The sequence below is a fragment of the Mauremys reevesii genome, linkage group 1 (genome assembly GCF_016161935.1).
Source record: "Mauremys reevesii isolate NIE-2019 linkage group 1, ASM1616193v1, whole genome shotgun sequence".
NCBI lineage: Eukaryota > Metazoa > Chordata > Testudines > Geoemydidae > Mauremys > Mauremys reevesii.
Genome location: NC_052623.1, coordinates 227479168 through 227750717, shown reverse-complemented (window position 1 = coordinate 227750717; position 271550 = coordinate 227479168). Strand labels below are relative to the sequence as shown.

The window sequence follows — 271550 nt, the reverse complement described above, 5'->3', positions numbered from 1 at the left end:
AATGTAAAACAACCTCATTAAAAAATTATCCCATTTTGTCCTAATTAAGGGCCCAGTACTGTACTCAGGGACAGGGGCTGTTGCATATCAGCCCTTCTCTTTCCCATGCACTTGCCTTCTCTTTGGTGTGTATTTATTCTGAGAGTGGGCTGCATTAGTGGAACATATTTGTAGGACAGAGGCTAATTGCAAATTTGTTGTTATAGAGTGGGCCAAATTCTGTGTAGGTGTAACTATTTGTCACACTGCCAGTGAAGTTACGCTAGCTGAAAATATGGGATAGTGTCAATTGCTTAATGGGCAAGCAGATGTGTTGAGGCAGCATTTTAGTACTAAAGGCAATACAGTCTAGATTTTGAAAGTCTTACTCAATTTTCTCAGTACTTTCTCAGACACAGATTTCTTCCAATCAATGGAAGTTTGGCTTAAGTAAGGTCTGAGTCTGACTTCAGATTCCAGATTCCAGACTATATCAATAAATATATTGTACTGTGTGCTCAGGTGGAAACCATGGAGACTTACAAAGCATAGTTGGAAACCAGTCTCATTTTAACCTCAGAACTGTAACTTGTGAGTGTGTACTTTAGGCATCTAAATAAAGGAGAATTTCAGAGGTGCTGAGTACCTACAGCTCACATTCACTTAAGTCTATAAAACCATTCAGTTCCCAAGCAGCTGCATGGATCTTCCCATCTTTGCCTTCCTCCTCCCAAGCTCCTAACCCTCATGTTGCCCTATTCTTGTCTTAACCTAGACTGGAAGCTTTGTACTGCAAGGAGTCCATCTTTCTTTGTGTTGTACAATTCCATGCACGTGTGGTGGTATATAGAAAGTAATAAGGGGTTACCAGAATGAGCAAGGATGGATTGTGACTGAGACAAAAGATTGAACGTCAGCCAATGTGGGTTCTATTTCTGGCTTTGTCACAGACTTCCTCTGTGACTTTGTGCAACTCGCTTCCCATATCTGTGCCATATATAAAATAATGCTTTCCAGTCTCACAGTGGTGTGAAAGTAGATTTGTTAGTTTGCCAGAGATGTTCAGTTATTACAGATATATTCATTATTAAAAACCCTATAAAATAATAAATAAATCCTCCTTGCCTTGATCGTGCAAAGAGTCCCATGAAAATCAACGAGATTATTTGTGTGACTTAAGGTGAACAGGATTTGTCCCTTTATATTTTAAAAGGTTTGGGGAAAGCAAAGCTGAGTGGGAAAGAACTTCTTGTATTTGAAACAGGAAAATAAAAACCAAACACCAAAAAGAAGTCTAACTGTTATTGATCACCTAAAGATCTGGTAAAAAACCGCACACTTCAGCAGTCATGTATTTCTGCCCCATCTCCTACTGTACCTAAGGGAGGAGAAAGTATAGCTGCAAATTCTATTATTATTTAATATGCCAGAAGAGCGGGGATCAGATATAAATGGTATGTCTCATTTTCCATTTGCCCACCTAGTCTAGATCTCCTCCTTGTGGTGTTACCGTTTCTATAGAAACACTGATGTCTCCAGAAAGCCTTGTGATGTCACTCTACATTCTGACAGGAGGAGGTTAAGTGGGTGACCACAGCTACTGTCTTGCAAGAACATCCTAGCAGCTTAGTTGATAAAAGTGTCCTTTGAAATCCTTTTGGGCCTTCCACTTTGATGGCGCAGAGGTAGGAAAGTCCAACTGGTTTTTTTATTCCACAAATTATTAAATGTGAGGATTAAACAGTAACCTAGAGAGAGCTTTCTTATGGGCCTACTCAGAGTGGAGTAAATCCAGATTACTCAGTCTGAGTAAGAGGGAAAGTATTAGGCCATGAGTTACTCCCTGCAGGTTCCTTCTTTTTTATATCATCACCCTGTGAATTGATCCAGATGGCTCAATGTTTAAAAAACAATAAAATGTTCTAAAGCTATTTGCTGAGTCTTCCCATCCCCATCTTTCCAAGGCTCTCCTTGTCCCCAGTTTGACATCTGTGAGTGTGTGGCAGGATGGGGAGCAGATAATCTCTACCTTCAAGAATTCTCATTTCTCTATTAATGAGCTCAGAGAAGTTGGGCAAGTGGCTAAGAGGATAGAGCAGACGTCCCCAAACTAGGGGGCGCACCCGTTGGGGGGCGGGCATGGAGGAACATCTGGGGGGAGAGTGGCGGGGCCCGAGCCAGCCCCCACAGTGCTGAGCACGTACAGCTCTGCTCCAGTCCAGCCACGTGTCTGGCTCCTGGCCCCAGCCCCAGCTTCAGCTCATCTCCACTCCCAGACCCGTCTGCAGCCTGGGCCGCTGGCTGTGGGCGGGGGGTGAGGCCAGGGCCCAGCTGCCAAACCCTGCCACAGCCCACTTGCGGCTCCAATCCCACCCTCAGACTCGGCCCCTAGCGTGGTCCCAGACCTGGCCCCAGCTGTGCCCCAGCCTCAGTCCCCTTACCCCTGTTCACATCCCTCCCCCACATACCACCCAGAGCCGCAGCCCTGCTCCAGGGAAAAGTTTGGGGAACTCTGGGATAGAGTATATTGTACCAGGGGTAGAAAGCAACCTTGTAACACACACACCTGCAACCAGAATAAAGTTATTGGAATGCTGTCCATTAACCTCTCTAACATGAGAGGTTAAATTATTTCCCAAAATTAAAAACTTCTCGTGTCAGATTAAAAACGCCCAGGGCACTAGATTGGAGAGTGCAAGGGGACAGTTTTCAGATGTTGAGACCACTGCATATCAGGATGGCATTTAATGTCTCTCTTCTATGGTTACTTGTCAGTGTGTTTTGCCTGAAGTTTGATTGATTGCTCTTGGTGACAGATAGTAAAAATTAGTTAAAGCTATTGCTGTGGAGGCAGTGTTGCCTAGTGGCTAGAGTGCTAGATTACCACTCAGGAGACTTCTAGTCCCCCCTCTGGTACTAGCCCATTAGGTAATTTTGAGCAATTCACTTCACGTCTCTGTCTCTGTTTCCCCATCTATCAATGAAATAATGAAACCTCTTTTATAGTGCTCTTTGAGAACTCCTGATGAAAAGTGCTATAGAAGAGCGAGGTATTACTTATTAATAGTCACTATTTTTTCCCTAGGTAGCATATTTTGTGGACTGAAATCCCAACTCTACAATCTCCCCTGTTTTTATAGTTATTTATATCTGTTGACCATTGTTTATCTTTATATAATTTTAATGTCTTTTCCCTAATTGTCCCTTTAATAGCAGAAATCTCTTCCTGCTTCATTTTTCTCTTGACACAGTGGTAATGTAAATTGTCACTTGATTCTGCCTCAGCTTTCCCCACAAAATTCTCTGTCTCATAACATACTTAAAAAAAATCTTTGAGAAGAGCAGATGTGTCCAGCTCACAGTCAGACCCATTCAACCAAATTACTTTAGCACCAGTGTAAAGACCTGCTTTTAGTTGGGCAAATACTAAACTGAGAACTGTTTTCAAGCTAAATTCAGTCTAGAATCTACTGTAATGAAACCTGGTGTTACACCTAAACACAGGGAGCCTGAGGCAGAAATTCCAACAGGAGGAGGTTGGGTGGGGGCACGGATCAGCCCAGACTCCTTTCCATTGGTGTGGCAGGAGTCTAGTTGGAGCTCCACACAAAGCATGAATCAGCACATCCTCTGCTGCCTCCCTTAAGTGGAAACCTCAAGGAAAGCAGAGGCGGTAATAATCCCTGCCCTTCCTGTGGTGCAAGGATCTAGGCTGGTGGAAGGAGGACGTATAACTTATACGTTTCAGCACCATGCTCAGGAAATCTCTCCCAGTACCTAACTAAGACATTGCTATAAATGATTATCAAAACTCATCTCTTCTTGTCATCCATACTATGTGAATCTTAATACAAGCAGATTGTCCCTTACAGGCATGAAGGGGTGTAATTTGCTGCAACTGATGTGGAATTCAGTTTCTGGATAGGCCAGGCATTCGTATTTAAGGGTTATGCCAGGGCCAAACTTCTAATTCATAGTCAGAGCCCATAGGAGTGCTGCATCTCTTGGGTACCCTGTTCCCACTTTGTAGCTGGAACTGCCCACTTGCACCAGCTGGCCCCAGGCTTTCCAGTAGAATGGGGGTTGCAGGCAGCTTGCATTGCTATTTGCCTATTTCCTTTTCCCTCAGCCACGGCAGCCTTTCTGCCCATGGCCTAGGCTTCTCCAGTACAAATTAGTGAATCAAGCCCATTCTTTTCTGCAGTACGGCACATAGTCATTTTGAAATGTAGTCATCTAAAAAAATTAGATCTACACCTGAGTCTCCCTGATAATTTTTGTGGTTTTGTAATCATATTTTCCTAAAATTTTAAATGTTTTCTCCCACCTGTTGCCACATGAATGATCCAAACAAATTGACTATAAGGGGAAAATAGTGAAACAGATGATAAACAAAGTCCATCAAATGCACAAAATAAATAAATGGAAATAATCAAGCTTCTTCTTTCTCTAATCTTTCAGCTATATTAATCTCAAGTGGTACTTGTAGTAGTACTAGACACAACATATTCAGAGAGCAGTATAATTTTTAACCAAAACCCATAACCACATCTCTATGTACTCTGTATCAAGCTTGACCTAAATTCCGTAGCACTCTAATGCAGCAGACTGGAAATTCTGTGGCATCTTCAGATTCCTTGAATGTATTTGGTTTATTGAATGAAATACGATAGAATGGGATGTTCCAAGGGAATTTACACATATGCTTAATTTTACACACTGTGACTACACCCATTGAAGTCAGCCGGACTACTCCCAGCATGTAAAGTTAAGCACGTGCTTAAGTCTTTGCAAGACAAGGGCCTAAGGGAGTTATGAGCCTAAATCCTTCCAAGCCATAATGAATAATACCAACAATACACTGCCTTTGTGTTAATTTGATATTTAATTTATTTTGTTTCCTCATAATTTTTACTGTGATGCAGAATTTTGTATTGAAAGTGGAAACCACTAGAGGGCTTGTCTAAACAAATACTGCATGGGAAGCTGAAGTGTAAATCTAGAGTGCAAAAGCCTTCCACACACTAACTGTCCATGTGGACCCTGCTACCACATACTAAAAGTTTCCCCTTGCACATTGATGTCCCTCTGTTTCAAAGCAGAGTAGATCCTATCACACTTTTAGTGCACAGCAGCAGGGTCCATACAGACAGTGAGTGCACAGCAATGTAGATTTACACCCCAGTTTGCTGCATGCTAACTGTTCGTCAGGACGAGCCCTTAAAAAAGTTCAGGGGTAAGCGGGAAGTTTTGGAAATTGGATAGGAGGCATTTGAAGCTTTAGGCAGCTGACAAGGTGTTGGAGGCAAGTTAATGTTTGAAATAAGCATATTAGTTGGATGTGAAAATGATCAGCAATGTAATAGTGAACAACGTGATAGTGAACTTTGCATAATTAGATTTCCAGATTAACAGAACTGTGGTTTCAGGATGTGTGGAGACTCACACTGTAGAAGGATATGGCTGTGCCACTGTACATGCTGTTCAAATCAGAAAGCTGTCTTCACAAGCATAAGGGTTAGAACTCTGGAGCATAAGGCTGCAGCAAGTCCACAGCTACAGAGTACATGGGACCTTGACCATACCCAATTAATTATTATTTACATCTGAACCATTACTGTATTATTCTGCAGTTTTTCCAGCCTTGCTACTTGTTGCTGTTTTGTTTTGTTTTGTTTTGTTTTTTCACTGCAGCATAAACAGTATTTGAAAGGTTAGAGAGTTTAGTCCTGAAATGTTTAATTTTCTTTCTATTCCCCCCACTCCTCAGATTTTATTTCTGGCATCCAATTGCCTTTAAATAGCTGACACTACTGCTATATGTGGTTTTTAATGTTCTCAAGTATATGGTGATATTTCTAGTCACAAAGCGTTTTGCAGGCTGGATGGAAAACAGGAAGTTGATGCTGCCACCTTACAAAGATGTCTCAAAATCAGATATTTTTCTTCGCCCTTTATAGGTTCTGATTTTATATGGCTGCCTATGGGAGCAATTCTCAGAAATTGTGAGGACAAATCACAATTTTTCAGAGACTTTCCTTGGGTCTCAGAACGTGTCCTAGAAAACGGTGAGTTCATTCATTCTGTTTGAACCTTATTTTCATTAAAACTCAGCTCTGAAAATGTTGGGAGAAGTGTCTTGAAGACAAGGATTAGATTAGTTCTTTCTGCTCTTTGTGAGCATTTGTGTAATATATTCAATTGTCTGGATTTTCAAAATTTGCAGTCTTCCCTTACACAATCATGGTTCTGTTTTCTGGCAATTGTATCCTTTGTCAGGCTGGGGTTTTTAAAAAAACCTAACAGAGTTAGGTGCCCAACTCTCACTGAATTGCCTTTGAAAATCCTAATTATAGTATATAACTCTCAATGCCTGTCAAAATCCATTGTGCCATACCTGCATTCCCCGCTGCAAAATTGTGCTTAAAGGGACATTGCTATCTTGACATTTTGATTTCTATCCGAAAATGTATTTTATGAAATGTCAAGTAACTCCTAAAGTTTCTATAGCTAAAAGAATTTAGTGTGGGCAAAGAATTGTCTTTGTTTTTCTTTCAGTTTATTGCTAGCATTATCTTCTACTGCATGGTAGGGCATAGGTGCTGGAACTAGAGGTGCGATGGGTGCTGCAGCACCCTCTAGCTTGAAGTGGTTTCCATTATATACAGGGTTTACAGTTTGGTTCAATTGCTCTCAGCACCCCCACTATACAAATTGTTCAAGCACCTCTGCGGTAGGGTACTGGTCTGAGATTATCTCTGGAGTGGTGAAGGATAATGTGGTATCAAGAGACCGCATTTTGGATATCTCTACTGTAAATCATCACTGATTGTCCCCAGCATTGTCCACATTCCTTCACCTTTCATATCCGTGCCTCTGATTTTGGTTTTCTTTCTACTTCATCACAGATGACTGACAACATTGACTGGTTACAGAGCCAAAGTGGACTCTGTAAAGTGGATCGCTATACTCCAGGAGGTGAAGAAGAACAGAATTGGACAGTAAGAAATGCGTTGTTTTTTTTAAATTATTTTATAAATCTATTTTCATAAAAAGAACAGTCTGGAAAAATAACCAAAAAATATACCATACAGAGCATGAAAAGTGATTTGTCTCTATGTGGATATATTAAAGAAAGGTAAATGTTTTCCCCAATGAATTTGTTAGTAAACAAGGCATTCTGCATTGCAATTAGATTTTCAGTCATGTCATCAAAAATGCCAGATGTTTGCACTGTTATATTACAAGTTTGGATTCATTTGAATGGTTTTATTCTATATGTTTCATACCTTGGAAGTATCTATTGGGTTTCTGGGAAACGGGGCGGGCAAAAGCCCGCCCCATGCTAACGGACATACCTTGGAAGTAGCAAGGTCTTTGTCTCTCATATATGGTCTTTGTCTCTCATATATGGTAGTTACTGGTCCCTTACAGTAAGAGATTTACTCTCCAAATGAGAGGAATCAGTGTTCAGCTCCATATATTGTAAATAATGTAAAGTTACCATTCAGGAAAACGGCATCTAGAAATTTTTCATTTGGTATAGACATTACCTTATCTTCCAAAGTAAAATATTGCATGTTTTTTCTTAGGCCAATTAAGGTTTCACTAGCAGAGCAGGTGAGGGTGGTGGGGATGATTTTCCTGTCCTGTGAAAAAATTTTGAGACTTTGAAAATGTTCCTGTTCCACATTGGGACAAAACCTGAGACTTTTTGAAGTTTTTCATGAAAAAACAGACCACAGGAGTGGGACCTCAGAGTAGTCTGGTTGTTAAGGCACGCATCTGGGTTGTGGGAGAGACAGGTAAAAATCCCTCCTCTGTCATGTTTCTATATCTCTATATCTTACTGTGGTTTCAACCAGAAACTCCACCCTGGACCTGCAAAACTTTTCCCAAGGCAAGTTTTGTCAAAACTGGTACATTCCTATGAAAAGTTTCAGTTTTGACAAATCTGCATTTTCCAGTGAAAACCAAATTATCCAAAAATTTACAACCAATTCTATCTAGCAGTATTGTATAATGTAATCTTTGGCACAAGCCAGGAATACCTAGGTTGATGCTAGGGGCCAAATTCAGAGAGCTGTTATGCATCTCTCAATACTGTGCCTTAAGTGTTGGCTATACGGCTGATGTTGGTTTAATCTCAATGAAAAGTCGGTTGCTGAATGTTCATAATTAATCATCTTGATGATAAATTTGGTTATAGATCATGTACTAAAGAAAACATAGGGTATGACGACACTCTCTCGCTCTGGGTGAATAGTGAGAAAATTTATTCACAAATGTTGTGCTGAGATCAAACAAGAATTTATTTTTAACTTTGTTCACCTACCTTTTTATTAGCGTTTTACAAACATTCATGCAAGAAAAGTTTGTTCATACAGAAGTTCCCCAAAAGCAGTATTTCTGACCAGAACCATAGATTTGTTTAATACATTTGTCAAATAAGTTATTAGTTGTGATTTGTTTATCCAGCTCTTGTACCCAGAATGTCGTGACATCACGAGCACCTGTTATTAGAAATACCAACAATGTGTTTTAGCTTGCTAAAGTATGGTAAAGATTATGGATAAGATAAGAGGTATGTACCATCTTCAAATTATGTGAATTTGATTATGGTAGTTGTTCTTAAAATAAAGATACTGAGAGAGTTGTTGATAGATGCAGTGTATAAAGTGAAAGATACATATAAATATTATTTAGGGCTAAATTGTGCTCTTTTACACTGGAACACATCCAAAGTAACTCCACCAGAGTCAATGGGCCAGATTCTGCCTTCAACCATATCTGTGTGAGTCCAGACTAAATCCACTGAATTTATCAGTTACTCTGGATTCACACCAGTATGACTTAGGAACTGCCTTTCCTGGGTGTGGAATCTCTTACAAAATAAAGTATACTTCAGTTTGGGTAAGTTTGGCAGAATTGGACTGACACAGAGCCAGTGGCAACATTCAGAAACAGAACTCAAGAATCCTGACTGAAGCTGTGAGATTCTTGTTGGTTTTAGTTTGCCTGGGTTCATACCACTTTCTGTGAATTCAGATTAATGTAGTTATGCACACTGAGTTTTGATGAAAGTTTTGGCTTTATCTGACTCCCAGATAATGATGGCAGTAAAGAGCGGTGTGAAACTGGCAACGGTTTGTAAAGTTCTCTGTAATGCCAATAGGTTTAGCAGGTTTCAGTTTGTGATATTGCTATCTGTTCACCTCTCTGTGTCTCCCTCTATAGTAGTGTAGGCCTCTTGGTCCTGGTGTAGCTGAGGTTGTATCTTGGACTGACACTCTGGAGTTCTTTTGTGTAGGCGATATTGTGGGGCTGTTGTCCAAGTCTGCTGTTGTCCAGGCTTCAGGGGTTTATTGGGTCTAAGCATTATATTCCTTCTTCCACCCAATCATGCAGTCAGATAAAATTATGCATCCCAAAGAGATGTCCTTTTGCTATAATACAAGGATGAGATGAGAGTTAGTCATATATCTTCTAGACATAGTGAGTCACATCAGTGATGACAAATGTAGAATGCACGCACAATGGAACAGCTGCAGTCTTGAGGCAGATACATTAATTAAACCATCATTTCCCCCATCCGGTTGTCATAATTACTAGAGATTTAAGCATGTTAAAATGACTGGACATTATTAATGATCAACTATTAATCTATTATTATTTAATATTATTATTATTATTATTATTATTTTATTATTTTAAATTGAACAGCAACAAGAGTAAAGCTGCTATATATTTCTTTCATTCTCTATGGGGGGAAACTATCAGGTCCACATCAAGCTCCTCCCTTTGAAGCTGAGGGGATATCCAGATGGTCTAATGGGATAGTTCCCTGGCTATTCATTATGGCTGTGATTGTTCCATTCCTCTCCATCAAAGTGCTTTAGGAGGGAAAAAGTAGTTAAACAGCCTCTGTGCTGTGAACAGCTACTAGATAAATGACACCAACGCTGGCGGAGTTGTGATGAGAACACTAGCCCTTCAGCTTCACAAATACTGGTCTCTAACTGGCAATAGTAGATCCTTTTCATGAGAGTGAGCGAGGTAAAAGAAGATGACGTCAGATACACACACAAAGCAAGTACATGTCAGAGGGACAGAGGAAATAAGATTAAATTTGCTAAATGTCATTCCTTTGTTGCTGTTCTCAGACAACAAGTAAACTCATCCTCAGTGCTGGAAGGGTAAAGCAAAGAGCAGTCTCTGATCTTTAAAAGGCAATGTATTTCTTGGAGAATCAAGTGAATGATACATAATAATAATATATGGAGATATACCTATCTCATATAACTGGAAGGGACCCTAAAATGTCATTGAGTCCAGCCCCCTGCCTTCAATAGCAGGACCAAGTACTGATTTTGCCCCAGATCCCTAAATACCCCCCTCAAGGATTAAACTCACAATCCTGGGTTTAGCAGGTCAATGTTCAAACCACTGAGCTATCCCTCTCCCCCCAAAAAAATCACTGAATATCAGGGTTGGAAGGGATCTCAGGAGGTCATCTAGTCCAACCCCCTGCTCAAAGCAGGACAAATCCCCAGACATGACATTTGGATCCTTGATTTGTTCATTCACAAGAGATTAAACTCAGATGTATCTTTTTTTTTGCTTCTCTCTCCACAGTTGTTAAAACATCCAGTTTTTACATCCATTCATTAGTCCTTGTCATTTACATTTTTCTTTACTATGTAACCCATACAGAAGAAAGAGGCCAGACTACATACTAGTGTAGAACCTGATCCAACTTTCACTGAAGTCAGTGAGAGTCTTACTATTCACATCAATGGGTGCATCTACACAAGAAGAGTTAGTGTCCATGTTGCAGCTGCATTAGTGCTAAGCCATCAGTATAGAACAGGGTTTCATACCAGGCTAGTAAAAATGTCATCATGTCTGCTCTCTAGCACTTATGTTGGTTCTACCACAGGTTGAGCTGCAACACTGCTGGCAGTTGCTAAAATATAAGTATTGATTTTTCTGGCATAGGCAAGGCTGATGAGAGTTGAATTAGGTTTTTATAGACTGCCTTGGACTGAGCAAGGTCTTTGTACCAAGGGAATATGAATATTGGGGAAATAAACCATTGTAAATTTGTGATTTGTTTCAATCCTTAGACCGATTCAGCAAAATTTTTCAAACAAGCTGCATCCGATCCCCTCAAAGTCTTGACCTGGCTCCGAAAAGATCTCGAAAGATGTGCACTTGGAATCCAGGATGTGCTGAAGTCTACCAGTAAACAAAAGACTTGTGAGAACTCAAGGGAACCATCAATAGGTGGGCAGAGCATCCAAATGCGCAATGCACCCTCACCAGGTGGTTTCAGTGTCTATGATGAGCAGTTTAGCATGGATGTTAGATCCAACAGTGGGTCACCCGATTTTCATATGGAGATGAAATCCACCTCGAGTCAAAAGGAACCAAAGGACATAGAGAGTCAGCTAACTTCTGCAGATACCAAGCAAGGTGTGGATGAAGTCTCTTTTTATGTTAACAGACTCTCTAACCTTGTCATTGCAATGGCACGTAAAGAGATTAATGACAAGACAGATGGCACTGATAAGTGTATACACAAGTCACTTTTTGCCTCTCTTGGGGAACCAGGTCACAAGTCTAGTGGAGTGGGCACAGATGAAGGCAAAAATAATCCATCAGAGAATACAACTCATATTAATATGAAGGAAACCAAATATGAAGGGAATCCATCTTCCAAGAAGAAAACATTTTTTTATAAAGAAGTAGACGAACAATCTTCAACCAGACGTGAGCAGAGTCATGAAAGAAGGTCAGCACACAGTGACAACAGAACATGCCATCATAAAAAACGCTTTGGCCCAGATGAATTTACGAATACTTTAAGCAAAGGGATTCTGGTTTATGCCAATAACGTGGTTTCAGATATGATGGTCTCAGTTATGAAGACCATGAAAGTTGAAGTGAATGACTCAAGCATAGCTTGTGTGGTGCTGAAAAAGGTGATACTAAAGCACTCCAAGGAGGTAGTTTCAGACTTAATAGACTCCTGTATGAAAAATTTACACAATGTCACAGGGACACTCATGACTGACTCAGATTTTGTTTCGGCAGTGAAGCGGAGCCTATTCAGTCAAGGAAGTCATAAGGCTGCAGAAATAGTACAAGCAATGCTAAATCGTTTACATACTACCTTAATAGTGCAAAAACCAGCAGGAGATAAATCCCAGTCTCAAAGCCTTGCGTATGCATCTGTGAAGACAGGCTCACGAGCAGCAGATGCAAAGGCTCAGAACTTGAGGTTTTCAGCAACAAAAACTGAAACAGTTACCAAAGAGAAAGAAAAAGAAATGACCTGTGCAGAAACAGTAGGTAACCACATAATTAAGCACGGGCTTACTCTATGGCATCAAAACCAACAAAAATGCAACAAATGCTCAAAGTCTCAGCCTTCAGCAAGGGAAGCTGAACCTAAACCTCCAGAAAATCCACACTGGAGTTCAGAAATTCAGAACATGACCAAAATCTCTGGAGATGCATGGGCAAAAGATCTGATTGTGACTGCACTATTGTTGATACAGTATCATCTAATCCAACAGGAGAATGCAGGCAAGGGCACAGCTGAAGGGGGCAAAACTAACAAAGCAGGTACCACTTCATTTGGATTCCTCTCGCATGAATCCCATGAAAAAGGTGGTTGCAGTAGTTTCAGGCCATCTTCAGCAAAAGATCAGGATCCATCAAAACAAAGTGATGAATCAGGTTCCCAGAAGTCAGAACTTCAAAAGCAGAACCCTGAAAATGACATGTCCAGTGTCATATTAATGCTCATCCGAAAATTAATAAATGAGACTGGTTGCAAAATAGAAGGCCAACAAGGAAATTCCATGATGGATGAAACAAACAGGAATCTTGGCAAAACCTCTGAGGGACATGCCCTTTCAGAAGTTGAACAGTCCTGTGAAGAGGCTATATCTGGACTGACAAAAATGATTACTGATCAGTTTGACATAAGTGGAAAAGAGGGGGGCAGTGGGCAATTTATTGACAGTTTGGTGGATACAGTGACAAAGTTGTGTCTTATGATAGCCAAATACAGCAACCCAGAGTCTGCTCTAGCAGAGATAGGGGACAGGGAAGATGGCACAGGATCTATGGATTCCAAGTGCACAGGAACTGCTGAGGCTGGGCTTGGATCAGGTGAAGACAGTGCATCCGGTCGCAAAGTGGTAGTGATGAATCAGAATCCTTCCGAGAGCTTACATAACAAACAGCTCCAAGCACTCCTCCAGTGGGTAGCAGCCTCTCAGACAAATGTGCCTGTATTGTATTTCTTGGATGAGGATGATGAGTTTCTGAATAAGGTAAGCAATGACGTAATTAGGTAATGGGCAGGAACTTTAGACCCTGGTGGGATTTAAGTTCTTTCTTCAATGTTTTACTATCTCGTGGTATAAAGCTTTTGTTCTAAGGAAAACTGAATTTCTGGCCTTTTCTCTTACTAAAATAGTACTCAAAATGTTATTGATGGTGCTATTGCCTTTATAAAGTAACACCATCATAAACATTAGAGGTGGAAAAAGCTATTATGTCATCTACTCCATCCCCCTGCCAGTGAAGAATTGTTCTGTATGGTGCACTCTCCACTACTTTCAGTCTAGTTTTACATGACCCAAGTGATTTGACTTCCACCACTTCCCTTAGTTCCACAGATTAATACAATTAAGAACTTTTTCATGATATTCCATTTTATGATACATTTTATGAAACTAACCTCCTTTGTAAAGCACCTTGAGATCCACTGATGAAAAGTGCTATATAAGAGTAGATAATTAATTATTATTATTTATTATAAAGGGACACTTGTCAATTTAAAAGTTACATATTGTGGACAATCAAATTTGTTTCCCTAAATTACTAACCTTAGGTTATTAATAGTGAAAAAGTTCCCAGAAGTACTGGAATGTCCGATATTCTGGGGATGCGGCAGTGGCCACCCTACTCTCATCTTGGACAACGAAAATCAGTTTTAGTGTTATTTATAGTAGATTTCACTTTCAGGTTGCTGCAGTTTGCTCTATATACATAGGAAGTTTAAGAACAAAGAAATGGAAACATTCATATTGGTCTTAGGTTTTATAGGTCTGTCTTTACAAAATCTAAATTATGGGTCAATTTTGAGTTGACAGTGCCACTTTAATGTCATAGCTCTACTAAGTTTTACCTCTTTGTATTATCTTAAATAATTCTTCTCGCTCCTTGGTATTTGCACCCTTCAAATATTTGAGGACTTTAATCAAGTCCCCTCAGAACTGTTACTTAGCCAGGGTATTAGTAAATAGGGTTTTTTTCAGTCTGTCCTCATAAATCAATCTCTCCATTCCCCTAGTCATTTGTTATTTCCCTCCATATTTCTTCCAATTTGTTAGTATTACAAAGGCATTGGTAGCTAGTTAAAGCTTTATTTAGATTTATATATTTTCATTTAAAGCAAGAAAAAATATCCTCCATTTCACACTTTAATAATTGAATTTAGTTTCCAAATGTTACATGCCAATTCTTACTAGACTAACTGAATTTTCTATATATTTTAAGAAATATTCTGACTTTGTCAGAAGAAGCATTTCTTTCAGTTTTGCCCTGACAGTCTCACCCTTTTTGTGTCCCTCTAGCTAAAAACACACAGTCCCCAAAAACACAAGACTTCAAACACATCCAATAGTATCTCTGATGTACCACTGTTCAGCTTTTAAATTACAATTTTAAAATTATTCCCCTTATTTGGCTTAATCGATTTGATCCACTCCAAGGAAAGTTGCTGGAAATGTCAATTTCTGCCAGCTGCTTACGTTCTTCAGTGCTGGCAGCCTGCTACCCTGACTCAGTCGCTGTATTGAGGCCAAAAGGCACTCTAGCCCTGCTGGGGAAAGTGGCAGGCCAAATTAATAAAAAGGTCACATCTCCAGAGTTCCTTTTATAACAAACCAACATTCTCCCTCCTTGGGCTTTTTTCCCCCCGGTCTTTCTTCAGGTAGCAAAGACCTCTCCACAGACAATCTTGTGGCAAAGTTCAGCGTGAACTAACTTTTCCTCCCTGTGGTTATATTTCCAAAATAAAATCCAAACAGACATTTCTTCCCTCTGCCTGGAGATATTCTCATCCCTTCTTGCTCCCTGCAGGTCTTGGGACAAGGCTGGGTTTATGTAGTATCAAGTATCTTGATCTGAGAGTAACTAAAGAAAAATCTGCATTGGTCTCAGTTTAAATTCCAGCCTTCAGAGAGGCTACCTTCAATTCTACCAAGGCTCTAGCTTGCCTATCCCCAGGACAGTTCATAGAGCTCATCCAGGCAGTCAGTCTAACCAAATGTAGGTTAGAAGATTTAGTGTTAAACCTGATGGAATCCAGCACCTTAGTCATCTCCTAGGCAGGGTTGTGGATGAACCAATCAAGCATTTACAAATGGAACATGATAATGTTTCCCCACTTAGCAGGTGAAAGACATTCTACTTTAGTGGACATTGCCAGAGAATATCTGAGGATCAGACTGACAGAAGACAATGATAGGCACAGATGACTCAAACCTGGGTTTGGGAGCACATTCAAAATGTTTGTTCATTGCTTTGAAGATCTTGGGAGGCAAAACTCCCCATAAACTTGCTAGAGTTCAAAGCCATCAGGACAGCTCTCAAATCCTGTCTCCTACAGATCAAAGGACTGCCAGTGCAGATTCTCTCATACATTCTGTTTATGATGTAGTACCTGGACAAACAAAGGGGATTTTTGTTCTCTCTATTGAGACAGGGGGCAACCCTTGGGAACAGTTAATCCAGAATGAAATTTCTTCATCTGCTCTACAACTGGCAAATATAAGAACCCCCCACAATAGCCAAACATGTTGATCATCACAAGTGATCACATAAACCGTCAGTGGCTTGTCTGATATTTGCTAGGTGATGTCATCTGGACATGAGCAGGCCTAAGTTATTTAGAATGTTGAACATATATTTAGCCTTTGGAGAAAATTCTACAGATCAAGCTATCTTGACCGAAAAGTTGGCTAAATTGCTAAGACATCATGCCTCCAGATGAATCAAGTCATGCTATAGACTACCTAATATCCCTGTGCTGGAACATCTCAGAGTTTTATCAGGTAGGGGATAGCGGCTTCAATAGCATGTATAACAATATGCCCTTGTCTGAAATTAATAGGACTGCTACATGGAGTTTGGTTCACACGGTTGTGAATCACTTTTCTCTCAACACCACATCAAGAGCAGATGCTGGTTTTGGAAGATCGGTGCTCATTTAATGTTCAGCTAATAGTGTTCCACAGTCCACCTCCTCAGGGAGATCATCATCATTAATTCATTCATGCCCGTCACCCCAACCGGGGTATGGGCCGCCAACCACAGATCTCCAGAGTCTTCCTCCTGGGGGCCATTCTCTTAGCTGGTTCCAGGTATATTTTTTTTTTGCTATCAACAACCTGCCTCCTAATTTCTTGCAGTGGGGCTTTGTGCAAGCAGTGTCATGAAGGAGAAAAGCCAGTTATTTACCAATAGTAATTTTTGTTCTCTGAATGTATTGGCTCCATATAGCCACACTGTCCTCCCTTCCCCACTCTTAATATGTGTTGTTACAGAACCCACCTACAAATAGGGCTTCTGGATGTAGGCAAGAACTGAAGGATGGTTAGAAAGGATGGGATATGTATGACCTTGTTCTGTGGACTGTTGGAAGTGGGGGAATTGTGCACCCTCCCTAACTGCCAGCTACTGCTCAAATATAGTTCCATGGTTGCATGTCTAGGCATTTGACTCCTGCATTGTGGCTCTGAGGAGGCCATACAGTAAGAGAAAAGGAGTTGTTGTGGGTAAGTGACCCCTTTTTTCAAGGGGTGTAAATACACATAAATAGATGAAATTAAGAAAAAGAAAATACAGCATTTGCTGACAGACAAGTCTAATTAAATTGTGGAATAGTCTCTCAATAGAAGTGTTGGAAGCTTATTGCTAGGGACATTTAAAACTACACGGACGAAAGGCTGGATAATTGATTACTGGGAGCAAGCTGGCACTGAGGTTAACAATGCTAAGTCTTTCAGCTTGTATTTCTATAATCTGAGTAAAAAACCTAGGATTGGAATGTTTTTGAATTTTTTTATTTTGTAGAAGAGAGAGTACATAGCCACAAAGCTCAGATGCAGATCTAAATCTTTCCAAGTCTTGAAAACCTAGGGCCTGATCCGAAAACAATTGAGATCAATGAGAGAATTTCCATGGACATCAGTGGACACTAAACCACACCCATACTCACTATGAACTGGCTAAAGATATAGAAGAAATTCTGAGTGAATGAATATGAATACACAAGTCCTAACATTTACTTCCCAAATTCTGCTCCATTCTGCCTTGTGCTCTTCAAACAGTGGGTGTTCTTAAATGCCATATGTGCTCTGATACCTCAGCATGGTGGAATAATAGCCTTCCACCTTGACTATGATTTTCCAGTCATGTTTCATTGGAAACTGTCTATGTATCAACCTTGCTTTCTGGCATTTGATTTTCTCCCCACTCCCTTCAATGTTTTAATTTTAAAAATGATTAAAAGAAAACATTTTTCTCTGAAAGTGCCTCCAGGTATTTAACTGTAGTCAGCTGTATAATTACACATTTATAAATTTTAAAAAATTGCTTCTATGCCAGATGGTAATGGTTCTATGCCGATGTCCACAGCAGGTTCTGACCAAACCTGGTATTTTGGATATGTTGTTTAGCATCAATACTATCCTAAATGGTATGGAAGAAAAGCCCTAAACATCTAAAAAGAAGACACTTTTCAAAGCGAAATATATGGCACATTTTCAGTTGCCTTTGTTTTTCTGAATACTAAAATCAATCAGAACCAGGATGACTTAAATGCAGCCAGGTACTCAGAAACCATTGCCAGAAGTGATTTCATTTTCTTCTTCTGAGGCCCAACAATGCCTGTTCTCCCTGGCTGCCAGTACACAACTTGATTTTCTTTTTAATAAATAACAGACACACAAAGTGGTGCCGAATTCTTTTCCTACAGAGATAGAAATGTATGCCCAAGAAACAATGTATGCCTTTCTTGAACCATAATGCTATTAAGTTATCACTTGGCACTACAGCCCACACATTTGTATTTTGGGCCAAACCTTGCTCACCTTATGCGCTTAGTCTCTTTCAAGACAGTGGGACTACTCAAATTAGTTAGGAAAGTAGGAGGTTTGCAACAAAGTAGCCACTGATGAAGATTTTTCTGATATTCAGCCTAAATTTTCCCTTTGTAAACCTTAACCCATTTTTTCTAGTTATTATGCCTTGGTATTTAACACTAAGTAAGTCTCTCCCTTTTGGATTTTGTAGAGAATTATCTTGTCCTTATTTACAACTGACCTAGCCAGACAGCTACTTGGCTCTTTTAATCATTCCTCACAGCTCAGCGTCCCGCAGCACCTGGCCATTACTGGGCTTGTACACCTAAGAGAGTAGAATGGAAGTAGGTGAAGGAGAAGTACTCTAACACCCTCGCCCTTCATTTCTCCCTTTTAAAATACCCATTTATGGTGTATCATACTTGTGTTTTGCTTCTGTTTATTTCACAGCTTCAACAACTGTCATCAATAGCAGTGGAGAAGGGGTACAGCGTGGGGGAAGTCATACAGGCAGTGCTGAAGTATGAGAAAGAAAAACAACTGGGTGAGGCCCTGGGAAATTTTGTTCGGTTGCCAGTGCTGGACTGGCTGCTTAATAACCTGTGAGCAGAGGCATCTCCTCTCTCTTCCTCACCAGCAGTGTTTCGATTCCAGCCAAGCACCTATTACAACTCCAACATATCAGACTCAACTATCCACCACTGATTTGTAGAATACAATATTATCAGTTATACTGACTCCTGCTGGACAAGCATATAAATAAAACAAAACAATAGCTAATGAAGTCTGGTTGAAAAAGTTAATTGTAATATGTCCCTTTTAGTTGTCTCCGTCAATTGAATTTTATACCTTGTGGCCTTCGATTCTCTCTCTTCCCATGCATCTTTTTCAAGCAGTCTGGTCTAGGGGAGGAGTATTTAGGCTCTTTAACAAGACTTTTCACTGTATTTGGGGCCAAGTTTGAACAACGCTGAATAGTTCATAGGCTTAATTCACCCATGCCAGCCAGATTACAGTTTGCATCCTTCTGTGTCCCCAAGGACAACTCCTCTTGAGTGGGGGTGATTCATCAGGGAAGGGCAACTTTAAATTCCTTGGTCATCCTTCTCCCTGCCCAGAAGTTGTAATGAATAAATATCTCTCCCATGCACCTTGATCACTTCTAGTCCCCCAGCCAGTGCCACACATTTTTGGGCTTGTGGCTGTCAGCTCAGGGTCCCTCAACAAAGTAGGGGTTTGAAGGTGTAAGATATGCATCTTGGGGTGTATAGTAGTCACCTTAGGGCATGAGGGGTATATACAAACTTACTATACCACTGACAATTACATTTGAAAAATTGTGGAGAGCTGGGGGAAAGCATATAGTGGGATATCACAGGGACTGAAGGTTAGGTCTGGTCTTATGTAACACCTTCACTAGTGATCTGAAAGAAGGACAAATTCATAGATGATGCTAATAGGAAAGAGTCAGAATACCACTGAGGGCAGAGAATGGGACCTAAAGCAATTAGAAATATGGGCAGAAACTAGCATATGAAATGGAATTTAGAAAAATTCAAGACAGCAGCAGGAAAATAATCTGAAACAACTATTCAATGGGAAATAGAATCCAGGAAATCAGTGATGAAAGAGACCTAGGGATGATAATGAAGAGCAAACTAGATGAGAATTTACACTGCAATAAAGCGGCAGTAGGGTTAATACTGTGTTGTGGTGTCTATGTAGAGGCATCATGTCAAGGTGCAGGGACACAAGAGTCCTTCATTGTTCAGCTCCAGAACAACCACACCTAGAACAGTGCATTCAGTTCTAGAAACCTGTTTACCCAGAAAGGCACTGATAAACTGGAGGAAGTTTAGGGAGTTTGGGGGGGAATTGGTTTATGAGAAAAGCTAAAATAATTACATATATTTCTCCTGCTGGAATCTGCACCCACTACATAATGCAGAATTTGTGCAGAATTAATGTTTTATGTGTTTCACACAGAATTTGTGATTTCCACCCAAATGCTTCCTCTTTCCAGCTGGGGCTTCGATTGTCATCTGTATGTGGCTGGGGTTCCTGCCGCAGGGATGACAGCAGGAGCCCCAGCCATGCGGGGCTGATAGCTGGAGCCCCAGCAGTGTATGATTATATTGTGTTATTTTGACAAAAAAATAAGCAGAATTTTTCAGAATTTTAAAATACTGTGTGCCTAATTTTTTTGGGGTGCAGAATTCCCCCAGGAGTAATATATTTAGTCTCATTAAGAAATGACTAAAGAGGGATCTGATAACAGTCTACATATATATGACAGCTGTAAACACCAGGGTGGGAAAGGAATATATTTACAAGAGTGCAAGTAAGCATGAGAACCATCGGATGAAATTAAGTATTGATAAGGGGTCTGTGACATCCCCCAGGGTACAATCTGGACTGTTGGATCGTTGTGTCCCCTTAACGCTCGAGTCTGGTGTGCACTGTGCCCTGCTTTTCTCTGTGAGCTGCCACTCTGCCCACTCACGCCAGCCTTTAGCATGCAAGTCACTCCCAGACAAATACCAGCGTGCTATGCCCAGCCCCTCTGTAATTACATTCAGAGGGACACCTGCATATCCCTTGTCCCACCATTGCACACCAGAAATGGGCGTCTTACACTGCACAAGACCACCTTGATTAGGGTAAGCTAATTAATTAGTTTGTCATTCCATCAAAGGGTATGAATAGGTACCGGCCTTTGTAACTTGAGTAGATTCCCCAAATTTCAATCAAAAACACACTGGTGTAGCTAAAACGTTAAAATAAGTTTATTAACTACAGAAAGACAGATTTTAAGAGATTATAAGGGATATAGGCATAGAAGATCATAACTATTTTAAAAAAACATAATAAAAGATAAAAACCACAAGCTGTTTCTTAAACTTTACCAGGTTAACTCAAATTTCAAGCAGTAAGGTTATATTACCCAAAAGCCTGTAGCAATCTGTGCTAACTGGAAATTTTTCCAGTGAGGACAACTCCCCCCAGTTCAATAATGTTTTTGTCTTTCAAACAATGTTGTTGCCTTCAGCATAGGTGGGGGAGGAGAGGTGGTCTGATGAGGTCACTGTCCCTTATTTTATATTCTCCGCCAGGTGCTGGAAAAATCCTTGCTGTCTCATGGGGTTAGGCAGATCCATTGTCTACATGCTCTGTATTCAGTCCTTCATATGAATTGCAAATTCTTGATTACACCCTTTGTATAGGTGAGGCTTGACATGCTCCTAACAAATAGGGGACTGCAAACAGGGAAGTTTTAAAGGGAGGGAGTTTGTGGGAGGGACACATAATATAATCGTTATGGTTAGGAAGGGGGCCGCAATGCCAGTGTCAACGCTGCTCCTGTCTCCTCCAACTATGCCTGTATCCAGACAGACAACCTAGTCATGGATGCCCCTACGCAGATCCTGGGGTGGACTTGCAGAGACTGTGGCCTGCATTTCCCACTCACAGAAAGCCAGGTTAGGAGGACCATCCAGTGTGAAAGGTGCCTGTTGGTGGAATATCTCAGGAAGCAGGTGGGAGAACTACAGGAGGAGGTGGCTAGGCTGAGTAGCATCCTTGAGAGTATTCATATGGAGACATCCAAGGCCAAGGAGGCTATCCAGCTACAGAGGGCTGCTGTCACACCACCAGAGGAGGAGGATATGGCTCAGTCACAGGTAGGACACTGGCTGCTGGTTACTTCTGGCATCAGGCAGTGCTCCACCCCTACTCCCAACCACCCACCATGGTGATGGAAAACCATTATGCTGCCCTAGCAACAAGTGATGAGGAATCACCCCCAGAGGTGGAGAAGGAGAAGCCATGGCTGGGAGGATCACAGCCTCCACTCTCAGGAGGAAATGTAGGGTAGTGGTGGTTGGTGACTCTCTTCTGAGGGGGACAGAGGCACCCATCTGTCACCCTGACAAGGCATCCCGGGAGATATGCTGTCTGCCAGGGGCCCATATCCAGTCCTCTGACTAGTACCCCATGCTACTCATCCATGCGGGCACTAATGATACTGCAAGGTATGACTCTCAGCAGATCAGAAGTGACTACAGGGCTCTGGGAGTATGGGTGAGGGAGGTGGGAGCGCAGGTGGTGTTCTCTTTGATCCTTCCAGTCAAGGATAGGGGCTCAGGCAGAGACAGATGCATCCTGGAGCTGAATGCCTGGCTGCGAGGATGATGTCACCAGGAAGACTTTGGCTTCTTTGATCACGGGATGCTGTTCTAGGAAGAAGGACTGCTAAGCAGAGATGGGGTCCACCTATTGAGGAAGGGGAAGAGCATATTTGGATACAGACTGGCTAATGTAGTGAGGAGGACTTTAAGCTATGTTCGAAGGGGAAAGGAGACCAAAGCCCACAGGTAAGTCAAAAACATGGAGACCTGGGAGAAGGGTTGGAATTTGGGGGGAGCATGGACTGTTATAGCAGGGATAAGGGAGAGATAAGAGAACTGTGGGGAGGGGTTGAAATCAAATCAGTATCTTAGATGTCTGTATATTAATGCAAGAAGTATGAGGAATAAGCAGGAAGAACTCAAACTGCTAGTAAATAAACACAACTATGACATAGTTGGCATCACAGAGACTTGATGGGATAATATGCATGACTGGAATATTGGTATAGAAGGGTATCACTTGCTCAGGAAGGACAGGCAGGGAAAAGAGGGAGGACGTGTTGTCTTATATATTAAAAATGTATGCACTTGGACTGAGATTGAGATGGAAATAGGAGACAAACTTGTTGAAAGTCTCTGGGTAAGGATAGAAGGGGTAAAAAAATAAGGGTGATATCATGGTAAGGGTCTACTACAGACCACCTAACCAGGAAGAAGCGGTGGATGAGGCTTTTTTTTTTTAAAACAACTAACAAAATCATTCAAAGCACAGGACTTGGTGGGGGTGAGGGGACTTCAACTACTCAGACATTTGTTGGGAAAATAACACAGCAGGGCACAGATTATCCAACAAGTTTCTTGAATATATTGGAGACAGTTTTTTTATTTCAGAAAGCTACTAGGGGAGAGGCTGTTCTAGATTTGATTTTGAGAATTTGAAAGTTGACGACAACCTGGGTGAAATTGATCATGAAATGGTAGAGTTCATGATTCTAAGGAATAGTAGGAGGGAGAACAGCAAAATAAAGACAATGGATTTCAAGAAGGCAGACTTTAGCAAACTCAGGGAGTTGGTAGGTAAGATCCCATAGGAAGCAAGTCTAAGGCAAAAAACAATTGAAGACAGTTGGCAGTTTTTCAGAGACATTAGTAAGGGCACAAGAGGAAAACTATCCCACTGCGTAGGATAGATAGGCAGTATGGTGAAAGACCACCCTGACTTAACCAGGAGAGCTTCAATGATCTAAACATTAAAAAAAAAAGAGTCCTACAAAAAGTGGAAACTAGGTTGAATTACAAAGGATGAATATAAACAAATAACACAAGTATGTAGGGACAAAATTGGAAAGGCCAAGGCACAAAATGAGATCAAACTAGCTAGAGACAAAGGAAGCATTCTTTGCTTACAAGAAAGCATTCTACAAATACATTAGAAGCAAGAGAAAGATCAAGGACAGGGTAGACCTGTTACTCAATGGCGGGGGGGGGAGGGGTGAATAACAGAAAATGAGGAAATGATAGAGGTACTTAATGACTTCTTTGTTTTGGTTTTCATCAAGAAGATTGATAGTGATTGGATGTCTAACATAGTGAATGCCAGTGAAGATGAGGTAAGATCAGAGGCTAAAATACGGAAAGAACAAGTTAAAAATTACTTAGACAAATTAGATGTCTTCACATCACCAGGGCCTCATGAAATACATCCTAGAATACTCAAGGAGCTGACTGAGGAGATATCTGAGCCATTAGTGATTATATTTGAAAAGTCATGGAAGACAGGAGAGATTTCAGAAGACTGGAAAAGGGAAAATATAATGTCCATCTATAAACAGGGAAATAAGGACAACCTGGGGAATTACAGACCAGTCAGCTTAACTTCTGTACCCAGAAAGATAATGGAGCAAATCATTAAGCAATCAATTTGCAAACATCTAGAAGGTAATAAGTTGATAAGTAACAGTCAGCATGGATTTGTCAAGAACAAATGTCAAACCAACCTGATAGCTTTCTTTGACAGGGTAACAAGCCTTGTGGATGGGGGGGAAGCAGTAGACATGGTACCTCTTGACTTTAGATATAACCATATACAAGTGGTGAATATGGGGGTACAGGGTGTCACAGGGTCATTGGCCTTCTTCAGGATTTACACCTGTGTAGTTGATAGTAGAAATTAGCCATCTGTTTCCCATGGTTTAAGCTCATTTAAATATATAATATATATTACTTGGTTTTTGTAGTAGGAAAAAGCCAAAGATTTGGAACTTACTTAAACTTCCCACTATTTCTTGTAGCCTGACAAAAATTGAATGAAGGCTTTTAGTGACATGCATTCTGGACCAAATTTTGTTCTCAGTTACACTGGTGTAAATCTAGAATAACTCACTTGAAGTCGATAAGCTAAAATTCATCCTCTGCACTCTGTGGGGCACCCAGAGTGGAGTTAGGGTTGTCATAGGAGAAGGCAGCTTTAAAATCTGGGAGTCAGCCCATACATTGAGTGGTGTGGCTGGCCTGAATCCTCGTAATTGGCCCTGCCCTCTTTCTGGGCAGTGTTGGCCAGCAGGAGACTTTTGTGGCTGTGCTGTCATTGCTGACATGCTCGGGGCCCACAGACTGGGGTCTGCCACTTGAACGCTGGGATAGCTGCCCATAATGCACCGCTCCCAATGCCGCTGCAGATGCTGCAAATGTGGCCACGACAGTGTGCTGGTAGCTGTCAGTGTGGACAGACTGCAGCGCTTTCCCTACTCAGCTGTACGAAGACAGGTTTAACTCCCAGCGCTGTCCAGCTGCAAGTGTAGCCATACCCCAAGTTGTCCTCTACACCCATTAAGACAGAAAAACAGTGGAGCGTTTGTGCTTGAGGAGACTACAGACTTAGGTGGTCAAAGAAAATCCATTTGAAATACCTTGTTGCAGGGTAGGGTAAAGAGGAGGTTAATGGAGAATTCTTACTTGTGTGTATACTTTCTTCTCTGTGGAGCAAGTCCTTTTCCTGAGTCTGGGGCTACAGAGTCTCCTTGGGAGATTAAGTGATGCAGTTGTGCTTTGCAATATGGTAGGGATACATACTGCTGCAATATGCAGGGGGCAAGATGTGACCCGGGGGAGGAGAGGCTGGGGGGGCGGAGATCTTCCATTGCAGCCATCTTCACGGTCTCCCTTTTTGTCCCTTACGCAATTGCCTCAGTGAGCTGGGAATGCATGTAAAGAACTGCAGAACCTACTCCAGCTGACTTAGAGCAGCCTCCCTGGAGTGACGCTGTAGCCTGACCAAGATAGTTCCTCCCCCTGCACTATCCACCATGCATCTGCCCCATATCCAGAGCATTTTCCCCTTTGAAAATGGTGAAATTCACCAAGCCAAATCTTCACCTCATGTAAATCAGTACAGCTTCATTGAAGTCATTTAACGTCAATTTACTGAGGATCTGGCCCAGTTTGTACCATCATCCTTCTTAGTGCTTATCCATATTATGCAAAGAGCAATGAAATCCTGCTATAGCTTTTTTTTAAACAAAAATACTGTGGTCATATACATTTAACAACTCAAATATTGAATAAGAACTAGCTATAATGTTTTAGTTTCAGAGTTAAAACTCTGGAAGGCAGGAAGGGCAGAGGTACCATTAAACAGGCTCAATGACCCTCTTACACAAATAAAGTATGTGCAAAGCGTGTCAGCATTTCAACTGGGGGCCTGCTCCTGAAGGTCATTAATTAGTGCAGAATGCAGACTTCCGTTTTCTTGCCAGCATCAATGGAAATGATTCTGGAAGCAGGGCTGGCTCCAGGCACCAGCCAAGCAAGCAACTGCTTGGGGCGGCCAACGGTGAGGGGCGGCATGTCCGGGTCTTTGGCAGCGAGTCCCTCACTCCCTCTCGGAGCGAAGGACCAGCCACTGAATTGCCTCCGAAGACTGAAGTGGTGGTAGTAGAGCTGCTGATCGCGGCTTTTTTTTTTTTGGGGGGGGGGGCTGCTTGGGGCAGCAAAAACCCTGGAGCCAGCCCTGTCTAGAAGACAGCCCAGACTGAAGAATTTGTCACAGGTTAGAACAGTTTCAACTCTAAGACCAAGTATCCAGCTTATGCAAATCATTTGGCAAGCCATGGGTGCTGAGGGTTTTTTTTAAGACTTTTTTGACAAGTGGCAAAAACTCGCTTGCCAGATCTTGTCTGAAATAGTAATTTCTTTCCTTCTGAAAAAGACTTTAGTCTAAAAATGTGTAGTGACAGAGCTGGGATATCAAAATAAGGCAACTATTCATAATGAAATAGATAGAAAAGGTCTATGACATCATCTCACATATATGCCTTGGGCCATGAGCCTTTACAGTACATTTGCTAGTGCTTTGTTCAGTCTAGTGTTAAAAGTCTGAAGCGATATACCATGTGCTCTGTTTGTTTGGGAGACTGTGCGCTGACCATGTGGGTTCTGAGCCTAGTGGCCTGCTAGGCAAGGCTGAGAGCTGAGCACTTCTTAACAAGGCTGTGATCCCTAAGCCTTTTAGCACCCATCAACCCTTAACCAGGGGGTGGGGCTACTCAGGGCAACCATGGCTTTAAAAAGCCCACTCCTAAGTGACCAGAAGAGTGAACAGGGGAGTTTTGCAAGGGAGTTGATAGCGGGAATGTGATCAGGGGCTAGAACTCAACATTCTTTAAACTTAAAAGCCAAAAACACTCCCTTGGTATAAGCAAAACAACAACAAAGGAACCAGCTGCAGGAGTAAAAAGAGAATGCAGGCAGAAGTCCAGCAATAGAATGGGGACTACCCAGTTTATTGCACCCAATGCAGCATGCATGATTACCTCCCCTATGGGCACGTGGTATATGTGTACATTTGGTGCAAGGAGCTCTTGGCCCTCAGAGACCGTGTTTGGGCTTTGGAGACCAGAGGGGCTGAACTAGAGGAGCTGAGGGAGACAGAGAGGTACACAGATGAGACTTTCTGGGACACAGTAGAATGGTCCCACCCTGGTCTGACAGCCTCTGTGCTGTTGAGGAGGATGAAAGTCCCAGGGAAGGAGAACATCTAACTCGAGCAGAGGGAAACAATACCCCTGTTAGGACCCTCCTTCCAGATGATGATGATGCGGCATTCTCTCACACTGAGGATACCTCTCGTGGGAGGGAACTCCAGTTATTAGGAAGAGACAGGTATTATAATGGGCAATTCAATCATTAGAAACAGACAGCTGAGTTTGCGATGACTGGGAGAACTCGCATGGTGACTTGCCTGCCTGGTGCGAAGGTTGCAAATCTCTTGAGACATCTAGATAGACTTTTGTATAGTGCTGGAGAGGAGCCAGTGATCATGGTACATGTAGGTACCAATGATGTAGGGAAGGATACGAGAGAGGTCCTGGAGGCCAGGACCTCCATGGTAACATTCTCTGAGATGCTCCCAGTTCCACACACAGGGCCAGTTAGACAGGCAGAACTGCAGCATCTCAATGCGTGGATGAGACCACAGGGTAGGGAGGAGGAGTTTTGATTTATTAGGAACTGGGGAAACTTTTGGGAAAGGGGGAGCCTATACAGGAAGGATGGGCTCCACCTAAACCAAAATGCAACCAGATTGCTGGCACTTAGCATTAAAAAGATCATAGAGCAGTTTTTAAACTAAGGGCTGGGGGAAAGCCGAAATGTGCGGAGGAGCACATGGTTCGGACATCCCTTATGGGAGGATCTATTAGAGAATCTCTATGTCCTAGTGAAGACAAGAGGATGGAAAATTATAAAATACAGGCAGGTTCTGATCAGAAACAGTCAAATAAAGAGTCCCATTCAATTACATCGTGTAACGGGTTTCAGAGTGGTAGCTGTGTTAGTCTGTATCAGCAAAAAGAACCAGGAGTACTTGTCAACCTTAGAGACTAATAAATTTACTTGGGCATAAGCTTTTGTGGGCTAAAACCCACTTCATTAGATGCATGCAGTGGAACATACAGTAGGAAGATATATATACACAGTAGACATGAAAAAATGGGTGTTGCCATACCAACTATAATGAGACTAATCAATTAAGGTGGGCTATTATCAGCAGGAGAAAAAAAAACTTTTTAGTGCCCATTTCCAACAGTTGACAAGAAGGTGTGAGTAACAGTAGGGGAAAATTAGCATGAGGAAATAGTGTAATGGCAGACAGCTAAAAGGAGACGAGTTTTTTAAAGTGCTTATATACCAATGCTAGAAGTCTAAATAATAAAATGGGTGAACTAGAGTGCCTCATATTAAATGAGGATATTGATATAAATGAGGATATATAATATAAAAGTTCCACAGAAACTTGGTGAAATGAGGATAATCAATGGGATACAGTAATATGAGGGTACAAAAGATATCAGAAGGACCGAACAGGTCATGCTGGTGGGGGAGTGGCATTATATGTGAAGGAAAGTGTAGAATCAAATGAAGTGAAAATCATAAGTGAATCAAACTGTACCATAGAATCTCTATGAATAGAAATTCCATGCTCTAATAAGAAGAATATAGCAGTGGGGATATATTACTGACCAGGATGGTGACAGTGACTGAAATGCTCAGGGAGATTAGAGAGGCTAATAATAAACTCAATAATAATAATAATAATGGGGGATTTCAATTATCCTCATATTGACTGGGTACACGTCACCTCAGGACAGGAGGCAGAGATAAAGTTTCTTGACACCTTAAATGACTGCTTCTTGGAGCAGCTGGTCCTGGAACCCACCAGAGGAGAGGCAATTTTTGATTTAGTCCTAAGTGGAGCACAGGATCTTGTCCAAGAAGTGAATATAGCTGGACCACTTGGTAATAGTGACCATAATGTAATTAAATTTAATATCCCTGTGGCAGGAAAAACACCACAGTGGCCCAACACTGTAGCATTTAATTTCAGAAAGAGGAACTACACAAAAATGAGGAGGTTAGTTAAACAGAAATTAAAGAGTACAGTGCCAAAAGTGAAATCTCTGCAAGCTGCATGGAAATTTTTAAAGACACCATAATAGAAACCCAACTTAAATGTATACCCCCAAATTAAAAAAACATAGTAAGAGAACCAAAAAAGAGCCACCATGGCTAAACAAAGTAAAAAGCAGTGAGAGGCAAAAAGGCATCCTTTAAAAAGTGGAAGTTAAATCCTAGTGAGGAAAATAGAAAGGAGCATGAACACTGGCAAATGAGGTGTAAAAATACAATTTGGAAGGCCAAAAAAGAATGTGAGGAACAGTTAGCCAAAGACTCAAAAAGTAATAGCAATTTTTTTTAAGTACATCAGAAGCAAGAAGCCTGCTAGAGGAGCACTCAAGGACAATAAGGCCATTGCGGAGAAACTAAATTAATTCTTTGCATCAATCTTCACGGCTGAGGATGTGAGGGAGATTCCCAAACCTGAGCCATTCTTTTTAGGTGACAGATCTGAGGAACTGTCCCAGATTGAGGTATCATTAGAGGAGGTTTTGGAACAAATTGATAAATTTAACAGCAATAAGTCACTAGGACCAGATGGTATTCACCCAAGAGTTCTGAAGGAACTCAAATGTGAAATTGCAGAACTACTAACTGTAGTCTGTAACCTATCATTTAAATCAGCTTCTGTACCAGATGACTGGAGGATAGCTAATGTGACACCAATTTTTAAAAAGGGCTCTAGCGGTGATCCCGACAATTATAGGCTGGTAAGCCTGACTTCAGTACCGGGCAAACTGGTTGAAACTATATAATAAAGAACAATACTGTCAGACATATAGATGAACATAATTTGTTGAGGAAGAGTCAACATGGTTTTAGTAAAGGGAAATCATGCCTCACCAATCTACTAGAATTCTTTGAGGGGGTCAACAAGCATATGCACCAAGGGGATCCAGTGGATATAGTGTACTTAGATTTTCAGAAAGCCTTTGACAAGGTCCCTCAAAGGCACTTATGCAAAGTAAGCTGCCACGGGATAAGAGGGAAGGTGCTCTCCTGGATTGGTAACTGTTTAAAAGATAGGAAACAAAGGGTAGGTATAAATGGTCAGTTTTCAGAAGGGAAAGAGGTAAATAGTGGTGTCCCCCAGGGGTGTGTTCTGGGATCAGTCCTATTCAACATATTCATAAATGATCTGGAAAAAGGGGTAAATGGTGAGGTGGCAAAATTTGCAAAATTATCTTTAGTAATTTTGTAAGACCCAGGCAGACTGCGAAGAGCAACAAAAGGATCTCTCAAAACTGGGTGACTGGGCAACAAAATGGCAGATGAAATTTAATGTTGATAAATGCAAAGCAATGGACATTGGAAAGCATAATCCATAACAACATAAGAACATAAGAATGGCCATATTGGGTCAGACCAAAAGTCCATCCAGCCCAGTATCCCATCTGCTAACAGTGGCCAATGCCATGTGCCCCAGAGGGAGTGAACCTAACAGGTAATGATCAAGTGATCTCTTTCCTGCCATCCATCTCCACCATCTGACAAACAGAGGCTAGGGACACCATTCCTTAGCGATCCTGGCTAGTAGCCATTAATGGACTTAACCTCTATGAATTTATCCAGTTCTCTTTTAAACCCTGTTATAGCCCTAGCCTTCACAACCTCCTCAGGCAACGAGTTCCACATGTTGACTGTGCACTGTGTGAAGAAGAACTTCCTTTTATTTGTTTTAAACCTGCTGCCCATTAATTTCATTTGGTGGCCCCTAGTTCTTATATTATGGGAACAAGTAAATAACTTCCTTATTCACTTTCTCAGCATCATACATCCCAACTATACATATCAAATGATGGGGTCTAAATTAGCTGTTACCACTCAAGAATGATCTTGGAGTCATTGTGGATAGTTCTCTGAAAATATTCACCCAAATGTGCAGTGGCAGTCAAAAAAGCAAACAGAATGCTGGGAATAATTATGAAAGGGATAGATGATAGGACAGAAAATATGTTGCCTCTGTAAAAATCCATGGTACACCCACATCTTGAATACTGGGTGCAGAAGTGGTTGCCCCATCTCAAAAAGAGAGATATTAGAATTTGAAAAGGTTCAGAAAAGTGCAACAGAAATTATTAGGGGGATGGAACAGCTTCCATATGAGGAGAGATTAATAAGACTGGGACTTTTCAGTTTGGAAAAGAGACAGCTAAGGGGAGATATTATTGAGGTCTATAAAATCATGACTGGTGTAGAGAAAGTAGATAAGGAAGTGTTGTTCAGTACTTCTCATAACACAAGAATTAGGGGTCACCAAATGAAATTAATAGGCAGCTGGTTTAAAACAAATAAAACAAGTATTTCTTCACACAACGCACAGTCAACCAGAAGATATTGTGAAGGCCAAGACCATAACAGGGTTAAAAAAGAACTAGATAATTTCATGGAGAATAGGTCCATCAATGGCTATTAGCCAGGATGGGCGGAATAGTATCCCTAGCCTCTGTTTGCCAGAAGCTGGGAATGAGTGACAGCTGGGATGAGAACAGGGCAAATCCCTGCAGTGGGGAGGAGGAGCCCAAGGGACGAGACCCGCTGAGGTGGGAGCACCATCACTGGCAGTGCCCTGCGGGGGAGGAGGGTTATGTTCACCAGGCCCCAGCCCCCACCACCCCCAGGGCTCCCAGCTCTCACCTTAGGGGTGGCAGGTCGAAGCGGATGTGCCCGTTAAAGTGCATGGTGCCATGGAACTTGCGGTCACAGGCCTCACACAGGTTCAAGGGATTGTTGTGGTTCAGCTGCTGGCACTCGGCATGGTGACATACCTGCGAGAGGAGAGAGGCCATTGGACAGAGCCCTGACCCGCTTTATTACCTGTTCTATTCATTTCCTCTGGGGCACCGGCCACTGTCAGAAGACAGGATACTGGGCTAGATGGATCTTTGGCCTGATCCAGTAGGGCCATTCTTATGTTATGTTCTTATGCTAGGGCTTTCAGCACTTTTTAGGAATGATTCTACAAGTTAACCTGATACTGGGATGTATTAATTTCTTACATATCTGAGGCCACAACCACCCATTGACTTCAATGGGACTATTCTTAGTACGTAAAGTTAAGAATGTGCATGTATCTTCGTAGGATCAGGACCTGTTTCAAATTAACAAGATACAACACAACCATGTAGGGACAAAAATAGAAAGGCCAAAGCACAAAACTAGTTTTAAACTAGCTAGTGACAAAGGATAACAAGAAAATATTTTACAGATACTTTAGAAGCAAGAGGAAGACCAAGGACAGGATACACCCATTACTCTATGAGGCAGGAAAGACATCAGAAAACACAGCAAGGTCTAAAGTGTTAAATGCCTTTTTTTTGCCACACAAGCCTGGGACTGAGCATCAGGCTGTTTCTCCCTCTGGATCCCTGGGCTCTAAAGGGGGGACCCTGCATCTGGGCTCTAGGGGGAAGGAGGTGCTGGTAATCTGGGCTGGAGGGGCCCCATGGCTGGGCTCTGGGGGGTAGGGGGTTTGGGTGTATTGGCTGGGGCCGGGGCTGGGCTATGAGGGAGAGGGGTTGTGGGTGTCTGGCCCTCCGCCTGGGCAGCGAGGGCAGAGAAACAGGAACTGGGTTGTCATAGGGGTTTCTTTAACTCCCTACAGACACACAAAAATTCCCCGAGGAGTATTGTTACAGACATTCTTGCTGACACGTATTTTGAAATAAATAAATTACCAAAACAACAAACTGGCATGATTAGGTAGTATTATTTTGACAAATAAAATTTGCAGAATTTTAAAATATTGTGCACAGAATTGTTGGCACAGAATTCCCGCCCCCTGGATAGAATTACTTAGACAACTTAGATGTCTTCAAGTTGGCAAGGTCTGACAAAATACATCCTAGAATAGTTAAGGACCAGGCTGAAGAGATCTAAGCCATTAGTGATTATCTTTGAGAACTTATGGAAGACAGGTGAGATCCCAGAGGACTGCAAAGGGGCAATTATAGTACCTAGCTAGAAAGAGGGGAATAAGGACAACCCTGGGAATTATAGACCAGTAGCTAAGCTTTTGTACCCAGAAAGATAATGGAGCAAATATTCAGTTTGTAAGCACATAGAAAATGAGAAACAGTCAATATGGATTTGTTAAGAACAAATAATTTTAATCCAAATATCCTTCTTTGACAGGAAAATAAGACTTACAGATGCGAGGAAACAGTAGATGTGCTATATCTTGGGACTGGTTCTGTTCAATATCTTCATAAGTTTGGATAATGGCATAGAGAGTACACTGGGCACCACAGTTTGGAAAGATGTGGGCAAATTGGATAAAGTCCAGAGGTCAGCAACAAAAATGATTATAGAATAGAATCTCTGGGTTGGAAGGGACCTCAGGAGGTCATCTAGTCCAACCCCCTGCTCAAAGCAGGACCAAACCCAACTAAATCATCCCAGCCAGGACTTTGTCAAGCCTGACCTTAAAAACCTCTAAGGAAGGAGATTCCACCACCTCCCTAGGTAACCCATTCCAGTTCTTCACCATCCTACTAGTGAAAAAGTTTTTCCTAATGTCCAACCTAAACCTCCCCCTCTGCAACTTGAGACCATTACTCCTTGTTCTGTCATCTTCTACCACTGAGAACAACATGACCTAGGTGGAAAGATTTAAAAGATTGGGTTTGTTTAGTCTGCAGAAGAGAAGACTGAGGGGGGACATAAGTCTTCAAATACGTAAAAGATTGTTATAAAGAGGAGGAGGATGAATTGTTCTCCTTATCCATTCAGAAGAAGACATGTAGCAGTGGGCTTAAATTGCAGCAAGGGAGATTTAGGTTAGACATTAGGAAAAAAACTTTCTAATCATAAGGGTAGTTAAGCACTGGAACAAAATTACCTCAGGAGGCTGTGAAGACTCAATCATTGGAGGTTTTTAAAAACAGGGCAGACAAACACCTGTCAGAGGTAGTTTGAGAACCTCTGATCTAGACTGTGGTCCATGGACCATCAGTGGTCCATGAGCTCCATTCAGGTGGTCTGCAGATAGTTCCCTCTAAGGTGCACGCCTAGGCAGCTGCACACAAGAGAATGAAGGGCCACTCACCTAATTAGTGGAGCTGTGCAGGTGTGGCTCCACTAATTAGGTGCCTGGACCCTGGAGAAGATGCACATGTAAGGTGAGGTGGTGGCCTTGGGGGGAATAGGGGGTAGGTGGGAGGGGGCAGTGGCATGAGAGGAGTGGGTGGGGGGAATTTGGGCAGGGCCACCCAGAAGATTCAGGATGCCTGGGGCAAAGTGGGGGAGCTACGGCGCTTGTACTCAGCCGGCGGCGGTCTGGGTCTTCGGCAGCAGGGGGCCCTTCAGTCGCTCTGTGTCTTTGGCAGCATTGAAGGGCCCCCCGCCGCCGAAATGCCGCCGAAGACCCAGAGCGACTGAAGGGTCCCCCCACCACCGAAATGCTGCCGAAGACCTGGAGCGACTGAAGGGCTCCCCACCGCCTAAATGCCCCCACCAGGCCGGGGCTCGTGGGGCCCCTGTGGGGCCCGGGGCAAATTGCCCCACTGCCCCCCCCCCAGGCAGCCCTGGATTTGGAATGTGCCGGGCTGCAGTGTCCAGAGAAAGAGGTGGCTTTCCCCAGCTCCAGGGCTGCGGCGAGAGATGGTCTTCCTTCCCAGCCCCAGCTCTGTGGCAGGGGAAGAGAACCCCCTCCTTCCCAAACCCAGCTTGTGGACTGCCACGCAGGGGCGGCTCTACAAAGTCGGCTGCCCCAAGCGCGGCGGCCGCGCCGCCCTTCCCCCCCCCCCCGGTCCCGGTCCTTCTGCCTCTCCGGCATCCTGGGCGGGGATTGCATTTGGCTCTCTCGCGGGTCCCCGGGGGGCCTGCGGAGCACCGGGGAGGCCGGGACCCGGGCACTGCCGCGGGCTCGCACGGCGAGGCGCCGCGGGCAGCGCGAAGACGACGCGCGGCAGCGCGCAGGCATGGGCAGGCAGGTCCGCCGCGGGCGCCCTGCCGGCTCGCCGCGGGGCCCGCGCCAAGCACCACACTCCCAGGATCCCCCCCCCCGATGGATGCCGCCCCGCCCGCTGGTTGCTGCCACGGCAGGGGAGGGGGCACATCCATCACAGTAGAAAGGTCAGACCACTGACATTAAAATAGGAGTTGTGCGCTTTTATTTGTAGCCCAAAAAATGTTAATTGTTTTTTTATACATAGCACTTTTATCCAAAGCACTTTACAATAGTTAGCTAATGGTACAAACATTTGGAAAAATCATTAAGTGATGCGTCAAGACCCTCAGCCATTTTCAAGTGGTCTGCAAAAAGAAAAGTTTAAGAACCACTGGTCTAGATAATACTTAGTCCTGCCTCTGTGCAAGGGACTGGACTAGATGACCTACTGAGGTCTCTTCTAGCCCTACGTTTCTATGATTCTATATTGCCGAGTATTGTTAAGCCATTAGAATTTAGACACTGAAGTGATAGGAATTTTAAAGCACCAAGTTTTATGGGTGTAGCAGTAAACCAGTGCACAATTTATTACTAATATTCAGCAATATTATAGAAAGTATATTTGTTTGATTTAAAGTTCAGAACAGGGAACAGTTTGAATCTGAATCCCACTTAGGTTTCAGGTAGAATTCAGTATCTGAGCCTAGAGTGAATAATATTTCTCAGTTAATTTCTAAAAGTTGAAAAATGTTTTTGGTCAAATGAAACATTTTATCTTGACAAGACTGAAACATTTTGTTTCGATTGAGAATTTGTTTGATTTTTTTATTGATTAAAGGAAGTTTTGAAACAAAAAGTTATTTCAAACAAAATTGAACTATTTTGTGAAAAAAAAAAACAAGACGTTTCTTTTAGATTTCCTCTCCCACCATCCCTCAAAGTGATCAGTTGAAATCAATGGGAATTAGGTACTAAATAACTTTGAGGATCTGGGCCTATGTGTTTATGCAGGTTCTAGAACAATGGGGCCTTGTGATGGGTTGCTTTACTTACCACTGCTGGATTGCACCACCTCCTGGCAGTTCTGGGGATTAGCTCGGTCAGGCTGACACCCCTTCCAGCAGTTCCATCCTCTGTTTCTCCTCTGCAGCCCCTCTCTCAGAAGCCACAGTGTCCTCTTCATGACTCAGCCCTCTGGCCTGGTCACTATTGTGGTTTCCCCTTCAGGGGGGACATCTATCAGGGTTCCTGCTCTCCAGCAGTCTCAGGCAGTCTTCTGCTTCACTGCCTCACAGTGCCACTCCAGCAGTGGCTTGCTGAAAAACCCAGGCTCACCCTATACTCCAGGTTCAGGCTCAGGGACCTCTGAGTCCAGTGGTTCTCAACCAACATTACATGTATTCCTGCAGGTACACAGAGGTCTTAGGGGGTACATCAACTCATCTAGCTATTTGTCTAGTTTTACAACAGGCTACATAAAAAGCACTAGCAAATTCAGTACACACTAAAATTTCATACAGACAATGACTTGTTTATACTGCTCTATATGCTATACCAGGAGAAGGCAAAGGCAGCACACAAGCTGATTTTCAGTGGCACTTTCACTGCCTGGGTTCTGGCCACTGGTCGGGGGGGCTCTGCATTTTAATTTAATTTTAAATGAAGCTTCTTAAACATTTTAAAAAAAACTTTGTTTACTTTACATACAACAATAGTGTAGTTATATATTATAGAAAGAGACCTTCTGAAATGTTAAAATGTATTACTGGCACGCAAAACCTTAAATTAGAGTGAATAAATGAAGACTCGACACACCACTTCTGAAAGGTGACTGACCCCGGTGCTATACACTGAAATATAAGAGCCTTATTTATATTCCAGTTGATTTATTTTATCATTACATGGTAAAAATGAGACAGTACGCAATTTTTCAGTAATAGTGTGCTGTGACATTTTTATGTTTGTTTTTGTAAGCAAGTCATTTTTAAGTAAGGTAAAACCTGGAGCATACAAGACAAGTCAGACTCCTGAGAGGGGTACAGTAGTTCTGGAAAGGTTGAGAGCCACTGTTCTAGTCAACAGTCAAGAGCTCTTTCACCCTATGCCTCGCTGCATTTCCCTGAGCCTTTCTAACCTTCTGGCTCTCCCTTCCTTCCTTCTCTGGGTCTGCCACTTGCACTGCTCCCTCCTCCCAGGCCTACATGTCCCTGCAGTCACTCCCTGGAAGGAGGGAGGTGTGTTTGGGAGGCTGTAGACTCAGTCTCTACAGCCCCCCTTGCTTCCAATTTTCTGGCTTTTGTAGAAGCCTCTCCTGTCCCTCACAGGTGAGCCTCTCTCTAATTAGCTGCCTCCAGTCTAAAGCTCCCTTGTTTGCAACCTAATTAGTTGATTGGGCCCACCTGGCCTAATTCAGCTCTTCCACAGCCAGTGTGGGGAGCACACCCTATCACAGTCCTAGTATCATTTCAGTCCTCTAATAACACTAATTATTGCTATTTGTGTTTAGTCTAAACAAAGCTGTACAGAAAATGTTTCTAAACTCTTTGAACTTCTGTTTTAATCTCACCCACTCCTTGAAAACAGTTTGCTTTTTTAAAATGTCAGGCGTTTGTTAAGGGAATCTAAGTGGGCATATAGTACTTCAGTACACAGTTTATTCGTTTAAGCCCTGAATCAGCAAGGTACTTGACAAGTGTCTAAGCATATGAGTAGTCCCACAGACATCAAGAGACTAGTCATATACTTAAAATTAGACACGTGCTTAAGTACTTTGCTGATTCTGGCCCTAGTTTATCTGACTCAGAGAGGCAAGTTGAATAATTCAATACAGAAATTAAAAGCCACATCAATTCATCACTTGTTTTTAAAATTTCCTCAGAAAGAATGAGTGAAATGAAACTACCACATGAGGGCAGCAGAGGGACAGGAATGAGAAAGGAGTGGGTATGCTGCACCTTGACCAACTGAGCTTTGGATGTATCTGAGGGTGTCTACAGCCCAAGCCCAAATGTCTACACTGCAGTTAAACAGCCCCTGAGCCCAAGTTAGCTGGTGTGGGCCAGCTGTGGGTGTCTAACTGCAATGTAGATAAATATGCTTGAGGTATGTCACAGGGGTAAAAAAAACCCACAGCTGGTCCTGGTCAGCTGATTTGGGTTTGCAGGACAGTCTCCAGGGCTGAAAAACTGCTTTGTAGACATTCAGCTTCGGCTGAAGCCTGAGCTATGGGACCTCATGAGGCGGAAACGGTTCCAGAACCCGAGTGTCTACATAACAATTTTTAGCCCCACAGTCGAGTCAGCTAGATGTACCCTTAAAGGCCAATAAGTGGACCTCATTTGGAGCCTACCAGGACACACAAAAAACATAGGGATTTGTTGAGGTCTGGGAATTCAAATATGAAACACACTGAGATGTACAGTAGAACCCCGTTCATAAGAACATAAGAACGGCCATACTGGGTCAGACCAAAGGTCCATCTAGCCCAGTATCCTGTCTACCGACAGTGGCCAATTCCAGGTGCCCCAGAGGGAGTGAACCTAACAGGCAATGATCAAGTGATCTCTCTCCTGCCATCTATCTTCATCCTCTGACACACAGAGGCTAGGGACACCATTCCTTACCCATCCTGGCTAATAGCCATTTATGGACTTAACTACCATGAATTTATCCAGTTCTCTTTTAAACGCTGTTATAGTCCTAGCCTTCACAACCTCCTCAGGTAAGAAGTTCCACAAGTTGATTGTGCACTGCGTGAAGAACAACTTCCTTTTATTTGTTTTAAACCTGCTGCCTATTAATATAAGAACTAGGGGTCACCAAATGAAATTATGGGAATAAGTAAATAACTTTTCCTTATCCACTTTCTCCACATCATTCATGATATTATATACCTCTATCATCCAACCTAAGTGAGACCGGGGAGAGATCAGATAATCAAAAATTCAGATAATCAGGAGAATGGACAAAGAGTTTTCTAGCTGTTATTTTAAAATAAAGAGTTGCTTTTAAACTAGCTGACCCTCCTGGTAAAGCATTAAAACATAGCCTCCTTCTTTGTTTACAGTGTACGTGAACTGTTACAACAAGTAAAGACTATCAGTTTATAAAAGTACATCATTTTAAGTTGCAACAACAGCTAACACGTAATATGCATAAATTATCAAAGTAAGATCCAGTACCATATACAGCACCGTGGTAGGTACAGCAGTACTAGTGTTTATAATTGCTCCAAAAAAACTGACAGTTTTCAATACTGTGCTTTTTCCAATGTTATAATCTTGAGCTATTTTTGCCAGTGACTCTCCTTTTTTATTTTATTAATAATCTCTATTTTAGCATCCAATGACAATACTACACATTTTCGCTTAATACTCAGTCATTTTACAAGGCTGAAAAGACACAACAGAGTAGTGTTGCCATGGAGGTGATGCCAATTTCCCATATTCCTGTGTGTGCACTCCTTGTTCCGTTAATACAGAGAGCTGCTTAATGGAGGCTCAGATAAATGGGGTTCAGCTGTAGACGGGAAACTGTTTTATGTTACTCATTTGAGTTTCTCTGAATTTTTTCTTAGCTTCTCAAATGAGTAATATGAATCAGTTTCACATTCTATATCAAGGCAAAGAATTTGTTACATCAGTCAAACTAAGAGCATTTTGAATGTTTATAGACGCAAAGAGTGAAACCCTGGCCCCACTGATGTCAGTGACAAAAATTCCCAGGACGGTCAAGATTTCACTCAAAAGAGAAAAAATGAAACAGAATTACAAGAGAGGCAGTAATATTCAAACCAGGAGAAAAGTTAGAAAAATATCTAGGCTTCCTGGTCCAATTCTTTGTTTCAGCGTAAGAAAAGACAAGCATCCAAGTGTTTATGTACTTGCATGTATTTATGGTAAAAACAAAAACAGATATTTCAGTAGCATTTGTTCACTTTAAGAAAAATCCACTGCAATTCGTAACAATTTATTTTTCCTCCAAAAATCTTATTTGCCTCAAATAAATTTTGATGTTGAAAAAATTCTACTATGGTACTAAGCCTACCAATCAAAATGGAGAATGTTTTATATTTATATATAAAAATTGCAAACACTAAAACAAAAAGCCAACTGCAGTCTGCAGAGCATGATGCTCCCTGGCATTTTCCACCAACCATGATGGCCCTAGGTCTGAATTGCAGTTGATGGCTTGGATTCTTTCTTGCATTCCTGGTGTGTGTTGGTCCAGGAATGTGTTCTGTTCAGTGAAGGGGGAAGGTGCATCTTCTTATGTGGTTTTGGAGTAGCCCTGCTCCTATGCAGAAAGGCTACCTTAGACACTGGCAGTCTCCTCCTACAAACATACCACAAACACAGTGAGGTTTAAAAATGTCATAGCGGTTGTGACCAAACCTAGTGTTGACCATGACTAGCAGAAAGGTTTTTTTAAACATGATTTCTCCTTGTCTCTACTAGATACGTTGTTTTTTTTAAAATAAATATTAATTAATACAGGTTAGCTAATACAGTTTTAAAAGCCACTCATTTTCCCAAGCCTGCAAAATCCCAAAGCAATTCATGGGCCAGAAGAGTTCTGCAGAGAAGGATTTAACTGCTGTAGAGGTAGTGGAAGGAGAGAAAGATTTTTAGGGTCAGCCATAACAATGGCATAGGGCTTTTGAGAAATCCTATATATTATAAGGTCAGAAGGGACTATCTAGTGCTGGATTTTGCCTCTGATCATTTTTCCATTAGCATTGCTAGTATTTTCTTCCTTTCTGCTTCATCCCACAAATCAAATTGCTAAGGCAAAATTCCCATTGACTTCAGTAGGGCCAGGATTTCACCCCAGGACAGTTGAACGTGCACTTAGCTTACTGCACGAAACCATTTCAGCTGACTGAGGCTGCAAGCATTGTGGTGGAAGGAAACGTAGGCACCAACCGTTGCAAAGGACTTAAAAAGAGACATTGGTTGCTGCCTTTTACAAAGGAAATGAGCTGGTCAGAGTATCAGCTGAGTGCTCAGCGTGGCAGGAACTCTGAAGCTGATACGAAGCATTTCTAGGAATTACATGCATCTCTTACCAACACTAACACATTTCTCTACTTTTCTTTCACAAGTCTTTAGCTTCAAAGTGTTACTAAGAAAAGTAACTGATGTACTATAATGTCAAATAGGGCCAGCCTGTACCTGGCCTTTGCACAAATGCATATGGGCGGTGAAGGGCCAAAGAACTCTTCCTCTCTGTGCTGGAGCCCAGCACAAATGCAGTATTGTCCTTATTTGTATTCTAGCAATGTCTTACATGCCCCATTGTAGTTGGCACTGTATAGGCACAAAGTGAGACCATGCCTGCCCTGCAGCATTGACAATCTTGTTTAAGATAGACAAGGAGTGGAAGAAGGGAATAACAATATTTCCTATTTTACCAAAAGGGAACTGAGGCACAGAGAGATTAAGGGATTTGCCCAGGGGCACAAAGAAAGTCTGTGGTAAAACCGGGAACTGATCCAACCTCTTTTGAGCCCAGTCTAGTGCCTTAACCACAAGACCATACTTCTCCTCAGAAAAGCGACTAGCACACTCCAGAGGGCAGACACTCAGCTACTGTGGTGATGCGTGCAGTATAAAAACCTATATAGAATAGGCACTGCTCCTGACTAGCACTTCCTCTTTAGCACTCAGATGCCCAATTCCTAATGGGGTCTAAACCCAAATAAATCCGTTTTACCCTGTATAAAGCTTTTGCAGCGTAAATTCATAAATTGTTCGCCCTCTATAACACTGATAGAGAGATGCACAGCTGTTTGCCCACCCAGGTATTAATACATACTCTGAGTTAACTAATAAGTAAAAAGTGATTTTATTAAATACAGAAAGTAGGATATAAGTGGTTCCAAGTAGTAACAGATAGAACAAAGTAAGTCACCAAGCAAAATAAAATAAAACACACAAATATATGTCTAATCAAACTGAATACAGATAATCTCACCCTCAGAGATGTTTCAGTAAGTTTTTTCTCAGACTGGACACCTTCCAGGCCTGGGCACAATTCTTTCCCCTGGTACAGCTCTTGTTCCAGCTCAGGTGATAGCTAGAGGATTCTTCATGATGGCTCTTTTTGAGCATTTTAGACAAAATCTTTCACTTGATATCTTATCAAAATTATAAATTTTAAGTTTTCTTAGAAGTTGTGAGTTTCAAAAATTTTCAACCAGCTCTGTTTTATTGCTTTAGTTTGAGAAAGAATGTGATATGATGCTCATTTGCCAACAAATGGCTGCCTTGCACATCCAGTTAAGGTGCAGGTCGTCTTGTCCCTTTAAAATGCCTCACTTCCTCCTGAGGGAATCCTGGGGAACACCACTAAGGTCCCAGGGGAAAAAAAAAAAAAGATACTCCTTTTTCAGCATGGCAGGAAGAATTTTAAAGGGCCTTGTAGCTTGTGACTGTAAATATCTTATGAAAAAGCAGAGGAAGGTTCTGTGTGTGCCTACTCTTCCTGTGTGATTAGTGTAAGAAAAAAATAATACTCAAAAACAAAAAGAAAGGATGAGGAATAACTGCTTCTTACTCTCATTAAGCAGCAGCAAAAGTGCCAACAAAGAACATTTTTATATCTTCTCTGCTGGTTCCTGGAGAAGACTTATTCCCCAAACCCCAATAATCTTGGATTTGGTCCCTCTAAGATGTAACATGTGGCTTCGGCAACATACCCACCCATGTATGGCATTTTACAATATGTTCAGGGGCAAGTTTGTTAAAGAGAAAGTGATGCTTTTCCCATCTCACGCCACACCTACAAGAGCACTATAGCATATTTAAACAGACACATGGTACTATACATCTCTTTCCCAAGCAGCCATAGTAATGAGTGCCATAAATCAGACTATGACTGTTCAAGGTGCAAAAGATCAAAGCAAGCAAGTACCACTATAAAGTATGAAGTCGTGTGTACACACACACACACACACACACACACACACGCGCGCATATAAAGACCAAATCCAACTCTTGACTGCAATAGACACTGCTTGCAGGCTTGAGGCTAATGCATCCTCCTAGCCCTTAAAATGTTGTATGAATTGACTAAAGCACACCTAGGCCCGCCCAAGATTTCCCCCCCCCCACCCCGCAAGGTCCCTGCTGCTCGCCTTGTTTCTCCTCCTCGAGGGACAGGGGAGTGAAGAGTGACGTGGAGAGCCAGCAGCCAGAGGAGTGAGGAGGCTCAGCTGGGCGCTGGGGCTGGCGGTTCGGCAGGGTAGGGATGGGGGGGCGCCTCCAGGGCTGGTGGCTCGGGGGCCCGTCCCTGTGGCTGGTGCTGGCCTGGCACTTGGAGCACTGGCGGTTCGGCCCAGCACTGGCAGCCAGTGGCTCATCCAGGGAAGGGCCTTCAGGGGTGGGACGGCCTGGTGCTCAGGGGGGCCAGCAGCTCAGCCTGGTGCTCGGGGGGGCACTGGATTCAGGGGGCAGCGGTGGCTCCACCTGATGTGGCTGGGGAAGGCGGGCCAGGGCTCCTCTGGTCATGGGCCCCCCCTGTCAGGGCTTCTCCTTTTATGGGGTGGGGGGTGTTGGGGCTCTGGGGGGCAGGAGCGGGGCCTTGGGCAGAAAGGGCTAGGGCCAGCAGGCTAGCCTCCCCAAAGCAGGGATTCACCTGCCAGTGCCAGCTCCAGGCACCAGCATTCCAAGCAGGTGTTTGGGGCGGCAATCTGCAAGGGGCGGCAGTCTGTGTGTTTTGCCCCCAAGCAGCACGCCGAATTGCCGCTGCAGACGGCAGGAGCAGTCCCTGTGCCATTAGGGCGGCACGTGCATTTCTGCAGCGGCGGCAATTCGGCGGCAGCTTCTATGTTCAGCTGTCTGTGGCGGCGCAGCTTCTGTCTTCCGGCTGAAGACAGAAGCTGCCGCCGAATTGCCGCCACCGTGGAAACGCGTGTGCCACCCTAACGGCGCACGGACAGCTCCTGCCATCCGCAGCAGCAATTCGGCGTGCTGCTTGGGGCAGCGAAAACAGTAGAGCTGGCCCTGCACCTGCGGCCCATGTTCAGCCTCTTATAAGGCCCAAGTGTTCATTAAAATATCACCTGAACTCTTAGTCCTGCCTCTTCTGTCTAGGAAGCAACTAATTAACTACAGCACATGTGTAGCAGATGTGCCTAACTGGCTTTAACCCTGTCTAGCCTGTGATGGGGTTTTCACCTCATCACACACATAGAATCATAGAATATTAGGGTTGGAAGGGACCTCAGGAGGTCATCTAGTCCTACCCCCTGCTCAAAGCAGGACCAATTCCCAACTAAATCATCCCAGCCAGGGCTCACATACAATGCTTAATTCAGGGATCGGCAACCTTTGGCACACGGCCTGCCAGGGTAAGGCAGGTTTGTTTACCTGCCTCATCCACAGGATCGGCCGATCGCAGCTCCCACTGGCCGCGGTTCACCATTCTAGACCAATGGGGGCAGCAGGAAGCAGTGGCCAGCACATCCCTTGGCCTGCACCGCTTCCCGCAGCCCCCATTGGCCTGGAGTGGAGAACCGTGGCCCCCAGGGGGCTTACCCTAGCAGGCCACTTGCCAAAGGTTGCTGATCCCTGGCTTAGTTTGTGCCAGGGCTTTCCAGGGCTGAGCTCTGGCATCTCTGGGCTTGCTGCTTCAGTTATGAATGTAAAAAAATTGCTTGAGCCTCAGCACCTCTTTCATTACAAATTAAGCACTGCACATGTTTCACTTTAAGCCCATACTTAACTCCCATTGGCTTCAATGGGACTTTCTGCACGTGTTTGAGTGCTTTGCCGAATAGGGATAGATTTAATCGTGTGTTTAACACCAAGGCTATGTCTACACAGCTGTACCACTGCAGCTACACTGCTGTACGGTCTCCTATGTAGCCACTCTATGCCAGCAGGAGAGTGTCTCCCATCAACACAGCGCTGTCCATACTGGCACTTTTGTCAGTGAAACTTATGTCTGTCAGGGGGTGTTTTGTCACACCCCTGACTGACAAAAGTTTTGCCGATAAACGTGCTAGTTTAGACAGAGCCTCAGTCAGGCTCACAAAATGAAGACATTAACAACACTGGGGTTGGAGCTCAGGTAAAGTGTGAAGAGGTGCTTTCCACACAAAGTTCTGACAAGACACCTCAAGCCCAGCCCACAATGCACCTGTTCTTCCAGCTCTGGATCCCTCACACAGTTTTGTGTTAACTGTTTACCAAGATAGGGATCATTATCCCTCTTTTATAGATAGAGAAACTAAAGAGCAAGAAAGCCGTAAGTAACTTGCCAAAGGTCACACATGTCCCATGAGTGATAAACCTGAGGAAAGAATCCAGATCTTCAGACTCCTAGTTCTGTTCCTTACCCATTGGGCTATACTGCCTCCCTCTAATAAGGGATGGGGGCCATCATCTTTACATTTAGGCCAGTTTTGCATTTTCCTGAGTTAATTTTAAATACAAAACATGTTTAAGGGGTGTATTATCCAAGTTCAAAATGCTGGGTAAAACCCTGACTCCACTGAAGTCCTGGCAAAACTCCTACTGACTTCAAGGAGCCAGGATTTCACTCACTAGGTGCATAAAACTTCTTTGGAGTGATCCTCAACTAGTATAAATCTATGCAGCTCCATGGCAGTCAATGGAGCTACCCCAATTTACACTGGCTACAAATCTGGCCAGTAGTGCTCTGACTTTGACACCATTAAAGCAAAAGCAAAGTCGTGATCATAAGTTACTTTTTTTTTTGGGCAGAAACAATGGCAGTCCTTCTAGGCTATTTCAGATCCATGTTCCTAAATAGGAGCCTTTACTCATCTAAGACAAGTTATATGTTTGGTCTTGACAATTTATTTTCAAAGCCAGCACAATGTCATGATTAACTTTATTAGCGGCACTGTGTGGTCTTCCTTGCAACAGTTGGAGGAATGGATCTTTTCCTTTGTAACCTCTGAGTGTCAGGTTCGGGGAGTCTGTGGAGATTTCGTGGCTTTGCCTTCTCCTCTGACTCAGATTAACTACCATCTGGTAGTTATTCAAAGAAAAACTTTTCCCCATTGTCACTTCCTTTGTCTGGTGGCCTGTAACATCTGACCTCTGCTTTGCAGGTCATAGCCTTCACCTCATTTCCTACCCAATAGGAATAATGACAGCAGGGTTAAGTTTATATGATACCTCTTGTAAGTGCTACTTGTGAGAGCTGGGCTTTAGAATTGCTCTTCATGTCTTTGATGCTAAAATTTCTGTTTTGACCTGCTATCAACATTAAATTGCTTTGCCCTCTCAGTCCAATCTGGCTGTCCTGGCTGCAAAGATTTGCACTTCTAGTTCTCTTTTCTGACTTATTGCCTATGAAAAGAAGTAGTTTCATTCAGGTGCTTGAACACAGCATGCTGTTTTTACAGAGTGAAAGCACTTCTTTAAAACAAAATCACATCACTAAATCCTGCCTTCAACTCCCCCATTCAATCCTATAAATCACAATCTTTAGATTGTATGTTATTAATGATATTATTGGTGCTCTAAAGGTCCCACTCAATATTAGACTCCCATTGTGGAGTCACTGTGCAAATATATAGTAAGAGACCATCCCTGCCCCAAAGAGCTTGCAGTATAAATAGTCAAGTCAGATAAAGGAAGTATTATTACCTCTATTTTGTAGGGAACTCACATCCAAAGTTTAAGGGTTAAATCATGGACCCAAAACTCCCATTGACTTCAATGAGACCAGGATGTCATCCAAAGTGACTTGCTCACCCTCACAGCTGGATGCTCTGGCAGAGCTAGAAATGGAGCCAAGTTCTCTTGAATCCCAGTCCAGGGCTGTAAACAAAAGACCATCTTTCCTGACATAGGCTCTGATACTGCACCATTGAAATCAATGCGAGTTTCACTATTGGCTTCAGCTGGAGCAGGATTAAGCCCATAGTGCTTTTCTTTCTTCAACCTCACAGCACTTTGCAAAGGTGCATTTCCACCCCCAATTTACAAATAGAGAAAATGAGGCTGTGTAACTGTCTCCCTTCTTGGGTTTGGGGCAGCTGCCTTCCAGTGGGGTGAATGGCCATAGGTCTGGGCTCCAGCCCCCTGGGTGTGGGTGCAGCAGAAAAGAGTTTATGGCTTTCAGCTTCTTGGCTGGGGCAATTAACAGTCATTTGTGCTCTGGCTCCTGGATGGGGCAGAGCAGGAAATAATCTATAGCTTGCAGGTGCCTGGCTGGAGCAATCAATAACCATTCAGGCTCTGGCCTTCCGGGTGGGGAAGCACAAGGAAAGAGTATCCCAGTCCCTGTTGTAGATCTTCTGGCCTAGGATGAATTGGCAGCCACGCCAGGTATGGGGTGGCAGCAGAGGTGTAGGGGGCCCTGGGCCCACCCTACACCACCTGGTCCCAGCCCAGGGCCCTAACAATAGCAAGTGGCCCCTCTACTGAGTCTGCAGGGAAACCACTAGAGCACGCTGCCTCACTTTCCAGCAGCACATCTGGAACAAGGTCTGATTTCCCTGGGCTACTTCCTACCGCTCTCGGCAAGGGATGCTCCATCACTGCAGGTTTTGGCTCTTCAGTCTGGTGGCCAGGCATCACATCCTCTGTTTGCTCCCCAGGTTCCTCCATATCCAGCAGCCAAAGTGTGCCTTTGGTCCCAGCAACCAGGCATCGGTTCTGCAGAGGGTTCAGAGAGATGTCTGCCTCCTTCCCTGGTCCAGCCCCAACTGAGCTGCAGGGCCCTGCTCTTATACTTCTGGCCACACCCATGCACTTCCTGTGAGGGGCGCAAGGCAGGTTTGACTGCACCCACCAGGGGACTCTAATCCCTTCAATACTGGAGGGAGGTCCTTTGGCCTTACTACAGGCTGAAAGAAGCTACGTGAAAGAAGGACCTTTATACAGTAAACATAGGATCTGTGTAAGGTGCTGGCTTGACAGCCTTGGAGTCTAACACTTCCTATCAACCAAATAGATACAAACATGAGCAGTAGCAGCACAAATTCTGTGATGCGTTAGACCCCTCCCCCCAGATGGGATACCACCTGATATGCTGGGGTTCCACTCAGTGCTGCAGTCCTGCCAGCCTGGGTTTGCCTTGCACTGAGTTGCTGTGCCAGGCTCAAGCCCCTTTCCAGCACACACCCAGGTAAAACCACACTCAGCTGCAAACACAGACTGCAGCCAGATCTGTGTGAGAGGATTCACCCAGCACTCACGTGTACACCCCCTGTGGAGAGGTAAACCCCAGATAATATTATCTTGCACTGTATAGAAAGATATGCACAGTGCAACTCATAAAAATTCACCCTCTCTGTCAATGTGGAAAGAGATATGCACAACTTCTTACTCCACTGCCCAGATATGAATTACACAATCTGGGTTATGTTATAAATAATAAATAAGTTTATTAACTATAAAAGGCAGATTGTAAGTGATTATAAGGGATAGCAAACAGAACAAAGCAGATTACCAAGCAAAAAAAAAAAACAAAATACACATACTAAGTTTAAGATCTCTAATTTACTGGTTTCAAGAAGTAATTTCTCACCCTAAATGTTGTTTCAGGCAAGTTGCAGAGTTTCTGTAGCTTAAAGTTCAAGTTATTCTTCTTTACAGACTAGACTCCTTTCTTAGTCTGGACTCAGCCCTCACCTTTCCCTCAGCTCAGTTCCTTTCTCTCTTCAGGCACTTTCAGCAGTCTTTCTTCTTGGGCAGGAAGGCAATGGAGAAGAGTCCTGTTTGCCTTACTCCCCAGCCTTAAATAAGATGTACATAAGGAGGGAATCTTTTGTTTCCCAGTCTTGACCTCCCCTACCTTTTAGTGGAAAAGTACTAGAAGTCCAGGATAGTGTTTGGTACCACATAACAGGACCACCTGACCTAGTAGTGTCCCAGGACACCTCTCTGGAAGGAGCGAGATTAGTATCTTCAAAGTCTTATTGTTTCTTTCTAATGGCCCATCAAAGCTGATAGCCTGCTGTCTGGTGTGTGTCTTCCAAATACACACCCAGTTGTAATTGTTACACAGTCCATATTCCTAACTTTAGATACAGAAATGATACATGCATACAAATTGGATAATCACATTCAGTAAATTATAACCTTTCTGATGATACCTTACAAGGCACATCTTGCATAAAATATATCTGTTATGCCATATCCATATCATAAGCATATTTCCATAAAGAATATGGGGTGTAACATCACAAATTCTTCTTGTGCTGACCTGCCAATTGTGCCTTATTCCTGACCTTATGAGGAACCACTTCCTGTGACAAGAGAGGAGTTTATTTTCCCTACCCATTCAGACTGGGATTTTCAAAGAAACCTAAGGAAGTTAGGTACCCAACTCTCACTGAAAGTCAATGGGGATGAAAATTCAAACCTCAGTCCTTAGCATCTATGGGACTTCTGAAAGGATGCTAAATAGAGTGGTAATTTGGTGATGTGGACATTTGTCCATTAGGAACCAGACTGAGACTACACAATAGCAATCACTCCTCCAGCTAATGCAATTAATTGAATTAGGTTCAATCACACAGGTAATCATAGAGATTCATTTGAGATAATTTCCAGTGATCAAGATTTCCTGTTGATCCAGGGGTAGAATCAACTATAGTTTGCTTTATAGTGTTGAAAAGGGGCATGGTGCAGCTAGTTGAGAGGCTGTCTGTATCTACGATTCTGCTAAAACTGCTAGCACCATGACATTCAAGAGCCATACAACAATGAAGCATTACATGCTATAATCTCATTGTGTCTCACTCTTCCCCAGTGGACTTTTTGTATGCCTTCTAGCTGCTCCATTGTGGGTTAGTCCTGAGAATGATATTGCTCCTAGGAGAAGACTTTGTGACAGAGGTAGATCTTGCATTTAGAGGTGGACCATTCAGTATACTCTTGTCAGGAAGGATATTCCACAGCTCTTGAGACTGTTCTGCCTCTTGGGCCTGAGGGTCTGATCCTGAATCAGTCAAGTTGTAGCATCCATGTCAAGGGTAGCTGTGGATAAGTAGTTTGTCTTCATGGTAGCCCAGCCCTAACTCCACCATATCCTTATAAATTAGGAGAAGGGCTTGCATTTAATCTGGAAAGAGATGAGTAGCCAGTGGAACTTATGAAACATGGGTGTGATTTGTGAGAGAAGAGACATGGAGAGTTTGTGCTGAATGGCCTGGAACTGCAGGTCTGGAGAAGTGCTGTGATGGGACTCAAGCTACTTGCAAGCATCTGCCGCTGCAGCTGCTGTTGAAGGGGAGGAGCCTCACCCAGTGCTTCTGAGGACAGGGAAGAGCAGGTATCGCCTCACTAAAAGTATGGAAATGTAGTGCCTTAGTGCCTGCCAATACTTACTCACATGACCAATCCTTACTCCCAAAAGTACTCCCATTGGCTTCAGTGGAACCATCCAACCACAAGGATTTACAGGATTGGGCTGCTGTTTTGTTATAACATCTGTAGTTTTTGTGTGAGGACTGCGGGAATGGTGGCAATAGGTTTTGTATTTAAGATACTGCCAACACTTGCTAGAGATGAACCACCAACTTCAGATCAAGATCAAGATTGTGGGTGTTGGGTGGTGGCGGTGGCGGGGAGGTTAGCTTTTGCTTGTGCTTTATGATAGTCTCCAATTTGTTATGTATGTAGAGAACCTAGCACAATGGGCCCTGATCCTTGACTGGGACCCACATTATTATATTCTATCACAATACAAATAACCCATTTTAATTATTATTACCTTTCAAAAGAGCTCAGAGCCAGATTTTCCAGGACTCTGCACCCCCTGTTGAGACCAGATTTTCAAAAGAACTCTGCTCTTTATTACACACCTAAATGTGAGTCAGATTTTCAGAAGTGCTCACCACATCCGACAGCTCCCATTGAGATACTTATGAAATTTTCAAAAAAGGTGAGTACCAGCGCTGGTTGAAACTTTTCAGACTAAAAGTCTTCTGGTTGAAAAATGGCCTTTTTAAAAACTGATTTAAAAAAACAAACAAAAAACTGTCATCTTGGTCAAAATGATTCATCTTGTTATTTTCTTTTGCCAAAAAAATTCTGCCTGTTTGGGATTTTTTTTTTTTTTACATTTATTGAAAACACTATTGAAGTAATCATTGAAATTATTCATTTACCAAAAACCAGGTTTTCGGTAATACATATAATAGCCATCCCTTGCCGGAGCAACACTTTGTGGCAGCCTGTGAAGAAAAACATATAGTCCTTGACTTTCTTTAAACTGCTTCCTGGCCAATGCACTTCAGATAAGCATAGATCTCAGTGCAGTGACTTATTATCTTATAACTTGTCCATAGCAAGAGAACAGAGTATAAGAATGAAAGACCAATTAAGGTCACTACACAGCTGGAAATCACCAGGGTGACATAAGCTTGGGTGGCACAACAAGATTGCCAGTGATGGACTGAATATACAATCAGACCACTTTAAGCATCTTGCCGGAGATCAGTGTGGATGGCACTCAGTTTGCAAGTAGGCCATGCCCCTTTGGGGTTTGCCATGACACTGACAATCTGGTTTTCAATAAACCAGAATATTTATAACCATTTTAATGATGTTTTGATTTAAAAAATAAGGTTTATTTAAATCCATGTAAAATTTTGAAAAAATGGGTCATTATTATACACTTTGAAATGAAAACAACTTTGATTGTTTGCAATTTGACAAATAAGGATTTCATTTTTCAACCAGCTCACCCAATGAGTTGAAAATCCCTCTGGAAAAATTAGCCACAGTATCTAAATGAGAGCTGAGCTCTTTTAAAAATCTGACCACTGTTTGGAGTGCTCAGCTCTTTAGAAAATATAGCTCTTTGTGTCCAGACAATACAATAAAGAACACTTTTTAAGCGTTAATCTAGGCAGTAATGCTGTGGAGCACCTGCAGAGGGCAAACTTATTCTACAGCTGAGAATAATTTATTACTCCCTCTCTATGAAATACATTTGTTCCAGTTGAGGTGAGTATTAGGAGCCCAGCATTTTTGTAAAAGTCTCTATTCTTGTTTCCTAAAAAAGCATTGTAGTTTTAAACAATTTTGAGTGAGTTTGACATCTTCATGACCACCAATCAGACATGGTAGGTTCTCACTATGTAAATTTTATCAAGGTGGTTAGCAATTTAAACCATTAGTTTAACTTAATTCCTATCTTTGATCTTGTACAGTCATGTATGGGAGCTCTTTGAACCAAGGAAGAAGAATTAAGTTAGTCCTTAAATGACTTTCCTAATCAGGCCTCTTTAAGGTGTCAAGTTGGGCACCTAAAAACTGAGGTCCGCAAAATCACTAGTCCATTCTGAAAATCTTGGCCTGCACTGAAAAAAAATAATAGTAATTTTAATTAAAAATTGTAAGTTTTTGGAGCAAGGACTGACTCTTACTATGTGTTTTGTACAGCACCTCGCACCATTTTCCCTCTGCATGCTACTGAAATACAAATAATTACACAACAATGGAGAGAAAGAGGTCAGATTAACCTTTGAATTAGAGGCATTTTTAAAGGGCCAGATTAATTTTTTTTCTGTTTCCCCAAATATCTTACATTCCCTTCACATACATTTGTGTGTTGTTTCCTTCATAGCTCTCACTTAAGCTATGGCTACACTATGAGGCTTTTAGCGACGGCTGTGCCGCTAAAAGGCGTACAGTGTAGCTGCTGTTTGTCGGCAGGAGAGAGCTCTCCTGCCAACAAAAAACTTCCACCCGCAACGAGCGGCAACGGCTTTGTCGGCGCTCCTGCCGACAAAGCGCTGTTCACACCGGTGCTTCTCGTTGGTAAAACTTTTGTCGTTCGGGGAGGGGTGTTGTTTTAACACCCCTGAACGACAAAAGTTTTGCTGAGGCAATGTCAGTGTAGACAAAGACTTACCTTCCAAGAGATTAGATAATAGAGCAGATTCTCATTTGCATTAAGGCCTCATTATGCCACTCTGGTTGCAGATTATAGTATAAAATGGGCTTCATGTACTTAAAGGCTGCTTTACACTGTCAGAGCAATTTAAAGATATAAAGGAACTTTACCATAACTGTGAATCAGGCCTTATTCTTCTGATTATTTTAGCCTGATTCCTCAGAATATCCATTTGGATTATACAGAGCTTCCCATAGTGGCAAAAGAGCAAGGATCATGCTTAATTAAGGAAACTTTTGTATATTCCATGCACGATCCTTGCTATTTTGCTGCTATTGGTAATGAGAGTTAATGGTGCACTAGCTGTAACCTGGAAGACTGGGAGAACATGTTTCAGGGCATATCCCATTGCATGCAGTGTTTATTTTAGGATTCTAAGGTTAGCCACACAGCTAATAAAAGAATGTGCAATAACTCATTTTTAATGATTGTTTCCTGGGTGTGGTAAGTGGTTTTGTCACTGTAAATTCTTAGGCAAATAAAATCCAGCTAATCTTCTTAAAGAAGTAGCTGTAGCTGTGTCAACCTATCCTGAGCTGGCAGGAAAGCTGCATAATGTTTGGAATTCTCTAAATTGTTCATGTCGGTGGGATATCAACAGTCAGCACAATAATAATAATAGGCATGTGTTTGCTTGCAAATGAATTATTACATAATTAAGGGCTTGATTTACATAGAGTTGTGCGTGCTCAGTACTTTATAGATTCTAACTTCTTTACTGTTTTCCATCCTAGACATACTTGCTCTAGTGCAAACCACCCCCAAACACAACTCTATGTAAGTGCAATTGAAATTTTTTATTTTAAGCACAGGAAAGTCAGGAAGTTCAGAGTTCAGGTTCCTACAACCACCTTAACGACACACTGCAGCAGCTTGTTTGAAATGAATTAAGTCTGCAGTAATGCAATGAGTGCTTTGATAGCAGGAGAGAAGAGGGGCATCTCTTTTTAACCTATAATCTCTCCAGAATACTATGTCATTCCAATTCATCTGGGATGGTTCAGTTACATCTCTGTTACAATTCCAGTAGACCCTGCCCAAAGGGTCACAGGTAAATGGAGAATTTTTTTTTATTTTAGGGTGTCAGTTCAGTGGTTTTTGACTTTCTTTAAAGTCTCACTCTTTCCATTTTGAAATTACTACTCTGTCATCATGTAGTGCCCAATGATAATCAGCCTTAACTCTTGTATTGCACTTATAATACTTTTCAGCCAAAGGGTAGCTAATGGATCGCTAGAAAATAATGTTGTTAAGTATTGTAAGTAAGCCTCTATTTTACCAATGTCTTGGGGACTGAATATAGGGTCTGATCCTGTTCCCTTTGAAGTTGATAGAAAATTCCCTTTGTCTTCACTTGTAAGCAGGATCAACATTATGGAGCCACTGAAATACCTAAATACCTTTGAGGATCTGGGCCTTGGGTTCCTAAGCACCTCACTCAATGTGACTTAGGTTCCTAAGTAACTTAGTTCCCTTTGAACGTTCTACACTGTATCCCGCATAAAGGATTTTTAAATCTGACTGAGGGTTAGCACTCTTGGGGACAGAAATATAATCTAGTGGGTAAAGCTCAGGAGATTTGGACTTTGATTCTTGGCCCATTCACTGACCAGCTGGTGACCTTGGGCAAGTCACTTAACCTCTTTGCTTCTGTTTAATCTCCTACCATTTTTCTGTCTTGTCTCCTTAGGCCTGATCTACACTACGGGGGGGTGGGGGTCGAACTAAGGTACGCGACTTCAGCTACGTGAATAGCCGTAGCTGAAGTCGAACTACCTTAGTTCAACTGACTTACCCGTCCTGACGCCGCGGGATCGAACTCCGCGGCTCCCCCGTCGACTCCACCACCGCCATTCGCGGTGGTGGAGTTCTGGAGTCGACGGGAGCGCGTCCGGAGTTCGAACTATCGCGTCTAGATAAGACGCGATAGTTCGAACTCCGAGAAGTCGAACTCTACGCGTCGACCCGGCGGGTAAGTATGGACCTACCCTTAGATTGTAAATTCTTTGGTGCATGGATTGTTTCTTAACTTGTATTCCTGCAGCAGCTAGCATAACGGATCTCAGTAGTGCCATTGTACAATGTCCAGCAGAATGGATCTCACTTATGGTCTCTTGGTGCTACTGCAATACAAATAATAAAACAAAATAATAATGAAAGTCAAAGAAGAACAAGTGCATTTCAGCACCTAAAATGCAATAATTCTGCAGCAGGCGTAACAGAACTCCTGACTACCCAAACCTTCAGAGTCAGTTCTCGGTCAGGATTTATTGGTGACTCAGGAGGATAAATTTTAGATGGTAGCTTTCCCCTTTTTATGCTTATAAAAGTATGTTTTGAAGGCTATTTGTTTGGGGGGTTTTAATCCTCATGATGTAATACTGAGGGATAATAATAATAATAATTAATAATAAATAATTAATAAACTTGTCTCAACTTTTGTTGTCGGACAGCTGATCATTGGAGATTAATCCTGAGTTTTGGAGGGATATGCACAAGCATCAGCCTATCTGAGCTTTTGCCCTGCTTGTTAAGTACATTTAGATAAATTGAGTAGCAGCATCATGCAGTGTTTGGAAGAATTTGTCTTGCACATTAAGACTTTAAAGATGTTTTAACAATCTGAGCAACATATTTATTTTTAGAATGTTTATCCTGCCAGGCCAGCCAAGGATAGGGTCAGGGCTGGGGTCAGGAGCAGGGTCAGAGGGAGCATCAGGGTTAAGGTTAGAGACTTCCAGAGCTTTAGATCTTTAATAGCCTCATGATGTAGGGCAAAACTGAGTGAGTATAATTTTCCCCAGGTTCTCAGGGGTATGTACCAGTAATCCTTAATATCCAAAGGAGACCAGATGGCCTGGGCAAATAGAAATTTGATCATTCTATTAAAGTACCCACAATTCTTCTATACCTTACAAATGGGACTCAGCTATATCAACAAGCAGGAAAATCATCATAACCCGTAATTAGTACAAAGGGGTTTTAGAAGGCAGTATTGTCTAGTTGATAAGGCATAAGATTTGGGAATAAAATGCCTGGGCTCTATTCCCATCTTGGCCCCTGACTTGCTGTGTGTGAACTTGGTCACATCCCTTCACCTATCTGTGCCTCAGTTTCCCCTCCCACCTTTTGTTTGTCTGTTGATTTAGATTGTAAGCTTATGATGTTCAGGGACTGTCTTTTAATACGTGTTTGTACAGTGCCTAACATAGTAGGGCCTGATTTCAATTGACGCTTCTGGGTACTACTGTAAATATGAATTACATACAAAAAGCTACGTGAAAAGAACATTATTTAGGATGCAGAGTCAAGCACTCAAATGTTAGAAAATGCCAGATTTAACCATTACCCTGCAACCTGAGTGCTGCCCTCTTGTGCATCCAGTCTGTGCACAGAATGAGGTCAGGATCCTGTGACAAAAATAGCATGTAATCATGTAATGAAAGACTGTATCATAATGCATTTGAACAAGAGGGCAGAATTAAAATTGCTTGGACAACCTAAATCTGGCATTTCCTATCTTTCAAATGCTTGACCAAGCAATCTAAGTAACATTATTTTAATGCAAATTTTGATATATAACTTCACGGATTTTATTTAAAAAGGAAAAAGATAAAAACAAATTCTGTTATGTACACCTCTCCCCCATCGTGCTTCACCAATGGGAGTTGAATGCTGAACCTTCAGTAGTGCAGCACAGACAGCTACTACTTGTTCTACAGGTGTTACTTCACTAACGGGCGGCAAAAGAAAGCTGTTTGTTATCCCAGTGATGTGGGGATCCTCTCCTGGAACCCTGTGCTGGGTCCAGCAGTGTGATTGTGAGGAGAGCCCAGCTCTCTCCACTTCTATCTCTTGCTGCAACGATTATTGCTCTGGCAGCTCCCAGGTGTTCCCAGTGTAGGGTTTACTGCTGCTGCTTTGGTCGCAGTATGAGCATGGCTCTTTACAATGTTCATGATCAGTTGTTATTTTGGCAGATTGCCAAAATTTTCCTGAAGCATGCAAGAAAGAAAGGGCAAATGGACTTATCAAACAATTTATAACTCAGCTAAACCTGAATGGGATTTCGTGGGACAAAGAACAATCACTTCTGAAGGCTTCCCCCTGATGAATTGCAAAGGTCTGTTGTCAACACCAGAGATGTTAGAACTTCTCGGGAGAGGGGGGGCAGGAATTACAAGAATCCTTTGTAATAGAAAGTATTAGGCAACATAAATAGAGGGCGGTCATTACCAGCTCTCACAATAATAATAATAATAGGACGTATTTTGGGAAGAGGTTAAACAGAGACAATGAACCTGATTCTGATCTCACATTGATGTAAGTTAGAAGTAACTCCATTGAAGTCTGTGAAATACACCCATGTAAGGGAAAGGAGAATTGGGCCCAATATTTTGTCCTCTGGATATGGTGAACCTCATGGGAAACTCTGCTTGATACTGTAACCTGGCTTTGTTTATTAGTATCTAGTTGAATCTGCAGCAACAACAAAATGAAATCTAAACCCCCCAACTCTAAAAAGAGAGCACTTCACTGGAAAAGGAAGGGAGTAGCCTCCTGATACAGGACGGACAATTGCCCCATTGTGCGTGTGTGCTCATAGCTTGATGTTGTTTCTAAAGTAAGTAGAATGGGAGGAAAAAAATCCAACCAAGGAGCTCTCTGGGCAGATAGGAAATGGGGAGTAGGAACTGAACAGGTGGCTTGGAAAAGTGGGCAGGAGCCCAGCTTGGGAACCATGAGTTCTGGAGAGTGAGTGTAAGAAGAATGGAGAGAGTATGAGATCCAGAAATGGAGCAGGATCAGAGCTGGGAGGGGAGTGATCTGTAGAAGGAGTTTGAAGAGTAGCTCAGAGGGCATAAGGTCTAAATTGGGGAATTGTTGGATGTGAGAGATCCAAAGAGAGAGAGAGGGGTGGTTTGGTAACACAGATGGTGGCGAGGAAGACCAGGAGAGATTGAATAGGTATGAGATACAGAGAGTGAGTAGGAACACAGATGGGAGTTTGAAAAAGAAGAGGAGAATAGGGAGGTGGGAAAGGCATGTATGCAACTAAGCTCTGTCTCACCGGGCTATTAACTCACTCAGACTAGGGTGGAGTAGCAAGTGAGAGAAATGGAAACATAAACAGCTCTGTTCCCTGGTTTTATTTACACCTTCCTCTGATCAGGCTAGAATGACTAACAGATTAGGGATAGAGGGTGAGAGCCCACCTTGATGTCGATGTTTATGTTTGAAGAGTTTAAGGTATGAGCTAAAAATACTTTAAGGACAGAGCAGGCTCAGGAAACAATCAATAGCCATTTGTCCACCACCAACCATCATTACGTCACAGATTGTGCGACACATTAGTCATTTTACCATGCCCGAACAATCAACACAGCAAGACAGTCTGCTATAGAGAGATTGTGAGCTGAAAGAGCTGCACAAGGCAATCACAATGGCCAGGCAGAACACCTGGTGCAAAACTGGGCTCCCAGCACCATATGGTGGATCTGAGTTTCAGTGGTCTGGTCTCTCTACAGGCACAGAAAAGAGGGTTCCATGACTGCAGCGAGTAGGGCCCTGATCCAAAGCCAGTGCGAGTCTTGCCTTTGACTTCAATGGGATTTAGATCACGTCAGACGTGAGTGTAATAATGGAGTCTAGATTCACCATGCAGAGCTGAGAGCAGAATTTTGCACATCTCTCCTTAATATGTTTTATCTTGTTATATCATCTTGAAGATAGTGTAACTCTTAAGTTTCCTTCACAGATGTTTATGTAGACTCTATTTCTGTTTGTCAGCGATAATATACTCAGCTGTTCCCCTACGGTGGATGTCAAAAGCGAGTGTTCCAGACACAGTTTGCATTTCAAAGGTGAACACAATTGCCTGTGTAACTCAACAGCATGATTTTTATAGTTTATCTGCAGGATGGCAGCATGCAAGGGCATTTATTCAATAATGAGACAAAGAGAAGAGCCATCCCCACCGTCTGTAGCATTTACCAACAGATATTCCTTAGTGATCCCATGCAAAAACTGACCATGTCCATCCCTACTTAGTTTATGAGCTCTGGTAAAATCACAACCTAAAAAGGATGATCCTATAGTCCAAGGGTTCCCAAACTGTGGGCCACTGCACAAAGGTGGGCCTCATTACAGTCTCAGGTGGTCCGCCGGTGCAACTGCATTCTCCGGTCAAACTCTTAGTAAATCTTTAACTCCACGTGACCTTGCGTAATCTAAGTAACAGCAATATAAATGTAATGTTTTGAGCTGTATATGTTGGACAGAGTATAGAAAAAACTTTATTTATGTATTTATATTTTTAAAAAACAAGCTGCAATGTGTCAAGTTTAATTCTCACAAGTACAATGGTGAGTTTCACTGCAAGGTAACCTAGCACCATACACACAGTCCCCCGTTTCCAACTGTAAAAAACGGCAAGCAGTATTATTACAATCTGACATAGATCAATTTATTTTTTGAAAACGAGAAGAGTGCGCTGGTGGAGAAGATAATGAAAGTCCTGGACCATCTACAGCTACATGAAATGAGCTGGCCAAAAAAATAAAGAAAGGGGTAAGAAAATATGATGACACATACTTATAATCTGAATTCTCCTTTATCTGATCGGATGCATACCCATTGCCTCAGTGTGTTATAATATAACTGTTATTTTATATTTTTATTTACAATATTTGATTCTTTTCTAATAGGGGTGTGTCTTTACTCACACAGCACAGAAATTCAGGCTACACTAAAAAAAATTGAAAACACAATATAGTATTCAAACTTGGACAACTATTTTGTTTTAAAATCAACAAATCATAACACAATTTTTTAACAATTTTGTTAACATTGTTGTGTTGCTTATTGTTCAGTTTTATACATTTTACATTTATACACTGTGTTTTCCCTTTCTGAACACTACATTTTGCGCTCAACATTTTTTTAAGCTGTAGTTTTACTAAAACTGTTTAGTTTCGAACATTTTGAAGCATGTCTTTGAGTGCATATTGCTAGGGATTTCTATCATTACAATTATTTACATTAAAAGGAAAAGGAAACATGGACATTGTTTATTTACCCACAACTATTTCACATTTGGGGACAACATATCACTTCAAGTCAGCAGAACTGCTGTGGGTACCCGCATAGCCCCACAGTATGCCAACATTTTTATGGCTGACTTAGAACAACACTTCCTCAGCTCTCGTCCCCTAACGCCCCTACTCTACTTGTGCTACATTGATGACATCTTCATCATCTGGACCCATGGAAAAGTAGCCCTTGAGGAATTTCACCATGATTTCAACAATTTCCATCCCACCATCAACCTCAGCCTAGACCAATCCACACAAGCGATCCATTTCCTGCACACTACTGTGCTAATAAGCGATGGTCACATAAACACCACCCTATACCGGAAACCTACTGACTGCTATACTTATCTACATGCCTCCAGCTTCCATCCAGGACACACCACACAATCCATTGTCTACAGCCAAGCTCTACAATACAACTGCATTTGCTGCAATCCCTCAGACAGAGACAAACACCTACAAGATCTCTATCAAGCATTCTTAAAACTACAATACCCACCTGCTGAAGATTGACAGAGCCAGAAGAGTACCCAGAAGTCACCTACTACAAGGACAGGCCCAACAAAGAAAATAACAGAACGCCACTAGCCGTCACCTTCAGCCCCCAACTAAAACTTCTCCAGCGCATCATCAAAGATCTACAATCTATCCTGAAAGATGATCCCTCACACTCACAGATCTTGGGAGACAGACCAGTCCTAGCTTACAGACAGCCCCCCAACCTGAAGCAAATACTCACCAGCAACCACATACCACACAATAAAAACACTAACCCAGGAACCTATCCTTGCAACAAAGCCCGATGCCAACTCTGTCCACATATCTATTCAAGTGACACCATCACAGGACCTAATCACATCAGCCATGCCATCAGGGGCTCGTTCCTCTGCACATCTACCAATGTGATATATGCCATCATGTGCCAGCAATGCCCCTGTGCCATGTACATTGGCCAAACTGGACAGTCTCTATGCAAAAGAATAAATGGACACAAATCTGACATCAGGAATCATAACATTCAAAAATCAGTAGGAGAACACTTCAACCTCTCTGGTCACTCAGTAACAGACTTAAAGGTGGCAACAGAAAAGTTTCAAAAACAGACTCCAATGAGAAACTGCTGAACTTGAATGAATATGCAAACTAGATACCATTAATTTGGGCTTGAATAGAGACTGAGAGTGGCTGGGTCATTACACAAATTGAATCTACTTCTCCATGTTAAGTATCCTCACACCTTTTTGTCAATTGTCTGAAATGGGCCATCTTAATTATCAAAACAAAAGTTTTTTTTTTCTCCTGCTGATGATAGCTCATCTTAATTAATTAGCCTCTTACAGTTGGTATGGCAACTTCCACCTTTTCATGGTCTCTATATGTATATATATCTCCTCACTATATGTTCCATTTGATGCATCTGATGAAGTGGGCTATAGCCCACGAAAGCTTATGCTCAAATAAATTTTTTAGTCTCTAAGGTGCCACAAGTACTCCTGTTCTTTTTATTTACAGTGTTATAGTTTATATAGATGTAATAATTAAAATGAATAATTTTCCTCAAGAAGTGTTAATAGTGGACCACAATGCCTATTGCAGCTGCACAGGTGGGCCTTAGGGAAAAAAGTTTGGGAACCCCTGCTATCATCTACTGCTATGGCAAATCCTGTGATACTCTTAATACTAGAGGCAAGGAAGAAATTCCTGAATCTTGATCCAGAATGGGTACAGGCTTAAGTTTGGGGTTCATATTTCAGTTTGCAATTGATGGCACTGAAATCTTGTGAACAATTCTTGTGCAATTTCAGATCATGCAAATCTCACAAGATCAACTGTTTTGGCAAGATTTTGGCTACACATGAACCTTCTGTCCTATAGCTGCATAAACACTGCATGGCTTCCAAATGTATAGAACAGCCATTGCAGTAACTAGGCCAGATTCTCATCTGGTATAAATCAGCATCGTCCCATTCCCACTGCCTATGGATCCAATGATTTACGCCTGCTGAGAATTCAGCCCACTGTTTTTAAGGCAACACTCAGGACTTCCACATACACTATATATGCCATTGCTTCTGTCAAAGTCTGTATCCAACCCCTGAGCAAGCAGAGATCAAGCAGATGTTAGTAACTCAATAGGAAGTTTGAAAATCAGAATTCTTCCCATAGCTGTATTCAGTAGACTCTGTCCAGTTTACTGGGCCTTGTATTAAAAATGCTCAGTCTCCATAGCAAAGGGGTTGTGGAATCACACACTTCTGTTCTTGGGATGCTACTTTCTCAAGCGCCTGGGTGAGAAAAAGCCAGGGCCAAATGTCCCACACCCTCATTGCCATCCCTCAATTGCTGCAGTATATTTAGTGCCTTATACTGCATCAATCTCCTCTCTCCTGCCTCTCTCTCTCTCCCCCACTCCCTCGCCTCACTATCAGCTTAAGCTTAACTGGAGCAAGATCACACACATCACTGGACCCTCCTTCCCCGAAAATAGAAACCAAAGTGACCCTGGTTAGCCGCAGAAGAAGAGACACAGCCTATGAATCCCTGTTGAGTGTGGTGGCTCTGCATGTTACTGTGCGCCAGCAAAAGCAGGCAAATTCCAAGAAGATGCAGTCATCAGCAGCTCCGTGAAGACAGGAAAGTAGTTGCAAATGCTTTCTGCCTCAAACAGAGAGAGATGAAACCACAATCTGGCTGTAACCTTACCTCATACTCTCTGCTGATCTGCTTTTTACAAGCATTCACTGAAGCACTGCAGTACCTGTGACTAGGTAGATGTGAAAATAAACTAACTGGAGGATGCAAAAAAAGGTGCATGTTTTATCACTGACCATGTCAAATAGGCTGTATACAGTGAACACACAATAGCATACACTTAAGAGGGAATGGAGAGAAACATTTCTCTCCCTAGCTGAATGAGTCTTGCACTTTGGGATGAAAGAGACTTATTAGGTCATGTAGTCTATATCCATCCACTTCCATAGGTGTGGGAAGTAGGGGTGTGGGGGGTGCTGCAGCACCCCCAAGTTTTATGTGGGGCTGCTGGCCCCGTGCCCCACTCCCCAGCCACTGACTCTGAGCAAAAACCTGGGGGGGGCGCCTTCCTGTGCCTATGCCCTGGCATGGCCCTCTACCCGCAATCCACTCCCCAACCCCTCACCTCACCTGGGGCAGGGGTCCCAGCTGCTGGCCCTGCTCCCTGGCCGCTGACCCCGTGCCTGGGGCCCCGCACGCGGCCCCACCCCCACTCCCAGCCCTGTGCCCAGCCCCCCACTCCCAGGGCCCCACAGCCGGGGCTCTGCTCCTGGCTGCACCCACAAGCCTCCAGCTGTGGCCTCGGCCCCCTTATCCCTATCCGGTTCCCCCCCTCCCAGAGACACAGCCCTGCTCCGAGCCTTAGCAGGGTGGGGGTGGGGGGAAGGCAGACAGGGTAAGGGGTCTGGCTTTTGGTACCCCCACTACTAAAAATGTTCCAGCACCACTGTCCACTTCAAGCCAATGTGGGGCTGGTTTGCCACAGACCATTCTCTAGGACTTTATACACTGAAACTTCTAGTGACTCGAGTAATGGGGCATCCACCAAGTCCCTTGGGAGACTATTCCACACACTCACAGACCTCATTGTGAGGAAGATATTTCCTGATTTTCCATTTCTTAATAACTGCCTTGTGCTCATTTGCATCTGGCATTCGTGAGCAGAGGAGGAAACAAATTGCAAACTTTTTCATCTAGACAGAAAACCGAACAATTAACAATGGGACTGACTTTCCCTGAACTCTGCTCTCTAGTCTAAAGTTTACTGTAGCATTTAAACAGCAGTTTATGGCTCCTATTCCCCACCCTGCCCCAGCTCCATGTCCTGCAAGAAAAGAGAGGACTGGGCTTTATGCCAACTTTCTGCTGCCTTGTATTTTGGGGTCATCAGGGGAGGCAGTATGGTCCCTAGTACAAGTTAGAGCAACCCTGAGGTTTTTCTAATTTGCAGGGCTGGCTCCAGGCATCAGCGCACCAAGCAGGTGCTTAGGGCGGCTAACGGGAAGGGGCGGCACGTACGGATGTTCGGCGGCAATTCGGCGGCAGATCCCTCGGCCCCTCTCGGAGGGAAGGACCTGCTGCCGAATTGCTGCCGAAGAATGAAGCGTCGGCAGTAGAGCTGCTGCCTAAGTGCCAATCGCGGCTTTTATTTTTTATTTTTTTTGCCGCTTGGGGCAGCAAAAATGCTGGAGCCGGCCCTGCTAATTTGGGCCAGTTTGCACAGCTCCATTAGGAGCTGTTATGCCAGCTATGCATAGCAGGATTGCAGCACACTCTTGCCATGTTCCCTTCCTCGCCTGATGTCTTCTACCATGGGAACTGCAAGAAGAGGGGGCAATACACAGCTCCGTGCTACCTTGGGAAACCCCCTATGCCAGGAGGCTGGTTCTGCTAGCTATGCAGCTCTTTTCTGCCACTGTTTAAAGGGGGCCACAGCAGGATACAGAATCTGGCCCTCCATTATCAATCCCTTAGATTTCAAAATTTCAATATCAGAAGGTTGTATTGAAGTCTGGAATTTGCCACAGTGGGTGTCCTTTAAAAACTTGCCAAGTTTGTTTTAGAAAAATAGATAACATTCCTTTGGTGTTTGTGGTATTCCTTGTGTTGTGCTTCCTGCTGCAGTGGAGCTCTGCTTATTTATATCAGATGAGGATCTGTCCTAAATCCATTTAGAAACAGAATAAAATGAATGTAGTTTAATACCAAAATAAATAACACAGAGGCTAGTGTATAGCTTGTATTATGCAGTTTCATATTTAATTCCGTTTTCGATTTAAATGAAGCTGCCTCAGAATGTATAGCCAGTTGCATCAGAGTGCTGCAGAATCTAGTGGCCTTTTAGGCCAGGGTATGTCTACGGTGCAAAGTAAGCCCAGGGTTTGAACACAGGCTTAAGCCTAATTCCCTTTCTGTCTGCATTCAAACAGCGCTAACCCAGGGAAGTTAAGTGGAAGTTAAGAGCAGGGCCGGATTTCCCATTAGGTTCAGTAGGCGAATGCCTAGAGCGCCAGCATTCTAGGGGCACCTAAAATTTCAAATTTTTCTGCTCCCAGGGGGCAGAGCCAACTGAGGGGGAGATGGCCCCACGCAGCTTTGCTGGAGTGCTCCTCGCTTAGCCTGGTGGACAGAGTCACCTCCCAGCGGGGCTGGTGAGTGTGGCCAGGGGGGCAGAGCTTGGGAGAGTGAGTCTCTGAAGCAGGGGGGCACTGGTCAGTGGGGGGGTTTGTGAGGGGCGCTGAGCAGTGTGGCGAGGTCTGGGTGTGTTGGGGCGCTGGGCAGTGGGGAGTTTGTGAGGGGTGCTGGGCAGTGGGGTGGTCTGTGTATGTTGGGGCACTGGGCAGTGGGGGGTTTGTGAGGGGCGCTGGGCAGTGGGGGGATGTCTGTCAGTGTTGGGGCACTGGGAAGTGGGGGGTTTGTGAGGGGTGCTGGGCAGTGGGGCGCGGTCGGGCCGTGTTGGGGCACTGGGCAGTGGGGGGTTTGTGAGGGTGCTGGCCCGTGTGGGGAGGTCTGTTTGTGTTGGGGCGCTGGGCAGTGGGGGGTTTGTGAGGGGCTCTGGGCAGTGGGGGGAGATCTGTGTGTTTTGGGGCACTGGGCAGTGGGGAGGTCTGTGTGTGTTGGGGCGCTGGGCAGTGGGGGGTGGTCTGTTTTTGTTGTGGCGCTGGGCTGTGGGGGGTTTGTGTGGGGCTCTGGGCAGTGGGGGAGGTCTGTGTGTGTTGAGGCGCTGGGCAGTGGGGAGATCTGTGTGTGTTGGGGCGCTGGGCAGTGGGGTGTTTGTGAGGGGAGCTGGGCAGTGGGGAGAGGTCGGTGTGTGTTGAGGCGCTGGGCAGTGGGGGGAGATCTGTGTATGTTGGGGCGCTGGGCAGTGGGGTGGTCTGTGTATGTTGGGGCGCTGGGCAGTGGGGGGTTGTGATTGGCTCTTGGCACTGGGGGGCGGTCTGTGTGTGTTGAGGCGCTGGGCAGTGGGGGGAGATCTATGTGTGTTGGGGCGCTGGGCAGTGGGGGGTGGTCTGTGTATGTTGAGGCGCTGGGCAGTGGGGGGAGGTCTGTCAGTGTTGGGGCGCTGGGCAGTGGGGGGTTTGTGAGGGGCTCTGGGCAGTGGGGGGAGATCTGTGTGTGTTGGGGCGCTGGGCAGTGGGGGGTTTGTGAGGGGCGCTGGAAAGTTGTGGTGGGGCTGTGTGGGGGATGGGCAGCAGGGCACCATTAAAAGTGGCAGGTATCCCTGCCGCCTGCGGCGGTTAGGAGCTCCAAGCCATTGTGGGCAGTGGGGTGACCCTGCAGTGACCCTGGCAATGGGAGGGGCTACAAGCTCCTGTGCCAAGGGGCACCCCAGGTATAAATCCAGCCCTGGTTAAGAACTTTGATACCTTTTGAGGATCTGGGTCAATATGATTGGTATTGTGCCGGGGTGGATTTGGACACTTGCAGAGATGCTGCATCTGGAGTACACCCAGACACTGCAATTCAAAATGTGGATACTTTCTGGGAGAAGTGGAGATGTTCTACAAGAAGAAAACCAGACAGATTTATTCATTTATGAAGTGCACGACCCCAGTGCACTTCAGAAACTCTGTACGTAGTGCATTGTTTTTCCTATCTACTCAGGCCTAGCTCCTGCAGGAGAAACTCATGCAGAAACTCACAGAATACCACTGACTTTGCTGGACCCCAAGTGGGAGTGAGGGTGTGTATGTGCAGATACTATTGCAGGATTGAGATCTTAGAATGTAAATTCTTTGATGGCAGGATCCTAGTGTCTTCCTTGTTCTGTACAGGGCTATGCACATTGTCAACACTCAGTAAATAATAATAATGGTACAAGAATCCTCTCCTCTACCCCAAAAATTCATGCACCTCTAAGCTGGTACGGCAGCAGCCAAGAGGTCAGCATGCTGAATAAGAAGAAAGGGAAATTGTAACCTTCTTCAAGGCAATCCTTAAAATACCATGATATTTTTAATGTTCTGGCAAGATCTTGGTTTTCCTACCGTAAATTGTATAGAACTCAAAGGATAGTGGTCAGAGTTCATCCTGCTGAGATGCAGTCTTAATGTTCCAGAAAGACTACCTATTGCAGACCTGACCTTTCGTCATGAATGCCATCCCCTCTGCCTTCTCTTCCCCCTTCCCCCATCACACATTCAATGATATCTATCTGCACATGTGACATCAAGAGATGATGAACATAAGACCATGAAAAACAAATCAGCATGGCATGTATTACGGTGTTGTAATGCAAATGATTAGCAAACCAATGCAAGTTTATAAAAGGCATTAGAAGCTGTTTATTAGGGTGACAGGTCATCATGCCACATCAAAGTGACTGGACAAAAGTAAGAAATGCCATCATCAAGTTTCCTGGGCTTTTATCCACATTTCCCTTTATATAACATAAGCTTCTCTATCCAGTAAACACAGTTACCCCAAAGGGATATAGACAGTGGTCTCAGATACCACACCCAGGCTACAAGGATCTTCAAGAAATACCTGATGCTATACTCAATGGTGAGGGACAGAAGCAGCTGCAAAATCTTGGAGGCAAAATTGGTAAAACTCAGCCTTGTCAAATGGGTCCTTTTAAATTTCTTTCTAAGCTATTATCCTGGAAACACCTTACCACACCCAAAACTAATAATTAACTATTCAGCACTGCCTTTGGGTCTGAGCTGTAGAAGACTTGATCCTGGCTTTGATTACTACTGCCTTTGAGTCCTAATTTCCTCCATTGCCTTGGGGTTTTTTTAGAGCTCTGGCAATTGGTAACAGGAAAGCATTTGGCCTGGTTGTATGGAAATAGAAGTCAGCGCGAGAAGTGAAGAAGGACAGAAAATTAACCACTAGAGTGTGAGCTTCAGGGAGAGATGGGAGAGGGATGTAACAACTGCAGATAGTTATAGATATAATTGAAAGTAGGCGTGGAAAGAAGATTGGGCGAAATTCTCTGAAGTTGTACGTTGGTGGAGCACTAACGGAGCTCAGGGAGAGATGGGATGTTGGTTTGATCCAGTATGGCAATACCTATGTTTCCATGGGTTCAAATATCTATTCATGTACCTAGGAATATGATAAGCACCAGACAGATGTTGAAATAATGTAGAAATAAATAGCTGATGGGCAGTTGTGTGCTGGCTTCCTCATTGTCCACACAGTTTTAAAAAGTTGCCTTTGGGCATTCAAGGCCTGATCCAAAGCTCACTGAAATCAATTGACACAATGCCAATTACTTCAGTGTGCCTTGGACTAGTCTACATACACCTGCCCCAGGTGGGACAGAGATGCTAGGGAAAAAAATAATTCCCATTCTGCAAGAATTCTTTCAGGATTCCATGGGGTGTGTCTGGCATGCAGCATGCAGACTGCGGAAGAGAATACACTCTTTGGATCTTATCCTTGACTGAATTCTTCCACTCAGGCCTGATGAACAAGGAAACCTCATTTGGTTTGAATGGTTCTATGGTGATAGCTTTGGTGCATTGCTTGAGTAGTTCTGTTATATAGAAGTGTTACACTGTTTCTGCCCAAAGTGGTCTCAGCTTGTTGACTGTAAAACCGAGGCATCCATTAAGCTGAAACAAAGCGACTTCTACTGTTCTCCTCTAAAAGAATTCTCAGGTCTTCAGAAATATAAAATCAGGAGCAGGGACCTCTGTTGTAAATGCTCTTTTTACACCAGGCATCAGTTCATAGTCGTGCAAATCTGTCTTCATATTGATTGCAAGGTTGGGATCTAACTCTGGATCATCCTAAATGATGCTGACTTTGCAAGCAACCAGTGCTTTGAAATCATCTCAGTTTTTTTGTTAGCCTATAGCACTAGCATTTCCTTTTACATAGCAAATGAGTGAAATGGCTGATCTAGAGTCAGAGTAGGGAAGGAATAGAACGTATTATGTGAAACAAAAGTTCCCATATAGAGAACTGCTGAAAGACGAACTGCTGAAAGACAGAAAGGTGCCTGTTATATCTCAGACTGTCACATCACAGAGATAAACAGATAGTAAACGTGCATAGTTTGGGCATCCGTTATGAAAGTCCTTTGTGTCAGTTGGGCAAGTCTGCTCCATGCAGAGAGCATCTGAATTGGAGAATACACAACTGGCCCCTCCCGGAGGCTTCCTTTGGAGTGTTCTAGGCTGCTGACAGTGGACCATGGTCTGCTGCAGCCTACATCCAATCAGAGCAGCAGCAAGGGGTGAGTAGCATTTTATGGCTCCATGATGCTCTTCCTGGCTCCCTGTCAGTCCCAGCCTCGCCATAAGTTTCAACATCCTTGGGGGACGTTCTAACTCCTGTTAGCTACAAGCGGGCAGCCAGAGCAGAGTGTGCTGTGGCCACACCCACTACCCTTCGACAATACACACACCCATACTAGTTCTACATTCACTGGCTATTCCCCTACCAGAGGACTCGCTAATTGGGAGATGTGGGCAGTTTCTGCTCCCTTTGCACTGCCTGATCAGCACAAAGGCAGGGAAGTGGGGTGGTGAATTTACCCCTGTCATTCATATAGATGTGATAGACCTGAAATTTGAAGCATTGACTGCAGGCACTGGAGTTTGAAGATAGAAAAAATACCAGTATAGATAGTGGATTAACCAGTAAGCCCATGTCTACACTACAGCCAATACATAAGAACATCCATATTGGGTCAGATCAAAGGTCCATCTAGCCCAGTATCCTGTCCTCTGACAGTGGCCAATGCCAGGTGCTTCAGAGGAAATGTTGCCCATTCCCAGCTTCTGGCAAACAGAGACTAAGGACAATATTCCTGCCCATCCCGGCTAATAGCTATTGATGGACCTATCCTCCATTAATGTATCTAGTTCTTTTTTTGAACCTGTTATAGTCTTGGACTTCACAACATCCTCTGGCAAAGAGATCCACAGGTTGACTGTGTGTTGTGTGAAGATACAGGTGAGCAACCGTTTTCGTGTTCTCTCCGCAGGTACTAGTGCAGAGAGTGGAGTGGATGATACACCTGAGGGAACAGAGCAGAAGGAGATTCCACTGATTGGAAGGCATGAGATGCGCCGTCCTAGGGATGGGGGTTCCACGACCACCACTCCCAAGAGGAGGAGGAGGAGGGTGGTGGTGGTCGAGGACTCTCTCCTCAGGGGGACTGAGTCATCTATCTGCTGCCCTGACCAGGAAAACCGAGAGGTGTGCTGCTTGCCAGGGGCTAGGATTCACAATGTGACAGAGAGACTGCCGAGACTCATCAAGCCCTCGGATCGCTACCCCTTCCTGCTTCTCCACGTGGGCACCAATGATACTGCCAAGAATGACCTTGAGCGTATCACTGCAGACTACGTGGCTCTGGGAAGAAGGATAAAGGAGTTTGAGGTGCAAGTGGTGTTCTCGTCTATCCTCCCTGTGGCAGGAAAAGGCCAGGGTAGAGACCATCGAATCGTGGAAATCAACGAATGGCTATGCAGATGGTGTCAGAGAGAAGGGTTTGGATTCTTTGACAATGGGATGGTCTTCCAAGAAGAAGGATTGCTAGGCAGAGACGGGCTCCACCTCACGAAGAGAGGGAAGAGCATCTTTGCAAGCAGGCTGGCTAACCTAGTGAGGAGGGCTTTAAACTAGGTTCACCGGGGGAAGGAGACCAAAGCCCCGAGGTAAGTGGGGAAGTGGGATACCGGGAGGAAGCACAAGCAGGAGACTGCAAGAGGGAAGGACTCCTGTCTCAGACCAAGAAAGCGGGAGAATCAGCGAGTTATCTTAAGTGCCTATACACAAATGCAAGAAGCCTGGGGAACAAGCAGGGAGAACTAGAAGTCCTGGCACAGTCAGGGAATTATGATGTAATTGGAATAACAGAGACTTGGTGGGATAACTCACATGATTGGAGTACTGTCATGGATGGATATAAACTGTTCAGGAAGGACAGGCAGGGCAGAAAAGGTGGGGGAGTTGCATTGTATGTAAGAGAGCAGTATGACTGCTCAGAGCTCCGGTATGAAACTGCAGAAAAACCTGAGAGTCTCTGGATTAAATTTAGAAGTATGAACAACAAGGGTGATGTCGTGGTGGGTGTCTGCTACAGACCACCAGACCAGGGGGATGAGGTGGACGAGGCTTTCTTCCAGCAACTAACAGAAGTTGCTAGATCACAGGCCCTGGTTCTCATGGGTGACTTTAATCACCCTGATATCTGCTGGGAGAGCAATACAGCGGTGCACAGACAATCCAGGAAGTTTCTGGAAAGTGTAGGGGACAATTTCCTGGTGCAAGTGCTGGAGGAACCAACTAGGGGAAAAGCTCTTCTTGACCTGCTGCTCACAAACAGGGAAGAAATAGTAGAGGAAGCAATAGTGGATGGGAACCTGGGAGGCAGTGACCATGAGATGGTCGAGTTCAGGATCCTGACACAAGGAAAGCAGTAGAACAGAGACCCTGGACTTCAGAAAAGCAGACTTTGACTCCCTCAGGGAACTGATGGGCAAGGTCCCCTGGGAGAATAACATGACGGGGAAAGGAGTCGAGGAAAGCTGGCTGTATTTTAAAGAAACCTTATTGAGGTTGCAGGAACAAACCATCCCGATGTGTAGGAAGAAAAGTAAATATGGCAGGCGACCAGCTTGGCTTAACAGTGAAATCCTTGCTCGTCTTAAACACAAAAAAACAGCTTACAAGAAGTGGAAGATTGGACAAATAACCAGGGAGGAGTATAAAAGTATTGCTCAGGCATGCAGGTGTGAAATTAGGAAGGCCAAATCACAATTGGAGTTGCAGCTAGCTGGAGATGTTAGGAGTAACAAGAAGGGTTTCTTTAGGTATGTTAACAACAGGAGGAAAGTCAAGGAAAGTGTGGGCCCCTTGCTGAATGAGGGAGGGAACCTAGTGACGGAGGATGTGGAGAAAGCTAGTGTACTCAATGCTTTTTTTGCCTCTGTCTTCACAGACAAGGTCAGCTCCCAGACAGCTGCACTCTGCAGCACGGTATGGGGAGGAGGTGACCAGCTCTCTGTGGAGAAAGAAGTAGTTCGGGACTATTTAGGAAAGCTGGACTAGCACAAGTCCATGGGGCCGAATGCGCTGCATCCGAGGGTGCTAAAGGAGTTGGCCGATGAGATTGCAGAGCTATTGGCCATTATCTTTGAAAAATCATGGCGATCGGAGGAGGTCCCGGACGACTGGAAAAAAGCTAATGTAGTGCCCATCTTTAAAAAAGGGAAGAAGGAAGATCCAGGGAACTACAGGCCAGTCAGTCTCACCTCAGTCCCTGGAAAAATCATGGAACAGGTCCTCAAGGAATCAATCCTGAACCACTTAAAGGAGGGGAAAGTGATCAGGAACAGTCAGCATGGATTCACCAAGGGCAAGTCATGCCTGACTAACCTAATTGCCTTCTATGATGAGATAACTGGCTCTGTGGATGAGGGGAAAGCAGTGGATGTGCTATTTCTGGACTTTAGCAAAGCTTTTGATACAGTCTCCCACAGTATTCTTGCCAGCAAGTTAAAGAAGTATGGGCTGGATGAATGGACGGTAAGCTGGATAGAAAACTGGCTAGATGATCGGGCTCAATGGGTAGTGATCAATGGTTCCATGTCTAGTTGGCAGCCGGTATCAAGTGGAGTGCCCCAAGGGTCGGTGCTGGGGCCGGTTTTATTCAATATCTTCATTAATGATCTGGAGGATGGTGTGGACTGCACCCTTAGCAAGTTTGCAGATGACACTAAACTGGGAGGTAAACTGGGAGGAGTGGTTGATACGCTGGAGGGTAGGGATAGGATACAGAGGGACCTAGACAAATTAGAGGATTGGGCCAAAAGAAACATGATGAGGTTCAACAAGAACAAGTGCAGAGTCCTGCACTTAGGACAGAAGAATCCCATGGACTGCTACAGACTAGGGACCGAATGGCTGGGCAGCAGTTCTGCAGAAAAGGACCTAGGGGTTACGGTGGACGAAAAGCTGAATATGAGTCAACAGTGTGCCCTTGTTGCCAAGAAGGCTAATGGCATTTTGGGTTGTATAAGTAGGGGCATTTCCAGCAGATCGAGGGATGTGATCATTCCCCTCTACTCAGCACTGGTGAGGCCTCATTTGGAGTACTGTGTCCAGTTTTGGGCCCCACACTACAAGAAGGATGTGGATAAATTGGAGAGAGTCCAGAGGAGGGCAACAAAAATGATTAGGGGGCTGGAGCACATGACTTATGAGGTGAGGCTGAGGGAACTGGGATTGTTTAGTCTGCAGAAGAGAAGAATGAGGGGGGATTTGATAGCTGCTTTCAACTACCTGAAAGGGGGTTCCAAAGAGGATGGATCTAGACTGTTCTCAGTGGTAGAAGATGACAGAACAAGGAGTAATGGTCTCAAGTTGCAGAGGGGGAGGTTTAGGTTGGACTTTAGGAAAAACTTTTTCACTAGTAGGGTGGTGAAGAACTGGAATGGGTTACCTAGGGAGGTAGTGGAATCTCCTTCCTTAGAGGTTTTTAAGGTCAGGCTTGACAAAGCCCTGGCTGGGATGATTTAGTTGGGTTTGGTCCTGCTTTGAGCAGGGGGTTGGACTAGATGACCTCCTGAGGTCCCGTCCAACCCTGAGATTCTATGATTCTAAGAAATACTTCTTTTTATTTGTTTTAAACCTGCCTATTAATTTCATTTGGTGACCCCTAGTTCTTGTGTTATGAGAAGGAGTAAACAGCACTTCCTTATTTACTTTCTCCACACAAGTCATGATTTTATAGATCTCTGTCGTCTCTTTTCAAAGCTGAAAAGTCCCAGCCTTTTTAATTTCTCCTCATATGGAAGCTGTTCCATCCCCCTAATCATTTTTGTTGCCCTTCTCTGTACCTTTTCCAATTCCAATATATCTTTTTTGAGATGGAGTGACCATAACTGCACACAGTATTCAAGACGTGGGAGTATCCTGGATTTATATAGAGGCAATATGCTCCAGCACTGCAGCTGTACCCCTGTAGCACCATTGTGTAGATGCTTCCTACCTTGACAGAAGGTGGTTTTCTATTGATATAGTTAATCCACCTCTCTGAGTGGCGGTAATGAGGTCAACAGAATAATTCTTCTGTTGACCTAGGTGCGTCAACACCAGGGGTTAGGTTGACCTAACTGCGGCAATGAAATTTTTCCCAGCCCTCAGCAATGTATCTAAGTTGATCTAATTTTTAAGTATAGACCAGGTCTGAGTTTCAGTGGTTGAGCTTGTGAGACCCTACTCTCAACTTGATGTCATTTGTCTGTTTGAATGGAATGTGATAACGTGTGAATGCTGCATCTGATCAATTCTAAACTTCCAGGGAATGTTCTAAGCATCAGAGAGCAAAACTCTATTATTTTGGCAAAATCAGAAAACCAGAAAGGGCGGGGTGGAGTGGTTAGCAGCCCCTGGTTAGCAGACACATCAGCTTCAGTCAGGCTTGAATTGTCCATAAGAACCAGTTAATGGCAGCCATTAACACCTTTCTGCAAAACAACAACCCCCATCTCAGCACCCCTTATGTCCCAATTGAGTTTAAAACATTGACATCATAGGTGCCAACTCTGTGGATGCTCCCACGGAGGAAAAAATGGTGGGTGCTGAGCACCCACTGGAAGCCTCCCATCAGCTCTCCCTCCCCCCAGTGCCTCCCGTCTGCCGGCGGGCCCTGCAGCTCAGCACCTCCACCTCCCTCCCTGCGCCTCCCGCCCGCCACAATCAGCTGTTTTGCGGTGTTCAGGAGGCTCTGGGGGGCAGGGGAAGGAGGACGCAATGCACTCTAGGGAAGAGGCAGAACTGGGCAAGAAGAGGTGGGGCATGGGTGGAACTTTGGGGGAAGGGATGGAGTGGGGGCGGGGCCTGGTGCAGAGCTGGGGGTCAAGCACCCCCTGGCACTTTGGAAAGTTGGTACCTGTGATTGACACACTAAACAAAATAAAGAAAAAGAAATAAGAATGCTGTGGAACATGCAACAAGGGAGGCCCTGGAGGGGAAGGAGGGAAATGAAGGGGGAGAGCATACTGAGCTCCTGCCATATGGCATGCAGGAAAATGGGCGACACAGAGAGCCCCCGGCATGAGAGAGAGGGTAGGGGGCTGAAGGGAGTCTCTGAAATACAGGGAGTTGGGTGGGTGACAGAGATGGGGGAGGAAATGGAGAAACTCAGGAGATCCTAGTGTGTGCAATGAGCCCGGCCTATGGGAGCAACAAATTGTGCAACCCTCTAGTACTTTAAACCACAACTGAGTGATTATCCTGAAATCTACAGCTGAACTGTTGGGTTGTCATCTCTGTAAAAGATACAAACATTTTAGTAAGAGCCCATTTTGCATATTTCACAGGTTCAAAACTGGGAGGTTAACCAATTTCTCACAAATGCCATCAGAACTGACCTGGATTGAAAATATAGGCCTTTGCCTCCAGCAAATATTTTTACCTTTACACAGTTATTTATTTATATTAGACAATTTACAGCATATGTCTAGTGTGGAGAGAAAGCAGTAGGAGTCAGGACTCCTGGGTTCTCTTCCTGGCTCTGCCATTGATTAATTGTGTGACCTAGGACAAATCACTTTTAACTTTTCTGTGCCTCAGTTTACCCATCTATAAAATAAGTCTAATAATAGGTCGAATGCTACTTCATTACATCACACGCTGTTTTAAGACTCCATTCAGTTAGTGCTGGATCCTGCATTCATTAAAGTCAATGGCAAAGCTCCAGTGACTCTCGGGCCTTAATGTTTCAAAATGACTTTGTGATCCTACAATGAAAGATGCTATATCTAAGTACCGATTATTATTTGTTAACTAAAAAATCCTCCCTAGTTTTAGAATATTTTTTCTATTACCCTATTGATAATGTATAGTTAATTATTATTATTACCCACAAGCAGGCCAGGCACGTCCCAGAAAACATAGAAGCCCCAAGTAGCTGACAGTCTAAGTAATGGATCTGATAGAAAAGCGAGGATATAACCGCCATCAGGAAAGAGGGACACAAGATTATGTGGCATTCAGGCACTGGTACAGTGTATGGCTGAGAAGTGTTTTTTAAATATAAAGTGTCTCATTGGGCCAAATTCTCCTTCGTCATGCTACCTGGGTATCCATTTACATTAGTGATAAGTGAGTGCAAATCGTCACCACTTCCAGTGAACAGTATTTTAAACCCTCAGAGTTGTCTACAACAATAACACAGGGAGCAGGACCACAGCGAATCTGGCCCATAGTACACAGGCAGTGTGGCAGGTCTGGGTTTCTAGGAGCGATTTTAACAGGGCGAAGCCGGAAGCTTCTTGAATAGTCAATGTTAAAGTCTGTTTCTAAACTAAAATGAATCAGTAACAGACATGGACATAACTCTGCTCTGTGTGTGTGTGTGTGTGTAATGAGTTGTGTAGTCTACTTTCCTCTGTATGTGTGTTTGAGAGAGAAAGACCCAGACTGCTTTGGATCTTCAGCACTTTGAATGACTTTCTTCTGCTCTTGCCAGCATGGGAAGGCAGCCTCCCACTGATCACCATGCTGCTCTCCCCCTCCCTTACTTACAGAGGGATGCTGCTACTGTTCGGCTGTGTCCATCTAACCAATGCGAATATTTAAAGCTGTTAAATTGATGGACTGAGTAAATAGGATTAGCTCTGTGTGCCCGAGGGGGGAGCTCCACTGGTTACACAGATTGATAGGAAGACAACAGGGAAGGCTGACGAGGAGAAGATTGTTTTCAAGCCTACAAGAATACGCTATATGGGAGGTACATAGATAGCTTCCAATCTGCTGGTGATTGGATTAGACATGCTCTTAAATGTGAAGTGCCTATACAAGTCTGAGGTTTAGCTGGTGCCAGTCTGCTGAGAACCTGCCGAGGTGCTAGTGTAAGGATTCTTGCCACCCCAGCAGGCTTTGGAGACCTCTCGCTGTCACAGGACAGAAAGCCCCCGCTGCTGGGCCCTGTCTAGCCCACCATTCTAGGCATCAGATCTTTAACCCGTTCTCAGTGAAAGCTGAGATCCTTTGCTTCCATCTGTTCACATGACATGGCTTTACAATTGGCCATGTAACATCCCAAAGGGAAGCGTGAAGCGATCTCTCACCAAGTGGTAGTAGGAAATCTCTCTCTCTCTCTTTTTTTTTTTTCCAGATGAAGAATTTGAATGTCTTTCATGGTCTGTTTGAAATATAAAGCAGGTTTTTGACACATTTTTTTTTCATCTATGCTTGTCAGGGCATTGATTATTGTCACTAACAGAAATGTGAGCCAAACTCTTTTTCTTTTTTTTCCAGAGCTTGGAAATTTAGATTAATATATCCAAGAACTTCGCCTGCCATTTTTTAAATTTTGATTTTAGAAGCAAAATAATAATTTAAAAATGGGTACACTTATGCCTTATCTGTTCTGAGGAATGGTAGGGAGTGGTATTGGCAAAGATGATAGAGTTCTTACACTGGTTTATATAAAAGATATCTACATATTTTAAGCAGAAAAAAGGGAAACAAAAATAAATATTTTTACTTTTGTGTGTAAGAAAAATTAAATTATCCAGCTGTGAAACTGGAGTAGTGATGCAACTGTCTAATACTTATTTTGACAGTGATTAGGACAGTGGAATGTTGACTTTCAAGTGTTAGTACATAGCTTTTCCTCTCTTTTTAAAGCCAAATACTTGGTCCTCCATTCCATAGTGGTACCAGTTATGTTTCTTTTGCAGAGCCTAGCCAGGTGAATAAATCTGGCCCATGAGGATTAAGCTGTGAAGATAGGGGATGAAGACACAGAACTAATTGTGCAATATGCCAAATAATTATGTTCTACTTTTTCCTCTGTTGCTCTCAAATGACTTTAGGAAGGAGGGGAGTAGTATTAGTCCCATTTTCTATGGGGACAGTGAGGCACAGAGCAAAAAAGTGACTTACCCCAGGGCACAGTGACTCAATTATGGGGCCAGAACAGAACCCAGATCTCTTAACTCCAAATTCTACTGCCCTGATCACTATCCCACATTAAATGCATACTGTACTTAACATGATTACAGGTGGTTCATAAGTATGTGCCTGTAAAGGTGGCAAAAACAGGTGGCCTAACCAAATCTGACTCCCATTATTTATCCCTGTGGAGAAGGGCTGGGGTTTCCTACCATCACTTAGAAATGGACCGAGCACTGTAACTAAACTTTCTGGGAGCAATGGACTTTTTAAAAAAAAAAAGAAAAAGAAAGAATTACATTTCTTCAAGCATTTTAAAGCTGGCTAAATGACCAAGGCTGCTGTATCATTTACAGCATACACTGTACAGTGCTAAACCAGGTTCAATTCACACCATTGGCCAGATTACAGTGGGCCCTGCACAAGTGAGCTAGATGGAGAAGAGAGAGATAACACACCACTCCTTATCCCCAGTGTAGCCATGCAGCACACAACCCTAAGGCGTCTGGCTGCATTCTGGAGTGGTTTGAAAGGAGAGGAAGCTGGACAATGCTGCCAGCAGCAGTAGAGGGCTTGGAGGGACTATCCCTTGGTGAGTTGAGGATGGACCAGTGCTCATCCCTTCCATAGCTTGCTGGGCTGTAGCAGGAAGGGAGCACTGCAGTAAGTGTAGGGTAGATCTTTTCAAAGACTCCCAAGACCTACAAGAACTAGTGGGGGAGGGTTCTCTCTTAGGCCACTGGAGTGAAAGGAAAGACTGGGAACTGTTCCACTGATTTCAATGGAGATTGGCTCCATCCCTTAGTCCAGATAAAGGCACAGATTGTCCCAAATCCTTGTGCTGGTGTATGAGATTAGAGAAGATAGTAGTGTGTAGGGAGCAACAATGAATCAGACCCACAGATCTCATTCTGACCTTATTTAGACCAGCTTTATGCCAGCATAACCTCATGGATGTTAGTGGGGTTACTCCTGAGTTATTGTGGCATAACTAAGAGAAGAATCTGACTCTTTACTGTTTAATTTCCCCCAAATTTGGCTTTCTCAAAATGTAATACTTCTGTTCCGCTGCTTTCTATAATCCCAGTCCTTATGTTGAATTCAAGTAGCTAATGGTCACTAATACCAAGCTTCCTTATTATTCTCACATTCTCAGGAGGAACAAAGTGGCTTCTCCATTTGCTGGAATCACTGCTGCCTAGATCATGAAGTGTCTGCTCCATACTTAGGAATTCATTAGATGACATGTTGGGTTGGGTTGGTTACCCCATAGATATGCGAGCATTTTAAGTGCCCCTAAGTGAATTCCCTGTTGTGACGTTGCACCCCATAATGCTTTATAGAAATATGCTTGAGTGTAAATATGATGTAACCGGAATATGCTTCATGCAAAAGGTCTCTTGTAAGGTATCATTACAAAGCTTATAATCTACTGAGTGTGGTCATCCTATTTGTATAAATGTACCACTCTTGTAGCTGAAACTAGAAATATGAAATATAACTCTGAGGTCCTATTGTAATTATGCAAAGTGTGGGCCATTAATGGTGGCTTGGAATCTTGATGGCTTCCATTAACCAGGCCAATTGGTTGTAAATGGCTCTGTTTACTTGTAACCCTTCCTGTACACCTGTGTGCTGGCAATTGGGTAATGAAGTCTTACAGTGACATGTCACCTGAACTAAAATCCATCTTTAACCTGGTGCTTTTCCATTTAGAAGGAGGGGTGGGAACCCAGAGAGGGACAAAGGATTCCCGCCTTGTGCAAAAGACACATAAGGGGGTGGAACAGAACAAAGGGGGCTGCAGTCATGAGAAATCCCCTAGCTACCACCCGAGCTGGAACAAGGACTGTACCAGGGGGAAGGATTGGGCCCAGACTAGAAGGAGGCTAGTCTGTCAAAAATGCTTATTGGAACATCTCTGAGGGTGAGATTTACTTGCATTGTTTCCTACTGTATTAGGCTTAGACTTGTGTGTTTTATTTTATTTGATAATTTACTTCGTTCTGTCTATTACTTGGAACCACTTAAATCCTGCTGTTTGTATTTAATAAAATCACCTTTTACTTATGAATTAACCCAGACTATGTATTAATACCTGGTGGGGGGAACAGCTGTGCATATCTCTCTATCAGTGTTATAGAGGGCGAACAATTTATGAGTTTACCCTATATAAGCTTTATAATTTTATATAAATTACATATAAACCAGATTTATTTGGGGTTTGGACCCCACTGGGAGCTGGGCATCTGAGTGCTGGAGACGGGAGCACTTCTTAAGCTGTTTTCAGTTAAGCCTGCAGTTTGTGGGGGACATGGTTCAGACTTGGATCTGTGTTTTTAGCAGGCAAGCATGTCTGGCTCAAACAAGGCAAGGTACTGAAGTCCCAAGCTGCCAGGGAAAGTGGGCTCAGAGGTAGTCCCAGCACATCAGGTGGCAGTCCCCAAGGGGGTTTCTATGACCCGACCCATCACACCTGTAATCTGAGAACCTTGAAACTTGATGCAGGTATTTATCATTCCCCTTGTGTAGATTCCTGCTGGTCTCTATCAGATGCCCACTGTAGCTCCTCAATTGCTTTTCTTTCCTTGTATTTGTAACCAAAGAATTACCCCCACTACTCTCTCCATTGTATTTTGCTGGCCTTCATAACTTTGACGTATGAAACCACTCCTCCAGTATGTCTTCCCTTTTCTGTCACTCCTGTATAGATTGTGCCCATCTACACCGACATGCTAATTATGAGAACCAACCTACCAAGTTTCATTTACTGTCAGATAAGTCATAATTTCCATCATTAAGGCCCACCACTTGCTTTTTCCCCATATAAAGACAACAATGTTCTTCTCATTCTTCCGATGAGGAATAACTTCATTTTCTGTCTCATTTTGCATTCTCTAAATTAAACAAAAATCCCACTCCCCCACTTTCTACCTAGTTTAAGCTTCACTGATTGGCAATATGTTGAACCCAAAAGACTGGTACTCCAGCGACCATCTAACCTGGAGACCATCTAGTCACTTCTCATCACCAAAGATTTTTCAATGCTCCACTAATCTAAAATCAACCTTTTGACACCATCAGCCCATCGACCTACTTGTCTCCATTATCAGTCATCCCATGTCTTCGCTTGCACGGTGCACCAGAAGGACTTCTGAGATTACCGGAGCTGACTTAGGATCTATGACTCAAGCTTTAATCCTTTTCTGACATTACTGAAGTCATTCTTGATTTTTTTTATCCAAGCTCTCAGTACTTGTGCAGTAGGATTTCACATGCCTGATGTAAGTATCCATCAGACCAGGGGTCGGCAACCTTTCAGAAGTGCTGTGCCGAATCTTCATTTATTCACTCTAATTTAAGGTTTTGCGTGCCAGTAATACATTTTAACATTTTTAGAAGGTCTCTTTCTATAAGTCTATAATATATAACTAAACTATTGTTGTATATAAAGTAAATAAGGCTTTTAAAATGTCTAAGAAGCTTCCTTTAAAATTAAATTAAAATGCAGAGCCCCCCGGATCTGTGGCCAGGACCCAGGCAGTGTGAGTGCCACTGAAAATCAGCTCACGTGCCGCCTTCGGCACCTGTGCCATAGGCTGCCTACCCATGCATCAGACAAAGTAGAAAGAAATTAGAGATGGAAAAAGCCTCTTAGGTCACTTATAGGAGCCCCATCCTTGGGGAACAGAATGGAATGTCACTTTTTAAAATGCTTTATCAAGTTTAATTTGAATGGGCCCAAAGGATGGTATTTCTGGCTCTTCCTGTGGGTATCGGCTCCAGTCTAAAAGACCTCACTGTTAGGAAATTATATTCAACTTAACTTTTCCTTTGCTCAGTTTCATTGTATTATTCCTAGTTATACCCTTTAGTATTGTTTACACTTGTTAAATATGTGTACATAGCTACCATCAACCTTTCAGTCATTATTCAGCCAAGCGTTACATAACTGGGGCCTGATCCAAAGCCCACTGAAGTCAATGAAAAACTCCCATTGACATCAGAGGGCTTTGGATCTGGCCCTTAGTTTGATTAGTCTTTCCTCACAAGTCAAAGGCTGTTACCACATTTGTCATGATGTAACTTTCGTTCCCAAGGGTACTTGTGCCAGCAAAAGCCTGAGATTCTGGAGCCTGTCCCAGTAGAGATGAGATTCTTCTTCCTGAATCCGCCTGAGTGCCTGCAGTTGTCCTTCTTGTCCTGGGACCCTCCATTTTATCATTGGCCAAGGGAGGTCCAGCTTCACAGTCTCCTTCTCCCTAAAGCTTTCAGGTTTCAGAGTAGCAGCTGTGGCCTGGTCTACACTAAGGGCGGGAGTCGAACTAGGGTACGCAAGTTCAGCTACGCGAATAGCGTAGCTGAACTCGAAGTACCCTAGTTCGACTGACTTACCCGTCCAGACGCGGCGGGGTCGAACTCCACGGCTCCAAGGTCGACTCCGCCACCGCCGTTCGCGGTGGTGGAGTTCCGGAGTCGACCGCAGCGCTTCCGGAGTTCGAACTATCGCGTCTAGATCAGACGCGATAGTTCGAACTCCGAGAAGTCGAACTCACCGCGTTGACCCGCGCGGTGAGTATGGACCTGCCCTGTGTTAGTCTGTATCTGCAAAAAGAACAGGGGTACTTGTGGCACCTTAGAGACTAACAAATTTATTTATGCTTATGCTCAAATAAATTTGTTAGTCTCTAAGGTGCCACAGGTACTCCTGTTCTTTCTAAAGCTTTCAGTGATTCCTCACATGTAAGAGTACTTAAAAGGCCCCACATACAATTTCTGGAACTGAATGCACAAAAGGGTCAATAGAACTGTTACCTAACTCTCCCTGTGGATATGGCAGCCTATGGATCAGCCTGAACTAGCCCAGAACCCATGCATGCAATCTGTGCCTAATCACATGGTCTAGCAGAGTACTCTGTGTTCCCAATAGCTTTTTTTCTCTGATCAGAGAGCCACCCTTTGGAGCCCATAGCTATGGGGCCTCCCTGATTTTTTGAGATGGTATAAATGTTGAGACTAACTTAAAAAGAAACCCTGTAATTTTCCAGCTATTTCTGTTGCTGGGTTAGCCCTGGAAACAAACTGATCACTACGGGCCGAAAACCCATCATATTGACTCTTCCTGAAAATCCCTATTTACCCTATGGCCAACCTGGGTGGGTTTTTTGAGGGCTCCTGGAAAACCCATGTGTCCTTCTGTTATTGTGGGAATCCCAGACTGGTTTACAGCTCCAGGTAGAGAGATTATAATAATAATTTGTATTACAAATGAGATCGGCAGCCTCATTGTGCTAGTCACCATAGAGACACTCCTTGCCCTGAGGAACTTGTCTAAATGGACAAGGCAAGTGGAGGGTGGGAGGAGAAACAGAGGCACAAAAAGGTTGAGGTGACTTGCCCAAGGCCACACAGCAGGTCACAGGCAGAGCCAAGTATAGAACCCAGGGATGAAATCCTGGTCCCTCTGAAGTCAAAGGCAAAATTACCATTGACTTCAATGGGACCATGATTTCCCCCAGGCTGCCTCAGTCCATGCCCAATGCTTTCTCCTTTGGATCATAATGTGGAGGCCACCAATGGCACTAAGGTCTCTTCAAATAGGGTGACCATACGTCTCGTTTTGGCTGGGACAGTCCCTTTTTTAAGCCCTGTCCCGGCCTTCCTGACTTTTTTTTTGCAAAAGTGGGCGTTTGTCCCATTTGTTTTTGTCAACTTGAGCAGTTGGCAAAGGAATGTGCAGGGGCGCGAGTGGAGATGCCAGCCCCACATCGGGGGGGAGGGGCAGGGCTGAGGGGGAGGCAGCGTTCCAGCATGTGGGGGGCTGGCAGGTTCCAGTGACCAGGCAACAGCCTCACACCGGGTTGGGGGGTGGGGGGCGCTCAGGCGAGCAGCTGTGGGTGTCCCGTTTTTCCCTTTGGGAAATATGCTATCTTCAAACCACCTCCAAGCTGCTAAATGGCTACTTGCATTCAAATGAAAAGTTACGGAGAGATGGCTCCAATAGCTCAGAAATAGGAGAGAAAAGGGGAACAAGGAAATGGAAGACGACAATAAGCAAGGGAATACACAACTTAGATTACAAGCTGTCTGGGGCAGGGATTGTCTTTGTTCTGTGTGTGTACAGCACCTAGCATATTGCGGTCCAGGTCCTTGATTTGGGCTCCTAAGGCCCTACCGCAATATAAATAACAACATTTTAGGTAATTTACTTTAAGCTTCCTTATTTTATTACAGTTCCCTAACAGATGACCAGTACTGCTACCTTCTTAGGAAAGGGATAGAGTGGCTATTTTGTTCCCTGGTGTTATCCATTTTCATTTATTAACTGGATAAGCTGGATTCTATTGTTACATAATCAGAGAAAAGACATAGAAAAGCGCTGAAATCTCTCCAGAATCTGCACAAGTCTCTCTGGTGGAGGGCAGCCCAGTGGCCCACAGATCCACAGCTTGTTTGAAGAATTGTCCCTTTGAAAATCTTTTTGTAATGGTGGTGGTTCAGCTACCACATCATATTGCACAAAGGTTTTATGAATATTCACTAAAATATTTTTAATGAATTATTTTTGGCCTTAACTACTTCTGTTTGTTTTCTGTGCATGTTACAGAGTTCAAGTTTTACCTGCACAAATATTTGCAGAAAGCATATTTCAAAGAAACTTATGCAAGTATCTGTGGTCATGGAATTGCACATGCAATGCTAATTCATGCTGGGTGTGAGATTTTTCAAAGCACTTAGCATTTGCCTGAATCTGGTCCCACTGCAATTAAAGGGAGTTTTAGCTCTGGTAACAATGGGAGCAGTGTAAGGCCAATGCTGAGCACTTTGGAAATCCCACCCTACAAGTTTTCGAGCACTCATCCATTCAGAGAACAGAAACAATTTCATGTGACTTATCCGGCCAGTCACAGCTAACCAATACAGCTTAAATAGCAAATAAAGTATTCCCAAAAAAACTGTTCATGGTCAACCCAAAGACTTAAAAAACTTTGCAAAAATGTGCCAATATTAAATAACAAAATTAATTTATAGGAAATGTGATCTGCTCATAGATATTTCACAGTCAAGGAAAGGCTAAATTAATTGAATAAATTACTGCATATTATTAACTAAGCTATAGTTTGTCAGTTCTTTATGTACACCAGCAAAATCAACTGGGCTCCACTTCTCTTGGGCCTGATTCAGCAAAACACTTAAGCACATGCTTAACCTTAAGCACAGAAGTATTCCCATTGACTTGAATAATAATTGTTAGATTTTGTGTTTCTATAGCATCTTCCATTCAAAGAACTCAAAGTGCTGCACCAGTATTATATCCAATAATTTTGCCGCACATCACCTACGTGAGGGGCATTATTATTACCATTTCACAGATGGGAAAACTGAGGCACATAAAGGTTAACTCATAGACTCGTAGGACTGGAAGGGACCTTGAGAGATCTTCTAGTCCAGTCCCCTGCACTCAAGGCAGGACTAGGTATTATCTAGACCATCCCTGACAGGTGTTTGTCTAACCTGCTCTTAAAAACCTCCAGTGACAGAGATTCCACAAGCATCACAGATGAGAGTTGAGTGACAACGGAAAACTCCAAGCAGCCATTTAATAAACACTGCATTCGCTCCCACAACCATTTTAACTCACTTTCCACAAACACTGGTGCATATGAAATTTTATTCTCCAGACTATTCAAGTCTGTAAAGGAAAAGCAGCAGGATGCTCCCAAAGAGATTAGGGTTGCTAGGTGTCCAGTTTTCGACTGGAACGCCTGGTTGAAAAGGGACCCTGGTGGCTCTGGTCAGCACTGTTAACCAGGCCATTAAAAGTCCGGTTGGTGGCACAGCAGGGCTGGCAGGCTGCCTGCCTGCCATGGCTCTGTGCAGCTCTTGGAAGCAGCGACATGTCTCCACTCCAGCTCCTACATGTTGGGGCAGCCAGGGTGCTCCACACGCTGCCCCTGCTCCAAGTGCTGGCTCTGCATCATGCATTGGGGCGGAATAGCTTAGTGGTTTGAGCATTAGCCTGTTAAACCCAGAGCTATGAGTTCAAGCATTGAGCGGGCGATTTGAGGATTGATCCTGTTTTGAGCAGGGGGTTGGACTAGATGATCTCCTGAGGTCCCTTCCAACCCTAATAATCTATGATTGGCCAGGAACCACAGCCAATGGGAGTTGGGGGGGCGGTGTCTGTGGTTGGGGCAGTGCGCAGAGCCACCTGGCCATGCCTACATGTAGGAGCCAGAGAGGGGACATGCCGCTGCTTCTGGGAGCTGCTTGAGGTAAGCACCTCCTGGAGCCTACACTCCTGATCCCCCTCCCACCCTCAATCTCAGCCCAGAGCACCTTCCTGCACCTCAAGCCCCAGCCTGGATCCCCCTCCTGCACCCTGATCTCCTTATTGCCAACCCCACCCTGGAGCCTGCACCCCCAACTGGAGCCCTCACCCCCTCCTGCGCTGCAAACCAACCCTCTGAGCCAGCCCAGTGAAAATGAGTGAGTGAGGGTGGGGAGAGCGAGCAACAGGGGGATGGAGTGAGCAGGGGTGGGGCCTTGGAGGATGGGTGGGGCAGGGATCAGGGCAAGGGTGTTTGATTTTGTGTGAGTAGAAAGTTGACAACCCTAAAAGAGATGCATGTGAACGCTTGTACAAATGTGTATTCATATGAGTCTATGTGCTGGAAGTGATCAGGCATCCATCTTGGGTTTCAGACAACCAGTGAGAAAGGACACACAATGTCATGTAAGCTAAGGTGACCAGTCACACAAAGAGAATAGTAAAATAAGAAGAGGAAGTACCTGAAGCAATAGCTGTGGTAAATAGCTGAGATCCACAGTCCGAAATTAGTTGGCTTAAACCAGCCTTCAAATCACTTCAAACAATGAATAAATGTATAAAAACTGAAATCTGTTCACAGATGTTTTCCCAAGGCCTTGTCAAAGTTGTAGAAAGTTGTACCACTTTAACCATAATGGAATATTCCATACCAGTTTGAAACTCCTTCATGTAAGGAGGGGAGAGGCTAAAGGGGGGTTGGGGTGGGGAAGGTTGCAGTGGGGGAGAAGGATGCAGAGTCCTGAATCACTGTGGGCCACACAAATTTTCCCACAGGCTACCTGAATCCCAAGGGCTGCCAGTTGGCCAGCAGCAGACTAAGGGCTTGACCCCCTGCCCTCCAACATTTAGCCAATCCAATTGCTTTGCAACTCATAAAATGAGCCACGGTGCCTCACGTGCATTCACATACGGGAGGGGAGAACTGACCCTAAGTACTGCCTCAAGGAAATGTGCAAGCTGCTAATTTCAGAAGACACCTTTAGTTTTGACCTTCCATTGTATAAAGGCCATGATGTTGCAAGGCCCTGGTGTACTCTGGCTGTGCAACTGTCTATTCGGGAGTGGACCCGTACCCACAAAACAACTCCCAGCACCACATTTGGGTTATTTACAGAATACAGGGGTCTCTCGCACTCCGTTTATTTTTAATGGATTTCTCTTTGTACAAATTCCAAACAAAATACCATGCAATATATAATTCTAAACATGAAGGAAGCTCGAGCTTTTAAAGTGCATTTACAAAGTGTATACACAATTTTACTCCTGATTAGTGGATGAGGGGAATGCTGTAGATACAGGAGAGCTAGAACTTTCTAAAGTATTAGATATAATGCCTCATTATTATTTATTTGTATTACTGTAGCACATGAACTTGTACTTGAAATCTTAATAAGTCATTCTGGCTTGGTGATTAGCACTGTCCTGTGCACTGGCAACTTGCTACACAAAGAATAATTGATCAATTACCAAGTCCTGAGTTGTGGACTGGTGTCTAATGGGAATAGCCTAGGGAATGATGTTAAAATGTTTTTTTTATAACAACATTTATAATGCAGAAGGGGGACTAAACAGCATGTGACGAGCCAGACTGATCTCCTTACCCATGTTAGAGAATGAAATAATCACAGAGATAGTCTTTCTTTGAAACTCTTTGTGGGTAAGAAGATCAGAATTTGGCATTCCACTAAAATTAGAAGTGTTGTGAACAGCAGTATGGAGAGAGAAATAGCACAAAGGGACCTAGAGAGACTGGAAATACAGTTAGGAAATAAGGAGCTAGCACATCTGGGAGAAAAGATTCAGAAACATAACTATTCAGCAGGAGGGAGAAATGCAGAAAGCAGTCATGCTGAGAGAGACTTCAGCGTGAGGGGGCAAATCAGATATGAGTTTGTAATGTGACACTGCAGAGGAAAAGAATTAATACAGTTGGGTGCTGTATACAAACAATGAGTCATAAATAGAGCCCTGTAAATCTGCGGGTTTCTGCTTTATATCCGTGGACCATTTCTGTGGATACCAGCGAGGATGCGGATACAAATTTTGTATCCACGCAGGGCTCTGACGGTAAGAGCGGGTTGGTAGCTGTGAGGAACCGCGGAGCAGATCCTCCACCTGCCCTGGGCGGATGGCCTGCGGGGGCAGGGACAGGGCCTGGGAGCTGCTTGGGCCCGACGGCAACGCCTGGTCGGGGAGCTCTATGCTGGCAGCTGTGGGGTGCGTAGGTTCCTCCACCTGCCCTGGGCAGAGGACTGGGACACTGGGACAGGGGTGCTCGGGCCCCACTTCCAGGGCAGGTGGAGGGTCCACTGTGGCTCCCCACAGCTGCCAGTGCGTCTCTCCCACACCGTGCTCTGGAGGGGGATGTGCCTCGGAGTCTCAGTCCAGCCCCTGATGTAGAGCACTGCAAATCCGTGGATAATTTTTGCAGATCGCGGATCGGATGCGGAGAGGGTGACCAGACAGCAAGTGTGAAAAATTGGGATGGGAGTGGGAGGTAATAGGAGCCTATGTAAGAAAAAGACCCCAAATTCGGGACTGTCCCTATAAAATCGGGACATCTGGTCACCCTAGATGTGGATACACATTTGTATATCCGCACAGGGCTCTGGTCATAAACTCAGGAACTGCTCTAGGTTGCACAACAAATCTGTGGCAGAGCCAGGGACAGAAACCAATGGACTGCAATGGGACTTAAATTCCACATGTCCTTGAGGCTTTGTTGAATAGGAGGGATTTAAGCAAGTGCTTAAAATTAAGCATGGGCTTAAATGCTTTGCTGAACCAGGCTCACATTTTCTAGCTGATGTCCCGGTGGATTTTAGCATGAAGCATTTTATCTGCCTCATCTAGAACTGCAGCTCCCAGGAGATGAGCCTGGTATTTGGCATTGGTCTCCTTTGGCCTGGATACCTGCTTAAAGTATGTGATGAACCACTTCACAGTGCTATTAACACTAATGAAAGATATACTGTAGTCAGCCTTCCTGTAACCTTCTTGCATCCCTGACAGTCATCCACCTGGATTGTTTATGCACCCTCACCCCCCTCTGGCCAGCCATTGCTGCCTCCTACATCTGAACTTTCACATTCCAAATTGTTTGCAGGCATCTGAATAATGCATGGCATTTCTGGTTATTTCTCACCAGTCACACTTGCTAGAGTCTTGTTGCTGTTTAATGGCCTTCGCTGTTGGAAGAAATCCTTCTATCTCCTAATGGCACACTTCTCCAGAGGCTTCCTTGCTGTTGAGAAGAAACATTATGTAAAGGTTAAAATATAGGCGGGGTGGGGAAGAAGGGAGGGAGAGTGGGAGGAGGAGGTTTAAAGGTGATTTGGTTTCTATTCCTGGCTTTGCCCCAGACTTGTGAAGCCTAAAGCGAGTCATTTACCCTTTCTGTGCTTTTGTTTCTCCATCTGTGAAGGGGGATCATAATACCCAGGTGCCTCGCAAGGTGTCAGGGGTTATGTGATTTAGTGCTGGTGAAAGGCTTTGAGCTCTTTGAACAGAAAGTGCCACAGGAACACAAAATGCCTTCCGAGTAGATGGGCCATATCCTCCTGACAGCTACATCAGTGTAAACCCAAAGTAACTCAATTGACCTCAGTGGACTAATTTTAGATTTTTACCTGTGTAATTAAGAGCAGAATTTGGCCTGATATATCCAGTGTATTTTCTCTCCTTTTCCTCTTGTGATGATAGGCAGTTGCACCTAAAACAGTCTTGGTGATCACAAAGGGGCTCTGTGATGCTTTGTGGCTGAGAGCATACAGACAAACTCTATGATCAATGTGGGGGTTTGGCAGTCTACACGCCCCCGTCACATAAACAGGGGGTTGAGGGTGGAAGAGCACTGCCTATGAGTCCTCTCCCAGACTTCCTAGGTGACCGGGTCAAGGTCTAAAGTCCAAAATACAGGTGAGGGCCCCTAAGGTCAGGGCAGCATGGCCTAATGGCCAGAGTCAATAGAGCAGCCCTTGGGGACAGGGCAGTGTGGCCTAGTGGCCAGAGTTCAGTGGAGCCACTCTTGGGGTGAAGGGCAGCATGGCCTAGCAGCCAGAGTTCAATGGGGGTGGGGCACCCACCAAGGGGTATGGCAGCCCCGGTAGGGGGGCCCGGGCTCACCTGACTCCACTGGGCTCCTACCCAAGGCCCTAACAGTGGCAGAGCAATTTGCCACTGACTCAGCAGGGGGGTCCTACCAAAAAATGCTGAGGTTTTCCAGGTGGGAGGTACCACTCTGTCACCCTCCCTGGGTCACTTCCTATCGGTATCTGCGTTTGGGTCTCCCCTGAGGCTTTGTATTCTCCGTGGTCATTCGTGCCGGTCGCCTCCTGTGGCGCCTCCAGTTGCCGGGGTTCAAGTGGGCCTGGAGAGGCTCTGATTCCCAGCGCAGGCAGGGGCTGTAGCTGGCCCTCCGCAAGAGCTTCTCAGACAGGTCCTTCCCCTGCAGCATCCAGCCTAGAATGAGCTGGGCTTCCTCCCTTCATACTGCAAGAGCATTTGGAGCATGCCTAGTCCCGCCAGTGAGGCAGGACTTCCGTTGTCGATGATATGGGCTTAACCCTGTCTGGGCTAGTGCGGGGTAAGCAAACCCCATCACAAGGGGATAGATTTCCTGATCTTTGCCTCCAGAAACAGAGGCCTGTATCCAGCAAGCTTCAAAGTCAGCGGTAGTAGCGTGCTGTCTTTTTCAGACCAGCCACTAGAGGGTGAGACTCTCACAAGCTGCAACATTTGAGCAGGTCTGATTGTATCCAGTAGAGGGCAGTGGTGCCCATGCAAACAAAGCAGCAAGATGCAGGCTCGCTGTCTTTCATTTTACACAACACACAGTACTGCCAATAGGCAAGCAACCAAATTGAAAGGGATATTTGGCAGTCCCCTGTGAAATAGCCATAAAACTGAGCTTTCACCCCAAATTTTTAAACCCTATTTCACACAAGGCAGACTTCATCAGGAGAGAGCCAACATGACTCATGACCTCACAATGGGGCAAGTATATTCTGTGGATGAGGGAATAGCTCTTCCGGTGGTATTTCCAACAGGGCCAAATAAGGGAATCACGAGGCATTTTCACGAGCAGGCCTGTTCTCTTGAGATTGCCAGCCTTGAGGGGTTCAGATAAGTTCTGATATGCTCTTCCAAACCTCTGAACTTTTTGATGTTTGCCCATTGCTCACTGAGATCCAGACATTTCAATCTGCTGGTCACATGTGCAACAGTGCACGTTAAAGCTCTGGAATGAAGCAAAGAGAAGGGGTAACTGTGACTTCCAGTCCTCCTCTGTGAAACTTGGCTGCTTCAGTGAAAGAACATGCTCTAGTGGTTAGAGTACGTGAAAAGAGAGTCAGGAGTTGATTTTCATTTGATTCAAACTGGTTCACACATCCCTAATTAAAACAAAAGAGGGGAACACATTTTATGCTCAGTGAATCATGAGACTTAAGTGGCTAACTCTTATCCTCTGTGATGGCAAAATTCCTGCTGACGTCAAGGAGGCAGGATCCAGTTCATAGACAAGAAATGGATTGGTCATTATAAGACAGGTTCAAATGTACCATGAGATAAGACATAATTGGGGCCGATCCTCAGCTGGTGTGAATCAGCGCAGGTCCACTGAAGTCAATGGAGATCCATTGATTTATAGAACCTGAGAATTTGATTATCCAAACATGATTAATTGTTAATAATTCATAAAGGTTATTAATAAATATGCCAGATAATTAATAATTTGTGATTTAGCAGCATTGTCTTTGCAAATTCACTGTAGATGGCATCACCTTGTTACAGGTGATTTTGGAGGAGTGGCTGTAGAGTGGAATCCCCCACATTCAAACACCCCTAAAATTTGAGAGGCTCTGATCACTAATCTGGATTTGAATTCTGTGATTAGGGCCTAGCTTTATAATGGGCTACAGCAGAAATCTGAATCCAAACAACCCTAGCTTTTGAGATTGTTTGAAATCTAGTGACAGATCTGAATCTCAAGCCCATCCTTACTTGATTCCAATACAAATAACAATGTGAGAGTCATATTCCTGGTTTTGTACAATAGAATACACTTACATTACCTTAAGTCTCAAATCCTTCCATCCAGAATCTAGCCTGAATGCCAAGTATAGTCCACAGGAAAGAGCTGTAGGGAAGGAATCACCTCACACAGGCTACAGAGCAGCTAAGCAGTATCTCTCTGATCACTGCTGCCCCCCTGCAACTGCAGTAGCTCTTATAGACCTAAAAGATATTCCCCCTGGGAGGTGGCAGGGTCAGAAGAGAAGATGCACACAGCAGCAAATCCTCATGACACTTTCATGGGAACCATAATAAAACACTTTGCACATAAAGGGCCCAATTCCTCAAAGCACTGAAGCATGCAAATAATCTCACTGAAGTCAATGGGACAGCTCACATGCTTCAAATTAAGCACATAGGTAAATCCTTGGGTGGATAGAGCCATATAGCATTTTGTAATTAAGCGTCTCAAAATGTTTTACAAACATTAGTGAATTAATCTTCATGACAGCCCTGTAAGGTGGCAAGCATTATTAGCCCCATTCTGAAGATGAGGAAGTTAAGGCACAGAGAAGCTAAGGACCAAATCCTGAGAGTTTGCGTATCCCCAGTTCCTATTGAAATCAATGAGAATCTACAGTGCTCAGAACCGTGTGTGGTTAAGCTCAAAGCAACTCATCTGAGGTATTAGAAGAGTTCTATAATGAAGTACAAGACCATTTTTCCTAAGAGAATAACAATGGTGTCCTGGCCAAGTTCCATCTTGGTTGATTGCATTCTGCCTACATACATTCACCCTGTAGTAGTCTTCTTCACTTCCAATCCTAAAATGTTGTGTAAGACTACAAGTTATTGTCAAACTCCTACTGTCTGCATGTCAGCAGTGAGTGAAATGATCCCTAGAGCTATAGTTTGGGGGCAGATCCTCAACGTAGATCCACTGAAGTTGACAGAGCCATGCCAATTTATACCAGCTGAGGGTCTGACCTATAGTTAATACAGCTGTTCAAGTTTGCAAAGTGCTTTGGGATCCCTTGGATTTAAAATAGAAAGATAATCGGGAAAACGTGGATTCTTATCAGAAAGATATTAAGGCAAGTCATCTAGTGAAGTTAATTTCATATCTTGTTTCAATAATGTTCAATGTATGATACTAAAATTATAAGTGGTTAAAAGCAACAACCTCTTTGAAGGAAAAAAATTAAATGCAAAAATATTTCATTGCAAAGTAAACCCCGATTTTTACTTATTTTACTTGTGCTTGTTTCTTTAAATAGGGATGGTGACTAATCAAAATGCTAGTCAAAAATGTTTTTTTTCTCCCCATGGAAAATTTAAATTTTTTTGGTGGAAATTCAAAGCCTCACATGGGAGTTGACATTTGGGTGCCTCATGTTCCTATTCTCCTCTATAGGCTGGGCTCCCTGGTCAGACTCCATCTCCCATGATGCACCACAGTCAGCCCTCTTGGAGGGATGAGGCACGCATCATGAGAATCCCAGGCAACCAAGGCAACTGAACTACAACTCCCATGAGGCACCATGACAGCATCTCCAAATTGAAATATTTCTGTTTGACCAGAATGTTTCTGTTTTCAGGCATTCCATTGTTTGAGTAAAACATCAACTTTCCACAGAAAATGGACACTTTTGTGAAAAATTATATTTATCTAAAATTAATTTTTCTGTCGAAAAACAGCTTTGGCAGAAATTTTTTGAACAGTCCTAATGGCAAACACTTTTCAAACTAAAGAGAAATGCTTTTTGCGGGGTGGAGGAAAGGGGCAGGCATTTTAAGCCAGGCTGAATGCAGTGTAGTTGATTCGTTGGTTTTCTACAGAAAGGCTGCTGGGATAGCATTCTAGACTAAATTCAGCGGATGTGTTTGAATTTGAATGGGAATGGAGTGCTCCCTGTTTGTTTGGTGTTTTCCTTTCTTTGCTTGTTTAACACTAGATATTTGCCTAGAAACAGGATCTTACAGGAACCACTGCCATACTGGATCCATCTAGGATCCATCCTAAAGGGGCCAGTACCAGATGCCACAAAGGAAGGTGTCAAATCCCCATCGCTGACAATTATGGCATTCCTGTTGTACAAATTACTTCCTAATCCCAAATAGTTAGTAGGTCCCGAAGCATGAGAGTTTATATCCCTTGTAAATGCGCACCCTATGTAATGTAACAGGAGATATTCTTATTCAGATAAATGCCAACGCCCAAATGTTCAAACATGGTTACCTAAAATTAGGCAGGTTTTATCCAGTTGTCTAAGAACACTTTCTATTTTGTTTCCACAAAGATTAAAGAGGCCACGATTTTCAAAGTGGATGCCTAAGTTTATTTGGCACCTAAATTGTTGGCCTGATTTTCAAAGTGCTATTGCCAGGTCTCATGATTTTATAGCAAGTTGTGTGATATTTGGTGTTTTTCTTAGGGTATGTCTACACTGCAATTAAATACTCATGGCTGGCCTTTGCCAGCTAATTCGGGCTTGCAGTACTTGGGCTGTGGACCTGTTTAATTGGGGTGTAAATGTTTGGGCTCTTGGACCCTCCCACCTTGCAGGGTCCTAGAGCCCAGGCTTCAGCCTGATCCCAAACATCTATACCACAGTGAAACACCCCCACAGCCTGAGCCCTGCAAGCCCAAGGGCTTGGCTACACTTGAGAGTTGCAGCGCTGGTGGAGGCTTTCCAGCGCTGCAACTTAGTAACTGTCCACACCTGCAAGGCACATCCAGCGCTGCAACTCCCTGGCTGCAGCGCTGGCTGAACACCTGGTCTGCTTGGGGAATAACGAGTGCAGGGCTGGTGATGCAGCGCTGCTCGTCAGGTGTGGCCACACACCAGCGCTGTTATTGGCTTCCAGGGTATTAGGAGATATCCCAGAATGCTTTTAACTAAATTACTCTCTTTGTTTTGTTATGCAGCCTCTCTTTGTTTTGTTGTGAACTCGGGGCTCCGGGACTTCCGGAGCTGCTTATCTAAAAAACAAACACAGCTCCTGTTTGCTGTGATCAATCTGTAACGGACTGTGAACAATCAAATGAGATAAACCCCTGCCTGCCTCATTCACAGGGGTTGAGTGTTTGCTTGACTTGAGAAACGGGGGCGGGGGGGGGGGGAGTCCATGCTGCTTATCTGGTCTGCAGGCTGTTTGCAGTTAAGACTAAGGGGTCGGGAAAATTTTCTGATTTTGCAAGGTAGGGAGCTATTGTCGGCTCCAAAAATCCACTCTCTCTCTCTCCCCCGCTCCCTGTCACACTATACCCCACCCCCCTCTTTTGAAAAGCACGTTGCTGCCACTTGAATGCTGGGATAGCTGCCCATAATGCATCACTCCCAACAGCGCTGCAAATGCTGCAAATGTGGCCACACTGCAGTGCTGGTAGCTGTGAGTGTGGCCACACACCAGCGCTTTCCCTACACAGCTGTACGACCAGCGCTGTAACTCCCAGCGCTGCAACTCTCAAGTGTAGCCAAGCCCCAAGTCAGCTGGCACGGGTCAGTCACAGGGATGTAATTGCCATGTAGACATACTCTTAAAGCTCCAGCTGCTGGAAGAAATGTATTACCTGACAATCTCAGCTTTTTTATAGATATACACAAGCTAAGTCTCTAGCCTCATGGGTGTGGAGAAAAGCTTGAAATTGTGACCCCTAAATGCACATAAAATGAACCTCCAAATGCTTAGATTGTGAACTCTTTGGGGACAGGGACAGTCTTTTTGTTCTGTGTTTGTCCAGGGCCTCACACAATGGGGTTCTGGTCCATGGCTGGGACTTCTAGGTGCTACAGTTATACAAGTAATTAATAATATTTTTAAATCTCATGATTTTGGGAGGCTCAGCATAACTTTTGAACAACTGGGATTGGCAGGACTGCAATTCCCACTGATGTCAGTGGGAGCTGCTGGTTGCTCAGCATTTTTTTTGAAGTTCAAGCCACTTGAAATCAGTAGAAGTAAGGTCCCTAAATCTGAGGATTGAGAATCTGGTCCAAGGACCCTACCCAGTCACCTGCTTTTGAAAGTCTTGGCCAAAGTGCATGAAGCAAATGTGACTGTAAAACACATAAGCTACTGCACCAGGATTCTTATACAGTTTCCCTGTGAACACAAAACATGAAGAAGTCTCACAGTTGCTGTTTCTGCCCTTCAGCAACTTTTAATTTGTGATGATTGACACCACACCTACGCAATGTATCATTACCATCCACAAGAAGCATCAGATCTGTTTTCGGATAGCAAATTGTTAGGTATTGTCAATAACTGACAGTGGCCTCCAGGAGATGCTTCTTTATTCCTTTGTTTTTCCAAAGCCCCTATAAATTGCTGCTAGCATGTACCAAACAAAGCCAGTGTCAAGCAGTGCATCTGTTTGAAGAATAGCACACAAAGCCTGATCCTCCACTGCCTTGCACCTTGTCTTAGCAATGATAATTGAGGAGAGTATGTGCAAAGTAGGTGTAAAACACAGCCACTCCAATTTGGTAGCAATTTATACTGGCTTTGCACAGAGTAAATGCTGGCACAAGGCAGTGGAGAATCAGGCCCATCTTATTTATATAGCAGTGTTCATTCAGGAGGATCTCCAAATACTTCCTGAACTTTTATGTATTGAGGGCTCATGTCTTCAAGGTACTGAGCATCTACTGTGAGTCCAGTGGGACTTACTTCCAGGCATTTCATTGTAAGCTGAGGGTGCAAAGAACCTTGCAGGATCAAGCCCTGAATTACTCCCTTGAGTTACTTGCTCTGGGATAAATTCTCAGATCTCATGGCAGATCATAAGTTTGGTGTTCTTCTTTCCTATGCAGAACTCTGATAAACATCAGTGGGAGTTTTGAGTATGTAAGGACTGAACTCCCAGAATATCACGTAAGACCTTCTGTGTGTGCATGAAAAGAGAATTTTGCCCTGCATATATGAAACACTTCACCCACCTCCAGGGTGAAACAGCTCCTGCTTAATAATGCGTAGCAACATCACAGGACAGGAAGTGAAGAATACAATATCTTATTGAAATAACAGGGGGAAATGTGGGTAAGTAGAACGTGTAACCCAAACTGAAGTTTGATCAGGATACTTGGTTAATACCCCTCATATTGGGAAAAGGACATGGACTCTTTAATGACCACAAGTGATTAGGGCCTTGGTTTTACATCTCATCTGAAATTCAGCATCTCCAGCAGCACAGTGCCCCCAGACACCACACTTGGGCACTGGTTCAACAGTGATTCAGAGGGAAGAATGCCACCTACTGAATCACCACGTTCCACAGCACATGGGTTTTCTCTACTGGTTTGCCATCCAAGTACTGACCAAGCCTAAACATGTTTAGCTGCAAGAGCTAACAAGATCACAGCCCAAGGTGGGACAGTGGTATAAAATGCATGTATCTTGAACTTCAATGTGGCAAGGCTAACTCAAATGAGAATAGCTATTCTGAGGTTGATTGCTTGATTTGTAGGACAATAAATGCCATTTCCATCTCAGGGAAACATTGGATATTCTAGATGTTCAACTCCTCCCTTCAGACTCTCCTTAGAAATAGCCTGAATGAAGGCTGAATTGAATGAATCATCTATTCTAGGTCCATATTTGCAAAGTGGGGAAGGAGAATGGATTCAGTTGTGCAAGGTATTGTTCTGCTGGGCAACCACACCACTTTATAGAAGCTGTTGAGCATGATAGGAGCCTTCCATCCAGGCTAAGCAAGGGAACAATAAAATGCCTCTTTGTTTAGTAATAGCTGAAACAATGGAAAACCACCACACAAGGACTACACAGATGTGAGCAGTGGCTGAGCCATGCAGCCCAAAGGTTTTCCCAGGGGTGTGATAAACACAGGGGCTGGGGATTGATTTGATTTCACATCTGTGACTGTGGTGGGAGCTGCAGGGAAGAGAAGCAGCAGAAACACCACAAAAGAAGAGCGTAAATGCATCAAGGATGCCAAGATACAGCCAGAGATGCATTGGTAATGTGACCCTGAGGAAAGCAAAGAGAGAGAGATTTTGGGTAAAGCGCTGGTTGGAAAAAGGCTTGGGAGCAAAGAAATTGTCTTGGCAACTTGATTCTTACTGCCTTCAGGGAAACAGGACTTTGTGTCTATTCTTTGTAAAGAAACAGGAGTGCATCAAAGAAATACCTGACTCCATCATCAGTTTCTCCTCCTAACAGTAACAACCCACAAAATTGGCTAACCACTTGGATCAAAAGGGGCAACAGAGGCAGTATATGTTCCATACTCATCTCCTGGAAATATTTGAGCCTCTCAGGAACTATGAGAGAGTACTTGGACCCAAGGACATTGTTGATCTGTACCCTGTTTAGCCTTAATATTTCCTTGGAAATTATATTGAATCCATCTGGGAAAGCACAAAGAGAGGCTGAGGTAGAAATAGAAGATCTTTAACATTTTCTCTAATCCCCAGAGAGAACCTCTGACCCCTACAAGCTGGGCAGTTTACCTTGTATGCCTGTCCCAAGGTTTATCAGATTCCCCTTGTCTGCAGCATCTCAAAGAAGGAACCATTTAGGTGTGGAATATTTATACTCCATGTCCTTAGTTACAAGCACAACAAACTGCACCCAGATACATTCTTTGACTACAAAAAATCCAAATAATAAAAGTAATGAACATTAAAGTAATTTGTAGTCTAAAAGCCATCACCCCGCACTTGCTGGAGGATACATGTTCCATAAGTCGTGGCACAATGCACATTACAGCTATGTGAGTTTTTCATTATGAAACCCAAACCCACATAAAAGAATCATCTGGATTTGTTTTTGTTTGTGAACCTGAAGCTCACTCTGGGTGTCCCAATTGTGGGGTTGTACAGTTGCAAATGCACCCTTGTTTTTATTCTTACCCATAGGCTATCCTTCCAACAGGCCACCAGGGTCCCCTTTGTCTCTAAAGTTTTTTGGGAGGGGGAACAGTGGTCCAGGTAGCATTCAATAGTCCTACCTGCCCGTGTCCCCACCACACATACATCTTTCCATGTCTGCAAGTAGAAGACAGCTGATCCCTCCCAACCATCTTCAAAGGGTGCTGGATAGCTGTTCATCCCACCTTGCTTCTTTGGGTTGGTAACTTGGTCTGACTCCACTACCTAATCCAAGCCACATAAAGGTCATCTTGGGTGTTGGAGGCTGCCCAGTCTTACCCAGTGGGTGGCAAGAGCTTGCTTCTACGGCTGCCTCTTGCTACTGAGCATCTCAGAAACTCATACGTGTTTTCTAGGTAAATGTCTTGAAAATCCCAAGAGATGGGGATGGAGACAACTGTCCCCTTCCTGAAGACAGTGTGTGGGGTGCAGGGCTGGGAGGTCTGTTGGCTGGTGAGGATGGGGGTGTAGAAGACATCTCAGTGATGTGAGGAGGAGCAGCATCTCAGTGAAAGAGATTCGTATATTATTGTCATAGAAATGTAGGGCTGGAATGGGTCATCTTGTCCATCCCCTTTTGCTGAGGTAAGAATAAGTATACACAGACCATCCCCAACAGCTGTTTGTCCAACCTGTTCTTAAAAACCTCCAATGATGTGGATTCAACAACCTCCCAAGGTAACCTGTTCCAGTGCTTAACTATCCTTATAGTTTTCTAACAGCATCTCTGTGACCATGGTCAAGTAACTTGATCTTTCAACCTTAATTGCCCCATCTGTAAAATGGGGGTAATTATATTTATTTATTTACCCCATGCAGCAATGTGCTTATCAATAGCTAATGTTTGTACAGCACTGCAGAGGTAAATATTATTCAAAGCAAGAGATGGGGAGGACTGCGGAGAGAAAACAATATATGGGTAAGAGTAAGGGGGACAGAAAAACACAGGGATTAAAGGAGCCAGAAAAAATAGAATATGGAGCAAAAGAGGAGAGATTAAGGGGCTTGACAACAAAGGACAGGGTGAATATGAAATGAAAGAAATGAGTAGGGGAGAGAAAATACGAGAAATGTGAACAAAGAGAAAATGTTGTGAACGATGGGTTGGAAAGAAAGAAAGAAAGAAAGAAAGAAAGAAAGAAAGAAAGAAAGAAAGAAAGAAAGAAAGAGTTAGCTCTATCTATGGTACTTTTATAGACCCTGTTACTATTGTATCAAAGTACCAGTTGAATGGGTCAGACAGAAGAAGAAGAAAAGGAAACAGAAAAATAGAAGAAGGAAATAAGCGAGAAAAGGTGCAGGTAACTTTTAATTAGAGCTGTTTAAAATATTTTTGACAACTTTTTTTTTTCCAAAAAATTAGCTTTTATCAAAAAAGAAAATTCTTCATGAAAATTTTTTGTTTGCAACAAAAGTATTCAGGTTTTTGTTTAAAAAAAAAAGGAAACCACACCAAAAAAACATGTTTTCAGTTTTCAGCAACTGAAAACTTTCTGGTTTTCAGTTTTTGGTGAGAAGCTGACATTCTTTGTGGGGAAAATAATTATTTCCCAATCACCTCTATTTTTAGATTAGTGAACTTATACTCTACTTTTACAATACTTATACATTGCACTAGAGCTTCTTCACAGCACTGGCAGTAGGACAAAACAAAGAGCTGTAAAGGGCCTTACTGTAAATAAGAAACCCAATGTATTTAGGCCCCTTCATTTTATTGTCATTCACTGGTCATCATCCTTTATCTCTGTATGTTGGGGTGAAAGGCATGGGATGGCTCCTTTAGCACTACTTTATGGCAAATCTGTTAGCAAGAGTTCTTGCTTATTATAAAATTGTTAAAAATATTCATGTTCCCTTTCCCGCCAAAATGCAAGGGCCATGCATAGAATGTGCAGGAGTGACTTTAAGTAGGCGTGATGCCTGCACTATACCTTGAATGTGTAATTGATCCTTGGATCATCCACGTGCTTTTGCTGGTATGTAAGTCTGAAATGGTGGTTAAGCTAATGGCGCACCAAGAGAGATAAATCATGGCTGACTGTCAGAACAGTCAATTATAATGGTTAATGCAAATGAGGCATCTTAGTGTGTGTGTTTCCTAAAGCCCATGGAAATTTGTATTAGTGGCACTCATCCCATTTATAATTTTTTGTGCTTCAGGGAATGAGGAAAATTACACAGATGATCATGGGAAAGTTTACACAGAAAGATTCAGCCAGCGTATCGTTTGTTTTAATATGCTGCAAGCATGATAACTGTCACTCTTTGATTTCCTCTCCAAGCATTTAACATCAGGCACAATCAGCTCATTATGGACTCTTATGATGCCTCCAATGGAACAGGGAGGAATTGGGGGCATGGATCTGCTCCCTCCCCATCTACCACATGGTGGCTCGTGAAGCTTGCCAGCCACATGTGGTAGTACTCTGCACCCCCGGGAGGATGCAGTACCAGGCAGACCACTCTTGCATGCCCAAGAGCCCTGGAAGACATTCTGCCTAGGGCAATGATCCTGATTTCCTTACTCACAGTGTGACCTGACTGCACAAGTAGTCCTACTGAAACCAAGGGGGAAAGTCATGGGGCAGGGAGCCATCCAACATAAGTAAAGGGGTTGGAATCTAGTCACTGTGGCGCTACAGGTAGGTATTAATCTCGCCCTGGTGACATTAATATGGCAGATTAGGGTGTAGTCCAGCAAGAGAAATTGTTTTATTGACATGATTTGTTTTGATGGCTCCTCCAACAGAGCGACTCATTCACTGTAGTGTTCATTCAACTGCTTTTGTGGGAAATTTCACCAAGACAGAGCACTCTTGCCTTTAGTAATAATACTTAGCATTTGTATGCGACTTTATACATTCATAGCACTGTACAAACATTGACTAATTCATCTTATCTGTTTGTTTAATGGCAGTTGCCTGCAGCTCTGAGGTAGCTGAAGTTGGTTTGATCCCAGTCAGACATCTTTCAGCATCAGGGCTGTTATCTGAATAATTTCCCATCTTAGTCACTGTTAAAGATTTGTGGCCGGATTCTGCTCTTAGTTACACCAGCGTTAATCCAAAGTGATTCCACTGACTTCAGTGGAAAGACTTTGGGTTTACACCAGTGGAAATAACAGCAAAATGTGGCTGCTCAGGTTAAGGAAGGAAAAGATCACGAAGATACTTATAATTTTGGATTTTGTCTTTTACAGTTCAACTATGCTCACTAAAGGCCGAACTCTGCTCTCAGAAACATATCTGCCACTGCTGTTGACTTGATAGGAACTGCAAGCATGCATATCAAGATAGAATTTGTCCACAGGTAATAAGGGTGGGTGGGTGAATCCAGAGTTCATAGACTCAAGTGGAATTATACTTTGGAAAGAGCTAACTGAGCAGTCACACCCATCACATTAAATGGAATTTATTTTTTGATTTTGTTACCTTAATTCTGTGCCAGGTTGCACCACCCTTACTCTAGTACCTTATCCACACATAGTCCCTTTGATTTCAATTCAGCTACCTGCAGAGTAAGATTACTGCTCAGGGTGAGTCACAGTCTAACCCACGGGGTCTCTAAGCACTGTAGTTGGTACACAGAAGATGTGGAATTAGGGCTGGCAGGGACAGAGAAATATCTCTGATTTAAGAAGGAGCCCACAGTGTGAAAACGACTAAGAACCTCTGGCATAGTCTATTAAATGGCCCGAAAAGTACAGAGAATGAACACCCCCCACCCCCAGGGATATCTATGACCTTATAGGGTTAACTAGGTTGTATTCATTTTACTTCCTTGTTTTCCACTATAATCTTAAATATGGACAGCCCAGTTTTTTCTTTACCCTACTAGGGTTATTGCAGATAGGGCCTGATCTTGCTCCCAATAAACTCAATGGCAATGCTGATAGTTGAGACACTGCATGCTGCAATCAGTGTCTTCTCTATGCCAGGAAACGCATCTTACTTAGCCATAGGAAAGGGGGTACCCAGCGCCACTGACACTGCTAGCCTGTCTCCTCAGCCAACGCCTCACCCATCCCTGTAAGCAGCACCCTCTGCTGGAACCAGCTAGAACTCAGTGAGTTTCCTCTCACTATGTAAACAGATTATTATTATTGCTAATTATTTATATAGCAGCTAAAATGTGCTAGGTGGCCAGCAAACACACAATACAACAGGCCCCTGTCCCAAAATGCTTACAATCTCAGGGCCAGAGTGTGAACCCCTGACTCCCATTGGTGAGTAGTTACTCGCATGCTCTGTCCCCTTTGATGTCAATGGAACTACTCTTGCAGGAACTGCTTACCCATGTGAGTAGAGCTCCTTGACATTTTGCCGTCAAAAACATTTTTTTGACTGAAAATGACTTTTTTTCCATAAACAAGCACTGTCATGAGAAATTATTTTATTTGAAATTTTCCAGTTTTCAGGGCTTTTTCTTCTTCTCTCCCTTGTTTCCTTCCCTTTTTTTTTTCTTTATCCCTTTTTCCATTTTGCCTCTAGGAAAAGGAGGAAAAAATTGAAAAAAGAAGGGAAAAAAAGAAAAAAAATAATTCTAGGGTTTTTTTGTCAAAAACTTGGAAAAAATCATAAACTATTGGGGAAAAATTTCCTCTGGAAAATAATTAGCATTTTCCAAACAGCTCTAAATGCGAGTCAGAGGTTCACAATTTAGGATAATATACAGACAAAGTAGTGGGGGAAGGTAGCAGGATTGGAAGAAAGAAGGAAGTTCCAGACAATAACGTGTAAGGATGGGAGGAGAGTAGAGACAGACCCAGTTATAAGGTTCTTTGTGCATTATGGGATTTAGTGTGTTAGCTCCTTAATCTTTATGTTTTTATTTTAAAAATAAAGTTTTTAAATTGTTTATAAGAAATTAGAAAACTGTTGTTTGAGGGACTGTAGGACAAGGTATTTTTGAGGCAGGGTTTGGAGGAAGGTGGGGGGAGATTGCAAGGCATACTTCATTATCAAGATTCCTTCTAGGAGCAATATAAAATATCAAAAACTCCAGAGTGTGTAGTAAAGAAATCCTTGTTGTGTTGTCAGCCCTTCTATCCCCAAAGCACAGGCCGCTGTCACGTGAGTTGACTAAGGCCTAAATTTTCAAAGGTGACTAGAGATTTTGGCAGTGCTCGGTTTACAATGGCGCCAATGGCACCATGGAGCCAGGCCCATGCTCTGAAGGGGCCCCGACCTTCTGTGCTTGCACTGAGCTCTGAGACCCCGCCAGCCTGCTGACTCCCCCTGCCCATCACTTGCTCCTCTCAGCCTGCCCGCCAGCTGGCCGAGGGCTCCTCTCCACCCCCTGGCAGGGGTGGCTCCAGGCACCAGTGCAGCAAGCACGTGCCTCAGGTGGCAAGCCACAGGGGGCGACCTGCCGGTCGCTGTGAGGGCAGCAGTCAGGCCGCCTTTGGCATACCTGCAAGAGGTCCGCCGGTCCTGCGGCCTCAGCAGCAATTCGGCGATGGGTACGCCGAAGGTGCGGGACCAGCAGATCACCCACAGAAATGCCGCTGAATCCACATGACCGTGGACTGCCCGCAGGCATGCCGCCGAATCCGCGGGACTGGGGACCGCCCGCAGGCATGCTGCCGAAGGCCGCCTGACTGCCATGCTTGGGGCAGCAGAAAATATAGAGTCGCCCTTGCCCCCTGGCCTCACCTGATGGCTTCTCTCGGCCTCCTGGCCAGACCCCAGTGCACCTCCGACTCTGGGCAGTCTCTGCTTCCCAACACCTGTGGGGCTTCACCTGTCTCCCTGGAGCTGAGCCACCTGGGACTGGTGCAGAAGCCTGGCCAGTCTCGGCCAGTTGGGGAGGGAGGAACAGGGTGGGTGTGCTGGGCTGTGAGGGGGCAGGGAAGATCTCTGTGTCTTGGGGCACTAGGGAGTGGGGGTTCTATGTGGGGTGCTGTGCATTTGTGACAGGGTCTGGGGTGGGGTGCTTTTGGTTTTCAAATTTTCACCCCCCCCAAATTAAAATAATAATAAAAAAAAACATGGACAATGTGAATAAAATTATTTTTCCCTATTTGCATCAAAATTGTCCACAGACAAAACTCCCATTAGATAGTTGCATTTTGCCAGGAGAGTAGAATTGTCAATGACAGTCCTCATCCTGGGACATCAGACCATCTTTGAGGATCTCTGGGCTTAGATCTTCAAGCACCTTGCAGATGAGGACCAAGACTTGAGCATGACATGATATTCTATGGAGAGTTGGCAGAGAAAGTAGTGGGCATTTTTGAAGAAATGGAGAGCTCAAGTTGCAGCCTCTGGACCCAGAATAAAACACCAGGGCAAAGCCAAGTTTTCAGTTTGCAGGTTCACCATGCTCTGTAGTCTATACAATCCCCATTTATTGTGAATTCATTTTCTTTCCCTTACTATGGAAATTCTGATAGATGAGGAGGGATCTTATGACTCTGGAGCCAGTCCTCACTGGCCAAACCATCTTCATCTTTATTAGTCAATGCTTCACTGTTGTTTGAAGGGTTAATTTCTATCTTCTTCCTGCTATGTTTGATGGTTGTTTTGGGTAAGACACAGCATGCCAAGAATCTAGCCAACTTGCATACAACATTATAGAAAAACACTTTGCGAGATGTCTGAAATGTATTTATAAGAGGTCAACAGTTCTTGAAAGAACCAATCCAGTAAACCTTTCAAATTATTTCCCCTTAAGGAAAAAGCTCCACTCATTTAGGCCCTGATTCAGCAAAGCACTTAAGTGCATGTTTAACTTTAAGCAGATGAGTAGTCTCACTAAAATCAATGAAACTATTTATGGACTTAAAAGTAAAGGTTGTGCTTAAGTAATTTGCTGAATTTGGGCCTTAATGCATTACTGGAATGTGCTCAGATACCATGGTGATAGGCTTGGTATACGATTCTGACAGCCATCTTGACAAGAGGCTACTCACTGTCACTTAAAAACTGAATGTGATGGCATCAGATTTCCCATGCCTCTGTAATTCCAGGGCCAAAGACTCCTAGAAGCAAAAGTTGTGAAATATATAAGAAAGGCTGTTCTCACCATGTTTTGTTTCCAGCCTGACTGGAAGCAGAATTAGTGGGAAGCTCCCGAGAAAGAGACTGTCCTTGCAAAATTTCACTTTCAGTTCTGCAGCTCCAAGGGGTCTGGGCCAGTTGAGCTTTAACCAGAGTGCTGTAATGCAATCCTGATCAGGGACATTTGACCACAATTACACCAGAGGCCTCATTGGCTGATTAATCTTGAAAAGTTCACCCACTCTAGGAAGCTGTGCCCCTTTCTGACCTTACCATGGCCTTCATGCTTTCACATGAAGGTGTGTTTGACAATCGTGATGTTAGGCGCCATCTGCTGAAGCTCACCTTTAGCAGCCCATTGTGTTTTGTTGCCCACTGGGACGTGTAAGTGCAGTTTTTGCACAGGGCGGAACTGTTTGACAGTCTAGCCCACTGTGTCCTTGTTGCTCCATATAGTGCTGCTATTGCTGTCCCAAGCTTTGATAAGGCTAGTGGCTGAGATAGCTACTGTACTTTCAAGTCTGCCTCCAAATAAGCGGCTCCCTTTCATCTGTGTTTTATTGCCAAGGACAGAGACAGACAGGCTGGCTAATAAGTAATAGGGAACCTTGCTGAGTCTCAGAGTCCTCTTGATCAGGTGATCTTTGTTTTATATGTTTATAATTCTATTGTGTGAGGAGCAGGTGAGGTCTGGCATGTGGTGTGTGTGCGCGCTGGGGAGGACACATGCCTGTGAAAGGAATTCAGCCATAAGGCAAGTTGATGGGCAGAACTGTTTCAGTCCTTTGCTCTTTTCAAAGCACAAAGGTGTTCAAAATCTGAATGGGTATCAGTTTCTAGCCACTGTGTGTCATGGAGCTAGAGCAAAGTCTGTAAAGAAAGATCCGTTGAGTCAGATAAAATCTTATACTGTATCAAATCAATGAAATGCAAAGTTAAGGATTCATTAAAAAAACAAAACAAAAGAAAAGCATTTGGAAATCTGGAAATTCAGCAGTAAGGTTCCTCAACAACTTTAACTCTGTCTCTGATGCTACCATGCTACTTCACCCATGTGACACAGAGCCAGCTGTATGGTAACTATCACAGTTAATCTCAGACACTTCCTCTTTACCTTCTATGGGCCAAAGGTAAGAGGTTAACTTATCTGGTTGTAGAACAAGGTGTTTTGTAGAATACAGCCAATATAAGACCATAAGAACAGCCATACTGGGTCAGACCAATGGTCCATCTAGCCCAGAATCCTGTCTTCAGACAGTGGCCAATGCCAAATGCTTCAGAAGGAATGAACAGGGCTATTATCGGGTGATTGGAAGCTATTGGGAGTAGCCAAAACTTTCCAATTTGGTTTAATAATCTTTTAATCTGAAATAGTGCATCTGTCATTACAACCATAGGTCTCTCTGAATGATGGCTTTTCTCTGGCAGTTTCCTTAAAGTGGGGTTTCTCCCCCCCCAACACCCCAAAAACCCTTTTAAATAACTTTATTGTATGAAAAAAATGACACTGGTGGAGTAGCTACAATATGAAGCAAAGACAGAGGCAAGGACCAGGATTCCTGCAGATCTCAGAAGCTCCTCTTGACTTATAAATCCCCGCTATTTGTTTTCTATAGCATATGTAACATAAAAACCTCTGCATTGTACTTGGATGTGCCTAGCTGCACTGCATCCCTCACAGGAGTCCCTCATTAGCCACATCCCACTCCAGTGTCCTTGTGATAGTTCTTAGAGCTGCTTGGAGCTTTCAGATGTAGACATATTCAACCTTGTATGTTGGACCTCCTCCAGTTTAGAAGTGAATTTTTGTTTCTCTAGCCTAAAAGAAAATTAGGCTTACATTTTAAAAAAATGGTTTTTATTTTTCAAACTTTTCAGCAATGCTTGATTCCACCTGATCCCAGGAAGTGCCAGAGTGGTATGTCAAAGGGTATTCTGCGCATACTTCCAACTAACCCTAAAGGGGGAATTGCTGGAAAGCTCCCAGTAGGTTCTCTTATGAGACTTCCAGACCAATTTTGCAGACCAAAGGGGTCTGAACAGAATGTCTAAGCTTCAGCTAGGAAACTGAGGCCAGACTCTATTCTCATTTACACTGGTGTAAATCAGGAGTAACTCAGCTGAACTGAATGGAATGGCAGCAGTGTAAAATCAGTATGAGAAAGAGGAAACTCAGACCCGTACATGTTCATTATTGATTTGTTTGTTTCAGTAACACCCACCATGTGCTAGGTACTATTCAAACATCCTGGAAGGAATAATGCTTGCTCTAAAGAACTCATCAGCTAAAAGGACAAAAAAAAAAGAGGGAGAGGAAGGGATTAGGATGCAAGTAAATTGTTCAAAGTGATGATTGGCTTTGTCTCGATAATACTGTAGTTTTGAATTGATCTACATTGAGACTGGAAGGGTTGGTTTCTGAAGTAGGTGTGTGTGTGTATATATATATATATATTATAATATATATATATAATATATAAAAAATACCACCTCCAACTTACCTTGAACTGTGCCATTATTAGTCAGCTGATTTCTTGTAAGTGTCTTTGGGGTGTTTATCCTAACTGCAATGAATCACCACACCCTTTGAGGTCCACCCACCAGTAGTTTTCAATAACATTTGTTAGTCGACAGAATGATTCTCAGTTTTTTGTTTTGTTTGATACTAACATAAGTGAAGGGATTTTATGGTTGGTGGCTTCCTACAAATCGAAGTATGAACAGCAAGATCATGGTTATGATGAATTTGTTGATTTATATGGTGTTAGTGTTCAAAATGTGCTACGCACTGTATAAACACATAGGAAAAGACAGCCCCAGACCTGAAGAACTGCCAGTCTAACCAGACTGTTGAAGGGTGGGGGGAAAGGATAGCTCATACATGCAAAGCAATGGGGATGATGGCACCACACACCATATTCGTAATAGATTTTTGGGCCAGATTTACAAAGGTATTTAGGACCTAAAGATGCAAATAGGTGCCCAATAAGAGTCCCAGAAGCACCTAATCAGGTTAAGTACCAACTCCCATGGACTGTCAGTGGGAGTAAGGCACCTAATTCACTTAGATACTGTTCGGAAATCCCAGTGGGCACCTATCTGCATTTTAGGCACTGAATGCATTTGTAAATCCTCTATCCCAGATCCTCAAAGGTATTTAGGAACCGGACTCCCAAAGAAGACATCTTTGAGGATCAGGGTCTAGGTACCTATCTGCATCTTTAGGTACCTAAATGCCTTTGTAAATCTGGCCTTTTGTTATTTGGTAAAGTTCTGATTAGACACTTGTTTTATTTATACCGGAAAACATTAATTGTGAGGGGTAGTCCCTGGAGCTGAAGTGAAGAGAAGAATGATGGGAAGAGACTGAGGGTATAAGAGTGAGTAAAGGAGAAGAAACTATGAGAAGGGAGGTTGAAGGGGTAAAGGAGAGAAGAGGAGGTTGCAAAGCAGAATGGGCAGCAAGAGCCAGGTTGGGCAGCTGGATGGTTCCAGTGTTAGGGAGAGGGATGGGAAGAAGGGTAATACAACAAAGGTGAAAAGAAATACCCAGGGTCCAAAGGCCAGATTCTCATGCATGATAACCATGCTCACTGCATCACCTAGGGGGCCTCAGTAGCTTTCAGCCATCCCGTCTCATTCCTGAACAGGTCTGCTTTGACTTGCAGCAGAGAGAATGTGCCAGAATGCACCTGAATGCAGTATGCCCTGGCCATGCTGCCCCAGGATACCCTGTACACTGGGTAATGGGGGAAGCAGGAACTGGTGACAGAGCCAGCTAGGCAGGCTCTATGCCACCCAGGCATTCCCCTTAACTCCACTCCTCAGTGTGGGCTCCAGGAGATGTTCCAGGTTTCAGAGCTGGTATGTCAGGAGTTTCCTCCATGCTGTAGTTCCCCATGTAAAGGAGAGGCGACTGGGCAATTGCTTGGGACACAATTGCACGTACCTTTGACTCATAAACTAGCTCCTGACAGGCTTGCTCTTCAAAAATAAAGGGCAGGCAATCAGTGCTTGAGCTGGAACAATAACAAAGCAAATCTACCGGGGTGTGTAATTGAGATAAAAGCACTTTCTTGTACCCTGCTGCTCTGGTTCTATCTACTGTGGCCCTTTCACTCTTTCTCAGAGGATTGTAATATTTCACTGTGTAGCAGCCTGTGTCCAGCCTGTCTGATATGGATTTTTATCTGCTGTATAAATATTAATGGGTAGGTCATTTATAGGGATTGAATTTGGGAATCAAAGAGTCTCATGCTTTTAGTGTCAGAGATCCCAAGTCCATTCCCCACAGGTGGCCTGCCCACGAGTCTCATTACCGGGAGGATTTCAATCATTTGTTTTCTGAATAGAGACATCACTAGTGCTACTGATTTTATGTGGAAGGCACTCGGATAGTGTGGTGATGGGTGGCAGTATGTGGCAGGGCATGCATTCCAAACATCCTCCCTCTTCCACAAACATTAGACCACTCTGAGACCTTCTTACTTGAGAACAACAGCAGGTACTTTATTTACGGTGTCTCAATCCCACCACCAGCACACATCAGTGCATCCACACCTTCGCCCTGTTCTCCACCTTTCTGGCCCCTTCTCTTGGAAGGGTGGAGCAGGAGTTGCCATATCTTGTCAAGGTCTTCTCACCTTGTCTCTCTCACCCCACTTCCTGCTCAAGCACTTTCATCCTGTGCTCTTGTTAAACCACTTGCCCGTTAATCAGCTAATTGGCTTATTACCTTCCTAAACCCAATCTGGCCTGGTAATCAGGCACACCCTGAACAATTAGGCTTTCACCAGAGGGCTAATTTAAGCTCCATCTCTCAGCACTCTGTCACATAGTACTAGGGCCGGCTCCAGGCACCAGTGCAGCAAGCAGGTGCTTGGGGTGGCCAACAGAAAGAGGTGGCACATCCGACTCTTCAGCGGCAATTCGGCGGGTCCTTCCGTCCCTCTAGGAGGGAAGGACCTGCTGCCAAATTGCCACCAAAGAATGAAGCGGCGGCGGAAGAGCTGCTGCCGAAGTGCTGCCGATCGCGGCTTATTTTTTTGTTTTTTCCCCGCTGCTTGGGGTGGCAAAAACACTGGAACCAGCCCTGCATAGTACAGTGTCTCTCAGTCTTTCCAGACTACTGTACCTCTTTCAGGAGTCTGATTTGTCTTGCATACCCCAAGTTTCACCTCACTTAAAAACTACTAGCTTACAAAATCAGACATAAAAATACAAAAGTACCACAGCACGCTATTACTGAAAAATCGCTTCCTTTCTCATTTTTACTACATAATTATAAAATAAATCAATTGGAATATAAATATTTTACTTACATTTCAGTGTATAGTATACAGAGCAGTATAAACAAGTCATTATCTGTATGAAATTTTAGTTTGTACTGACTTTGCTAGTGCTTTTCTGTTTTAACATTAGGCAAATATCTAGACGAGTTAATGTATACTCTGGAAGACCCCAGGGGTACGCAAATCCCTGGTTGAGAACCACTGACATAGTATAAAACCCCAAGATAGATACATAGACTGTATGCTAAAATATCGTAAGCAAAGATGTCTAAAAGGCCTGCTTACAGAAATAAAGTTGACTTCAAACTGCATCTTTAGTACTTTAGCTCTACAACTGAGTAGCTAATGGGCATATGGTATATACAAGATATTTTGGTTGGGAGAAGATGGAAGAGAATTACTATTTTCAGGTGATAGAATCTACTCAAATATCTAATATCCATGCAGTTGTGTAACAGGAAGAGATCTTGTTTAGTACAAGTTCATATTAGAAACAGGGTGTCTTTTGTTTCATGGTTAATGAAAGAAAGGAAGCAACTGGCTTGTGACTATCCAGACATCCTCACTGGAAAAGCAGAGGTGATGACACACAGACACACTCTCTCTGTCGAATCATGCTCTCAGAAGTACCTCATGCTGCTTTTTCCTCTAAAAGGCATCAAAATGTCTACCATGCTGCAAATCCAGGTCATTTAGCACTAGTGTGTAACATTCACTACCTGTTCATGCTTACCGATAGTGTCGCATCATTTCCTTGGACTCTGCCATGAGTCTGCAATGATCTGTTGTCTCTTGTACTTAGATAGCGAGCTCTTTGGGGCAGTAATGATATTTTTGTTCTGTGTTTGTACAGCACCTAGCACAGCGGGACTAGGGCTCCTAGGTGCTATGAACATCATCACCATTTCAGTTTAGGGCCTCACTAGCAATGCTTTCCATAGCACTCACCCAAGTGTTCACATTGAACCAACTTTTATTTTATTTTTTCTTTCTATTTCTATAAAATTGTCTCTCTTGTTTTGCTTAAACCAGACAGAACTGGATATCTGGCTATTCTATGGGGGACCTGTTGGTTGGCACATATGGAAAAAATAAGCCAAGATCTTGGGAAAGGCAGAGGAAGGAGAAGGAAACACTACCTGTGAACCAGGTCATAGGTATGAAGAGAACCATTAGTCTTCTCCAAAGCAGCACCACAGAATGGATGGGAAGGACCACTATGGAAATGAGAAAGGATGAATAAGCTAAGAGGCAAGAGCTACAATAAATAGGTTCAGTGGAGATTCCACAGTTAATCTCTCCTCAGTACACACTTACAGGCAAGTAAAGTATTGGTGATGCTTAGAAATCACCACTTTCCCCTGCTCTTTGCTTGGCTCTCTGAACAGACCTTTGAAAGACAGGTGCCTGCAGAACCTGTCTCTCTCTCTCTCTCTCTCTCTGCTCATCTCCCTTTCTCCAGACTGCAAAGGTCACACTACAGCTTTGAAACTCTAGGTGATTCTGGAGGAGTTTACAGTCAGTGAGGGTAGAACAGGCAGAAGAAGTCAGGTATATAATGAAAATGAGATTTGTATTAAAAAAAAGCAACAAAGTAAACTAATTTTATTTAGTAAAGTTCTGATAAAATTCGGATTATATGTACACAGATAGTCACCTCCTCCAAAGTCCCAGCTTTACAGTACTGGTGCAGTCCTGCCTGCAACCTATCCTGAGTTATGGTCTGACCTCTGCTCCTAGGCCCTGAAGACCTCTCACCTTAGCCAGTCAGTCCCCGTCACCTTCCTATACTGTCTCTTTCCCCATAGCTCACCTCTCACCTCCTTTGTAAAGCAATTTTGTGCACGTGTTAGCTATTAAAGAGCAGTTTGCCTAGCAAGGAGGCAGTAAGGGGCTACCAATCTCGTGAAATCACAAAAAATGACAAAACAAAAACCAATAAACGAGTCTTGGTCAGTGCCTCATTCATTTCAATGGGTAGCTGTAATGCTGCATTCCTAGCACCAGGTGTTGCTATGTGAAACTATAAATAGCAGAAACAATGAGGAGTCCTTGTGGCACCTTAGAGACTAACAAATGTATTTGGTTTCAGAGTGGTAGCCGTGTTAGTCTGTATCAGCAAAAAGAACAAGGAGTCCTTGTGGCTTAGACTTTTGTGGGCTAGAACCCAATTCATCAGATGCATGGAGTGGAAAATACAGGAATAGGTATAAATACATGAACAGATGTGAATTGCCTTACCAAGTGTGGGGTCAGTCTGTTCATGCATTTATACCTGCTCCTGTATTTTCCACTCCATGCATCTAATGAAGTGGGTTCTAGCCCACGAAAGCTTATAGCCAAATAAATTTGTTAGTCTCTAGGATGCCACAAGGACTCCTCGTTGTTTTTGCTGATGCAGACTATCTGCCACTCTGAAACCTATAAATAGCAGCACTCTCAAACACCCTCACATGACCCCAAATGGTTCCTACCAACAAGCAGCGTTGTCTTATCTTGGATCCATGGGAAATCCAGGCTGGTGGAAAAAGAATGCCACGTCTCTTTATAGTCTGAGGACAAAAGGAAATTGGAAACCAGCTCTGCAGTGTGCACCTGCCATTGGTTTCTCTCTCTCTCCCTCCTCTTGGGGCGTCATACCTGGTTTCAGTGAAGAAAGTTCTCTCCCATTGGGCTCTCACCTTCAGAGGTTCCATCATAGTAGAAAATTATTTAAAAATCAAGAAGAAAAGGTGATGGGAGGTTTTCCCAAGAATATTGCTTAGTGAGGGGAGCTTATAGAATCATAGAGATGTAGGGCTGGAGGGACCTCAAGAAGTCATCAGGTCCAGTTCCCTGCATTCAGGCAGGACCAATTAAACCTGGACCATCCCTGACAGGTGTTTGTCCAACCTGATCTTACAAACCTCCAATGATGGAGATTCCACAACCTCCCTTGGTAACCTGTTCCAGTGCTTAACTGTGCTTAGGGTTAGAAAGTTTTTCCTAATATCTAACCTAACTGGATAAATTCATGGTGCTTAAGTCCATTAATGGCTAATAGCCAGGATGGGGTAAGGAATGGTGTCCCTAGATTCTGTTTGTCAGAGGATGGAGATGGATGGCAGGAGAGAGATCACTTGATCATTGCCTGTTAGGTTCACTCCCTCTGGGGCACCTGGCATTGGCCACTGTCAGTAGACAGATACTGGGCTAGATGGACCTTTGGTCTGACCCGGTACGGCCGTTCTTATGTTCTTATGTAAATCTCCCTTGCTGCAGATTAAGCCCATTACTACTTGTCCTGTCTTCAATGGACATGGAGAACAACTGATCCTCACCCTCTTAACATATTTGAAGGCTGTTATCAGGTCCGGCTTCAGTCTTCTTTTCTCAAAACCAAGCCTGCCTGTGTTGTTGTTTTTTTAACCTTTCCTCATTTATTCTCCTATTCAATCACGTGAGCTCCCAGAGTTGCCGACAAAAGCAGGACATTTGGCTTTCCACAGCAGTTTGCCCTTTGCCCTGGACAAATCAGCCTGCTTTGGGATCAGCACCTATAGCCTTTCCCCAGCTTGTGCAGCATGGAGGGAAGGGGTCTGGCTCAGCCCCTATGTGTTCAGCTCACCAAAAGTGACCTTTCGCTGCAGTGTCAAAGCGCCAGACTCCAGGAAGCAAGCAGCTGTGTCAGCAAGCCAAGTGCAAGCCAGCAGATGGGGGCAAAGGACAACATCTCCTGTGTTAATAAAAAAAGACGACCCTGAAAACCAGAATAGAGCACAGAGAGTATAATTTGTCAATGTTTCCTAATGTTTTCAAGCATTAAATGTGACCTGCTAAGGGGAAAGAATTAGACTTGTCCCTTTTTTAAAACAAAGAGTTCTTTATGTTGTAAAAAGACCTGAAAAGTGGTTTGTTTGGTGGTTTATTGTTTTGTGTAGTTTTTAATTGAGGTCTTGACTCCATGGTGACTAGAGAATGAAACTTATGCTTTGATTTAAAAACTGTTTTTCTAGTACTCATAGTTGTGAGGATAAATTTGAAAACATGAACCAAACATAACTGATCCAGTATCGTCTGCCTGAGTCTGCTGTCAGCCTGAAACAACAGCTCTGAGATTTGCACCATTCATCTCTATTGGGCTATTAACACTGAAATCTTAAAACATCAGCTTAAGTGTCAATATAATTAGCCATTTGACTGCTGGTGCTTTTGGCAGAAACATTCATCTAATGTTCTTATCCCATGATCCCAAACCACCTTCTCAAGGGTGAACCGGAATGCTACAGAATCCAGGAATATTAACACAGAATTTAGATCTAGTTTGCCACCAGTTACACATGGCCTTGCTTATAGCTGAGTTTAAACACAAAAATGGGGCAGATTTGATTTGAAATGGCATTGTCAAGTGGCTTACAATCAAAATTTCAGTTTTGTTTTAAAATGAGAGGGAAATAAAAAGGGAAATGGAGGGAGAGTTTACAAATTAATATGATGGAACCCTGAAATGTTGGAAATTCTAAAACAAGAATCTACTACTAGCAACATGAGAGCCAGAAACTGAAACTCACTAAGAACAAAAAGTGAAATTGGCTATAAATTGAAAGTGAAAGTGATGAGTCCACTTTCATTGAGCAAAGTGCAGAAAGTAAACAAACATAAAGGGGGAAAAGCAAATTCCATTTTTAAAATGCTTTTTGTTTTTAGAAAGTTATTAACAGAACACTGGTTAGGAGTTTTAATGGTATGTGTCCTGTGTGAGTTATGTTCATTCATATTTGGGAAGGCTTTAAAACTGCTGTCCAAAAACATAGCTGCTTCTGTGTTATAACCTATAGAAGAACTCCCTTATGCAGCTTATTCCTGATACTTCCTCATAATTGAAGCTTTTTTCTTTCCAATAAGCCTATACATCTGGAAATGGATATGTTTTCTCAAAAAGTACTAGAAGAAAATTAAACCACGCTGAAACTGTATGTTAAGGATGAGTGAATAGGTCTCCCTAATTGATGATTTGTGATACAATAGACAATGCCAGCAGAGGAAACATTCACCCTAAACGGGTGTGTGGCTTACTCCAATGTTGCACTAAGGAACTAAAACCCAATGCTGAAAGCTTTAATGATCAGATGATCTTCTTTATGTCGCAGATGCAACTTTTTGTTGTATATTTTACCTGCTTAAACAAACAGCAAGTGCTGTTTGCTGTATTCCTGGGGCAGAACAGGAAATTTCTCCTGACATGCAGTGACAGCTCAAAACATTCAATTGCTTTGGAGGTTAGCAACATAAGTAAAGAGAGGAGCAGATTGGCTAGGTCATAGGTAAGAGACCCATTCTCTTCCAATGAGATTTTACTTTTTAGGTTGGGTCTCTGGAATTCTAACACTGCTGTTAGGCCAAGAGCAGAGATCCTCATGCCTGTGGTATTTGCTCAGAGGGCATGACCACTTCGGGCAAGTCTTTCATGTGAGTCAGCTTTAGCTGATCCATGGGAAAATTCCTTTGTGTTGTCAGGCAGGGTTTGTTCACAGTTTCAAAGGATAATCCGACTGAAAGGAAAATACATCTAAATTTTAGCATATTTGGGTCAACTGTTCAATTAAATCTAGTACAATGCAAAGGATGTTCATTTTTCTTTGAGCGTCAACTTTAATAAAGAGAATCATCAATCAGAAATCTGTGGTCTTTAAAAAAGCCCCTTTTAATATTAGATTCCACATGAGCTTAGCCCAAATGGACTATCCCTGTATGGAAATGCAGTTAAATTAGTTATATAAAATTAATGAAAGTTGCAACTTTTCTATGCCGGAGAAAGCAAACTAAGGGGTTGCTCCTGGAAACACTTCCTCAGGTGAATAGACCCTACTCACATAAGTGGTTTCAGCAGGACACAGCTCATGATCCTGTGCTCATTGAAGTCAATGGCAGTTTTTTCATTGATTTCAATGGGTGCAGGATCAGAGGCCCAGGTACTCAATATGCAGGATCAAGCTATTAGTTGAATAATCAACTCGTTAATCATACATAATCAACAATCAAAGCGACTCATTTTCCCCCTGCTGTCCACATATGGCTCGCTCAAGGCAAAAGAGATATAAGTGAGAGAGAAACTCTATGGGCCTTGCACACTGAAATGAGTGGGAGTCACCCATGAGCATCTGAAGACAGAATTTGCCCCACGTGTCCTAGCTTTATTCTGAAGTGGTTTGTAGTCTTTATTAAATTCATGTAGCACTAGACCCTGCACCCCTCATTCCCATTCGGCAGGACCTCCTCCAAGCCAGACAATTCCTGCACCATTTACCCTGAGTAAGGAGCAGCACCAGGAACAAGTTGTGTTATAACTCCTCCTCCCACTTTGCTCTGGGGGAGGAATACAGTACTACACCCCTTTCGTGGAGTGGCATAATCCCCACTGTGTGCCCACCAAGTACCTGAGCCAGTGAGCAGGGTGAGGGTAGAACTCTCTCCACTCACCATCCACTTGATCACAGTGGGGAGTATCAGGCAAGTAGCCCCTGCCCTCGCACTGCTGCAGAATAGCACTCTGTGCAGAGCGTAAAGGAGTCCTTACTCCATCTCACTGCTCTAAGTGGCCAAGTAAGGGCTGTGACAGCCCAGCCCTCCACCAACAGTCCTGTTGAAATCAGTGGGACTACTCATGAAGTCAGGTATTACGCAGCATGAGGAAGAGAGGCAGAATTAGACCTTAGTCCTTTTGTTCTGTGTTCGTACCGGGCGTAGCACAATGGGGGTCTGGTCCATGACTGTGGCTCTTAATGCTACTGCTAATGCTACTTTCAGCACTGGGTTTCAGTTCCTTAGTGCAACAATTAGTGCAACAAATTATTATTAGCAGTAGAAGTAATAATAGATGTCCCTACATGACTTTAAGCCTGCTTTTGGAGCTATGATAATAATAAATGTTCACATGGAAGGTCTACATGCACTTGCCAAAAATAATATGAGGATTTATGCTTATCATATTCTGTTGTAACATTCTGTTTGTTCCACTGCATATGGGGCCTTAGAACCCCAAGTATCCCAATACACTAACTCCTCCCTGGACGTACAAGCCTACTGCTGAGAGGTGAGTGTGGATGTACACTGAGGAAGGAGCAGGTACCTCCTGCATCAAAGGAATTCTGTAGAAAGTTTGTACGTTCTGAAATCATATTTTGCATTCATAGATTCGAAGACCAGACGTCTAGTCTGACCTGTATAATGGAGACTATAGAACTTCCCCAAAATAATTCCTAGAGTATATCTTTTAGAGAAACAGCCAATCTTGATTTTAAAATTGTCACTGTGAAGGAGAATCCACCCCAACCCTTGGTAAATTGTTCCAATGGTTAATTACCCTCATCATAAAAAATGCAGGCCTTATTTCCAGTGTAAATTTGTCTATCTTCAGCTTCTAGCCATTGGATCATGTTATACTTATCTCTGCTAGATTGAAGAGCCCATTAATAAATATTTATTCCCCATGTAGGTACTGCTAGACTAATCAAGTTGCCTTGTAACCCTCTCTTTGTTAAACTAAATAGATTGAGCTCCTTGAGTCTATCACTATAAGGCATATTTTCTAATCCTTTAACCATTGTCATGGCTCTTCTCTGAACCCTCTCCAATTTATAAACATGTTTCTTGAATTGTGGTCACCAGAACTGGATGCAATATTCTCTCCACTCCTACTCAGGATTCCCCTGTTCATGCATCCCAAGATTGCATAAGGTCTTTTGGCCACAGCATTGCACTGGGAGCTCACGTTCAGCTGATTATTGACCACAACCCCCAAATCTTCTTTAGAGTCACTGCTTTCCAGTATACAGTCCGCCATCCTCAAAGTATGGTCTATATTCTTTGTTCCGTGAAGTATATATTTAGCTATTGTGATACAGCATGGCCAGAGAGCAGCAGGAGAGTGTTACAAGGGAGCCTTATTCCCTGTAAGGGGAAGAAAGTTTGCTATAGATTAACTAGAGCACCTGAAGCCAATTAGAGCACCTGCAGTCAGTCACATGATAAAAACCCCCTGCTTTAATCAGACAGTGTGGGAGTTGGAGCAGAAAGGATTGGTATTGGAGCAGAGAACAGTTTGAAGGAGTTGGAGCAGAGAACAGTTTGAAGAGAAGCAGAGGAAAGTTTGGAGAAGTGCTGCGGTGGGCTAAGAAGTCCAAGACCCTAGGTAAGGGGCACATGGCTCATGCAGAGGGAGGGCAGGAAGCCCCCCACAAGCTGAAGGGCAGAGGAGGGAAGTAGCCCAGGGGAAGGAACCGCCAGTTCAAGTGGTTCACCACTATCCTCAGGGCCCCTGGGCTGGGACCTGGAGTAGATGGCGGGCCCAAGTCCCTCTCTCTCCACTCCCCTCCTCAAAGACACTAGTGGGGCAATTAATATTCCGATTCAGAGGCAAGAAATGGTGCCCTGAACCCCCCACAAAGAAGAGAAAGCGCGAGACCCATCATAACAGTACCGGCAATTAGCCACACGTGGTGTCAGGAGTGGGATATGCGCGCTGGGGACTTAAACCAGGGTTAGGCAAAACCCTCCCGTCCTTAAGATGAACGACGTGGTCAAGGCCCTAATACAAGCCACCGCGGCCCAGCAGGAGGCTACCCGAGTCCAAGCAACCGCCCAACAGGAGGCGACTCGGATGCAGCAGGAGACTAATCATCTGTTGATGAGTCAGGCTGCCCAGGACCGGGCCCTGCTGAAAGACCTGGTGAACCAGATGAAGGCCCTTATGGAACTGAACCGCAACTGTGAAGGGACCCGGACCATACGGGCCAGCCATTGCCTACAGAAAATGACAGGGGAGGATGATGTGGAGGCATACCTCCTGGCTTTTGAAAGAGCAGCCCTGCGGGAGGCCTGGCCCCGAGATCAGTGGTCTGGTATCCTTGCCCCATTCCTGTGTGGGGAGGCCCAGAAGGTCTACTACGATATGGCTGCAGAGACTGCAGCAGATTACTCCCAGCTGAAGGCAGAGATCCTGGCCAGATCCAGAGTAATGACAGCATTGCGAGCCCAGAGGTTCCATGAGTGGCAGTATACGAAGGACAAGACACCCCGATCGCAATTGTTTGACCTGATCCACCTGACCCGGAAATGGCTGCGCCCTGAGGCCCTCAGCTCTGAGAAGATGATGGAGGTCCTGGTACTGGACCGGTATATGAGGGGGCTACCACCAGGTCTCCGGGCTTGGGTTGGCCAGAATGACCCCTCCACCTATGATGAGTTGGTCTCCCTCGTGGAAAGACAGCTGGCAGCCCGCGAACTGTTCCAGACCCCAGGTGGAGAGACACGGCAATCCAGGAAGCCAACCCCAAACCCAAGGCCCCGGACTGTCGAGAACTATAGGAGAACTGTAACGGGGAGGAAAGACACCGAGGAATGGCTCAAGGCCAGGAAGGGACCTGGGGGTTTGGGAAGAGAGAGGTGGGGGGCCGGCCAAATAGCCCCAGGCAGAGGATGACAACCGGAATAAGGGGGCGGTGTTATGAGTGTGGGGAACTGGGGCATATAGCAGCCCAATGCCCCAACAGGGAAGAACCTATGCAGTGTAATCTGGGGGATTACGGGGAGCAATGTGGCCTAATCGGCCTGGTAGGGGTCACAATGACCTCACATGGGTATACAAGATCAGTAAAAATGAATGGCATTAAGACCATAGGATTAATAGATTCTGGGAGTGCTGTCACGCTGGTCTCGGGGAAGTTCGTGGCACAAGACCAACTAACCTGGGCCAAAAACACAGGGGTAACATGCGTTCATGGCACCGTGAATTTTTACCCCACAATCCCGGTGCGGATTGTGATCCAGGGGAATACTACCAGGGTGACTGCAGGGGTGGTCCCCAAGCTCCCCTACCCTGTCTTAATTGGTAGGGACTTCCCCGGGTTTGAGAGCTTACTTACTCCAATAGAGCCAGGGGAGGGTAGCAACCCCCAGGCTGAGACGGAGGCACCTACAGATAGCCTCACCCCAATGTTTGTCAAATTTTCTCCAGAATTATTCTCATCCCCTGGGAAACCCCGAAAGTCTAGGCGAGAAAGAAGGGCAGATAAAAGATTAGGGACCAGGATTCTAGCAGAGAATCAAAAAACTTCCCTTGTGGGTAGGTGAACCCGCTCAGGAGGCCAGGAGATAATTCAGGCCAGGGAGGACTCGGAGGCGGTTCCTAGCACAAGTGGGAGCAACCCAGGGGGAAGAGTAGAAATAGACACCCTAGAATTAGGTCAGATCGGTACCGCACGTGAGAATTTTGGGCAGGACCAGGCCAATGATCCGCTATATGCGAATGTGAGGGAGGAGGTAGTGGAAGTAAATGGTGTACCTGTGGAAGGAAAGATCAAAGGCCCAGGGCCATATTATGTGCTCAAACGCGATCTCTTGTACAGGATAGAGCAAATACGAGGGGAAGAAGTAGAGCAACTCTTAGTCCCACGGAAACACACAAGGGCAGTACTAGAGTTAGCTCACAGTCATCTATTTGGGGGACATCTAGGAGTAGACAAGACACTGGATAGAGTCCTAAGAAGGTTTTATTGGCCAGGGATACGTGCAGAAGTCCAGTGCTATTGTGCCTCCTGCCCTGAATGCCAGTTGCATAGCCCACGACCTTACTTGCGGGCTCCATTAATACCTTTGCCTATTATTGAAGTCCCTTTCGAGAGGATAACCATGGACATAGTGGGCCCACTGGAAAGATCGGCACGGGGCCACCGAAACGTACTAGTCATCCTTGACTACGCCATGCGGTATCCAGAGGCCATTCCTTTAAGAAACCCCACATCCAAGGCAATAGCAAAAGAACTACTACAGGTTTTTGCCAGAGTGGGCATCCCTAAGGAGATCCTGACAGACCAAGGAACCCTGTTCATTTCAAAATTAATGAAGGACTTATGTGCCCTACTCCGCATCCAGGCCATACAGACCTCAGTCTACCATCCACAAACAGATGGACTGGTCGAGCGGTTTAATCGTACCCTTAAAAGTATGATCCAGAAGGTGGTAGCACAGGATGGAAAAGACTGGGATACCCTTCTACCGTATCTAATGTTTGCTATACGGGAAGTCCCCCAGGCGTCCACTGGTTTCTGTCCCTTTGAACTACTATACGGACGCCACCCACACGGGATATTAGATATCGCCAAGGAAGATTGGGAAGAACAACCCAACCCAGGAAAGAATGTCATTGAGCACGTGACACAGATGAGAGAGCGAATAAGTCGAGTAACCCCTATAGTATGAGAACATTTGGAAAAAGCACAAGAGGCCCAGCAGACATATTACAACTGTTGGGCGAAAGTACGGAGATTTCAGCCGGGGGCAACGGGTGATGGTGCTAGTGCCGACAGCAGAAAGCAAACTCCTAGCCAGCTGGCACGGACCATATGAAATAGTGGAAGCCATTGGGGAGGTGAACTATAAGGTCAGACAACCAGACCCGCCGAAAGCCAGAGCAAATCTACCACATCAACTTACTGAAGCCCTGGCGTGACCGAGAGACGTGTCTGGTCATTCGAGAAGCTCCATCTCAGACAGACGACCCACAGGAGCAGGTAAAGATATCTCCTGAATTAACCCCAGAACAACGAACAGAGGTCATTGAAATGATCCACCGGAACCAGGATGTGTTCTGTACACAACCGGGCCATATGACACTGGTCCAACATCATATTGTCACCAGCCCCAGAGTAAGGGTGACGATAAGACCATACCGAATACCGGAAGCTAAAAGGGAAGAAATTAGGATGGAAGTGAAGAAGATGCTGGAACTCGGGGTCATTGAAGAATCCCACAGTCAGTGGTCCAGCCTGATCGTCCTAGTCCCCAAGCCTGATGGCACCCTGAGGTTTTGCAACAACTTCCAGAAATTGAATGAAGTATCCCAGTTCGATGCCTATCCGATACCACGCATTGACGAGCTAGTTGATCAGTTAGGCAAGGCCCGATACCTAACCACTCTGGATCTGACCAAAGGATATTGGCAAATTCCCCTGGCCAAGAATGCCAAGGAAAAGACTGCCTTCTCTACACCCGATGGCCTGTTTCAATACACTGTCCTCCCTTTCGGACTCCATGGGGCCCCTGCAACATTCCAACGACTTATGGATAAGTTACAGTGACCCCATGCCAAGTATGCCACTGCCTATCTAGACAGGAAGCCCCTCACAAGCTGAAGGGCAGGAGAGGGAAGTAGCCCAGGGGAAGGAACCACCAGTTCAAGTGGTTCACCACTATCCTCAGGGCCCCTGGGCTGGGACCTGGAGTAGAGGGCGGGCCCAGGTCCCTCCCTCTCCACTCCCCTCCTCAAAGACACTAGTGGGGCAATTAATATTCCGATTCAGGGGCATGAAATGGTGCCCTGAACCCCCCCTAAAGAAGAGAAAGCGCGAGATCCATCATAATAGTGCCGGCAATTTGCCACACTATATTAAAAATACATATTGGTTGCTTGCATTACATGAAGACCTTTTATCAGAGCACTTGATGCACTTAATTAAGCCTCATTGCACCTGTTTGACATCAGTATTGTTCCCATTTTACAGACAGGAAAACTGAGGCACAGAGCGGGTAAGTGAGTTGCACTGGTAGAAGGCTCAGAAAATACTTCTCCAATAGCTAGATTATTGCATATTTCTCCACAATGGGGTTTCTTTCACTTTCCCTTGAAGCATTCACCAGAGATGGAATCCTAGACAATATGGACCTCTGCTCTGATCCAGTATAGAAATTCCAATGTTCCAAAAGGAAGAAGAGGAGGGGAAGTTGCAGGGGAATTCTGTGAATGAAAAACATATAAACTGGAATTGTGATACCAGATACATATAAACTGGAATTGTGAGGTTTAGGACCAGTTCCTAGCTGGTATAGCTTGTAAGAGCTCCACTGACTTCAACTTACACCAGTTGAGGATCTGGCTGTTAGAGTGTATCACAATGGCTCAGTGATCAGAGATGTCAAGGAATAAATTTCTAACCACATAGTTTCCAGCCCTTTTCCTTGTGAAGATAACCTTCAAAACCCACTGCAGTTCAAAGTCTGTCAAGGTGATTTTTTCTATAAATACTGTATTATTTACAGTTCACACACACACACACACACACCTCCAGCAGACACTTGGGGCTGGCTCTGGATTGGAACCAGTGAAGGTCAAAGCTGAAGAGCCAATGATTTTTGGAGAGGTGATGCCCCAAAGAATCAAAAGAGGGATGTTTGTTCAGTGTGCTAGTCTGACACTCAGGAGATCCCTACATTGGATCTGCCATAGACTTCCTGTGTGACCTTGGGCAAATCACAAAAGCCAGATTTATAAAGGTATTTAGATGCCTAAAGATGCAGGTAGGTGCTTTTGTCAATCCCATGAGATGTCTATCTGCATCTTTAGGCACCAGATACATTTAAAAATCTGCCCTTTAGTCTCTCTTTACCTCAGTATCCCACCTGTAAAATGGGGATAATAGCACTTCCCTACCTCATTTGCTTCTGCCACCTTTACTTATCATGAGCATCCCTTATTCTTCAATTTGTCCTGTTGAACTCACTAGTGGTGCCAGTGGAGTAAGGGTAGCAGAGTCTGGTCCTAAGGAACAAAAAAAGACTTTAAATTAAAAAAAGGTACTATAATTGCAATTTGAACTATTTGTTGCACATTCTTTCAGTCTAAGCTCACTGAATATTTTTTTCTGTATGCAAATTATCTGTGAAGACTTCATTGTTTGCAATTTTGTTAGTTATTTCAGATTACATGACTAAAGTCTGATGCAAACTATGGATTGCTCTTGAACTATTTTCTATGGCTGTTTAGTATATTTGCTGTTCTCACAAATGTTTCTAAATACTTTTCTGTTGCATTCACTAGTCTCTAGCTATAATATTAAGGATGATAAACCAAACTTGATGGGAAAACTGGGGTATGACCTTTGAAGCACAAATCACTAGAACTTCCCTTTTGGGGGAGTTTGAGGAGGCAGGCGTACAAACCCCTCTAGCATGACATACAAAAAGTCATTTCAAAGAAACCCTGTCTATGCAGAAATTTGTAGGAAAAGGGAAAAGCCTTGTTCTCATTTTCAAATTGAAGAAACAAAGTACACAGTAAATCAAGAGCCAGATTTTGAAATCCTAGCTGCTCTTTTATCTCCCACATTTTGCAGATACAAACTTTCCTCTTTAATTCTTAGTGCATGAAATTTAAGGCCCAGATACTGCACTGAGTTGTGTGTGGAGAGATCCCTGCGTCCTATATAGGCATACCATTCTGCCCATATGGAGCCATACTGAAGTAATGGGGCAATGCATTGGATCAAGGATCTACTCACACGCAGTTCAATGCAGTACTGTGCCGTATGTCACTTTGAGTACGTATATACTACCCACTGGATTGGCAGGTAGTGTTCGATGTATCAGGGATCGATTTATCGCGTCTCGTCTAGACGCGATAAATCGATCCCTGAATTGACGCCTGTACTCCACCTCAGCAGGAGGAATAAGCGGACTCGATGGGGGAGCCGCAGCGGTCGACTCGCCACCGTGAGGATGGCCAGGTAAGTCGAACTAAGATACTTCAACTTCGGCTACACGAATAGCGTAGCTGAAGTCGAACACCTCCCTCCCCCCACCACTCAGTGTAGCCCAGGCCTTAGACATTGTCAGACCTGATATGTGGGCACAATAATCAGATGCACAGACATCTACAGTTCCAGTTCTGCTCCCTCTGAAATCCACGTCAAAACTACAATTGACTTCAGTGGTGTAGAACTGGGGCTAAGTGAACAAAACAGCAACTTATAGGTACAACAAATTATAGGTACAAATTACCAGGCCTAGTTAAGGCTTGGATGAAAATTTGGCCCTACATCTGATTTTCATACATATAGCTTTTGCTATGAACTATGGAATGTGCTTATGTGCAAATCATGCTCAATTTTGTATACATTTATGTGATATTCATAATAATTTTCTGTTGTATTCATGGAGTAGGAGGGCCCTCCAGTGGCTAAAATAATACCTATAAAGTCCCACTTCTGTTTATCTAAAATTTGTATGGCTTAGTGGTTTAGCCATATGGTTTATAGCGCAAAGGTATTAAGTTCAAATCCTTCAGGAGTTTTTCTAAACTTCCTACTACATATTTTTCATGTCCACTCAATGAGGCAGGGATCCTCTGGAAAAAATAGTATGTGATCATGTACGTAAAGACTGTCTCATATGCACATGTTCAAGGGGGAGTCAAATCAGGGTTGCACAAGCAACTTTCATTCTGACATTTCCTAACTTCAGAGTACTTGACTTTGTGGCATTAAAGTTCTTTTAACAAAGTTTTGTATGTGTATGATTATTTGTCATTGGAAAGGGCCATGTCTTTATAGCTGTTTGTGAGCTATCCATCCCATTTGGTGCTCCATAAGTAATAATAATGCCAAATAGTGTCTATGCAGAACTGATTTTTGTGACGGATTTGTGGTTCACCTCCAGTTCTTAACTTGTGGACCACCACACAAATTTTCCGCACCTAAGGCCCTGAGCCTGCAAATACTTCTGCAGCCTGGAGTACTACTTCTATGCTTAAAGTCACTCCACTGAATAAGTGCTCGCAGGAATGGGGACTGGGTTTGGATTACAACTAGCAACCCCCGGGTGAAAGGCTCCCAAATCCCCTTAACAACATCATGAGATATCAACTCCCTATTTATTAGGTTACATTGTAACTTTGCTTCAAGTCCTAAGTAAGGGGTGGGGCTGCCGTGCCCCAGGAGCACACTAGGAATTATATTACGACAGAGAGGAGTCACAGTACAGTCCCTGACTCCCCTCTTACTCCAGCCCTGTATGTGTTGCACATTATCTCCCCTTCCGTATTGGCTCAGCTGTGCTGGCTGATGCACTGCAGGGAGATCAGAGTCAGGACTCCACCTATTCCTCACCCCGACCTGTTATATTCACAGCATACACACAGAGAGGCTAGATAAAAACATAAAATACTCTTGCTAAATGCTTGCAACATAACACTGTATTTATTCTTATGACTCAGAAGGATTATGCCCAGTAACCAAAAACAGGGAGAGAGAATGGAAAAGCCATTCCTTAAGGCAGAGAGGCACAACTCATCCCAGCTGCCTTTCAGCTGGCTGTTTCCAGACTGACTCTGCTGCTCCCAAACACTTCACTATAGAGCATCAGGGCTCAGAACCTGCAGCAGAGCCAGTCTCTGGGCAACCTAGTGAACACAGCTGGACTGCAGTAGGCTGTCTGATTGGCTACCCCGCCCGGCTGATGGGAAGAGTCCACAGATTGGCCCATAAACCCAGCTGCAGTTCCCTGGCTGCTCACAGCATTTTCCTGTGATAGCATATGCTTGTTCCTAGTCTTTTCCCTGCCTTGAACCCAGCCATGCCCCGTCTTGCTCCAGGTAACCCTATTCCCACCCTTGGCTCTAGAATCTGGCCTCTTTCTCAGGTGCTGACTCCTGCTCTAACCACTAGGCCCCATGTCCTGGTCACTTGACACAGAGCAACTTAGCTTGCAAGCCAAACCAGGAAACCTTACCCCCCTACACATTCTTAAAGTGATAGCATGCAATTCCAACACAGTCCTCAATACACGATGCAATCTGCCCACTGTCTGCTCACCTGTGGGGGAATAGTGACCCGGCAGCAGATACTTTCTTTCTTCTTCTCCCAGTGCAACCCTTGGTACAGGTAGTCCATACCTGGGAGCCAATGGTGTACCTTACACCCTTCTCCCCAGTGCAAGTGTGTAACACAGGAGATGATTGTGCACTGTGTGCAGTGAGTTATTGACCCCAGTGTAACTATTGGAAACTCCTTAGGAAGATACATTAGTGTCATCAGTAAAACATGATGGGCCTAACTTCAGATCCTGGATTTAGTTATTGGAAAGCGTCAGACAAATATTCCTTTTAACGAATACAGTAGAATAGAACATACAGGATAATATCTAATGGTGTTGTTATGAATATTTCATACATTAATAGTTTATTAATATTTTACATCTTTGATACATTTAATTTCCACTATAGCTTTTAAGTTAAAGAGCTCTCAATGGCACTCTTATCCAGACAGATAAGTGATGTAACCCAACCTTTCCCTACCAACAGACAGATGAAGAGTAAATAGCACTCAAGGATGTTGACAGAAATGTTCTTCTGATAGTAGCTCTAAGCATAATTTGCACAGAGAGGGGCCCAAATGTGAGCATAGGTTCCTGTGGCGAGTGCAGCTCTGTAGCTGGGAGGAGATGTCATCATTCTATTTTGTGTGCGCTGCTTCTTTGAAAGTAGAGGAGTCTGGCACGTGGGCAGCAGCCATTTTGTGTTTCATTTCAGAGGTAGAATGTTGGGGAATGATCCTCTGGGCTGACTTTCCTGGAGATTTCACATTGTGCCTTTCTTTATGTTTCCCTTAAAGGACAGGCTGCACGCCTGCTGCCACATCCCTTGGTGGGATTGTGACCATTTCCATACAATGGCGGCCAGAGATCCCAGTCAAGATCAGAGCCTCATTGTGGGGAGCACTGTACAAACTTAGCCCCAAACAGCTTACCTTCGAAACAAAGACGGCACGCAGAGGTGAAGTGACTTGCCTAAAGTCATAGCGCAAGTCAATGGCAACACTGAGACTAGACTCTGCAATGTTGTCTTAGGCCAGTGTGCCATCCACTGGACAACACTGCCACTCAGTGAGGAAGCTTTGCTGCCCACTGCATGAAATGACATGGCTACAGACCTGCACCATGACATGTGCCCTCAAGGGAATGTGGAGGGAGCAGGTCTGATAAAATAAGAACCAGCATCAAAGATAAATATTTCATTAAAGAGCTGTTGGCCAAGCCCTCAGGCCCCTACTCAGTTTTTACACAGTCTTCTCTCCCTCAAAGCTCTCATTGGCTCCACCGGAAGGTGCAGGTGTTCTGTGGCTTTGAAGATAAGGCAGTTTCTATTTAGGTGCTTCCCTATAGACTTTAGTTCCTCATGTTAGGCACCCAAGTTTGAAAAATGTATCCTAAATAACTGGGAATAGCGGCTGTGCTGTGAAACAGAGCAATTCATCAGTAGAAAGCTACAGGACAAAGAACCTACCTGAACTATTCCCCTATGAATTTTTTGGAGGTCTGGGCAGCTGTTCTTTCCCGTTGTTTTTCATTTCAACCACAGCCTCTGTCTTTCTAGCAAAGGCTAGAAGCCAAATTCCCAAACAGTGCTAGAAAAGCATTTCTCACAGTATTTATGGCCCAAACGGAAGCCAGAATTATCAGGAATCTTGTGAGGAAGTTTATTCTCATGAGCTTTCTAGTCCAGTTTTTCAGATTGAAAGGGTTAGAATAGTTTTTATAGGGCCCCAGTGCGCTATGCGGTGTGCAAATGTGGCACTCCCAGACAGGGGTGCTGTTTTAAAGAGAAGCATTTTAATAAATGGTTTGCCAGAAGCCAACCAACCAACAGCTTGCAAAAGCCCCCCTGGCTTGAGTATCTGCCAGGAACACCACACTCTGCTACAACCACTCCAGGCTCATCAGAGCAGTGTTCTGTTCATTCTTTCAGCAGAGCTCCAAACCATAAAGAAGAAGGGGGCAGGAAAACAGTCATGGCATTCATCATGGTTGCCCCCCGCACCCCCCCCCCCCGATATAATATTGACTACATTTCCACACATGTGATAACTTTTGAGTGCTATGTCAACACACAGTAAAAGAGAATACCTGCCCCAAAGCACTTGCAATCAAAATAGGCAAGAACTGAAGGGGGCACAGCAGTGAAGTGACTTGTCCAAAGTTACACAGGAGGTAAATGGAAGAGCTGGAAATAGAGCATATGCCTGCAGCCATAGTATGTGATTGCTGCTCGACTAGATGCACCTGGGCTAGCTTTCATCTAGTGAAGCCATGGCAAAGCAAGCTTCAGCACAGGCTAGTCCCACAAGTAATTAGCCAGGAGGGCTAGTACAGGCTCTTCTGAAGTGTGTGCTGCTGCAGTTTGTTTCACTGTTCCAGTACCCAAGCTTGTTAGGTTAAAGCTAGCTCAGGTATGTCTACTCCAGCTGCTGTCTAGGGTGACTACCTGTCCCTAATTGGGCAGGACAGTCCCGAAATGTACATTTCAAGTTCCCATCTTGGGAAAGACTGAATGACTCTGGGGCAGCCCTGGAATCTCAGACCCTCCACCTGCCCTGGAAGTTGGGGACATGGGATGGGGGCTGCTTTTAGGCATCCCAACCTCCCGCCCAGGGCAGGGGGAGGGTGCGGGGCTATCCACAGTGATCTGGACTCCCTGGGCAGCTCTTACCATGGCCTGACTTCGGCTTCTGGCTGTCCCTGCCTGCAGGTATATGGGATCTTGGGGAGCAATTACCACACAGGTGGTGTGCCAATTAATTTCTTTATTAAAGGGAAAAGGAAGTGGTGGGAATTTAACAATGAAATACGATGGGATGGAGTGTATAGGGTGTTTACAATAGACAATAATGGTGGGGGGGTTTCTTATTGAACAGTGTAGGGAGTTCTAACAGTGGGGTACAGTAAGTGGGGTTTAGCACAATGGGATACAGTACAGTTAATAAGCAACTCAACTTTATATAGGAACAACTCTAGATGCAGTGTGGAATGTAAAACATACAAAAAGGAGATGTAAGACAAACTGGTAGCTTCTATATAGAATGGTCAACAATCTTAGAATGTATTAAGTGGTTAGTGGCCTTATACACAATGTAACACAATAGTATCAATGCAAATACAAAGTATATCAGAAAGGTGGAGGCAACCAGTGGGGTGTTATAATTACAAGTAAAATGTGAATCACGGTGCAATAATACAATATGGGTGATAAGTGAAATTATGCAATGTAGAAAATTACTGACTTAATTTGTGAGGCTGTGATAGCAAGAGTGTACCCAAAGGCTGGGTCAAGAAACAGGAGTGGGGGGGTGAATGATTAGTGGCAACTGTTGAGAGGTGCAGCTGCAAGCAGCGAGAGACTCTGAAGCCCTGCGGGGTAAGGACAACGGAGCAGTGTTTGGAGGGGAGAAGCAGCAAGGGGTTTTGGAAGTTCGGAGGATGATGCAGACGCGGGGGAAAAAGCAGCAAGGGGTTTGGGAAGTTCAGAGGGTGATGCAGGTGCGGGGGGGAAAGCAGCAGCAAAGGGTTACAACAGGGAGACACGGAGAAGTACACAGAGGGGGAGATTGGAGCAGCAAAAACCTTATCTATCCTCTAACTTAATCAAACTTGTATAAAATGACAAGCAGCTTATACAAAGTAACAAAACAGGTACAGAATACAACCAGGCAATGGCTTTTTAAATCTATCTTAACCAACGACTAGGCAAAACAACAAATATCACAATTCTAAGCAAAACTATAACAAGCAACTATACGGAGCAACAAAACAACAAACTATAGCAAGGCAGGTGAAACTTACAAGCTTTACAATCTTAACAAACTATGACTTATTAAACTAAAAAACCAAAACCTATGGTGCACCTTATGCTATGGGGAAGTTACAGAGGGCAGAGTGGTATGTGCCCAAGATACAGCTCCCAAGGCAGGCCCCAAGGAAGCCAAGGGATGGTGGCTGCAGCAGTGGATACAGCTGAAAGCAGTGAGCCCGAGGCAAAGCCCACTGGAGCAGAGCTTAGCAGCGGCACAAACTTATTTTTAGCGGCAAAGTGCCGCGGAGTTTGAGAGGTTTTAAGACACAGACCAAGGTTTAGCTTGAGTCTGTGTGCTGGGGAGACAGAGCCAGCAGCTAAAATAATAAATAAAAGTATAGAAAGTTTCACAGAGGGATTCTTACCAGTCCCCAAGGCAGCAGCAAAGGCAGAAGCAGCAAGAACATCAGAAGGCTCGGTACGGTCTTGATAATCAGGAGATCTCTCAGGCAGCAATTCGTTCTTCGTGTGTGGGGGGGGGTTAAAAATGGGGGTATGCTCAAAAATAAAATGAGAGCGGAGAAAGGACCCCCAGAACCCCTGGTTGATCAGACCAGGCAGCAATGCTGGAACCTTTCCAAGGTCTGATCAGAAAATGTCTGGTTATAAAGGCAAACTTAGGCAGCTTCCCGCCAGTAACTCTGATTGGTTCCCCTTCTTACAGGGAGGAGAGAAGGCAGGGAAAAGACTGCAGGTAGGCATAGAACATGTCTGGGCAAGTTCTGAGCCCCAGGTATGACTCATATGCTCAGCTATTTTGCCTTTAGGTCTTGCAGCTCTGGACATTGCCTACCGTACACCAAGCCCAGGTTTAACAAGGTGATAACAGGACTAACCCTTTGAACAGTGCAGTGGTCCCACTTAGCATGCAGCACAAGTGGCCATTCCTTTGAGACAGGCAATGGCTCTTGTTAAACAACTTAAGGGGCCCTCCCTTTGAGAAGGGCAGTGGCCCTGGTAAACAACTTAACAGCCAGGGAGGGGCGGCCACAGGAGGAGAACAAAAACAAAATGGAGTAGGGGGACAGCTGTAAGAAACAAAATGGAATAGGGGGATAGCTGTAACAGACACTGGCCTGGCCAGGGGGCAGGGGCTCAGGGGAAGAGGAGAAGCCGGGGGTAGGGCCACAGAGGCAGCGGGGCTCCTGCATGTGTCCCATTTTTGTATTTTGGAAAGGTGGTCACCCCACTGCCATCACACCCCACGACTGCAGTTTAGATAGAGCCATAGTCCTGGTGCAATGTGCTTTTTACTGAACCACGTTGCCCCTATTTGTTCAACCCTGGCTTGGAAAATCCTCTGAACCATAGGCGCCGAGTATGTGGGTGTTCCAGGGCTGAAGCACTCATGGAAGGGGAAAAAAAGTGGGTATTTAGCACCAACCGGCAGCCCCACTGATCAACTGTTTAGTGGTGGGCAGGAGGCGCTGGTGGGGGGGGGCACAAAGTGAGGATGGGAAGAGGTGGAGCGAGGGTGGGGCCTCGGGGACGGGCTAGAGTGGAGATAGGGCCTCGGGGTGGGGTGGGGTGGGGGTGGAGCACCCACCCAGAAAAAAGAAATTTGGTACCTGTGATCTGAACTTTTGGATTCTTCCTTGAACCAAACTTGTGAGTGTTTTGCAGCATGTATATTACTACTGAAAACTGATCTGAAAGGAAGACAATCACTTCCATTTTTAGCTTTGTTTCCCAGGGATGATGTCTGTTCCCTTGTCTTCCATTTTCTGGATTTGCAGCAATAAGGTGCATGCATTTTGTTTCCAATTTAATTTCACATAAGATAAATGATTGAAGTAAATTATTGCTGATAAACTCCCGAACTAAAATACCTCATTCTTTGATCTGGAAAAAGCAATTAGAGTTAATGACAGCTTTTTGAGCTGTGCGTACATTTGTATGGTGCCTCATCGATGTTTAAAGACTATGACAGGCTAACCTTCACCATAAAAACTCATAATCATTTGAAATGATAATTTCTCAGGTAAAAAGGCATAATATGGGGAGGAAAGATATGCTAGGACCTTTATGGCCCAGATCCAAAGCGCCTGAATCAGTGGAAACTTCCAGTGATTTTAGTGGGCTTTGGAGCTGTCCCTTTCTTTGTATTTGATAAGGGAGTATTTTCATCTTCCCCACCATATTAAAGGACCCAATTCTGTGCCTATTGAAGTCAATGACAAAACTCCCATTCTTTTTAAATAAGGGCAGGCTTGGGTCTCTCTCTATTTATATGCCAATTAAAAAGTTCCATCTTTCCAGCTGGGAAAATGCTATCTGACCACACTTGTTATGTACTGTACATTTTATTTTTGGATCAGAGTGCTAACAGTAAATTGAGAGAGGATTTTTCCCAGCAGAAAAGATGTAGTGAATGTTTTCTCACATTCCTGGAATTAGACCAAGTTCTGAATTGGAGGCCACATACAATGGTTCACTTCTTGAAAGACAAAAAAATGGTGTCACATTAGGCACTATGGTAATAATAATAAATAATAATAATAAGTATAATATTGACTCAGCCAGATCCATTAGCATTAATGGAGCTACACTGATTTATACCAATTTAGGACTTGGATTTAGGCTATTAAGGTTGAATATTGCAAAAAGTCTTCAGTTAACTTTCATTCACATCTTTAAGCAAATCCATTTTAACCCTGCACATCTTTTTGTACTTGGTCTACCTAAATATCCTAGCAAAGAAATTTTCTGGAAGAAATGTTCAGCAAAATAGCAAATGCTGCACAATTGTGTAAAATATATTTGGGATGTACATTTTCTGTTTGCACTAGAACCTGACTGCAAGAACTATGCTCATCCATTCAGGGAACAGAAATATACCCTCATGTTTCCAGTGAAATAGCTTGAAGTTCAAATATTTACAGCAAAATGCTTATGCTCATACTTGAGCCATGGTCCAAAAATTAGTCACTGAAATTACTCAGAAAATTGTAACTGGACAATTTGTAGAGCTTATCAGAAATGAGCATTTCTGTTCTGCAGGAAATTCTGACATTTCAAAACTTATGTTCCAAATTGGAACAAAAAGACAAAATTTCAAAATGTCCCATAGAATTTTTTTAAAAAATTGATTTGAACCATCAAAACCTTTCAATAATGTCAAATTGTTTTGTTTAAATAATGTCAAGACAATGTCATATCAATATGAAATATAACAATATATAATATAATAAAATTAATGAATTAATGTAATATGAAAGTCTACTTGAATTCAACTGAAGCGATAAAGTCAAAATGAATCATTTCGACACTATCAAAAGTTAGCGTTGCCCAACTAGTTCTAGAAGAGACACTCAGAAACTTGCATGATCAGGCCATTTGTTTCATAAGGATTGTCCTAAGCATTAGATCCTAAGCATTTAATGTTAATGTAAAAAGCACTTCCAAGGTCTTTCCTCTTGAAAATTTTATTGAAATTGACAAGTTCCCACAAAATGTTTTGATTGTAATAAAATTGCAGTTTTTGATGGAAAGCTGTTCCATCACAAAAATTTTGAACAGCTCAAACAATTTGTGATCCAAAAAAAGGCAAATTTCATTGAATAAATAACATAGTTTCTACTGATTACCTAGATTTGATTCACATCCACAGTAACTTTTCTGGAAAGGCTTCTTTCACACTGAAATTGATTTCCGTTTGCAAGAGGCCAGACATAAAACATTTTTGTAAAAAAAAAATGAGATTGATTGGATAAGGCATTGAGATATTTCACTTTGAACAAAACCCCCTGTTCAGTTCATGGAAAGCTTTCTAACTTTTTTTGTAGTAACATTTCTCAAAAACACGTTGGTCTGAAAACTCTACAAGTGCTTTATACATTCACATTCCAATGTATAATCCAATGCATAGGGGTATCCTTGTGAAATATAAAGGTCCTGATCCTGAAAGATTGAGTGTCTCCTTTAAACCTAGTTGGCAGATGGGGGTTCCTGCTGAAAGTTTGATTAAAATGAATTTTTTTTCTCTGTAACACTGATGTTGTGAAGGCCAGGACTATAACAGGGTTCAAAAAAGAGCTAGATAAGGTCATGAAGGATAGGTCCATCAATGGCTACTTTCCAGGATGGGTAGGGATGGTGTCCCTAACCTCTGTTTACCAGAAGCTGGGAAGGGCGACGGGAAGTTATCACTTGATCATTACCTGTTCTGTTCATTCCCTCTGGGCAGGGTCGGCTCCAGACCCCAGCGTGCCAAGCACGTGCTTGGGGCGGCATGCCGCGGGGGGCGCTCTGCCTGTCGCCAGGAGGGCGGCAGGCGGCTCTGGTGGACCTCCCGCAGGCGTGACTGAGGAGGGTCTGCTGGTCCCACGGCTCTGGTGGACCTCCCGCAGGCATGCCTGTGGATACTCCACCGGAGCCGCGGGACCAGTGGACCCTCTGCAGGCACGTCTGCAGGAGGGCCACCGGAGCCGCAGGACCGGCGACCGCCATAGCGCCCCCCGCAGCGTGCTGCCATGCTTGGGGTGGCGAAATTGCTAGAGCCGCCCCTGCCTCTGGGGCACCTGGCATTGCCCACTGTCAGAAGACAGGATACTGGGCTAGAAGGACCATTGGTCTGATCCAGTATGGCCGTTCTTATCATCTTAAAAATTCAACTTTTCATGGAAAAAATGAAAATTGATGAATACTTAAAAATTTGGCCAAAAATTGCTAAAATAGAATAATTTTAATCCGCCCCCCCCCCCCCCGCTCTCATGTGAAATTTTTCTGTTTTCAGGTTTTTGGTTTTCTGGAAAATTTTTTAATTTAAACCAAAAAAATGAGGAAAATATCTGTTTTATCTAAAACCTAGTTATCCATTTAAAAATGACAGTTAAAACAGACATTTTTTAGCCAGCCTGGTCTCTTCAGCTTCCATTAATTTCATCCTTAATCTGCACACATACATTACATTTCTGCTTAATATTTCAACTTAAATGCAAAGGTCCTGATTCTGCTCTTATTTACACTAGCATAAATGTAGATTAACTCCACTGAAGCCATTGGCATGGCTTCGGATTTACAGTGACATGAGAACAGAATCAGGTCTAATAGATTTTGTTCTTCTGCACATCCTTAGTTGTGCATAACATTGTTACTCTACAGTCATAATTTTTGCATCTAAGGAAAACTGAACTACTCATACAAGGAATTTCTAATATGTCAAATGTAACATTTTAAAAGTTCATTAGTTTTTATTTATGCCAAGCTAAAAAAAGTCAATTTTTTCCCCAGTAAAGTACATTTTTGTCACTGTTCTATAACTGGAAAAGAACCTTTTTTTGTTCAAACTTTCCAAAGAAATTCACATTTAGTCAGAGATTCAGACTGGAAAATAGCAACCCAAAGGGTGAACATTTTGGAAAGTTACCACCATCTGAAAAAAGTGGGTTCTAATGGATTGTTCTGCAACCTTAATTATAATGGACACAACAAATGCCTGTAACAGTGGAGTGGAAAATTGAATTTCAGTACAATATATCCAGATCCACAAACCTTCTTGCCAAATACCACTGAGTTGCTTCCTTTGACAACCTCTGTGAGGCCTCAGAACTTTAATATTCTGGCCTTTATTAGCATTTTCCAAAATCTTAATTCCCCTTTGTGGAAAATGTGATCTGGTGGTTTGAACAGAAGAAAGGGAAACAGGACTTTTGGATTCACTTCCTCTCTGAAGTTCTCAGTTTTTGATGTTTAGTTTTTTTCAGTATTATACAATGATATTGGGAATTATATTTGTTTACAGGCTTTAATAAAGCAGTACAGTGGTCCAAATTGTGTGTCCATAACCAGTTAAAATGTCCCTTGCCCAGGATCACTGATGATGGTGCCAAGTCTTGGGGGATTTGCTCCATCAGGTTTGGTAAAACTTTTATTTTCTGAAACCTAATTTTTGTCTCGTGTGAACTCAACATTCTCCCTTTATAATAAAGGAGAGAAGAATATCATCCTGTTTATTACTCATGGTCTGATGTTTTAGAAACACTTCTTTAAAGGAAGTAGTAGAAAAGTTGCTTAAATATTCTAATGTGTTTATCTTGCTTCAAGTTCCAATCTCAGAGTATCTCAGAGTATCTTTTGTTTCAACCTACCAGACAGAGACACATCTTTACATGTAGGAAATGCCACACAAAGGAGGGAAATACAGATAAGTCTTCTGCTAAGACTATGCTCACTAACATGACTGGAACTGTAGACAAAATTCACAAGGTGAATGTAGTGTAAAATGACCAAAGCTCATTGGATGTATGCAGGCACTAGGGTATTTATCAGATTGTAAGTAGCCTAGATTCTGGTGTAATGTCCACTCCAGGTGTATGTGTCATGTTAAATTTCTACAGATTGTTAATGGCAGTCAGAATAAAAATAGATCATAGATTTCTCTCTAAATGTCCATAGACCATGATCCATGGTGACACACACAAGGGTGATCTCGTATTGTGACGTGATAAAGTATATCTTTAGATACAGAGATACATCAAACAAAATGTTGCTGATGAGTGCTGATGAGGGAATCCAGGTTAACACCCAGGGAGACCAGAATCATCTGTTTAGTTAAAGAGTCACAGAATTAGTAACAGGACTGGCAATACACGTTCCCCACATGCTGCCTCAACTCTAACCTGGAGAGAAGTATGCCCACTATTCCAGTCCTTAGCCTCTCTGCTGAGGCTACCAACAAGATTGCCAGCTGATGTGATGTGAATACAAGTCTGATAAGTGTATTGAGAAAAATAGAATTGTCTTCTCACACCAATGTTATAGTGGCTTAAATCCATTGACTTAAATGACTGACTTCTGATTTGCAGTGGTCAGAGAAGAATTAGGTCCATATGACCCAAGGATGGGAAAGACTTCTTAGTTTGTCTTATCCGTTCCTTCAGCCAACAAAGAACTGTTCCTTATAGTGAAAACAATGAGGATTCCTCGTGGTACCTTAGAGACTAACAAATTTATTTGGGCATAAGTTTTTGTGGGCTAAAACTCACTTCAATCAGATGCATGGAGTGGAAAATACAGTAGAAAAATACATGCATCTGATGAAGTGGGTTATAGCCCACAAAAGCTTATGCCCAAATACATTTGTTAGTCTCTAAGGTGCCACAAGGACTCCTTGTTGTTTTTGTTGATACAAACTAACATGGCTACCACTCTGAAACCTGTTCTTTATAGTATATTCTCCAGAGGCCTGCTCTGTTTGGCTTTAAGTGTCTCAGGCAATGGGCTTTTCATCATTTCCCTAGGAAGACCATTACACGATCTAAAAAGAATTCAGCATTAGGAAATAGTAAAAATGTACAAAAATACCTTCTAGAGAAATGATCAAAGGTCTCCTCCCAGTTACATCACATACAGTATCCAAAAAGTAGAGTCTGTTTTATACCACTAGTAATTCCTTCACAGCCTAGTCCAATCAATAACATTTTCATTACATGGCTACAAGACAAAACTTTAGGTTCAAGTCCTAAAATAAGATTTAGGCTTCATCCCAGTGAGGCTGGTAGAAGTGATGGCTCCCTGCTGGGAGATGCTATCCCAACCCTGTTCCTGGAGGATATTATGGATTTCAAAGAACATCAGCTAGAGTAATGCACACCATTTAAGCTGCAGCTCTTGAGTAACCAGACATGGATGAAGTTGTGAGTTAGACAACACAAAGGTGGTGTAGAGCACTGGAGGCCCCAGGTAGGGATCAAGGCTCCTTGTGTCAGTCACAGTACACATACATAACAATAAAGACAGTGCTTAGTATATGGCAACAAACAAATGGTTGTGGGGATGGAGATGATTGTGGGGACAGAGATGACTGTGAAATTATTGTTCATTAGAGCTCATCAAAAACAAAGACAACACCTTTCAAAAACAAATTGTTGAAATGTTCAGACTGATTTTGGTTGAAATTCAAAATCATAATGAAAATTTTGTCAAAAATGGCAGTTGTTGAAAATTTTCAACCTGTTCTATTTAGTATAATAATAAACAGTGAATACTTCCCAACTGCTTAACCACTGGGAAGAATTTCAAAGGTTCCCAAGCACTTAGGAAGCACTTAGGAGCCTAAGTTTCATTAAAAGTCAATGGGACTTACCTTTATAAATCTGATCCTTAGGAAATTAGTTAGGCACCTAAAGATGCAGATGGGTGCCTAGTGCCATTTTCCCATTGAAGTCAATGGGAGTTAGGCACCTAACTTGTTTAAGGGTATGTCTTCACTACCTGCCGGATTGGCGGTCAGCGATCGATCCAGTGGAGATCGATTTATCGCATCTAGTCTAGACACAATAAATCGATCCCCAAGCACTCTCCCGTCGACTCCTGTACTCCACCGCCGCGAGAGGCGCAGGCAGAGTCGACAGGGAAGCAGCAGCAGTCGACTCACCACGGTGAAGACACCACGGTAAGTCGATCTAAGTATGTTGACTTCAGTTACGTTATTCACGTAGCTGAAGTTGCATAATTTAGATTGATCCCCCCCCAGTGTAGACCAGGGCAAAGACATTTTTGAAAATCCCACTAGGCACCAATCTGCATCTCTAGGCATTTAAATACCTTTAAAAATCTGGCCCTAAGTGCCCAAATCCCTACAATGGGATTTGAAGGAGAATAATCTAATCACCTTACCGACTTTTAGGGGGAGCTCCTCCCCTCAAGGTGTGCACCTCAATCATTTTGCTGTGGTTTGCCCCAAGTTTAAAAAAAAATAATGAAAAATGAAGGCCTGTTTGGCTCAACTGTTTCACTGACAGCCAGGCTGGTAAGCTTGGCACTCTTCTTGCCTCCTTCCCTTTCTTCTGCTTTTTTTAAAAAGAAAAGATCGTAAAATTATTATTTGTTCCATTTTCTCAACATATTTTTAAAAACACTTATTAAAGGCAGAAAGAGAAAACAGCATAAAATGTATTCAAAGGCATCAGGATGCTCAAGCAAGTCAGAAAGCCCCATGTTTGCATCCTGCTACAGTGCTGGTGGAGGTGTTTCTTTAAGGCTGGTTGTGTGTGTGCATGTAACAGGGCAAGTGCATACGTGAAACTTGCTCCAGCATAAGCTTAACATCTGCAGGGGAATTTTCTAATGATCGTTTTTAGCTAATAGGCACAAGTTGTTAGCTTGAGCTGGGAAAGCCTTTTTTTGTGTGTGCCAATTCCACCCCCTCTTTTCTTGTCATAGATTTAGTTCCCACAGCTAATTCACCTAATAATGAGACTGGGCAAGCAAAATGCCAGAGTAATGATATGGAGCTTGTTTGGCCCAGACAAAGAACACAGAGAGTGGCTGGATGCTCTAAACGACAGGCCAAGAGCTCTATTCATCCCAAATGATCCCTTGCCTTCTGTGCCACCTAATCCTGCAGAAGCTGCATAGCTGGGCGGTGCATCCGGATGGCCTGGGTGTCTGTCAGGAACTCAGTTGTGCCCTGAAAGACATTGTTGAGAGGTTGTTGGTTTTTTTTAACCATGGTCAAAACATAAAGAATCAATCAAGGGTTAAACCCCGATCAAATATTTTAATCAGAGTATCATAATAAACATACACATACCACTAAGACAGAGAGGAGAAAAGCTACTAAAATGTACACAACATTGATTCCATGGTGCTTAATCACCCCAAACTCCTATTAGCTTTGGTTGCAAGTGGGCATATTCTCTGTCTGACTGGTGTTTCCTTCTCAGTGGTTCTCTCTCCCCGTTTACACTAATCTTTTTCCTGCTTCAGTTGATAAACATCCACAGCAGTTGCAGCATACAAACAGCTCCCACTGAAGCTAATGGCAACTGCTCCTACAATAATTGTATTTTGTACTTACATAGCATTTTTCACCCAAGCATCTCAGAATGCTTTACAAAAAAGGGTATTATCCCCATTTTACAGATTGAGAAACTGAGGTACAGAGGTGCTGTCTTTGCCTAAGATCACCCAGTGAGTCATTAGTGCAACTGGGATCAAAAACTATGTCTTCATTCCCAGCATCCTCCTTTTTAAATTCCTTGGTCCTGATCCTGCACGCCTATCACACCCCAACTCCCTCTGAATTCAGTAGGAGTTTTGAGTATGCAAGCAGTGCAGGTTCAGGCTTGCTGTGTGAATCTGTACTCAGAACTCTCACATACAGCTGGTGAATAGAGCTCAAAAATTTTCCATTGAAACATTTTTTGAATGGAAAATGGGGAGGGAGGGAGTTGGTTAAAAAAGGAATGTGTGTGTTGGGGGGGAGGGGAAATCGGTTTTGTTTTGGTTTGGTTTTTTGTCAAAAATTTGTAGGGGGCGTTGTTTTGGTTGGGTTTTTTGTCAGGTTATAAACTGAAAAAATGGGTCTTTGGCTGCTGAAAACAAGAACAAAAACTGGTTTCAGAGTTCTCAGTTTTTTCAAAAAAACCTGACAAAAATAATTTTTTTGTTTTCATCAAAATTCTTCACAGGAAAAAAATCCACTTCCAAACAAATTATTTACTGATGAATAAATCATGACAAATCATTTAACCAGTGAATTTTCTTCCCTCTACTGCTTATGGAATATCCATCAGGAGATTGGCATTTCCTCCATTTTATTGAAAAGTATTCAGTGTTGGAGGGTTTCTATTCAAATTCTATTGCTTAATCTCAAAAAGCTATCTGAGTATTCACTGGTAAAGCCATGTTGTTCTGTTGTGATTGGTTAGATAAGACATATGCTGTTTTTTCTGTTTCCTAACTGGATGAGTGTGCAAGCACTTTTGGCGCAAGTACTTATATCTGCAAATACTCACATGCAATGTTGAAATCTGCTTTGCATGACTGTTCATGGCCGTTCAGCTCAATGGTAAAAATGTTCATAGAAAGAAAAAATGAAAGGGACATGAGCAAGGCTGAAGCAAAATCTTGTATAGATTCTTGTGAATGGTCATGGAGAAATGTTTGCAGAATTTGCCCAGTTCTGTTCTTAGTGTCCGGTGAAATGTATGTATTTTCATACCCTTTGTGGCTTTTCATTTAGAGCTCAAGCTCTGGATAATCCTATGTTGCAATGCATACCTCTTTGCTATTGACTTATGCACCAATTATAATATTCCTACTAGGCACATGGTAAATTACACTACATATAAATTCAAGGCAGGCTGCAGGGAGGGAGAACATTAACTCAATTAACACATTACCTGTGGTTTGGAGAGACAGGTAGATAATATATGAGCCTGCAGAGCTCGTTTAGATGCTGTACATCCAAGAAAGAAGCACTCAGTCTGTCCCATTGTTGGTATTTGAGATGTAGAATGTACATAGAGAACATTTTTTTTTATCCAAGCTTTTTTAATGTATTCTATAAAAAGCCCCATTAGCATTTTCTTTTCAGTTGCTCCTCTGTATCACAGCTGCTATGACTCTGCAGTCAGGAAAGCAGAGTTGGTGCAACTGGAGTTCAGAAAACCAGTTGAAAAGAGAGGGTAAAAAAAAAAGGAAAGCTTTTTATGAGAGCTAGAAGAAAGCACGCCAATTAAATTTTTTAAAAGAGACAGAAGGAGAAAAGAAAAAACAAACTAAAAAGCTGGAGGAACCTGCAGGAAACCGGGGGGGAGGAGGGAGCTGCACAAGAGAACTACAGAAATGAAAAAGAGGGTAGAAAGGACAGAAGTGAAGAAAATAACACACACTGTAGTAATATTGTGTCCACTGATTTTTGAAAATTCAGGAAGAGGAAAAGGAATGGGGCCTTAAAAGACATTATTGACCAATCAAGGCAAGAAAAAAGAGACATACAAAGAAGTAAAGAAAGGGATCCACAAAGAAATGAGACAGACAGGGAAGAGGAGGGAGACTTTCCAAGAAAAGAAGTGTGGGGGGGAAGGAGTAAGTCTCTATAACGAGGGGAGATTAACAGAGAAATCCTGTTACATCCATTAATAAATAGAGCAAAACTAGGGGACCTATTACTACCACTCCAGGCTCAGGTGACCCAGGATGCGTTAGGATGCATCTCATGGACATAGTATCAAGGCCTCTGGGAGAACAGCCTGTTATGGTTCTTTCAGTATTGATGTTGCTGAAATGAACCCTAAAAGAATCGCCCTTCATTACAAAATGTTATTGCCATAAATTTGGAGTATACCACTATTAAAGCGATTACAATAATTAGCAAGAGTGCTCCAATATTAATGTTATTACATGAGTACTTTACCACAACCTGTTAGATTACTTCAGTTTGGGAATTTGGTTGAACTTCTACAGAGCTTAATACAAACAAGGCTCCCATCCAACTCTGTGCTTAAGCATGTGCTTAACTTCAAGCACATGAGTAGTCTCACTGAAGTCAATGAGATTTCTCACATGCTTAACAGTCAGCATGTATATTATTGCCTTGCTGGATCAGGGTCTAGACTTGCTATCACCAATTCTAAGTGAATTCTACATTTCTTGTGTTACAGTCTCAAGGTAAAGGATTGTCTCCCGGACGTTACACTGTCAATCATTTACTAATACTTATTTAAATAGATTAATTTACTATAAGAGATTCTCAAGGGTTAGAGCTGATCAAAATAGGATGGAAGCTCACCAACTTTGGTGGTTGTCATGATAGCTTCCAAAGATAAATGGTGGCTTATGGAGAATAAGAGGGACAACAGAATAAATGTATGGGAGAGATGTCCCTGGGTTCTTTTTAAAAAAATACCCAAGTGGCTCAGGAGCCCAAGTCCCATTTTCAAAAGGGACTTGGATACTGGGGAGCCTAAGGGCTTGTCTACACAGTAGTGTATTGCTCCCCACAGTGGCGTGATTTGCAATAATTTGTCCGCATAGACCTTATGTTAAAGCACACTAGGGAACCTTTAGTGACCAAGACAGTCTACATGGACCAATTAATCTGCAGCACATTAGTACTCTTTAGAAATCACACCCCTGTCGAGCACATTGCTGCTCCAGGTAGGTAAGCTCTAAAGTTGGTTGCAAGTTAATGGGACTTAGACACCCAGGGGACAAATTTGCAAAGGTACTTAGGCACCTAAAGATGCAAATAGGCACCTAGTAGGATTTATAAAAGCATCGAAACAGATTAGGCACCTAACTTCTAACCAATGGGAGTTAGACACCTAACCTGCCCAGGTTTTACTTTTGAAAATTCCAGTAGGTGATTATCTGCATATTTAGATTCTTAAATACCCTAGAAATCTGGCTTTAAGGCACAGATGCCAATTTCAATGGGAGTTTAGGTACCTAAATTCCTTTGATGTTTGGGACCCAAGTATCTAAATCACCTTAAAAATTGGACTGGGGACCATTTGAAAATTATATCAGCTCTCTCTAAGCAGGTCCATAGGCTGCCAAGAAAAGGTGTAAATATCTGCGTACATCCGTGCGTGCAATTGTGTGCACATTCATGCATGCACAGTGTCTGGAGATGGTCTATCCTTAGTGCTCCCCACACCTTCACACCCATAAATGCTGTCATTTAGATTTTACCAAGAGGAAGGATTTGTTCTGATGCAAAAATAACTGATACAAATTGAAAGTCAGTGGGTTCCTTCCCCTGGTAAATATTGAAATACGTGATGCAGCTTCCTGTGCTTTTAAGGATTTTAAGGTAGTTCAAGGGAACTCTTATACATGGCAAAAAGAAGTTATCTAGTTAGAGATTCATAGACTTTAAGGCCAGAAGGGACCGTTAGATAATCTAGTCTGACCTCCTGCATAACATGGGCCATGGAATTTCATCCATCATTTAACTGTAACTTGCCTGGGGCAAGTGGTGTTTATAAAGATATCAGCACACCTGCACCCAAACCCATCAATACTAGATTGGCCCACTTAATAATATCTCTTATATAGCACTTTTCATCCATAGATCGCAAAATATTTTACACAGGAGGTAAGTGTCACTCCCATTTTACAGATGGGGAAACTGAGGCATAGAGATGCAGAGATTTGCACAAGAATGGTACTGGGCTCTTCTGCTCATCTCCAGACCACATCCAGGTATCTCAAATGCCTCCTTCTACACAGTCCTGAACCCTGACATCGATATCAAACACAAATGTGTATTCAATTTCAGTACTATGACACCAGACTTTCTAAACAATTTAAAAGACTTTTTGGCTTACTGTGTCTCCCACATTTTCTGTTCCTCCTCCTTTCTTCATTCTCCCCTCCTCTTCTATGTCTCATTATTACAATTACAATATATGAATTGTTTTATATTAAAAGTACTGCACTGCAGTATATTGGGCCTCTGAAAACACAGATAATGATTTAGTGTAAATTGGTTTGGGCTCCATTACTTGCTGTGCCAATTTACACTAGCTGAGGATCTTGTTGGTTTACAAGTTGCTGTACAATCTGACTATGTTCTTAGAGCTAATGATTGATGAAAGTACTAGGACATATGGAAAATAAAGTTTTTACACATGAATCATATATTTACTAAGGGTTTATTTACACAGGGCTTGTCTACCGGGTGGAGACTACAGGGTTGTAAATGTGCTCTAACTAAAAGGTACCTAGTTCAGCTATGATAATGCAAACTATGTACCTTTTAGTTCGTTCCAGCCGGATCAACACAGGGCAGCTAGAGTGTAACATTTTAGAGCACTCTGTAACTTTCACCACCATAGTGCGGCTTACAGCACTGTGTAGTCAAGCCTTAAAAGATGCTGGATCCTTCAAGTGAAATGAATCATTACCTTACAACAGCAGCACTGAGGGAGGAGCTGCTGCTGTCAGTCTGAAGATTGTTTAACTAAAATATGCGTTGAGTGAAAGCAGCAGTCCTAAAGGGGGTGCCTCATCCGTTGCTGGAGTCACAGTCTATTTGTGTCAACTACTTGTGCACTGGTACCAAAAGTAAATATTTATGAAGCTTGCCTTTTTAAATGTAACATTTGTGTTGCTTATCGCTATTGTAGCTTGCAAGATGCCATGTGTAAACATTTACATTTTCCCTTTGTTTCCACCAATGAGTGCAAGTGCTTAAATTGCACTGTAAATATGTTGGGTTTTTTGTTTTGTTTTGTTGTATCTGACAGAGAGCATCAGTATTTAGTCCCACTGATGATAGTGGAAATAAAAGCTCCCTTTGCAAGTTGGAGATGCAGAGAGTCAGATCTTTGCCCCCCTCCCGCCCCCGTGGATCAGACAGGTGCGGAACACCACCAGAGTAGAGGAATCTTCAGACAGTGCAGAGCTGGTCTAGCTAGCTTTATGTTACGCTCCCATTATAGTGTCGGAGGTTTGTCATGTCATGGCATAGCCAGGGGAAGGGGGCACAGCTGGAGTGACCCCCCCCACCCAGTTCCAGTGATCCCCAACTCATGCAGTGCCCCTAAGGAATATTTATCAGCCAGTACAATTCAGGTTATGTTTACACAGCTGCTGGGAAGTGTGATTCCCAGCATGAGTAGACATGCACATGCTAGCTCTGCTTGTGTTAGCATGCTCAAAACAACAGTGCGGCCATGGTGGCACAGTCTAGGGGCCTGCATAAAATCCTGCCCAGTCCCCTGAGTACATACTGGGGTGGTTAGCCTGAGCAGCCACCAACACAGCCGTGGCCACACTGCTATGTTTAGCTCGCTAGCTCAAGCAGAACTAGTGTGTGTATGTCTACCTGAACTGGGAATCACACTGTAGTGGAATGCGAAACTGTATTAATTGTTCATCCACCAGATTACCTATTTAAGGTAATCTCAGCCATACCTGGCAGAGCCTAAAAGATGTTACGGTGAACACAGCTGGTGTGTATCTCTCTGGGAAGGCAGCTCTCTAGCCAGTCTATATCTGGTACAGAAGCCTGACCTACTAATAGGAGCCCTGCAACATGCCATGTACAAGAAATACATGACACAGTGTCAGAGGTAAACTTTTGCCAGAGGAGAACAAAAACAGAAGGAAAATAGCAACAAAGGTTGCTAACAGAAGGAACAAAGCAACAAAGGTTGCAGGCAGCAAAAGAAAGCAACAAACTTTGCAGGATCTCATCAACAAGCCACTCTGCCATGCCCCATAGAACTTCAGCTTTGACAAACCTTCACAATGGACAGACTGGAAGCAGTATTTTGCAAGATTTCGAATTGCTACAAAACTCCACAAAGAAACTGAAGAGATCCACCTATGCTCTTTAATTTATGCTATGGGGAAGCAGACAGAGCATATCTTTAAATCCTTTGACTTTACTGAAGACAGTTGCAAAGATGACTAAGAAAGGGTTCTGGCAATGTTTGATGCATACTTTGTACTTCAGAAAGATGTGGTTTATGAAAGAGCATGTTTTCACCAGAGAATTCAAGGACAAGGAGAAAATGTTGAATGTTTTATAAGACCTGGCTGAAAACTGATATTGGAACTGCAAAACGTGAAAATATCAGAGACAGGCTGGTTTTTGGATTAACAAATAAAAATCATTCACAGCAGCTATGATTAAAAATAGACTTAACCCTACATACAGCTATTCAAATAGCAAAGCAATCTGAGCTGGTGAGATAGTTAAAACAAGAGCAACTTGCCAAATAAGAAACTACCTTAGAAGTTGTTAATAGATTCAGCATGAATGTTACAATTAATTATCATAAAATCCCCAAAGCAAGAAGAGAGAATTCCCAGGCTAAGAAGGACAAATTCCAGACAAAAATCAAAACCTTTCAGCCTAAATTCACAAGATGTGGAAAAATTCATAGTCCAACAGAAATATGTTTTTCCAAATGTGCAAGGTGTAATAAATGCATAAAATATGGACTTTTGCAGCTGTTTGCCACACCAAAGGAGTCAGGGAATTTATTAATATCACTGACAATCAACAGCCATTGTTTCTGGGATATATCACAAGTGATGACACAGAGCCTGCATGGAGAGTGAAACTGAATATTCATGGTAAGAGTACTGACTTTAAAACTGACTCAGGAGCAGATGTCACAGTCATTTTAGAAGGAACTTACAATTACCTTCAACCCCTCCCAGAGCTGAAGTTACCTGACACAGCCCTGACTAGCCCTAGAGGCACTCTGAACTGTATGGGACAGCTCGCCACAGAAACAACTTACAAAGACATAAACTTTGCATTCAGAGTGTATGTGATCAAAGAATCACAGATCAACAGTCTTCTCAGACACAATATGTCAGCCATGATGGGCCTAGTGAGAAAGGTGGAAGAACTCGATAGAATATTTGGTGATATTGGACTTTTCAAGGAAGATCCAGTACAAATAACCTTAAGATACAATGCTGAACCATACAGCGTACATACACCTTGCAGGATTCCTATCCTGCTGTTTCATAAAGACAATGGAGTGGATTGGCATAATCAAGAAAATATACACACTAACTGCGTGGTTTGTCCCAATGGTACCAGTTACAAAGAAAAATGGGCAAAAAAATGAATCTGTGTGGATTTCAAAAGACTTACTAAAGCAGTTGTGAGAGAAAAATATATCCTCCCAACACTGGATGACTTCCTCTCCAAAGTGAAATGAGCGACAGTATTCTTCAAGCTTGGTGCCTCGAGCATATTCTGGCAAATTCCATTAACCAAAGAAAGTGCTAACCTGACTACATTTATCACACCCTTTGGGAGATTTTGTTCTCAAGTATGATCTTTTGGGATTACCAGTGCACCTGAAATTTTCTAAAGAAAGGTTGCAGAACTGTTAACCAACACAAATGAAGTCATAGTTTTCATGGACAATACTGTGAGATATAGGTCTTCAGTGGAACAATGCAACAGAACCATCAATGAAGTTCTAAGCCTAATCAGTCAGTCCGGACTGAAACTAAACAAGGAAAAGTTTATTTTCCTTCTACACTAAATCAAGTTTTTGCAACAGATGATAAAGAACAATAGGAGGGTGGGATAGCTCAGTGGTTTGAGCATTGGCCTGCTTAAATCCAGAGTTGTGAGTTCAGCCCTTGAAGGGGCCACTTAGGGATCTGGGGAAAAATTAGTACTTGGTCCTGCTAGTGAAGGCAACAGGCTGGACTCAATGACCTTTCAGGGTCCCTTCCAGTTCTATGAGATAGGTATATCTCCATATATTGTTATTATATTAATCAGTCCCAGCCCTGATAAAGTAAAAGCAATTTGAGAATTGAATGCATCAACTAATGTACCAGCACTGAGACGTGTATTGGGGATGGTAAATTACCTTGGTGGATACCTACAAGACTTTTCTATAGAGACAAAACCCCTGAATGAACTGTTAAAGTCCAACATATCTTGGCTATGGGGGCTAAATCAAGAAGTTTACTTCAAAAAGGTAAAAGAAATTATCTCAACAGCTACAGTTCTCAAGTACTATGATCTGAACAAACCCACAGTGGTCTATGCGGATGCAAGTAGCTATGGACAAGGTGGTGCGTGGTTGCAACAACATTGCTCTGAGCGGAAGCCAGTGGCATTTTGCTCTTGCACCCTTACAGAACCTGAAAAACAATATACACAGATTGAAAAGGAGTGTCTGGCAAGTGTATGGGCATGTGAGAGCTTTTACAGATATCTGTGTGAATTGGATTTGCTTACACTGATAACAGACCATAAGCCGCTTGTAACCCTCATCAATGGAAAAGACCTGGATTAAACACCACTGAGAGGCCAATGTCTATTGATAAAGTTAATGCAATTTAACCACATTTTAAAATAAATTCTTGGGGAAAATCTGGTAGTATCAGACATTCAGTCACAGATCACACCATTGCACTTGACTACCCATGAGCTGGAAGATGATGTAAAGGGGCATATGGATGCTGTGGATGTGTGTCAGAAAAGAGACTATACCAGCTACTAAAAGTAACATTGACAGGCATACAACTTACATTAGTGCCAAATGGCCAAGTATTTGAAAGACACTAATGAAGTGACAAGAGTCTATTTTGTAGTACATGGATAATAAAGTGAGTCAAATGGACTCCAGATTGAAGGTGATTGCATTGTAATTCCAATCAAGATGAGAGGAGAAATCCTGAACATCATCCATGAAGGACATCAAAGATTAACTAAATGCTATGAACAAGCCAACCAGTCAATGCGGTGGATGGGCATCAGCAAGGACAAACAATAAAGTATCTGCATGTAAACACTGCAGAACTAACAGACCAACACAACACAAAGAACCTTTAATCATAAGACCCTTACCAGAAAGAATTTGGAAGAGATTAGCCGCATATTTTTGCTAATTCAGAGAACATCATTACTGATTATAAGTACATACAAATAATGTAATTGGAAGACATAAGATGTCGCAATGTTATCAATACACTGAAGTGCATTTTTGCTCACTTCAGTATCCCAGAATAACTAGTGATGAACATTGGACCACAATTCGCTGCAGCAGAGTTTAAGTCAGTGGTTCTCAACCTATTTATCATTGTGGGCCGCATATGCGGCCCACAACGTATTAGCTGGGCCGCAGGTTGAGAACCACAGTGCCCTCCATCTAAACCCATTTAGCACCTAAATCCAATTAGCACACAGCTGAGCTGGGCCGCAGCTGTGTGCTAACTGGGCTGCGGGTTGAGAACCTCTGGTTTAAGTCATTCCACACAAAATATGAGTTTGATCATATTACTAGCAGCCCACAAGTGAATGCAGAGGCTGAGAGAGCTGTACAGACATCCAAGAAAATCTTACAGCAAGAAGCTCCATTCTTTGTTCTTCTGAGTTATGAATAACACCAGAGTTTCCATGTACAGATGGTGGATGCAGAACAAGAAGACGACTCAAGGATTCCAAACCAACTACAACCAGTCGTTGCAACTAATGGAAAGTCAGATGAGCAAGTTGTTATGCATTCAAGTCATTTAATTAGAAAACAAGTATGATTCAGAGACACTTAACAGACTGATACAACTTCAAAGACAGTGTGATAGTGTAAATGTTGTAAATAGTAGGAATGTATAACTTAAAGGGGGAGATGTAATGGAATGCAAAATTCTATTAGCTGTTCAGCCACTAAGGGGGTGATGTGTGTAACATAACCTTTATGACCTAACCTCAGCCATACCTGGCAGAGCCTTAAAGGATCTTACAATGAACACATCTGATATATATCTCTTTGGGAAGGAAGCTCTGTAGCCAGTTCATATCTGATACAGACACCTGACCTGTTAGTAGCAGCTCTGCAACCTACCATGTATAAGCTGTACATGACACACACCTCCTAGCTGTTGTGCAAACATACCTTTAGAGCAGTCCTAAGGTGCTGGGTACCAAGCCAGTATTAGAGTGGTGTAAATTGACCTCTTACATCCCCTTGTGTCTATCCCCAGTCATAGCTCAGCCAAACTCAAGGATCAGGGTAATAATCTCAAGGAGCAGCCAGGTGCGCTATCCAATAGTGGTACAGATCTATGTTCACCCCCCGCATGTCTTAGAAGGCTCATGAGTCAGGGCAGCTCAGCAGCACCCCAGTGCAGGCCTATGCCTACATAACACAATCTTACCATTTGCTAGGGGAAAAAGTCAGAGGGACAGATCTACAAAGGTCTGTAGGTGCCTAAAGATGCAGATAGGCATCCATTGAAGTCAGTCGAATTTAGGTTCCTAAACTGCTTAGGGACTTCTGAGGATCCCACTAGGTGCCTATTTGTCTCTTCAGGTGCCTAAATACCTTTACAAATCTGCCCTTTATCCCCTTATCTTTGTGAAGCGTTTCTCCTGGACTAGAAAACTGGTGATTTGTTTAAGCAGTAGGTGCTCCCTTTTAAATCCAGTCCAGATAGCTAGTGTAGATAAAATATCACAAGGACAGTGGTTTTAGATATGTTTTGCAAAAGTAACTACTGCTGCTAATAATATTCTTTTTGAAGCTTCTTGCTTATATTAATGTCCCGCAGAGAAAAGTTTAGATCCTATTAGAGAAGGGTTTTAAATACAGCGCCTATTGTGCTACAGATTTGTTTGCCAAAATGAAGATATTAATGGCAGAATTAAAGAGTATGAAAAAATGGGATTTCCTGAGAACCTATTTAGTCACAGAATTTAGTAGGGGAAAAATGATTTGACATTTGGGAGGAATAAGTATATATGAAGTTACACTGGATAATAAATGGATGAGGAAATAACTATGCTTGATACAGGCTAGCCAATGCAGGTTAGGAAGAGACTTCTCTCATGAGCATGTTACTGCACCATTGTCCATTACAAGGGTTTTACTTCTTACTCTGATGCATCTGTTACTGATCACTTTCAACCACACTGGACTACATGGACTACATGGTCTGATCCAATATCACAATTGCAACAGGGGCCTTTTTAATATGTATTTAGGGAATAATTGTGCATTATCTTAGGCTCAGAGAACTAAAGCTTTTTATTTGCAACATGGACAGTTACAGCTGTCTTGATTATTTACTCAAAATTAGGGCTGTCAAGCGATTAAAAACATTAATCATTAATCGCACTGTTAAACAACAATAGAATACAACGTATTGAAATATTTTTGGATGTTTTCTACATTTTCAAATTACACCTCTACCCGGATATAACGCAACCTGATATAACACAGTAAAGCAGTGCTCCAGGGGGGCGGGGCTGCGCTTTCCAGTGGATTAAAGCAAGTTCGATAAAATGCAGTTTCACCTATAACACAGTAAGATTTTTTTGGCTCCCAAGGACAGCGTTATATCAAGGTACAGGTGTTTATTGATTTCAATTAGAACACAGAATACAAAGTGTACAGTGCTCACTTTATTTTTGATTACAAGTATTTGCACTGTAAAAAACAAAAGAAATAGTGTTTTTCAATTCACCTCATACATATACTTTAGTGCAATCTCTTTATCATGACAGTTGGGCTTACAAATGTAGAATTATGTACAAAAAATAATTGCATTCAAAAATAAAACAACATAAACCTTTAGAGCCTGCAAGTTGACTCAGTCCTACTTCTTGTTCAGCCAATCGCTCAGACAAAGAAGTTTGTTTACATTTGGAGGAGATAATGCTGCCCCCTTCTTGTTTACAATGTCACCTGAAAGTGAGAACAGGCATTCGCATGGCACTATTGTAGCTGGCATTGCAAGATATTTACGTGCCAGATGCGCTAAAGATTCATATGTCCCTTCATGCTTCAACCACCATTCCAGGGGACATGCATCAATGTGGATGATGGGTTCTGCTTGATCACAATCCAAAGCAGTGTGGACCAACACATGTTCATTTTCATTATCTGAGTCAGATGCCACTAGTAGAAGGTCGGTTTTCTTTTTTGGTGGTTCAGATTCTGTAGTTTCCACATCGGAGTGTTGCTCTTTTAAGACTTCTGAAAGCTCCACACCTTGTCCCTCTCAGATTTTGGAAGGCACTTCAGATTCTTAAACCTTGGGTCAAGTGCTGTAGCTATCTTTAGAAATCTCACATTGGTACCTTCTTTGTGTTTTGTGAAATCTGCAGTGAAAGTGTTCTTCAAATTAACAATATGTGCTGGGTCGTCATCTGAGACTACTATAACATGAAATATATGGCAGAATGCGGTAAAATAGAGCAGGGGACATACAATTTTCTGCCACAAATATAGAAAGAAATGAAAAAAAAATGCATTTTATTCAAAATTGTTCACAGGATTATTATTTTTGTCGTTAAAATGAAAAATCTGTTTTCCTTTGATGTTTTTGCTCCCTTTCTCTCCCTTCTCTTCCTTTTGAAAAATGGAGAAAAAAAAGTAAAACAAGCTGGACATTTTTGTTTTGAATCACATCAAAATGATTTATTTTCTTTAAAAAACAAATGGGAATGATCTGAATGATACCAAAATTTCCATGGAAGATGTTCAGCTCATTAAAAAAAAAAAAATCAGCAAAAATTCTTTTCAGCAAGAAAACATCAACCAGCTCGAAATGGACCTTCTGTCTGTGTGGTATGGACATAGTCACCTATAAAGCTGTAAATGAGACAAGGGCAAGCTATGGACCAGACCCTGCTGCAAGGCAAGCCAAGGTCCAGGCCCAATTTTAAAAGGTATTCAGGTGCCTAACTCCCTTTTAAATCAGTGGTAGCCTTTAGTGTTTATGTGATGATCTGCTAGCCCTGGCATAAAATGGAATCTCTTCTGAAATGCAACTTAATGGGGTTTATTATCCTAATGGAGTGGGGTTAATCATTGAGTGCCACGTTCTCTTGTACATATGGCTTTTGTTTTCTCTCTCTGTAGATGGTTCATGCTTCCTCCTTTGAGTAGTCTATATCTCTGGTTTCACTTCTGCCCGTATCTGGCTCTCCCCTGTTGCAGAGAGGAAGTAGATGCTGGCTATATGAGACTTCCACCGTCTGATACTGCAGTGAGTAGTCTGCTTTCAGGAACCTCGTGGAATGGAAAGGGCATTGGCAATTCTAGCAAGTAAGTCATTTTATAAGTAATTTAAAAAAAAGTGGATGTGGTCTTTAATGCAGGAGAGATGCATCTTGTTAACAAGGCAATTGAATTGTAGAGGGACTTGGGGATCAATGACTACTAAATTGTATCTTCCAGGTTTAACATGGCCCTAACATGCACTTCTCTAAGGGTAGCTTTTTTACCACTTTCAGTCCAAATGGCAGCTATGGATGTTGACATATTATAAATGAAGGGAACTGTTGGTTAACCATTCTTTGCCCCTTAAGGTTCTCTGAGCCTTGACCAGGGATGCACAGGTAGTGCTAGATTGTGAGGTTACCATCTAACCCATAGCAAGGGGCAGTGTATTGTCATCAGGGGCGGCTCTAGGCACCAGCAAACCAAGCTGTTGCCTAGGGCGGCCAAATCTAGGGGGCGGCAGGCTGGGCCGGTGGACCTGCCGCAGTCATGCCTGCGGGAGGTCCACCGGAGCTGCGGACGACCGGACCTGCCGCAGGCATGACTGCGGAGGGGGGCTCGTCCCGTGGCTCGGCTGGACCTCCCGCAGGCATGACTGCGGCAGCTCAAGCGGAGCCACCGGACCCGCGAACCGTCCGCAGCCGTGCCCGCGGGAGGTTCGCTGTTCCCGCGGCTCCGGTGGAGCTCCCGCAGTCATGCCTGCGGCAGGTCCGCTCGTCCCGGGGCTCCGGTGGACCTGCCGCGGGAGCTCAACCGGAGCCGCGGGAAGAGGGGACCCGCCGCGGGACCGAGGAAGGGCGGCGCAGCACACCGCGCTGCCTGGGGCAGCCTAATTTCTAGAGCCGCCCCTGATTGTCATGCTGCTCCCTAGGAGGCAGAGTGGGGGCTATCCAGTTTATTGTACTGAATGCAACATGTACAATTACCCGCCTTGTGGGCAGGGGGCATATGTGTACCTCCCAGCACTCAGAGACTAAGTATGAGCTCTTGAAACCAGAGTGGCTGAACTGGAGGAGCAAAGGGATACAGAGAGGTACATAGACAAGGCTTTTAGGGACATAGTGGAGCAGTCCCACCCCCAGTCTGACAGCCCCTGTGCTGCTGAGGAGGATGAAAGTCTCGGGGAAGAAGAACATCAAGCTGGAGCAGAGGGAAACAATCCCATAGTTGGGACCCTCCGTCCAGATGATGTCATGGTATCCTCTCGTGCAGAGGATACCCCTCTGGGGGAGGGACCTTAGTTACTAGGCAGAGACAGGTAATAGTAATGGGGGATTTGATTAGTAGAAATATAGATGGTTGGGTAGCAGCCCAACATTGTAGCATTTAATTTCAGAAAGAGAGACTTCACAAAATGAAGAAGTTAGGCCTGGTCCACACTAGGACTTTAATTCGAATTTAGCAGCGTTAATTCGAATTAACCATGCACCCGTCCACACCAGGAAGCCATTTAATTCGACCTAGAGGGCCCTTTAGTTCGAATTCAGTACTCCACCCCGACGAGGGGACTAGCGCTAAATTCGACATGGCTATGTCGAATTAGGCTAGGTGTGGATGCAAATCGAACTTACTAGCTCCGGGAGCTATCCCACACTGCACCACTCTGTTGACGCTCTGGACAGCAGTCCGAGCTCAGATGTTCTGATCAGCCATACAGGAAAAGCACCGGGAAAATTTGAATTCCTTTTCCTGTCTGGCCAGTTTGAATCTCATTTCCTGTGTGGACGTCGTGGTGAGCTCAGCAGCACTGGCAGCGATGCAGAGCTCTCCAGCAGAGGAGTCCATGCAATCTCAGAGTAGAAAGAGGGCCCCAGCATGGACTGGCCGCGAAGTCTTGGATCTGATCTCTGTGTGGGGCGATGAGTCTGTGCTTTCGGAGCTGCGCTCCAAAAAACGGAATGCAAAGACCTACGAGAAGGTCTCCAAAGCCATGGCACTCAGAGGATACAGCCGGGATGCAACGCAGTACCACGTGAAAATCAAGGACCTGAGACAAGGCTACCAAAAAATCAAAGCGGCAAACGGACGCTCCGGAGCCCAGCCCCAGACATGCCGCTTCTACGAGGCACTGCATGCCATTCTCGGTGGGTCTGCCACCACTGCCCCACCAGTGACCATGGACTCTGAGGATGGGATAGTGTCGACGGGCAGTTCCTCGGCGATGTTCGCCGATGGGGAAGATGAGGAAGGGTTTGTGGAGGATGAGGCAGGCGACAGCGCTTACAATACTGCTTTCCCCGACAGCCAGGATCTCTTCATCACCCTCACAGAGATCCCCTACCAACCCTCCCCGGCCGTTAACCCGGACTCCGAATCAGGGGAAGGATCAGTCGGTAAGTGCTATAAACATGTAAACATTTATTTTTTAACAAAACAGGAATAAAAACTATATAAAAAGAAGGTCAATGCATATAGGGATCGAACAAAAATCCTCTTGGGACAGTTCAACGAAGCTCTCTGAGAGGTACTCGAAAAGCCTCCGCAGGAGGTTCCTGGGGAGAGGTGCCTTGTTGGGTGCTCCGTGGAAGCACACTCTTCCGCGCCAGGCCATCAGGAGGTATAATGGGAGCATCGCCTCGACCAGCACGGCAGCATAGGGCCCTGGTCTGTGCAGGGATTCACGCAGCATTCGCTCTCTGTTTCTCCTGCAGACCCGCCTCAGGGTGATCTCGCTCGGCGACTGCTGCATCTAATTAGGGGAATTACTTTAATGTTACTATTGTGAATGCTTGACTTTTCCTTTGCATAACAATGACCGTCGTTTAACAGCCACGTGTTGTAGGCTGCAGAGGAAAAGCATACAGGGATCTTTCCCGAGGACAGCCGCGAGGGGCTGGAACAGGGTCAGACTTTATGCTTTCCAGATTGCCTGCAGCAGGAGGGCACTGCTATCCATTAACTGTTAAGCAGCCTAAAGTTTACGGCTTACCAGGCCTGGCTGCTACACTGATTCTGCTGTCCTGCCCCGCTTGTCCGATCTCCAGTGCAAGACCCCAGGCAATGAAAGCGAATGCCGAAAATTCGAACTTGTCCTGAGAGCACATGAGATTAGGTGCCCTGTATGGCCTTGTTCACAGAAACTGAGTAGACTGTGTTCAGTGTTCGCAAACATGTATCTTTGGAAGGAAATCACTTCCTTTTTCCCATCACACAGCTGCGGCTCTTTCCCGAACTGCCCCGGCATCCCCCTCACAGAGGCTGGCGCAGATTAGGCGGCGAAAGAAAAAGACTCGGGATGAGATGTTCACTGAACTGATGGCCTGCTCCAGAGCCGAGGCGGCCCAGCAGAGCCAGTGGAGGGAGACCCTCTCTCAGCAGCAGCGCTCACACAGCGAACGGGAGGACAGGTGGCGGCAGGAAGACCAGCAGGCGACTCAAATGCTGCTTGGACTAATGAGGGAGCAAACGGACACGCTCCGGCGCCTTGTGGATGTTCTGCAGGACCGCAGGCAGGAGCAGAGAGCCCCCCTGAACTGTATCTGCAACCGCCCTCCCTCGCCACAAAGTCCTGTCCCCCCCTCACCCAAAATCACAAGAAGGAGGGGCATTAGGGGCCGTGAAAACTGTCACTCCACCCCAGCAGAGTGCTCATGTACCAAACAGCTCTCATTCCCTAAAGTATGAGAATTGCTTGCCTTCCTGGCACACCCGATCCCAAATCCCAGTTTTATCCCCCAACTGTGTAGTTGAGTATTAAAAATAGTTTGCTGTTCATTACTGTTTCCGTCATGTTTCTTTGCAGAAGACTTTGTGTGAAGGGGGGGAGGGGTTTGTTAATTGCATAGGACAGCCACCATTAACAGGGTACAGACATGGGGGCAGGATCAACAGCAGGTCACACACAGAGTGCAGTCACTAGGCACCCGGGTCACTGTGGGAGGTGTCTGCTGCCCCAGGTCAGTCTGGGAGGTGTATGCTGCCCCAGGGTCCGAGCGCCTGGCATCCACAAATGGCAAGGCAGGCTGCCCTTACCATGCCCTTCCACCCTAGCCATGAACCTCTCCGATGCCCTGAGCCCCAGCCAGAGCCATCATCCCCCACACCTACTCACCCTTCCCACACACCCCTCACCCCTTCCTGCAAACCCACCCCTTCCTGCACACCCTCCGGTAACCATCCTCCCCCCCCCCAAGGACCGCTGTAGGAGCAGGAGCATGTCAGTCCTCGAGTGTAGAAGTGGTCTGTACATCACTGCACACCGTACCCACCACAGTCTGCGTCCCTGTTGGAACCCTTGAACGAGAATTTGTTAGTAAAGAAAACTTTGTTAATTAAAAATGTTCCAATAACTTTATTTTTAAATGTCTGTTGGAAGGGGGGAAACCTGGTGAACGGGGTATGTAACCGCTGAAAAAAGTCAATAGTAACTGAAACAGGGGCAGGTTCAGCTTCTCTGTAAAGAGACTGGACAGTCATAGGTTACCCTGCTCTCTGAGGAACCTAGCTTTCAAAGCCTCCCGGATGCACAGCGCTTCCCGCTGGGCTCTTCTAATGGCACGGGTGTCTGGCTGAGCGTAATCAGCAGCCAGGCGATTTGCCTCAACCTCCCATCCCGCCATAAAGGTCTCCCCCTTGCTCTCACAGAGATTGTGGAGCACAGAGCAAACTGCAATAACAATGGGGATATTGGTTTCGCTGAGATCCGAGCGAGTCAGTAAGCTCCTCCATCTCCCCTTGAGACGTCCGAAAGCACACTCCACCACCATTCTGCACTTGCTCAGCCGGTAGTTGAAGAGCTCCTTGTCACTGTCCAGGGCACCTGTATAGGGCTTCATGAGCCAGGGCATTAGCGGGTAGGCTGGGTCCCCGAGGATCACTGTAGGCATCTCCACATCCCCAACAGTTATTTTGTGGTCCGGGAAGAAACTACCTTCCTGCAGGTGTCTAAACAGACCAGAGTTCCTGAACACATGCACGTCATGAACCTTGCCCGGCCACCCGATGTAGATATTGGTAAAACGTCCCCTATGGTCCACCAGTGCTTGCAGCACCATTGAAAAGTAGCCCTTTCGGTTAATATACTGGCTGGCCTGGTGGGCCGGTCCCAGGATAGGGATGTGAGTGCCATCTACAGCCCCACCGCAGTTTGGGAATCCCATCGCGGCGAAGCCATCTATGACGACCTGGACGTTTCCCAGGGTCACCACCTTCGAGAGCAGTAGGTCAACGATTGCGTGGGCTACTTGCATCACAGCAACCCCCACGGTAGATTTGCCCACGCCAAAGTGGTTCGCTACTGACCGGTAGCTGTCTGGCGTGGCAAGTTTCCAGAGGGCTATGGCCACTCGCTTCTGCACAGTCAGGGCTGCTCGCATCCGGGTGTCCTGGCGCTTCAGGGCAGGGGCCAGCAAGTCACACAGTTCAAGGAAAGTGCCCTTATGCATCCTGAAGTTTCGCAGCCACTGTGATTCATCCCAGACCTGCAGCACTATGCGGTCCCACCAGTCCGTGCTTGTTTCCCGGGCCCAGAATCACCGTCCCATAGCATGAACATGACCCATTGCCACCATAATCTCCACGGCGCGGCGTACCGTGCTTTGTGAGAGGTCTGTGCCACTCTGACACTTCATGTCCTCACCGCGCTGCCGGAGCCTCCTCGCCCGATTTCTCAGCAGCTGACTGTGGAAGAGGTGTTCGATAAGGTGCGAGGAGTTGACAACGGCCATAAGTGCAGCGATGATCGCAGCGGGCTCCATGCTCGCAGTGCTGTGGCGTCCGCGCTGTCACTGACCAGAAAAGTGCGGTAACAGATTTCCCGCCGGCGCTTTCAGGGAGAGAGGGCGGGAGTGACGGTTGAATGACGACAGTTACCCAAAACCACCCTCAACACATTTTTCCCCCAGAAGGCATTGGGGGCTCTACCCAGCATTCCAATGGGAAGCGGGGACTGCGGGAACTGTGGGATAGCTGCCCAGAATGCACCGCTTCCAATGTCGGCGCTTGCCCCGTTAGTGTGGACTCACAAAGTCGAATTAGTGTCCTTACTGTGGATACACAAATTCGAATTCATCAGGTCGAATCCACAAATTCGACCTAAGTTAAATCGAACTACTCTTGTAGTGTAGACATACCCTTAGTTAAACAGAAATTAAAAGGTACAATGACAAAGGTGAAATCCCTGAAAGCTGCATGGAAACTTTTTAAAAGACACCATAATAGAGGCTTAACTTAAAAATATACCCCAAATTAAAAAACATAGTAAGTGAACAAAAAAAGTGCCACCATGGCTAAACAACAGAATAAAAGAAGCAGTGAAAAGCAAAAAGGCATCCTTTAAATATCCTAGTGAGAAAAATAGAAAGCAGCATAAACTCTGGCAAATGAAGTGTAAAAATATAATTAGGAAGACCAAAAAAGAATTTGAAGAACAGCTATCCAAAGACTCAAAAAGTAATAATTTTTTTTTAAAAATACATCAGAAGCAGGAAGCCTGCTAAACAACCAATGGGGCCACTGGACAATTGAGATGTCAAAGGAGCAGTCAAGGATGATAAGGCCATTGCAGAGAAACTAAATTCATTCTTTGCATCAGTCTTCACGGCTGAGGATGTGAGGGAGATTCCCAAACCTGAGCCATTCTTTTTAGGTGACAGATCTGAGGAACTGTCCCAGATTGTGGTATCATTAGAGGAGGTTTTGGAACAGATTGATAAAATAAACAGTAATAAGTGACCAGAACCAGATAATATTCACCCAAGAGTTCTGAAGGGACTCAAATGTGAAATTGCAAAACTACTAACTGTAGTCTGTAACCTATCATTTAAATCAACTGCTGTACCAAATGACTGGAGGATAGCTAATGTGATGCCAATTTTTAAAAAGGGCTCCAGAGGTGATCCCAGCAAGTACAGGCCACTAGCCTTCAGTACCTGGAAAACTGGTTGAGACTACAGTAAAGAATAAAATTGTGAGACACATAGATGAACATAATTAGTTGGGGAAGAGTCAACATGGTTTTTGTAAAGGGAAATCCTGCCTCACCGATCTACTAGAATTCTTTGAGGGGGTCAATAAGCATGTGGACAAGGGGGGCCCAGTGGCTATTAAGGGGGGAAGGATAGCTCAGTGGTTTGAGCATTGGCCTGCTAAACCCAGGCTTGTGAGTTCAATCCTTGAGGGGGCTACTTAGGGATCCGGGGCAAAAATTGGTCCTGCTAGTGAAGGCAGGGGGCTGGACTTGATGACCTTTCAAGGTCCCTTCCAGTTCTAGGAGATTGGAATATCTCCAATTATTACCTTAGTGTACTTAGATTTTCAGAAAGCCTTTGACAAGGTCCCTCACCAAAGGCCCTTAAGCAAAGTAAGCTGCCACGGGACAAGGGGGAAGGTCCTCTCGTGGATCAGTAACTGGTTAAAAGATTGGAAACAAAGGATAGGAATAAATGGTCAGTTTTCAGAGTGGAGAGAGGTAAATAGTGGTGTCCCCCAGCAGTCTGTACTGGAGTCAGTCCTAGTCAACATTGTGACATTGCACCCCATAAGGCAGGGTTTCTGAAACAGGGGTCGCTGCTTCTGTAGGGAAAGCCCCTGGAGGGTCGGGCCGGTGTGTTTACCTGCCCCATCCACAGGTCCGGCCAATCGCGGCTCCCACAGGCTGCGGATTGCTGTTCCAGGCCAATGGGAGCTGCTGGAAGCAGCGGACAGTAAGTCCCTCAGCCCGCATCGCTTCCAGCAGCTCCCATTGGCCCAGAGCAGCGATCCGCGGCCAGTTGGAGCCACGATCGGCCGGACCTGCAGACGGGGCAGGTAAACACACTGGCCCGGCCCTCCAGGGGCTTTCCCTTCAGAAGCGGCAACCCCTGTTTGAGAAACCCTGCCATAAGGCTTTATGGAAATATGCTTATAAATGTATATATGACATAACTGGAATATGTTTTATGTTACGTATGCCATGTAACATATCTTTGTAAAGGTTATGATCTGCTGAATCTATTCCTATTTGTATGCATGTATCATTTTTGTGTTCAAAGTTATGAATATTGGCTGTGTACTTGCTTGATTTCTAAGTAGCCTTAGTAAGGCATTTGGTCAGCTTCTTGAGAAAGGAATGTGCAATCAAGAAGCACTTAATGGACAATGGATTTTGGAAGGCTCCAATCCATATAAGAAGTCTACCTGGGGATGTTCAAGGCAGCATGTGAACCATGGCTGCTACCTGTAAGTTCTGAGTCATGAATGGACATGTGACTTGCCCATGTGACTCCAAAACTCCATCTTGGAGCTGGACTTTGCACAGGAATAAGAAGGGGGTCTCCACCTACAAAAGAAAGTCTATTTAAACCCCTGGAAGACCCCTCCATTTTGTCTTCAGCTGGCTCAAGAGATAGCCTCTCCACCCCCAAGGATACCTGAAAGAAACTAGAACAAAGAACAGTAACTACAGGGGGTGTGAGTGATTTCTGGACCCAGACTAGAAGGAGACTAGTCTGTAAAAGGAAGCTTACTGGAACATCTCTGAGGGTAAGGTTTTTATCTGTATTCAGTTTTCTTACTGTATAAGCCATAGACTTGTGGGTTTTATTTCATTTTACTTGGTAATTCACTTTGTTCTGTCTGTTACTACTTGGAACCACTTAAATCCTGCTTTCTGTATTTAATAAAATCACTTTTTACATATTAATTAACCCAAAATATGTATTAATAACTACAGGGGGGAACAGCTGTGCATCTCTCTCTATCAGTGTTATAGAGGGTGAACAATTTATGAGTTTACCCTGTATAAGCTTTATACAAGGTAAAAACGGATTTATTTGGGGGTTGGACCTCACTGGGAGTTGGGCATCTGAGTGTTAAAGACAGGAACACTTCTTAAGCTGCCTTCAGTTTAAGTCTACAGCTGTTAGGGACGTGGGTCAGACCTGGCTCTGGGTTTACAGCAGGCTAGTGGGTCTCGCTCAAACCAGACAGGGCACTGAAATCCCAAGCTGCCAGGGCAGGAAATCAGGGGCAGAGGTAGTCTTGGCACATCAGTTGGCAGCCCCAAGGGGGTTTCTGTGATCCAACCCATCACAAACATATTCATAAATGATCTGGGAAAAGGGTAAACAGTGAGATGGCAAAATTTGCAGATGATACAAAATGACTCAAGATAGTTATGTTTCAAGCAGACTGTGAAGAGTTACAAAAGGATCTCACAAAACTGGGTGACTGGGCAACAAAATGGCAGATGAAATTCAATGTTGATAAATGCAAAGTAATACACATTGGAAAATATAATCCCAACTATACATATAAAATGATGGGGTCTAAATGAGCCATTAACACTCAAGAAAGGGATCTTGGAGTCACTGTGGATAGTTCTCTGAAAACATCCACTCAATGTGCAGCAGCAGTCAAAAACGTGAACAGAATGTTGGGAATCAACAAAGAGATAGCTAATAAGACAGAAAATATATTGCCTCTATATAAATTCATGGTATACCCACATCTTGAATACTGCGTGCAGATGTGGTCTCCCCATCTCAAAAAAGATATATTGGAATTGGGAAAGATTGAGAAAAGGGCAGCAAAAATGATTAGGGGTATGAAATAACTTCCGTATGAAGAGAGATTAATAAGACTGGGACTTTTCCGTTTGGAAAAGAGACGACTATGCAGGGATATGATAGAGGTCTATAAAATCATGACTGGTATGGAGAAAGTAAATAAGGAAGCGTTATTTACTCCTCATAGCACAAGAACTAGGGGTCATCAAATGACATTAATAGGCAGCAGGTTTAAAACAAAAAGGAAGTATTTCTTCACACAACACACAGTCAGTCTGTGGAACTCTTTGCCAGAGGATGTTGTGAAGGCCAAGAATATAACAGGGTTCAAAAAAGAAATAGATAAGTTCATGGAGGACAGGTCCATCAATGGCTACTAGCCAGAATGGGCAGGGATGGTGTCCCTAGCCTCTGTTTGCCAAAAGCTGGAATGAGCAACAGGGGATGGATCACTTGATGATTACCCATTCTGTCCATTTCCTCTGGGGTAACCTGGCATTTGCCACTGTGGAAAGACAGGATACTGGGCTAGATGGACCTTTGGTCTTACCTAGTATGGCCATTCTTATGTTCTTATGGGTTTGTGATGACCAAGAGAACCACATGGTTAATTGCCTGCTTGGTGCAAAGGTTGTGGACCTCTTGAGGCATCTAGAGAGACTTATGTGGAGTACTGGGGAGGGGCAAGTGGTGATGGTACATATAGGTACCAATGATATAGTGAAAAGTAGGAAAGAGGTCCTGGAGGCCAAATTTAGGCTGTTAGGCAAGAGATTAAAGTCCAAGACCTACATGGTGACATTCTCCAAAATGCTTCCAAGTTCCATGTGGAAGACCAGTTAGACAGGCAGAACTGCAGGGCCCCTATGCATGGAAAAGACAATGGTATTGAGAATAAAAAAATAGCTATATTAGGAACTGGGCAACCCTTTGGAAAAGGAGAAGCTTGACCTAAACCAAAATGAAACCAGATTGCTTGCATGTAAAATTAAAAAGGTGGTAGAGGAATTTTTAAACTAAGGGCTGGAGGATTGCTGACAGGCATGGAGTAGCACATGGTTTGGACAGAGACATCCATTAGGGGAGGATTTATTAAAGGGGAGTCTCTGTGTCCTAGTAAAGAGGAGAGGATAGAAGTCGATAAAGTACAAGTAAGAAAAGACACAGTCAAATGAAAAAGATTCCCATTCAATTACATCACATGAAGGCAGACAACTAAATTTTGAGAAATTTTATAAGTGCTTGTATACAAATGCAAGAAGTCTAAATACTAAAATGGGTGAACCTGATTGCCTTGTGTTAAATGAGGACACCGATATAATATGAATCATAGAAATTTGGTGGAATGATGATAATCAATGGGACACAGTAATACGAAGGTACAAAATACATAGGAATGACAGAGTAGGTCATATTGGTTGGGGAGTGGTACTATTTGTGAAAGAATGCACAGAGTCAAATATAGTAAAAAACCTTAAATGAATCAAACTGTACCATAGAATCTCTATGGATAGTAATTCTATGCTTGAATAATAAGAGTATAGCTGTAAGAATATACTACCAACCACCTGACCAGGATGGTGACAAAGACTGTGAAATGCTGAGGGTGATTAGATAGGCTACAAAAACAGACAACCCAATAATAGTGGGTGATTTCAACTATCCCCATGTTGACTGGGTACATGTTACCTCAGGATAGAATGTAGAGATAACATTTCTAGACACCACTAATGACTGCTTCTTGGAGCAGTTAGTCCTGGAAACCACAAAGGGAGAAGCAATTCTTGATTTAGTCCTCAGTGGAGCACAGGATCTGGTCCAAGAGGTGAATATATCTCAACCACTCAGTAATAGTGACCATAATGTAATTAAACATTTACATTCTTGTACAGGCAGAAAATAATAAAGAAACCCATCACAGTAGCATTTATCTTCCAAAGGGACAACTACTCAAAAATGAGGAAGCTAGTTAAATAGAAATGAAAAGGAATAGTCACAAGAGTGCAAACTATTTTAAAGCACCATAATAGAGGCTCACAGTAAATGTATACCCAAATGAAAAAAAAAGAGAGAGAATAAAAAACATACCACCATGGCTAAACAACAGAAAAATGAGGTTGTGAAAGGCAAAATGCATCCTTTAAAAATTGAAAGTTAAAACCTACTGAGGAAAAAAGGAAAGGAGCATAAACTCTGGGAAGTCAAGTGCAAAAGCATAATTAGGTCAAAAAAGAATATGAGGAGCAACTAGCAAAAGACAAAAACCAACAGCAATTTTTTTAAAGTACACCAGAAGCAAGAAGACTGTCAAACAATCAGTGTGGCCACTACATGATCAAGATACTGAAGTAGGAGTCAAAGAAGACAAGGCCATTGTGGAGAAACTAAATGAATTCTTTGCATTGATCTTCATCGCAGAGGTGTCAATAGAAGAAGTTTTGGAACAAATTGATAAATTAAACAACAATAAGTGACCAGGACCAGATAGTATTCACCCAAGAGTTCTGAAGGAAGTCAAATGTGAAATTGCACATATCCCAGTACAGATCCTTGGGGGACACCACTATTTACCTTTCTCCATTGTGAAAACTGACCATTTATTCCTACCCTTTGTTTCCTACCTTTTAACCAGTTACTGATCCATGAGAGGAACCTTCCCTTGTATCCCATTACATCTTACTTTGCTTGAGAGCCTTTGGTGAGAGACCTTGTCAAAGGCTTTCTGAAGGTCCAAATATTTGGGTAATGTTGCATAATGTCTTTCTTTTAATGTATTGTTTTGGTTAATTTTGTTTACTTGGGGAAAAATAATCTGGAACACTCAATAAAGGGAAGAAAATATGAGAAATGGGCATGCAAAAGGAGACTTTGGGGGTGGTAGTGGAGTGCAAATCAGACATGACATCCTAACTCAGGAAAGGGCTTAAGCATGTGCTTAAATCCATCCCTATTTAGAAAAAGCATTTAAGAACATGCTTAACTGATGTCAATGGGATTTATGCATATGTCTTTCCTGAATTGGAATCTACATTTTCAGTGTGATACGGCTATAAAAAAAAGATCAGCATGCTTTTGGTCTGAATTCACAAAGGTAGCACATCTTTTGAGTCTCGTGTCTTATCAAAAATTTCTAGAGATGAGTATTAAAGGTTAGTAAAGGACTCTTTTGGCTTAATCAAAATACAGGAAGCAACCTGAGCAAACAACCTGAAAAGGCCCATGGCAATGGCTGAGATATGGAGCAATTAATCTGATACTGTGGATAAATCTAATATCTTTTTTACAGAATTCAGATGATCCTCTGGTGGTTTTAAAATATGATATAGCTCAAACCAAAATTATAGTCCTGTTGCAGAAATTACTGGGTGAGGTTCTTGGGCCTGTGTTATACAGGAGGTCAGGACTACATTTAGATTGGGCTCTAGTTCCTTTTTCTCAATTCATTGCCTTTATATACAGCACGATAGAGTGATTTGATTAGAAACAAAGAATGTATGGCACACTTACCACAATCGAGGCGGTATCTTGAAACACTGTGACTCTGAAGAGGACTTAGGGGTCATGGTACACAACCAACTGACCATGAACTCCCAGTGTGATGCTGTGGCTAATAGGTCTCAAATGATCCTTGGATGCATAAACAATATATGGTATCAGGTAGTAGGGAGGTGGAATTACTTCCATATATGGCATTGGAGAGATCATAACAGGAATACAGTGCCCAGTTCTAATATACACACTCTAAAAAGGATGTTGAAAACTTGGAAATTGTTAAGAAAAGAGCCACAAGAATAATTTCAGATTTAGAAAAGCTTCCTTACTATGTAAGACATAAAAACTTCAGTCTATTTAGCTTATAAAAAAGAAGGGTAAGAGGTGACTTGCTCGCGCTTTGTAAGTACCTACATCAGAATATTTTTTACAGAAGATGGCTCTTTAATGTAGCAACAAAGGCATAACAAGAGACAATGGCTGGAAGCAGAAGCTAGACAAATTCAGGCTAGAAATAAGTCACATATATTTAAGAGTGACTGTACTAAGGTAAGTGGTGGTAAAACACAAGGAATCTTTAAGTCAAGATTGGATGACTTCTAAAAGATTTGCCCCAGTTCAGCCACAAGTAGGCTCGATATATGAATTACTGGGTGAAATTCTGTGGTCTCTGTTACACAGGAGGTCAAACTTGGTGATCATAATGGACCCTTCTGGCCTTAAGAACTATGAATCTATGATTTTAAGCTCCTTTCTTATGAGTCATGGTATACCTCCTCAGGTATGCCCCTGGTTTCCATCAAATGTGCTCCACAGAAATATATTTACCCAAATCCTGAAGTCCTTACTCAAGCTGTTCAAAATTCCCTTTGAAGTCACTGGACCTCTAGGGGTTTTTCTAGAACTGTCATCTAAGAATCAACCAGGCATACTCTAGGTCAAACAGGAAGCTATTAGTGGAAGTGTACTCTTCATCAATAGTGCAGAGGAAGCCTGCAAGGCTGGGTAGAAAGGGTGAGAGACAGAGGATGAGATAGCTGGAAAAGACATGGAAAGCTTGGACTCCTGCATACAGTCAGTAAGGCAGATGTTCCTCCAAACTATGAATCATAATAAATACATTGGCAGAAGTCAGGATGAGTTTGTGGACAAAACTCACAGAGAAAAGGACTAAAATCCTGCCCCTATTGAAGCTGGTGCCACAAATCCCGTTGACTTCAACGGGGCCAGAATTCCACCCTTTGAATATTCTCAGTGGATAATTTGACAAGCTGAATTTCTTCCTTTATATTTGCATGGCTCCAGAGAATATCAGTCTCCTAAATTCCCACATAGTGGGTGTAATTCAGGAGTAACTCCATAAGACTAGCACCAGTGAAATGGTGAGATGAGAGTCAGGCCTGTACATTAAATCTTTTTTACTTCATCCTTGGAAAATATTGTCATGGTGGCATATGCTCAGAATCCAGTCATAAAGTATGGCAAATACAGTGATGGATCTAAGCCACATAGGCTGGATCCAGACTCAGATCTTGATTTAGAACATCCCCAAATTCAAGATTGTTTGGCTCTGAAAATTTGGTTCAGTCTCTAATAAAAAGAAACTGTGAAATTTGTTTGCAGATTTGGATGTCTAATTCTTCCAAAGTTTGGGGATGTTCATTCAGATCCAGAATTTTGGCATGGGCCCATTCTCTAGTTCTACAGCACTGAACAACAGCAGTATTTCAAGGTACCCTTCTGATCTCTCCTCCCTCCCAAGCTTATATAAACATTTTAGTTTTGTTTTCATTTTAAGGAGAATCCTTTTTTCACTATGAAAGTTTGTCTCTGGAAGCATTTCTCTTTTTGAAGTACAAGAGTTCTCTGCTTCCTTATCCTCCATCAAAACAATCCAGTTCAAATATTGTTTTCCCACACCAGCAGCTATATCATTTGTCCTTTTCTTGTGACAGTCTTAGTATCTATTTAGTACAAACTATGACAATCAGGTGGCCACATAGACTTTAGAGTAAGCATTTGTACCACATCCTCTGGTCACATGAACTTCATGGTTGTCAGCAGAAACAGAACTCAGGGCTCCAAAAACACAGTTCCCTATGACTAGAGCTAAGGGAGAATCTTCTTTAAGGAATAATAGTGGTAGGGCCCATATCCTGAGTAGGTCTGTGTGCAACGACTGTACACTCGCATATCAGTATATTACATAAGATCTTTCTTCAATATAGCCCCCAGGGTTCTAAACAGAAATAACGTGGGGGGCAGTTCTGTCCTTTATTGAGGATTGTTCAAATGTTGATGAAGAACTGGGTGTTAGTTCTAGTACAATTTCCTGATTGAAATTAGATGGGACACACACAGCTCACTATGTTTATAGATAGATAAATTCATAGCATTATGGTCATCTCAGGCCATAGAATTTCACCCAGTAATTCCTACATGAAGCCCATAACTTTCAGTTTAACTAGAAAGACATTTTTAATTTAAAAACTGCAGGTGCTGGGGTTGTGCCAGGGGTTAAAAATGTGCACCTTATTTCCACTTTGAATTTGTGTAGCTCTAAACTCCAGCCACTGGATTTTGTTATGCTTCTGTCTGCTAGATTAAAGAGCTATCTAGCATCCCTATGTAGGTATGTATAAGCCATGATCAAATCACCTCTTAACCTTACATGAATGTCTTGTGTATTTCATAACCCCAAAATGCATGGTACCTGGAAGAGTAAATTTCACACTCAAAGCATTTCATTATTGGGCTTTCCCCTATTTGCCAAAGCTTTTGCTCTTCTGTAGCAGAGAGAACAGTGCCAGTCTAAATTACTGCAATATCTTAAGAGGGAAAACGTGTGTGTGTGTCCCTGGGATCTGCCTGTGAAATGTTTTCTTTTCCCAGGGGGATATATTTGACATCAAGATAAAGGGGCAGTGTGGAAAACAAACTTACTTTTTTTTTTTTGGTGTACTGCAACAAGCTTCAGTCACTGGGATTCTTTTTGAAAGGTCTTAGTTATCTTAGCAGCTGTTGTATGACCTGCCTTTTCATTGCAGTATCTCAGTGCTGCAGTTCCCTTCCAAACAGAGGCGAGAGTTGGGAATAACACAAATTACAGTATTCACGGGGAACAACATGTTTTGTAATAAGCACAGACATTTTTTTAAAGCTGGGGCAGATACTGACAAACATTTTGTTCTCTGCTCTACACACCACATAGCCTATGTATGTTCCATAGCCTATGTAGGTGCAAACCATAAGAAAGTCTGCCTTCTTATACCCCGTTCCTGGTATCTCCCTCGTCTTCTGTTTCTGTCACTAGGAGCTGCAGTGAAAAGGAAAATGGGTGAGGGCTATGAAGTGTCTGGATGAAGGGCATAGTGAGAGAGATTTTGCATGTCTTGATGTTAATGCTGTTTCAGGTACCTCCTACAAGACCACATTCCATGGGAGCCACTACATGCCTGCCATATGCAGAGGAAACATTCCGGTTACTTTGACATCCTGCTTGCATGTATCATTATTGTGGGAACTCACCAAGTATTAGATGGTCACAGGACTTTAAGATACATCGGCATCAATATCTGCTGTGGTTGCCATAGTGACTTTTGTTTCCCCCCTTCTCCCCTGCTCTGTTGTCCCTGATCTTTGAAGAGAGAGGATTCTGGTGGTTTCAATCAACCACTGGGCAAGAAGCACCCCCACCCACATGTCCCTCATGTTGTTTTATTTTTCCATGCCCAGGATCCTCTTCTGTAAGTGTCAGGGTTCTTAAGAGTTAGTATGTTTCAACCTGTCACCCAATGACCTGCTAACAGTTGCTAGGATAGAAGCTGAATCCTGACAGACGAATCCAGTCCAGGAATCTGACCAGCAGAATGCTGGGGATCCTAACTGCTTCACAGTTTCTATATAAACCCAGCACAGAACAGGAAATTGTCCATGCAACTGGGATCCACCTTGCCTTGGACTGTGTGTCTTGTGTTTTCTGCACCTGCTCCCATTTCCCTGGCTTCATTTCCTGGTATCCCAACTGGCCTGACTCTAGTTACCAACTCATGGGTCTGCTCTCAAGTTTGTCTCCTGCATCTGAATCCCTGGTAACCTGATCCTGTCCTGTACAAATTCCAAGGAATCAGGGAAGAGAGCTCCCTCATGCTTCAGTCCTAACTGGAACACATGCGGAGCCACACCCAAGGGTTCCCTACTTGCAAGTGCCAGTCTAATTGCACATACCTGAGGCACCCTTGCAAGATCCCATTCTACCAGCCCTCATTGGCTCAGGTGCAGCTGATGTCTTCAAAGATGTATTGGCAGCCCAGATCCTGCAGATTCCCCTGCAATGCAAGGCCATTCCTGACCTTATAGAGACTATTGATGGTTCCCCTTTGTCTCCTGGTCCAGTAACAGGAAAAAAACTCCTTGGGAGGCTGTGATTCAGGAACACCAAAAAATGTTATAATCTGGTGTGATCCATTCTCCACACTTGTTTCCCCTCACCCCTCGATCCTCAGTTTCTTCTGTCTGGCCCTCCACACCCATCTTATGCATGTCAAGCACAGAAAATCTGTTTTCCATGAGTTTTATTGGCAATACTGTTGAGTATCAATAAATCCTGCCTTGGCATCCAAACCTCCAGAGATCTATGTGGGGGTGACTATCCAGGCAGAATCTTCCATTTAAGCTACATCTGAGCTCCCCTCAAAATACCAAGATTACACCAATGTTTTTTAAAAGAATGTGGAAAGCCTACTTCCTCACTAGGACTAGGACTATCCAGTAGAGTGGCAGCCAGGAGCTAAAATACCATTTGGATGAATTTATGCTATGTCAGAACTCCAGCTGACAGTGCTCCAAGAATACCTCCAGGAGAATCTGGCCTGAGGATTTATCTGTAAGTTGACCTCGCCGGTTAGCACACCAGCCCTGTTTGTCCAGGGGAAAAAAGGCATCAGTCTCCAACTCTGCATTGATAACTGCTTATTGAATCAGATAACTATCAGGAATTGTTACTTGCTACCTCTTATTCCTGAGCTGCTGGATCATGCCTGGATCTTCACCAAGTTGGACCTATCAGGGTTGTACAATCAGGGAAGGGGACAAGTGGAAGACTGCCTTCAGGAACCAGTATGGCCACTATGAATACCTTGTAATGCTTTTTGGGTTGACCAATGCCCCAGCCACCTTCCAACATTTATAATTGATGTGTTCTGAGACATACTGGACTAGTACATAGTAGTCTACCTTGATGAGATATTGATTTTCTATGACTACCCTGAATGGCATACCACTCACGTCCAAACTGTCCTGAAACGTTTGTAGCAGTATGGCCTTTCCACCAAGCTCAAGAAGCTTGCCTTCTATCAGACCTCCAGGGAGTTCTTGAGCTTCATCTTATCCCCAGAAGGAATCTAGATGGACCCACTTAGGGTCCAACCCATCAAAGCTTGTCTGACTCCCCACATGGTACAGGATCTGCAATGCTTCCTGGGGTTTGCCAATTTCTATCAATGATTTATCTTGAATTTTTCAAAATAAATCCAGCCTCTCACCCTGTCCTCTGGAAAAATGCCCAATTCCATTGGTCCCCTGAGAACCAGCATGCATTCAATCAGCTGAAATTTGCCTGTACTACCTCAGCCATACTGGCTCACCCCAATGTCACACAAGCCTTTTTTGTAGAAGCTGATACCTCCAATGCAACAATTGGGGCAGTCCTTGCCCAGCTACTTGGTCCCAAACAAGTGTTACACACACATCATCTTATTACTCAAAGAAGCTCACCACTGCTGAGGTAAACTAGAAAATACTTGGCAAGGAACTCCTGGTGATAAAAAAAACACTTTTGCAGAATGGCAGCACTACCTGGAAGGAGCTTGTCACCCAGTCCATGTGTTCACTGACCATATTCTTATTCTTCTCACGATTCCAGTTTATTATCACTTACCACCCTGGATCTAAAATGGTAAGGTGTCCCAAGATTCAGTACCAATCCACAAGGTTCCAGCCAGGAACCAACCCTCATTCTCAAATCCTGCAACTTTCTCATTTCAGCTCATCACCAGAATATACTCAGATTGATACACTCTGAGTCTGCCTCAGAAGTTCCACTTGAGGAACAAGCTATTATCAACAAGCAGCCACATGACTCCCAGGAAGGGATCACATCCATAAGAGACCATGTCTATGTTCCCCCAGGACCAGTAAGGGTCGCAGTCCTGCAATTATGCCACAGTTTTCCCCAGCAGGACTCTTGGGTTACTTCAAGACCCAATGACTAATGTCCTGCTTCTTTTGGTGTCTCCAAATGCATCCAACTATACACTCATTCATTGCTTCCTGTGATGTTTGTGCCCATGCCAAGACCACAAGGTCTGTGGTATCCTCCAGTCCTTGGACACCCAGCCTCGACCCTGGGCAGCCATTGTTGTAGATTTTGTCATAGAGTTACCAGAGTTCAGAAAATTTAAGACAGTTTTGACAGAGTGGACCACTTTACCAAAATAGCCCACTTCATCCCTTGCACAGGCCTCCCCTCCACTGAAGAGACAGCCCACCTTTGGATTCGCTACATAGTCCATCTCCATGGCCTTTGGAACGCATCACCTGCAATCAGGGTTCTCAATTCACAACCCAGTTCTGGTGCAAGGCTTTGCTCCTGCTGGGAGTCCACAATATCTTTCTTCTGCTTACCATCCCCAGTGCAATGGCCAGATGGAAAGGGCCAACCAGATTTCATTACCAGGACAATTGGTCCTCACTTCTCCCTTATGTGGAGTTTGCTAACAACAATGCAGACCATGCATCTACGGGTCAAAGCCCTGTTTTTACCAATTAGGGGTACCACACACCATTACTTTCGCCCTACCCAGTCACCTCAGATTTGGTGCAGCAGATTTGTCGGGCCCAGTAAAAAGTGAGGAAGCACCTGGAAAAGGCAAAAGCAGACTATAAGCAATATGCAGACCAGCATTGACCTCAAGGCCAACCTGTGCAGTGGTACAAACGGTTTGGCTCTCCACGGAACATCTCCACACAGACAGGCCTGCTCACAAGCTGGAATTTTGGTTCCTTGTCCCTTTTAAGATCCTGCAACAGGTTAATCCAGTCACTTCTAAACTCCAACAGCACCTTACAGGAGCCAGCCACCCTCTCCACCTGTATAGGTACAGGGCCATGAGGAATACGCAGGTCAGAAGATCCTTGACTCTAAACATACATGCGATAGGCTCTGGTATCTTATTGACTGGGTGGGGGATGGTAATGAGGAACATATCTGTGAGCCTGCAGAATACGTAAACACTCTTGCACTTGTGTGGGTGTTCTGTAGGAATCACCCTGAAAAGCCTTGGTCTCATGACACCCTGAAGGTGCCCTTGGGGAGGGGATGATGTCAGGGACCGTGGCTCATAAACACTGGCCTACAGGACTCGTAGGCGCTAGTAGACCAACCTGTGACCCAGTGACCTGCTAACAGTTGATAGGATAGAAGCTGAATCCCGACTGAGGATTCCAGTCCAGGAATCTGACTGGTAGATTGCTGGGGTCCTGACTGCTTCACAGCTTCTGTATAAACCCAGCACAGGAACAGGAAGCTGTCCCTACAGCTGTGATCCACCTTGCCTTGGATGGTGTGCCTCCTGCTTCTGCTCCTCTGGCTTGACTTCCTGGTATCCCTACCAGGCCTGACTGTGGTTACCAATTTGTGGTTCTGCTCTCAAGTTTGTCTCCTGCTTCTGATTCCCTGGTAACCTGACTTTGCCTGCCTCCTGACACTCCGCTCGTGGCTTGCCCTCTGGCCTGTCTCCAACTCTGACCTCCTGGTATCTGATCCAGCCCAACTCCTGCTCCGACCACTAGGTAAGACTGCTCACATCCCAGTCATGACAATTAGCCTTGAAGCAATTTGGAGAAGAGAGACAAGTGGAGGTGCTGGACTCAAAGAGGGCTTTGGCTCCCCCTTCTGCAACTTACATGAACTGCAAGGAGCAGCTGAAAACTTCTCAGGCAGCTCCCCAATTGTCCCGCGCCCTCTGCCAAGCCCAGAAAAGTGGTCCCAGTAGTCTCACTATACAGTAACCCTATCCTGAGCTCATACCTGAGGCATATTAGTAGGAGGCATATTAGGCATATTAGTGCACAAATTTTTCCCTGTGCTGTACTTGTTCTGTGGGGGAATAGAGGACTTCAGTCTTCCAGTCTGATATACGTCGTTATACCATGCGTATCCACAAGGGATCTTAGGGCATTTAAATCTTTTGCCAGCACTTGCTTCTTCTAAGCCACTCCCTATACTAGAAATTTTCTCCCTTTTCTTGAGCACTGACCTACTACTGTGTCTTTTTTCAAATCCCTTCCAAAAAAGCAAAAACAAAATATGGCTAACATTTCTAAAAGTATCTAAGTGCCTCAGGAGCCTAAATCACATTGACTGTCAATAGGACATAGACTGCTAAGTCATTTAGATGCTTCTGAAATTTTTGCCCTAAGTCTCGCTTTCAACAGTGATTTAGGCATTCAAGATCTAAGTTTAATTGGGAATGGGATTTAGATGCCTAAGTCACTTAGGCTCTGTTGAAATTGTTACATATGTCTTCCATATGTTTGAAGGTTAATTGACAGTGTTAGGATACATTACTTTCAAAAGGGAGGGAAAAATCTATTCTATTCAGGTTCTTATAGTGTGGTATCAGATCACCTTTCAGGAATGCATTAACCACATCACTTCAAGATGCAACCAGTATATTATATATCTGAACTTGTGTGGTTTTAGTTTAAACTGCCAGCTTCTCAGGTCAGGAACAAGCTCTTCCTTATTTATGATTATTATTTATCATGTTTATTACAGTTGTGCCCAGGGGACTGGGACCCCATTGTGCTAGGCACTGCACAAACGTAGAGTGAGACGCAATCCCTGCCCTGTGAATAGAGGATAGGGTTATAGCACAAAAGCAGAGTGAATGATGCGACACCAGCAAACGTCATGTTAGTTATACTTGAGGAGGAGGAGGACTTGCTATTTAAAACCTTTCTGTGGAGCTATTAGCTAGATGGAAAAGCAAAGAAAGGGAGGCGGCAGAAGTGTTTCGACTCAAGAGAAAGAAGGAGAGTGCTCAGAGAAAACTGCAGAAAGCTGCCGGATGACATCAGTGTCCCTCTCTCTGCTTGAACTGCTTTCCTCAGCTGCAGTGCTAGCTTCAGTCTCTGGATGGCTCCTCCCTGTCATTTCATTCCCAAAATCCACATGGCTGGGATGAGGAAGGATGCTGCATGGGTCCTTCTTTTAAATGTTTTATATTCTGAAGGTGTTTAATAAACAGCAACTAATTATAATTACGGCAGTTATTTTGTCAAATTCAGGGGGTGATCATGGTGGAAAGAGCAAAATTCATGAATGCGGAGTAAATAAGCATTGCCATATTGCTTTGCACAGCAAGTACATGTCATAGGCCAGATCCACAGCTAGTGTAAATCACAGTGGAGCAACACTAGTTACACCAGCAGAGGATCTGGCTCTATTTTAGGGCAAATATCTAGGGGTCTATTTCTGATCTTTCTTATATCGGTATCAATCAGGAGTAACTCTCATTACGTCAGTGGAGGTACATGGCATGGTGTCTTGTGTAACAGTAAGAAGAGAACTGCAACTGAGTCCAATAACTCTGTTTGTACTGTGATAATGGCAAACACATGACCAAAGTAATTTCCATACTAGAACCACCATTTGTAAACCCAGACTGTAGTGAGATCCCTGAGTTCCTGTCCCCTATTAGCTTCACATGCAGAGCTCAAGGCATTCAGTGAAAGTATTTTAACCATCAGACCCTCCCAACCACATGGAAAAAACTAAACAATCAAAAGTCACAGATAACTAAGTACACAAAAAATCACAGAAGTCATGACTCCTTTGACAGCCATGACAAAAATGCAGGCATTGAGAGTAGTCCAGCAAATAGTGCACTGGTGTAGGAAGTAGAAGATTCTGGCTTCTGTTCCTTTCTCTGCCCCATGCTCATGGTGTGACCTTTGCCAAGTCTTAAAAAAAAACTATCTATGCCTCAGTTTCTCCATTGGTTAAATGAGGATAATGATGCTTAGCTGACTTTGAAAAGCCCTTTCAAATTTATGGATGGAAATCATTGTATATGTGATGATAAAACCACTCCGAATTTTTCAACTGCAATTTTGTCTTCTTGAAAAACCTGGTTTCACTTAAATGGATATTTTTCACAAGGGAATATTAATTTTGATTAATACTTTTTAAAAATTTTCCCATTGGGAAAATCAGAATAAAACCTTTTCCTTTTAATCAACATTTTGCAACATGTTTTGTTTCAAAACATCAGTTCAAAATGACAAATTCATTTTAACATGTCAAATCATTTTGTTTCAGTAAAAAATGTTGACTTTTTCCTTTTCACATTTACTAATTAGAAACTTTTTAGAGTTTTGGTTTGGTTTATGAAAATATCCAATATTTTGATTTTTCATTCTGATTCAAAGCAGAAAGATCAATTTCCCAGAAAAGGAAAAATCCATTTTTGAACAGCTATTACTTTATTATTAAGTATTATTTTATGTTATTATTTATTATTATGTGAACCACTTCCATTAAAACTTTTTCCAACCCTGTTTGTACTCTTGCACATCCATCAACCAAAGCTCTCTTGATGTTTAGGAAAGTTTGATGAAGGACCATCTCACTTAACCCCATCTCCCTCTGGAGGGGAATGGAGAAAGCCCTCGCATGCCTCATCCCCTCCCTCCATCATTCCACAGGACTGTAAAATCACCCCATTCCTGTGAGAGCTTTGCCTCTCTTGCTCTTCGCCCCCCTCCCTGACTTCTGTAATGAAACCAACTCTCCTTCACAGGTACTTACAAGCTGAGTGACAGAGCCATGCACTCTCTTGATACAAACACGCAATATCACCACTTTCAAACACTAACTTACACACACATCATAAATCAGTGGGGAGATGGGTTTGAATCCTAGGTTCAAAATTCATCCAGCCATGGTGCACAGACTTCCAAAAGTTGCAATTAACAAAAACAAACAAACAGAAAATCTGGCCACGATCATCAGAAAATCTGCCCCATTTGTTTATTTAGAATGTTTCCTTCAACGGGGGGAAATCTTCTGAAGCAACACAGTTGTGTCCTTCCCTGTTTTGCTGGGCTCCTGCACAATATCTCCCTTCGCACTCCCAGTATTGTATTCCACTTCTCCTTGTCACGCTCCATATAATGTTGTTTCTGTGCTATGAAGGATGTCTGACTCTCCCCTTGACTAATCATTGGGTACTGGAGGGCCCTCTATCCTGAGCTTGAGAACTTGACCTCCGATGACACCCATTTGACAGGGATATAGACACATATGGCTCCCCTCACTCATCTTCGCTCACACCAGGAGTTCTCCTCTGATGCCCTGTCAACGCAGGCTTTCAGACGAAAGATACCAGTGAAATCAACAACAGCTAAAGGAATGTGGCCTTCTGGCCTAACAGCCTTTGATTGATATTCTTTATTTCAGCACAACCTTCAACTTGGTTAAAAATGTAGCATCCAACCTGTCTTGGCACTTCCAGGCAGAATGTGTCTGCAAAACTAACAGGATCATTGAGGCAACATGCTTCAAAACAAATCGTGGGCTTGCTTTCAAAATCACAAAATCTGCACATATTTTATCTGCACATATTTCTTTGGTGCATTGTAAACAGTGGCTGCTCAAGACAATCTACCTCCCGAGGCACAGCTTCAGTGTGCTGTCTCCTTATTACACTCTTAGAAGTTCACAGCAGACCCCCAGCTGCTGCCACCCCCACCACTGAACCTTGTGCAGCCGGGTTGGAGGCTTACGAGGCAGAACTTGGCCTGGGGCTGCAGAAGCCGCTGGACCTGGGTAATATACTGCTCACCTCAATCCCTCCTATTCTTTGCCTGTGGCATGTAATAGTCTAGTCTCCTGGGGGCTGTGGTGCTTTGGTCTTGTTTCAGTTGCATGGGGTTAGTTGCTGGGTGCTGTGGGTGGCCTGTGATATAGATGAAGTCAGACTTGATGGTCCCTTCTGGCCTTAAATTCTATGACTCTATGACAAATGCTGTGGAGTGGGAACAGTCTGACACCCATGCGGGCTGAGCCAAGCCAGTCCAGGAGGAAAGTCCATTTCCAGTCTCTGCAGTAGGCCCTGCAAGCAGCGGAGACTGCTTCCTGGGTGGCAAAACCCCAGTGAGGACCCCTTCCTAATGGCCCTTTCCCAGCAGGTTGGCACCAGCCACCCAAGGCTTGAGAGGGAAGCGAGCCCCACCTCAGCAACCCTAGGCAGCAGTGGCTCCTTCTCCTGGAGCCACTCAGCTCAACCACAACAGGATCCAGGCACTGGCAGGGGCAGCTCCCAGCCCAATGGGCCCCAGTTAATGGCAGCATTGACCCCACACAAAACCACATGCATTGTGGAAGCTGATCCCCCTTGCACAGGGGGCAGTAGGCTCCTTCCCATTGGACAGAATGGAGGTCTCAAAACCTTAGTCCCTGCACTCCACACCCAGCCATTCCGCATCCATAGGCCATCCCAGCCTGCGTCTCCAGCCCACATCCCCATGCCTGCCCCCAGCATCCCCTGCACTCCTCAGTCTGCCCCGACCCCTTTCCAGAAGAGCTCTCCACCATCCCCAAACACAGTGGAATGGAAGCAGCAGCCTCAATGTGAATCCAGAATGGTGGTGGAGGCCTGGGCAGAGGGCTGGCTGGCTGGGCAGCAGGGCCCCTGGGGGCCGGGCACAGAGCAGCAGGTGGGGGCTGGGTGCCAACATGGAGCCAGGTGAGCCACTTCTCTTGTGGCTGAAGCCACAGCAGCACTCACGGTGCCACCAGAGCAGCCCTGAGCCGCGGCCAAGTCTGTGATCTTACCTGTGCTGGGGGTGGGAAAGGCTGGGGAGGGGTCTGGAGCACTGCCACTTCCCCAGCAGCCTGGTTCAGGACTGATTCCTGCTCCTTGGAACCCCGGCTGGTGGCCACCTCCTTCCCCCAGGCCACCCCACCAGCCTCATTTGCTGTCACCACCACCCATGGAGGGAACCTGGGCTAGTGTACAGAAATCTGCCAGCAATTGCCTGGTCTGCCTATAGCTAGAGCAGGCTCTGACTGTAAAGTTACTGCTTTTAAAATAGCAAGCAGCTTATTACTATTTACTATTTGTATGGTAGTACCGCCTGGAGGACCCAACTGAGATTGGGGCTTCATTCTGCTGGTCACTATGAATTCACATGACAAGAGACAGCCCCTCTCCTGAGGAGCTTTCAGTCTAAAGACACAAGGGAGTCAAAAGAACAGGAGTACTTGTGGTACCTTAGAAACTAACACATTTATTTGAACATAAGCTTTCGTGGGCTACAGCCCACTTCATCGGATGCATGCAGTGGAAAATACAGTAGGAAGATATATATATATACACAGAGAACATGAAACAATGGGTGTTAACATACACACTCTAACGAGAGTGATCAGTTAAGGTGAGCTATTACCAGCAGGAGAGAAAAAAAACTTTTTGTGGTGGTAATCAAAATTTGCAGCAGTTGACAAGAAGTTGTGAGGGACAGTTGGGTGGGGGAGGAATAAACATGGGGAAATAGTTTCACTTTGTGTCAAAGAATGTTATTGTCCCCAATTGAAAGATGGGAAACTGAAGCATGTAGAGAGCAAGACTGTGTTTCTTAAACAAAGTCATATAGGAAGTCAGTGGCACAGCCAGTAATTGAACCCACATGTTCTCAGTGTTACTCCAGTCAGGGGCGGCTCTACAAATTTGGCTGCCCCAAGCAATCATGCCCGGGAGGCGCCCCCGAGCCGCGGGAGCAGTGGACCTGCCGCGGGCATGACTGCGGAGGGTCCGCTGGTCGCGCGGCTCAGCTGGACCTTCCGCAGCTGCGGCCGGGTCGCTGCGGCGGCGGCTCGGTGCTGCTGCTGCGCTGCCGCTGCCATGCCTCCAGCCGCGCAGAGCGCCACCAGCCGCGACCATCCGCGCCCAGCCCGCGCGTCCGGCGCCGTCCCGCCCGCAGGCCTCCCCGCCACCATGAGCCCGGCAGGGCCACCCCGCCCACCCTGCCCCCCCCTGAAAAAGGGCGCCCCAGGCGGGTGCTGCCGCTGCTGCCCCCCCTGGCCCCGCCGACTCCAGTGGCTTAAGCACAAGACCATTCCACCTCTCTTTGTGGGCTAGTCCAATTTGGAAGGTCTCAACCTGTGATCTGCGACTCATTGGTGGTCTTGCTGGAAGAGAGCTGGCTGGTCACATAGCAGTCATCCTCTTCCTTATTTCTAGCTACAATATCACAACAAAAGACAGTTAAAATAGAATCATAGGACTGAAGAGGACCTCGAGAGGTCATCTAGTCCAGTCCCCTGAACTCATGGCAGAACTAAGTATTGTAATACACTAAATACTTTTCTAAAACCACTTTTCTATGGAAGCAATTGCGGTAGGTACCCCAGGGATGTTGTCCAATTGCAAATGGAAGGGGAGTTTGCCTGTGCAATTGTAAGTGGGAGAGGAGGTGGCTTTACAATTAATCCTTTCATGGATGTTACATCCAGTACATCTTCCCCCAGAGACGCCCCTCCTCCATTGGCTTCTGTTTAGTGTCCTGTGCCTCTATGCTCCCGTGTATAAACTTCCCTTGTGAAATATCCACCCACCAAGGATATTCACTAAACCCCATCATGCAGGTATCCCCACAGGAGACAAGCAACACTGCCCTGCACGCTCCTCCGAGAGACCCCCTCCCCTGATAACTGCTCCCATCTCTGTGAGACATTGGACTGCTTGATGTGTTCTTCCAACCATCCACAAGGAGAAAATTGGATCTCTCTGTCAAATCTGGGAGGTATTTAAAAGCTCTGAAGGGAGCCCCCAACAAATTCCACAGCTGGAATCCACCCCAAGCAGGTTTTGATCCCAGAAAAAGTGCCAGAGTGTCAGCATTATTGATTTTACATGGAACATGCTCATCTATTATGATGAGCTATGTCAGTATAAAACCCTGAGAGAGCGTGTCCAGGAGAGCTGTATTTATGTCCAGGCCTACAGTAATATGGTACTGACATGCTAACTGTAATACTGAGCACTTTACACCTCCACCCTTTGGAAATGCTTTTCTTTTTGAAGAGCAACAACGCTCACTCCTCTCATTTTCTAATGGTCAACCAGCGCCTCCTTGCAAAATATTCTTCAGAACGCTTTTATTTCCTATCACACCCTCTTTAGATTCCCTGGATGGCAGTACTCTTCGGCTATCTTGTAGCTGCACTGAGTAACATCAGGAGGATGAGTTGCTGCTGCTCCAACTTCAGAAGGGAAGAATTTGGTGTTGTTCATTGCCCTTTGCAAAGCCTGCCAAGTGCTCACTCACAAGTAGCTCTCAGACAAGCTAAGCTTTAAGCAAAACAGTTACACCACCATCTGCTGGGTTCTAGTTCTAGTTACAAGTGAAGCAGAGTCCAACTATCCCAGGACTTGGATGAGAAGCATCCCAAGAAAATGCAGAACAGTGCAGGGATCTGCACTGATGACTCGGGAAGTTTGAAAAGGTTATGTCCTTCTCTCGCACTCAGTGGTACTGAACCCATTCTCAAGCATGGGAGAACTGTGTTGTGAGAGGTCTTTTGATGACATATGGATTGCTAATGGCCACATGTGGTCAAGATTTTGGTTTTGTATTGTCATAAACAGATAGTTAAGGGTTAAAGTCTCTTTTACCTGTAAAGGGTTAACAAGCTCAGTAACCTGAGGAACACCTGATCAGAGGACCAATCAAGGGACAGGATAATTTCAAATCTCTGTGGAGGGAAGGCTTTGTCTGTGTTCCTTGTTTGCTCTGTGTGCTCTCTTTGGATCTAAGAGAGGCCAGACATGTCTCCAAGTTCTCCTGGAGTATTTCCTACTATCCAGTATAGTGAGTATTAGTTAAAAAGGCAGATTAGTCTTTTGAGTTACTTTCTATATTTGCAATTGTGTGTTTGCTGAAGGAAATTCTTTATTTCTGTTGCTGTTACTGATTATTCTGAGGAGGAGGGAGGGGGAAGTCTCTCCAGTTTTTATAAGTTAGACCCTGTATTTTTGCATCCTGGTAATACAGAGAAAGTGTACATTTTTTTCTTTCTTTAATAAAATCTTTTCTTTTTAAAACTTGATTAATTTCTTCCCTTGTTTGGATTTTCAGGGGAAGGGGAGGGGGAAAAAGTGAATCCCTCTTTGTTTGATTCAAGGAGTTTGAATCAAGGTCTCTCTCCTAAGCACTAGGAGAGGGGAGGGGGAAAAGTGAATCCCTCTTTGTTTGATTCAAGGAGTTTGAATCAGGTATCTCTCCTAAGCACTAGGAGAGGGGAGGAGGGAAATGGTTTGTTTCCCTTTGTGTTGAGATTCAGGTTTGAATCTGTGTTCCCCAGGGGAAGTTTTTGGGGGAACAGGGAGTGTGTCAGACACTTAAAACTGACTGGTGGCAGCGAGAACCAGATCTAAACTAGGATTTTAGTTTAGAGGAGTCCATGCAGGTCCCCATCTTGGAACCCAACAGCTCCAAGTGGGGGAGAAGACCTATGACATGTATCTATACAAATAATGACACCATCAGCACTACAACTCCAACTGTTACTGTGTTGGGGTGTTGGTTCAGCATTGACAGTGCAGTTTGCAGAGTATACAGCATAAAAAGTGAAGCATATTGAGATGAAAGGACTATATCCAGGGAAGACAGTGCTGTAAAAATGAGAGAAAAGACAGTTAACTAAGTAAGAGTATTAACTTGGGGACTGAGCATGCTTGAAAAATTCTATGGAAATAATCAAGAGTTTGTAGCTGTGGGGTTTTTGCATGTGACTATCAGATACACTTCTGAAAAAGATCCAGAAATGAAGATCTAGTAGGAAACTTGGCACCATATGATGATAGGAAAAGGAAAGCAACAGTTTATTTAACTTTATTATATTTAATTTTCACTAAATATACAGAATCTGTCTGGATGTTTTCAGGTCAAATATAAACATTAGTCAGGTAGTTAAGTGATGAGTCTGGTATAGATTCATAGATCTTAGGGCCAGAAGGTACTCCTATGATAATCTAGAGAGCATCCTGTAAAAAACAGGCCAAAGAACCTCACCCAGTAATTTTTGCATCAAGTTCATAACTTCTGTTTGAGTAACAACATATCTTTAGAAGGACATCCAGCCTTGATTTAAAGACTATAAGTAAGAAGGAATCCACCACATCCACAGGTAAATTGTTCCAGTGGTTAATTACCCTCCCTGTTAGAAAAATTGTGCCTTATGTCTAGTCTGAATTTGTCTAGCTTCAGCTGCCAGACGTTAGATCTCATTGTGCCTTTTCTGGTAGATTAAAGAGCCATCTGCTGTTAGCATTCTCTTTCCCGTGAAGGTACTTGAAGATCACGATCAAGTCACCTCTTCAATAAACTAAACTGTCTGAGCTTCTTAAGTATAAATGCTTAGATGAATGCAATGCCTTGTGATACCAATTAACAAACCCATTAATTAATTCACCCCTACTTTCAGTAATGGTCCAACAACATACCATAAACAGAAATCCAGGTGACAGCTATTCTGTTAGCTGTTGAGATACAATAACATCTTGAAACAGACCAAATAAAAGAAATATACTATATGAGTAAAAATGAAGGTATAGTCTGGGCACAGAAAGGGTCCCCTACAGGAGACTCCATGAGCCAATGTATTCAACCAACCCAAGCCTTCTGGTTCCTCATGACATGCCACTCATAAAATATATAACCCCTCATGGGTTGCCATCACACTACCATTTTACAAGAATACCATCCTTTTTTTTTTTTAAAGCTGTATTCTATAATCCTCATCAGTCATCCAAAACTCTGCAATATTAGAGTTGTTCTGGACGATGACTGTAGAATACTGCAGTCCTTTTAAAATAAGAGTTATGTACACATTTAGTATAAGATAGCAACAAAACCATCAACATTTCCTCTCTGAAGAGGTATAAATATAGATAGTAAATTATGCTTGTATTCTAATAGTGAATTGTGTCCAAAGCAATAAACAGGTAATATCTCTTTGAAAGATCTACTTAGTTGTCTGGGTTACATATGACCTTACACCATTTTCCCTCCACAACAAAGCGGAAGAGAAATAGCATTTCTTTTGTTTGGCAGACTTCCATCAGAGTCCTTTCCCTGATCAGATGGCGTTTCACAGGCTGCCTCTCTGTCCGATTTCCTGGCCTGCATGCGTAAATGTCATTGCTTCCTCGGGGCTGCAGAAGACGTAGGATTGTCCACTCCATTCGACTGAGAGTCTTCTGGATACAAAACAGCTGCATGAAGCACCAGCAGTTTTACGGAGATAGATGGTCAGAAGCTGTTACAGGCTAAAGTCCAGAACCACTTTGTTACTTGTGATTATGTGACACCCTTAATTTCTAAAAGCCAGCTGCTTCCAAAAACAGCTAGAAACAATGAGGCCAGAGTCTAATCTCAGTTATGTCAGTGTGAATCTGGAGCACATTCATTGATTTCTGCAGAGTTACCCTGGATATACACTGAGGTAATGGAGATCAGGATGTAGCTCAAGCTAGTTTTATCTTTGGGGTAAATCATCCAATAAGAATTTGTCCTGATAGTGTAATGCTTGTAATTTGATATTCCACTGCCATTTGTGCAGATGGAGTTTCCATGGGCCCAGATGGAGCTGGAATTAGTTTCTTCCTGTTTATTCCTGCAATGTGAATTATGGTCAATTAGTTTTAGGCTATGCCTACCCTTGGAGCTGGGGTGTGTGATTCCCAGCTAACACAGACATTAGTGCTCCTTGAGCTAGTGTGCTCAAAATAATAGTGTAGCCATGGTACCGTGGGAAATGGGGAGAAGCAGAATGGACTGGCAGTGATAAATACGTACCCACGAGGTTCAGGCAGGTTTGTGCTCTGTATAGTTAGCCTGTGCCATCGCTCACCACTGCCCATCCTACCGTGGCTACACTAGTATTTTTAGTGTGCTAACTTGATGAAAGCTAGCACGAGTACATGAGCTGGGAATCATACCCTGAGCCCCAAGTGTTGATGTAGCCTTAGTATCTGCTCTGAATTTTTCTAAGTCTCACCTACAGACATTTGAGTAGCTTTTACTCCAAACAGTGACGTGCAAATGGCAGCGACACATTTCTGGAAAATCTCAGCTAGAAATAGCATGGGCAGAAATCATGGCCTTCAGTAGTAACAGCTTTTAAACTAGACACACCTCAGGATTGCATGGGAGGGAGTGTTTGTCTTCCTCTGAAGCAACAGGTACACCGCTGAAGGCATGATACTGGACGACATGGGCCAGTGGTTTGATCTGCTCTGACAAATCCTATGTTCTTATGCAACGTCTTGGGGCCCCATTCTCCTCCCCTCGGGTTATGAGTAATTCTTATTGGCTCCAATGAGGATGACTTGCATCCTATGGCAGGAGACTATTGCTCTTGGAATTTAGCCACTTTATAATTACTTCTTAGTTTGGCTCATGACCTTTTATATAACAGCACAGAGTTTCCACAGGTAAATAGTGCAGAAGATATAGAAAAGAGATAAACCCTCAGGCTTGAGGGCATAAGCCAGCCTCTAACTGATGAGAATTAGAAGGAAAGTTCCCCTAGGAACAGTTTAGTCTGTAATTACCTACTTACAGGGGTTTTGCACCTTCTTCTGAAGCAGCTGTTACTGCCAGGCTAATGAACATGAAGGTGGCTACTGGCCATTTTATAGATCACTGTAGGCTGAGACCCTATGCATCTGTTGCCCTAACACATACAGAAAAGTGCCTTCTGATAGCAGCTAGGTGTGATGTCCCGTGTCTTGGGCCCAGGCTTGGGAGTCCCCAGACTGCATCCTAGCCTCTACCCAATGTCTGTTGTATCCTGGTGGGCTGAGAAACTAGCAGGACTATAGCCTCAGCCAAGGCACCACCCCAGAACCCCTGATTGTAGGATCACCCAGCTCCACTGTTTGGTCCAACCGTGCTATTTAAACCAGAAGGAGACACAGGACGTTTGTCTGAGCAACAAGGTGATTTCCTGTTGGGGCTGATTGGAGCCTGTTTGTGCCTACCTGCAACTCTGTTCCTGCTCTGCTCTTGGCTTTGCTCCTGTTCCCACTGTGCTACTGCTCTGTGCTTGATCCTTTCCTCTCCTCCAGTTCCTGTCTTTACACCTTGCCTCCAATTCTCAGTTATCAGTCCTGGCTCTGACCCTGGCCTCCAAGTTCTGACCCTGCTTGTGGCTTGACTCTTGGCTCTGGCATTTGGCATCTGATCTTGTCTCTCTGACCCTCAGCTTCAATTCCTAGTTCTGACTCTGGCTTGACCCTTGGCTCTAATAATTGGCAGTTGATTCTGGTGCTGACACTTGGCTTCATTCCCCAAACTGGTTGCCTGTTCTGTCCACTAAACCTGACTCCTGCTGTGACTACTAGGCCAGGCTGCCTACATTCTAGTCCATAACAATAGGTGCACAAAGACATTCTGTCCTAGTTAAGGCCTCTAACTGTTACATAATCTAAATGTTAAATCATAATTCATACAGTAATGAGGCCCTCTATGTACCTAAATAAATTGTAAATCAGGCCACAGTAGAAGAATCTGGGGTCTCAATACTGCAAGATGCTTCTGTGAGATGTCAAACACCTTTGTAACAGGGTGGCTTGCCCCGTGGGCTGGCGAGCCAGAAGAGGAAAGCCATCCTGCTTACAGAATGAGCCCACCTGAGAGGAATCAAGCAATTCTCCATAAAGAGCCAGGTTTAGGGATTAATGAAGTTCATGTGGAGAAAGATCTGGAGAGAGAACCAGGTAAGAAATTCAGAGAGTAAGAAAGGGTGTCCAGGCAAGGACACCTAAGAGTGACCCTGATTAAGCTGGGAAGACATAGATACAGAGGGGAGCTTAAGAGGCTGGGTAGAAAATGGCCCAGGGAAAACTGAGAGGGTGGAAAGATTTGTTTCTGTTAGACATTTTTGTATGAAGTGTTGTAGCCGTGTTGGTGCCAGGATATTAGAGAGACAAAAGGTGCATGAGGTAATATCTCTTATTGGACCAACTTCTGTTGTTGAAAGACAAGCTTTTAAGCTTACCCAAAGCTCTTCTTCAGTTTTGGGAAACATACTTAGTGTCACACTAAATACAAGGTGGAACAGATTGTTTAGCACAGAGGTTCTCAAACTGGGGGTGTGCCGGATGTATTCTGTGGTGGGGCTGGAGAAGGCAGAGTGGAGAGCAGCGGCTGCTGGCCAGGTGCCCAGCTCTGAAGAGAGCACTGCTACCAGCAGCAGTGCAGAAGTAAGGGTGGCATGGTATGGCATTGCCCCCCTTACTTCTCTGCTGCTGCTGGCAGAGGTGCTGGCTTCGCAGTTGGGTGGGTGGCGAGCTACATACTATATACTTAAATGGCTCTATTTGAATCAATGCCTTACTGTTTTTAATACTTAGTGAGAGTTGCATTTTTTTCCCCTCGGCATATGTACTTGTGTGATGGGACGGGGGTGTAAAGTGCTACAGACACAAAGACAGGGGGTGTGATCAAATACGTTTGAGAACTACTGGTTAGCCATTTATGATGAACACATTTCAAGGGACCATTCAAGGTGAAGTGGCCTGCTAACACCCCTCCAGTCATAGGGGGAGAAAGAAGGAGTGGGGAGGCAGCTTGGTGGGGGTGATTAGGAGGTTATAGATTGATGCAATTATCCATAAATCCAGTGTCTCTATTCAGTCTGATTTTTAGTGTCTAGATAGGGTTGAATTTAAACTCCCAGGCTTGTCTTTTAGAGGTGTTGTGCAGAATTCCTTTGAGAATGAGGACTGAGAAGTTTGATATACAGTGATTGTTTTGTGAAAAGTGTTCACCCACAGGTGACATGGTATTTTTCTTTTAGCACTTTCCTTTGTGAGCTCATTCGAAAGTGTAGCGACTGTCTGGTTTCACCCACATAGCTGTTGTTGGGGCATTTAATGCATTGGATGAAGTATACCATATGTTGTAATAGGATCATGGATCTCAAAAGGAGTGTATGGGGGTGTCTGTCTGCAGGTTTAGCATCTGCTGTTATGGCAAAGTCAGGTGCCACTTTGATTTCGTGTGTCCTGGTCTTGAGCTTGCTTCTGATTATGAGCTTGAGGAGGCTTGGGGGTTGTTTGAAGGCCAGAAGAGAGGGTTCAGGAAAGATTTCTTTCCAGATGTGGTCCCTGGACCACAAGTATGGGTTGTAAATGTTTACTGTTACCCCATATGGATTCTAGTGTCAGGTGGTAAGTTACAACTAGGGTGTGTGATCAGAGGGATGTTTATTTCTGTATTGAAGCAGGTTCTTGCTGGGTATTAGGGTGGCCAATTCCATGATGCAGTCTACTTCTCTGGTGGAGTGTCCTTGTTTAGCGATGGTGGTTTTAAGTGTATATCCCAGACCTTCCTCCTTGGAGCCATGATATTTGAGTGCTTGGCTGTAAATAACAGATTTCTCGGTGTGGTGACTGGATCTGTGAAAGTAAGTGTGGTGATTTGTGGGTTTCTTGTAGGATTACATTGATAAAGCTTGTTGTGGTGTCCTGGAAGTCTGATACTGGTGTGGGAGTGTTCTAGAGAGTTCAATGGATGGGCGGTGGTGGAAAGCTATGCAGGAGTTTAGGTCATCTGTCCAGAAGACAAAAAGATCATTAATATATACCATCGGTTTTGTATTTCATTCTTCCTCAAGGTGGTCCATGAAGAGGTTGGCATACTGGGGAGCTATCCTAGTACTCATGGGTGTTCCTATGGTTTGGACAAAATGTTTGTCAAGTGTAAAATTGTTATGGGCAAGGATCAAATGGATGAGTTTAACAATGTGTTTGGGGTGGATATCTGAGTATTGTTCACTGTCTTGTAAATATTTGAGACAGGCAGCAATGCCATCATTGTGAGGGATGTTGGTCTGTGGGGAGGTGACATCCATGGTGGCAAGGATGATGTTTTGAGGGAGGTTGTTGCTGTGGAGTTTCTGGAGGAAGCAGGTTGTGTCCTGGAGGAAGGTGGCCCTTTGTGTCATGAGTAGTTTCTATGAGTCTTGATATTCTGTCAGTAAGAGTGCCATAGCCAGATATAATGGTCTGCCTGGGTTCCCTTGTTTGAATATCTTGGGAAGCATGTAGAAGATCTCTGGTGTGGATTTGTGGGGGATGAGGTTGTAGAGTTTCTCTTGGAGTTGTTTGGGGACGGATTTGATGATATCCTTAACTTCCTGGGTAAACCATGGTTTGGGTCTTCTTTGAGTTCTTTATATTAAGTGGTGTCAGAAAGTTAATTTGGCCTTGTTAATGTAACCATCACGGTTCGGGACTAGTCTACTAGTTTGATCCCTATCTGGTAGTTGGATTTCAGGGACTGTATAGCTGTCCTCAAAAGCAGTGACACACTTGTATATGCTGGACATTTGCTAACTCAGTAGCCATTTCACATAGGCATGGGAGACTAGAGAGCTTTGCTATTGTAACCGACTCCCAGGAGTGGCAGTGAGGGCTGTGGCACAGCAGTCCCTAGGTGTCTGGTAGCATGCTGGGTGTACCATGACCTCTGAAACGAGTGCTCTAGGTGCTCCATGCACTAGGGTCTAGCCCTCGGTGGGGTGTCATAAACACTCTCTTGAGTTCCAATGAATTAACAAAGGTCATTTTACTAGAGATGCCTGAAATAAATCGTGCAAATACCCATGGCACAACTTCTTTAATGGTTATAGAGAATAAATAAAACATCAGCTCCTAACCCCGCCTCTAAGGGCAGTTCAATATAACTGTAATAAGACAGGAGTCATATTTAGACCCTTCCACACAGCGCTATGTCCTCCTGCAAAGGCTACCTCTGCCAGCAATAGGGCAAGCCTCCAGGCCTACTTCCCTGGCTGCCTGCCCTCCAGTCTTCCTCCCATAGCCAGCTTTCAGGCTGCTGTCTCTAGCCTGCTGCTCCTGCTCTAACGCAGCTCCCTCCTGAGCAACATTGGATTTCCTGTGATGAAGGAATTATGGAACCCTCTATTGGCAGCATACAGAACTGTGCACAGTAATGAGCCAGCAGGTTCATTACATGTGGCCATGTCTACACTAGCACCTATGTCAGCAAAACATAGGTCGCTCAAGTGCTGGTGTGCACAGTGCTATGTCGGTGGGAGATGCCCTCCCACCAACATAGCTACTGCCGTTCGTTGAGCTGGTTTTATTATGTCGACGAGAGAGTTCTCTCCCGTCGGCATAACACGGCTACACGAGCGCTCTTACAGTGGCACAGCTGTATCGGTACAGCTGTGCTGCTGTAAACTTGTAAGTATAGATATGGCCTAAGCAGGGGTGGCTCTAGGATTTGCGCCACCCCAAGCAGGGCGGCACGCCATGGGGGGCGCTCTGGCGGTCGCCGGTCCCGCGGCTCCAGTGGACCTCCTGCAGACGTGCCTGCGGAGGGTCCGCTGGTCCCGCGGCTCCGGTGGACCTCCCACAGGCATGCCTGCTGATGCTCCACCGGAGCCGCGGGACCAGCGGACCATCCGCAGGCATGCCTGCGGGAGGTCCACCGGAGCCGCCTGCCGCCCTCCCGCAGGACGCCGCCCCAAGCGCGCACTTGGCGCGCTGGGGTCTGGAGCCGGCCCTGGGCCTAAGTGTAAACTCTGTACCAGTGAGAAATAATCTCTTTTCTAAAAAGACTTAAAATGTCAAGTAATTATGGAATGTACACAAAGGCATAGGAAATTATGAAGTACTGCCATGTGTTTAGAAAAATGCAGTGTGTGTGTGTGTATAGATAGACAGATATATGGCTTTGCTCTCATGGGAGAGATAGTGATTCATGCTCATTATTTAACTTCACCACTGATGCTAGATATTACCATAGTACCTAAGCTCCCCAGTCATAGACCAGGACCCCCTTGCCCTGGGCCTAGGTGCTGTACTAACACAAATGAGGGGCTTACACGATAAGAAGTTCAGGCTTTCTACTGCCTAGCGGTAGACACTGTCGCTCAAGAGGAGGAGATCATGTGGTCTGAACCACCTCAGGGAAGGACTGTGCTTAATTTTTTCCAGGGCTGAGCCTTGGCACCTCTAGACTTGGCAGTTCATAGCTCTGGCACCTCTGGACTTGCTGCATCAGTTATGAATGTAAAAACAGTGCCTGAGCCCCAGCACCTCTTCATTATAAATTAAGCACTGAGGAAGGACTGTCCCTTAGGCAGCCACAAAGCCCCCACAAGGTTCCTGCTGCCCAAGAATAGTGGTATTAAGCTGCTTGTCACCCCATTCCATTAGCCAATGCAGGGGAGGGACACGTACCTACCTCCTTTGAGACAATGTGTAGCTCCTGAGCTGCACAGAGGGGCAGCACCAGGCACAGGGACTGTGATAGTCTCTTGATATTGTATGGGTGCTCAAAAAGGAGTGAAGGCCTTTTATGTCCTGGCCCACTCCCCTGTCCACCCACAAAAGGACCCAGAGAAGTCTGGCTCTTAGTGTTCAATAAAAAAAAATTCTCAGTCTTTCAATGAAATGTGCTTGTTGACAGACCCTCATCTGTATTTCTCTCCAGGGCCCAGCCCCTGAATGACTGTCTTGCCTTATGAATGAATAACGCCAGCCCTAGGTTCATTCCTTCACAGGAAGTCTGTTGAAGCCGATGTCATTTTTCTAATCTGAGAATGCATTTAAAAAGAACAACCACCCAGTACTTCCTTGTCATCTCCCAGTAATTAGAGCTGGCCTTCATGTGAACATCAGCTGGTTTTTAATGCTATGGAATGTTAGGGATGTGACATATTTAGCTAGTCAAACACTTGGGTGAAACTCATGACTATTTCCAGGGCATATAATGTAACTTAGAATTGAACATTCTTTGAGATCTGAAGAATGCATCAGGATGAATGATAATGTTAGCTGCAATCCTTATTTGACTTCAGTAGGATTCCACATGGGTACAAGGACTGAACCCCACAGATCCCATTGCAAAATAGAGATCTTAAATGGCCTCTTGTCCCAATATTCCTGCTAAGAGCAGGGGCTTGTGGGTGGTGTGGTGGTGGTGGTCGTTGTTTTAAGGGCATATCAAAATTGAAATCAATGTCTTAGGGCCATGTGCTGACATTCAATAGCATCTTACTCCACAAGCAACCCTATTGACTTCAATGGGACTGCTTATGGAGAAAGGTGCTATTCAGTGTGAGTCTGGGGAGCAGAATCTGACCCTTTATGTGGCATTGGAAATCTGAATGTTAAAAGAATTTAATGAAATGTCACATCGGGCTTTACAGAAGCTGATGCCATAGAACTCTGTGCAGTTTTCTTTTCATTTTCATCATTTTAAAATTCATTTTCAGAGTTTTATTTTTTGAATGTATAAAATGGAGAAAAGCTCCCATCCCAATCTCTAGGCAGCTCTTTGAAAAACCTTCAAATTGACAAGAAGTCCTATTAAATTACTTATAGTGGCTATGTTATAATCACTTGTCAGTCCACGGGCATTATTGACTGCAATACAGTTGCAGCAAAATGTCTGGTTATCAAAAAAAAAGTTAGCAGGCATAACCTGATACTTGAGTGTTTATATTGTTCCAGTAATTTTTTCTTAAACAAATAGGTCTTCTCTGGCTTTTCCAAATTACTGCAATTAATAAAGCTCTTATTATTTTTCTGCAATTTTCCATGTCTTGACTGCAACTCGGATGCAATTATTTGACAATCATCCAGCGATTCAGTTAGGGCCTTACTTGTATATCATTTTTTCAGGTATCCACATCAGTTAGTACAATAATCAGCTCATCTAGTAGGGATTTGAAATCGTTCCAATTCCTCTGGTAGGTAAAGAGTATGATGAAACCAAATGATCTAATATAACAATAGATAGTTGCAAGGCAGAACATAATTCAGGTCTCAGACAGTTATGCTCTATCTTGGATGCTGCAATGGCTACCTAGAATATAGGTAAGGGATAATGTGGAGTGGCTGAGATATGCAAGCAGGATGGAAGTTTACTATAGCATGTGTATGGACTGTGGCTATCTGCTGGGGCATTGCTAGAGAACTATCAGACTCCGAACTAGCCAGAGTGTTCCATATATGTGTAATGCCTATGCTTGATGAATGCAACTCTCTGTATCTGTGAATGAAGTCCCAGGCCCCTAGAAAGTTCCAGCTGGGTTAGAACATAAGCTGCCTACTTGTTCTGCAACACACTGTATCAGGAAAACATTGTCTTCATTCACTGTTCTCTGCGGCGGCTCCCTGTTGAACACAGAGTCTGGTACAGGGTTTTCAAAGCCGTGCATGGAATTGATCCTCAACTGATGTGCAGTACAGGGAGGCTTATGACCACAGGAGACAGAACTTTCACAGGAACTGGACCAAGACTATGGCGTTCACTGCCAAATGAAATAACCTCACTGCATTCAGAGCTAAATGCAAGACCACTCCTCCCCCTTTTCATAGGCTTTCTGGCAATAATATTTTTCTTTTATATGTGTCAGAAATGACTGGCAGGGAAAGAGAGATCTTCATTTTTACTTTAGGGACCAGGTATGACACAGAGAAGTTTGGTTGCTATCTATCTAGTGAAGTTTCTTGGCTGCTTAAGTTGTAAACAAAATATCCAGTGAATTAGACCTCTTTATTTTTGTTTCTGAATCATTTGAAAATCAGTCCTGATTTCTGCAAATTTGTTATTCTTAAATAGTAGCTGAATAATTTGGATGGACAATTTTCAGCATATGGGTTGTTCACAAATTCTTCACTTCTGCCATCTACAATTCATTATTCACAGTGTGTGGTTGGTCACTTATGGCAATGGTATTGTTTCTGTTCCTTGATTAAAGAACTGGAACTAATTAAACTGGAAAATAACAAATGACAAATAGCAAACACAGGTAAAGGTTAATTAATGAACTGTCTTTGAATGATCAGAGTGCCAATAAACAGAGAATGTTTCTATGTCAACTTCGGGTTTGAAGAATATCTAAAATTAGAGCTGGACAAAAAAAAATTGTTTGAAAAATGTCTTCCATGAATAATAACCTTTTTACAACATGAAAATTTTCACTTTTTTCAAAAATTTCCACTTTTACAAATAACAGATGTTTTTACCAAAGAACAAAAAACAACCTTTTTTGCTTCTCATTGAAACATTGGGAGATTTTTGTGAATTTGTCAAAAAAAAATGAAAATCTTGTTTCTGTTGAAATTTTCCATGGAGAATACTTATTTTACAAACAGGCATATCGTATTCAGCTAGTCGGGGTTTAGATAACTGGAGCTTCACTGTGAAAAATAGTGAATAAAAATGAATAGGAAATATTCTTGCTTGTGTGTGAAAACAGGTGTCTCTGTGAAGACTGGCCAATCACCTTCCTGTCATGCTAATGAAAAGCTGTACATGCATATGTTTGCAACAGGTGAATAATAAGGGGCATGAGCATCATTAAACAGAACCACTGTTTGAAATTCAACTGAATATTCTTGCAGAATTCCACCTGACCTATTCTTGGCTGTCCTTGTCACACTGATGGGTGATGCTCACAACTGAGTGATTCCAGTGGAACTTCAAAACTGGATGATGCTGCTTTGGGTTCACCTCCTCATCACTCAGCATTCAGAGCTTCTGTGCTGAAGTTCAAATGACCCTCTTTGCTGATTACTAGGTGCCTCCTCCTCTTCCTATTTGTACAAGCATCACAGCCAATTTGCTAAAAAGAGTGGTCAAAAACACTAATGGGGTAACTTCAAAAGACTTGTTGGTTTAAGGTAATGTTGGTAGTCCATCGCTGACAATGACAATGATATTGTCGCAATTCTCATCTATGGCTATGCATATGACTCTGAAGTCCGAATCCTGATGCACAGAGTCGGCCGCACTGAGGGCATGGGAAGTTCATATCTAAGATGTTTGATGAAGCTCTGTGATGCCTTTCATGTGCAGCCTGGAGATGATTCTAGTGAACCTGTTACATACTGATCTTGTCAGAGACCACCAGTGAGTTCTGTTGTGTCATTTTCTCAAGTTCTTTGGTATTGATGCCGCTCTTCAAGTTATCTTTGGAGCGCTTATATGGACCCTTCTTTTTTTTTTTATCCCTGCCATAGCTCCCCATACAAGATCTGTTTTGGGAGACTGTGGTCAGCAAAATGGAAGACGTGTCTTGTCCATCTCTCGGCATTTCCTCAATGCTGGTTGTGTTTGCTCTCTCAAGGACCTTAATATTGGTCACTCTGTCCTGCCAGCGAGTGCTCATTTTTGAGCAAAGGGAGCACATGTGAAATTGCTCACACTGTTTGATGTGCATCCATAAGGAGTCCATGTCTCAGAGATGTTAGAACCACTGCACGGTAGATCTTCAATTTGGTGGAGAGGCAAATGTGTTGGTTAAGGACTTTTTTGTTCAGAGCCGAAAGCCTGGCTGGCTTTACTGATTCTGGAGGCTGATTTCCTTCCCAAGGGAACTGTCGCTAGAGAGGATGCTGCCCAAATACTTGAACTGATCCACATTTTTCAGCTGTGTGCCTTGGATGAAGATGGCTGGGGCATTGGAATGAAGTGCTGGTTGGAACAAGACCTCTGTTTTATTGAGACTGAGGGTGATACCAAAGAGCTGAGATGCTTCAGAAAACCTATCAACGATGACCTGAAGGCTGTCATGTCTATGGGCCATCAAGGCACAGTCATCTACAGAAAGTGTCTTGAGAAGTCTCTCCAGCATCTTGATCTTAGCACTGAGTCTTCAAAGATCAAAGAGGGAACCATCGAGTTGGTAGTGGATGTATATCGCCTGATCCAAGTCCCTTGTGGCATGGCTGAGGACACAGGCAAAGAACAAATTGAACAGCACTGGAGCAAGTACACAGCCTTGCTTCACTCCATTCGAGATTTCAAATGTGTCAGAAGAGTTACCATTGGAGAGCACTTACTGTCATATGGTCATGGAACAGATGAATGATTTGTATGAACCTTCTTGTGCAGTTTATGTAGAATAGCCCATAGACCCTCTCTGTTGACCATATCAAAAGCTTTGATCAAGTCAATGAAGACTGCACACAGGTCCATGTTCTGCTCTATACATTTTTCCTTGGTCTGCCTTACGACAAAAATCATGTCCGTAGTACTGTGATCTGGTCTGGAACCACACTGCACTTCTGGCCAATTCTCCTCAGATATGTTTGCAATGAGTCTGCTCAGTAGAATGCGAGCTAGTATTTTCCCTGCTGTACAGAGGAGAGAAATGTCTCTGTAGTTTCCACAGTCAGTTTTGCAGTTTAAGAGAAGCACCTAAAAGTTTGAATGCTTATCTGATACTTACTGTTTCCATTATTAATAATCTATTCCTCAATGAGAGCTCAGCTTAATGACCTCAATTCAGGAAAGAATTTAAGCTAAAGTTTTAATTTCATCTCTATTCTAGACAGCACTTTAGTTCAGGCTGAAGCCCTGTTCTGCATACAGGGTGTGATGGGCCAGGTGCCCCAGCGCCCCCTCGTGGCAGGGGCGGGTTGGGGCCTAGCGCTGCACCACTCGCTTGTCCTTCGGTCTGCCCCGGTAGCCGGCGTATTACGGCCTAGCGGCCAGAGTCTATGGACACCCCCTCCGGGGTGGAGTAGCACGGCCTAGCGGCCGGAGTCCGTAACCGCCCCCCTCTCGGGGCGGGGTGGTGCGGCCTAGCGGCCGGAGTCCGCAAGCGCCCCCTTCGGGGCGAGGTAGCACGGCCTAGCGGCCGGAGTCCATACACACCCCTTCGGGGTGGGGTAGCGCGGCCTAGCGGCCGGAGTCCATAAGCGCCCCCTTCGGGGTGGGGTAGCGCGGCCTGGTGGCCGGAGTCCGCAAACCCCCTCTTCGGGGTGGGGTAGCGCGGCCTAGCGGCCAAAGTCCATAAACACCCCTTCGGGGTGGGGTAGCGCGGCCTAGCGGCCAGAGTCCATAAACACCCCTTCGGGGTGGGGTAGCGCGGCCTAGCGGCCAGAGTCCATAAGCGCCCCCTTCGGGGCGGGGTAGCACAGCCTGGTGGCCGGAGTCTGTAAACCCCCCCTTCGGGGTGGGGTAGCGCGGCCTAGCGGCCGGAGTCCATAAGCGCCCCCTTCGGGGCGGGGTAGCGCGGCCTAGCGGCCGGAGTCCATAAACCCCCCCCTTCGGGGTGGGGTAGCACGGCCTAGCAGCCTGAGTCCCTACACACCCCCTTCGGGGTGGGGTAGCACGGCCTAGCAGCCTGAGTCCCTACACACCCCCTTCGGGGTGGGGTAGCGCGGCCTACCAGCCTGAGTCCATAAATACCCCCTTCGGGGTGGGGTATTACGGGGTGGGGTAGGGGGACTCGGGCCCTCCCTCTCCACCGAGCCCCGACCCAGGGCCCTGTTTGTGACAAGTTCTCCTTGCCTCCCGCTCGGCGGGGATCCGCCCGCAACACGCCGAGCGGTACTGCAGCTTTAAGGCTGTCAGTCTCTACAATGCCCCTGGGTCACTTCCTATCCCGCCTGGCCGGACGTCTGCGTTGTGGGAGCAGCTCCCCCGTAGGTCCGTCACTGCCGGCGTCCCTCCCCGGGGGCTCCGGGTCGGCCCCGGCTCGGCTGGCGCCCCGGTCCGAGCTCCTGGGCTCTCCCTCTGCAGAGGCTGACGGTCTGCGTCCTTCTCCCCCGGTGGCCAGCCCAGACTGAGCAGACCTGCAGGCTTTTATACTGGTCTGCCAGTTGGAGCATGCCCAGCAGAACTTCCTGGGCGTGGCTTCCTCTGCTAGTAAAGAAGGGTTAACCCCTGCTGTACCAGTGCGGGGCTGCCCTGCCCCGTCATACAGGGGTTTAGAACCATAGAATATCAGGATTGGAAGGGACCTCAGGAGGTCATCTAGTCCAACCCCCTGCTCCAAGTAGGACCAATCCTTGAATCAGAACCAATTTTACTTTTCCATCCTACAGAAAGGAATCCATTCTTCCCCATTGTCAGCAAATCTAGCAAATCAGTAGCAGTATTTAATGTGACAGATAATATGGTACAGAATTAAAGTAGTGAACTCTGATTATCGGGACTCCAGGGTTCTTTTCTTGGCTTTGGCTCTGATTCAGTGTGTAATTTTGCACAAGTCACTTATCTTTATGCTTCCATGCAGCTCTGTATAATGGGAATAATAATTTACTTACATGTTCATGGGAAGGATCAACTAAAGTTTGTAAAATGCTCTGAGACTTTGGGATGAAAAGTTATTTAAGTGTGAGATTTTCTTTATTACTCATTCACAACTCATTATTCATTACTTAATATGATTACAGTGGTAATTAAGGTTCAGATCCCAAAGGGATTTAGGCACCTAAACCCCAGATTTAGGCATCACAGCAATCCAGTAAAACCTCTGCTCAGCTGCCTCCTAACACTGTAGGCACCTAAACTCACTCAGCACCTAAATTTTTGCTGTAAAAGTTCCCTAGGGACCTACATTTCTGCCTCTAGGCATTTTCAGTGATGCCTCCTTGCTCTAGGTGTTCAGTTCCTTCCTCTTTGCCAGAGGGGAGAAAGGATTTGAACACGGGTTTCCCACCTCTCAGGAGTGTGTCCTGACCACACCTAACCTTACTGTGGATCCAGATCTACATGCCTAACTTCCTAAGGTTTTGTGTGGTTGGGTGTCCACCCCACACAAGGCAGAGCAGGTTAAATTAGCTAATCAACCTGATAGGCTGCACCTGGGGGAGAACCAGGGCTTAAAAGGCTGATTCATGATGGAGCCTAGCTGAGAAGGAACAGGCAGGGCTGATACAAAGTCAGAAAATTGGCTGCAGTGGAAGTGGTCTGCTGTCACCCCCTGAGAGGAGGGAACTGTGTTTGGGGCTATGGTACATCCTGCAAGGTGAGAATTTTGACTGGTAAACCCAGAGATGGGGAACCAGAAGATGTAGGAAGGAGTCCAGGAAAAAGAAACAGGGTCTGGGAGGAAGCAGAGCACAGTTGCTAGATACAGTGTCCCTGAGGGAACTTGGAGTAAGAGGACAGGTCTTGGTTTCCCTACCAGCCATGGGGAATGTGGCACAAACTGGGCCGTGGAGCAGAAGACTGCCTGAGACAGTTGTCCAGTATGACTTTGATTCCCTTGGGAGGGGAAGACTATGGTGTCGTGGCCAGAAGGCCATGCCATGAAGAGAGAGAACGCAAGCCTTGGAGAGGTGGTAGGGCACATGAATAAACAACAGAAGGGGATGTCAGATCTGTGGAAGAAGCTAATCCCTGGAGCAGCCAGGATGAGGTGCCCTAATGGTGAGTGGATCCTGTGATACTCTGTTATAGCTAAAGGAAGTAGAGCTGTGTTGGGGTAGGGAGAGCACACAGCAATGACTCTGAAATAGCTGGGAGGGGATTATGACTATGCAGTGCAAAAGCAGGCATAAAGGAGGCTATTTTCAAAGGCACAAAGAGTAATTAGGCTTCCAGCTTCCACTGAAATCTCATGGGCACCTGCCTCACTTTGGTGCCTTTGAAAATCCCAACCCAAGATTCCAGAGGTGCTGAAGGGAATGCATCGGTTACTACACCTATATAGTGGTAATTTACACTCCTCCTGGTACTAGCTAATGTACAGTGGAGGGGCCCATTCCCTACCCCATCAGACATACTACCTTTGTGGAGTGAGGTCAGCACTGTATAACCCCTTTGAGTGGAAACTTCTGTGGATGCACTACTGTGGGTGTATAGCTTCTGTTTGGATGCACAGCTAGGAGGAGAAGGATTACACTGCCTCCTTTCCCTATTTTAAGCATCTGTGCAATGGAGTCATAACTGTGCTGGGAAATAAAATATTCTAGATCAGGGTTCTCAATCTTTTTCTTTCTGAGGCCCCTCCCACTCCCCAACAAGCTATTAAAAACTCCCTGGCCCAGCTGTGCCACAACACCTGTTTTTCTGAATACAAAAGCCAGGGCCAGGTTCTGGGATAGCCAGCAGGCCAATTGCCCGGGGCCCCCATGAAGAGAAGTTGCTCAGGCTTCAGCCCCGGGTGGTGGGGCTTGGGGCCCTGGGCTGCAGTCCTGCACAGTGGGGCTTCAGCTTTCTGCCCTGCTCCCTAGTGAGTCTAACACCAGTCAGGCTTGGGAGACCCCCTGAAACCTGCTCACGGCCCTCCAGGGGCCCCTGGCCCCCTGATTGAGAACCACTGTTCTAGATGTCTAGGAAAGACAGGGGAGATGAGACTAAGAAAGCAAAATAAAAGCATTCTGGGTGGTAAACATGTACATTAAAAGTGATAGGCCAAATCCTAGTTCCACTTATTCTGATATCACTTATGATGGTGTAAACTGAGTTAAAGATGGAGTAGCCATGTCTTGGAAATTTTACTGTTAACTTAAATGAGATCAAAATTTAGCCCTAGAGTTCTGTCATTAGTGAGATCTTGGAAAAATATTGGTAGGGTGCCTCCAAAGAATTGAAAGCTATATCCTGGAAAAACATTTAGATCCACTTGAGGATGTTTAGGAAATGAAATCCACATTAGTCTGTAATGTTTAACTATGACAGCATTTTAACTGTATTCAACATATTTCACAAAATTAAACTATGTAAATGTATGGATTTTTTTCCCCAAGCTGGCCTCCGATCATACATAGTGCAGTCTGCAAAGTGTAAAGAATTTCTGGTTGCATTTTTCTCATATATGATCCTGTCACCTTTCTCTTTCATATTATTACAAGTAGTTGGTGAATGGACTTTTTTGCATTACTTTAAAAAATGAATTGTTATCAGACTTAATGATATGATAAGCTTTAAAGTTCCCCTGGGAAGCTACCAGAGCCATGCTGATTTGCATACACATTTTCCTACACATAATACAGCATGCAGGCTCTCTGATCTCATTATTCATTAGAAAATTAATGATATCTCTCAAACGTGAAAGCAGGCTGGTTCTGCAAAGAGTGCTGGAAACTGGCTAGTTCTCGATGCGGTGGTCACTTTCAATTTACTGGCTTGAAAAAAAGATGCTTTTAAGCAAATGAAAGGGTGCTGACATCAAACAGATACTTGTCTTGCTGCCAGGGAACGAGCTGCCTTTTAAGGCAGGAAGGTGGGACTTGAGTGATGTGAATAGGAAGAAAAGAAAACAAGCCAGTCAGAGTTAAGCAGCTCTGCCCCATTCATGAAAAATGTCTAGGCTCGTTTCCTCATTGCCAGAGGTCTTTTTTTGCTTAAATTCTAAAGCCTGTGCTCTGTTCCTGCCAAATAATAAATAGCAGCCGGTTGTGTGTGGTTTTTTGTGTTTTTTGGGAAAAAAACAAAAACACAAAAGTGCGAGCTATCTTTTAAAGTGCTTTTGCCCCTGCTACACAACTTGTGGTGTCCTACAGATCAAGAGACTAAGTTGATAAAACCCCTAACACTTTACTGATAACTGTATCCCTAAATTGAGACTTTCTGAGTTTGTCACAGAATTAACAATGGCATTTTCACTCATGGAGTGTGAATGCTCGTAATCAAGGACCGCATGAATTGCCATATGACTAGCCAGATTAGGATCTGATTTTTATCCTGGCTCTATTTAAATTACAGGACTCATAATTAGCAAAGGCTAAACCCGTTATGTGAGTCTGTTGCTTATAGATATTGCTAACAAACATGACAAGTATTTCTGTAACTGGAGTAACATAAGTGCAGTTTTTGCTGCATTGTGTCTCAAGGTAGGGCAGCTTTCTGTCCCCTGCTCCCCTCTCCACCAGAATAAAAGCAATGAAACTCCACATGCCGTATGCTGAAATAGATGTGATCTTTTGCAACGCTGTTTGATTGCCACTCTTTAATGCAATTTATGGCTCAGATAGTAACAGACATTTCTGGGGTGTGGTAGAAAAGGGATATTAGGCATGCACTGCAACATCCTGTTTTGGAACTTATTTAATACAAGGCTCACAGACTCAGCATTACAAAATTCTGCACTCAAGCTGTCACTAGCCAAGTTTTTTGCACATTAGTTTCATTTTTTTTTCTTCCTGTGATCGGTAGCGACATTAAGGAAACATCTGGTTCCAATGTGTCTGAATTAGGGGATACTATAGGAAAACTTGTCAGAGCAACTCCAGACTTGAAATAACCAACCAGTCAGAATTTTTGCAATTTAGTGATCCCTCCCTTAGTGCATTCCAGTATAATGGCACTTTCCGCTAGGGAAGTGATTGTTCCACCCTTGGAGTGATAATTCCACCAGGGGTTCTGCCAGTGCAGCGATAATTCCAGTGCACTGACAATTCATCCAGCTAGTCCACCAACACACTGTTCTATAGGTTAATGACAGGTGAGTGAAAAACACCCCTTTGCAGAAGTGCCTCTCAAGGCCTAGACACAGATTTCAATTAACTCCTGTTTTGAGGATTTAAGTGGCGTGTCAGTCTTGTGCTGGCCTTCTGCATCAGGATATATTTCACCCTTATGGAAGTAGTAATATTGACTCTTTCTCTGTATAGAGACAGTTTAAGACCATTGTGACAAGTATTTCAGTAACAGTAGGAACAATAAGGCCAAAATAGCAAGGTCTCTTATGAGAGAGAGATCCGCTTCCTGGCAAAATTTAAAATCTGGCTCCCTCAGTCCAGGATCAGCCAGTTGCAAGATCATTAAGTAGAGTCTCTCACACCTGCACCGTAAACTACTGTACATGAAATGAAAAACTCTTGGCTACAGGATAAATCTGTGAAGCCTCAGATTTTCCAATGAGGAGAACATATCAAACTCACAATTACAAAATGGGGAATAAGTTGCTAGGTGGTAGTACTGCTGAAAAGGAGGTGTGGGGGATACAGTGGATCACAAATTGAATGAGTCAACAATATGATGCAGTTGTAAAAAAGGCTAATATCATTCTAGAGTGTATTAACAGGAGTGTTGTAGGGAAGACACAGGAGAAAATTGTCCTGCTATACTCGGCACTGGTGAGGCCTCAGCTGGAGTATTGTGTCCAGGTCTGGGTAACACACTGTAGGAAAGATGTGGACAAATTGGAAAGTCCAGAGGAGACCAACAAAAAATATAAAGTTAGAAAACCTGACCTATGAGGAAAGGTTAAAAAAAACTGGGCATGTTTAGTCTTGAGAAAAGACTGAGCAGAGGATCTCATAAGTCTTCAAATATGTTAAGAGCTGTTATAAAAAGGACTGTGATCAATTGTTCTCCATGTCCACTGAAGGTAGGACAAGAAGTAATGAGCTTAATCTGCTGCAAGGGAGACTGCCCCCCCCCCCCCCGATCTAACCTATCTAACCATCAGGGTAGTTTAAGCTCTGGAATAAGCTTCCAAGGGAAGTTGTAGAATCCCTGCCATTGGAGGTTTTTTAAGAACATGTTGGACAAACACCTGTCAGGGATGGTCTAGGTTTACTTGGTCCTGCCTTAGTGCAGGGGACTCGACTTAATGACTTTTTGAGGTCCTTTCCAGCTCTAAACTTCTAGGATTCTATGTACAAACATCTGGAATGGACTGGAAATAAAGTATTCCATTCAAAGTAGAAGCTGGGTCAAGGACATTTACTGACCTATCTGAAATCTTGGCTCAGAGAATAAATCACTTTTTGATACTCTCCAAATGAGATTTGGGCCCTAGGCTAGATAGTACCTGCCTTGAAGAGTTTAGAGTCAAAGGGCAGGAGAGTCGCAGACAGATTAAGTGACTTGCCTAAATCTCACATGTCATATCTGAGAACTTGGAATAGAACCTAGCTCTTCTGACTCAGGCCAATGCGCTGTCCACTTGTTGATACTACCTCTCATGATGATGGTGAATATGTCAGTGTTCAGGGCCCCTCTTACAGACCAGGAGCTCAGTGTTAGGTGTGGTACAGAGAACAAATTGACAGGGTGACCAGGTGTCCAGTTTTTGACTGGAACACCTGGTCCAAAAGGGAGCCTAGTGGCTCTGGTCAGCATTGCCAACTGGACCATTATAAGTCTGGTTGGTGTTGCTGCGGAGCTAAGGCAGGCTAGTCCTTATCTGTCCTAGCTCCATGCTGCACCCTGGAAGTGGCCAGCAGGTCTGGCTCCTAGGTGGGAAGGCCACAGGGCTCCACACACTGCCCCTGCCCAGAGCACCAGCTCCACACTCCCATTGGGTGGGAACCATGGCCAATGGGAACTGCAGGGGTAGTGCTTGCGGGCGAAAGCAGCACGCAGAGCTGCCTGCTGCGCCTCTGCCTAGAAGTCGGGCCTCCTGACTGCTTCCAGGGTGCACCACAGTCTGCGGTGCCAGGACAGGCAGGAAGTCTGCCTTAGTCCTGTCACTGACTGGGAGCCGCAGGAGGTAAGCCCACACTCCAACCCCAACCCCCTGCCTAAGCCAGGGGTTGGCAACCTCTGGCATGCAGCTCACCAGGGTAAGCACCCTGGTGGGCCAGACCAGTTTGTTTACCTGCCGCGTCGGCAGGTTCAGCCAATCACAGCTCCCACTGGCCGCGGTTCGCTGTCCCAGGCCAGTGGGAGCCATGGTCCGCCAAACCTGCTGACGCAGCAGGTAAACAAACTGGCCTGGCCTGCCAGGGTGCTTACCTTGGCGAGCTGCATGCCAGAGGATGCCGACCCCTGCCCTAAACCTTTCCCCAAACCTGGAGCCCCTTGTGAACCCCAAACCCCTCATCCCTGGCCCCAGCCCAGACCCTGCACCCACAGATGGTACCCCCACCCCCTGCCCCAGCCCAGAGCCCCCTCCCACATGCTGAACCCCTCTGCCCCACCCCCTAGCCTGGAGTCCCCTTCTGAACCCCTCATCCCCAGCCCCATCCTGGAGCCCTCACCCTCTCCCACACCTTAACCCCCTACCCCAGCCCAGTGAGAGTGGGGGGAGAGCAATCCACCAAGGGAGGGGGGACATAGTGAGTGGGGGGGGAAGGGCCTCAGGGAAGGAGTAGGGCTAGGATGTCCAGTTTTGTGGGATTAGAAAGTTGGCAACCCTAATGACAGTCCTTACCCCAAAGTTGTTACTATCTCAAACACAAGACAAGAGATGACAGGTGGATACAGACAGGGGAGAACAAGGAAACTATAAACATTCCCTAAGGTGTTCGTTACTTCAAACGTGGTGCTGGTTGAAAGGGGGAAGTGATGACACATTTTTCTTTCTTTAAAAAAAATTGTCAAATTTTCACAAACTCTTGACCAGCTGAATGCAAAAATAATCACAAACTAAGACTTCAGGGTATTTCTTCCCTCTGAACTTCTTACTTCTAGCAAAGTAAATTTAGTCATCAACAGTTGCTTGCTTTGGGTTATCAAATAAATAGAGTAAATGGGAACTATTTTTAAAGTAGCACAAAGCATTTTGGGCTCAGTGTTTGTATATCACAAATAAATTCTCTTCCAATATCCACTTGGCCAGCTCTGTGCCGAATCTGACATCTTAATCCAGGATCATGCTTTCATGACTGTGCTCTATTTTATCTGCTTTGGGAGTGTTACATATACAAATGTTTTCATGGATGCCAGAACTGCTACCAGTACTAGTGAAGCAAAGGCCACATGTGGTGATATCTATAATGTGTCTGAGAACTGTGGGCTCCAGAAAAACCCCTGATTTAAGTTTGTGATGGACACTCATGCTTAGAAACTTGGTTTATAAGTTTGAATCCTTGGCTTTTTCTAGGCATCACATCAAGGAGACTGATGCTTTCCATATGCATTGTCTCTAAAAGACCTTTGATGTCATGTGACATGACTGTTTCCTATGTTAAAGATCTTGATCAGCTGAAGCTGCTGAATGCTCCTGATATTCTTCAGGAAATTCAGCTATATGGGGTGGGCCACACTGAATGCTCCCAGATGTCTCCCAAGATAGCCTTCTGCAGCCCACCTGGACCACATTTATTAACTTGGGCTCCTACATTTGCATTTAGGTGTCTAAAAAAAAGTGCTTCAATGTCTAAAAAAGACTCAGATGCTTATCTTTAAGCATCCAAGTCTAAAAAATGTGCAACAGATACCTGGGAAATCCAAGTACCTGATCAAACTGAGTAGAGAACCATAGCTGTAAAGTGATTGGCCACATTCAAGGAGACCATCCTACAGAAAACCTCGCATTGAAATCTTCTTGTCTAGACAAGACAATAGCCCTGTCTCTTCTTCGGTGACCATGGTGACGCTCTAGTTTCCTAGATAGCGAAGGGTGATGAGGATAATTCCGTCAGGTATTCTAGAATCAGATGTGGCCCTAAAACATAATACTTGAGTGTGTCTTTTGTTTCACATTTCTATAAGCCTCATCATGTATTTCAGAGATGTTCTCTAATTTGTAATATGTTATGAGACAAGTTGTGCATTCAGGAAGCTATTAACCACAGACCTCTGATTCCGGGGGAAGAGAAGGGAGGGCAAAATTACTGGAAATTGAGATTTAGAAAAAATAATTCATGTATCAGTCTGAGCAAGCAGAGAGTGCGGCCATGTTGATCCAACTGAAATGCAGGGAGAAAATAATTTCACCATAGATGTTTGCCTAATACTTTCTCACTAAAATACTTTTCCTCTTGAGGGGGTGGCACCCTGTCTATTACTGCAGTGTAGGAGTGCCACCAAATCAGTACTCATGTTGACAGCAGGAGCTGAATCATAATCAAAGCACATGCAGCCAAGTAAAAGTTATGTGGTTTTGATTTTATTTATATATATTCAGTTCACACTGAGAATGTATTCCTGGTGTCATCTGATTTAATTCCATTTTAAGAAGGGGCTGTTCCTGCCATCTCAATCACTCAGTAATAGTCCATGCCCAGAGCATTCTGGGGCACTGTATTGTTTATTTGTATTACTGTAGCACTTAGGAATCCTAGTCATGGACCAGAACCCCACTGTGCTTGGTGCTGTACAAACAGAGAACAAAATGATGATCCCTGCCCCAAGAGGCTTATGATCTAAGTATAAGACAAGAGACAAAGATGGATACAGACAGATAGGGGACTGCAAGGAAACAGGACATGAGTTATGGTCTCATTATCAGCTGCACACTGTACAGGCTTCTGTATAAGGAAACTTTTTTGGTTCCTTGGCTCACTTTTTCCATGGCATATTGTGGCTCCGATGGAGTCATGTTCCTAGAACCTAAAAACTCCACAGAGGCAAGGGGCTTCTGATATGATGGTCCTGGCCTGCTGCAGATCCTGAGGAGCTCTAGGGTTTGAACTGGATGTATGGTTCATTCTGTGGGGCAACAAAATCCACCCTCTTCCTCTGGACCTGATTTGTTTTCCTGGAATATTCTACTGTTGTACTGGAATATTGTGGTGGTCAACCTTCTCACAAGCAACTAAGATTAAGGGAATCCATTGATAGGTTGTATCCTGCTCATCGTACTCAGGCATTGACGACAACGGCACCCAGTAGCAGTACCAGCTTTTCAAAAGGGACTTTCATTAAATCTTGATATCCTGCAGCTGGTGGCAAGTTCCAAATGGCATTGCTGCTGCCTTGTGTCTACCTATAAGGTTTTTATAAGGGTCACTCGTCACTGCTATGGAGTCTGGGTTGCTATAATGAGACAGAGGACTGGAAAATAAATTGCTGGTGCACTATGGTCTAGATGGGATTTTTGAGCAGCATTTCTGAGATGTGATGAGGGAGGATGAGATGTTGATAAGCGCTGTTGTCAGATATCCCAGCAGAGGAAAGAGGGATAGTGAACTCAGTGATCAAGTACAGTAAGGTATTGGTGCCCACAAAGAATGAAAGGTTTAGAAATGGAATGTGGGTTAAAGCCAATTCTACCTGGTGCTTTAGTTCAGGGTATTCTTGGCCTGGCTCTCCTCTCCCTCATAGCAGTGCATAGCAGGAACAATGCCATTGAAGCCAGTAGAGTTATGCTGATGTAAAACCAGTGTGAGTGAGATCACATCAGCTGCTCCCTCCTCAGCATGACTGTAGACAGGAAATGAGTCAATTATACCCCCTTTCTGCACCCTGCACCTATAGTGCAGGGACAACTGGGGGCTAGTTCAGACCCTGGCACAAGTCAGGGCAGCCACAGGACTGCTCTAGCTTATGCCAACAAGAAGAATTCCCTACTGGCTGTTCTACTGATCAAGGATTGGTAGAGCATAGTGTTGTCTGGCCATGCCCCCTCCTGCCCATAAGAGGGGAAAAGACAGCTTGTACAGAGCCATCTACATCAGTTTCATGCCACTGCTGGATTCCCCTACGACACACAATCCCCAGCCACCCATTAAAAGTAGCTTTAAATCTGCATTGCACCTGCAGAGTGGTGATAGCTACTTTAGAATTACATTAGATCTAAAAAAGTTGATCTGGCATTACTACAGGATTCTTCTGTTGAGATCAACTCAAGTTTCACCTACTACCCCTGCATTAAATGTTTTGAAGGACTGGACTTTAGTATCCAGCTTCAGCAGAGTGAGGCTGGATTAGAGATGGCCTTTTGTAGGTCCCTTCCAGACCTTCATTTCTATTATTCTTTTATTTAAGTGATAGAATAGGGTATTAAAGTGCAATGCCATAATATTTAGTAGTATTGGGATAGCACCTGAGACCCCTACTCATGGACCAGGACTCTATTGTGCTAGGTGTTGTGCAAACACAGAACACTTTCTACTTTGGAGGAAAGAAAGGAATTGCAAAATCCCCTTTCCAGTGACTAGTGTGGCAGAAATATGCTGAGGAGGGGCTGACTGTTTTGTTTTTATGATAGTGATGCTATTTTAAAACTTTGGATCTTGTTGCTCACTTTAAAGAGATACAATTCTAGTGAGTACTAGTTTTGTCAAATGTCTGTGATCAGCAAATGAACTGTGTATTCTGCGTTACTTTAAATGTCTGTATATTTTGGTTAATGGTGATTTAATTATATTTTTGAATGTATTTTAACTATATAATGTTGGGCTAAATGTTGCTTGCGGTGTTAAGCACGCAAACATCAGGAAACGCCCAAGTTAAGGTTTCATTTGTAACCTTAACCATGACACCATGTGTACATATGTTACACTACTACCTTTTAAGTAGAGGATCATTTCTTATGGTAATGCTAATAGGCTTCAGTTGAGATCAGGGTTCCACATGATAGGTACATCAAGATGGTCTTTGCTGTCATATCTTATAGTCTTAATAGACAAGACAGACAAAGATGGGAGAAGGAAAGCATTATTATTGCCATTTTACATATGGGCAACCGAGGCACACAGATTAAGTAATTTGCCCAGATGCAGGGCATCTGTATCAATGCCAGGATTTGAAGCCAGATCTTCTGAATGAATGTGGTCAAAAGTTTTCCAATTGAATGTTTTCAATTGGAAACTGTAACTTCATCAGAATCGAAACTTTCTGTGTGAATGTGTTGATTTTGATGAAATTTCATTGTGGGAGGGAGGAAATCGGGGGGGGGGAAGCATTTTCATGAGGTGAACATGATCCATTTCAGAATGAAATGTTCCATATTGATCTTATCAGAATAAGATTTTTTTTTTTATTTTGGAACAACTTTCTGAATTGTTGTTAAAGCCAAAATCAGAACAAAACATTCAAGGACATCCAAAATGAAATTTTTTTAACCATTGCATTTTTGCAGGAAACTTCAATTTTTTAAAACAAATTCTGAAAGGCTGGAGTTTCCCAAGGAACAGAAATTCTGAGTTTTGACCAACTCTACTTCTGAGTCCAAGTTCAGTGCCATCCTCTGTCTAATAACATAAACTGTTTCTCGAAATGCATAGGAAGAGAGACTTCTGGTCTATCAGAGGAGTGGAGGGAACAGGTTTTGAGAGGCTAGTCTGCTAGAGGACCCATTAAAATCCCAAATTCAATGCAAACCAGTGTGAACCTTGTGCACAAAGATTTCAGTGGTCCCAGGCTCCAAGTTTAACTACCATGGGTGAAATTCACCTCTGTGCACATGGGCCACACAAGGGCTATGCAACACTTAAGTCCCCCTTAACCTAGGCCTTGCCTTAGCCCTCTGCACAGGGATGAGTTTCTAAGGAAACACAGCTTCAGTTTTAATGAGTCTATTCACCACCTTCTCCCTGGTATTGCTGCAGCCAGCCAGGAGTCTCCAAAGCTCCAGAGCTTCTACAGGGCACAGGAAGGGGACCTTCACTGGACAGGTAACTTCTTCTGCAAGTATTCCTATCCCTGCAGCTATCTGTGGACCCCTCCATGCCTTCCTTTGCACACCTACCCTGTCTGTCTAAGCTCCAGCTAGCCACAGCTCCCCACCTCTGGTGGAAAGAGAGAGCAGCTAATGTACATTGTACCTTAGGAATTTTGTAAGTTGTCAGCTCCTATATCTCATGATTCAGGCAAAAGCTCAGGGCCTGAGTGAAGCACCGTGTACATCTTACCAAAGGAGCTGTGACAGTCTTTGCCTTTGTCCCTGCGCAGCCACAGTACACGTTCTTCATTCTATAGCGAAGTTATCCCCATTCAGACATGCACAACATGACATTCCCCTTGTGTACATGGGATTTCATTGGTGTCACCACCCAGGGCTGGCCCTTTGCACAGGGGTGAATTTCACCCATAAGGAGCCTAGTAATAAAAACCGCAAAATGCAGCGTGCAAGGACAGCATGTGGTTTTCAGAGTCTCATCTAAGTGAAAAAAGAACATCAGCTTGGGATTAAAACCAAGCCTTGAACACTTCCGCCAAAATGGTGGGCAAATGAAAGAAGGAAATTAGAATGGAAACCGTTGTACAACCTTAACCATAGTAGCTATCACTCCCAGGAACCACTAATAAATATAGTGTTACTCATATTACTGAACCTGAAATATCAGTCTGAGCTTTCTCAACTGCCTCTAAATGGTTTTCTTTCATCTTCTGTTTTGACTACAGCCATTAACTATGCCCTTTTCAGGAAAGATATTACTATGCCCAGCAAACATAACATACACAATGTAACGTGTGCTGGACGCTTGCAAGTCTATTTTTAGTGTTCCAGTTAGTAGAGATGAGTTTATTGCTATGTGCTAGAGCAGCAATAAAGACTAGCTGCTTCTCGCTAATACCTAGTTACACTCCATTAAGGGCTGTCACATGTCTAATAGACTGGGTTCTCAATGTACCTTTGGGTCAAATTTAATGACTTGACATTAAATTCAGTAGGGAGTTACAGCAGGGTTGAATTTGGCCCTTCATATGCTATAGAATTATCTAGTATACTAGAAAGCAAAGAATAATTAGTACAGACCCAGGCCTGCTCACTTTTACTTATGTAACTTGTCCCATTGAAGCCAATGGGAATATCACAAGAGTCGGGGAACTGCACGATCAGACTCTGTGATTTAAATAAGACCAAAGGAAAAATGAGTTATGAAAGGGAGCATCAATTATTCCAAACAATCTGCTTCTCTGGTGTATGCTGTGTCTCTGGTGTATATTTCTATAAAATTTCATGTCCCAGCAGTTTCATATAAAGCCATTATTCAGTCATTGCTTTTGAACAAATATTAACAGGAAAGTGACATTGACTGCCTTAATCAGTTTGTAGTAAAATATCAGAGTAACCTTCTAGAAATATAGCCGATCGCTCAAAGTGTGATTCCAAAATGTGCATACTTAAATAACAAGACTATAGATCATGAGAGCATTTGCTTTCACTGCGATTTAATCAGGGTGCACTGCAGCTCGAGTTGCTACTATTTTGTGGGTCACTACCTCCTCCAGTATTCTGTGTGCCCTCTCTTGTTTTCTTTTCATTTGATATGCAGGTTCTCAGACCTTCCTGCTAGGTTTCACTTGGGAGGCCCAGGACCCCCTATTTTGCAAATCCTAACAGGACCTTGATGGATGCTGATGTCTCTGCCTTTCATATCATTTTACCAGTGGAACCTTTGATCTGTCAGCAGTCTTTATATCAAGTTAGTTGTCCCATAAAATGGAGAATATGACAAAAATATCTGTTGTGCTAATGTAAAGTAGTCCCACAATAAAAATGCTGCATTAAGGAGCTCGCTTTAGCCATGTGTGCTGTAATAGTAGAACTGGGAAGGAAGAAATTTTTTTATAAGACTCTGGTAAAGGAACTTCTAAAGCAACAAGTACTGTACATTATGATTCAGAACAGCAAGGGACAGCTGGAAAGAGCTGATTGGCTACAGCCCAATGAAACAGAGGCTTCCTGTGACCAGCTGCTGTGCTGCAGCATGAATGACAAGGGTAATAATTGATTAGTAACTGGCAGCTCAAAAGGAAGAAAGAATGAACAAGAACGATGAGGTGCTTTACAGCTTGGTAACTGTAAAACCAGTAGAACAATTAGGGGGGGAAAGGGCTTCCACTTGTTACCTTAGAGTTACAAGGACAGTGCTAGTTATTGTAAATGGCATGACAAGGAAGCCAAAGGGGCAGGTCAGTAATTAATATGAGGTTTTTCAAAGGCATAGGTCCTGCAGAATTGTTTATTAGGTTGACCAGAGAACAACTACGGCTAAATCAAAGACAACCAACAATGCCATTTACATTTGTGGTAAAGGCAAGGGCTCTAAGCCGTCAGCCAGAATATCACAGAGGATCTGAAATCAACAGTGAAATGTGCATTGTGACAAACTGATTCTTTGCTTTCCCATGCCGCTTAACAAAAAATACACTGCTTCTGCCCTGAGAATAAACTCACATCTTTTCTTCTTCTTGTAAGTGCCCTTCATGTTGATTAGCAAATACATTGGATATGTTGTGAATGTTTCTTTATTGATTATGTTTTATAGCACCAACCTCATACTCTTGGTTATTTACAACATATGACCATAGTCAGTACAAAAGTTCTGACCTGATTTGTGCTGAGTAGTACCTTACTCTGGGCCAGAAAATGGCCTGTCCTATACTCCATGCACTGGAGTAAGGAGGGTAGGAGGCTCTGCTGAGTTGCTATCTCCCCTCCTTAGCACAGGTAGGCAGGTATGAGCGGGAGGGCATGGAGAACAGGGGGAGCCTTAATTGCAGAAAGCATATGCTGTGCCAGGTATAGACCTGCCACAGTTTACTCCCTCCTCTTGTCTTGGGGCCAGATCATAATGTCATGATCTACCAATGGGATTAATCGTGGAGCAAGGGACTATTCAGCAAAGTTGGCAGAGTCTGCCCTAACATATTAAAAATGCTTAATAAAGCACCTAGCTTCCCCACTACTGGCATCTGCAGTCCAGCTTCTCAGCCCACTCAAACCCTTCTTTACAGGCCACATTCTTCCACTCTTATGTTTGCTGATTAGTTGCTTATGAAAGAGAAGATTCTGATACCCTTAAACACCTTGTGGAGCACCTTAGTCTTCACGTAGCCCCGTTGAAATCACTGAACTCAATGGTTACTCAAGGAAGAAGGTACTACTCAACGTGAATAAGGATATCAGAGAGTGGTCCCTATATGGCTAGTTGCGTTGCTTTAAGCAGGACTATTTGCACAGTAAAGGTGTTACTCAGAACAAGTAAAGGTGGCAGGATCACATTGCCAATGCTGAACTGCAGCAAGAAGACAACTTTTTGTGTCAGCAGCGGCAAAGCAATTACACCTTAAGGGCCAAATTGCACTGCTCATTCTGGGCAGTCCATTATTCCATGAGTAGCACCATGGAAATCAACAGGACTATTTCAGGAGTAAGGGCTAGATTCACAAATGAATGAAGGCACCTAACTGCCTCTTTAGGTAACTCACTCCAATATATTGGCATCACTGACATTCTCAAAACCACTACTCAGCTGCCATATAACCTGAAAGGCACCTACACTTCTGACAGTAGCATGAGCAAAGCCGCCTCAGTCCTGACCCTGCAGATCATGACCTGCTTAGAGCTGTTGCTCATGCCTAAGCCCTGGCAGGATACTTGAATGAGATGTTCTCCCAGTGTCTCCCCTTGGGGCCTGATCCATCAGGCATGCTCAGTGCTGACACGTGCCCCCCACCCAGAATAGCTTGGGGTGAGCACCCAATGGGATCTGAGAGCCCCACATTTGTAACTCCACTCTGCCTAGGTTGGAACAGGAACTCACCCCGAGTGTGTGTCCTAACCAGCTGGCTACTGAATACTCTGACCAGTTTCTCCCGTGGGGCTGTGCCACTTTGTATATACATAATTAAATATTTATCAGAGCCGGGACTTGATCCTGACCTGCCCACATCCTGAGGCATGCCCTAGCCACTGGGCTATAGAACCAGTCTCTCTGCTGCTGTGAATATTTAGTTAGTTATAGCAAGTGAAACATCTCAACCAGGAGAGACTGAGAGAGACCAGTCCCAGGACACCCAATAGCCTGGGAGTGAGGGCACTCACTGTGGAGGTAGGAGACCTACATTCAAGGCCTTGCTCCAGAGCAGAGATTTGAAAACAGGTTTCCCCCATCTCACGTGAGTAGCCTATCCACGGGGCTACTGGCTATACTTGCGGGTGGGTCTCTTTCTTTCTGGCTATATCCGCGTGTGAGGGTCTCTCCCTCTCACACACACCTGTAATGAGAAAGGATTAACCAGGCTTAGATGCTTCATTCATTCCAGGGAAGGTTACACAGCAGAGAATCCCCAGCAGAGATAGGTGCCTCCCTCCGGACCATCAGTCAGGCACCTAAGTCCTTTTAGGGATCAGAGCCCTAAGCTCTGCCCCTTTCATCTGCATTTCACTCTTGGTTAGAGTAGGCAGTTCTCAGCTTGCTGGCTTCTGAGAATCCCTTTGCCAGGTGCCTATCTCTCCCCATGCATTGTATATGGATCGTGGGCTCCCGCCTCAGGATTGCAAGGCAGCAGGGCATCTCGGAGTTAGGCAGTACAGTGCTGAGCATTGCAATGCTTATGTCCCCTGTGCGAATCTAGCCCTACGGACCAGCCTTTCAAAGTATTTAGGTGCCTAAACAGAGAGATAAATACCTAGTGAGATTCACAAAAGCACCTAGGCACCTAACTCCCAGATGCCTATCTGCATCTTTAGGCACCTAAACACTTTAAAAATGTGGCCTTAAGTTATTACTCAGCCTAAAGGTTCTAATGAGCCCAAAATACACAAGTGAAAACAAGAGGAGAAGAATCTTCACTGGTCCACATTTTAGGTTCCCTAAGGACTGTAGTGGGATTTTTACTATAAAATCTACCAAAAAGTATAGAGTTGAGCCGGATTGGCAGGTTTTCGATTATTTTGGTTCAATATACATAGCACAAAAATGTCCTTGACTAATATAAATCTTATGCTGCCTTTTTATACTTCTATAGCTGAGCGGGGGTTGGCGGATAGGGGGGAACACATCACCCAATATGGAAATACTATTTTTTTCATGTTTGACATTTTTACTTTTCTACTGACAGGGCAAAGCCATTTCCCATAACTGTTAAGAAGGTACTGGCCCCTCCTCCACATTTCTCGAAGGTTGGATGATTAGAAGGCTGGGCAAAAGTTGATAGAGTTAACATGGTCTCTTCTGCAGCATTGTCGAATTTTTTTAACCACAGTTGTCCCTGTGTAATGAATCATAATTGGGAGGTGCTCGTTGCCTCTGTGGCTAGAGCAATGTTGCTCAAATGTGGCCACCATGGCCACATGCGGCCACCAGGGGCTTTGCATGCGGCCACAACAGCCTCCTGGGTGGTGATGGGGGGGGGGGAGGCAAAGCATAGGCCCCTCTCCCCCCTCCTTGTTGCTCCTAGATGCTCCACCCTGCACCGCCTCTGGAGACAGATGGGGCACAATGCTGCAGGAGCAAGGTGAGTTCTTGACCCACGTTGCGGGGAGGGGAGTTGGGTGGCAGGCTCCAGCAGCAGGACTCCAGGAGCCTAGCTGTGCAGCCCCAAGCTCCAACCGCCAGGCAGTGGGTGCGGGCTCTGGCTGTGTGGCAACAGGCGCTGGCCCCCCCATGCCAGTCCCAAGCTCTGGCCATGCAGTGGCGGGTGCTGGCCACAGGCACCGATCCTCATCCCCAGCCACATGGCAGCAAACTTTGGGCACCAACCCCAGGCTCTGGCCACAGGGCAGCAGGTGCTGACTCCCAGCTCTGGCCGCAGAACTTCAGTTGGTCTGTGGCCCCCAGTTCTGGCCTTGTGGTGGCAGGTGCTGGCCATGGGCTCCAGCCACACTGTCCTAGCCCTTGGTACTGACCGCAGCCCCAGCTGCATGGCAGCAGGCAGCAACCCACAGATCTGTTTTTGGGCTCCTGCCACGCAGTGACGGGAGCTGGCCCTGGGTGCCGACCCCTCACTCTAGCAGCTCAGCTGCGAGCACTGGCTTCAGCCACACAGTGGCAGGCGCTGACTCCTGGCTCCAGCCACACAGTCCTGGGCTCCAGCACTCAGCTGTGGGCTCTGGCTGTGCGGCAGCAAGAACTAGCCCTGGGCACTGACCCACAGCTCCAGCTGAGCGGCAGTGGGCTCCGATCCCTGGCTCCAGCCACGCAGTTCCTGTCCCCAGCTCCGGGTTCTGGCTGTGGTCCCGGAGTCCCGGCCCTGGCTGCATGGCAGCAGACACCAGGCCCTGGCTCTGTCCATGCAACAATGGGGATCATCACCCACCCCCATCGCGTCTGGCACCCGCTGCCTCCCACGGCCCTGTACCCATACCGCCCCCAGGACCCTGCTGCCTTCCTGACCTCGCATTCATCCCCTCTATTTCCCCAGGCCCCCGCTGTCTCCCTCAGCCTCACATCCATCCCACCATCAACTCTGGCTCCTGCTGCCTCCCCCTTTGCCCCCCCTTGCCATCCAGGGCGTAATGGGTCCTGGTGCTTAATGAGAAAATTGATATTAACAAACATGCAAGTATCACTTTTCACAGCAAACTTCCTAATTATCTGTGAAAAGTGATACTTGCATGTTTGTTAATATCAGGTATCACTTTTCATAGCCTCCCAGGTAGCTATTAAGTGTGCTGTGATATTAACAAATATGCAAATATTCACAGCAAGCCCCAGGACCCACTAAGCGTTGGATTGTGGGGTGGGTGGAGGAGAAGCAGCATTATTTTTGTTATTGAGTCTGCCGAAAAACCCTACAAATAAACATTACACTGATTTGGATGTGAATCTGTGCATATTTAATTAACTTCAGGAAAAACAATTAAGTATTTTAGGAAAAAGTGTCAGTGCGGCCACCAGTGAGAGTTGGTAGCCACACTCCGAGGCCACCAAAAAATTTGTTGCGAGAACCCCTGGGCTAGAGGGTCCTTTTTGGAGCAGGAAGCCACTTCAGCAACTTGTTTGAGGAAACAAAAAGTTATGTCCCACTTGCCCTTTATTGAAACATTTCCCTCCACACCCACGTCCAAGATTTTCAGTTCCATCAAGAAAAAGTAAAGCACGCAACTACTCCCAGCAGCTACTCCCTCCTCATTCCATATTCTTGCAAATACACAAGAGCAGCTTCTGCTCATTTCAGCCTGGCTTCCTCTTTCTCTGCTGAGGTCACAGAGGAGTTTGTCAAGGGTTGGTGGCTCATTTTAGCAGCAGGAGGACAGACCATTAGGAAGGGAAAAGGAGAGAGAGAGAGGGGACTTGATCCAGCTCTTGTTGAAGTCTATAGGAACTTTTCCATTGACTGGAGCCAGCTCAGTGTGTTAAATGATTTTGCTTACAGTGCTTAGCATGTGGAGAGACAAGGGAAGTACAAACATCCTGATCCAGGAAAGGACAAATGGCAACTGTTTCCTCCAGAAAAGGTGTAAAGAAGCAGCTGGGGAACAATCAGGTAGTGGGAAAGAGGATAGGAAACTGGAAGTTGAGGGTAAGAAGAAGTAAGCAAACACCAGATTGGAGGGAATAAGAACCAGCCCCAACTGGGAAGCAAACCTCTTTCACCCTTACTGAAGGACATAAGAGTGACGTTAACTTTAAGCTCCAATTCCCACCGCACACACCAGGACAGTCTCTATAGGTAGAACATAGGAGCTAGAACCATACCGCAGGGAACCGAAGGAGAATTGCCCCAGCAGAGGCTCTACATAGAGCTGCTGTAAGCTTCAACACAGTGGGCATGCCAAGGGAGGGATGGGGGATGTCAAGATGAGAGGAAGTGGGGCAATAGCATATGCCACTTCAGGGGATTCTAGGCTACTCTAGACAGCAGAGCAGTCCATAGGCAGGCCTCAGGAGGCTTCCAATAACTAGGGCCATGTGAGCCTCCATATAGTCCAGAATACTGAAGGCGCAAAGATGGCATAAAGCCACCTTTTTTCCTCAAAGCCATCTTCATATTCCATTGAGAACTTTAAAAGCACGTAAAGAGTTGAAGTTCTAGATCTCGCTGCACCCAAAAGTTGCAGTGACATTCCCATGTCACCTCCATGTTATCAAACAACAAAGTACTCATCTCTGTAACAATCGCATGGGCTTCTCTATATTCCTGGCTTCTGCCTGCACCATAACATGACAGTGTTGGAAATGGTGCTTTCCAGGTAGGGCTGATCAACACTTTCCTTTCACAGATAAACAGCTAGAGTTTAACTAATTGAAAATGTTGGGGGAAACTGTCTGCTTTCCTCAAAAATGTTCATCTTTTGATTGGAAAGCTGAAAACTTGACAAGTGAAAATTACTGCCCAATTTTTTTCAATTTTGGGCTTTTTGACAAAAAGTCAAAATTTTCCACGAAGCAACAAAATTTTAACCAGCTTTACTTACAGCACATATTGTACCTTCTGGTATCAGCAAGGATTGGCAAATTAGCATGGAAAGGGCTGCTCGTGTGGTATTTCCAACCTGGCCAGAACAAGAATATCTGGAGGAAGCCCACTGGTATAAGATTTTTAGCCTCACTTCTAGATAAAAGAGGATCAGAGGGTCATGAATTTTGGCTAGTCATCCAAGTATTTTTTAAAAAAAATTAAATGAATTGATTATTACCAAAAAATTGGTGGGTTGATTGCCCGTAAGCTGCTGATTCTCCACTGAACAATTACTATAGGAGGGACTGGTAACTCTGCCTATTATTTAGGTTGCCTGACACTTCCTATCATGAGATCCTGTTTTCAGTTGCTCATAATTTTGCCAAACTTTAACTTTTGGGGCTGAAGTTTTCCATGCTGGGTGTCTACCTCTGGCTGAACTTTTTGGAAAATAGTGGTGGGGTGGAGGGATAGAGGGATGTTGTTTGTATTGTTTTGTTTTTCCATGTTAAAAAAAATTCAGAACTTTTCTCAGGAAAGTCCTAGCACCCCTGTGCGTTGGAGCAAGGATGACGTTTGCAGCAGGGGGAAGGGCCTCTTTGTCAGGGATGTGCCTTTTGCCTTCCCCATGAAAATCTGGCCAAGTTATAAACCTCTGAAAAATAGCAGCTTGTGCATGCTCAGTAGAGACTTTAGATTTTAGTAATGAAAATTGCCAAAGATTTTATCCTTACTGAGCAGGTCCTGTCTCAGCAAATGGGTCACTTCCAGACCTACATTTCAATGATTCTATGAGTTCAATGATTCTATGATTAACTACTGGGGGCGGCTCCAGGCACCAGCGCATGAAGCACGTGCCTGGGGCGGCAAGCCATAGAGGGGTGGCCTGCCGGTTGCCATGAGGGTGGCAGTCAGGCTGCCTTCAGTGGCATGCCTGCAGGAGGTCCGCCGGTCCCACGACTTTGGCAGCCATTTGGCGGCGGGGGACTGGTGGACCTCCTGCAGGCACGCTGCCGAAAGCCACCCGACTGCCGTGCTTGGGGCGCCAAATACATAGAGCCACCCCTGTTAACTACAAGACCATCCTTTTTCTCAAAACAGCCTTCCTCAGTCTTAAAATGTTTATTTCAGCTTTTTGGTGTAATGTTAGAACCAAAGGGGTGTGGGGTTGATGCCTTTGTATGTAGGTGAAGTACAGAAATGAGTACATACATAGCCCAAGGGTGAGCAAAGGATTTACTTTCAGTTTTGCTTCGTAATATAGACTTTGCCTGACATACACTCATTGCTTACGGTCTAAGGCCATCTGTGCGTTTTACTTTCGGTTTGAATTGCAAATAATTTTAGTCAGAGCCCCATCTAACCATTTGTTCTCAGACACTTGCCAAATCTATTTCCACAGCCTCATGGACAACAGTTTCTTAATGTTAATGATGTTCCCTTATTATCCTCCTTTTTAAACAGATGCTCCTTTTTAAATTAAGATAATATCACAAGACATGTATTACTAATGATTTAATTGTTGAATTCCTAGAAGACAGGAAGTCACACAGTGGTCTTGGAACTGCTGGGGTAAACAGCGCATCACAATATATATTGCACATGATAATGCAAATCAGAGAGAAAAATATAGAGAGGAGGAGGGAACGCATACATTCTGTGATGCTGGGAAGTTATTGAACTTTTAATGCCCCCTGACAGTGTAGAGGGGGAAATCACACTGTCTTCCCTAGTGGAAAGTCCAGTTGAAAATTGTTACCTAATTCCAGCTGGCAACTAAATTCTGAAAGATTACAGTTAGTACAAACCAACAATGACCAGTAGAAACTAGGGTGTCCAGTTTTCAACCAGAAAGTCTGGTCAAAAAGGGTACCTGATGGTGTCCAATCAGTCATAAAGGCATCAACCATGCCAGCCCCTACTCAGCCAGGGCTGCCTTCTATCTGCATCGGGCATCTGTAGCTCCCAGCCCTGGATCTGCAGGCAAGTCCCTGCAACTCATGCAGGAAAGGGGGCAATGGACTTACCTGGGTACTGTTTCTAACTTTGCCACTGACAGACTGTGTAATCTTGGATAAGTCCCTTAACTGCTTTGTGCCTCAGTTTCCTCATCTATAAAATGGGGATAATGATACTTATCCTCCAGTGTAAATCAAATTGAGACTCGTAGGTGAAAAGGACTCTATCAGTGCACGGTATTCATTATTACTATCAGAGCTGATGAAATATTTAGAAGGAAATCTTTTTGGTTAAAAATGCAATTTTGTCAAAGCCAAAATGTTTCATGAAAACAGTTTTATTTCAACCATTTTATTTTTATTTTTGAAAGAAAAAATATTCAGAATTAAATTAAACATAATATTTTCTTTGAGTTCTGCAGATAAAAAGTGCCTTATAAGAGCTAGGCATTATTCCAACTTTACCCCTAAGCACCCTGTTATGCCTGGGTCTGTGTTAGGGGCAGCAGTGGGCCTTTATGCTGAGATTTCCCTGCTGAGTCCCTGTCCCTTTACACTGTAGGAGCAGCATAAAGAAGACAGAACACACTCTAGAATCGAGGGTCTTAGATTATAAGATCATAGTGACAAGGATGTGACTAGTCATATGTTTGTAAAACATCTTACACCATTTGGGGGCAGTGAGTAAATAGGGAATAATAAGAAATCATATTAAAATAGCAAGTTTCTCCCCTGGCTAGAAAAGATAGGCACACATGGGAAAGCACAGAGAATGGAAAATGTCTTTCTGAAATCACTATTCTGAATGCTGAGAGGCTAATATGGGCATAAAGGGATTTCCCCAATGATGGGAAAACCACAGAGTAACTTCAAAAAAATAGAGCCTGTGAGAACTAAGTTCTGGCTTCCACCACCACCACCTCCACAAGGCTTAAATTTCACAGAAGAAAATCGTGTGCCATCCAGAGTCTGCAACTTTGTGCAGTCACAATCAACTGATGGGTGATGAAAGTGAGCTGCTTCAAATAGACGTTGGCTTCTTATTAATGTACAGATGAAATACTGTCTTCTGCTGCCTGGCACCAGCCCTGTGTTCCCTGTCATGCCTGGAGTCCCTGGCACCTTTCTCCATCAGTGTGGAAAATGGACACAGTACTGTAATACTTGCCTACCTCCATGTGTTTTAACAATGAAGCAAAGTTTCTAAAGTTTCAGAATCTTGGACAGAAGATGGTATCTAAGTATAAACTTATTCTGTAACATTTCCCTCTCCAAAAGAAAAGTGAGAAGGATATAAGGTGGTGGAGCAATATAGCAGCTGCAGAGTGTTGCATCAGGAAACCTCAGTTGCTGTAGGTCAGGACAAAACACGTCTGGAAGTAAACCCAGCAGGAGGGATATTCTATTGTAGGATAAGCTTGCAATATTACTTTATTTTCTAAAGGCTTAATTAGATGACATTTGGGTGTCACTATGAGATTAGGAGCCTGATTCTGATCCTTCTGGCTATGGGATAACTAAGAAGTAACAACACTGAATCCCAGTGAGTGACACTGATGCAAAAATCAGTGTGAGCACAGAGCAACATTCTTTCAGCTAATTAAAATGTGAAACTCAGGACTTTGAAACCTACCCTTATGGAAAAACCCTGTTGAATTTAATGGGAGAAAATTACTTTTCTATAGTTGTTTTTAATCATCTTCTAGAATTTGGTAGAGAAATATATCCCTGCTATAAAATTGTATAGAATGTTAAGAATACCTATTAGAAGTTTTCATTCTCAATTAAGTTTTATAGTTTTCTTTTGGTTTGGTTTTTTTGCCATGCTTTCTATAGGATCCTGATGTATTTCTCTAGAACCCGCTTGGTTTCATACCTGTTACATCCCATTAGACTTTTCCATACAGACATGCAAATTGAAACTGCAGAAAATATTTTCATGCACTCTCCACCCTACAAGCAAACCCACCAAGTTTCATCCTACTCTAGTCAGCTGTGACATGGCAGCACAGTGCAGATGTCAGCTGGCCACAGCAGGGAGAGATGTAGCAAAACCTGAACAGGGAGAAAATAAAGTCAGCTTTTAGGTAGGAATAATATGTTAAGTGCTTTTCTTGGCCTAACTGCTGGGAAGACAGTGCATATCACTTGGATTTGATACCTTATCTTTGCGGGTCACCAATAATAGATTCCAATTAATGATCTAGTGTTAATTTACAACATTTGGTAACTCTGCTCATCTTAAATGATTAGGGCCCAACAAATTCAGCTATGATGAAAATGAAGGTGACTTCTACTGAGTTCAATGTGAGTTGTACCCACTTGTGTTAAGGTCAAATTTGGCCCTGTTCCCGCGTTTTCGATGGGGTCTTGCAAGGAATTTTTTATTGTCCTTTGTTTTAAAAAAAAGGCCATTGGAAAAATGTGCATCCTATCAAGTGTTGTGAAACTGTGTGGGTTGGAGAAGGCTCAGTTTTTAATAAAGGAAACATTCACTCCATCCCATTTCAAGGACTTCTGCAAGATAGAAACTAGGAGGCAAGCAGGAAACTGTGGCCTTTCTCCTGCTTGTTCTCCCATTGCTCTCGGACAGTAACATTTCTATATTCAAAAAATAAACTGGACAGTGCTGTTTTTTCTCTCCTCTATTTGGCCACATACATGTATCTGTGGGACACTTCCTTACTTCCGTTTGGGTTGGAACATGGCATTGTGTGCTACAAAAGGCTGCAAGACAGCCACCGGATTCTTCAAGGGTTCCCAGTAACTTCTCACAAAAACATGTGATGGGCTACTCTTTTTCAGCTTCTCAGAGAACACCCTTTGGAAAGGCCCTATAGAACTTAGACAAAGAAACCTTCTGTAAATCAATTTGTAGAATTAGAATAATCTTGTAAAGTAATGTCTGTCGAAGCCTATTGGCTTCATTCCTATTAAATTCTATAGGTTTTTTCCATACAGAAATATAAGCATCCACAACTTCAGGCTCAACTCATTCCTCTCCCACATCCCCACCCCCCAAACACACACACACACTCTGTTTCCTCCTTATTGTTTTCATCTGCTAGTACATCTCTGCCTGATTTGTCATAATTTCATGTTGACATACTGTAGTAAGACAATTGCAGCTGCTCTCTATGAAGAATGCAAACAGGGATCTGTCATCTCTCTCTCCCTCCTCCTCCCTCTTCCTCTGGAGATGGATTTCATTTGGAATGAACGGCCCATCAGCCTGAGAATTCTCTGCAGCTTGCCTGCTTGGAGGGCTGGCAGATGATTCCTCGTCAGTCAGCTCATTGTTTGGAAATTGCAGTTTATGCTCAGGCTAAATGCTCACCCTTGCAATGTGTATATATTTATGTAGTCTACTGCCTGATGCAAACGGAGTTCCTCTCATCACATAGAAAGAGGATATGAGCTCATGCAGAAGGAATCTGAGCTCTGGGGTGCCCTGCTAACTTAATCCGAGCATCCCCTGCATGCCCCCTCTTCAGAGAGGGTGGAAGAAAAGAAAAGCACAGTGCTATTGGCCTTTAATAAGTGGGATAATATATTTCAGAGAGGAACTCAGACAGCAGAGGAAATGAACTTGGCTAGACGGTCACTTACAATAAAAAGGGGAGGGAGTGGAGGGGAGGGGAATTTGCAAAACTCCTTCCATTATTTAATGTTAATATACTTGGCTGGATAAAGACAGACTGATATAATCATAAGAAGTGGAGTAAGACTAAAGGCCATCGCTTCCCTTTAGACACATTTAGCAACATAGTGGCGTTCACTAGTCTGCCTGATAAAGGAGCAACCAAATTATTGGCTAAGTGACTCCTGACTGCCAAAACAAGTGAACGTTTAAATGCAACACTAAGGTCCTGATCCTGCAACACCCCATTTACTTCAGTGGGAATCCATCTGTATGGAGTCAGTCCTGTCAGGTACACTGCAGGACTGGAGTCCAAAACTATGAGAAGCTTCAAAATATATTGAATGATTGACTGGCTTATATTGTATATGTGTACATAGATATGAATGAAATACATTATGTGTGGTATGTAGTAAAGGTTTTATCATGTGCTTAGTTGGCTGCATTACTCATGAGCAGATCAGTGATTTCCTGAATCCTAGTCCAGCATTTTAAACATAAAACTATTCTACTGCTTTGGAGAGCTTGTAAGATCCTACCTAGAGTGTCTAACCCTGCTCCAACTGAGGCTAATGAGGAGTTTGTATTTAATGTTAGTGGGAGCAGGATAGGGCCCATAATATAGATGAGTTGATATGCGATAGACATATTAGTTCTTTGCATCGTAAGCAGTGTCGCAAACACCTGCGGTTTTATCACAAGCCTGATGATATTTGATATTCTTTTTAAAGCCCCAGCTCCTGGAGTCATGTGATTATGTGAGCATCTCGACTTTCCTTTAAAAAAATTCTAGCCCTCATGGTTGAGAAAAAACTGGAAAATGTGAACAGAAGACAAACAAAAGAAGCCAAACTATTTAAAAAACAAAACAAAACTCATGATTTTCAAGCCAGTCATGAGTGTGTTCATCCTTATTCATGACTTTTTATACTCTTGGTGTTGGCAATAGTATGTATGTTCCCTTTTTTGTCATAATTTCTTTTTGTGAAAAATTATTGTTTTTCAAAATTTACATGATTTTTTTCACAACACTTTCAACACTTTTTGTTAAAGACCATATGGAAATTTGTCATTTCTTATTTTAAAAATAAGACTTTCAAAAATTATTTTTAATTTATTGAAATATTTTTTAAAATGTGATGTGATTGAGCTGACTAAAAATTTAATTAAAACATTTTTGAAAATAGAAAATTATATATAATAAATGATAGACAAAACATTTTGATTTAAAAAACTGAGGGAAAAATCATGGGGGGGGGGTCTTCAAAAATGAAGTGAAAATTATTTCAAAATTAGGAATATATACTTTTTTTCAACCAGCTCAACTGGTAATTTTGGATGCTTCTGTTTTTGAGTTCTCAGCCTGAATTCCCATGAAGGTGTGATTTTCAGAAAGGCTTCAATGATAGCTGTGACCACTCAACACTTTCTGAAAATCTGGTACCACTGCAGTGTTTCAAGTTGGGCACCCATAACTTAGGCATCCAAAATCACGAGTCACTCTTGAAAATCTGGGCCACAATTAACTGTGCCCTTTAGAGGGGAAAAATAAGTGAGCTCAGAGGCAGTAACTGAGCAGAAGTATATCAGCCACAATTTTCTACAAAAGTTCTTCATCGGCCCCCATCTCACTAATAGGTTTTAACTAATCAAGTTGTCAAAGACTAAATGTCAGATAGACGAACACTTTTAAGCTCAGTATTAGCTTGTTTAAAAAGCAGCATGGTTTTCTGCATGGATGTGATAAATGAATGGCTTAGACTAGAGTACAAGAGAAATGGAGGGAATTAGCAGAGAAATTGTTTCCCTAACATCCAATACCTTGTGTTTATCCTCCTCATAAGGGCATTTTTCATTTCTTTATACTATCCATAACTAAAGTCCAGTTACAAATGAACAAAAATGGATTGGGAACCTGCTGACCACTTTCAAGTCCCTCGTCCAGTCTCACTTCTCTGTGATATCTACAGAAAGCTGCCAACTGATCAGAGCTAGACAGGTGGACATCAGAGATTGCTGATAGGACAGGGACTGTCTTTTTGGTACCTAGCACCAACGGGGTCCTGGTCCATGACTGGGGCTCCTAACCACTATGATAATACAAATAATAAGTAATAATACTAAGAACATTCATATTTATTGTGGTTGTTTTTTTTTTAAATTGCAAGTCCTGTGAACATTTTGTGATCCTACTGCTTTTACCCAAGGCTCCTTCCTCAGTCTCTTGCCTTCTCTCCACATGCAAAAGACTGAGGGTCAGATCCTGAGCTGGTGTAAATTGCCCTAGTTCCATTGACATTATTGGAGTCAATGACTTCAATGGACCTATGACAATTTACATCCATTGATCTTCGCCCCTTTGTTTTTAAATTATACTTTTGCACATTTCTTCCTTTTGCCTGGTATAGAAGCATGGTCTCTGCAGTTCTGTACAAAGAAGGTATTTTATTGTTGTTGGTTTTGCTTGTTTTTTATCAAGAATGCCAAATTCTGGCCTTCTCAGCTTTTGTTGGCCTTCTCTGCTTTTGTAGGACAAGCTCGGGGACATTAATTGTGAACTCTGGCATTTTAATTGAAGGGGTGAGGTAATTGAATGTTTAACAAAGACTTTCTTTCTCAGAGATGTTTATTAGATTTAACTCTCTTAGGGTATGTCTACACTACCAGAGTAGTTCGATTCTACTTAAATTGAATTTGTGGAACCGATATTACAAAGTCGAACGTGTGTATCCACACTAAGGACAGTAATTCGACTTTGTGAGTCCACACTAATGGGGCAAGCGTCGACATTGGAAGCGGTGCACTGTGGGCAGCTATCCCACAGTTCCCGCAGTCCCCGCTGCCCATTGGAATTCTGGGTCGAGCCCCCAATGCCTGCTGGGGGAAAAAATGTGTCGAGGGTGGTTTTGGGTAACTGTCATCATTCAACCGTCACTCCCGCCCTCCCTCCCTGAAAGCGCCGGCGGGCAATCAGTTCGTGCACTTTTCTGGTGAGTGGCCGCACGGACGCCACAGCACTGCGAGCATGGAGCCTGCTGCAATCATCGCTGCACTTATGGCCGTTGTCAACTCCTCGCACCTTATCATCCACCTTTTTCACAGTCAGATGCTGAGAAATCGGGCGAGGAGGCTACGGCAGCGCGGTGAGGACATGAAGTCTGAGAGTGGCACAGACCTCTCACAAAGCACGGGACCCCGCGCCGTGGAGATCATGGTGGCAATGGGTCATGTTCATGCTGTGGAACGGCGATTCTGGGCCCGGGAAACAAGCACGGACTGGTGGGACTGCATAGTGCTGCAGGTCTGGGATGAATCACAGTGGCTGCGAAACTTTAGGATGTGTAAGGGAACTTTCCTTGAACTGTGTGAGTTGCTGTCCCCTGCCCTGAAGCGCAAGGACACCCGGATGTGAGCAGCCCTGACTGTGCAGAAGCGAGTGGCCATAGCCCTCTGGAAACTTGCAACGCCGGACAGCTACCGGTCAGTAGCGAACCACTTTGGCGTGGCCAAATCAATGGTGCTGCAAGCACTGGTGGACCATAGGGGACAGTTTACCAACATCTACGTCGGGTGGCCGGGCAAGGTTCATGACGTGCGTGTGTTCAGGAACTCTGGTCTGTTTAGACGCCTGCAGGAAGGTAGTTTCTTCCCGGACCACAAAATAACTGTTGGGGATGTGGAGATGCCTACAGTGATCCTCGGGGACCCAGCCTACCCGCTAATGCCCTGGCTCATGAAGCCCTATACAGGCGCCATGGACAGTGACAAAGAACTCTTCAACTACCGGCTGAGCAAGTGCAGAATGGTGGTGGAGTGTGCTTTTGGACGTCTCAAGGGGAGATGGAGAAGCTTACTGACTCGCTCAGATCTCAGTAAAACCAATATCCCCATTGTTATTGCAGCTTGCTGTGTGCTCCACAATCTCTGTGAGAGCAAGGGGGAGACCTTTATGGCGGGATGGGAGGTTGAGGCAAATAGCCTGGCTGCTGATTATGCCCAGCCAGACAGCCGTGCGATGAGAAGAGCCCAGCGGGAAGCGCTGTGCATCTGGGAGGCTTTGAAAGCTAGGTTCCTCAGTGAGCAGGGTAACCTGTGACTATTAAGTTTGTTTCCCCCCTTCCAACACATGTTTAAAAATAAAATACATGGAACTTTGTTAATTAACACCGTTTTCTTTATTACTGATTTCGCGGTAAAGGGTTGAAACTGGGACGCAGACTGTGGTGGGTAGGGTGTGTAGTGATGTAAAGACCGCTTCTAAACTCGAGGAATGACCCTCTTCAAACACAGTCTCCTCTAAAAGAACATGACGGAAATAGTAATTAACAGAAAAGTATTTTTTATTATCAACTAGACAGTTAGGGGATGAAACTGGGACGGGGGCTTGGGTGAGGCGGGAAGGAAAGAGCTTATCAAAATTTTGGGAATTTGAGCCTTCTTGTACTTGAGCACTCTGCAGGGGTGGAGTGACAGTTTTCACGGCCCCTGCCGCCCCTCCTTCTTGGTACTTTGGGTGAGGGGGGTATGGGACTTTGTGGCGGGGGAGGGCGGTTAGAGATACACTGCAGTGGGGCTCTGTCCTCCTGCCTCCGGTCCTACAGAACATCCACAAGGCGCCAGAGCGTGTCCGTTTGCTCCCTCATTAGTCCAAGCAGCGTTTGAGTCGCCTGCTGGTCTTCCTGCCGCCACCTGTCCTCCCGTTCGCTGTGTGAGGACTGGTAATGCGACATGTTCTCCCTCCACTGCGACATGTTCTCCCTCCACTGGGTCTGCTGGGCCGCCTCGGCTCGAGAGCAGCCCATAAGTTCTGAGAACATCTCGTCCCGTGTCCTTTTCTTTCGCCACCTAATCTGCGCCAGCCTCTGTGAGGGGGATGCCGGGGTAGGTCGGGAGACAGTCGCAGCTGTGTGATGGGAAAAAGGGAGTGAATTCCTTACAAAGATACATTTTTGCGAACAATGAACATAGTCTAGTCTGTCTCTGTGAACAAGACCATGCACAGCACCTATCTCATGCGCACTCAGGACAAGTTCGAATTTTCGGCCTTCGCATTCAGTGCCTGGGGTCTTGCAGTGGAGATCAGACAAGAGGGGCAGGACAGCAGAATTCGTGTAGCAGGCAGACATGGTAAGCCGTAGACTTTTGGCTGCTTAAAACTTAATTTATAGCAGTGCCCTCCTTTCACGGTCAAAGCAATGCTCCTAGCGTTGGCCAGTTCCTGCTGCCGGCAATCCGGAAAGCATGAACTCTGCCCCTGTCCCACCCCCTTGCGGCTGTCCCCGGGAAAGATCCCTGTATGCTGCCCCTGTCCCGCCTCCACCGCGTGGCTGTAAACCGCCGGTTACAGTTATGTAAAGGAACAGGCAAGCAGTCCCAATACTAACATTCCCCTAATTCAAAGCAGGCCACCATGAGCGAAATCACCCTGATGAGGATCAGCGACACAGATAAAGACCGCATGCTGCGTGAAAGCCAGCAAAAACCAGGGCCCTATGCCGCCATGCTCTGCGAGGCAATGATACCCGAGTACCTGATGATAGCCTGGCACGGAAAAGTGTGCTACCATGGAGGACGCAATAAGGCCGCTCTCCCCAGGAACCTCATGCAGAGGCTTTTCAATTACTTCCAGGAGAGCTTCGTGGAGATCTCCCATGAGGATTTCTGTTCTATCCCCGTACATATTGACCTTCTTTTCCATTGTTAATATTCCTGTTCTGTTAAAAATAAATGTTTACATGTTTAAAGCACTTACCAACTGATCCTTCCCCTGATTCAGGGTCCGGGTTAACGGCTGGGGAGGGTTGGTAGGGGATCTCCATGAGGGTGATGAAGAGATCCTGGCTGTCGGGGAAATCAGCGTTGTAAGCGCTGTTGACTGCCTCGTCCTCCTCATCTCCTTCCTCATCTTCCCCGTCCGCGAACATCTCCGAGGAACCGGTCGTCGACACTATCCCATCCTCAGAGTCCACAGTCCGTGGTGGGGTAGTGGTGGCGGCCGCACCTAGAATGGAATGCAGTGCCTCGTAGAAGCGGCATGTCTGGGGCTGGGATCCGGAGCATCCGTTTGCCGCTTTGGTCTTCTGGTAGCCTTGTCTCAGGTCCTTGATTTTCACGCGGCACTGCGTTGTATCCCGGCTGTATCCTCTCTCTGTAATGGCTTTGGAGATCTTCTCGTAGATCTTCGCATTCCGTTTTTTGGAGCACAGCTCCAAAAGCACAGACTCATCGCCCCACACAGCGATCAGATCCAAGACTTCCTGATCAGTCCATGCTGGGGCCCTCTTTCTATTCTGAGATTGCATGGACACCTCTGCTGGAGAGCTCTGCATCGCTGCCAGCGCTGCTGAGCTCGCCACGATGTCCAAACAGGAAATGAGATTCAAACTGGCCAGACAGGAAAAGGAATTCAAATTTTCCCGGGGCTTTTCCTGTGTGGCTGGTCAGAGCATCCAAGCTCGGACGGCTGTCCACAGCGTCAACAGAGTGGTACACTGTGGGATAGCTCCCGGAGCTATTAGCGTCGAATTCCATCCACACCTACCCTAATTCGACATGGCCATGTTGAATTTAGCGCTACTCCCCTCGTCGGGGAGGAGTACAAAAATCGAACTAAAGAGACCTGTATGTCGAACTAAATAGCTTCGTTGTGTGGACAGGTGCAGGGTTAATTCAATTTAACGCTGCTAAATTCGACATAACCTCCTACTGTAGACCAGGCCTTAGTTCTTGTGACGTCACCATTTAATTAGTTCTCCAATGCAAGCACCACAGGATCTTCTAGCCTAAATAGGACCTGAATTAATAAAGTCAAAAACAAGAAAAAAGGGGAGAAAAACAAGTCTTCTTTACACATCATAAAGAAGCAAATACTGTCACAAATCTATTTTTCCCTTTGCAGGTCATTATTTAACATAGATTATAAACTCTTCAGCTCAGAGACTATCTCTGTCTATGTACATCAGCCAGCAAAATTGGGCCCTGATCCTGACTGCCGTTACCATAATACAAATAATAATAATAGTTATTTCAAAAAAATCCCAAAACAACAATAACAAAAATATGCTAAATGAATGTTAAGGTTGCAAAGTCAAACACTAAAATGTTCAAACGTTAGGAAATATCAGAGTTAAGGCTGCCTGTGCAACCTTAATTTGGCCCCCTTATGTATATGCATTATGATATTGTCTTTAATTACATGATCACATACTATTTTTCTCACAGCACCCCTGCCGCATTCAGTGCATAAGATGGACATGATCTAGGGATGAATCAGGGTTGTGTAGTGAAAGAGAGTTGTTTGTAGGGCCCCTGCTTCATTTGTTGCAGAAACTGGAAGGTGTGTCTGACAGCAGAAAGAGAAAAGATGGTGTCATGGTTGAAGGCAGTTCAGTGCTACCCTGGAGAACTGGATTCTATCTCTGTTTCTGCCTCAAAGTTCCTATGTGATTCCAGTCAAGTCACTTAAACCAAACATTTCACAGGTCGTCACTAATTGTCTGTAGACCTGGGCTCTGAGACTCGCTGATGTGAGTTTTAAAATGCAGTTCAGGCCTTCCCTTAGGCACCTTTGAAAATGTTATCCTTAGTCATTTACCACAGAACACATTTTTGAAAAATTTCTAGTAAATTTCTTAACTAGTTTGAGTTATAAGCCGTTTAAATGAGGACCACTTGAATTTTTTTTTTTTATTTTTTTTTTTTTTGCTTTTTGGTTAATCTAACCGTTTAGGGTAGAGTTCCAAAATAAGTTCCTGAAGTTTGAGTGCTGAAATTGTCTCACTTGAAGATCATTCCCAAATCTTAATACATTGGCTATTGTAAATGTTTATTAATATGAAAATTTCTGACTTATAAACACTGTAAGTCAGGACAGTTTCTATGTAGGCTGCAATGTTTGTTGTACTTTATGTCAGTTAATCATAAAATGCATTTTACATTGAATATTGTGGTGTATAATTGATGTTGTATTATACTGGACAGAGAATGAGGAAGATGTGAGAGCAAAATTCTTCATCAAAAGGACTCTTCTTTGTCAAAAAAAAAAGAAGAAGAAGAAGAAAAAAAAAGACTGCCTTACAGTCCAGCCACTTACACAATTCAGTATTTCATTGGCTGACCTACAAGAAAGAACCTGCCCCTACAGCCTGTCTCCTGGGCCTCCTGAACTATGAAAAGGCTTCTGAAGGGAAGTTGCTCTCTATGGACTTTCTCAGGTCTGCAGGAAAAGACTTTCCCACCATGTATGCAGGAAGTGTACTCTTCTCTGCTGTCTCTCCTGCACACCTTGGAAAGACCCCTAACTTTTGATCCCCCTGACCAACACCTGTCTTACTCCAATTCCTTCCCATGCTGCTGCACCCCTTCCACTGCCACGTCCAATTTTCCACATGTAAATTATAACCACATAGGGCTAGATTCTGACACGCCTGCTCCCATTAAGTAAACTCCTTACTCCATGAAGACTCCCATTGATTTCAATGGAACTATTGACGCAATAACATACCATTCTGCGTAAGGATATCAGAATCTGCTCTAGGGCTGTGTTAAATCTGAAAATTCCTTCTAAAAATAATAAAATTATGAACAATTGCAAACATGTTTGCAAGTGTGCCGGGTAACAAATGTCTATCGGGCTTTTAGTTAAGTGGTTATGGCACTATAGAGATTTTCAAGCTTTCTCCTCCTGGCACTCAGAACTTTCCAGCTTGTTTGACTCCCTAGTGCCACATTGCAGAATTTTGTATTGCCACAGCTAGCTTTTTCCTGGGGCTGCAGAGTGCGAGGGATGGAGCTGCAGCAGAACACAAGTAGATAACTCGCAGGTCGGTTTTTCTGTGTCTGAGAAATGGGCTGTGGTTTTGAGTAATGCAAAACACAAATGCACAGCTCAGTGGTATCACACCTATTATTTATCAGTACTTCATTGAATACAGAGGAGAGTCCAGATCTCCTACATACTATGCAAAGCTGTCCTCCATCCATCATTGTCAGCCAGAGGAGGGGGATCATCTGGTAGAACAGAGTCGGTGTAACAGTTCCTCCTCCCCTCCTAGCAGCTGATGTAGGGGAGTGGCAGGAGAAAAGTATGAGCAGATCTTCCATACACAGCAGTGATCCTCACCTGTCGGATTTCCTCCTTGGTGCCAGTGGCAGCCAATGTAATTTAGAGCAATCTTCAGTTTGCTCTCAATTATACAGGGGGACTGAATGGGTGCACAGCTGATCCTAGAATACAAGCCTTCAAACCAGCTTAAAGCCACCTTTGTGCCCCTCTCCTGAGTTGCACTGTGCATTTCTCAACCCCAGGTGAGGATTGGGACCTCATTATCTTAAAAAAGAAATCAAGTAAATTGTATGAACCTTGGTTTTTGCATGAAGATTGGAACTCTTTGCTTTCAATGTGCAACAGCTTTGCAACTGTACTGAGGTTTCTCTAATTTAGGGTATAATAAGATCACATGACCCAATCTCAACTAATGGTGTCAAAGAGTTCTGTGGCACCTTATAGACTAACAAATGTATTGGAGCATGAGCTTTCGTGGATGAATACCCACTTCATCGGATGCACGTAGTGGAAATTTCCAGAGGCAGGCATAAATATGCAGGCAAGAATCAGGCTAGAGATAATGAGGTTAGCTCAATCAGGGAGGATGAGGCCCTCTTCTAGCAGTTGAGGTATGAACACCAAGGGAGGAGAAACTGCTTTTGTAGTTGGCTAGCCATTCACAGTCTTTGTTTAATCCTGAGCTGATGGTGTCAGATTTGCAGATGAACTGAAGTTCAGCAGTTTCTCTTTGAAGTCTGGTCCTGAAGTTTTTTTTGCTGCAGGATGGCTACCTTTAAATCTGCTATTGTGTGTCCAGGGAGGTTGAAGTGTTCTCCTACAGGTTTTTGTATATTGTCATTCCTAATATCTGATTTGTGTCCATTTATCCTTTTCCGTAGGGACTGTCCAGTTTGGCCGATGTACATAGCAGAGGGGCATCCGACGAAGTGGGTATTCACCCACAAAAGCTCATGCTCCAATACGTTTGTTAGTCTATAAGGTGCCCCAGGACTCTTTGCCGCTTTTACAGATCCAGACTAACACGGCTACCCCTCTGATATTTGACACAATGGTGTCAAAAACTCTGAGCCATCTAGCAAGGCAATAATGGAAAAACTGTTTCAGACAGTTCACACAATCCTGTTGCACAGCTATATACTACATATGTGGTGATAACCAGGTCAACACTGTAGAAGCTTGTGACAAATTTCATTTCTGTTCCTTTATCTACTGCATCTGCCTTCTGCCCTCTAATCTACCCTCATCAAGACTACTTTTAAACACTCCAAACCTCTGTGTAGCATCATGCATTTTAAAAACAAAACCTGCCAGGGAAAAAAAAATTTTCTCTTCCCTCAACATATGGGATATTCACACACCCTCAAAATTACATTAGCCAAAAGCCAATATTCAATATTCGGTCCTGGACCAGTGACTGATTTAAGGCCTGTTGTCTCATGGCCTGTGATGGCTAGAAATTGGAGCTTTCTACCACTGCAAAGAGGAGATTTCCTGCTTCCCAATGGGGAACACAGCATTTGCTTCTACACCTTGAACTTCTTGTAACACCAAACTTTTAAAAATCACATTATTCTGAATACAAAATCTATGTGAGGAGTAACTTTTTTTTTTTTACAGCTTTCTAAAATGTGTTAGTTATAATGTTCTTCTCTATCTGCAGCCTGTAGTGTTGGACTCATGATAACTATGGGAATCTGACTTTCCAGGAAGAGGGGTCAGCAGTACAGTAAAAAAAAGATCATTTAAAAACCCTATAGCCTGTCTAAAATAGTTTTTCAGTGAAATATATGGTATAAACAGGATCCATGAGAGTATCGTATAAAGGTTTTATCAGCATTTGGTCAGCATGGCCTGCATAACTCACACATGGCTTCACCATTGATGAAAAATGAGACCACCCAAACCCATGCTGGTAAGATGTTGGTCCCACATCACACTGTCATATATTCTCTCTCTCTCATGTGTGTGTGTAAAACTTCCAATAACATATATGGTATGTCTGTACACTTGCATATGCGCATGAGAGAGAGGCTGAGGTAATCTTACTATCACACAAAATAGTGTAGAAACAGCATAACATAAAAGGGACTTTCATCCTTTTCTAAATTATGAACGGTGAACATTATAATCATGCTCAGCACAGAGGTAGATCTGTAACTTGACAGGTTGTTTGCACAATTTACTGCCTTGGTAGTAAAAGCGTTTGTATTAAAATAATTCGCTGAATGTCTACCAACATTTCATACATTAATGATATTGTGGGGACTTGCTTTCTGGTGCCATCATTTAAACGTTTCCCTTTTAAATCTCACCAGTGTGGGTGAGATTCCAGTCTGAAAATAAGATATAGTTATCTATCACTGCAAGTCATTTCAGACTCCAGGTTGTTTATAAGAGCCTCACCTTAGTATGCACTTGGCTTCCTTAAATAGCTCTTGCTTCTCATTTTGGAAAGCGGCATCTTCTTTACTGTATAAGCATAAAACTTTAACTAAACCATAAGTAATGTCCATTTATCACCAGGAAAATTCCTCTAACACATGCGGTCATGCTACTTTCTGGATTTTACATTAACGGTATTTAAAATGGCTATTTAAACTAGAATAACATATTCAGGCTAATGGATTGCAACTTATTCTATTGATACAATTCTTGTTTTCCATGGATGTCCCTAATACATAGTTTCTAGCTTCTGTAATGTAAGTAAAAGAGGAGCACGTCTACAGAAAAAAAGTAGTAATTTATTTGTCACCATACATTAAAGGTACATTTGCACCTATAAGTGGGTAGATGATTCCAATCACAAAATTACAGTTAATAGTTCAGAATGATGTTTACATTTTTGGAGTGACAACAGTTCATAGCATAAGCTTTTAACTTAAAATTAGTATAAATATTTATCAAAACTCGTGTTTTAAGGCCTAAATTACTAAACTATTTCTGTATTACATTGGGAGCGACAGCTATAGTTAAGATTGAAATGCTTTGTGTGTTATAAACCCTTCTTTTCAGTTGCTCATAACTTTCATCAACACATTTTCAAATTCCCCATGCTTAGTCTCTGCCCATTTTTGTGTGGAAAGTTTCAGTAAAATCCATTTAACCTGTTTTGGGTTTTGTGTGTGTACATATAATAGACTAGGCTCAAGTTCTGATCAGAAACTTTGCTTGGGTATAATTCATCAGTGGAATGGATCTTGTTCTAACTTGGCTTTTTTGTGCTTCTGATGGAGATTTAGTGGACAAGCTGTGTTTGAAGGAAATTGGTGCAATAGTTTTGATGTGATGCACATTGTATGTTCTTTGCAGGTCTTTACAGGAGGGATTTCTGCTGAGTTTCTTTGGTTGATCTAAATCTTAGAACTTTGGGGGCCCGCGGTATCTATTGACTTGACCAATGGTTTAGTGTCACTTTTACTTGGGCAGAAAAAGCAAACAGAAAAGTCTACTGAGCATGTGCATTCCCAACACTTTGAGCAGTAAAGCAAGAAAAGAAATACAAAACTGTTATGCAAGAAAAGATCATTCAATGCGCCTAACTTCAAGACTAATGAACCAATGTCTTTCAAGTTTAACTTATTCCTTAGATCTCAGTAAGTATCTATAAAATCAGCCTAATATGAACAAAATCCATCCAGCCATTGGTGAAGTATATGTTCAAAATTTCAGATCAGACTCTATAGGACCAATGTACTTTTAAACAGAGACAGAACTTCAAATGTTGACTGACTTTTGGTGAAACCTTCTGTGATGGGGGCTGGCCCTTTCATGGAAGTCAGGCACCAGCCTAACTGTGACAAGCTCTGCCAAGAAATAAAAACAGTTACTCACCTTTGTAGCTGTTGTTCTTCAAGATGCGTTGCTCATATCTATTCCAATTAGATGTGCATGCGCCGCGAGCACGGATGTTGGAAATTTTTACCCTTGCAACACCCAGCGAGTCTGCTGTGGAGCCCCCTGGAATGGCGCCTTCATGGCGCTCGATATATACCCCAGCTGACCCAGCGCCTCCTCAGTTCCTTCTTGCCACCTACTCTGACAGTGGGGAAGGGGGGCAGGTTTGGAATGGATATGAGTAATACATCTCCAAGAACAGCAGTTACAAAGGTGAGTAACCATTTTTTCTTCTTCGAGTGCTTGCTCGTATCAATTCCAAATAAGTGAATCCCAAGCCTTACCTCGGCAGTGGGGTCAGAGTGAAGTAATGTGGACTGCAGTACCGCTCTACCAAACACTGTGTCATCTCCGGTGTGCCGGACGATGGCATAGTGCAAGGTGAAAGTGTGCACCGAGGACCAAGTCACTGCTCTGCACATCTCCTGGATCGGCACCTGGGCCAGAAATGCCGCAGACGAGACCTGGGCCCTTGTGGAGTGAGTGGTGAGGGCTGAGGTTGGTACACCAGCCAGCTCATAGCAAGCACAGATGCAGGACATGATCCATGAAGAGATCCATTGAGAGGAGACCAGGAGGCCTTTCATCTGGTCCGCCACTCCAACAAAAAGCTGGATCGACTTCCTGAATGGCTTTGTGCACTCAATGTAGAAGGGAAGGGCCCTACGTACATCGAGGGAGTGCAGCTGCTGTTCCCAGGGACCGGTGTGAGGTTTCAGGTAAAAAACTGGCAGGAAAATGTCCTGGCTGGTATGGAAGGCCGACATCACCTTGAGAAGAAAGGCCGGGTAAGGTCAAAGTTGCACCTTATCCTTATGGAAGACCGTGTAAGGCAATTCCGAGGTAAGGGCCCTCAGCTCGGAGACACGCCTCGCTGACGTGATAGTGACAAGGAAAGCCATCTTCCAAGAGAAATAAAGGAGGGAGCATGTGGCCAGAGGCTTGAACAGGGACCCCATGAGTCTTGAAAGGACCAGATTAAGGTCCCACATCGGGACCGGATGCCGGATCTGAGGATAGAGGCGGTCTAAGCCCTTGAGAAAATGACCAACCATCTGATTGGTGAAAACAGAGCGGCCAGACATGCCCAGGTGAAAGGCCAAGATGGCCACGAGGTGAACCCTCACAGAGGACGCCGCCAGGCCTTGCTGCTTCAGGTCCAGGAGATACTCCAAAATGAGAGGCACCGGTGCCTGGAGAGGGGGTGTGCGGTGCTGGTCGCACCAACAAGAAAATCGTTTCCACTTCACCAGATACATGGCTTGAGTGGAGGGCTTTCTGCTGCCCAGCAGTACTTGCTGTACAGATTCCAAACACAGAAGCTCTGAAGGGTTCAGCCATGCAGCATCCATGTCGTGAGGTGGAGAGACTGCAGGTTGGGATGACAGAGGCGACCATGGTCCTGAGCAGGTCAGGAAGAAGAGGCAATGGGACTGGAGCATCCATGGACAGTTCCAACAGCGTGGTGTACCAATGCTGCCTGGGCCATGCTGAAGCCACCAGAATCACCCGTGCCCTGTCCCTGCGTATCTTGAGCAAGACCTTGTGCACAAGGGGAAATGGAGGGAAAGCGTAAAACAGGTGACCCATCCACAGAAGCAGAAACCTGTCTGTGAGGGAGCCTGGGCAGCAACCTTAGAAGAAGCAGAACACTGGGCATTTCCAGTTGCTGCAGGAGGCGAACAGGTCTATCTGGGGAAACCCCCACCTTCAGAAGATGGGGGTGGATGACATCCAGTCGAAGTAACCACTCGTGGGAGCAGAAGGACCTGCTGAGGTGGTCTGCCAGCGTGTTCTGGACCCCAGGGAGGAAGAACGCCACTGGGTGCATGAAGTGGGCTATACAGAATTCCCACAGTCAAACAGCCTCCTGACAGAGGGGAGAGGAGTGCCCCCCCCCCCCGCTGTGCTTGTTGCTGTAGAACATGGCCATGGTGTTGTCTGTGGGGACTGCCATGCAATGACCCTGTAGCCGCTCCTGGAAGGCCTGACAGGCAAGACGCACCACCATCAGCTCCCGGACGTTGATATGAAGGGAGAGGGCGGATGGAGGCCACAGGCCCTGCATCTGAAGGTCTCTGAGGTGGGCGCCCCATCCCAGGGCTGATGCATCCATGACCAGGGACGAGGAGGGCTGCAGCTTGTGAAAGGGGACTCCTTTCCATACCACCCGGGGATCTAGCCACCACCAGAGGGAGGCCAGGACCCGCTCCAGGATGGTGACCCCCAAGTTCAGACTGTCATGACCTGGGCGATAGACCGAAGTGAGCCAGGCTTGCAACGGGTGGAATCAGAGCCTGGCATGCCTGGTCACGTATGTACAGGAAGCAATGTGGCCAAGAAGACTCAGGCAACTTCTTGCCGACGAGGTTGGGAAGCTCTGAAGGCTCCAGATGAGGCCCACGATAGCTTGGAAACAAGCATCTGGCAGGAGGGCTCGCGCCTGAACGGAGTCCAGAACTGCCCCAATGAATTCTATTCTCTGGGTCGGTTCTAAGGTCGATTTTGCTACACTGAGGAGGAGGCCTAGCCAAAGAAATGTGTCCATAACGAGGCGGAGGTGGGACTGCACTTGTTCTCTGGTGCGGCCCCGGATCAGCCAGTCGTTGAGGTAAGGATATACTTGCACCCGTCATCGATGAAGGAAGGCCACCACAACTGACATACATTTGGTGAACACCCGGGGGGCCATGGAAAGTCCGAAGGGAAGGGCTGTGAACTGGTAGTGTTCGTGGTTGACCACAAAGGAGAGGAAGCGTCTGTGCGCTGGATGAATCGCTATGTGGAAATACATGTCCTTCATGTCTAGGGTGGTGTACCAGTCTCCAGGATCCAGGGAAGGTATAATGGTTCCCAAGGCAACCATGTAGAACTTCAACTTTACCATGAACTTTTTGAGTCCATGCAGGTCCAGAATGGGCCGAAGCCCCCACTTTGCCTTGGGGATTAGGAAATATCAGGAGTAAAACCCCCTGCCCCTTAGTTCCCTCGGAACCTCCTCAATCGCCCCCATGGCGAGGAGCGCCTGAACCTCCTGAATAAGGAGTTGCTCGTGAGAAGGGTCTCTGAAGAGGGACGGGGAAGGGGAGTGGGAGGGCGGGGAGGAAGAATTGGAGAGAGTATCCCGCTTCCAGCGTGCAGAGGACCCAGCAGTCCGTGGTTATCTGAAACCAAGCATGGTGGAAATGGGATGAATGATTCAAGAAAGGTGGGGTAGGATCCTGAATGAGGTCTGGAACGCTGTCCTTGGGCATCCCTTCAAAAGGCCTGTTTTGAGCCCAATGATGGCTTGGTCAGGCCCTGGCCTTGTCCTAACGGGGGGCTGGAGGCCTTCCTCTTGCCATTATGCCCCTGCTGCCTATAGAAATCCTGCCTTGGCTGAGTTGAATACGAGCACTGCTGTGGCTGCCGAAGCTTGAAGGGCTTCCACTGGGTAGCTGGGGTGTGCATGCCCAGAGACTTCATTGTCACCCTCAGGTCTTTAAGGCTATGCAGCCTTGAGTCAGTCTTTTCCAGAAACAGGCCCTCTCCATCGAAGGGGAGGTTCTGCAGTGTCTGCTGAAGCTCCGGGGGCAGGCTGAAGGCTTGCAACCAGGAGGAACGCTTCATCGCAATCCCTGAGGACAAAGTACACGCAGCATCCAGCGAGGCCTGCAAAGAGGTCCGTGCCACTGTTTTGCCCTCGTTAACCAAAGCCCCAAACTCCTCCCTGGACTCAGGAGGTACCAGCTCCTTAAACTTCAGCATGGAGTACCAGGAGTTAAAATTGTAACGACCCAGGAGAGCCTGCTGTTAGCAATCCTGAGTTGAAGCCCCTCCATGGAATATACTTTGTGTCCAAACAGATCAAGGCACTTGGCGTCCTTTGACTTGGGCGCTGGGGCCTGCTGGCCAAGCTGTTCCTTTTCATTCATGGCCGCAACCACGAGCGAACAGGGCTACGGGTGGGTGAACAGATAATCATACCCCTTTGAGGGGACAAAGTATTTCCATTCAACCCCCTTGGTCATCGGGGGAATGGATGCAGGGGTCTGACAGATTGTCATGGTGTTATTCTGGATGGTCCTAATAAGAGGCAGGACCACCCTTGATGGGGCTTCCACAGTCAAGATGTCCACCACAGGGTCCTCCGACTCCACCACCTCCTCCACCTGCAGGTTCATATTTCATGCCACCCTGCGCAGGAGGTCCTGGTGGGCACGGAGGTCTATTGGAGGAGGACCCGAGACCACAGTACCTGCTACTACCTCGTCAGGTGAGGAGGAAGAGGAGACCGCGGGGGGAAGAGGGTCATCCAGAGCCCCCTGCGGTGCTAGGGCCTGCTGCTCTGTGTCACCAATCTCGGGGACCGGCCCAAGAATCAGGGTCAGAGGAGGTCCTGTAGTGGGGAGAAAGTAGCTGCCACCGCCTCCATGCCCCCTGGGGCAGGCCTACTGGCAGTAGCCTCTGGCACTCACAGCTTGGACGGGGTTGATAGGAAAGCCCCAGACGGAGCACCTTGGGCCTGGTGATACGCCCATAGCATCCATAACAGTCCCTGACTGGGCCCCTACCCCTGCACCTGCCAAGACCCTGCCCCTGTCTCCAGGTGGCTACAGTGCGAATGGTGAGGGTCCGAAAATCGTTACCTCATGTCCGATCCCGAAGAGCGAGAAGCAGAGTGTGAGGGCCAAGGCAGTGCCAAATGGATCTGCACCGGTTCACGTCAACGAGGCGATGAGGAACGGTGCCGCGAAGCTGGGGAGCAGCACCAGTTACTGGACCAGTACCGGAACCTGGAATGACATCTGGACCTGGAGCGGGGCCAAGATGCTGAACAGCACCGAGAACAGCGTCGAGTGTGGGATCCACTCCACGACCATGACCAGCAAGCAGAGCGGTGCTGCGATCAGAGTTGGTGATGGGAGCTGGAGCAGCGCTGCATGTACGACTGTCGCCACGAAGGAGAGCGGTGCCAGGACTCTGAGCGGCGGCAGGACTCAGAGCGGCGGCGAGAGTGGGAGCGGTGCAGTAGCTCAACCAACAGTGCCGACAGGTGAATTAGGGCCAGCTTACCCTGAGATGGTGTCATGTGCAGAGGCACCGGGGCCTTGGCGTGTAGCTGAGGGGATGCACATGCCATCATGGCAATAAGGTCCCTCTCAGCCGCAAAGGTGTCCAGTATAGACGGCAGCTGAACTTCCACCACGCAGCAGGTCGGGGAGTCCAGTGGTACCGGACTCAACGGCTCCCCTCTCGGGGCCAGGGTCAACGGTACTGGGATCGTAGCCTTTGCCCCTGGACGCTCCCCTCAGGGACACATCTCTATGGGCGGTTCCAGGGAAGCTGGTCTCTGCAAAGGCAAGCCGCCCTTTTCTGGCTTCCGGTGCCGCTTCTGACCAGGAGAATGGGAGCGGTGCCGGGCCGATGTCATCACTTGCGGTGCCGGGGAGCGTCGGTGCCACGGTCTTGGTCAGAGTCCAACTGCAGTGCGGCCCCCACTGCTGCCACCGGGGCGCTGCGCACTGAGACATTCAGTGCCAGGCCTTGCCACACCACAGGAGGCTGAGGGCTAAGAGCCACCTCCACGAGGAGCTGCTTTAAATGACAGTCCCGCTCCTTTTTAGTCTGAGGACGAAACCCTTTACAGATCCTGCACTTCTCAGCTTGATGAGCCTCCCCCAGACACTTCAGGCAAGAGACATGGGGGTCGCCTGTTGGCATGGGCTTAGAGCAAGAACTGCAGGGCTTGAATCCCGGAGCTTTGGGCATGAGCCCAAGAAGAAGAATCAGGGAGGAGGGGAAAGCCCCCCAACCCAACTACCACTAAGTAAAAACCAAACTAAGAACTATAACTAACAACTATTAACTATAACACTAGGGAGAGTGGAGAGCACGTGAAGCAAGACTCCACCGTTCCAACAACCGTCAAGGGCAGTAAGAAGGAACTGAGGAGGCACTGGGTCGGCTGGGGTATATATCGAGCACCACGAAGGCGCCATTCCAGGGGGCTCCACAGCCAACCCGCCGGGTGTTGCTAGGGTAAAACTTTCCAACGGCTGTGCACGCGGCACGCACACACCTAATTGGAATCAATATGAGCAAGCACTCGAAGAAGAATTAGCCAACCCAGATCCACCTGTGAGTAGTTAATTACTTAGATGGCTGAGCAACATTTAATTTGCTTAATGAACACCTGGGCCTTATAGGAGGGCTGACAGAAGTCAGTCTAGTAGTTTGAAGCACAGGGAGCAGGCAGGTTCAATTATACGGCACTTAGCCAGGATCTGTGGGGAAAAGGGTTCTTCAGGAGAAACAGCTTGGGGTCAGTGCTCTAGCCCAGAACAGAGAGAGTCTCAAAAGTGTAGCCCAGAAAGGGGCTGGGAATAGGGCCCAGAGTGGGGCTGAAGAGAAGCCTCAAAGGGCAGAAGACCCTTTTTGTTTGTTGGGACATTTTAATTTGGGCTTCTTGTTTTCTGACTTGGCCAGAGGTCTCCAGAAGTGACCAGTGTGTAAAGAGTCAAGAAGACCCACATTGGGGGAAGGAAACGGGCTACCTCTGTGAAGAGATTGTGGCTGGGGCTCACCTGCAGCACCGCACCTGGGTGACCTCCATGCCTTTACAACACGGTACCAGAAGTGGGATGCTAGGTCACCTGCCATCAAGGAGGCATATCGGAGCAGTGAAACACAAACACCTTATCCAGTGGTGAGACATTTATCCTCCTACATCTGTGAATGGAGGACCAGCAACAGCTGCAGAAAGGCCAGCTTCCCCAACAACAGGAACGAGACAGTTGCCACAGACGTTGAAAAAGAAGAAGGAGTGGGGCTTGTCCAATTGTGTACATTGACTACAGGCAAGCAGGGCATGTAAAATGGGTCTGTCCCTATAGAATCAATGGCTGTGAGGCCTATCTGCTTGCCCAGAGTACTGAGAAAACTGGGGAGGTTCTGACTATTAGAGATGACGTGCCCCAAAACAGTGAGACACAGACTACTACAGAGTTTAAACAAAGACCCGTGAGGACCCAGCTTGGGGCAAGAAAGTGTGAGGCCCCAGAGGCCATCTGTTTTGATTGTGGGAACATGGGGCACATAGAAGGATCTTGCCCTCCTAAGACTTGGAACTCTGGGCAGATGGACTGTAGCTGAGGGGAGGCTAGAGCATACTGGAATATGTGCATATCAGGGAGTCAAAGAAACAGATCCTGGAGTGTAAATTTAAATGTGGAAGGCTGGTGTGAGGGTTCAAACTCTCCATTGCTTATGGGGGCTATCTTGACTTCATTTTCTGCCCCAGTGGGTAAGAACTTTGGGGACTTTGACAACTTTGTTACAGGAGGGATCTGGCCAACTTTTCCAAAGGACAGCAGTGTTACATGGCTGAGGGCACCCCGATGGTAATTGACTTCAGGGTTCTAGAGGGCCAGGGAACTGCTGGCAACAAGATTGGTGTTGTCAAACAATTTCATAAACAGCAGGTCCATGTAAAGGATTTTTACCTGGAAGGAATTGGATAGTTTAATAAAGGTGTAGGAAACCCAAATCCCAAAATTAAAGGAGAAAAATTCCTGAGCACCATTACAGAGGCTGACTGCACAGCATGAACAAACAAAGCAAGCTGAAGCAGATCTGGAAAGAGCAAGGCAGGCATGAGACAGTGACTATTTTTGTACTGGCCAATGAAGTTAAGATGCTTCTACATGGAAAAGGAAACCTCTTTGTTTGTTGGGACTTTTTAGTTTGGACCTCTTACTCTGTGACTTGGCAAGAAGGTTAAGACATCTCTAGAACTGACCAGCGTATGGAGAGCTGAGGAGACCCACTTCAGGGAGGGAAACTGAGGCAGGGGTTCATCTGCAGCACTGCACCTGACTACATTGGGCCAGGGTGGCTTCCATGCCATTATGCTTTTCAATAACAATTCACCTTTGGGCAAAGACGAAGCATGGCAGATTTCATCCAAAGGGGAATTTGCTTGGTAAGGTTGTGGGGAGAGAGGTACTGAGCTGTCTCCTAAATTGATGTAAGCAAGCTCTTTCCTCCAAATTATTTATTCTGAGCATTTAGCTCCTTTCCTTTCTGGTTTTCAGTACCCATTCTCTCTTTTAGAGCTTGACCCTGCAAGATACTGAGAACTCCAGCCCCCATTCAGCAAAGCACATAAGCATGTGCTAAACTGCAAGCAGGTGAGTATCCCATTGACTTCAGTGCAACCACACATGTTTAAAGATAAGCATATGCTTAAGTGCTTTGCAGAATGAGAGCCAGAATGCTCAGAACCTTGCAGGATGGAGCCCTTACTCCTCAATCACCCATCCAGACCCTCTCCTCCCCCACTCAGAGATCCCCACCCTCACTCCCCACCCTCAGAAATATGCCACTTCATCTTCTCACTCTGTCACCAGCATGCTACAATCCCAAACATGAGGTACTTTTAATGCATAGGCCAAATTTGTTGGCAGCAGTTACGACTGCAACACACAATACAACTGGCACAAACCTATCAAAGCAAGGAAACGAAATTTCAAGCCACCAACCAGTCATACTCTCTACTCAGGGGCAGCTCTAGGTATTTTCCCACCCCAAGCATGGCAGGCAGGCTGCCTTCGGCGGCTTGCCTGCACGAGGTCCCTGGTCCCGCGGATTCGGCGGCAGCCTACGGGAGGTTCGCCGAAGCCGCGGGACCAGCGGACCCTCCGCAGGCATGCCGCCAAAGGCAACCTGCCTGCCGCCCTCGTGGCGACTGGCAGAGCGCTCCCCATGGCTTGCCGCCCCAGGCATGCTGGTGCCTGGAGCCGCCCGTCTCTACTCCTCTACCCACCACAGCTATTGTGCCCCACTCTGCATCCTGAAAGTGAACTCTGTCCCCATACTGCACACTGTTAGACTATTTTTTTTTCCCCAGCACTAATAGTCTGTGGTTGTTAGGTGTAGAAGTTACTTTGGTAAAGAGCATCCTTGGAGGCAAAGTTAAGGTAGCAGTGCGTAGTCTGATATACAGTAGTTGTAGTAATGTTAAAGTGTGTGCTTGTGGGTGGAAGAGTAGAGGATATGTACTGTTAGGGTGTGTGTGTGTGTGTGTGTGTGTGTGTGTGTGTGTGTGTGTGTGTGTGTGTGTGTGTGTGTGTGTGTGTGTGTGTGTGTGTGTGCGAGAGAGAGAGGTTTTTTGTATATTAATTTCCTAAGGGTTTTTTTTAATGGTTAACCAGGGGTAGGGTGGAGGTAGAAGTGCAGCTGCTACAGAGAAGACTTAATCCATGAACAGCTGTGCATGAACCCTTGTGTGTCAGCAGCTGCACATGAACTCTTCTCTGTTCTAGGGTAAAAACTAACAAAAAAGTGTCAATCTTGACAGAGAAGGTTTGATCTTATGGAAAAGATCTTAGGTACTCCCAGTCGCATCAGGCAGATCTGAGCGCACTCAGCCCCATTGATCACAATTAGGTGCACTTTCAGTTTTAAGACAAATAATAGTTTAAAATGACACCACATCTAATTTTATTTTTTAAGTTGCTTGTTGTCCCAGATCTACCCTGGGTCAACCTCTCTGGAATAGATATCTACACCAAAAATTGCTAATGTTTTTAAAGATTAGTCAATAATGAATTATACGTAAGGCTAAGATTTTGTTAAACATATCTTTAGTAAAAGTCATGCACAGGTCACAGGCAATAAAGAAAAATTCACGGAAGCCCATGATCTATCCATGACTTTTATTAAAAATATGCATGACAAAATGGGGAGCTGCGGGGTGCCCACACTGCTCCTAGGGGGCCTTGGCTCAGAGCTCCAGGGCACTGCTGCCACCTGCAGCGGCTGGGAACTCCAGGCCACCCCTGTCGCCCGCAGCAGATGGGAGCTTGGGGTCCCTTCAGTTCCCAGCCACCACAGGCAGCGGGGGGACCCTGCAGCTTCCAGCCACCGGCAGCTCAAGTCACAGAGGTCTCTGAAAGTCACGGATTCCCTGACTTCTGTGACCTCAGTGACAAAATGGTAGTGCTAATTATAGGGACACCAAGGACAAATGTCAACCAAAGTGCAATTTCAAAGGTTTCCTGTTAAAAAAATTATAAGGGAAACCAAACTATAAAAAAAAATCAAAGGACATTCAAACTAACCCTATGTGAAATCTCCTACCAGTTAGCCAACTACTTTTAAAGGAAAAACAAGAATTTCTACCCTGTTTTAAAATTACTTTAAAATTAGACTTGGCGGATTTTTAAAAAAAATTTAGAGTTTCATCGGTTTATTTAAGCATTCTTATTTTATTTTTATCAATTTAAATTATCACAGTTTGTGGAAATTAGGGGAGGTCAGACAATAATTTAATGACAGAGATTGAGATTCAAAGGTTAAAGCTTTGTAACTGTTAAAACACAAATTGTCAATATCACATGTCAAAATACACAAAGTAAATATCCTTAAATTAAACTCTAAATTCTCAAGCCGCATTTCTCTTATTTTGCCACTCTGTAAACTTTTATTATTAAGTATGGAAATATTTGTGTTGGTTTGTGAGTGTACAGTGGAATCAATGTTTACCGACATTTACCAGTACAAATCTAATGTGTCCAAGCCTATTTATAAAGTAACTAACTCTGAGGTCCTTACAAGAACCTCCATAATCTTTATGCCTGGGGCTAAGCAGCACATAGAATTGTAGGACTTGAAGGGACCGCAAGAGGTCATCTAGTCCAGTCCCCTGCACTCATGGCAGGACTAAGTATTATCTAGACCATCTCTGACAGGTGTTTGTCTAACCTGCTCTTAAAAATCTCCTATGACAGAGATTCCACAACCTCCATAGGCAATTTATTCCAATGCTTAACCACCCTGACAGTTAGGAAGTTTTCCCCCAATGTTCAACCTAAGCCACCCTTGCTGCACTTTAAGCCCATTGCTTCTTGTCCTATTCTCAGAAGTTAAAGAAAACAATTTACCTCCCTCCTCCCTGTAACAACCTTTTATGTATTTGAAAACTGTTATCATGTCCCCTCTCAGGCTTCTCTTCTCCAGATTGAACAAACCATATTTTTTCAATCTTCCCTCATAGGTCATGTTTTCTAGACCTTTAATCATTTTTGTTGCTCTTCTCTGGACTTTCTCCAATTTGTCCACATCTGATGTTACTCCTGGAGGGAAATCTGCACCTAAAAATTCTGCTCCACAAAATTAAAAATTCTGCACACAATATTTTAAAATTCTGCATATTTTATTTGTCAAAATAACACTATATAATCATGGCAGTTTCAATTATTTTGGCAATTTATTTCAAAATACCTGTCAGCAACTATGTCTGTAACAGTACAAACTCAATTTTTCCCCCATGAGTAGAGAGTTAAAGAAACCCCTGTTTCTCTACCCTCTCCCCCTCAGAACCCAGCTGAGGGGCCAGACACCCGCATCTCCTATCCCCCCCCCCCGAGCCCAGCTGGGGGTGCCCCATAGTCCAGACACCTGCACCCCCCACCCTCCAGACCCTACCTGTAGAGGCCACCCAGACATTTGCATGCACCCCCTTCCCCACCAGAGCCCAGCCAGGCCCCCGCCCAGCCCAGACACTTGCATGCACCCCCTCCCCAGAGCCCAGCTGCGGAGCCCACCCCATCCCAGACATCTGCACCTCCTCCCCACCAAAGCTCAGCCACACACACACCCTGTGCCCAGCTGTGGGCCCCCCCAGCACAGACATCTGCACCCACTCCTCACCAGAGCCCAGCTGCAGGGTCCAGCCCAGACAGCCGCACCCCCTAGTCAGGGGCGGCTCCAGGCCCCAGCACACCAAGCGTGTGCTTGGGGCGGCACGCCACGGGGGGCGCTCTGCCGGTTGCCAGGAGGGTGGCAGGTGGCTCCAGCAGACCTCCCGCAGACGTGCCTGCGGAGGGTCCGCTGCTCCCGCGGCTTCGGTGGTGGAGCATCCGCAGGCACGTCTGCAGGAGGTCCACCAGAGCCGCCAGACCAGCGGACCCTCCGCAGGCACGTCTGCGGGAGGTCCACCGGAGCCGCGAGACCACGACCGGCAGAGCGCCCCCCGCAGCGTGCCGCCCTGCTTGGGGCAGCGAAATGGCTAGAGCCACCCCTGCCCCTAGTCCCCAAAGCCCAGCCACGACCCCCCGACACTTGTGCACCCCCACCCCCTGCCAGACAGTTGCACCTCCTACCCCCCAGAGCTTAGGGATCCAGAGGGAGAAAGAGCTTGATGCCAGGTCCTGGGCTTGTGTGGAGTTTCCTGTGCACCTCCTCCTTCCTTCAGGGCATGCTGGGAACTGTAGCTGCCAAGAACCCTCCAGCTCCTCCTCCCGCCACCCTCCACAGTGTCTTCTATTTGCGAGCTGGGCTCTGGTGGGTCCAGCAGCCCCTAGTGGCAGCCAGAAGCTCTGCAGGCCATTTCTGTGGGAGAAAAAAATAAATTCTGCATTCCCAACATGAATTTCTGCACAAATTCTTCATGCGCAATGGTGCAGAATTTCCCTAGGAGTAACATCTTTCCTGAAAAGTGGCACCCAGAACTGGACACAGTACTCTAATTGAGGCCTAATCAGTGCAGAGTAAAGCAGAAGAATTACTTCTTGTGTCTTGCTTACAACACTCCTGCTAATACCTCCTCGAATAATACATCCCAGAATGATGTTCACTTTTTTTGCAACAGAGTTACACTGTTGACTCTCATTTAGCTTGTGATCCACTAACCCCCAGACCCCTTTCTGTGGTACTCCTTCCTAGGCAGTCATTTCCCATTTTGTATGTGTGTAACTGATTATTCCTTCCTAAATGGAGTACTTCATATTTGTCCCTATTGAATTTCATCCTATTTACTTCAGAACATTTCTCCATTTTGTCCAGATCATTTTGAATTTTAATCCTATCCTTCAAAGCACTTGCAAACCCTCTCAGCTTGGTATCATTAGCAAACTTTATAAGTGTACTCTCTATGCCATTATCTAAATCATTGATGAAGATATTGAACACACCTGGACCTAGGACCAATCCCTGCAGGACCCCACTCATTATGCCCTTCCAACTTGACTGCGAACCACTGATAACTACTCTCTGGGAATGGTTTTCAAAACAATCATGCATCCTCCTTATAGTAGCTCCATCTAGGTTGTATTTCCCTAGTTTTTTTAATGAGAAGGTCATGCAAGACAGTATCAAAAGCCTCACTAAAGTCAAGAAAAACCATATCTACTGCTTACCCCATCCACAACCCTTGTTACCCTGTCAAAGAAAGATATTAGGTTGGTTTGACATGATTTGTTCTTGACAAATCCATTACTTATCACCTTATTATCTTCTAAGTGTCTGCAAATTGATTGCTTAATTATTTGCTCTTTTATCTTTCCAGGTAGTGAAGTTAACCTTACTGGTCTGTAATTCCCTGTGTTGTCCTTATTCCCCTTCTGATAGATTGGCACTATATTTGCCCTTTTCTAGTCCTCTGGAATTTCTCCTGTCTTCTATGATTTTTCAAAGATAATTACTAATGGCTCAGATACCTCCTCAGACAACTCCTTGAGTATTCTAGGATGTATTTCATCAGGCCCTGGTGACATGAAGACATCTAACTAGTCTAAGTAATTTTGAATATGTTCTTTCCCTATTTTAGCCTCTGATCCTACCTCATTTTCACTGTCATTCACTATATTAGACATCTTATCACTACTAACTTTTTGGTTTTCCTCTTGCTTCTAATGTATTTGTAAAGACATACCCAAAGAAAGAAACTCCTAATTGCTATCCCCCATGGAAACTCTAATATAGTGTAAATTATCTGGTATCTAAAGATTTTCCAACATTCATTACATTTTAGGGCTGTCATGCAATTAAAAAATTAATTGCATGATTAATTGTGCAGTTAAACAATAATAGAATACCATTTATTTAAATATTTTGGGTGTCTTCTACATTTTCAAATATATCAATTTCAATTACAACACAGAATACAAAGTGTACAGTTCTCGGTTTATATTTATTTTGTATTACAAATATTTGCACTGTAAAAAACAAAAGAAATAGTATTTTTCAATCCCCCCATTGCAAGTACTGTAGTGCAATCTCTTTATCATGAAAGTTGAATTTACAAATGTAGAATTATGTAAAAAAACCTGCATTCAAAAATAAAACAATGTAAAACTTTAGAGCCTACAAGTCCACTCAGTCCTTCTTCTTGTTCAGCCAATCGCTCAGACAAACAAGTTTGTTTACATTTGCGGAAGATAATGCTGCCTGCTTCTTGTTTACAATGTCCCCTGAAAGAGAACAGGTATTTGCATGACACTGTTGTAGCCGGCATTGCAAGATATTTATGTGCCAGATGTGCTAAAGATTCATATCTCCCTTCATGCTTCAACCACCATTACAGAGGACATGTGTCCATGCTGTTGACGGGTTCTGCTTGATAAAAATTCAAAACAGTGTGGACCAATGCATGTTTATTTTCATCATCTGAGTCAGATGCCACCAGCAGAAGGTTGATTTTCTTTTTGGTGGTTTGGGTTGTGTAGTTTCTTCATCAGACTGTTGCTCTTTTAAGTATGAAAGCATGTTCCACACCTCGTCCCTCTCAGATTTTGGAAGGCACTTAAGAGTCTTAAACCTTGGGTCAAGTGCCTTAGCTATTTTTAGAAATCTCACATTGGTACCTTCTTTGAGCCAAATCTGTAGTCCTAGTGAGATCTTCCATGGTGCACAGTTCATCTAGGAGTTGGCAGACCAACAGATGTTCCATGATTTGTGTTTCACTGCAGTCACATGTTTGGGTCGTTGGAATAGCACAACTTCCTCATATTGACTTTTGAGCAGCCAACTCTTGTTCGGAGCTGATTTAAACATCTCCAGGTTGACCAACCCTTCTCTATGCCTGCAAGAAGGTGGTCGGCAACATCTGTTTATTTTGACATCTTTGTTGAGTATTTCCTTTAGTGTGTGTTACACTTCCAGTCTTGGAGTCATTGGTGATCTTTTAAGTAGGTCCATTGCAGCTAGGAAACTTTTCTGTGATTTCAGGCAGCTAATGGTCATAGGGTGACCACGTAGTGAGAAATATTCATCTCTGCTGCTAGGTGAAGGCTGACTGGGTCCAGCAGGCTGCTCGCTACTCAGAACATTCCATTGACTGGGATTTCATGAATGCTCTGGTGAAAGAAAGTTGCCTATATCTCAAAGACAACCACAGAATTGGACTCCACACTGACTGATCAGACTGAGAGTATGACGACCATGACCCAGGATCTAATTTATATTTCATATATTTAATTTGTCATCAACATACTCTACACAAAACCATTGGTACTCACCTTACCCTCACCCATTCCTATAAGCACATTACCTATAGGGATGATGTCAAGGAAAACAACAACTGGGAGATACTGTACTGACAGTTGTGGATGAGAGGGGATGATGATGTCCTTCCATACTAATAGTGGGTCATCAGAAGCCCCCCTCTTTTGCCTCAGACCCCCCTTGCAATATATCAGTTTAGTGACCCCAAGACTTACTATGACCCACGTTTCAGGTACCTCAGGAGTAGAAGTGAAAATAATAGTAGACATTCATTATTTTTAGTACCTACTTTTCCATTTCCTCAGTTCCAGAATTCTCTAAAACCATCTTTTCCAACACCAGTGGCTCCTCTTCATTTCTCCAATTGCCTGGCAATGTTTGAGGCTTTAAATACATAAATCAGGAAAAGCAAAAGTTAAAGGTGGTCTGATGTGGGCCGAGAGAGGTGATAGTGAGTGTTGAAAGATTTAATGGCAGTAGGGAGCTAACTGGATCTAACTACTTATCGTCAGATATTCTAATATCTGGGATTTTTTGAAGGTATAGAATTTTGGTACAGAAAGTGTAATATTATTTTGGGGTGCTAGCTTGACTGCAATGAAATCACTTGAAACCCTAACTATTTTTAAATGAAGTTCTTGTTTAGGGATATTATACCTGAAGATGGGACTGGGTCATAACATTTGGATACAGAAATAGATCTGAATGAATACTTCGCTGAAAGTTGGGAGCGTTTTCTTTGACTCCATTATATAGAATGGTGCTAGTTGTGAAGCTGGGGTCTAAATACAGATCCAGACCAAAACTTACCCAACGTCGTCTTCTTTCATATAGCAAGAGAGGCGATTAGCAACATTCAAATAACCAAGTTCAGATTAGTGAGCCAGTGGATAGTTTTGGGAGTGGCTTGATGTAAGTCTGAGATACCACCAGCAAATGATCAAAGTGGGCACTGATTTACAGTGTGGTCCCATAGTTTGCGACTGATGTCCACAGTCACATTGTGTGTTGACTCTCATTTTCCAAAAGTGTAAGAGATGACAACATCTGCCATGCAATATTCTAAAATGGTTCACTGCAGACCCTTGTTTCCAGGGTAGGTTGCAGCCTGGAAATTCTTTGTGAGGTGGGCAATCAGGTGTTTGTTTGGGTCATTAGCATTATCTGATCATTCTTTCCAATATGCCTCAGGATTGAATGAAGACACTTTAAGAGCTTTAGCCTGATCCCATAAAAGTTTGTGAGATTTCAGAGGTGTCTTCGAAAGGTTCTGGAGGACCTCATGAATTAGTAAATTCAGATGGGCCATGATTGGATTGTACTCATGAGCTGTATGTATGTCTCACTGGATTTTGAGTGAGGGTGTATGTGCCAGAATGGGCGCCAATTAATCAAAGGTTGATTTTAATTTTCCATTTATGATTCCCATTGCCACATTAAGCTGCACTCCAGTGATTTGGTACATGAGCAGCGCACCCAGACTGGTGCACAACATTCAGCAATCATGTATACCAATGCTACAATCCCTGTTCAAAGTGGTTGTTCTTCAGCATCCCATGTTGTGCCTGTGAGTTTTAAAACAAAGCTAATCCTTGCTTTTTTCTTTTTCTCATATATTTTCCAGATGAACTTCAAAAGTCAAGCTTCTGTCAAAGGTTACACTCAAGTACTTTGGATAGGGCTCTGTGACGGGTCTAGCACCACAATGCCCCTTTGTGGCAGGGGAGGGTGGGGTGCCAGAGCCTCGCCTCTCAAGTTTCCCAGCCTGCCTTCTTTAAGGGTGTCCCGATGGGGCCGAATGGCAGGTTCCCACGTGCTCGCCCCGAGTATCAGGGCAGCGTGGCCTAGTGGCCAGAGTCCATATAACCCACCCCAAGTGTCAGGGTACTGTGGCCCAATGGCCAGAGTCTATATCATAGAATCAAAGAATCATAGAATCTCAGGGTTGGAAGGGACCTCAGGAGGTCATCTAGTCCAACCCCCTGCTCAAAGCAGGACCAAACCCAACTAAATCATCCCAGCCAGGGCTTTGTCAAGCCTGACCTTTAAAAACCTCTAAGGAAGGAGATTCCACCACCTCCCTAGGTAACTCATTCCAAGTACCAGGGCAGTGTGGCCTAACGGCCAGAGTCCATCTTTCCCCCTCTCAGGCGGGGAGGTTTTGCCTAATGGTCAGAGGAGGAGCGGGACACGGGCCCATCCTCTCCACTGCGTCCCAACCCAGGGCTCTCCTATTGGGGTGGTTCCCCTTGCCGTTGGCTCAGCGGGGATCTGCCCGCAACACGCTGAGCATCAGTGCTGCTTTAACACAGCTTGTCCCTAAAGTTCCCCTGGGTCATTTCCTACCCTCAGCGTTGTATTCTCCACTCCGGGGTGTGTGTGGGTGGTTTCCAGTCCGTTTCCCTCTGTTGTGTCCTCCATCTGGGATGCAGGGTACGTGCCGGCTGGACTGGCTCCTGGATCCTGGAGCGTTGGCTGTCCCTCCCCGGGAGCTGACTGTGTGCGTCCTTCTCCTCCGGTGGTCAGCCCAGACTGAGCAGTTTTGAAGGCTTTTATACCTAGTCTCCAGTTGGAGCATGCCCAGCAGGGCTTCCAGGGTGGGGCTTCCTCTGCCAGGAAGGAAGGGTTAACCCCTGCGGCGCCAGTGCGGGGCCGCTCTGCCCCGTCACAGGCTCATTTTGGACCTGTTGACTGCAAAAGGTGACTTTCAGTCGGGCGGCTCTAGACATTTCGCCACCCCAAGCACGGCGGCATGCTGCGGGGGGCACTTTGCCGGTCGCCAGTCCCGCGGCTTTGGTGGACTTCCCGCAGCTCCACCAGAGCCGCGGGACCAGCAGACCCTCCACAGGCATGCCACCAAAGGCTGTCTGCCTGCCGCCCTCCCGGCGACCGGCAGAGTGCCCCCCACAGCATGCCACCCCAAGCACGTGCTTGGCGTGCTGGGGCCTAGAGCCACCCCTGCTTTCAGTGATTGCTTGGCTGCTTTGTTGTTTAGGTGAAAAGTTATTATCAAAGCTTGGGAGGCACTGGGATGGAACTCCCGTACTGAAAGTATTCCGCCATTAGCTTGAGGTCAGTGGAGAGAGTGTCACTGACGGTGATGAGGTCTTTGCCTCATACCACAAGAGCGATGTTGTTAGCCTGAATTCATTTATGTGAAATTGTGCCAGGTAAGTCACTCATGTAGATGGTGAACAGCAAAGGACCCAGTATGGATCCTTCAGGTAGCCCATCATTGATGGTGAGACCTTTGCTGATTTACCCATTCAAAAAGATGTGGTATTTTCAGTTGCTTAACACTGTGGCTAGGAGTCACATTGTGCTATGGCTTTGATGACCCTTGATGCCTTGAACTATAGCCTCTATCTCCATACAGTATCATGAGTGTTGGATAAATCTATCAGGGCTGTTCCAGTTTTTAGATGCCATCCTCAATGAGACTAGTAAAGCTGAGAACCTGGTCACAGCAACTTCATCCCAGGATGAAACTGGCCTGTTCCTCAGGCAGGATGGCCTCAAAGATAGGGGTGAGATGGCCAGTAAAACCCTCTCTACTAACTTGTGAATTGTGGAGAGGAGTGAAATTGGGCAATAGCTGGCTACATCATTTTGTGGTTTCCCATGTCTGAGGAGGGCAATGGCTATTGCCTCATGCCAGCTTTTCAGGATCTTCCCCATCGAATGTACAGCAGTAAATAGGTCTGCCAACCATGCTTGTCCCTTTGGCCCAAAATTCTTAGGGAACTCAGGATAAATGTCATCCTTGGCAGCAGCTTTTCCACTTTTAGTGGGCAAAGGTGCCTTGTTTATTTCTTCTATAGTATATGGGGAAGACAGCAGTGAAGTGGAGGGACTTTGTTGAATGTTTAGAAAGCTTTTTCTGAACCCTCTGTCTACTCAGATTGTCAGTTGTGGGCTTTGAGTTATCGAGAAGATGTGAGGTGATACCATTGGACGCCACTTTTCAGTTTTAGTGAGTCAGTGACTCCAAGCTTACAGATAAGTGTTCAGACTTTGTCACTGGAATAAGTGAATATTTTTTACAGTAGCATTGATAATACGGTGAACAAAGTGGTCATAAATTTCTGAGATCAGTCTGATATGGTGTATCCCATCTTCAACTTCTGCGGTATAAGCAACCCAGTTCACTTTGCGGAAATTCTAGCACTGTTTCAATGTCAGTTCAAGCTGTGCAACTTCAAAGCCAATGTGCAAAATAGTAGGGTGGTGTAGGCTGCAAGGGAAGTTTCCAAGAACTATTTATGAAGCTTGCAAAGGAGCACCGCTTTTGTGTTCTATCGGAAAGCAGAGGTCCAATTATGTTCAGTGTTCCATCTGGCCGAATGAAAAGTCCCTGGTTGTTTGGGGTTGAAGAGAAGGTGGACTGAGAATGAAGCCCAATCTGTGAGTTGCTCACCAGTGGCATCATTTCTATTATAGTTTCACGTCCCTCACAGTGATAATAAGTTCATAGACATGAATTTTGTGTCTTGCAACTTGCTCATAGTCTGCAGCAGAGTTTCTTGTAGAGCAACAATATCAATGTTATTCTCCTTGAGAACTCTTGAAAGAAAGTCATACTTAGTATGTGACAGACCTTCCACCTTAAGTTGGTACACATGCAGAGCTGGTTGTATGGTTCTTTGGCGCTCTCCCAGACAAGAATTCTTGACAAATGTCACATTGCTAATCATGCCAGGAGATTGACAAATCAATGTCTGGTAGCCTTCTCAGGTCTGGTCTACACTACGCGTTTAAACCGAATTTAGCAGCGTTATACCGATTTAACCCTGCACCCATCCACACAATGAGGCCCTTTATATCGATATAAAGGGCTCTTTAAACCGGTTTCCATACTCCTCCCCGACGAGAGGAGTAGCACTGAAATCGGTATTGCCATGTCGGATTAGGGTTAGTGTGGCCGCAAATCAATGGTATTGGCCTCCGAGAGCTATCCCACAGTGCACCATTGTGACCGCTCTGGAAAGCCATCTAAACTCGGATGCACTGGCCAGGTAGACAGGAAAAGCCCCGCGAACTTTTGAATTTCATTTCCTGTTTGCTTAGCGTGGAGCTCTGATCAGCACGGGTGGCGATGCAGTCCCAAATCCAAAAAGAGCTCCAGCATGGACCGTACGGGAGATACTGGATCTGATTGCTGCATGGGGAGACAAATCTGTTGTATCAGAGCTCCGTTACAGAAGACAAAATGACAAAGCATTTGAAAAAATCTCCAGGCTATGATAGACAGAGGCCACAGCAGGGACTCAGCACAGTGCTGTGTGAGAAGCGTAACGGAAAGCCAAAGAATCAAATGGACGCTCATGGAGGGAGGGAGGGAGGGAGGGGGGACTGAGGAATCCAGCTATCCCACAGTCCCCGCAGTCTCCGAAAAGCGTTTGCATTCTTGGCTGGGCTCCAAATGCCTGAAGGGTCAAAAACATTTTCCTGGGTGTTTCAGGGTGTATGTCGTCAATTTACACCCTTCCCCACCCCACCCCCGAAAGAAAAGGGGAAAAAATCGTTTCTCACCTTTTTTCAATGTCACCCTATGTCTACTGCATGCTGCTGGTAGACGGGGTGCTGGAGTGCTAAACAGCAGCATCCTCTCCCCTCCCCTCCCCAGTGGCAGACGGCACAGTACAGAAGGACTGGTATCCATCCTTGTCATCAGCCCGTGAGTGCTCCTGGCTGGCCTCGGTGAGGTCGGCCGGGGGCACCTGGGTAAAAATAGGAATGACTCCTGGTCATTCCCAACAGATGGTACAGAACAGCTGGTCCTCATCATAGCAACTGGAGGCTGAGCTCCATCAGCCCCGCCCCCCGTCATGTCTAAAGAAAAGATTCTGTACTGCCTGGACTATCATAGCAGCAGGATGCTGGGTTCCTCTCCCCCACACTGCTTAATGTCCTGTCTGGATTATCATAGCAGCTAGAGGTTGCCTTCCCCTCATTTTATCTCACTAACAAGTCACTGTTTCTTATTCCTCCATTCTTTATTACTTCATCACACAAATGGGGGGACACTGCCACGGTAGCCCAGGAGGGTTGGGGGAGGAGGGAAGCAACGGGTGGAGTTGTTGCAGGGGCACCCCCTAGAATGGCATGCAGCTCATCATATCTGCGGGATCTCTGGGGCTCTGACACGGAGCGGCTGTGCTCTCTGGTTCTCTAGTACACTTGCTCCATATTCTAGGCTGGACTGACTCTATTTTTAGACAAAACATAGGAAGGGAATGACCCAGGGAGTCATTCCCATTTTTGCCTATGCGCCCCTGGCTGACCTCAGCGAGGCCAGCCAGGAGCACCCATGATAGCAGCAGATGGTACAGAACGACTGATAACCGTCATCTCATCGCCAATTTACAATGGCAGACAGTGCAATATGACTGGTAACCATCTCTGCTATCTTGCAAAGGCAAATGAATGCTGCTGTGTAGCAGGTGCAGTACCGCGTCTGTCAGCAGCATTCAGTACACATATGGTGACAGTGACAAAAGGCAAAACGGGCTCCCTGATTGCCATGCTATGGCGTCTGCCAGGGCAATCCTGGGGAAAAGGGCGCGAAATGATTGTCTGCCGTTGCTTTCCCGGAGGAAGGATTGAGTGACGACATTTACCCAGAATCACCCGCGACACTGTTTTTGCATTGGGATCTCAACCCAGAATTCCAATGGGCAGGGGAGACTGCGGGAACTATGGGATAGCTACAGGATAGCTACCCACAGTGCAACGCTCCGGAAATCGACGCTAGCCTCGGTACATGGACGCACACCGCCGAATTAATGTGCTTAGTGTGGCCGCGTGCACTCAACTTTATACAATCTGTTTTACAAAACCGGTTTATGTAAAATCGGAATAATCCCGTAGTGTAGACATACCCTCAGAGTATTTGTTGTGTTAGTCAATAACATGTAACAGGAGCACTACCTGAAGGTTGTCAGCTTGCCCCTATTTAGAGCATGAGGGATTTGGATCCAATATTCTGGTTCAGACCTATACCTACTTACAATATTGTCTTTCACAGTGTTGTTTATGAAGTAAGTATATTAGTAAATGACTCTTTTATGATTCAAAATTGTTAGAGTTGCAGACTAAATGGTGGGAAAAGGCAAAGGCCACATTTAAAAAAATAAAGAAAAAGAATACGGTATGTGCTGTGTCGGTCCAGTCCTGTGAAGCGTGTTCAACTCACTGCACATCTACCATATTCCACTAAAGTCAGTGGGAATTTAAGGCAGTCTGCCTTTTGCAGTATCAAACTCTCAGGGAAGCAAACCACATGACTTTATTACCCTGTGAGATTTTACCTTTAAAACTGTGGATCACCCTAAGTTCCAATATTGCTACACTTACTTTAAATTCACTTTCTGGATATTTATGATTTCATAAATAAAAATGTCTACTATTATTGTCTTTTAGCAATTAACATCTGGGTACTTATGCGGCCTTCATCAGTATAGTATCTCAGATCCTCACAATCATTAAGGAATTTTATCCTCCCCACACTCCATGATCCCCATTTTATATATGGGAAACTGAGGCAGAGCACAGATTAAGTAACTTGCCCAGTGTCATGCAGAAAGTGTGTTGCTGAGCCAAGAATTGAATGGCCATCTTCTAAATGCCAGTTTAGTGCCTTATCCACTGGTCCACCCTTCCAGCTATCATTAGGGATGATTAGCATGACTGGCATAGAACAATAGCAACCTGAAACACAACTTGTTCCATAGGGTAGGTGAACATTACAGGTACACATAGGAGCCAGCTTTGTACAATTCTGTGACATCTATGCCCAGTGGAATTCTGGGAAATGTGCTAGAAGACAACTTTTCTTTTTATTCAGATACAGCTAGTCCCTTTAAAATATTAAATATCCACCACCGAGGTTTCCGTAGTCAATGCATTATCTCCCTGTACCTAGAACTGGAGCTAGAATAGCACTGCAATCATGCAGAGTGGCAAATGTTGATGTTTTTAATGATACCTACTGCATGTAAAGAGCCATGGAAATTCACTGATTATCCACCTTGAAAGCTGTAAAGCCCTTTACTGAGACAGTTAGTGTATATTTGGCAAATATAGTGGTCACATTCATCCTTTCAGCTTCAGTGGAGTTACATTACAGTTGAACCTGGCTCAGTGAGTATTTTCCTGGGTGTAAAATAACAGACAAGTTTAAAAAGTCCCCTAGTACTGTAGCATTTTGCTGTCTTCCACAGGTCAGAATGCGACGGAAAATTAGATCCATGTTCTAGGCATTTAAAGGAAAATGGAGATCACATACATAAAAATAAATACAGACTAGACAATTGGGTGCCTGTCTTGTCCTTTCTCCATTTTAGGTTTTTAATTATGTGCACTAATCCAAATATTTTCAGATACCCTGAGATATAGAAATGGCCATTTTCCTTTCATATAGTTTCAGCTAAAAACTCAGAGCAAACAGTAATCAGCCAAAACATTTCAGGATTTTCTACAGATGAAGGGGTTGTTTTACTCATGCCAATAAATTATGTACTGTCGTTGTGCTCAAACTAAGTTAGAAGCCGTAGAGAAAGCTCTTGCAAGTATGCAGCCTGGCAAAGGCCCAGATGGAGAGCGTTCTAAGTTCTGCAAGAAGTCCTCTACAATGCCGTCTCCCCTACTGCCTGAATTGTTTAACTATTTTCATTCCACGACCCCCTGCTAGTTGCATGAAGGGCAGCTTTGTCACCTTCATTCCCAAGGATGAGCTGGACTGTGGGTCCTACCACCCCATTTCCCTCACGAATGCTGATGCCAATTTTTTTTTCCAAAGTGGTACAGGAAAGATTGGAGCCATTATATGTAATCTGGTTCACCCAGACCAGACTGGGGTTATTAAAGGCTGTAATTTCATGGCTAACATACAGAGGCTTTTTTAAAAATCCTACATTACTCCACCTCAGGAAACCTGGCAGAGCCCTCTCACCTCAACTGCAGAGAAAGCCTTTGACCACATAAGAGCAGAGTCCTTTGGCACACAAGTTCTAAGAAGATCTTTAGATCTGGGGTTCTTTTTAATGCTTTTGTCCAGGGCTGTGTACATCCACCGGTACAGTGCTGTTGTTATTCTTTGTATTATAGTAGCGCCTAGAGACACCAACCACGATCAAAGCCCCTCGTGCTAGGCATTGCACATATGCAAAGTAAGAGCCAATCCGTGGCCCAAAGAGCTTACCATCCAAGTAGACAAAATACACAAAGGGTAGGAGCGAGGAAGGATTAATATTCCCATTTCCCAGATGGGAACAGAGTTACAGAGGGTCTGATTCTCATTTGTGCTAAGGTCCCTTTCCAGCACTTAGTTCTCAAAGTGAGTGTCAATAGGATGTGTGTTCACTTTGATCCCTTCACATTGCTACAGTAGAGAAAAATGGCCTTAGTGCAAATGAGAATCAGGCCCTCAGAGATGAAGGGACTTGCTGAAAGTCATGAAGGCAGTCGGCAGAAGAGCCAGAGAATTGAACTCAGACAGTGGAGCAATATTTTGTCAGGAACAACTACCTTATGCAAGAGGATATAACAGAACTAACTTGTCTTTCCTTTTATTATTATTATTATTTATTATTATTTCTGTTATTACTATTATTTACATTACAGTAGCACCTAGAAGCACCAGCTAAAACCATGTCCCTACTTTGCTAGGCACTATATAAACACATAATTAGAGATTTTATTCTCTGCTTTAGAGAATTCTTAGTGTACAAGATGAAATGTTTTCTGCATGCAGCTGGAATGTCACAGAATCTCTCTCTCAATTCATGATATTAAAAAAAAGACAAGCAGTTATATTAGATCTGTGAAACAGAATTTGTTAACACAACAGGCTAAATTCCCCATTTAGTTACAATGTTGTAAAGCAAGAGTATCTGCACTGATATAAGTAGTTTATCTGGATTTACCCCAGTGTAACTGAGCTCAGAATCTGACCCCAATTCCTATATGTGCAAGATGGGTCAAATTTTGCCCTGACTTTTATCTCATTTAACCATATCAGGCTACAACCTGATCTCAATTACACTGTGTAAATCTGGAATAACCCCACTTACTTTAGTAGAGTTATGCCCAATTTACACCAATGTAACAGAGTTCAAAATATGGCTCAGGATTTTCAAAGGGCTTGCACAGATTTCAAGATCCTCCACCAATATCTCTCTCTTCATACAATCTCAGGGAGGCTTATAGCTGTGCTTCTAGAAACTACAGAGAAAAGTTAACTAACGTAACTCTCTTGCAGTACCCTGCGACTTATAATATCTATTTTGTATATGAACTAGATTTTATGTAAATTACCAGTAGGGTAAAGATCACACCTTGTAACTGTGTTTATTCCAAGCAAAAACCTGAATATATACACTGTAAAAGGTGGCACAGTCAAGCAATCAAGATGTTGAAGTGAAGGTTGGATGTCCTACTGCAATTTGACCCATTGTTGAGATGTATTATAAAACACTCCTTAATTATATGATCACATGCTATTTCTCAATTGCTACAGTATAATATAATCTGGATGAATTTCTGGTGACTTCGAGTCAATGGGAGCTTTGCCATTGTCTTCGGCAGAGTCAGGATTTCACTCAATGTTCTGTCTACAACCACAAGACCCAATCCTGCAAAGGGCTGAGGAATCTCAAGTCCCTGTGGCATCTCAGCACCCTTGGAAGACTGGGCCCTTAGTTACGTATGTTTAGTATCCTGTAGAACTGTGTGCGCTTCTCTGTGTATACTAAGACAAACTGTGTCTCTTGCTTCTATTTAAGTCAATGAGAGTTTTGCCATTGATTTCAATGCCAACAGGATCTAGCCAATCATTTACATGAAAAGCAAACAGTAAAATGTACTTAATATACTGCAGATGAAGTACATAAAAATGGTGAGAAGCACTGTGGGTTGCTTTAAAGGGTTTTAAATTCAAAAGCAGAATGAACTCTTTTGATAACTTAATCTTTACCAGCTGTGCTTCATTAATGTACCTCGTTGGTGACAGAAAGGGAGATGAAACTTGCTTGTGGCACCCCTGCTGGGGACTCCCGTATCGTGAAGGCGTTCCCAGTGGTCACAGAGCAAACACAGCCCTCCTCTGTGCTACTTGCCTCCCAAGCCCTGAAGTAGGCAGCAAAGGACAGGAAGGGGGTGTGACAGGACAGCCTTACACCAGATATCCGCCTGGCTGCTCCAAACTCTGCTGGGCCCAACGTAAAACCAGCTCATTTATGCCTGCCAGTCATAGCAGAGCATCTGGGCTGTTATTGCTATTTAATATAATTACATTCTTTGTTCCTGGAAACACCCTTATGTTTTTGTCATTTTGTGGAAAAGTCTGTTTTCACTTTAGTGTTATTGTGAAGATAGAAATACAATTGTCTTTTTCAAATCAGTTGTGTCTGAGCATAAATTCTGAGTACAGCAAATTAAAGAAACAGTTATATTATATTGTAAAGAAAGCATACCCAGAAGTCTATGAAAGCAACATTTGAAATGTACTAAGGCAGTTGGTCTTAGGTTGTTTGAGAAAAGCAAATGATATTCATTAGCTCTGCATCCAATCTGATCCTACAGATTAGATATCTCCATAAAAAAGACAGCAAATATATAGACTATATTTAGAATAAACTCTATATAGGTATTTTTCTGAGAAAGTTTGTGAACTCGCACAGTAATAAATTACTTTTCTAAGTTGTATATATCTAAAGAGAGAAGGGAATTATGTCTCTCCATATAGGACTAGTGTGGTGACAAAAACCCACAATATTTTTAGATAAAATACTTTTTATATGGTTATGTCTACTAATGATATTGTGGCCCATAATTATAGTGAAATTAATAGAACTATACAAGACCAACCAGATATGTATCTGAGGCTGCACAACAAACTGTAGGATAGCTACTGTATTATTTGATAAAAAGTATGTGAAGAAACAATTAAAACACAGTGAGGAAGATCCTTCAGAATAGCTCCATTGACTTCCATGGTTCTGTGTTGATTTACATCAGTTGAGGATCTGGCACAGTATTATAACATATACACATGAGAAGCAGAATTAAACCTGTGTGTTCAACCTTAACTGTGTTGTTTCCTAACTTCCAAGTGCTTAACTGTGTAACCCTAATGATGTATTAACATAGGGACGAGTTCAGCCAATGGGACCTTTTCAGGAGAAAGAATTGGGTAAAAACTAAGTTAGGACTTCAGGATTTAGCTCACAGTTTTATTTTTTAAGGCAAGGAAACGAAATACTTCCCCCTAAACATTACCTACATCTCTTTCCAAGTGTGGAAGTAAAAGAAATTTAGGTCCGATCAGGGCTGGCTCTAACATTTTTGCCGCCCCAAGCAAAAACAAAGAGCGCTGCCCTCCTCCAGCGTAGCGCCACCCCGCCCCACGAGCGTCGAGTCGCCCAAGTCCCCGCCCCCCAGCATGGCGCCACGCCTCCCAAGCCCCGCCTCCCCCCAGCGCTGCCTGGCCGAACCAAAAAAAAACAAAAACAAACCCAGAGTGCCGCCCCGTCCAAAGGTGCCGCCCCAAGCATGTGCTTGGTAGGCTGGTGTCTGGAGCCGGCCCTGGGTCTGATGTTAAAAGACAGCAGCCAGGCAAAGCTATTATATCCATGCTGTGAAAACTGGGTTCGGTTAGATCTAGTGCTGAGGAAAAACAGGAATTTCACTTTCAATGGAAAAATCAGTATTTCAATACTTGCTTTCAACTTGAATCATAACAAAATGTAGACATATTGAAAATTTCATAAAACAAAATATTTTGAAAAACTACAATTTAGATATGGCATTTACCATCAAAACATTTCAACATCCCTGAATCAAAATGTTTTGGTTTGGTTTGTTGAATTGACCTTACACATTTCATTCAGAGACAGTCAATCACAAAATGGTGCTACATGCCTCATGGGAGTTGCCCCCATTCTTTCCTACTACTTAGGCTCTCCCATTGATGGCCCCACAGCCATGTGACTCCCATGATGCATCATGCCACTTGGTCAGAGGGGAGACTACTTTGCAACATGGGAGATGTAGTCTAGCCAGGGAGCCAACCTCACAGGAGAGAACAGGTGCCCAAACTACAGCTCCCATGAGGCAATGCACCACAGGCGGGATATGCAGTTTAATGTTGAACTGTTTCAAAGCAAAACATTCAACAAACCAAATTATTTCAATTTGGGTCAAACTGACCCAAAACAAAAATATTTCATTTCAATTTTCCATCGGGAAAATAAAAACATTTCAAGAAAACTGAAAATTTACCCTTGAAAAATCTAACTTTTGTGGACATTGCATTTTCCATTGAAAAATCATTCCAATGGAAAGTTCCTAGCAAGCTGTAGTTTGATCCTGCCTCAATCCTTGGTCTCAGAGAATCTTATTTGTATGTAACTATAGTCACATAGTGTCAAACCAGTTGTGTTTAAACAGCGGTTATCACCTCAGGTTATACGGTTTCATTATAATGTTGAAGCTTCCTTAGTGAGTTCAGGAAGCACTTGCATTGGTAGGTTCAATACAACATCCATTTAGTATTAACAGTTTCCAAAACAAAATTCGTAAGTAAAGATAAATCAATACAGGTTTGGAAGTAACAGTGACATTGCTGGATCAGTCTAGAACAGCGGAATGCAAGGCACTTGGTCACCGAGGCTCTGGTCAGCACCACCGACCAGGCCGTTAAAAGTCCCGTTGGTAGTGCTGCCCAGCTATCACAGGCTAGTCCCTTCCTGTTCCGACACCACGCTGTGCCCCAGAAGCAGCCAGCAGTAGGTTCAGCTCCTAAATGGGGGGGCCACAGGGCTCCGCACGCTGCCCCCACCCGGAACACCAGCTCCGAACTCCCATTGGCCGAGAACTGGGCGCAGCGTGGTCCACTTCCAGGGCGCAGCCTGGTCCACGGTGCTGGGACAGGCAGGAAGCCTGCCTTAGCACCCCCGCAGTGCCACTGACCAGGAGCTGCCCAACGTATGCCAATGCCCCAGTCCCCTGCTCCAGCCCTGAGCCCCCCAACCTGGAGCCCCTTCCTGACCCCAAACCACTCATCCCCAGCCCCACACCAGAGCCTGGACCCCCAACCCAGAGCCCTGACCCTCTCCTGCACCCCAACCCCCAGCCCTAGCCCACAGCCCCCTCACACACCCTGAACCCCTCATTCCTGGCCCCACCCCGCAGCCCTCACCCCCACACCCTAACCCTCTGCCCCAGTCCTGAGCTCCTCCCATACCTCAAAACCCTCACCCCCAGCTCTGTTGGGGTCATGGGCATCAACAATTTTCTTCAACTGGGTTGCCAGAAAAAAAAGTTCAAAAACCATTGGTCTAGAGCACCCGTGTCAGTGGAGAGGATTCTCATAATTTAAAATGCCAAATGTAGACTGATCTTGTTTTCTCTTTCATTCTTATCTTATCTATCCTGTGGTGTTTGAGGCATCCAAAATCACTAATCAGTTTTGAAAATCTTGGCCATAAAACCCACTTACAATTGTCCATATTTGTTAAAGTTCAATCTTTCTTTCAATAGAATCGCTCCTTTTCCTCACTATTTGTATAGTTGTACATTTCGCAATTTCAAAGGGGTCTTTTGATCCAAATGTGTTACTATATTTGGTAATGATTCAAAAGAACTTCCCTCTCTTTCCACTGGCTGTTATCTTAAGACTCCCCTTTTAGAGGAAGGTTCATTAGTATCTTGAATTCTCTCTCCAAAATATCATCTTGTATTCCTGGTTGAACTATCAGTTTTTCAGTACATTGTTTTAGACATAAAAAATTAAATGATCTACAATTAATCTATCCAAGCTAATAACTTCGGTCAGATGGTGACTGGGGGGGCTAAAATTTTCAAAAGTGACCACTGATTTTGGGTGCCTCAATTTTTGGCTGCACAGCTTGAGACACCTTAGAGGGGCCTGATTTTCAGAAAGTGACCTTGGAAATCAGGGCCTTTTAAGGTGTCTCAAGTTGGGTACCCAAAAATGGAGGCACTTCAAATTACTAGTCACTTGGCTATAGATCATTTCATCTGGCATGGTGTCACAGGGTGACTGACACCTTGAAGGGAAACAAAGCCAGCCACACCTGGGCCTTAATTAGCCGCTTCCAGGTCTGAGAGACTGAGGCTCAGGAAGGGCAGGTGATGGATTAATGGACACCTGGGCCTTAGTAAAAGACAGAAAGTGAGATCAGTCTGTAGCTGGAGCCACAGACAGTGGGAAGACACCTGTGGAATGTCTCAAGCTAGGGTCTGCAGGAGACCAGCCACTCCAGGGGAACCAGCCTTTAGATCTAGGGCTCTGTACCAGAGCAGGTAAGGACACAAGGGACAGAGGCCAGTGGGAGCTGAGAACAGTACTCCAGTGTAGTGAGCTTGGAGACCAACTGCAGGGGAAAACTCTCAAAGGTAGCCTAGAAAGGGGCTGGCACCATGGCTCAAAGGGTGAGCTGAAGAGAAGTCCTGATGCAGAGAAGAATCTTTTGGTTATTGGGATGTTTTAGTTTGGCCATTTGCTATCCCTTGGTGGAAGGGCTAAGCTGCATCTCCAGCACAGACCAGTGTGTGTAGAGCTGAGGAGACCCAGCTCAAGGAGGGAAACTGAGGCAGAGAGTGATGGCAGTGCCTCAATTGACCAGCAGGTGGTGCTATTGGGCAGCTGTACCCCACTACACATAGGTGTCCAATAATAGGTCCTTCCAAACAGAATTCTGTTCCCAAAGGAGTTACGCCTCAAGGCAGTAAAGAGTGACTCTAACGGTTTTCATCTGCAAGTCTAGCGTCTATCCTAAGTGAAATAAGGGAACAAATGTTAAGAGGGGAAAAACCAAACTATCATTCAACATCCCTAGGGGAACAGAATCATGAGCAATAGTCAGCAAGGGGTTTAAAAGAATATTTTTGCCAGAGAAACTTGATTGCTTTTTGGACAGAATTACAAAAGTAGTGGGTGAAGGGAACATAGTAGATACAATGTGTTTGGATTTTAGTAAAGTAATTGACACTGTGTCCCATGAAATAGTAAGAGGGAAAATTAATCCAAATTGGCTTGAAACTAAAGACCGGAAACAAAGGGTAATGATAAATGGCAATGCATCAAGTTGGGAGGAGGTGTCTGCTGTGGTACTAAAATAATCTGTGTTAGGACCAATTAAGTGTTATTAAATATCTTTATTAATTATCTGGACGAGCCCGGGAGAAGGATCTGTGCAGTCGTGAAATTCACAGATGATGATAAATTGGGAGAGTGGGTGTAAAAAGCAGCAAGGAATTTTTTAATAATATACAAAGTGTTAGGAATTTGTGCTAGAGCCAGCATCCTGGAAAATGAGGAAGTAGGGGCAATGAGAATCAGGACCATAGCACTGGTCATGAGGAGGGAAAAATCTGGAATTAACAGGTTAAATACTTAACCTTTTTCATGGGTCAGTCCTGGAGAGTGGTGAGAACTTGGGGTCCAATCCAGCAAAGTTGTTAAGCCTATGCTTAACTATAAACAGGTGAGTAGTCCTACTGAAGTCAGTGAGAATGAAGTTAAGCATGTTGCCTAAGTGCTTCACTGGATCAGATGCAGAGCCCTCAGTACCCTGCTGGATCAAGTCCTCCTTAATTTACTTAATTATTGCTTCCTAATTTGCATCCTTCACCTGCTTGTTGTCTGTTTAGATTAGAGGCTTCTTGGGGCAGGTCCTTTGTCTTCAGAAAGAGTTGGCCAGAGGACAACAATTCCATTTCATTAAGGATTTTTACATTTGCCTTCACTTCAAATCAGAACAAAAACTGAAACTTTTGAAATTCTCCAAAGGACTATTACAAGGAAATTAAAAAAAAAAAATTATTTTATTTTCCAAAAAAAAAGTTTCATTTTAATCCAGACTCAGTTTATTTTATAATACAAAATCATTAAACAGCCAAAATGAAAAGTCATTTCAAAACAAAAAATCGAAGCTTGTCATTCAAAAAAATGTCAAAATG

At 44.2% G+C, this 271550-nt stretch overlaps 1 protein-coding gene and 3 long non-coding RNA genes across 7 annotated transcripts; 3 read left to right on the top strand and 1 right to left on the bottom strand.

Moving 5' to 3' along the window:
- Positions 1–1519: 1519 nt before the first annotated feature.
- AKAP3 (A-kinase anchoring protein 3) lies at positions 1520–18887 on the top strand. 2 transcript variants are annotated; one of them, XM_039511287.1, is made up of 5 exons: positions 1520–1664; positions 5940–6047; positions 6888–6980; positions 11106–13325; positions 18597–18887. In XM_039511287.1, the coding sequence occupies exons 3-5, from the start codon at positions 6888–6890 to the stop codon at positions 18750–18752; spliced, it is 2469 nt and encodes an 822-aa protein (XP_039367221.1). In that variant the 5' UTR covers positions 1520–1664; positions 5940–6047; the 3' UTR covers positions 18753–18887. The 2 variants fall into 2 exon arrangements, with proteins under 2 accessions (XP_039367221.1, XP_039367302.1); XM_039511368.1 differs by lacking the exon at positions 1520–1664 and adding an exon at positions 3011–3029.
- A 21103-nt stretch (positions 18888–39990) lies between these two features.
- LOC120389147 lies at positions 39991–90092 on the bottom strand. 2 transcript variants are annotated; one of them, XR_005590795.1, is made up of 5 exons: positions 89969–90092; positions 89485–89583; positions 47612–47755; positions 46742–46915; positions 39991–40451 (listed from the first exon to the last, which is right to left on the bottom strand). It is a non-coding gene; the product is annotated as an uncharacterized LOC120389147 (long non-coding RNA). The 2 variants fall into 2 exon arrangements; XR_005590789.1 differs by lacking the exons at positions 89485–89583; positions 89969–90092 and having other exon boundaries at positions 47612–47784.
- A 54-nt stretch (positions 90093–90146) lies between these two features.
- LOC120391827 lies at positions 90147–112852 on the top strand. Of its 2 annotated transcripts, XR_005591500.1 has the most exons (4): positions 90147–90257; positions 97172–97397; positions 102447–102556; positions 112572–112852. It is a non-coding gene; the product is annotated as an uncharacterized LOC120391827 (long non-coding RNA). The 2 variants fall into 2 exon arrangements; XR_005591502.1 differs by lacking the exon at positions 97172–97397 and having other exon boundaries at positions 90163–90257.
- Positions 112853–130465: 17613 nt separating this feature from the next.
- Positions 130466–171871, top strand: LOC120395736. The gene is made up of 3 exons (XR_005592757.1): positions 130466–130573; positions 155067–155252; positions 171598–171871. It is a non-coding gene; the product is annotated as an uncharacterized LOC120395736 (long non-coding RNA).
- Positions 171872–271550: the final 99679 nt, after the last annotated feature.

Excerpts from the sequence above, each read along its gene's own strand:
- AKAP3 (XM_039511287.1), top strand. The coding sequence starts at position 6,888 with ATGACTGACAACATTGACTGGTTACAGAGCCAAAGTGGACTCTGTAAA. Across the intron at positions 6,981-11,105 it reads AAGAAGAACAGAATTGGACA|ACCGATTCAGCAAAATTTTT; the intron begins GTAAGAAATGCG and ends TTCAATCCTTAG. Across the intron at positions 13,326-18,596 it reads ATGATGAGTTTCTGAATAAG|CTTCAACAACTGTCATCAAT; the intron begins GTAAGCAATGAC and ends TTTATTTCACAG.